This window comes from Mauremys reevesii, linkage group 9 (genome assembly GCF_016161935.1).
Source record: "Mauremys reevesii isolate NIE-2019 linkage group 9, ASM1616193v1, whole genome shotgun sequence".
Taxonomy (NCBI): domain Eukaryota; kingdom Metazoa; phylum Chordata; order Testudines; family Geoemydidae; genus Mauremys; species Mauremys reevesii.
The window spans coordinates 4,792,622-5,074,951 of NC_052631.1; the positions used below are offsets into that span (position 1 = coordinate 4,792,622).

Sequence of the window (282,330 nt, forward strand, 5' to 3'; positions counted from 1 at the left end):
AAATAGCACCGTCCCTGGCACAGATTGGGTCACGCGGCTGATTATTCCAAACCCATCGGAGCTGCTATTCAGTCGCTAATTGTTGACACTGGTTATTGATGAGCAATTCTATACAAATCTTTAATGGCTGCCTGGAAAATCATTGCCCCTTTCTGTGAGCTGCCCATGGACCCACAGCATCACAGAAATGGAGGGCTGTTCAAAGGAAATGAACGCAGGGCCTTCCATCTGAATCGGAGGGGAGGAATGAGGCTCTTGCTTGAGATAGAAAGGGGTATTCTAGCAGTTAATAGACCTGACTGGCTAGCGTAAGTATGGATGCCCTCTACTGGACAGAATCAGAACTGCTTACCTGTGTGTCATAGCCCCTCCATTGATGGCAGAGATTCTCCATTGACTCAATTGCTAAAGGTCCCTGCTCTTGGATTTCAGTTCTCCCCTTGCTGCAGCTGTGATATTCTGAGCTTCCATTGCCTGTATCACAGTGACAACCACAAAGAAGTGATTTGTTACAACACGTATAAATTCCCACCCGCTCACCATGCTCTCGGGGGTTCTCAAGGCAAGTGGGTTTGTTAAAGTGAGACATGCTAAAAAGGAAAAATAAATCTCTCTCACAGCTGTGGCACAGCCAACGCTCTGTATTTACAGCTGCCTGCCTCTGTGTCAGTGTATTGATTTGCTCCAAGCATGAGCAAAGCGTCACTTCTGTCCTAATTGAGTGCTTTGCTGCGATAGCCACTTTGAGCAAAGATGGGAACTCTGAGTACATTTTCCTGCAGAAAGGAGTTCCAGTTTGGATGCTGGAGGCCACAGTACAGAGTGTGACTGAACTGGTGATGTACACAGAAGCATTAGATTCATTTAATGACTCGTTCTGAGATGTGCTCTGTGCATGTAACTCCCATGCGAACGAGCCAAGGGAAATCAAAAGAGCACGGGTGATTTCCCTGGAGAATGGATCGTGGGATCAGGCCCCCAGGAGGCTCATAGAAGCAGAGAGTCATTGGCTAAAACTAAGCAAAGGACAACTGAGGATGGACACCAGGAAAAGTTTCCTAAGAGTGCAACCTACCAGACTGTGACAGGGTCCCGGTGAGCCAGCAAGCCACTACACCAGCAATTAAAGCTCCTGTTAAAGTTCAGTCTTTACTCAGAGGTGGCTTAGTTGAGGGCACAAGTTAAAATCCTAAACAGCAGCAAAGCAAGTCAGAACACTGGGTAACAACACCTCCCCCAGGGCCTTTCCCTTCAACCAGCCTGCTGGGAGGAAAGAAAACAGTATTCTCTTTCCTTCATAGCCCCATGCCAGATGAGCAAGGAATCCGATAACCCCTTATGTGCTGGAATGAAAGGATCCCCGTTCCACCCTGTTACACTCCCGTAGGAGAAGGCAGAAGCACAGGTAGAAAGGGACCATCTGGTAGTAGCTAGGTCAGATGGGCTGCGTAACCCAAGAATCTTTTTTTCCATGATTCATTTCTATGACGCTCACAATACAACTGCAGCTTTGATTGAAATGTTGGGCATGGAAATGATGCCGGCAGCGTAGAAAAATCAAAGTGAGGAGAAAGTCCTTCCGTCCGCCAGAAAGGCTAATTTGAACGAGCTTCTTCTGCAGATTCCAGTCCTCCTGCGTTATCTCAGCTTTATGCAAATGAGCCACAGCTTGCAAGCTAGCAAATGGGTGTGGTGGGGTGGAAAATCAGCAAGCCAAAACATTGAGCAGGCTGCCAAGCCATGATGGTGACAGGAATACCTAGGTCAGATCAGATGAGGATAGACAGATGTCTAGATTAGATAAACAACAATTATTAATTATTATTATTATTTATTTGTATTGCTGTAGTGTGCAGGAGCCCTAGTGTGCTCTTAGTAATTTATTATTATTATTATCAGATGCTCTTGTGCTTTCTGATAGACGAGACAAGCCAGCGTTTCCCCTCCATCTGTCTAATGCCATGTTCTTTGCTCCATTGTGCTCTACTTCCATGACAGCAGCGTCGTTCTCAATGGTTTTTCCTATACACCATCGGTTGTCTCCCTCCTTTCTGGCTTCTACCAAGTGGTATATAGGGCTTGTCTAGGAATATGGTATTTTGACATCGGTATAATATGCTGATCAAGTGTCTGATCAACAGGCGTATCAGGTGGGGTCCCACAGGGATCAGTCCTGGGTCCGGTTCTGGTCAATGATTTGGATAGTGGCATAGAGAGGACACTTATAAAGTTTGTGGACGATACCAAGCTGGGAGGGATTGTAAGTGCTCTGGAGGACAGGATTAAAATTCAAAATGATCTGGACAAACTGGAGAAATGGTCTGAAGTAAATAGGATGAAATTCAATAAGGAGAAATGCAAAGTACTCCACTTAGGAAGGAACAATCAAAATGGGAACTGACTGCCCAGGAGGGAGTATGGCGGAAAGGAATCTGGGGGTCAGAGTGGATCACAAACTAAATGAGAGTCATCAGTGTAACGCTGCTGCAAAAAAAGCAAACATCATTCTGGGCTGTATTAGCAGGAGTGTTGTAAGCAAGACACGAGAAGTCATTCTTCCGCTCTATTCCGTGTTGATTAGGCCTCAGCTGGAGTATCCAGTTCTGGATGCCACATTGCAAGAAAGATGTGGACAAATTGGAGAAAGTCCAGAGAAGAGCAACAAAAATTATTCAAGGTCTAGAAAACATGACCTATGAGGGAAGATTGAAAAAAAATTGGGTTTGTTTAGTCTGGAGAAGAGAAGACTGAGAAGAGACATGATGGTAGTTTTCAAGTACAGAAAAGGTTGTTACAAGGAGGAGGGAGAAAAGTTGTTCTTCTTAACCTCTGACGACAGGACAGGAAGCAATGGGCTTAAATTGCAGCAAGGGCGGTTTAGGTTGGACATTAGGAAAAATGTCCTGTCAGGGTAGTTAAGCACTGGAATAAACTGCCTAGGGAGATTGTGGAAACTTTGTCATTGGAGGTTTTTAAGAGCAGGTTGGACAAACACCTGTCAGGGATGGTCTAGATAATACTTAGTCCTGCCCTGAGTGCAGGGGACTGGACTCAATGACCTCTCGAGGTCCCTTCCAGCCCTACACGTCAATGATTCTATGCCCAAATCACTTCAGCCCATTGCCTCTATAGTCTGTTAGCCACTCCCTTTGTGCTAGGTGCTGTATGAACTCAGAACAAAAAGACAGTCCCTGCCCCAAACAGTCCCTGCCCCTGTCAAGTATAAGACAAGAGACAACAGAGAGATACAGGCAGACGGGCCGGACAAGGAAACATGATGAGCAGTGGTATCACCACACTAGCCGCCTAACCGTTGTCAAGTGTTTTTGTGGGCATCACGGCAAAGCAGGGTTTTGAGGAGGGCTTTGAAGGAGAATAATGAGATGGCTTTGAGGGGCCACATTTGAGGAAGCATGAAGGCACGCAGGCACTGGGGGCTGGGATGACGAGCTGCTCAGAGACGGGAGTTGACTTCTCGCTAGCAAAGGAGAGATGATGGGTCCGGTGAGGATGGGTCATGAAGAGCCTGGAAAGTGCAGACAAGCAGCTTGTGTTTGGTGGGCTAGAGAAGCGGGAGCCAGGGTTGGGATGCACAGAGAGGGGTGACACCATTAAAGAGGCCAGCTAAGACGATGATCTTTGCAAAAGCATTCTGAATGGATACGAGTGGGGCAAGGCAGCATTTGTCAAGGCCAGACGGACTTTTCAGTAATTGAGACATGAGATGACGAGGGTTTTAGCGGCGTGGATGGACAGGTGTGGCACTCTGTCCCTCAAAATAGCACCCTGGAACACCCCCATATTCACCGCTGTGATCCGATGATGGTATGTTTGGGACAAAGTATGCCCTTGTGGGGTATCATTTTAATAGTCTTGGTCCGTTGAACATGACTGTCCTGTTGGATTGCGTGTACGATCATTGTATGTGAAGTTATGGAGCATTGCTGTAGGTTTGTTACTGAAATATGTGGTAAGTGGGATATGCCCTTTCAGTGGCAAGGAAGGAACTAACTAACACTGACAAGACAGATTTACATCAGGACCAGCCAGACATGTGTTGGTGGCCCATCAAGAACAATCCACTCTCCAAGAGACTCCTCAGAGGTGGTATGTACACAATGGGGGTTACCTAAACCCCCACCACAGCAAGGATCTTTCCAGCATCTGGAGAGAAAACATAAATGAGGGTTGATGGCATCATCACTGGGTCTCTCTCCTCCCCCACCTAAGCTGAAGGCAACAAGAATGCTGGAAAGAGAAAGACTTTGAACTCAGGAGACAGGTCCCAGGCCTGTGTATTAAGAGCCACAACCTACCTGGAACATCCAGTGCGGTGAGAAAAGCTGTTTGATTCAAATCTTGCTTACTCTGTTCCTGTTAAAATTTAGACTGAGATTCTACTTTTATTTCTTATGTAACCAACGTTGACCTCTGTGCCTAACACTTATAATCCCTTAAAATCTTCCTTCCTGTAGTTAATAAAATTATTTTAATGTTTTATCCTTATCAGTGAGTTTGCCTAAAGTGCTTGGGGAATCTGCTTAGATTGCAAAGGCTGGTGCACGTGTCCTGTCCTTTGATGAAGGTGAACTAATTAATGAGCTTGCACTGTTCAAGAGGTCTTGAGCAGTGTGAGACAATATATTTCTGGGGTGCAAGGCTGGAGGCTTGGGAGTTTTACTGGTGTTTCCCTATATATAGTTCATCCAGGGGCGGCTCTAGGATTTGCGCCACCCCAAGCAGGGCGGCACACCGCGGTGGGTGCTCTGGCGGTCACCGGTCCCGCGGCTCTGGTGGACCTCCTGCAGGCATGCCTGTGGAGGGTCCACTGGTCCCGCGGCTCCAGTGGACCTCCCGCAGGCGTGCCCGTGGATGCTCCACCGAAGCCGCGGGACCAGCGGACCCTCCGCAGGCATGCCTGCGGGAGGTCCACTGGAGCCGCCTGCCGCCCTCCCATGGGACGCCGCCCCAAGCGCGCACTTGGCGCGCTGGGGTCTGGAGCCGGCCCTGAGTTCATCAGTGGCATGGAGAACATTGATGCAACTTAGCTGGGTGTGTCCCTGCACACTGGACGCTGAGTGATAACAGTCCCTGGAGGGGTTTGCTGCTTCTCACTGGCAAAGCATTGTGAGGGACAGCCCAGGCTGGAGAGGTAAGGGGCACAGCAGTTATCTCCAGTTCCAGGTGGTACCCCAGGATCCCGTCATAAGAGCAAAGCTCGTATCTCAGAAATGTTATGCAGAAAAAATCAGAAAGACAGACACAGACCGGATGTGAGGACAGACAGATCAGCGTCAAAGATGAGCCTGAGTCTAGCCCAGTCTCCTGTCTCTGACAATGGCCAGTCCATTTGCTTCAGAGGAAGATGCACGAAATCCTGCAGGAGGCAGTGATGGGATAACCTGCCCTATAATCTGTACAGTGCCCGACAGGCAGACAGACAGCAAGGGTGGGAATTCTTTGGACTCAAGAGCAAAACAATCACTTACTAAAATCCAGTAAAAATAAACTATTATCCCATGCTTCCCGCACTTCAGAATGACAAACCAGAATACAGTGCATTATTGACACAACAGACTCACTAACGTCTGACCGCTATCTCATCAATTATGCCAGGTAATTTACACAACATGGCTAATGTCAATAATGCAGCCCGGCAACTTTATTCCACGGCAGTATAAAAAACCAAAACAAATAGGGCTCTGTTAATAGAAGAGTCCTGTGACTCAGACCTGTGTGAGTACGCAGTGTCTCCTGCAGCATGGAACGCGTTTGCCTGATGCTCTCTAATGGGGATTGATGGTAAAAACCAAGTCTGCTGAGAACCTGTTCCACTTGGTTTCCATGAGCAAAGCTGACTTGACAGGACATCCAGTAACAGAGCAGGGTTAGTCTAGCGATGTCCATTCAGAGCTCAGAGACAAACTGCGTTTGAATGACTTAAACACACACGGCTACTGCAGAAGGCATGATGTATTAGTACGGCAGCAAGCAGATTGCATCCCATTGAACTCAATGGCAAAGATCTCAAGGTGACTGACCCTTAGGCCTTTGGTCTTACGACCTGCAGGCATTTTGCCTCAAGGTATGATATTAGCTCCAGATAGCTAAGCAGCATTGAACCTTGTTGTTCCAGGACATCCGTTATGGACTTTGCTATTGCTAGTGATTTTGGGTGGAAGGTGTTCAGATACCACAGTGATAAAACCCTGGGAGAAAGTTTAGGTACTTAGAAGGCCATAGGGTGACTTGAGCCTGGCCTATAATTAGCTACACAGGAAGTTTTCTGATACACGAGGGTCTTCAGTCTAGCAGAGGCGTAATAAGTTTCAACAGCTAAAGTTAGCAAAGTTCAAACTGGAAATAAAGTGCAATTTTTTACAGTGAAGGTCCTTAACCCTGAAAACAGATCGCTGGGGGGAGTGGGGAAATCACCACCATTTGGTATTTTTCAATCAAGATGTGTCTTTCTGAAAGATCCACTGCACCTCAACCACCAGTTACTGGGGTGGATGCAATCACCGGGTGAAGGTCTCTGGCCGGTGTCATACAGGGGGTCAGACTATGTTAGCATAATGGTTTTCTCTGGTCTATCAGCAGGGCCGGCTCCAGACCCCAGCGCGACAAGCACGCACGTGGGGCGGCAGTTGTCGTCAGGGGCGGCAGATTGGGCCGGCGGACCTGCCGCAGTCATGCCTGCGGGAGGTCCACCGGAGCCGCCGGACCAGCCAACCGTCCGCAGCTGCGGGAGGTCCAGCCGAGCCGCGCGACTAGCGGACCCTCACCAGTCAAACCAGCGGGAGGTCCGCTGCTCCCGGGGCTCCGGGGCGTCTCCCGCGCATGACTGCTTGGGGCGGCCGAATATGTAGAGCCGGCCCTGTCTATCAGGCTACTTGGGCTAGAAACACCATCTGCTTCTGGAAGTAACGTAGGCGATTCATCACGTGGGACTCTTCCCTCTGAGTCCGCATGGAACCAATGCCCCAGCAATGCGAGGGGACACTGTGCAGCTGGGCAGCCCATTGCAGTGGTGAGCCCTGGGTTACAGAGGTTACACGCTTTTGGAAAATCAGGAAGGAAGATTGCCTCCAGCAGAGCGCTTCTCTCTGAGAGGTGTGGAACCGGGCAGCTAGTGACAAATACAGAGGTGAAATAACCTTGCTACTCCTACACGAGATTCTTCTGTTTATGCAGCCCAAGATCACATCTGTCCAGTGAGCTTCCTGCTTCCCAACTATTTGTAGTTTTCCTGACCCCCCATGCACTTCCCTGGACCATATTCTGCTCCCATAGGATAAAAATAACCCCCACAGAAGTGAATAAGCATTATAAATATATAAATCCATGGTACGCCCACATCTTGAATACTGTGTACAGATGTGGTCTCATCTCAAAAAAGATCTACTGGCATTAGAAAAAGTTCAGAAAAGGGCAACTAAAATGATTAGAGATTTGGAACGGGTCCCATATGAGGAGAGATTAAGGAGGCTAGGACTTTTCAGCTTGGAAAAGAGGAGACTACAGGGGTATATGATAGAGCTATATAAAATCATGAGTGGTGTGGAGAAAGTGAATAAGGAAAAGTTATTTACTTGTTCCCATAATATAAGAACTAAGGGCCACCAAATGAAATTAATGGGCAGCAGGTTTAAAACAAATAAAAGGAAGTTCTTCTTCACGCAGCGCACAGTCAACTTGTGGAACTCCTTGCCTGAGGAGGTTGTGAAGGCTAGGACTATAACAGGGTTTAAAAGGGAACTGGATAAATTCATGGAGGTTAAGTCCATAAATGGCTATTAGCCAGGATGGGTAAGGAATGGTGTCCCTAGCCTCTGTTTGTCAGAGGGTGGAGATGGATGGCAGGAGAGAGATCACTTGATTATTACCTGTTAGTTTCACTCCCTCTGGGGCACCTTGCACTGGCCACTGTTGGCAGACAGGATACTGGGCTGGATGGACCTTTGGTCTGACCCAGTATGGCCGTTCTTATGTTCTTATTACTGCTGGAGAATATAGGGCTCCCCAAGTTCTGGACAGATACAGAGGTGCCAGCATGCACCCGAAAGGCTGTTCCCTTGAAACTTAAACTGAAGCACCCAAGAGCCAGTTCTCATGAGACTTCCAGCCCAAATCTCAATGAAGCACCAGGGGATAACTGCTGCTCTCAATTACACTGGTGTCCACACCGTCTAACCAGTGTTTCTCAACCCCTTCCATAACCAGATCCCACCTTGCCCCTACCCAGGCATCCTCCTCCCATTTAGCAATATGAAATGACAAGATTGTTGTGAACCCCCCTGGACACATGTTCACAACCCCCAGATTGAGAATGGATCTTCTAAGCGGGCGGAGGTAGCTGTCTAGAAGGAGATCTCCTTCGCTGTGCTGGCTTTGCAGATCCCTGGCTTGTCTAAGGAACCCAGATTTCTTACATTCTGTGGGTGGTTTCCTTTATCTTTTCTAGTGCTGTCAAGGCTGAATCCCCACTCTGGCACTTTGAGTGCAGAAGGTGGGGGCCCGCAAGGATTCTAAAAATTAATACTGGCCACTACAGACTTGTATTAAACTCCCAAGGTTACAGCTTTTCTCTGACCTTGGATGGGTAGATGCTGCCACCACCCAAGTGCAGAACCCCTTTGAGAGCCCAGGAAGGCGCAGTTGGGAATTCCTTCTTGTGGTGTGCCCTCAAGCCCTTTCACACACACCCCCGGGGAAGAGCTGAGAAAGGAAAACAAAGGAAATCAGCTGTTGCCACCAGCTAATTAAACAACGTGCACAAACAGCAAGACACAAAAATCCAATTCTGTTCTTTAAAAAGGTAAATTTTATTAATAATTAAAAAGAAAGAAAGAAAATACATCTGGGAACTCAGACTATTGCTAGATTTTTAAAAGAGCAACTATGAGGATTAAGCACCAAGAATAGCTTTCTTGAGGTCCAGCTTAAAGGTTACAAGCAAAGCAAAAGCCCCTGGGGCTAGCACAGAGAACTCCACAAGCCATAAAGAAATAAAAAGAGATAAACCTAATCGCATCTTCCTAGACACTTTTTGTGATCTACTTACATAGCTGGGGTTTTAAATGCGTGGTTTCTAGGTATGATACCGAGGATTTTTCATACCTGGCCCCGAGCTTCTTACAACACAGCTCTGCCCTGTCCGCCTCTCCCCGGGAGAACAGACCGACAAAAGAGGAGCCTTTGTTCAGCGGCGGCTCCAGGCACCAGCGCTCCAAGCGCGTGTCTGGGGCGGCAAGCTGGGGGGGGTGCCCTGCCGGTCCCTGTGAGGGCAGCAGGCAGGCAGCCTTCGGCGGCTTGCCTGCGGGAGGTCCGCTGGTCCCGCGGATTCGGTGGCGGGTTCGCCGAATCCACAGGACCGGCGGACCTCCTGCAGGCAAGCCGCCAAAGGCTGCCTGCCTGCCCTGCTTGGAGCGGCAAAAAAACTAATACTGCCCCTGCCTTTGTTCGAGTTTTAAAAGTTCTAACCTTCCCGTTGGCTCTGTTGGCCAGGTGCCCACTCCCTTCCTTTTACCTCTGCAGAGCAGGGAGACTTTTCAACCCTTTACAGGTAAAGCAATTAGAGAACAGCTACTAAGAAGGATTTTATAGCTACTGACTGGCTGGGTGTGGAGTTACTCCCCTCCCCTTTCATTCATCACAAGTGCGTTTTAATTTTCCCAGCTGCAGCTCCGTTCAGGAACGTTCACTAACTAAAATGAACATAGAGGAAACAATAACCCAGGATGGTGAGAGGAGCCAGGTAGCTAGATGGGGTGCATCAAATTTGGAGAGGGATCAAAGCTGGCATCTTGCATCCAAATCATCCTCCCTCCCCAAACATTGATGGTTCAGATCAAACAGAGCCCAGGTCCAACCAATTCCTGGTTTGGGGTCAAATCCAGACTATGCCATTTTGACTATTATACAGATCTTATTTTTACAAATTATTTACACGGCGCTGTTAATTAACACACTTTATAACAGAGAGTTAAGATCACCTGCCTCAAAGATCTTAACAGCTAAGTAAGAAAAGACAGGAAAAAGGCAAGATGAGATTTTGGACAAGATGAGAATGGGGGAGGGAATTATGGGTAAGGAAATAGTGGAAGGGAAGAAAGATGGGGCAAGATGAAAAAACTTTTTATCTGCCTAGTCATTTGGGCCATGATCATCCCCACAGCTATTTAATCAGCCATCCCCTGAGCCAACCCTGGTTTGATTTTGCAGATCAGATACCTGACCACTAAGATTCTGCAGAAGGGAAATGCACTTGCCTTTGCTGCGTGGGTGAAATGTCATGAAATTTGCTACCTCTCTTGCTTGTTTGAAATGGTATCGCCTGCAAAATTAATGGCCAGGTTTCTAAAAGGGATTTAAATTTAATAATGGGGGGAGGGGACATGGCTCCACGAGGTGCATAAGCAGTCATTTTGGATTTGTTTCGCTTCATGGCTCTGTCACTGCGAATGGCAGGGAGAGGAATACGGGACGGATGGTTTAACTCAAGAGTGGGGAGTGTTATCACAAGCCAATCAGAATGAAAAGATGAGCGCTACCATTGGGAATTCATTCCCACCCCTGTCATCAATGCAGCGATCCTACAGCCCATGCAAATTGCAAAGTGTTACTTTTCACTTTTTAATGAGATTCCTTCATATTTGGAAATATGGACCTGATCCTAAGCCCATTGTAGCTTGTCGCAAGATTCCATCGACATCAGACCAGGCCGTGTGGGAATGTCACTAGTTCATCCTCTTTCTACATTCCTAGAAAAAGCTCTTCCTGAGTCAGACCTGCAAATGCCACCGCTGCTCAGGCAACACCTGAGGTAGCAGGTCTATCTACACTCCCAACTCAGCTGCCTCTTTTTAAAAGATTATGGTACTTACGCATGCACCAGACTTCAAGCACCTGAGTTGTCCTGCTGGAGACAAGATTTGGTACATGAAGAAACTCAGATGTGGAAAACTGTCCCAGCAAATTCATGGGTGCCCAAAGCTGCAGCCACACTTTTAGAGGCCACTTTGATAACCTGGGCCCCAAAAGCATTTCCAATAGTATTTTAAAAAATGAAATAAAGTAAATGGAGAGTTGTTAAAAGCCCTGCACTGACCATCTTGGAGACAGACATTCTGCAAGTGGTAAGTGACAATGTCATCTTCCCACACTGCCCCGTGCTGTTATGTCTTTTCCTTATCCTGGAGGGGCCGCTCTCTACAGGTGTGGGGCTATGGCCTAATTAGCTCTTAGTCTCTACAAGTGGGTCAGTTGTGCCGACTCGGGTGAAGTTTTTGTGCTGTGGATATCTGGATGGAGTTGAGGGAACATCTGAGATGATTATCTGAACTGATTTGTCTAATTTAAACTCCATCCACCTCCCAGTGGCTCTGGATGACCCTGGATTTTTGGCAAAAAGAACAAGGAGTCCTTGTGGCACCTTAGAGACTAACAAATTTATTTGGGCAGGTTTTAGCCCACAAAAGCTTATGCCCAGATACATTTGTTAGCCTCTAAGGTGCCACAAGGACGCCTCATTCTTTTTGCTGATACAGACTAACACGGCTACCTCTCAGAAACCTGGATTTTGGGGTTGACCTGGATTTCTGGTCCTATGCAGAGAAAGTTGTCATATGGTGCCTACGGTACTTCCTTCCTGGAGAATTCACACTGCATAACTTTCTGTTGTTTTCATAGACAGATTAGATAGTCTGTCACCGTAATTAGCTTTCAGGCTGAGGTCGTTTATTCTGTTTTTTAATGTACAACAAAAAACAAGAAACAGGATAAAAGTTCATTCATTTTTGTGACAGCGATAGTTAACAGCTTATTAAAAAAAGAAAAACAAATGAGTACAACTTGTCTCCACTCTTCTGACAATGCAAGATCGCAGGCACCAACTTTATCCATTCTCATGGCACCACAATAGAAGGGGAAGAGTTATAACATCCATCTAGTCTCAAGAAACATTCATCTTCTGTCATCTCAATTCTTCCTCCCGTGCAGTAGATCAAGTCATTCACACAACATGGTTTTTGACTTAGTCTAGTAAGCTTCATTCATTTACTTTAAAGCATAACACCACGGATGATGGGCTTCAATGAAAGTGGTACCTATCAAAATGTGCCTAACTATGCACTTTGGTACCTAACTTTTGATACCTGAGTACTCAGCTATGCAGTATAACCTACCCCCGTTCACAAATGAAAGCTGAGATTCTCACATATTCACCTGAACCACAAGCCGAGGCGCTAACAAAAACGTGACATATTGCACATTTCAGGGTGAAATCATGTGAATTGACAACACTATGTTACAAAAAAAGCCACCTGATTTACTTTCCGCTATTTCCCTATGGGATTAGGTCTTGCATTTCTCTCTGCTTGGACCGTGAAACTACATGAGCCAGTTTCACTTCTGTTTCAGTTTCTGGGTCCCTGGCGCACACACAAGTTACAATCAGAGCTAGAGGATGTTCATTGAAAAAAACTTTTCCACTGGAGCTGGGGGGAAAAATTCCCAGCAGCGTTACTGCTGGTCGCCGAGCTCCCAGTCCAGGAAAGAACTCTAGCGCATGCTCTGTTTGAAGCATATGAGTAATCTGATGGAGATCAATGAAACCGTTCCAGGGCTTTGAGCTGCACATGTGTGAGCGTGTGTCTTCCCAGAACCATACCCAGTCTTGTACGGGTTTGATGGGCTTAAAGAAAGCTGTATCTGGGGCCAAATTTGACCCAAGTGTGTCACTTCAAAACCCAAGGTTGCCAAAATACCCAGACCAAAGCTGAAATCAAATCCTAGAGTGCAAATGAGGATTTGACCAAATCCTAGAGTGCAAATGAGGATTTGACCAAATCCTAGAGTGCAAATGTCCACACTCCACAATTACTGACGGAGCTGGCTCTAATTGCACACAGACACACGTCCAGTAGGCAGTCCCAGTGGAGAGGACGAGGACTGAACTGGCCATGAGACTGCACTCTCCTTTCATCCTTCCAGGCTAGGATGGACGGACATTAGCTGGGTGACAGAAAGCTTTGCCCACTGCGATCCGCGGTGTCCTTTATACATGAGTGGCTGCATCACAGCACCATCCGGTGGCCTCAGGACAGCCATGCACACAGCCGCAGGCCAGAGTTTCCCCTTCTCGGATCCCCAAATAAACACCCCACAGGGTTTTTCCAGTCCCATCACAACAGCCCTCTTTAGGGGCTGATCTTTTAACTGAACATTCAAAACTAAACACACATGCCCCTGGCCTGGGCAGAGCCCTTCCTGCCTTAGCAGGCTACTCCCAGCCCTTCCTAGCTGGAGCAATTCCCCTGATCTCAGGGTCTCCCTGCAGGCACCTCAGGTGCAGCTCACTGTGCCATCAGGGGCTGGCTTGACCCCAGGATCTCCAGCCCAAGCCACCCTGTCACATCCTTGTTGTGTAGCGAATCAGGTTTTAGTCTCCAGGGCTGTCAATCCAGGTAATTTCACCAGCAATAAGCGTCTGTGTTAACGCATTGCTTCACAGGCAACGTTTTCAATGCAGAGATAAAACCCCAAAATCCCCGGGGTAGAGAAATTCTAAATGGGATCATTGCTCCCCCAGAAGAGGGCCTGGCGTTGGAGCGACGCAACGTTCTCTCCGGTGGTCGATAAGGCGTGAGAGGAAAGGAAGTACTAATTACATGAACCACATGTTTTATGGAGTGTGTCTGGGGTCGGCCAGAGAGCAGCCATGTTATTCGACTGCCAGCAGCTGTTGCAAACGGTGCGTGCTTAGCCGTGGGGAAGGAGGCGGCTGTGCTGAGAAAATGGCTTCCATATTTGCATTTGGCATTTGAAGTCCTTTGCTAATTACCCTTGATTTTTATGAACGGCAAGGTTTGGTCCTATCTCTGATACAACATATCCAGTCCTGCCTCAACTGTGCTAATTGTGTGTGGGGAGGGGGGAGTTCTTTGTCGTGAACTAGCATCTCATGCTACTGAGGAGGGATGGTTTCCAGGGTTAGGATCCCAATCTGGCGCTCGATCCCATGACGAGAGTCACCTCCGGTTCAAATGAGATCCATTCAGACAGGGCGGCAGGAACCCTGAGTTCTCTTCCCGGCCTGGCTGTGATTGGCTGAAGTCATGGTGGATGTTAAGTGATTACAGGGTCTCTGCCCAGGGATCTCGATATTGGACACTTGTGCAGCCGCCAGTCGTGCATAATTTGCCAGCACAGTTTGGGCTCTTGTTTCGTCATATTAGGCACTCCTTCGTGACGGAGATCCCACCTCAAGCCTCCAGCCAGTCCCAGTAGGGTGACCAGACAGCAAGTGTGAAAAATCAGGATGGGGGTGGGGGGTAATAGGAGCCTATATAAGAAAATGACCCAAAAATCAGGACTGTCCCTATAAAATCAGGACATCTGGTCACCCTAAGTCCCAGTGCCCTTAGCCTCCTTCCAAATCCCTTCCCCTTCAGCCCCACAATTCATCTCCCTCCCACAGGAACCAGCTGGAGCTAAAACGGGCTCCCCTGGGGTGTTCTCCGGGCTCATGAGGCGATTATGGCCAAGCAAGCAGCATAATGAATGTACACGCGTTGCAGTTATGATTCAAACGCCTTCGTTAAATGTAGTCACTGGCTCCCGGTACCAAGCGATGGCGCCTCTGATTCCTGCTCGGCGCCGATGACTAATTGCAGCACAGCAGCTATTAGACTCGGTTAAATGATCCGTGTGCCTCCCAAATAATGGTCTGTCAAGCTGCACTCGCCCCAAATCAACTTGACAGTCAAAATATTAGCTTGTTTGGATTAATAAACCCAGACTTTCTTACTCCCTGGTGCTTGGCCAGCGACACTGAGGAGCTGCCTCCTTAATTGTTAGGGACCGGATTTAGCTCCACAGCTGGGAAGGTTCAGAGAAGCAGCCGGACGTACTGGATGAGTTGTGCTGAAGGCAACAGCAGTTAAAAATCCAGAGGTTAGTTAGGAAATCGCAGCTGAGACTGCCAAGATCTGAACAGAGTAGCCAGTGCTGGGCACAGTGTGCTGAGCTTCCACCCTGCCCCCAAACTCTCCAGCAGGAAATTGAGAGTCGACACACTCGGCCTAAGAAACGCCAAGGGTCTGTCTTCACTGAGCAGCTGCCCCAGGTTCTTGGCACCTGGCTCTGAGTGCCCGGGTTAGCATCACCTCAGCATGAGCAACCCCACGGCAAAGCCCTACCCACCTCACCATGTCCTCACTGTTTCTGCATTCGCCATGTGTGTCTGGCGGGGGGCATGGTTCTTTGCACGGATACGCTCTAGGATTCATACCCGGTCAGCTGTGGCAACTGCAGGAGAACGTCTCTGCCCTCTGAGGGGCATTGTGGGAAGGCACTGGAGGACTACCAGCACTTAGCATGTGCCCTCACTGCAAAATGGGTGGGTTCCCACCTGAGTTAAAGTGGACCCCGGCTCCACCACCACCACCCCGCCACCTCCCAGACGTGCCAGCGAGTCCAGGCTTCAGGCACTTCCAGACCTGGGTTATAGGTTTTTCTGTGTGGATAGTAGCGGGGGTTGGGGCAAAAACCCAGATTAACAAGGCAGTGACCACACACCCCAGGTCAGAAGCACGGAGCCAGCAGGATGAACTCTCACTTGCTGCTTGCACTCTGAGGGCAACATATTGGAAGCCTGTGAAACTCGCCTCTTCCAAGTCACCTGTGTAATGGGCATCTCCTGCCCCACAGTCTGATTCACAAAGTCTCCAGTGGTTTGGGTGCTGACCCGAATGCATCTGAGCCACCTTGAGCTGGAAATTGGATCTGCAGCTTTCATGGCAACAGAAAGCCTCGCGGAGACACCCAGTACTTCCTGATACAATTTCCCATCAGTGGTATAGACTGAGGGGTCAACTTGAGGGGAGGGAAGCAGCAGGGCTCTTCTGAGCTCCGCCCACAAAATAAGCTCCACCCATGCGCATCACCAAAATGAGATACGGCTCGTGGTAGGTTGTGCAGATGTTCAAAGTATGATTGTGCATCAATCTAAGCTCCCTGAACTTGGCTGCCCCTCGGTGGGGCATGAATAGAGGTAGGCTTGGAACCATCAGATTTTCGTCGGTAAACCTTGATTTCGCCGTACACACACAAAGCCACCAAAATGATATTTCCGCTGACAATAATCGAAATGGACAGAGAGGCAAAGTAAAGAAAAACGCAGCTTGGGAACGTATTAGAGTGTGATTTACAGATATGTCTTTTGTACTCTTTGACATGTGGTGTTGACCCCCCATAATTCCGTAAAAGTGTAAATTGATTTTAAAAAAATTGTAATGCTTTAAAATAAACATTGCTAGTATCCATCAAAACTGTGAAAATAAAAATTGAATTCTGTCAAGCCTAAATATGGGCTCTGCTGGGCTGCTTCCTGACTGAAAATAAAATTATAAACACCGGGTCTAACTCCCAAAGGCCACCCACCTGTGACACCAACATAAGCCGTCAATCACAGTAAACTACACAGATCTGCAACCTTCCTGATCCTTTCTTTCCTGGAGAATGAAATGGTTAACTGTGTTGTCATTTAAATTCCCATCTCTGTCCACCTGAGTGAACCCCTGCCTGAGCTGAAGGAGGCAATTCACACCTCTCTCAGCTATTCCAGGCTCTCTGCAGACCCAGGCAAACATCCCTCCAGGAGGCCCACTCAGTTCACATGTTTTAGGTTCTCTTCTCCACCATCACAGACACTTAAAAAAAAGCTCAGAGAGGTGTGAACTGCCCCCTTCAACGCAGCAAGAGGTTAGCTCAAGTGGACAGTAATTTACGGGATGGCTTTGAAAACACACAAAAAGCCATGGCCCAAAGGGGAATGATGCCACAGGGTATGGAAAAGCTCTGCAGTTAGCACAAGACTATGCTGCCTGCTGAGTGCACTCATCAGTATGAGCAGAGAAGAGATCTGTACTGGGCCACTCGGAGACTTCTGTCTTACCTACCCACCATGGCAAGGCAAGGGCAGGATGGGACGACCAGGCCTCCTGATGGCTTGAGAGGAAGAGGTTAAGAAAAAGGGATGTGAGCAAAGGAGGAAGGCCGATCATGGGGACTTGTTAGGGGTGGAGGGAAAGAGTCTTTGGGGAGATGGGTAGGAGCTATGGGGAGTTCCCCCAGAATTCACTCACAGGATCCCCCCTCCCCATCCAGAAATTGGCACTATGTACCCAGAATGCCATGCGGGTGCCTTGCTAATATCCTGCACAGGAACCAATCAGGACACACAACATTGCAGGGCGGGGTCTATTTATAGATTCCAAGGCCAGAGGGGACCAGCTAGTCTGATCTCCTGTGCCACACAGGCCGGAGAACGGCCCCACAATAATGCCTGGAGCAGATCGTGTAGAAAATTCTCCAGTCTTGATTTTTAAATGGTCAGTGCTGGGGACTCCACCGCGACCCTGGGTATTCTGGGGTTCCCAGCTAGTTAGCTTTCTAGAGAGTTTAAGAAGCATCTTGATTTTAAATGGGGCACGGGGATAATTTGGAGGAAGCCACTTTAGCTGCCCACAGGTTGCTCCCTGGGGAAGAGGAGACTCATATCCATCCCCCTTCCCCAGTTCTGCACCAGCCCGTTTCACATCAACTAAGCACCTTTACGGATTCACTAGCTAACGTGCGTCTTAATCACAGCCGAGGGGGAGCAGCTATCGGTGACCTCTAGTGAAGAACGGCACCGTGGCAACAGGCAATTCTTACAGCTCTCCGAAATGTGCTGCCCCAGTGTCTGGCTAGCTCTGCACAGCTCACTGCCCCCAGCTCTGCACAGGGAATTACAAAAGTAATTACCTACATTAATGAAAACCGCCACTCCAGCTCGACTCCCTTCTCCCCGTGGCACCTTGCAACAGCACATTCTAAACTTTCTCCGGACATGCCCGCAGCCCCCAGAGTCCCATCCAGCCTCTCCTCGGTACGGCTTCAGTCAGCAGGATTCAGGATGCTGGAGCTGTTCTGTGCCCAGTTACTGGGAGGAAGCTCCTTAAATTAACTCATGGAGAGCTTAAATCCTCAGAGCCAGCCAAGAGGAGAAGGAGATACCACCAGTAACTCCCTTAATCCTGGGGCTGTCAAGTGCCCATTCAGCCTCCAGCTCAAGATAGAGCAGCCTCAGGGCTGCTCCAAGTTTCACTTGGCTGCAAAAGCTGCTGGGGAAATGTTCCGGCCACACACCCTTTCCGGTCCTGACATGACACCCCCCGATGCAGGGTGTTGAAAGAGGCGTGGCCCTAGAGCTCCCAGAGATTTCCCTGTACAAGAGGCTGGCCAGGTTTAAGTCTGATTTGCATCACCAGAGTGGAACAAAGCACAGACTGGCGTACGGACGTGGCGGTGAGGTACAGAACCAGGAACCTTATTGATCACGTCTGCAATGTGAGCGCGAGCAGTTGGACCGAAGCTTTGAGAATCCCATTCTAGCATGCCCTGGACTCAGTGTGAAACCTAGGATGCATTCTCTGGTGGCACAGCCTCTCCTTTGGTTGTTCCAAGTCCTGGTCAGGAATCTAAAGGAGATGTCCCAGGATATGACAGAATCAATGGACCTCGAGAGGTTCTTGCCATGTCTGTTTTTAATACACCTGTATCTGTATTTCTTGGCTATTCATCTGCCCTTTCACTCCAGCTAACATGTCTTTTCCCTGGGGTGGGCTTGTGGCAATAGAAAGAATCCTCACCTCCCAAACACCCTTTGTGATGGTAGGTAACAATCAACCATTCCAAACAGTGCGCAAGCAACACCTCAAACCAGAGCCCCGGGAAGCCAGGCCGAAGGCTCCCTCTGACCTTGCTGGGCTTTGATCAGGCCCCTCCTGAATGAACGGTGAAGAATTCAGAAAAATCGAGACCTGCTCACGGACAATTGGTGAGCAGACAAAAAAGGGGGAAATCTGAGGAGTTAATTGCCCATTCTGGACAGTTTATCCGCTTTGATGTAGTGTCTGCGCTGTCCTTTAACCTGTTTGTTGCATAGATTCTGAGCTTTTCAGGCCTGAAGAGACCAGGCTGATCTCCTGCATAGCCCAGACCGGGGAACCTTACCTCATAATTCCTGTAACCAGCTCATAATTTCTGGTTTAAAAAATCCCTTACCAAGTTCCTCTTATTCTAGCGCTCCCTGGGCATTTAGGCTCTATCAATATAATCATCACTGTTTATTATGATTATTTATTATTCAGGTCACACTTGCTTCCCTTCGGGTGCTTGTTGTTTTGTTTTGTTATTTTTTTTGTTAAGATGGAGAATCAGGAAAGTGTATTCTGTTCGGATTTGCCAGCTCTGTGCAGTTACACATGTCCGATTCCTTCGAGGGTGTGATTTTTCTTTCCTTCAATTTGCAAAGGGCATTTCATCCAGCAGGATCACAAACCTGCTATTTGACACGCTGCATGAGACAGGAATCATTACATCGATGGCTGAAGAGCAGCCTCCTCTGGAGTGCAGCATGAGAGACGTTTAACAGCACACAGCAATGCTGTACCACGGTTTAGGAGAGGTAGAGCAGAATCCCGTAACTAGTTAAAACTGCAGGGTGAATGTAATTATCCCTCTTGGACACTGGGGCTAACTCTCTAACTTGTACAAAAAGCATCCGGGGAAATTTGGTCATCACACGGCAGTTTTATATCTTGGCTGAAAGCAGCACAGGATGCTGCTTCGAGTGTTGGTTCAGCATCAATCTAGAGAGAAGAACTCCAGCTACATCACTGCATTGGCCTTCCATCCACATACGGATCATTCCCAGTGCTGCTTCACTTTTTAACAGTCAGTCTCAGGGGCTGAGGTAGCATAGCAACATGCAGGCCTACCTGCGCTTAAAAAAAGGGGAGAATTCATCACGCCTCATGGTGCAGGAAAATTCTCTCACTGCATGTCATTGCTCAGGAGCATTGTGACTTTCCATCCCTTGCGCATAGACACTAATGTGTTCTCCACTCCTTTATTTCTGGTGTCACTGAGCAGAAAACACGTCCATAGATTTTCATTCCCAGAAAAGGCCCTTTCACACCAAATCGTTCAGCACTAATCCTTTTTGCTTTGCTTCTTCTATGAGCAAACGCCCAGCCGGGCATCTGTCTTCCCCTTGTAAGTTTCACTGGTGGCAAAGTAATGTCTGGTGTGGCTGATAATTAAAAAAAAAAAGGACACCGTTTCTGAAAACCACCACAGAGCTGCGGACAGTGTAAAAAAACAACAACAAAAAACAACAGAGGACTCCTGATGTGATAAACAGTGATATTAGCATCTGGATAACACGGTAGGGAGATGGGAATGCCGTACTAAGGACTGAATAATGCAGGACTGTAACACACATTTGCAGAAGGCTCCCTAGTGGACTTGAGTAGTAATTATTCTATGCACCCTCAATAGCACTAGACGTTGAATGTAACACTGTTATCATAGAGCTTTTATTATGATCATTGGTATGATCGTAGCAGCTGTGAGCCCTAGTCATGGCCAATTGTGCGAGGTGCTGTACAAAGAACAAAAAGACTGTCCCTGCTCCAAGAGCTTGCAATCTAAGAGACAACAAATGGATACAGACTGATAGGGCAGTATCACTGGGATCGTTTCTACATTAAGGCTGGCTTCTGGTTTTCCCTTAACGCTGGGACTGGCGTGGCTTGGTTTGTATGAAGAATGCAAAGGTGACCTTGGTTGCACAAGCACACACCAGACCTGTCACTTGTGCACGAACGCATTTGCACCACTTGCTGAGGTGGCAGGTAAGGTCTTGTGTTTCTACTAAGGGGAATAACATGCTGGGAGTTTCCTCATCGACTGGAAGCAGAAGGAAGCTCCGTGGGAAGGCATGGGGTCTGCGCGGGCAGCGCCATGTGGCTGGGAGGGTGTGGTTACCAGGCTTCCCGCAACTTGGCGTTTCCTTGATTTTTAAGGTTGTGCCTGGCAGGGGATTCACGCGCCCCTTGTAAATAAAGCTTCCACTAGCAAAGCTTTCCCGTTCCTCTCTCCCGCAAAGCTATTCCACACGAGGAGACCGTTCCACAAAGACACCGAAAGGAAAAGTCACATTTTGATAAACAGGAGTACTTGTGGCACCTTAGAGAAGGTGCCACAAATACTCCTGTTCTTTTTGCGAATACAGACTAACACGGCTGCTACTCTGAAATCTGACATTTTAATGAATGACTGAGCAGTGCTCAATAGCGGTGGGAGAACACTCCTCGGCGTGGCATGGCATAGCGCCCTGATGGCATACGTTCCTCTGCTGGAGCAGCCGGCTATACAAGAAGGGAGGGAGACAACGGCTCCCTTGCTGTTGTGCTCAAGTGATGGTTTGATTTCCAGCTATGGGGGGAAGTGACTGCTCATCTCACCTGTCTTCTTGAGTGGCCTCACAATCTTACCTGGGGACTGGCTTTGAGCTGGATCCACTTCTACATCTGATAAAGAGAGAAACACTCTCTGGTTCCCTTTGCCTTAGGTGAACCCAGGCAGACCCGAGCTCATATAGATAGAAAGTGTCCCGGAGGCTTAATAGCAGCAGCGTGTTCTGACACCTTTGGGGCTAAGGGGTGAAAGGAACCTCCGAGCAGAGGGCTAGCACAAACTCTATCCATCACCCGAGTCCGACATGCTGGGGAAAGGAGCGAGTTTGAACCCAGATCAGGATTCTATCCTCTTCCCTTTCCTGTCTCCCTTCACTTCGAAGCCAGGAGAGTCTAAGTGTGTCAGGATCTCACCCTCCTATTTTCTGCACCGTGCTCCCAACCGTGCCCCCGCTCGTGTCTGTCACTCTAATGAATGTGCTATAATCACCCAGAGATCAGAAAGCGTTTTTCTCTCAGGCGAAGGTAATGAGACCTGATTTCCCCATCAGACAGAAGCTGGAATACTGAAATCTGTGCACCCTGCGTTCTGCTCCGGAACCATCGCAAAGAGGCACTCCAGTGTCCGGGGGGGATCGTCCTTCCTGGGCATCCAGCTGCAGCGCACCCCATGGCTCTGTAATAGCCCCTTGGCACCGCATTGGGCAACTGGAGATGAGCAGTATTGTAGATAGAGAACAAGGCAGCATGGAGGAAGAGGAAGTCAGTGCTTAACCAGAGCAATGGTCCATCCATTGCAACGTCCTCCTACCCGTGGTGGGAGACCTTACAAAACCAGAGATTTACTTGGTCAGGTGGGTGCCACTTGCTAGAGCTGACGAGACTCTAGTCAACAGTGCTAGAGACAGAGCTCCCTGGCCCCGGGGACGATGGAGGAGCTCGTGTTACTCTGCAGCGCTTCCCTCCTGCACACACCCCAGGCACACCAGGAATGGTACTAGCCTCCCTTGGTGTTTTGGAGAGAACCCTGAAGCCTGGAGAACAAAGAGGAGGAGACTGAAGGAAGCTCCCAGCACACCCAGTGAGGGCCTCATGTTCCACTCGGGTCACCTTCCCCGCACACACGGTGCAGACAGCCCTGAGGAATCCGGCAGTTTGGGACGGCGGAGCTGGGAGAGCCCCTCCCTGACTCTTGCCAAAGGGCTCGGGTACCCGTAGCAGGAACGCGGGCACCACAGGGAGCAGTCGTTCCGCTGAGCTGAGCTGAAAGTCAGTGAGCTGCAGCCCCACGAGGGGCCGGATCCAAAGCTCATTGACATGACCAGAAAGCTGCCAAGGCAAAGTCAGGAGTCCTGGCTTCTAAGCCTGGCTCTAGTCCACTCTGTGATCTTGGGCAAGTTGCTTTTCTTCTCTGCTTCTCCTCCTGCCCTTTGTCTGGCTTGTCTATTTAGATGGGAAGCTCTTTGGGGCCGAGTCTGTCTCTTGTGGCGCACCTACCCGAATGGGGGCCCTGCTCTGTGAGCCCTCAGAGTGCTACTGGAATAAAAAACTACCAATCACACATCACCAGGAGGCCCAGCAGGGGATGAGCAACGAAATCATTAACTCCTGCAAACAGCACTAGAGAACTATCTGCCGGCCATAGCGGCAGCTTCATCCTTTATTTATGCACCGACCTCTTCTCTACAGGAGGGTTTTTAATTTTTCAGTGAGGTCTGGGCCCCCACATCACCCAGAGTGGTTTAAATTTTTACCGGTTTCCTCACACACACGTAGAGGCAGGAGGACAGTAATTAAAGCAGGTCGGGAGTGCGACGTAGCAGTCTATATGGTTTTATGAAAAATTGATAATGAGTGAATATAATGTAACTGGAATATGCTTCAGGCAAAAGGTCTCTTGCAAGGTATCATTACAAAGCTTATTGTCTGCTGAGTGTGATCATCCTATTTGTATAAATGTACCACTCTTGTGTCTGAAACTAGAAATATGAAATATAACTCTGAGGGCCTATTGTAATTATGCAAAGTGTGGGCCATTAATGGCTGTTTGGAATCTTAACGGCTCCCATCAACCAGGACAATTGACTAGATGGCTCTGTTTGCAGGCAGCCTTCCTGGGAGTCAGGCTGGGAGGAATGAAGGCTTGGGGTCTTACAGTGACATGTGATCATGTCACATGAACTGGAATCCATTTTAACCTGGTGCTTTTCCAGTGAGGGGTGGGTGGAAACCCAGAGGGACAAAGGATTCCCGCCATAAGATATATAAAGGGGTAGAACAGAACAAAAGGAGGAGAGGAGCCATCATGAAGAATCCCCTAGCTACCACCTGAGCTGGAACAAGAGCTGTGCCAGGGGAAAGAATTGTGCCCAGGCCTCGAAGGGGTCCAGTCTGAGGAAAAAACTTACTGAGGCATCTCTGAGGGTGAGATTATCTGTATTCAGTTTGATTAGACAGAGATTTGTGCATTTTATTTTATTTTGCTTGGTGACTTACTTTGTTCTGTCGGTTACTACTTAGAACCACTTAAATCCTACTTTCTGTATTTAATAAAATCACTTTTTACTTATTAATTAATTCAGAGTGTGTGTTAATACCTGTGGGAGCAAACAGCCGTGCATCTCTCTATCAGTGTTATAGAGGGCGAACAATTGATGAGTTTACCCTCCTTAAGCTTTATACAGGGTAAAATTGATTGATTTGGGTTTAGACCCCATTGGGAGTTGGGCATCTGAGTGCTGAAGACAAGAACACTTCTGTGAGCTGTTTTCAGGTAAACCTGCAGCTTTGGGGCACGTGGTTCAGACCCTGGGTCGGTGTTGGAGCAGACTGGTGTGTCTGGCTCAGCAAGACAGGGTGCTGGGGTCCTGAGCTGGCAGAGAAAGCAGGGGGAAAAGTAGTCTTGGCACATCAGGTGGCAGCTCCGAAGAGTGTTTCTGTGATCCAACCCGTCACAGGGAGATTCAAAAATCAGGCCCCAGACAAGATTTATTTTACCTTGATGGGAAATGCAATAATGTCTGTTTTACAAGATGAAAATGACCAGCCTGTTAGTAGACTCGGTGACCTACGGGAATTAGAACAGAAAAACAAAATGAGTTTTTCACTAAGATCGCTTAACAGACTTTCCGCCAAGGAGCATTGCTGTTAAAAACAAGCTGCTGAAGAATGGCAGTTCCCATGAAGGGGCTACGGTTTTAAGAGGACACACAATAATACCACCTAGCTCTATCATACAGCTTTTCATCACTAGATCTCACACCACTAGTCACTCATTTCAATCTATTTATGTCCTCTAAACACACTTAGAAAGTTGGACAGTGCCCAACTCTTATCCCCATTGCACTGATGGGAAACTGAGGCACAGAGACTAAGGGACTTGCCCAAGGTCACACAGGGAAACTGGGGCTGAGAAGAGAACTGAATCCTGGTCCTAAACTGGTGCCTAACCCTGGACCATCCTTCCTCTCTGATGTGCAATAGGTCCTGAAAAGAGAGCTTAAAAATATAATAAATGAAGGTCCAGGTTTGCAAACTGACTAGTCATTTGGGGTGCTTCAGCTTTCAGGCCCCGACTTGGGACACCTCAGAGGGCTCTGATTTTCCAAAGGCAGATTTGCAGCATTTTCTGAAAACTGGGCCCCTTAAAATGGATCAAAATCACGAGTCACTAAGATCTGGGCCTAACCCTGTATTTGGTCCCATAATGCAACTGGATCCGCTAGCACTGACTGCTCAATTTCCTGTACCCGTGCCACATGAGAACCTACAAGTCATGTCACCCACTAGTGGCTGACCCTAGTGACCATAACAGCCTGCCACTTCTTTGCAGTTTAAGGAGTTCTCCTGTTAGGGTGAGCAGATGTCCCAATTTTATACGGACAGTCCTGATTTTTGGGTCTTTTTCTTATATAGGCTCCTATTACCCCCCACCGCCATCCCAATTGCTGTCTCCTCACCCTACCTCCTGTGGCAGGGTCTCATGTATTTGAGCAGAAGGGCCCAGGTTCAATCCCCAGGGACAACCGTGGGGCCTGTAGGTAGGTGGCCACGTGTCTCCCAGCCACAGTCATGATGGCAATTAGCTAACCCAAGAGTAGAAAACCTATGGCACGTGTGTCAAAGGCAGCACGCGAGCTGATTTTCCGTGGCACTCACATTGCCCGGGTCCTGGCCACCGGTCCGGGGGGGCTCTGCGTTTTAATTTAATTTTAAATGAAGCTTCTTAAACATTTTAAAAATCTTATTTACTTTACATACAACAATAGTTTAGTGATATATTATAGACTTATAGAAAGAGATCTTCTAAAAACGTTTAAATGTATAACTGGCACGCGAAACCTTAAATCGGAGTGAATAAATGAAGACTTGGCACAGCACTTCTGAAAGGTTGCTGACCCCTATACTGAGGGCTCTGTGTGATTGGGTTGTTCGTGTAAATAACCAGCACAACCCATTGACTTTGCTGAATAAATTGACAGGCAACAGTAGAGGAATGCTTGATTGAGAGAGTGGTACCTTCTCCACCTGTCCACCTACGATGTGATGCCATGCTCATCACCATAGTATCCGAGCACTTTGCCTCTGCAGTATTCCTGGGTTACGAAAATATGGGACAGATTCTCATCTTAGTTACCTCATTCTTATTCATTGTATTGCAGAGCTGCCAACAGGCTTGGGACTGTACAGATACAAAGCAAGGCAGAGCCCTGGCCCCCAAAGAGCGTGTGATCTAAGAAGACAGGACAAAGGACGTACTATAAGCTCCCTGGGGAAACTGAGGCACAGAGCAAGCAAACAAGTGACGCGTTCAAAGCCACACAGGGAGTCTGTGCCAGAGTTGGACCTGACCCCGGAGTTCACAAGTCCCAGTGAAATGCCATAACTAGAAGACCACTCTCCCCCGACATTCTACAGCAACTTGGTTGAAGTAAGCGGGATTACTCACAATTCAGTCCAGTCTCACTGAGATTAGAATCTGCCCCTTGTGTCCTTAATATCCTTTGAGCCTAGCCTGGCATTAGAGACCCCTGTCTCTCTGCATGTGTAGCAAGAAGACAGCAAGATAAAACAGCACTGACAAGTCCTAAAGCCATGTCATCCGTCCTAGCTGCGGGCGGGAGGGGAAGTTTATTTGTTTTTTCACACACTGGAAGCTCTTTAATTGCACTAAGTTGTTTACCAAAGGAGGATGTAATTAAAAGTGAATGGATGTAATTTCTTTATCATCATGAATATTAATTAAAGATAAACACCGCATCAATATTAATTGAAGCGGGACTGGAAGATGAAAGGCAGGACTTGATGCGGGCGGGGAGGAGGGGGGCTGGCGTTTAAACCTTTGGCAAATGAAATCACCCAGAGAGAAAGCAGAACAATGGAGAGCTTCGGAACAGACTGGCTCAGAGCCATGGTCCATTGCGACAGAAGCAGAGCTGAAATGCACGAGGCTTATGAATGCTGTAGGAATTGCTATGTCTTCAGCCAGGAGTATTGATATGCAACATTGGTATGGGCCCTGTATGAGACCAGGTCAGTATATGGGGTTTTAAGACTTTCCTGTGGGAATGCATTGATCTAACCTGGACTGCGCTTAGTGGAATGTCGGTTATCCGCCTGTAATGCTTGTATCCCACGGGAACTGTAGAAGAAGGCAACACAATGGCTTCCCAGAATACCCATGTACCCACAAGAAAGAGGGTGGGGGGCTCGCTGATAGCTTCAAAGACCCTGGATCTTGTCTGCAGCATGCTAGAAAGCTGGGCTGGGAACTAGAGGGCAAAAGGCAACTAAGGAGTTAAACAGGTGCTCAGAGGGGGTGAACGGTTTCCCTTGTGAGCAGCTGTCTAGACAGCCAGCCTGGACCTCGGAGCCCCAGGGGCTGGTGAGCCTTAGGGAAGAAGAAGGGATGCATTTGCTATCGTTTTCACTGATGTGCTTTGGTCCTACATCAATGACCCTTTGCTTTAAGGAAGCAGCTTGGTCACTAAGTACCACTATCTTTGCCCCAGAAGGACTGGAACTGCAGGGTCTGAGCCCAGGGCAGATCTGCTCTAGTGCTCATGGTTGATACATGGGGGACTACCACCCACCACCTGGTCTGAGAGTGGGAGGAGCCTGTGTTTCCACCCCAAGAAAGATGTGATCACCAAGGCCTGAGACCTAGCGGGGACAGACTCAGAGTCCAGGAGGCACAGCTAGCACAGTAGCAGATACCCATCCGGTCCAATAACCTCTAAGAATGGTCAGTGTCAGCTGCTTCAGGGGAAGGTGCAAGAAACCCCCTAGCAGACAGTTCTGGAATAACCTGCCTATGGTGTGAGTTTCTTCCTGACCCCCATTCGTAAGTGGTTGCCTTAGGCCCTGAAGCATGAGGGTTTCTATGTACCGTTCTGTATTTTTTCAGTTCTCCCTTGATGTTCTCATTGGCCTTATCAAGATCTCATTCTTTTCTGAATTGCACCACGCCCTGGAGTTGCCATGGACCAACCCAAACTACACTGGACAAGGCAACTCTGGTGCATTCACACTCTGAGCACTGCTAACGGCCCAGCCAGCTCGGTGTAACCCAACCTTTCCCATGACTTCCACTGAGAAACAGCAGGCAGCCTCCTGAGAAATGGATCCAAAGCCTGTTTCCTATGCACCATCCTCTTCTCTCCCTTTGCTCCTCTCCTTTTTTAAAATCTTCGCTTCTTAATTAGTCTTCAGATCCTCATTTGAGTAACCAACACAACCGTAATAAAAATACATGGTCAATAGCCTCATATAAGATCTCTGTATCTCTTCTGGGTATATTAGCTAGCTGCTGCCTATGTATTTTGATTTCTTTATGAATTATTATATGTATCACAGTAGGCTCTAGATACCCCACTGTGGTAGGGGCTGTAAGTATACATCGCACACACTAATCTACATTAGAAGACAGCAAAGCCAAGCACTGCAAAGTTAGCAATGCCCGTTCAGTTGCCTCTGAAATCTGAATTCCCCCCTCCCCACCTTGCTCAAATGCAAACCTAATCCCAATAGAAGGGTGTGGGGTGGGACACACAGTCCACTAACAGAGAAGACAGGCTCCATCACATGAGACTTTTCCCCCTTACAAAGCTCTCTAGTCCCAGCTTGCAACTAGCATCATAGCACAACAGAACTGCCCACCCTCCCCCAGAGATCTCTCAAACCCCTCTGTCCTCCAGGCAGCTGTTTATATAGAACTTCCTGGGTTCCCATTCTGATTGGGCCCGGTCTGCAGCCCTGCCTCATTACCCCACCCTGCATATCTGAGTGAGAGCTGGGCAGGACTTAACCCTGTGATTGCTGGCTGGCAGCCTCAGGACAGTTCCATAACATTACAAGAAATCCCCAGCCCTGCAGAACTGGGTTAGGGGTGGAAAGTGAAACTGACCAGGGGGAATTTCACCATTCAGACTAAAGCCAGGATCCTGTAATGAGCTCTGCATAGGCCCAGGGGGAGCCGTGCTCTCCTTTGCCTGAGCTGCGCAAGTGAAGTCTTAACCTTTCTAGTCCCAAAGACAAAGGTGAGACTAGCCCAGTGCCCTGATTACATTTCAGTTCAGGCACCCACAGTCTGTCTTCCCCAAAGTATAGAATGTCACAGGGGAATTTCAGGGAGCGTCCTGTAACCCCCATATTCTTCATTTTTATATAATCCTGATCTCGCATATAAAGCAGGCTTGTAAAGTACCCGGGGAAAGGTTATGATCTGCTGAAAATCATTTTTCTATCCATATATGTGTATCATGAATGCATATGAAGTTATGAGCATTGTGTAGCGTGGTTGTCACTAAAGCATGCTGTGAGTTGGGGAATCAACCAGAGATGAGCTCCCTAGAGGCAACAGCAGGGAAAGTAACCAACGCCCAGGTAAGGTGTCAAACAACCCATCAATATCCATTGTCCAGCAAGGGAGCTACAATGCAATGACTCAGCTGCATGAAACCACACCAGGGGAATTGCTTAACCTTGCCTGGAGACTCAGCAATGCCCTCACTGGACCTGTGCTCCCCAAGCACATGGAACTGAGGATATAAAACCGAACACAGGGGGCCCATGCTTGGCATTTCTCCTTCACCCACCTATGCTGCAAGCAACAAGGACACTCTGAAGACTTCAACTGAGGGGACTGCCCGGATTTCAAGGGTGAAATCTGTGTACTATGAACTACACTATCCAGTGGGATGGTGAGAAAAACTGCTGAGTCTGGCTGTTGCCCAGTTTAATAGGGTTGAGAGTTTAGACTGCGTGTTTATATTTTATTGCTGTTGGTAACTAACGCCGATCTTTTTGCCTATCACTTAAAATCTGTCTTTTGTAGTCAATAAATTTGTTTAACTGTTTATCTTTACTGGTGAGTTTGCCTGAAGTGTGTGGCAAATCTGCTCAGATTTTGCAAAGGCTGGTGTATGTCCACTTTCCACTGACAAAGTGTTGAACCAATTAATAAATCTGCACTGCCCATCTTGAGCAGGGCAAGATGGTATATTCCTGAGGTGCAGTGCTGGGAACTGGGGGGATTTGGCTGCTGCCTTTCTCTGTGTGATTCATGAGTGAATCTGGGAGCATTCATGCAATCTATCTAGGTGTGGGGTCTCCACATGCAGTTGTGCTGAGTGATAACAGCGCCTGGAGGGGTTTGCTGCTGATCACTAGCAAGGCATTCTGAGAGAGTTCAGGGGGGCACAGAAGTCCCACCGTCTCAGGATGCACCCTGGGGATCCCGTCACATCCCTCTTCACTTTCCATCAGACACTGCTTTCTTCTTCTCTTCCTCTCTTAAAAGGTGCTGTGCTGTGCTGCCATGTGTTGTGCTCTGCCCCAGAAGTGGCTGCATTTCAGGGATGGGTCAAATGATTTCAGTATAAGTCACTTTGAGATGAAAGCTGCTGTATAAATATAAATTATTGCTCTGTTATGATGGAATGTGCCACTGCGAATTCACTCCTGAACGATGAGTGAAAACATCGCTCTCCCTGAATAAACCTGGGGCATCATCTATTACTATAAGCTACTCTATTGCCTTCACGCTTGTTGTTTTTCTCTGTCTCTGAGATGCACTGTTAATCTTCGGTTTCATTTGTATGTCATGCTTTTTATTTTGGGAGCTGAGACACAACAAGCCTTGTGGCTTGAATGAGATTGTAAATATTGCACCGTGTCACATCAGGGACTATACAATAAATAATTACCTGCTCCTAGATGTAATCAATGCAGATAGGTCCTTAATATCAACCCAACGCTCCTGCCAGCGGTTCTGGAATCCACAACACAACTTTTCCCCTCAGAACATGTTGTGCGTTGGCTGCAGTTCAGTGTTTCGCCCCAAGTTCCAATGACAGGCGGTTGGCAATCGTTTAACAGGTTATTAATGAGAAAGGAGCTGATGGCTTATCGATAATATTCAGTAGCAAGCAGGCGAAAAGGCCTATGTGATGTATCTGAGGAATGGTCATTTGCTGTCGGGTATGAAATAATACGTGATGCTTCCTTGGACAAAAATGAACAGCTTCCAGTCCATGTACAGACCTGTCCTTTATTCATTCGTCTCCTATCCATGTTTATTCCCTCATTGCCTGCAGTTTTCATGGGTTTGTATTGTTGCTTCAGGGGGAAAAAAATCAGTGAAAGGCTCCCCAGAGGCTCTTAAGCAAAGTAAGCGGTCCTGGGAGAACACCTCTCGCGGCTCAGTCACTGGTTAAAAGATCGGAAACAATAGGGAGGAATAAATGGCCAGTTTTCACAATGGGGAGAGGTAGATAGCAGGTCTTGTGCTGTTCAATATGTTCATAAATGGTCTGAAAAGAGGGTGAACATTGAGGTGGCAAATTTGCCGGTGCTACAAAATGATTTAAGATAGTTCAGTCCAAAGCAGACTGCAAAGAGTTACCCACACAGAACTGGATGACAGGGCAACAAAATGGCAGGTGAAATTCAACACTGGTAAGTGCAAAGTAATGCACATTGGAAACATAATCCCAAATAAGCATATATAAGGACGGGGTCTAAATTAGCTGTTGCCATTCAAGAAAGATCTTGGAGTCTGTCGAAGAAAAACTCAGTTCTCACTTTTTGTTTGGATGCAGCAAAATCAAATACTTTATCATTTCTCCAGTAATTACCATGGAGGGAGAGAGTGCCATAGGACACAGGGTCCTGGACAGGTCTCTCAACTGGTAAACAATTACAGCAAGCCTTTATACCTTTTACAGACAATTTCTAGCAATAATACAGACAGTAAAAGCAACAAATACATTTTGTTTATACATAGCAAAAAGGCTTATCTTATTTGTCTCAATCCTAAGAAAAGCAAGCCTGCATTTTGGTTAGTGATTGCAAGGTCATAATAACTTTGTACACAGTTCCTGTCCTGTCGCCTCGCACTATCTTTGCTCCTACAAGTCTTACGTCATTAAGGTTACAGTATGGCCTGACTCTTGCTAACTAACATTCATTAAGATCTCTTCAAATCCTTGTTAATTATTTACTGGCTTCCACACTCCCCCCTTTTGTACTTCTAGTACAACAAACAATTTCAAATCTCAATTCGCATGAAACCATGGACTTCAGATTCTACAGCAAACATGTCAACCGTCATGGGACGTAATGACAATGCATAATTAGCATGAACATGAAAGGTATTGCCATTCTTACAATATTTACAACAACAACAACAATAATATAATCCTAAATTAACTAACAACATTACAAACAATAACAATCCCATAGGAATAATATAATGGGGCTGTTGTACAATTGCGAACACAAAGCATCATACCTAGTACATAAAGTAAACACTCTATAAGCTGTATGATAGGCATTCCTTCCATCTTGATATATATTCTAAAGCATGGGAATTTGCCCTTGCAATTCAGAGATTCTTTGACCCTTTGGTAACAATGAAAGCAAATTTTAAAACTAATCAGGCACGATCCTAGTCCAATCAAAATATACCTAAAATCTAAGAGCTACTTGCAATATTCTATCTGCATTCTATCTGCAGGCCAGTAAATGATATAATTGCCTGCAGCAGTGGTAAGATCAATATGTATATCTTGTATTTCCCCAGATGTCTCGGTAAACAATTACAGTCCCACAGGCATCCTCCCCATGGACCCAGCAGGATTCGGTATGTGGGAGCCCACACCCCCTAACTGGTTCATATGCTTGGAAGGAGCACTGTGAATGTCCACACTTCCATCCAGAAAGTGTCCAAGTATGTCTTCATGACCACAGATCAGATGGTACTCCTGACGTGTCTGGAAGGGCAGTGGGCCAAGTCTGGTCCAGATCCCACTGCAATGCCTTCCCAGCCTCAGTGATATTCAATACCATCTCTGTCAGTAACTTCTGGGTCATAGAACTAAGGGTGGAAATTACATGTAACTCAGCAACTCCAGCCTGTACTGAAGATAGCTGAGCTTCAAAAATAAGACTAGTGGCCTTTTCTAGTTGCCCCAATTTCTTATCATGTTCTTGGCCTGGAAGAATAGTCCAAATGGCTACTACACTATTGGCCAGATGAAATAACCCAGCCCACAGGGATCTGGTCAATTCCCTTTTTGTCCAGAGGAAATAACCCAGGCCTTTTTGTTGTGCTAATCTAATGGTAGCCCCTTGTGAGCAATCTGGGTATGTAAAAAAACTGGATAAGGGCAATGTCAGGTAAAATCCAATTAGGGAGGGCAATACATACTGAAGGATTTATCCAGAACACAGGGCGCAGCCTGTAGAATAAACCCCAAAATCCAATTAATACCACAGTCCCAAGCATGGGTCCCACAAAGTTCTTCCTGCCAGTATGTAATTCTTTGTTTCTTCACCAGGGTCAGTTCTCAGTGTCCGTTTCAGTCAGGAATTCCTGGACTTTGGCAATGTCAGTGGAATGAGTGCTTCTTCTTCTTTCCCAAAACAATCAAGGTTTAGCATCCTACAGGGGAGAGGTTTCCAGCACATATCACCCTGTAATAGCTGTGCTCTTTTCTAGAAAAGTCTAAAGGCACAGTTGGTCTGTCAGTGGTCAAGGGAGCTTTTTCCCTGCTGTCCAGAAGCACAGTAGAACTAGAAGAAAGAATAGGCTAATCATCAATAGAAAAATTCTTCTGATGTGGAAGGGTCTTTTTGCAGTGAGAATCCTGGGTCCAAGCAGTCAGTTTGTGGCACTTCACAGCGGTGTCGGTAGTAAGCAGGACTGGGAAAGGGCCTTTCCAGCATGGAGCCAAGGCAGTCTTTCGCTGATGGATCTTTATGTAGACCCAGGCTCCTGGTTCCAACGAGTGGCAAGGTTGCACAGGATCCTTTGGTAGTGCTTCCATCACCTGTGTATAAAAAGACTTAACACATTTCATTAGTGCCTGACAATATTTAAGCAGTATGTTATCCAGCAAATGAATGTCCATCTGAGCTGGGGTTAGCGGGGGTGCAGTTGGTAGTCAGCATTGGGTGTCCTGTCAAATTTCATGAGGGCTGAGTCCAGTCGTTCGATTGGGAATGGCTCTCATACACCTCAGTGCCAAAAGAAGGGCATCCGGCCACCTTAAGTTCGTTTCAGCACAAATCTGGGCCAGTTTATTCTTTAAAATCCCGGTCTGGCGTTCCACTGTCCCAGCAGATTCTGGGTGGTGAGGGCAGTGAGTTGCACATAACTCCTGTACAATCTGTCCAGTAAAAATGAATTCCACGATCACTGTTGATAGTCACAGGGATGCCAAAACGTGGTACAAAATCTGTAAGCAAAGACATCTACTGTCCTGCAGGGAAAAGCTTCAACCCAAGTGGTAAATACATCAACTAAAACTAATACATATTCATAACCACAACATGTAGACATTTAAATAAAATCAATCTGAATATTTACAAAAGGTCCCCAAGGAGGAGAGTGGGCTGGCCGCTGCACACCAATCTCGTGTAACTGCAACAACCATTCCCCCACCCCCCTTCCCTTGGTAAGCAGCCAAGCGGTGTCCTTGACTGGGGCCAGCGCATGTTAGCCATTCTCTACTTGGCTTTTTTTTTTTTTTTCTTCATTTAACACAGATGCTCTCCGGCTTGCTTTTTTTTTTTTTTTTTTTTTTTTAACTGTTAACTCCTGCTTTTAAACACTGAAAGAAAACATCCCCACGTATAGTGCCTGTAGGGCCTAATAAAATTTCATTACATAGCACTGTATACATTCTTCAACTGATTTAACAAAATTGTTCATAGCCAAATGAGTGCAATCTAATAATTTCTTTGCCTGAATTCATTCACAAACATGTCAAAGACACCAAAAAACTGTTCTCTTTAGCTTTTTCACAAAGTTCAAGTGCTGTTCCCCCCAGCAAACACAGAGTCAATTTTTCATTTTCCCTTAAAAATCAATTGCTTTTTTCCTTCCAACAGCCACTTTACCAATGCAAATCACCATTCCAAATATCCTTCTGAGTATTTGAAATCCTCATGCTTATATGCACTTACTCCTTCTTTCCACTACACCCTCAAAAGTTTCCAACCTGTTTTCCAATCACTGTGTCTGTTGCCCTCCCGCTTGGGCCCGATCCTTTTTTCCTCGCTGAATCGTCCCGTCCATGGACACTAGCTTGTTCCACAACCAGTTCTTAGCTAGGAGGGTGAGCTCCTCAACTAGCCCCACCCTTCTGGTCTTTTCCCCAAAACATTTCTACTCACAAGACTACCCAAGTCCTCCCTAGTAAGGCTTGCCACCTGGGCAAAAATACATGGCCATTCACTTAACACATAATCCGAACCCCTTTGGGGGTCTACCCAGAGACCCACCCATTTGTCTGCTGACACTTAAACAGAAAAGAAAAGTACACAGAGAGCCAAGAAAATTACAGTCTAAGCTAGATTTCTCCTACTTCTATTACATTGTCCGCTACGGGGGGGGCGGGACTGTAAAATTTCAGGACAACCTCAGAGCTTCATCGCACACATGGCTTCCACCCTGAGGAATTACGAACGAGAAGTTCAGTTCCGCTCACACACCTAACGCCCAAATGAACAGAGCAGAAAACATCAGTAACCGGTTAAACAAAACAGAGCCAAAGCTAAATAGTGCACCAAAACCAAATAGTGTTTCCTTATTCTATTAGAGCTCACCTATAATCATGCTATTCTTAACACAAAACACCAACAGTACCAAACAAAGCAAACATAAACTAACAAGGGTAAAACAGATAGATGGTGTAAATTCTACAGTGCTTTCCAATTCTCTATTGCTCACCAAACTGTGACAAATTCCTGTTACTAATTTATCCCTCATGTCAGGTGATCAAACTGACAGAGCATACAATCAAATTTTAAAGCTTCATTAAAAATAATAAAACAACAATGGAGAGTATTGGGAATGCTCCCACATCACTCGGGAAAAATATGAATGCCCCAAGCCTTAAGCCACTTTAATACTTACACATATCCAGACTGGCATGTCTGTGTATAATGTTCAGAGAAGGGAAATAGGTGGACGGAGATTATCCTGTATACAGCTTGTCCAGCATTTCCAACATGCTGCCACTCTTGGGATGGCTGTTCTTTTACACCCTGGAATCTCCTGCGGCGTCTCTTTCAGAGATTCCAGTTCAGGTCAGCTGCCTGTCCGGCTTCAGGGTTGCAAAAACTGTTGGATCTCACTGAACCGTTAAGCTTTGCAAATGCAATCTCAGTTTTGTAACTTATACTGCTTTTTGGTTTGCCTTTTTTATTTTCCACAACCAGCTGGGGCTGAAGCAGTTTTACTTAGCACTTAGCATAGTCCTCACTAATTCATGACCTTGAAGACAAAACAACTTCTCCCTTATCTCAGGGCTAAGCCGAATTTCAAATTAACCCGTTCCTAGACAAATTGCTCACACTGTAACAGAGGTTTTTCATTGTGATTAAAGCTCCACTGAGATATATGATCTTATCTAGATTGAAGGTACCTTCTAATGGGCATTGTTTAAATGAATTTTCACGCGTGTACAGATTCCAATCATTTAAATACCTGCAGGTTTTAGGACCATAATGTACGTACATGTAATATGCTGGGGCACCCTTAGGGGGTGAGGTGGAATATTTAGACAGTCCCTTACCCATTTTCCACTCACACAGGAGAGACTCACAAGGAAAGGGGAGGGAAGATGGGTTCACACACTCCTAGACCCAGGCAGCTTCCTCGCCGGACTATGCCAGGCTGAGTCAGCCCACCGTGGGTCGGATCTCCTAAAGATCCACTAGTTACTGGCTAGCCCGGTAACAGCCACTCACACTGGTGTACACACACACACACCAAGGCCTCTTTTTCTTCCTTTTTCTTTTTCTTTTTAACCTTTTTATCTTTTTTTTTTTTTTTTTTTTTTTTTTTTAAACCATGATGCATCTTTACCTGGTCCGGACCAATACCATGAGGCGGTATGACAACCCCTCTTGAGGCGGTAAAAACCCCTCAGCACCGGTGCATTCTAATGCATTTACCTATGCATTACCTTATGCATTACCTTATGCATTTCCTTGGCCAACTCAGCAGTTCCCAGTACTGCAATAAACTAACCTTATTGGGGCCTCTCCCCAATACCACTTTGCATCTGATCCTGCTGCACAGTCAATAAGTTCAGATGGCGTGAGCCCAACAGAGAGACAGACGTCCTCAGGGAAAATCCTCCTCCGATACCCCAATAGAGATTTCAAAAGGTCTCATACCTCTCATGTGGCGCCATGGGGTTGAATGATCCGTAGTAGTTGTCTGTGGGTCCGTGGGCGTTGCCATCCCGGACGAGCCCCCAAATTGTCGAAGAAAAACTCAGTTCTCACTTTTTGTTTGGATGCAGCAAAATCAAATACTTTATCATTTCTCCAGTAATTACCATGGAGGGAGAGAGTGCCATAGGACACAGGGTCCTGGACAGGTCTCTCAACTGGTAAACAATTACAGCAAGCCTTTATACCTTTTACAGACAATTTCTAGCAATAATACAGACAGTAAAAGCAACAAATACATTTTGTTTATACATAGCAAAAAGGCTTATCTTATTTGTCTCAATCCTAAGAAAAGCAAGCCTGCATTTTGGTTAGTGATTGCAAGGTCATAATAACTTTGTACACAGTTCCTGTCCTGTCGCCTCGCACTATCTTTGCTCCTACAAGTCTTACGTCATTAAGGTTACAGTATGGCCTGACTCTTGCTAACTAATATTCATTAAGATCTCTTCAAATCCTTGTTAATTATTTACTGGCTTCCACAAGTCATTGGGGATGGTGCTCTAGAAACTTCAGCTCACTGCAGAGCGGCAGTCAAAAAACGAAGAGACTATTAGGAAGGGGATAGATAATAAAATAGAAAATATCATAATGTCACAATATAACTCCATGGTGCACCCACACCTTGAATATTGAATGCAGTTCTGGTCACCCCATATATATACATAGATAGTGGAACTGAAAAAGGTTCAGAGAAGGGTAACAAAGGGGGGATATGATAGAGATTATGAATGATGTGGAAAAAGTGACTAGAGAAGTGTTATATATTCTTTCCCACAATACAAAAACCAGGGGTCACCCAATGTAATGACTAGGCGGGAGGTTTAATACAAACAAGAAGAAGTACTTTTTCATGCAACACATGGTTAACCTGTGGAACTCATTGCCATGGGATGTTGTGACGGCCAAAAATATAACTGGGTTCAAAGAAGAACTCGATAAGTTCATAGGTGCATCAATCATGGCAATTAGCAAAGGTGGTCAGGGATGCAACCCTAAACATCTGACAGCCAGAGGCCGGGAGGGGAAGACAGATGTGAATCTTCCCAGTATTCCCCTGTTCCGTACACTGCTCATGAAGTTCTGGCACTGGCCACTGTCAGAAGACAGGATACTGGGCTAGATGGACCATTGGTCTGACCCACTGTAGCCGTTCTTATGCTCTTTAAGGGTTAAATGGATTCAATTAAACTGGGGGAGTTTCTTTTACCTCTGAGGACCAGGGTACCAGATCAGCTGTGGGATGTGTTATTCTCTAGCTGCCTGCTTCTGCTCACAGCATTATAAGGAGTCTGTTCAGGAAAACACATTTTATTCAAGAAGTGATTAAAGATTTTTCTCGATTCATTTTTATTTACAGGCTTTTTCCTGGCTCCATCACCACCCTATCTGAGCATCTCCCATGCACTAATGGGTTTATCCTCAGAGCTAGGGCAGTGCTGCTATCCCCATGTGACAGAGAGGGAAACTGAGGCAAGCTGAAGTTAAGTGACTTGTCTCAGGCCACACAAGGACTTGATGGCAGAGCTGGGAAATAAATCAAGCTCTCCTGCATCTCAGGACAGTGCCCTAATGTGTTCCCACTTAGCAACATGGGTTTGGGGGCTTAGCTAAATATATCCCTCGTTAGCTATCTGAGCCAGGAAATGCTGGGAACTGTGCTGTGGGTTCATAGCTAGTTCTGCTGCTCCAGTGCAGTGCATTGTGGGTGCCGACCTGCAGAGATGCTCAGCTGAGGTCCCTCCTAGCCGTCTCTGGTGGTTGGCTAAGTGAATGTGGTGAGCACTAATAAGCCAGTGGGGCCATTCCGCTAGCTTCCCTTTCAATCTAGAACGGTGTCCTACTAGATAAGGGCCCTGGGCTAACTCCCCTTGTGAGGGACCCAGGTTCCATTCCCATCTAAGCTACAAAAATTGTTGAGTGACCTCATGCCAGTAATTTAGGCCCACATCCTCAAAGATATTCAGGCTTCTAACTTCCACTGCAATCAGAGCCACAAAGGTACTTAGATTTTTATGTCAATGGACATTAGGAACCTTGTAGATCTGGGTCTTTATCTCTCTGTGCCTCAGTCTCCCATCTGCGAACTGGCACTGCCCTACCTCCCAAGGCCATGGGCGAGGACCAGGCACTCTGGGGAGGAAAGCCATGTGAGCTGACAAATGGACCATTCCCTCTCTTAGTAAAACAGGTTCTAACATCCAGAGCTCGGCTGTTGCCTTTGCGTCAGTGCACTCGCTGCATTACCAGAATCTAAGTCATTACTGGGTAAAGTGATTTGGGAGACCTTGACTGTGAAAGGCACTAATACAAACACCTCACTGATTCTCTGCTCTCCTCGCTGACTAAGTCCTGGCCAATTGGTGCCTAAGGAGCTGTAGTAAAGAGCAAATAAAGTGCCCCTGAGAGCCACTCTGAAGACAGGTCTGGAAGAAAGTTCGACATTCGAAAAAAGGAAACTTAAGACTGAACTGGAGGAATCTGCTCAGATTGTTTCCGGACACAGGCTGGGGAGGGGTGGGGTCAGAGCGGCCTGGGGAGGCAGATTAGGAAGAGTTGCTCCGCGGAAGGGTTATGATGCATCGGCAGAGTTTGCACATGCAGAATTTGAAGCTGGAACAGAGATTCTCAGCTGGGGCCATAGATCTCAAAGCAGGGTGAGTGCTGCTATTTCAGATCGGGGGCCAGGAGGCCCAGCGAGAGAGGAAAGATTGCCCGGTGACTGGCAGAGCTGGGAATTTTCCTCCATCCACGTGCCTCATCCCTGTTCTAAATGGACCCGGCCTACTGATCCAGGGGGTACAGTCTGTCTATCTAAGGTATGTACACAGGCCCCCAGGAGCTCAGCACCTCACAATCCTCAATGTATTTATCCTCACAACCCCCTGGGAGGCAGGCCAGGGCTCCCGTCCCCATGGTACAGCTGGGGAGCTGAAACACAGAGAGAATTAGGGCCAGATTTTCATCTAAAGGTGCAGCCTGGCATTTCGGGAAGCCCCTCTAGCTGCCTGGCTCTCGGGGGCTTGCCCAGGGTCACACACTGAATCTGCCACAGAGCCAGGGGTGACGCTGCAATCTCTCAAGCACTAGGACCACACTGCAATCTCTGGACCATCCTCCCCGTCAAAGGCTACCTGGCCAACTGCAACCGTGGCGGCGTCTCTGCCGAGAATGCCAATGAGGAGACCAGCGAGTGCTGCACAGAGACAGCAAGAACCTGAGTGAGACGCGAATGGCCAGGAACCTCCTGCCCTGGCGCCTGATTCCCAGGGTACAGGGGCGACCCACTATCCCCCAGCTGCTATGGAAGCAGAGGCAGCAGACATGAGTGTCTGACGAGCCGGAGATGTTTCAGCACCTGTAAATGGAGATAACGAGACTCATGCACTCGGGGGTCCGGGCCAGCCCCTCTGATTATATGAATGGGTGGATCTGAACTCCTCCCCTCGGTTCAGAGGTGACGGCTGTGTCACATGATGGGTGGTCTCCTCTGGATTGGCAATATGGTCTCGGATTGGACATATGACTTCACTGTCCCCTGCTATTAATCATCTTCCAACAGGTAACGAACAAGCCAGGGAGTCAGGTTTATTTTACAGCTTTGCTAGAATTTGGCTTAGTGACTAGGAGGGGATTAGCAGAACTCGTTAGTTCTTGAGTTGTAATTGACACCTGCCATGACTGGCTCCTCCTGGGAAGGGGCAGATAAGTGACGGGTGAAATGGGGGAATAAATGCTCCTGGCGCTGTTTAATCCCTGGCTTCGAAACACAGGCCTCCCAACACGGCCCGCGCTGACCGGCTTTGTGGTCCCCCCTTTGAAAGCTCCATGACTCTTGAGTTTGTGCTGCTGACACTAAGGCTGGCACATGCAAGGCCGCCAACCTCGCTAAGTCCCGCTGACGGCAGATCGGCTTTGAAAACACATCGGCTTTCGCAAGCCTCTGCTGAGCTTCTGCCCAGGAAGGGAACAGACATGGCAGGAGAGAGTTGGGTGTAGGGTCCTTCCGTCAAAGCCACCGTCACGTCACCTTGCGCCAACGCCTACTGATGTAACTCTGAGCCTTTCCTCACCAGGAATTATCATGTCTACTCCGGGTGGATGGTTTCAGCTCCAAGGGGATGGAAGACCCAGGTTCAATCCCTGCTGATGTCTGCATGAATGTCGCCATAGTGCAACAAAAGCCAGGCTTGAAATGCAGCTGCTTGGCATTAGGCTGCCTAGCAGGGGGAGTATGTGCTATGCTAAGGGGTGCGTGATCTTATCGCCCCCATGTGGCCGGCCCCAGTGACGCTAAGAGCCTGCTACCTGGGCACAGCTAATGGCCTTACTCCTGCCACTCAGCTGCTGGGAGCTTGTGGCGAGGAAGGTCCCTGCTGATCACGGGTGTTGGTGTGCAAGGGGTCCTGGTGCATTAGGGAGGGCTAAAGCGCTTACAAGTGACCCAGACGAATTTCTAGGCTGGAGATGTTTTGGACACATGCCTGAACAGTGAGAACCGAACCCACAGAGGGTCTCCCATCCCTGACTCCGCAGCTCTCCAAATCAGCCAAGCCAGGGCCTCGGCATACGGCTAAGGAACAGGGCTGTGTTCTCCGAGGAGCAGCCTTTCAGGTGAGACATGAAGCCAAGTCGTGGCCATTCCTAACCCCAGGGCATTGGGGTGTGCTGGCGCTGGCGGGCACAGGGCTCAGCTACATTCTCCCTCTGCAGTTTCAACAGGACACAGTATTCTTATTAACTTCCTGTCTTAAGCTGCCACGTCGCACTGCAGTTAAACAGCATCCCCGTTCCACCCCAGAGGTGGCTGCATTTCAGAAGCGAGGGGACATGATTCCTCCGAGTAGGGCTTGTGAAGCACTTCGGAACGGAAGGTCCTGCACATGTGGAGGTTATGACTGTTGCTGTAGCAGAGGGGCTCGCGTCTCCAGAGGGGGAGTCAAAGGCAGGGCTGATTGAACACTGAACCATTCAGGTGCTGGGAGTTTGCCTCCCAAGCTCCATCTCCTGAATCTGATGCCATGTGTCACGGTGACATTTCGCCATGTGCCCGGCCCCCTTTATGTCTCTTTGCATACAGGCCCCTTTGCTGAGAGGTGCTTATGCCATTCGGAAATGCCACCGGTCGTTTCATACACTGCCCGTCGAAACCACAGACAAGGGCCTGCACCAGAGCCAGTCCTGTTGGAGCAGCCTGTTTATTCGCTTGTGATCAGTTCCCAGGTGCCTGAGGACTAACAGCAAATGAGCCACTCGGGCCAGCATGAAAGCCACACAGACCCACCCAGCCTTGCTGGAACCCTGTTGATTTCAGTGGGGATCAGTGGCTCCCCTCGTGTTGCTAAGATCCAGACATGACGGCTAGATCGTAATCTTTACCCGTGATGTTTTCCCAGCCTGTCTCCCCATCTGGAGCCATCAGACAGTTCTCCCAAGCAGCCCTGTAGCAGAGACTTGGAGATGGATCAAATGGTGCTATGCAGCATGTCCCACACTGGGACAGTAGGGCCCCCAGTCCTGGCGCGTAGAGACCCTCCCAGCCCAGCTTTCCAGGTTCCAGCAGGGATTTCTGCCCTGCGTTCTCCAGGGCCTCACCCAGTAATGTTTCAAATGTCCCAGCGAGTGAGGCTCCCAGCACTTCTCTTGCGGGGTCCAGTCAAGAGTCTAGCAGCCGTGCCACTGCACACGCACGAGATCTGATCGCTGCCCAGCCTCCAGGACATCTCTCTAAGCCTCCGCAGGCATAACTCAGTCGGAGAATGGGCCTCTTTGTGCCTCTCTAGTTGCTGCACTTCGAGGATAAACATCTGCTACAGCCACCAGCGACACGAGTTACTCCTTCAGCTCAAGCATCAGCAGAGGCCTATTCTTTCTGTCCTGATGGTCGAGGGTTCAGGCCCCGGCGATGACACAGGTGACGTTAGTTATGCACACGGGCGGCTTCAGAATGGCAAGCCCTCCCGCGGTGGGTCACTGAACCGGCCCCATTGCAGCCCCTGGCTTAGCCAAAGGAAAGACTAGCAGAGGGGTTTGGCGAGCCTCAGCATGAACTGCAGCTGGAAGTCGGTCCCTTGCAAATGCTGCGGCTTTGCTATCATCCCCTGACACCCGAGTAATCGCATCGGTCACGCCACGCTCTTCCACGGCCGCAATTTCACAGATCCTCAGCTGGGGGAAATGGTTATGATTTGAGCTTGTCTTAAAGTATTAAGGCGCTTTGCGCTTCCCTTTAAAGGGATGTAGACGTGGGCGGGGATGGGGCTGTGCTGGGAGGGGGCATCTCGCTCTGGCCCCCAGCCCAGCACTCCACAGTAATACACCTTCAACGCAGACAAGGCAACATTAATCTGAGTGCACGGCAGGGAAGAGAAAGGAGCTGGGTGGGACGCATTGAGCCTGTCCCGTGTATTGCGTTAGAAGAGCAGGAGGGAACTAGTGTGTCACAGCCCAGGATTGCCTAGTGGTTAGAACACTAACCTATGACTTAGGTGACCTGGGTTCAAATCATAGAGTCGGTCTGTGCCTCAGTTTTCCCTCTGTACAATGGGGTTAATAGTACATTGAAGACTGTGAGATGCTCCGCTACCATGGTGGCATGTATTGTAGAAAGACAGGGGTGTTAGCCTGGTGGTTGACCAAACTTAACTACGAGGAGGCTGCCTCCCTATTCCCTGAATGCCATACTCGTGTTCACTTCCTGGCCTAAGCCATCATGTGGCATTGTGCTGTTAAGCCACTGCCACCTTCCACCCCAGAATGAGCTCCATTCCCATGACCAAAGATTCTTCACAGCAAGTACAAACCATAACAAATCTTCAGCCCCCAGGGCCTAGCATTCAGTGTGTCTGCTGCTCCCCACAGCCGCAGGAATAATTCAGCTCCTCCTGATCCAAATCATAGGTGGCCACCATTTGGGGCAAAGGAGAATCTCTTTCAACTCTTACCAGTGCAGGGCCTATGACACGCATAGCTGCCCCACTCATGCATAACAAAGTCCTCCCAAACTCCTGGTGAGAAAAGCTCCATGTCACATCACCTACCACCATGGTTTTGCTGCAGAGGGTATTTTACCAAAGCACTCATTTCGAAAGAGTTTGGAGGGTTTGAAATTGCCTCTTTCCTTCACTGGGCTTCTCACGTTTGCAAAATCAGAGCCCTGCTAGATGGTGCAGATATGGCTAAGGAACTCCCTGGCAAGGAAGGGATTTAGAAATGTGCTATTTACATGTCTATTCTTACCCCGGCTGACCTGAGCAGTTTGCCAAACTCCAAGTGTTGCAGGTTGTTCCACCTCAAAAGAGAACTTGACACTGGAATGAGGTATTGTCTTCATTGCTATCTTGTTTATTTCCAAGGACTGTATGAAGTTCTGTTTCCCTGAACACAGGAGGAACCAAACACCAGGAGACGGTTTCCTTGCTCACAGCACCACCACGAGAAGCCCCCTCTCTGGGCTTCTCCCAGGACCACACACCATGTCCAGGTGGTCTCTGTCTCATTCTCTGTCTCTCTGTTTGCTGTCTCCTGCCTTGCCAAAGCCCTCCTCCCGCATAATTCAAATTCCTGGGCGAACTCCCATATGCTTTGTTTTAGGGGGTGGCTTGTCTCCTCCAGCTATTTTAAACAGAGGGCGGTGCCCACAACCTCAGCAACGCTTCGCCCAATCGACAGAAATAAGGCCAGATCTCCATCCTCTCGAAAAATCCCATGGACATCAAAGGATTTAAATCCGGACAGGATAAGGCCCGTAGCTGGGCTCCTCTCCAATTGTAAGACCTGCTTGTTACAATCATCCTTCCAGAAGAGGGATAACACCTGGCTTAAATATTGGCACAAAGGGTCCCTAGCAATCAGCCTGTAGCAGATCGCAGACTCACCTCCACAGCGCCTCCTTCTGGTCAGTCCGGGAATTAGCTCTTTTCCAGCCCCGGAGCGCCTCCTGCTGGCCGGTGTCTCTTCTGTACCCAGGACCTCCGTAGGCCTTGAACCAGACCTCAGCCTGGGGAGTTGCCGGCTGGAGCTCCCCAGCTCCCCTTGCCCTGCCCCAGCACTGCTCTGCCCAAGGTACCCGGTGCTCCCAGGTAGCCAGGCCCTGGAGCGAGACTCTCTGCAAAGCTAGGGAGAGACCGTTTGGCCTCTTTTATCAGCCTGGCCCTGACTGTCTGCCCCCCCCCCCCAGCCTTTTCTTATTGGCGCTGCCCCCGCCCTCTCCAAGCGCTGGCTTTTAACCCTTTCAGGGCCGGAGCGGGGTGACCGTCCCGCGGCTACACAGTCCGTCTTTAAAATTCCACCGCATCCCTAGCCCCATTCACCAGCCCCGCCGCTTTTCCTACGGATCTGCCATCCGAACACTGACCGGTGTCACCTCTGCTCAGCCTGGGAAATCCGAGCAGAGCCCAGACCAGGGCGGGCTGACACTGGTGAGTTTTGGCCCTGAGAATGTTTTCACAATCCGATTAGAAGGCACATTAACCGGGGGGACCCAGAGCAGCCCTTAGCCGGGATGGGTCAGGGTGAGACGCTCACTCTCCTAGTGCGCAGGGAGGATGAAGACACCCTAGCTTTGCTAAAGAGAGATTAAAGTGCCATCTCGTGGGCAAAAGAAGCCCCTGCACCACCACAAAATATTCACCGCCTCATGCCACTAGCAGCCTTGCCGCTGTTCTTGTTCCTGGTGTTTTTAAAAGCAGCAAGCGCCTAGAGCCCACCACAGTGACAAAGACAAGTTACAACCGGAGCGGCGTCCCTGGCCCCTTGGCTGCATACAGTCAGAAGAGATGGTGCCGAACACACGAGGTTGCTTTTCCTATCTGAACAGTCTGGTGAAAGGGGCTGGCTAGGCAGCCCTGGGGCTTGAATCCCAGAGTGACGGGGGCTGTGTAAAGAGAGCCTTGTGCCGAGAAGGTAGTTTGGGTGCCTCTGCCCTCCACACTACTCTGGCCCCCTTCACCAGAGTATCCGAGCACCTCGCAATCTTCAGTGTGTGAAGCCTCGAACACCCTGTGAGGTGGGGCGTGACACCGGTACGGCGAGACACCGGCCTGGTCCGTGCTGCTCAGAAAGGTGCCTTTTTACCCCAGGGTAACGTGTGCGCGAGCTCTCCTGAGGGAAACACTCACAGGCAGCAGGCCCCTTTCGTTCGGCCGCCAGGTGAACAAGGCGAGTCAGCGCTATTTGCCCACCAACGGTGCATTTTCTTCCCAGTGGTTTTGCGCGTTAGAAAGACGCAGCTGTTAGCAGGGAAGACAAGGCCTCTGTGACCTGCCCCAGCTCACCCAGGAAGCCTGGGACAGAGCAAGGACTTGAAACCAACTCCTACTCTAGCGCTTTAACCACTAGGACACCCTTCCTCTCTCTCGTAATACAAGAAAAGGAGGCTAGAGCTGGAATCCTGCCGCCGTGACTCTCACTCAGGCTACTTGTGTTCACTGGCGTCACAACATGGAGGCTGTGCTGGTCATCCTGACGGAGGGCTATGGATGGAGGTCGAATGCTCATGCTAATGTTGTTAGATCTGCCGGCCGCCTTTGATGCTGTTAGCGATGAGGTCCATTCTCAATCCTGACCAGGACTTTGGACCGACCAGAGAAGCGACAGCACCTGAGGAGGTTTCGCACTGAGCCCAGGGTGTGCCGGGCCAGGGCTTTGGGAGTTTAATCGGTGCTGCGCTCAGCCAGGATCAGTGCTGCTCGTAGTGGTGCTGGGGGGTCTCCGTGCCTTGGGAGTCACGCTGGCTGGCTTCACTCTCCCCTCCGAGTGCTGTGACATGCAGAGTCCCTCCCGAATGCCTACTTGCAGGGAGCGCCGGGCTGCGGCTGGGGGAGATCAGGAGCGCCACTGGGCAATGCGCTGATGACCCTGCTCTGTGGCTCTGGGAGCACAGGCAGCGCTGCCATCTGTGTCAGTGCCAGGGGAAAGGGGCACCAGGGTGGAAAACATCAAGGTTGGGCTTAGTCCAGGAGGAGAAATGATGATGCCAGCAGGCAGAGGGGAACCCACTCCATGCAGCCCAAGGGAGGCCATGCCCAAGGGTCCTGTTGAATTTTTCACTGCTCATAGATAAGCAGAAGGTATCCATGGTCAGCAAGGCTTTCCCCCATCTCCAAGGCTGGGCAGCTGCACCCGCCGCTCTCCAATGCCACCTACCCATGGAGAGCCACGTGCTGACCACCACCCGGATGGACTGTTGCAACCTGCTCCGCCTTGGTCTGATCCATGGGCCACATGCTGGGTGGGAGCACATCACTCTAGTACTCTGCACCCGCTGCCAAGCCCAGACAGGGCCAGCCCCTTCCTGGGCCCCAGGGGCATCCTGCTTGGACTAGGGACGCAAAGCAGCATCTCCTGAGTGTGGAGCCAGGCAGGGGTGGCGAGTTATATGGGCCCGTGCTGCCCATGCTCCACCTATATTCAGGAACGTGGGACCGGCTCCACCAATATTTGGGCTTATGTTTTCAGAGCCATCCCATCCATAGGACGGACCAGGGCACCCTACCCAGGCCATGAACTTTGTGGGGGCCCCGTGCTTCAGGGGACGCAGGGTACCTGGCGCCGGCAGCAGTGAGCGTCCCTGCCTCTTCCCGCCCCTGCTCCACCCCCACCCCACCTTTCCCCGCCCCTGCTCTGACCCCTCCCCGTCCCATTCCACCCCTACCCCACCTCTTTCTGGCTTACGCCCCCTCCCCCAACGATGCCAGGATCCAGCAGGGCGGAGCAGAGCAGGGCAGGCTGGGGCCGGATCGCTCACTGCTGCCAGCACCAGGCCCTCCGCTAACCCTCCAGGCTGCCCTGGACTCCGCATCCCCCTGAAGCATGCCCTCCCCCCCACCCCCCCAAAGCACGGGGCCCAGGGAAGTTACCCTGATCCGTCCTATGGACGGGACGGCTCTGCTTGGACCCATTCTGGGTACCACCAAAAATTATACAAACCTGGTGCCCATGGAGCCCGGCCCCAGAACAGCAGCAGGGCAGAGAGTGGCCCAGCCGGGACCCTGCCCCCCCAGACCTTGGCAGCCCCTTCAGTGATATCAGCACCCTGGTGACATGAAGCCACGCCCAGATTCGCTGGCCGTACAGACGTCGACGAGTCTATTACGGAGCCTGCACCAGCGCAGGGAAATGAGCAGCACTTGGGGTTCGTGGGGGGGCTGAATAAGGAAAGTTTCGCACTCTTCGGTTCTGTGGCCTCGTTAGCCCGCAGCTCTCTACCTGCGCCACCAGGGGGCTCCTTGGCCAGGTTATTCTTTAAGAGAGCATCTGTGGCTGCCTGGCCCCACCTTGCCCAGAACTCACCCCAAGTCAGGCTGCACCCCCATGGCAGCTGCAGACAGCCGGCACCTCTGCCAATCCGGCCTCTTGCTTAGGAGCCTCCTCATAGCCATGGGCGCTGCGTGTGGAGCAGCGGTAGTTGGTGGGTCAGGATGCAGGGCCGGGTGCAGAGGTTTGGAGGTCACCTTCCACCCTGGAGGGCAGGGGGCAGATTGGGGAGCTGCGGGCGCAGCCATCGCTGAGCTGCGTCATGTTTAAATAAAACCATGTCCCTGTTATAATACACGTGCTCTTCTCTTCGTGCCGAGAACAACAGTGGTGCCTAACGTTCCCCCCCACCTCTTCCCCCCGGCTGTAAACAATCAGGCCGTGTGACTCATTCTTCCCCGCTCTACAATCAGAAGAACACTGCCAGGGTGCAGCAGGGAACAGGCAGAGGGAAAGGGGCAGGGCCACAGCTGATTGACACCCTTGTTGTGTCTGATTTACACCATTGTCAGGGAGGGCGAAATCAGGCCCCAGAGTTAAAGAAATGCCTGATGAAGAACAGCTGGAGTTACTAAACAGTTTGCACTCGGAGCTGCGAAGTGCGGTGCCCTTTTAAAGAATCGAGTGCCACAGGCCAGAGTCATGGGGTAATGAGCTTTTAACTACACACAGGAGTGACACATCATCGGGCCTTTTCTACAGCGGAACAGCTGAGTCAATTCAAAAGCTTGCATCCAGCTCAGAACTTTTTGCAGGCATGTGAGCTGCCGAAAGCATCTCAAGAGCATCTCCTGCTCTCAGACATGTTGCCTAAACAGCAACTGGAAAAGGAGACTTGCAAACGGGGGGATTGGCCCTGTGCATTTTTGTCTTTCTTTACAGTGGGTAATGAAGGCCTGGACAGTTTAAAAACTATGTGTGGATGAATCTTCATGGTTTTTTACATGAGAAATGCACCTATCTTGTTTATTCTAGCAGGCTCGCAGGAGGATTGAGAAACTAGTAGGATTATGACATGCCAGGTGTCAAGGAAGTTCAACAGGATTTCATCGAGACAGGGAGTGATTTATCGTATATTCAGGCTGTTCCAAGTGCTCCTTTTTTATTACTATCACTTAACTCAAATGTCCAATCAACACTTAGGGGAAAAGCTCTCTTTGTTAAAGAGTCATCCAGGCTATTAAGGGCTGAGACAGTTGCTAAAATACATCTGTGTCCTCCTGCAAGACAAGGACAATAAGACTCCCTGTTTCTGGTATTTCTAAGATATTTAAGGAAAAATGGCCAATTTAGGAACGTAAGAATTGTCTGACTGCACCAGACCTGAGGTCCATCTATCCCAATATCCTGGTTCTGACACTGCCCAGCACCAGATAATTCACAGGAATCGTACAAATGTAGGACTGGAATGGGGCAGGACAAAGTATTATCTAAACCATCCCTAAAAGGCATTTGTCTAACCTGGTCTTAAAAACTTCCAGTGACAGAGATTCCACAACCTCCCTAGGTAATTTGTTCCAATGCTTAACTACCCTTATAGTTAGGAAGTTTTTCTCAATGTCCAGCTTAAATCTCCCTTGCTGCAATTTAAGCCCATCGCTTCTTTTCCTGTCTTCAGTGGCTAAGGAACACAATGTATTGCCCTCCTCTTTGTAAGAACATTTTACGTACACGAAGACAGTTACCATGTCCCCCCTCGGTCTTCTCTTTGCAGACTAAACAAACTCCTTTTTTTCAATCTTTCCTTGTAAATCATGTTTTCTAGATCCTGTTCATCTTTTTTTTTTCCCCTTCTTGCTCTCCTCTGGACTTTCTCCAATTTCTCCACATCTTTCCCAAACTGGTCACAATACTCCAGCTGAGGCTTTATCCGTGCTGAAGGTGCAAGAAAGCTCGCAGTAGGCAGATGCAGGCTAATTTGCCCCTGACATTTGGTCTCATACTAATCCCCAGCAGTTACAGATTGGCTTAAACTCTGAAGCAGGTTTAATATCCCTGCCGGGTCAGTGTTGTTATAGCCATGTTGGTCCCAGGATATCGGAGACAAGGTCGGGGGAGTGTGGAGCACACTCCTGTAATGATCTTTGTACAAAATATGCATAAGGAGGTATCATTTGAAAACTCCCAACACACTGCTCATTAATATTGTTGTGTAATGTATGTTGAAAAGGTGTATTAAGAGTTATGAACTGTGGCTGAGCTCTGACCTTGCCCCCATGGGTCCTGCGTTTCTAGGCGGTTTATGCTGCCTCAGTGGCTCACTGTGACCCTCCACATAGCCCGTCTCTCTCTAGGGCCAGGGTCACAGTCTACTGAGTTCTTTTCATCATAGGCTGCAAGGAGGTTGGGGAGAGAACTCTCACAGTCTCTGTTCAGCCTCCTGTCCTGACAGGGACCTGACTTCCCCTTCCAGGAGCTGTTCCTGTAGTGGTGGGTTGGGGGGAACCCAGGCCCACCCTCTACTCTGGGTTCTGGCCCAGGGACCCTAATGGTAGCAGCTGTTGGCAGCCAACCTTTCACTGCCAGAGCTGCTACATTTCCCTGGGCCACTTCCCCACAGCTCTCCTGCTTCTCCCTTCTTCACCCTTACCTTAGGGCTCCCTTTCCGATGGTTTGAGGGTGTGTTCATTAACCAGCCCTTCAGCCCCACTTCCTCTCCTCTGGCTCCCTGGCTCTCCTCTGCCTGACTGGAGTGAGCCCTTTTTATAGTATCAAAAGGGCCTTAATTAGAGTCAGGTGGTCACATTAGCTTAATGGCCTCACCTGACTCTTTGCAGGTTAATTAGAGTCAGGTGTTCTCTGCTCTGGTCAGCCAGGGAACAGAAAACTGTTAATCCACTGGCCAGTATATCTGCCTTCTGCTATTCTGCTGTACCCAACTGGCCCGGGTCTATCACAGAACATAAACTGAAATCATGACCGAAGTGTGTTTACCAGACAAGTCTGGGGAAAGAGGTAAACATGCTTCTCAAAGACAAAGGACAAGCTGACACCTCTAGCTGATTGGCAATCACCTCTCAATGGCCATTTTTTGGCAAGGAAGGGGGCAGGAACAGCTCGAGTTGAGTTTTAGCAGACAATATGGAACCTCGTTCACTACGAGACTCCATGTCTCCTTCCTCACGGCTAGAATGAACTTTATTTGAGAGAACCCTCAGGAAAATGCATTTCAAAGGATGACTGGACTATAAAAGTGAGGGTCAAAACACCCCAGTTCATCTCTCTTTCACCTAGAAAGACAAAGGAACCAGCCCTTAGACTTTGGGGGGAGATCCTGGCCTGAGAATGGGGTCAGCCATGTTGCAGGGAACTGGTGATAAGGATTTTACCTTGAACCAAGTATAGCTTGTTAAGTTTTTGCTACTAAGAAGTGTTTCATCTTGATTTTTCTTGTAACCACTGCTGACGTTAATACCTTGTACTTGTACTCACTTAAAACCTACCTATCTGAAAGTCAATAAACTTGTTTTATTTTTAACCTAAACCAATCCGGTGCTGTGTTTAAGGGGAACTGTTTGGGAACTCCAGTTAGAGTAGCAAACTGTTGAACATTGACCCTTTACGGAAGCAACAGTCCGTGACTATCTGAATTATCCAGCAGAGGGCAGGAAAGCACAGAACACCCGCTTTGGGGAAATTCAGCACTGGGAGTGTGTGGAGGTCGCTCTGCAGGTGGTAACCAAGGCTGGTGGAATGTGGCTGACAGGCTGCTGGGGTCAGACTTGCTGGCTCAGGCCTGCAGCTATACACAGATACTCAGGGGGTGGCCTGCCTGCTGGCAGGCTGTTGTGAGTGGCCCAGGTGGAAGCTACAGCAGCAAAGCATCATGAGGCACCCCGGGTTGCAGGGCAGGTGGTGACACAACCCCCCCACTGGTCTGTATTGCAGCCCTCAGTGCAAGATGGGAGGGTTTGGGTGGATTTATAAGTAAACACAGAATCCGGGTACTTGTGTCATGATGACCTGTTAAAACTTCCTAAATAAACAGTGATTGGGGGGAATAGCAGTGACAGCTCCTCCCTCAGAGCCCCCGGCTGGGTTTTTTGTGGTTTTACAATAACATTTTCCTAATTAAAAAACAAACAAACATTATTTCTTCCCCTGCGGCTGAGGCAGAATCCCACACAAACAATAGGGGGCAGCAGTGAAACTGACACATCCCAACTGCTGACAGGAAATACGGACAAAAGCAGAGCGAAATATTTTCCTTCCTTCATTTAGAATCATCCTGGAGGTCTCAAGGAGCTACAGAAGATGAAGGCCTTTCAGCCAGAAGTACAGGTCTTAAATCAACAGGTCCCCTCTAATTACAGAGTCCCAGCCCTGCACCAGAGAGCTGGTAAAGTCCTGGGAGATTCTAGAAACATGCTGTTTCGAATAAGTTGTGCCAACACATCCTCATTGCCTGGTTGCTTTCCTTGCCTGGGTGTGTGTTTAACATGCTGCATGTGTACCCAGGCCTGCCTCTGGGTGTCTGCAGGATTTACATTAACCGGATTAAGCAGACATCGGCAAACAGCTATTGAAATTTTACTCTGAAACTCTCAAAGAGCATCTTGTCTGGCAGAGGAGTGGGTGCGCCCTTTGATTCCCTGCTGATGTCCCCTCGTTTGCACCCATATAGATTTTGTTCCCGTTATGTGTTATAGGCAAGTCATTCCTTTTGTTCAGAGAAAGGGGGAAAGGAATCTATTTGGGGTAGGAAAGCATTCAGGGTTTTAGCTGTACCTTTTAGAGATGTGTCTGGATCAAAGGCCCGCATCCCTGAGCTTTAAGGGGCTCTAAATCCAGAACGGAACCCAGATCTGAATGTTGCCGTTAGCCCCGGAATGAGAATCCTGAACCCATCCCGTCCTGAGCTCTGCAGGGGTTGGAAACCTGGATCTGAGCCTAGATCTGACTGTGGTGATTACAATCTTTCTCTGAAACCAGAGTGGAACCCCAAACTCTGAACAACTTTGGAGCTGTGGCAGGGAGAGGCTGAAATCTGGTCCCCAAAACCCATATCTGAATTCCAGCACCCGGGCCCAAGTCTAATTTCAGTTATTTACGTTGGCCAATTCTATGTTTCATACATTCCCGGCTCGTCTTGTGCTGGTGTCTCTGCAGCGCGCCCTGTTGAGAAGCAAATTTTAGCCATCTGGCACAGCAGCCTGGAAAAAAAATGTACAACACAAACACACACACACACACATGCCCTTGCAGATTGAGAGAGACAAAAACCTAGCTGAGCCCTATGGCTTTTGTTGAAGTCCAGGCGACATCCCTGTGGAGTGAGAGAAGGGACTGTGAGAACCGCCTGGCTGAGCAGAGGACAGTTTCAGCACAGTCAGGTTTGTGTGTGTAGAACTGTAGCAGGCAGAGGAAGGCGTGACCTGCATGGAGAATGCCAGACAACTCCAGTCACACACACACACACACACAAATCTGGGTTGAACAAAGATAAGGCAGACAGCGGAGCGTTTGGGACAAGACAGCCTATACCAAAAACACCCTCATTCCAAGCAGAGCAGAAAACACCAACAGCAGCAAAATGAGGTAAGCACCCATCTGGGAAACTGACAAGGGGATTCCCATGCTATTTGGGCAGGGTTGGGGAGGGGATTTGCCTCTGGAAAATACTTTACTTTGATGATTGCTTTTTTTTTTTTTTTGATTGCTTAGTCTGCGAGGCAAGCAGCAAATAAAACATTGCCCATGTCTCAAATCCATGCCAGTGCTGGGATTGCGTGCCGGAGTCCCCGGGAATTCTAGCTTACTGGGGGACGACTCACCATGCAGGCTGGCTTTTTTGGGTTGCAAAGAAAGCGCGTGATATCATTGCCGCTTAGTGCTTTATTTACACAGCGTTCGCTGGGATTCTGAAAAGTGTGAGTTTCAGCAGAGGCGTTACATACTGTACGTGTTTCTGTTTCTCTGTTCACACCAAAGTCATTTTTCTCCCTTTCCTGAGGATAAGACTTTCCTGGCATGGCAGAGAAGTTTGATCTTATTTTTCCTCCTCTGTTACCGAGAAAGCAAAGCAAAGACATCATAGCCCAAATCTTTAGCTGGTGCAAATTCGCATAACTCCATCAAAGTCAAGGAGGCTTACACGGTTTACACCAGCTACAGATCTGGCCCCAAAGATGTATTTCAACCAGAAGAGAAACAGATTTTCCCTTCGCACATTTTTGTGGTTTCGAAGAAGCCATCAGAAAGTTGCATGTTAAAACTCACTTGCGTTGAGAGAAAAATTGATCCAAATTTCTCAGTTCTTGTTAACTTTCTCTGCTTCTCCACAAAAGCTGAGGAAAGTGACTGTGGTACATGAAAGCACCCCAGATATCTACTGTCCCTGGTTTTAAAAGGACTCCATCAAGTTAAAAATAATTCATAGATATAGTTTTAATTTCTTCCCTGGCATAGCTAACTCAAACCCTGATCTTGCAAACATTTATGCAGGCTTTGTGCATACATAGTTCCGTTTGCTTTAATGGCTTCTGAACATCAAAGCCTGAGTGCCTAGTTTTTAAAACTGAAATAATATTTTTAATGGATTTGACTTTTTATACAGTCTCTTTATTGATGCACTTTATTCACTTGGATAATGAATTAAACTGCTTAGGTTCTGGTCAGTTTCAAGCACGGCAGAGGCAGAATGTCTCATGCCAAGCAGACCTCCTGTTTTCATTAGTTTTGTTAAAAAAACAAACTTAATTATATTCGATTTTTGTGCCAGAAAAATGCACACGCCTGGGCATCAGGATGGCTGGATTATCAGCATTAATTTCTTGGGACCTGAGACAGGTGTAGAATCCAAACTCTGTTGTCACTTTGGGCAAGTCACCTAGGCCCAGAACCGGCGGGACGCCTGAGAAATGGCTGCTCACTTCCATTGATCTCAGTAGAAATTAGGAGCCTGCCTGCCTTTGAGGATCTGGGCCTTAACCTCTCTGGGCCTCAGTTTCCCCATCTGTAAAATGGGGATAATACCTACCCTGCCACGAGAAAGAAAGAAAGAAAGAAAGACTCACAACAGAAAAGAGGGAAATAGATAAAAAAATAACTTTAGCCTCTCCTTATATAACATACACAATATGTCTGTTGTAGTGCAGTTATGGAGATATATAGGCTTGGAGAGTCAGCACTGGTCTACACTGGGAACTTACATTGGTCTAGCTACGTCTCTCAGGAACATGAGAAATCCACACCTCTGAGAGACATAGTTATGTCAATCTAACCTCCAGTGTAGACAGCACTAGGTCACCCTAGTGTCTGCCTCTGAGAGAGGTGGATTACCTATGCTAATGTAAGAACCCATCCCATCAGTGTAGGTAGTGGCTAAAAGCCCTCAGTGATCCAAGTTTAGTGAGATGAGGGTAAGTAATAATAATAAGGCTTAGCTGTTATAGCCCTGATTCTTTCATTAAGCCTATTTAGAAAGCTCCATTATTTTATTAAACTTTTGCATGTTTATTCTTCCATTAAATTAAAATTTCCTGAACAAAGCAGCATTAGTTGCTGTCTGTTCCTAAGAAAGTGTTAGGTACCCTGGGTTTGCGAGGCGGCCGTGTGCACAGATAGGAAATATTAAGCCGTAGATTGCACCTTGCACTGTATCTTTCAGACACTTGATTCCCTATTATCTGAGTCAGCACTGACACCCCTCCGCCCCCCAACATGGGGATAGAGGACGCTGTGCTGCTTGTGAGCTGGGTGAGTCATCGGCTGGGTGAGATGAGGTCCAAACCTCTTGGGTTCATTAACAATCCTAAACATTTCTCATCAGAGTCAGATTATTCACCCCAATATCTCACCAAATTCCCGTTTGGAGTCATTACAATCTTCCTAAGGAAATCCCCCCATGGGGGAGCCATTCCTGGTTTCATAGAGTTCAAGGCCAGAAGGTACCATCAGGTCATCTTGTCTCACCTCCTACCCAGGAAAGACTGTTAAATTCCACCCCGTTACCCCTATCTTAATCTCAAAGGGCAAGTCAACCTTTCCAGTGCCATTGGCTGGATGCTAGTTGTGCAAGGCACCGCCATGGGCCACATACAGAAATATGTACTCTACAAAATGGTGGCCTTCATGAGGCATGACCTCGCACGTACGGTGAATGGGAGGTCGCGCCGCTCAGGGATACCATTTTGTAGAGCAGGTCTGCTGAGGGGGCAGACACGTTCAGGGGCTGGATGGAATCATCCCCTGGGCCAGATCTGGCCCACGGGCTGCCAGTTGGACTACCACAGGAGACTAAACTGCATGCCACAAGGAGGGAACAGGAGAGACCGAGGTGTGGCTAAGGCCCCTGCACTGGCAGGGAATTGTTAAGTGAGACATGCCCAAGTGATTTGGGCAGGTGAACCACATCCCATGCTGCATAGGAAGGTGAAAAGAACCTCCACGCTTGCCATCCTGAAGCCATAGTGTACCGGTCCCAGGCACTTTTCAGAATAGAACCACCCTGGAATGCAGGATAAACCAAGTAAATTGTGTCCTCGATGGGTTTCAGCCTGGGGAAACATTCATTTGATCTTCATGTGTGTTTTGCAGGTACCTTCTGGCCTGGTCCCTTTGTGCCTTCCTATTTGGTAGTGCAGCTGCCATTGAGTTGACGGACATGTTTGGGGAGATCCAGTCCCCTAACTTCCCAGATTCCTACCCCAGTGACTCGGAAGTGACTTGGAATATTTCTGTGCCGGATGGATTTAGAATCAAACTCTACTTCATGCATTTTGACCTGGAATCGTCCTACCTCTGTGAATATGACTATGTGAAGGTGAGATGCCCAAACTGCTCTATGCCATTGCTGTAGTGTGTCAAACCAAGAGCCAGGAGGGCATGCAGGTTGGCGGTGTTGGAGAGCTTAGTGTAGCAGCCGTATGGGCAAGGAGCTTTTTTCATTCACAGGGCACAAGCGTTGCCTTTCCAAGTAGGAAACTAAGAGGAAGCTGAGTTGGCGCTTATCAGCCAATGGCAAAAGGGACCAAGGCAGATCAGGTGATGTTCTTTATTGGCTAACGAATATGTTGTGAGAAGGGACAGGCAGGATGTTCAGATACAGGGCTTAGACCCAAAGTGTGAACCTGAACCCAAACGCCAGCACACTGTGATGCTCACTAAGGAGAATCTGTGGTGGCAAATGTGCCAGGATCATGGCAGGTGGCCAAGATAATAGAGGCATGATGCCAAGGCCGGGAGCATGCATAGAAGATGCCTTTAATTTAGAAAGGCTTTTTCATGTGCCTCACACCTTGAATGCTAAGTGATCCTTGCAGGCTCCATCTTACCCTCTAGTGAAGAAGAATCCTGTATCCAACTCAAACTGTATCCAGTTCAAATCATTAGCTATGGGCTTGGGCTGCTAAGTCTGGATCTGGTCCCAGACTTCCCAAAGATCGTCAGACCCAAAGGTTTTGTCTGGTCCATTACAGGAGCAGTGATTGGCTGTTAAAGTTTGGCTCCAGACTTCCAGGCTGTCTTTTACAGTCACCCACATTGTAGGCAGGACTTTCTGGTTGGCATCCCTCCGTGGGAGCTATAACAACCCTGAGCAGTCCAAGATTTCAGGCTGACACCTCCTCTGAAAGATAGCATCTCCAGCCACACCACATTTCCTTACTGCCATCCTGGGGCAAATAGAGCCGTGCTGCCACGGAGCGCCACCTACTGGAGCAGCCAGTACAGACAAGGCAACACGTCGGGCGTTAGCTCCCCATTTCTGTGCTGACCCTGGCCTCTAGGACTGGACGTACGTTACCATTACCAAAGGTTGTCAGTAGAGACGAGTCCAAATCCAACCTCCAGTTCCAAACCCACTGATCACTGAGATGGGAGGAGCGTGGATCTGTAGCTGACTTTCACGCCTTAGCCCCCATCTCTCGTTTCCAGCTCATTTCGATTTCTGCTTTGAGAAAACAAAACAAAAATGCTGGTATTTGATTTGCCCTGCGTTCGTTGTTGTTTGAACTGCTCCATCGTGCTGGCACTGGTTCCCTTACTAACTATTTGATTAGTCCTTTCTGCTTTTCCTGGCTCTCCTCCAGGAACAAGGGTCACAGACACATACATAGATATATAACTTTACAAAAAAGCAATGAGCTTGAAGATAGAATTCACTGGAAACTCCCCAATTCCAAGCATTACCCTTCACTCCCTCCCCCAACCCTCACGTTCTTGTTATAACAATCCCTTTTATTCTCACCTGGTGCCATTTGGCAGCAGAACTCTTCTTGCTCCTGGGTTTCCATAAGAAGCTGGTATTTTTCACAGGGATTTAAATCTCAGCTGTATAAATTTGCTCCAGGCTGAAATTTAGCCTGCAAAGCCTCAGCCAGGGAATTACAATCTTTATGTGAAACGCTCAGAAACATCCATCTGGCTGTTTTGATGGTGACCTGAAAACTATCCATATGTATTTAGATGAAATCATTACAAAGTTCTGAGTCAAGTGACCTGGCTAGAAAAAGTCAGGAGAGCGTCCAAGTGGCTGTGAGAATCTATGGAGATTTCCATCCCCGGTTCATCTCCCCAGCTTTTGGTAATATCGGTGGATTTTATGAAGGGGGCATACGCTCTAAAGGCCCATCGAGTGGGAGACTCTCCATTGATTTTGATGGATTCTGGACCAGCCAAAAAGGCACTGCTCAATGCACTCTACAACATCCCCACTGCACAAACATCTGGGCTAATCCATTGTGACCATTATTGAAACACGGAAGAAAATCCTGGCTCGGGACAGGAAGAGGAAAGATCATGTGGTGCGTCGGCCATTTGCCTCTGTTTCCCAGAGGTCAACACAACTGAGGCCAAGAGTCATATTAGCCAATAAGCCAACATGGGTGAAAGCCTCCTGATTGACAGCTGCTGAATTCAAGGCAACGGATGAATCACCTCTGAGCCAATCAGAGAATATGTCCAAATCTCTGCTTCTTGACTGGCTCGTCAGAGGTGAATAACGACTTTCCCGGAGCTCTAAATCCATTCCTCGTTTAAAACAATCGTTGTCAAAACAATGAAGAAAGACAACTTGCTCCTCACAAGGAATTGGCAAATTAGACTTGGGAACCGTGATGACCCTAGTCAAGGGCATGAAGAATTCCTCCTACAGAGAGAGATTGAAACGACTGGGCTTGTTCCCCTTAGAAAGGAGACGTATAAGGGGGGCCAGGAGAAAAGTACAAGAAATTACACACACCCAATCGACGTGAAAGGAATGTTCAGGGAGCAATCCCAAGCACTCAGAAGCTAGGAGATACCAGAATGAAGGGCTCCAGTGCAATCTTAATCCGGCCCCCTTGTACATATGCATTATGAAATCATCTTTAATGTATGAGCACGTACGATTTTTTCCAGAGGAGCCCTGCCTTAATCAGTGCCCGGGATGGATGGTGCTCACTCAAGATTTTCTTTTATCCTCATTGTTCAATGGGTGGTCCCAGCCCTTATTTACTGGCCCCCGTTCCAACTCTGCTCTGAAGACAGAATAATTAATTTCCTTGTGGGTTTTTCCAGGGTGCTTATATCAGAGGGCTTCACAGACATTAATGGGTTTATTCTCCCAGACTGCCTATGAGGTAGGGCAGTGCTATATCCCCTTTTTACAGGTGGGGAACTGTGGTGCACAGAGCCATTAAGGTCACAGGTGTTCACTGATTTGAGGTGGCCGATTTGAGCCCCCTAGGACCAGCATGAATCTGTCCCTTCTGTTCCAGCCGGCCCCTGCCTTGTTCGCTGCACACCTTCCAGCTTCAGCAACCGATGCGGCAGAGATCCTACAAACAACAGTCTCCTTCCCTACAAAACCCTGATTCACCCAGGTCTGTCCTGTCCCAGACTCTCTCCCCCCACACTCCCCCAGCTCTGCCTCTTGTCCCCCCTGCATTCGAGTCAGACAGCTTCCTCCAGCACACTGGGATTAATCACAGCGTAAGGCCGAGGTACTGCTTAGTGGGAATGAGGTTAGTGGAATGTGGTCCTTCTGGGAAAATCTGGCTTAGTTCCAGGTGAACCGGTGCTGATCGGGGTGATTTTGTGCATGGTTCCACCTGAGACTTAGGCCTGCTCTACACTACGGGGGGATCGATCTAAGTTACACAACTTCAGCTACGTGAATAACATAGCTGAAGTCGATGTACTTAGATCTATTTACCACACTACGCGATGGCGACAGGAAAGTGTCTCCTGTCAACTCCACTTGTGCTTCTCGTTCAGGTGGAGTACGGGAGTCGATGGGAGAGCGATCTGCGGTTGATGCATCAATCGCCACACATCAGTCCTCCGGTACATGTAGACAATCCCTAGGTGAAATGCCTCAACTTTGGTGGAATTTCTCCCCTCGCTCAGACCCAGAACTTCAAAGTGGAGCACCCAGGGATGTGACTCCGAAATGACAATAGGTTGGCATGATCTCTTGCAAACCAGACGGGGCAGCTTCACACAGCTCAGGGTAATAGAACTGGAGGCAGGGCAGCTTGAGATTCACCGGAAGGAGAGTCAATGATATTCATTGTTTATGTCACCTCAGGGCACTTTACAGGCAAATTGTGAAGAAACAGCCTCATCCCCAAGGAGCTTACTGTGCTGGGTTGAGGTTTGCAGATCTAACTCGGGGATCTAGACACACAACTTCCATTCCTTTCAAGGGAGGGATTCTGCCAAAAGCCCCTACCTGGATTTGAAAATTTCACCCTAAGGCCGTATGCCTGCAGTTTTATGCACGCAGCAGGGATCTCTGTGGTAGGAATCGGCCCGGCGGATTTAATAACAGGATCAGGGCTGAGGTTAGACGTTCCTGACATCGATTTTAATCTGGTAATTTCTTTATTATAATTAAGAGTCAACCATTTGAATGAGTCGACGGCATCGCACTCTGCACCTCACGAGCCTATGTAACCCACACCCTCCCTTGCCCGGTCTTTGCATCGGCAGCGATTCAGGAAATCACTTAAGCTTGTACCTGAGGCCCATTGATGTCAGTGAGATTTTAGCATGTGCTTAAGTGTTTTCTGGAGTTAGGGGCTCAGTTTGCAATCCGCACATGTTGCACATTGTGTAAATGTAAACAGGGCAAGGAGAGTCTCTGAGGGCTTGTCTAGCTAGTCCGGAATTGCTCCCCATGTGAACACTCTAGTCCGGAATAAAAATCACTCTGGATTGGGAATAACTAGTGCACTCGCCAAATTTATTCTGCGAGAGCTATTCTGGTCAATCTCCCCGTGTAGACAAGCCGTACTGTTTGTTCATGCAGCACCCAACTCAATGGTGCTCTGAACTTCTGGGTGGTGCTGTCACACTGACCAACACAGGGGAGGGTGTGACTGTAAGATAAAGTCAGGAGACTTTTCATTGTTGAGATCAGGCCTGTCTCGAGTGGCTGCAGATTTTGCATTCACAACTAGTTGCAGAGGCTGATTATCCAGAAAAGGCCAAGCCAAAGAAGGGAGCTTTTAGGAGCAGCTGGAGGAGAAAACCAAGGTGGTTAATCACATTGGATCAGGGAAGCTGCTCAATAGGGGGCATCATGAAAGAAGCCGGTATTTACGTTAATCCCAGGAGGGGAAATCATTGCACTGTGGTACTGACATGATTCCCCTGAGGCCTGCAGCTGCATTCAGGGCGTGGGATGCAAAGGCTCAGCCTCGTGCTGTTTGAGGCTCCAGGTTTGCCATCCCTAGCGCACAAGGAGTGGAAGGAACTGGTGGAGACCCTGCTCTTGAGAGATGTCTCCAGTGAAGTATATTGCAAGACCACAGGCCAGGCTGGACTGTGGAAAGGCCAAATGGTGCCCTAGTTGGTTGCTTGATTTTAGAAGTGTGTATAACACTGCAGAATGGATACATCTTGTGCCACGCTCAAGCCACACGCTGCCCTCCCGACAGCATCAGTGAGCGCCCCTGTCCTGGGCACATTTTTCACATTTCCATGGGACTGCCAGTGGCGGCTCCAGGCACCAGCGCTCCAAGCGTGTGCCTAGGGCAGCAAGCCACGGGGGCCGCCCTGGGGGTCCCTGCAAGGGCGGCAGGCAGGCAGGCAGCCTTCGGTAAGACAGAGTTGCTCTGTCTTTATTACTGGCTCCAGGTTTGTACATCTTTGCTTTCATCCCACTCTCCATTCCTGCCAGCCTGGGCTTGCAACGAGCACAGCTCAGCCAGTCCAGAGACCCTGGGGTTGTAGCGAGAGTGAGACCCTAGCAATAGACAGAGGTTTTTTTAAAATGTTTTATAAATGAACTGCTGGTGAAATGGAATTGTGTCCATCTACATTAGTGGGGAATTTGTCCCTAACTGCCTAATTGGTATGTGCACATTTGCATGCGCAAGTGCCTATAAGTTCCAGCTTAGCACAATCACACGCATAGTTTCAGGACAATTTAGAAAACGTAGCCCACAAGATGTGTGTGCACCTAGACTGCTGGGCTAATGTGACAGCTGTGATAGCCAGGGAACTCCAGATTTAACAGCAAGAGGAGGCACCAGGGATAGTTCTCTGAAAACCTCTGTTCAGTGTGCAGGGGCAGGTACAAACGCAAACAGGATGTTAGGAACCAATAGGAAAGGGATAGATAATAGGACAGAAAATATCGTAATGTCACTGCATAAATCCATGGTACGCCACCTCCTGAACACTGCCTGCAGCTCTGGTCACTCCCAGGTCAGAAAAGATATATTAGAATTGCAACACGTACAGAGAAGGGCAACAACAATGATCAGGAGTAGGGAACAGCTTCCTTATGAGAGAGATTAAAAAGGCTGGGACTGTTCACCTTAGAAAAGAGATGACTAAGGGGGGGGGATATAATAGAGATCTATAAAATCATGACTGGTGTGGAAAAAAGTGAACAGGGAGGTGTTATTTACCCCTTCACATAACCCAAGAACTAGGGGTCACCTAATGAAATTAACAGGCAGCAGGTTTAAAACAAACATAAGGAAGTATTTCTTCACACAACACACAGTTAACCTATGGAACTCATTGCCAGGGGATGTTGTGAAGACCAAAGGCATAACTGGGTTCAAAAAAGAAATAGACGAGTTCCTGGAGGATGGGCCCATCAATGACCCTTAGCCAAAATGGCGAAGGACACAGCCCCATGCTCTGGGTGTCCCTAAACCTCCAACTGCCAGAGGCTGGGAGTGGATGACAGGATGGATCACTCGATAATTGCCCTGTTCTGTTCATTCCCTCTGAAGCACCTGGCACCAGCCACTGTCGGAAGACAGGATCTTGGGCTAGATGGACCATTGGTCTGACCCAATATGGCCGTTCTTAAGTTCTTATGTCAGTGACTGGGAGGTGGGTGGTCATGCCCAGTGGCTAGAGCAGGAGTCAGGCGTTGGAGCCCAGGCTCAGAGCTGGAGTGAGAGGCCAGAAGCCAGGAATTGGAGCCGAGGGTCAGCCTGGAGTCAGGCAAAGCAGGAGCAGGGATGGGTTCAGGGCAGAGGCAAGGAAAAAGCAGGCCCAGGAGCTATCACAACTGTGAGCAAATGCATTAAGCAGCTGCTAAACACTTCCTAACTCTAAGGGTAGTTAAGCACTGGAACAGGTGACCCAGGAAAGCTGTAGAGTCCCCGTCATTGGAGGTTTTCAGGACCAGGCTGGACAAACACCTGTCAGGGATGGTCTAGGTCTGCTTGGTCATGCATCAGTGCTGGGGACTGAACGAGCTGATCTGTCGAGGTCCCTTCCAGCCCGACATTTCTAGGTTTCTATGGATAGAGACATAAACATTGAGACGAAATCTGGAACCCTTCCAGGCGATGGCATTTTCTCTCAAGACGAGTCCCACATACTCAGCGTAGGAGCCGCAGAACCGGGCTCGCAGAAAAGAGCAGCGTCCTCACTGAAGGTATCTGTGATGGACTCCATCCCCTCCAGCACATGGCGCGGTGACAGGCCTCTGGCAGTAAAATAAACAGCAAGGTCGCCCTTCCCGGTTAATATTTGCTGCTGCTGCTGAGGACTGTATACTTTTTCATAGATCATTTACATCCAGAGAGCCGACTGGTAATTAAATCTTGGCTGTTTGTTTGGAGTGTCCCTGTCCAGGGTCATTATGTCAACATTTTCACTAGAGAAGATGTGTCCCTTCGGGAAACATCAATTGCAGCGGAGAAATTCACTGCAAGAATACGCTGAACTTAATCCTGCTTTAAAAACTAGCAACATTCTCTCTATTGCGTGTTAAATCCTCTTAAAAGTTGGACAACAAAATGCCATCGGCTTTTACTCTCTTCTCGAATTCAGTCAACCTCGTGTCCATAGTTCAAAGCCATTTGCACCCAGATTCATCTGGAGGGTAATGATTTATGAGCATACCATGGCATTTCTTCTTGGACAATTGCTGAGGGGTCCAGAAAAAATGAGGTCTCCCTGGGCACACACTGAAGCAAGAGATGCAGCCCCTGCTCCATCAGATTTCATATTCAAGGCCAGTTCCTCAGCTGGTTTCAATCACCGTAGTTCCTTTGACTGAGGCAGAGCTACAACGGTTTTGTTGAGCACTGAGACCGCCCTTCGTATGGCACCTGCGGAAGGATAAACAGGGCAATGACACCTTGGAGATTGTTTTGAAATCCCCAAGTTAATGGAATTTCGTAAGCTCCAAATGGAATTTGGTCTTTCCGCTCAGCACTGGAAATATCTGCAGCAGGAAAACAGCACAAAGCCGGCAGTCAAGAAACGCAGCCATCACCGCTTCCTTTGCCCTCCCAGGAATGCACTAATTGGACTGAGGAGAGCAAAACATACCACTTGTAATGTATATAAATGGCTCATTAGGCAGAGCAATCCCAGGGCAGGGCTGAAGGCCCTCTGGGAACATGACAGCAGGAGGGGAGATACCGACAGATTGGAGAGGGACGTTCAATAGCATCTGCAGAGCTTCTCTGCTTTTAACATGTACGGCCTTCTCATGAAATAAGCCACACATTATGTGGGATCCTCACAACGTTACCAAAGATTATTCTTATTATTAGAGATGAGGCCAAGTGGGGACATGAGACCCAAGCTCCCTCGGTCTCAGCAGAAAGTCAGATCTGAAGGAGGTAGGACAGGTTCTCCTCTGCATCAGGAGCAGAACAGTGGATCTACACCCCTGGAAAGTTGGGGCTCAGAAACGATGGCAGAGACCTATCTTCATTCATCGTTTAAATCTGGCGGTTGGGGGGGGAGGTGTTGAGCTGACATTTCAGCTGGTCTTCTCGTCTCCTTGTGGGAGGCAGTTCCCCAGGCTACGTCCAACTCCTGGGAAAGTTCCTGTCTCTGACACGTGTGACCCTCTCCCTGTCGGCGGACAGATTCGTTGTTCCAGTACAATGGAGCTGTGGGGGGAGATCACAGTTGCAGAGGGGGGGGTGTCTCTCAGGTAGCTACGGTCAATCCCACAGAAGGCTTTGAGTACTGGGGCAGAGGCCTGGTGAGGCAGAGAAGAGCACCCGGGTGGTACCTTCACAGTGTGGGCAAGCAGATGGGCTGCTGCATTTTGTACCAGCCGGAGCGTTTTCTGGGAGCTTTCATTCTCCATATGCTGCCTCTGCCTTGTAGGCACCATACTGCATGCAGATGGCTTTCTGCCTTGTGCGGCGGGCCCTGTCTGCAGCTGCCGTTTGCTTGGATCAGGCAGACACCAGGGCCAGCAGAGAACTGCTCACAGTATGCGAGATGATATATGCCCTGGTGCTGTGAGTGCGGAGTCTCTGCCTGGAGTCTGGGTTAAATCTAGCCAGGGTTGCAGATCGGCTCCACCTTTACATATTTGTCCTTCATTTAATCCGAAATCTAAAACTGTTACGGTCCAAATGCTGCCCCCTGTCTCTGTGGGCTCTGGCAGAAAGGGTGGAGGCCTACGTCGCCGGTGAGCCCAGAGCCAGGGTCCCACAGACAGGGGCGCCCTGCACCCCGGGATCTGGAGGGGAGGAGCTAGGCCCGGGCTCAAAGAAGTGAGGCTGGGCCAGGGGAGCACCACAGTGAAATCCTCCCGCCCAGGAAGCAGGACGCCACGAGTCCCCAGGGCTGCCGCTGCCTTGAGGCAACAGAAATGGCCAGGCAGAGATGTCAGGGGAATGGGTGCCAGGCCAAGCTCGCCACCCAGCCCCCGCTCTGAGCCCGGCACCTGCCCCGGGCGCTGGGTTGCAGGCCTGGCAACTAAGGAAAGATTTGGCAGCTCTGCATGCTGGTGAGAGCGTTAGGAACACCTTGAAACCTCCTGCCTGTCACGCTCACGGTTTCCACCCACACACCCCTCACTCGTCCAAACACAGCCCTGTCCAACTCACAACCCCCCACACGCCCATGCCCCTGACTTCTGCAAACACACACACACTCGCCGCACACACCCAGTCCCTCCCTCGCATGCACACACTCCTCGCACACTCACTCGCCTCTCTCTCACACCTGTCACACTCTCAGACCTCTTCATTTGGTTGGCGGGGGCCCCCGTGTCACACCCACCCCTGTCCAGTTCAGTTGCTTGGCCACACATCCTCACATTCTCAGGACGGTCCAGATCATCCAAACCCACCGGCAGGCAGAGCCCTCTCCTCCGTGGGGCATGGGGAGCAGCCGTTCCAAGCCCCGACAATCCTCCAGAGGGAGGGAGATGGGAAGATCAGGGCAGTCTCAGTGCTGATCCATCCTCAGGGCAATGGGGGATGGCTTCTTTAGTCCTCCCCTTAATAGAATTCACTTGGCATGAAAGGAAGCAGCGCTGGCATGAGCTGGGAAAGCAACATTCCTCCCCCCCCAAGTGGGGGAAAGCAGGGGGGCTCTTCCTATTCAAACCTCCTCATAGGAATGCAGGCAGGGTGCTGCGAACAGCAGCTGGAAGGCGTTACAATGCACAGGCCAGCATGGAGCTGGGAGCCGAGGGAGAGGACAAGCTGACAACAGCAAACCACAGCACCGGGCCCAGATGGGTTTACCGCAACAGCATTCATCTGGGGTCTCTCTCTGCTCTGTACAGCAGGCAATCTGCACACACGCTGTTTTCACTGAGGGTCTGGCAGCGTCATTCCCAGCATGGGTACACGTACTCCCACCGGCCGGATGGAGCTAGCATGCTAAAAATAGCAGTGATCTGCCTGGGCAGCCACCCTGGCCAAGATCCTAGGGGCGTACTCAGGGTGGCGAGCCCCTCCCACGGCCTGTGCACCAGCTCCATCGGCGCTCACATGGGTATGTCTGCCCAGGATGGAAATTGTACCTCCAGCAAAGGTGCATGAGACCTTATTCCAACGCTGATCTCCGGGTAATTAAATAATACCAACCTACTGAAACCCGGGGCTGGCAATCATTTAAAATGATTCATCTGCCCCCTTCCATGGAGAGATCACAAAGAGAAACATAGTCCAAAGCATCCAAAGTTCCATTTTCCAAAGTGACCTGCAGGACTTTCAGTGGGACTGGGGCATCTAAGCCTTTTGAAACTGGGAACCAGGCTCCGACGTCACTTCAGGTGTGTTAGAAGACTTGACCCCAGCGCCTTTACCAAACGGCAATGAATTCCACCTCCCTGTCCCACTGGGAGTCAGGAATTAGCTCCATTTTATAGAGGGGGAAAAAAGAGGCACAGAGCGATTTACCCGAGGCCAGAGGCAGAGCTAGAGCAGAACACAAGCCTCATCTCTCCTTTGCCACGACGCCTACAAAAAACCTCTCGGCAGTTAGGCGGCTGGTGGACTGAGATCACTCCCTCGGACGTTGACCAATATTGTCGCACTGTGGCCTTGGTCACCTCTCTCTGCCTGTGTCCATCGGTATACTTAGGCTGTCAGCTCTGCGGGGCAGGGCGGGGCATTTCTGTTCTGTGTTTGTACAGGGCCTTGCACAGTGGGGTCCTGGTCAAGGCCTGGGGTGCCCACGTGAGACCACACTATGAATAAATAATAATCTTAATAGTCACTTATATATGAAACATATTCAGCTAAATGAAATTTCACTGAAATAGGCTGTTTCGTCGAAGCCGAAATGTTTTGGAGAGACATATCGGTTCCAATGACGTTTTCATCAGAAGGGTTTTGAGGTCCAATGCTCTCGGGTTATTTCTGAGCAGAGAGAGAGGGGGCGAGTGCCATTCTGACACAATTCCATTTCGCGAAAAAAGTTCAAAGGGTTTTGGCTTTGTTCTGATGCGTACCGAAAACAAATTTTGAAACCTCAGGAACAGTTGTGAAATGAAATTGTCCTACTGCTGAGGGCTCTAATAATCTCTGTGCATACCACATGGGCCCCAGGAGGCTAGCATGCAAAAACACAGGCATGCAAATTCAGCGGGGAAAGTTTGGAGGCTGGGCTGGGATGGGGCAGTGCTTGGTCCCATGTGTTTATTTAAAAAAATCTCCCTGCCCCTGTTCCTAATCTCTCTTTCGGATATTAAAACTGAATGCAATTCCACAGGCTCCTGATGCAGTTCAGTTACTTATCGCACTTTGCTCAGCTGAGACAGTCAAACTAGGCTGGTCAATTTCACTTTGGTTCCTTGTCAGTTTCACTTTCTGGATCTGGTTCATAGGACAAAATCGATTGCTTTTGGGTCTCCAACACTGCAGGGGAATGTACATCCCAACAACACTCCAAACACTTCTCAGTTCCATTTTTTAAAATAAGCCTGTAGAAACCTTTGGGTTGGTTTGTTTCTTTTTAACAAAATCTAAACGCTGGGCCTCCCTCTCCTTGATGGCCTCCCTTGAATTTGCTGATTGGAGCGCCCTTGTTACTCTGCCTGGGGCTCTCCTGGGGTTCTGAAGAGGCTCCCAGTACTAAGTGCAGAGAAAGATTAAGCTGTGCCTGTGGAGCTGATCAGCATATAGGCAGGAGATGGGTGGGGGGAACCTTCCAGAGGCGAACAGCTGTGAATGTAAATTGCACACCTTGGCTCTAACCTTCAAATTATTTCCTCCACAGTCTGTCCTGGTTCCCCCCTCTCCCAAAGCAGACTCATCTCCCCTTTTCTCTGTTATATGTAGCTGATATCATCAGGTCTTTTGGATGTCTCCCTCTGCCTGACCAGGTGGGTGAGGTAATATCTTTAGCAGGCCAACTGCCGCGGGTGAGAGAGAGAAGCTTTCGCTTGGAAGACACAGAAATAACCCCTGATTTCTGTCCGGGAATAGAACATACAGCAGTGTCCCTGACCCTGCATGTGTATATCAAGCTAATGTTGCGTTATGTCACTTTGATGTTGCGTCTTAGGGACAGAGGAATTACCACATTGCATCGGATCAATGGCCCAGCTAATGCTGTCCATGAGAATGGCTAGTACCAGCTGAGGTTTCAAACATCCATAGGGGATACTGATAGAACAACCTCGCATAGAGGAAGCCTCTTCTTAACCCCAAGCAGCTGGCTTTTGCTACAACGATGTCATGAAAGATGCATAGCCATGAGCTTTATGGGAGGGACATGGTATGGAGGAAGTCTGCAGGATCCTTGCCAGCACAGTGCCTGGTAGGTGATTAAGCAGAAGACTTCAGTCTTCAGGGGTGTAAATCTGGCACCTTTCAATCTGGTGGCTCTTTGGCAGCCGTCGAGAAAGGAGCTGTTGGTTTCTCTGTCTGCTTCTAAGTGAGTAGATGCCTCCAGCATAAATCTGTAAGTGGCATCCTGTTGTCAGGCTCAGCCGAGGGGTTAGAATCAAATGGATCATGAGGAGTGGGCTCTCTCTCTGTTTCCTGGTACACTAGCAGGGTTGGGGGTGAGTGGAAGTTCATCCAGACGCTGTGCAGATAAAGAGGGAGCTTCAGTCTCCAGCAGTGTCGATCTGACATGTCTCGCCAGATCTTTATCCTCTAAAATATAGATATATCTTTTTTAATGAAAATAAAAATAATAACCCTATGGAAACTATTTTTTCATACCTCATGAGAGAGTCATTCCTCAGCTGTTCTTAAGCACTGTTAATTAAGACAACCTGCTGAACCATTTCAAGTGGTCACATGATAGATGGCACTTGACTCTCAGCCTAAGCTGCGGCAAACAGAACGTAAGTTAAATAGGAAGGGGGACTTTATGTAGCTGTAGGATGAGTCTGGGCAATGGGGCAAGCTACCAAGAACAGTTGCAAAGATGCCAGCTTTGGAGTGCTTCAAAGCTCATCTGTTCTTCATCACTTGGAGATGCCTTTCTCAATGTTCAACTGCAAGTTATTGGGTTCAGTGGTGTTTACTTACTCAGTCAGGGAGAAAAATTCCCTTTGCTACAGAAATTACTGGGCGGCTTGTGCTGTGGAGGGGGGGGTCTCACTGGCCGATCATGGTGGGCCCTTCAGGTCTTAGTGTCTATTAAATGGGTGGTTTAGGAAGAAATCTAACTTGCCCTGATACAGGATTGACTAGAGACCTCACTGGAAACTCTTCCACACCAAGTCCGTCTCCTCGTTGATGCCTTTGGTGGCCTGAGCCATTTCCTACGAGTAGAGTGTCAACTGTGAATCCCATGCACCATGCTGGCTGCCTCAGCTCAGCAGACTGGTGAGTCTCCAGCCATGGCTTGTGTTAACGGAGTCTTTCTTCGGCTTTTAATAGGTTGAGGCTGAAGACCAAGTTTTGGCAACTTTCTGTGGCAGGGAGACTACAGACACGGAGCAGGCCCCTGGGCAACAGGTGGTCTTGTCTCCGGGTCCTTACATGGGCCTCACGTTCAGATCTGACTTCTCCAATGAGGAGCGCTTCACTGGCTTTGATGCCCATTACACAGCAGTGGGTAAGTAGCCCCTTTGCAGAGCCCCTGGCTCTCCATCATTCTCTCTTCTTTATCCTCTTCTGATTTAGTCTCGACCCCTGCAGTGGCAAAGTCTGTTGCATGCATGATGGGCTGGGTAATAACACGAGAGGACTCCATGTTTCTAAACCTAAACTGGTTCTTTATTAGGAAAACTATTTACAGAGATGCTCCAACTGCAGCTAGCATTCCAACCATGTGCACACAGACTGACTTGCTGGTGCCTCTTCCTAACTCTTCCCCCCCCTGCAACCTCTACTTCTCCCTCCAAGTTCCAGGCAGGTTGCTACAGAGTAACAGATTGTCAGGTCAGTGTCTGTCACTCCCCAAAGTGGCCCCAGATTCTGAGAATCGGGGCTTCAGGATGATATACAAGCCCACCTCCTACACTCCAAGACTGGCCCAGCATCTCCTTTCCCTCTCATACTCTAAGGAATCCCCAGTGAGATTATCCTGCCCTCAGCCCTCAATTTTGGGGACCAGGCTTCAGACCCCTTAATCCACCCTTGCATATCAGCTGCCATTTTGGTGATGTGGAGAGACCTTTTAAAGGAAATTGTTCCATCTACTATTTATTGCTGCTTTGAGAGACTCTTACACCAGGGTGACATCATGCAGTTACTCCAGAATTATGCCGGTGTAGCTGAGAGCAGAATCTGGCCCCAAGTGTTTAGAAGGCAACACACAGTGATCAGAGCACTGGGAGACAGAGGGAACAGACTAAGCATGACCCCTTGTAACACACACAGCCCAAGGTCCCAGCAGTCGAATTCCTGCCCTGCAGGGGCACTCCACTGATAGACAGTGACTTGCTGTTACAAACAAAACACTCGCTTTCTGCTGGAGGGTTGGATGTGTAAGGCTGTAGGATCATAACGCTCCATCCCCCCACCCCCTACGCGGTGGGGCAGGTGCACCGATTGCCAGGGCAGGCTGGCTCCTCCTTTTCTCACACCAGTCAGCCCCGTGTTCACCCATTGTGGGATGGTCAGATGTGGGCTATTGCTTCAGCCCATTACAGACAAGCCATGAAATCTGGACTGAAACCTCGTCGCCATGTGGTCCGAGTGCATCCTAGCTCCTCCTCATTGCCTGTGTCTAAACGCCCCCTTGGGAGCAGTGCCAGGGAGGGGGGGCGCTCCAGTCTTGGTGCCTGCCTTTCTAACGCCCTGCTCTCCTCTCGCTCCCCTGCAGATGTGGACGAGTGCCTGGAAAAGAGCGACGAGGAGCTGGCCTGCGACCACAACTGCCACAATTACATCGGGGGGTACTACTGCTCCTGCCGATTTGGCTACATCCTGCACTCCGACAACAGGACCTGCAAAGGTACGGCCCGGCTCCAGGCTCTGCTCATCGGGCAGCTGGGACAGCTCACGCCGCGCTCTCTGCCACACTGGGATCTCTAGCCCTTAGGGCAAATCTGCCCTCCCTTGCCTGTGTCTTCTTTCCCTGCCCGCCCCCCCAGCTGGGACTTGGCCGTGCGCTCTCTGCTCGGAGTGCCCGAGTGGGTGTGGTCGGCCAGCATGGCTGGTTCACCTCTGCTCCTGGCATGCGTGACACCAAATTAAAGACTGACCTGGGCCCAAAGAATGCATTATCTTAGGCCGTGATCGTGCATCAGGACTGGTCGGTGCAGATTCCTGCGACCGTGCAGAGCTCCGCTGCACACGAGGGTCTCAGCATGCTTGTGTGGAGCACACCTGTAAGGGGGCTCCCTGCACCGAAGCAGCCTGCGGGGGTTACAGCAGGGAAGGGCCAGTGGGTCCATGATGATGCAGATCCACCCGCCAACCTCCCTGGGAGTGCATGAGGGCTGGAGCACCGATGGGGCTGTGACAGCAGAGCAGCCTGGGGATGGAGATGTCCTTCCGCACCCAGCACTTGTGCTCAGGATGCGCAGAGAGCTTCCTCTCAGCAGTGATGGGCCCGATTCCCCTCTGGCTCGCACCCATGTAACTCCATGGCCTCGGCGGCACCGCTCCTGGTGGGCGCGGGTGTGCGGGAGATCAGGATCCGGGCCGGAGGTGCCCTGTCAGCGAGGTTAGGTCGGGGTGTTCGGAGGGGAGATTGCCAGGTCTCGGACTGGGAGACAACATGGGGTCCACAGGAGGATCAGCTGGTCTGTCAGGGCAGCAGGCCGGGTTTGAACCCGGTTGCTCAGGGTTCCTGTGTGCCTTTCAGTGGAGTGCAGCAGCAACCTCTTCAGCCAGAGGAGCGGGGTGATCACCAGCCCCGACTTCCCCGGCCCCTATCCCAAGAGCTCCGACTGCCTGTACCGCATCGAGCTGGAGGAAGGCTTCCTCATCAGCCTGCAGTTCGAAGACAGCATCGACATTGAGGACCACCCGGAGGTGTCCTGCCCCTACGATTACATCAAGGTGAGCTGGCTGGGCTGATCTCTGGGAGCTCTCCGGGCGTGACTCCCTCCACGTTACCTCACCCCCTAGCTCATCAGACCACCCGCCACCCAGGCTCAAGTGGGAGCTGAGCCCGCTTACAGCAGGGCTGAATATTTACCGCAGCTCCGCTCCAGACAGCTCCGGCTGAATTTAAGCCCTGCCTGCAAAATTAAAAGCCCATCACTGAAGATTTGCTCAGGTTTTACTGAAGCAAACTCCCTCCATTCCCTGAGTACAAACGGAGCCCCAGCTCACCCCCTATTTGCAGCACCCCCTGCTAGTCCAGCACTGGAGCCCGCCTCACACCCCCAGCTTTGCCCGTGCACCCCATTCCTGAGCCGTCACGCAGCACCATGGCTGGGTCAGTCCTGAGCGTCTCATGGCAACCACAGCCTGTGTGTGACCTTGCAAAGCCTTTGAGACTTGGGCAAAGATTCACTGGAGACCAGTGAGCAGTGCGTCTCCTTGTCCCCGCCGAGGCATTTCATAGAGGGGCTAAGGGTCTATATCTGCAAGGCCTCCGGGTAGTGAGACCCACCCATCAGCCCCTGGGCGTAGTGAGACCCACACGCCAGCCTCAGGTCATAGTGAGACCCATGTGCCAGCCCCTGGGCGTAGCGAGACCCACCCGTCAGCCCCCGGGCGTAGCGAGACCCACGCGCCAGCCTCAGGTCATAGTGAGACCCATGTGCCAGCCCCTGGGCGTAGCGAGACCCACGCGCCAGCCCCTGGGCGTAGCGAGACCCACGCGCCAGCCCCTGGGCGTAGCGAGACCCACGTGCCAGCCCCTGGGCATAGCGAGACCCACACGCCAGCCCCCGGGAGTAGCGAGACCCACACGCCAGCCCCCGGGAGTAGCGAGACCCACACGCCAGCCTCAGGTTATAGTGAGACCCACGTGCCAGCCCCTGGGCATAGCGAGACCCACGCGCCAGCCTCAGGTTATAGAGAGACCCACGCGCCAGCCCCCGGGCATAGCGAGACCCACGCGCCAGCCTCAGGTTATAGCGAGACCCACGCGCCAGCCCCCGGGCATAGCGAGACCCACGCGCCAGCCTCAGGTTATAGCGAGACCCACCCGTCAGCCCCTGGGCGTAGTGAGACCCACGCGCCAGCCCCTGGGCGTAGCGAGACCCACGCGCCAGCTTCAGGTTATAGCGAGACCCACCCGTCAGCCCCCGGGCGTAGCGAGACCCACGCGCCAGACCCTGGCTGTAGTGAGACCCATGTGCCAGCCCCTGGGCGTAGCGAGACCCACGCGCCAGCCCCCGGGCATAGCGAGACCCACGCGCCAGCCTCAGGTTATAGCGAGACCCACGTGCCAGCCCCTGGGCGTAGTGAGACCCACGCGCCAGCTTCAGGTTATAGCGAGACCCACCCGTCAGCCCCCAGGTGTAGCGAGACCCACGCGCCAGACCCTGGCTGTAGTGAGACCCATGCGCCAGCCCCTGGGCATAGCGAGACCCACGTGCCAGCCCCTGGGCGTAGCGAGACCCACACGCCAGCCCCCGGGAGTAGCGAGACCCACACGCCAGCCTCAGGTTATAGCGAGACCCACGCGTCAGCCCCCGGGCGTAGCGAGACCCACGCACCAGCCTCAGGTTATAGCGAGACCCACGCGCCAGCCCCCGGGCGTAGCAAGACCCACGCGCCAGCCCCCGGGCGTAGTGAGGATCTGAACTCTCTGCACCATCTCCTCTTGTTGCTCCTGGCAGATTAAAGCCGGTCGGAAGGAGTTCGGCCCTTTCTGTGGGGAAAAATCCCCAGGACGTCTAGAAACCCAAAGCAACAGCGTTCAGATCCTGTTCCACAGCGACAGCTCAGGAGAGAACCGAGGGTGGAAGTTATCCTACACGGCAATCGGTAACTGCTCTGGCTTCTTCCCTTCACCGTTCATGGGGGGCTGGACCCTGCGGATAGAGACCAAGGCTCTACCTGGTCCAGAATCCTGTCTCTGACAATGGCCAAGGCCCGAGACTTCAGGCAGGAGATGGGATAGATCTTGCATAATGAATTTAACTGAGCCATCCTGTCCTTTGGATGGGGACTTCTCCCTGAGCACAGCTGTCTCTTCAAACATGGGAACAGGGATCTCCCATGATCCTCACTAGCCAGTGTCACTGCACATGCTACTGCCAATCAGACAAGCATCAACCCCTCTTTTCTGGACCTTACCAAGCTCTTTATTGACTTCACTAACATCCTGCAGCAGTGAGTTCCATAGGTTAACCCTGCATGCTAAATGGGCTGCCTTCCTCAATAACGTCACTCTGTGCCATTGCCACAGCTGTCTTGAGCCAGGCCTGGGGAACGGTTTGAAGTCTGTGTGCAGCCTGCCCAGCAGCGCAGCCCGGATTGGCACGCAGGAGCCTGCTGGCCTGTAGGTGTAACCCGCCCACATTCAGCGCGGCTCTCTCGCCCCCTCTAGTGGTGGCGAGCCCACAGAAACAGGTGGCGGCAGCCTGGGCTAACACAGCTAGGTAGTGGTCTGAGCTTAGGACGGGCTTACGCTTTTGGATCCAGAGGTTCCCAGGGTCAGTTGCTGCTGCTGGCATCTCACCCAGGGGCTCAGCGTTGCAGGGAGTGGCCCACGGGGGGACCTGACCTTGGGTGTGTCTCTGTGGGCTTGTAAAGGCAGCAGCTCTGCAGGGCTGGCGGCGGGGGAGTGTTTGCTGGGCCGTGGTAAAGCCTGTCTCTCTACACAGCTCCCGCTGCAGAGTTCTCTGCTCCCTCCATTCAGAGACTCAGGCTTTGGCAATGAGGAAGGTTTCTCCAGCTCCAGCCTTCACCCCCCCACCCTAATCCTCTTCCTCTGCATGGTGCTGCCCAGGAGAGGTCACTGAGCCCCTCCTAATCAGTGCGTGTGTCACGCTGGCCACCCATGGGTGAGCCAATAGCTGGGGTCCTTGCTTCCCCCAGAGCCTTGCCCCGACCTACCAGCTGGATGGTGCAGTCCCGGGCGGGTACACGGTGTGCCAATCACATCGCAGGTTCAGCGCAGCAGGCCAGCTCACCCGGGCATTAGCCTAGCTGCAGGGGTGACCACACTGACCAACTGGAAACCACCTGGATGTACCTGACTAACAGCAGCAGTGCCAAGCATTGGGCCACTGGGAGGAACATCTGCAGTCATCGGTCCTCGTTTCATCCAAAATACGCGGCTATGTTAGAAAATAGCCAGGCCAGTGACCGGGCAAGATAGCTCGGGGGGGATTCCAAAGGGAACCCGCTAGGGAGCAACAATATCTGTGCCCCCCGTGAGATGCCCCTCTGCCTGCAGGTCTGGCCCAGTGAGAATTGCTGGGTACTATTATCCTAATAAACAGCTGTGGGCCCTGGAATTCAGAGCAGCCTCCATAGGTTGGGGCTCCCCCCTCGCACACGCCTGCCGGTCAGTCAGCCTGGTCTTTCTTTGTTCCCCCCTCCCCCCGCGAAGGGAACCCGTGCCCGCTGGTGCAGCCGCCACTCAACGGGAAAATCGAGCCTTCGCAGGCCAAGTACACTTTTAAGGACCAGGTGGTCGTCAGCTGCAACACCGGCTACAACGTGCTAAAGGTACAAGAGCGCCTGGCTTTGATCTGAGTGTTGGGGGCGGTGGGCCAGAGTCTCTTCTCTCTTACACCAGAGGAAACCTGGGGCCACTCAGGGGGGAAGGGAGGGCACTCCACGTGTCTGGCGTTCGAGCCAGAGGCAGGTCCTTATTTAAGGACGCCTACAGTGTTCTCTGGTAATGAGCCAAAACCCGGGCACAGGAGGTGAGGCTAGATGATCAGCTGGTCCCTAAACTCTGAAACTGTCCCGGGATGGGCGTCGTCGCCACAGGAGGCTGCAGGTGCCCTGCAAGGCCCTAGCGCTACATGAGCAAGCCGCCTCATTGTCCTAACTGGGCCAGCTTCTCTGCTGAATTGGGCTCTACTACACTAAGAGGTTCCCTTCATTTCAAGGCAACCGGGCTCTTCCATTATCTCATTTCCTGTCCTTGGACAGTGCTCGCAAGGGAGAAATTAATCAAATGAAAGCCCACCAAACTCTTCCGGAGCCAGAACTATCCACAAGGGCCCGACACACTTACAGCCACAAACTCGCCACTAAAGAAGTGGGACGAGAGAGAATACAGCACATCCCACAACCACCAGCTAAACCTCTCGCCCACACGTCGCCAGCAAACTAACTACTGAGGCTTGGCATCTTCCCAAGAGACACAGGCACCTGGTGTGCCGCTCTGTCTGTGATGCTCGCTATGCTCTCCCAAGCCAAGCAGGGCTCGTCCTTGGTAGGTGACCTCCACGGAGCAGCTGGTAATTGAAGGAAATGCTGATGAATCAGTAGCTGGAACTCTTACCTCTGAATCAGTACTGAGCCGTCCTCGGCTCTACCTTCCCCATCCCTGGGGCTTCATAAAATGGTCTCTCTCTAGCATCACTCCTACATCCCAGTACACTAATACCCTATGATAGGCTGCTCCATCCTCCTAGCTAGGTTCTAATACTGCGCCCGCTGCCATCATATTTGAAAAATAAAAAAACACATTTCTTTTCTAATTTTCTTTCAAAGTCAGTAAACTGGGGGGTTCTTAATGAAGAGGGAACTCTCTTAGTTACTGTCTTGTCCAGCGAGCAATGTCTCTTTAAGGTGGATAGCTGGCCCGGTCAGGCCATTGGGAAGATGAGTCTTTGCAGTGGGAGTGGGAGGTCCTTTGGCTGCATGGATAATGGTTTTCGCTTGTCCCTTCCTCCCAGGATAACGTGGAGAGCGACTCCTTCCAGATCGAGTGTCTGAAAGATGGAACATGGAGCAACAAGATCCCCATCTGCAAAAGTAAGAAACCCGCCCCCCTACTCCCCCCCTCATCGTGTACACCCACTGAACGCTAAATGGAGCTACCGTGCCAGGCTCACAGAGTGCAACCCGCTGCTCAGAGACACCCCACCAGCCAGGGTGGCTATTACTTATACCTCTGAAAACTAGGTTGGCTCTTTCTCCTGAATGGACCAGAGTTTATGCCCAATGCCACGGGTTGGCTGTTTATTTTTTTCCTTGAGTGACTTCCTAATGTAATTGGATTTCCAAGCTGTTTGACCTTCTCACGTCTCAGACGGCCAAGTAAGCCCCAGCATGGCTCATCTGAGTAAATTTTCAGCCACTCACCCAGTGCCCATTGCCATCTGCAGGAAGGCTCTAGTTAACTTTTCTGGGAGCTGGATCAAGCCTGAAAACTACTAGCAATGGGGGTGGGGGGGATATGGAAAGGTTCAGGTGCCGCTTAAGACCTTCTCAGAACTTCTTTCATCCACCAAATCTGGGTGGAGATCTCACCAGAACAGACTTTGTTGTGATCGTTCCGCTCCTTCGCTTCTACTCACGGCTGCGGGGAGCCAGCTGCCGAGTTCTGGTGTGAATCTGGACTTCCCCAAGTCTGGGAGCTGTCTGGAGCTGGGTGGATGGATGTGGTTACTCTACCCATTATAGACATAAGGGCCGTTTGTAAAATCTGAATAGAGATCTGAATTTCTAGCCAGTTTGGGGGATGTTCAAAACCCCGGCTTTGGTGTGGTTCTATCTCTACTCAGAACTAGGCAATGCAAAGACCGATCAAACGAATTAGAAAAGTTGGCCAAATATTTTTTGCAAACCTCAAAAAAAAAAAAAAAAAAAAAAAAAGAATTGAAAGAATGTGTGACGACTCACACCATGTCTATGCTACAGCCTTTGGTCAACACAAGTTGTGTCGGAGTACAGCTGCCAGCGTTAGTGTACTGCTTGTGCACGTGTATACCTGGCTGCTTGCACACAAAGGAGAGCTGGTGGGGGCTCACCACGCTGGGGTTAGCGCCGGTCGAAGAAGTTGTTTTACTTCATCACCATAGCGGGGCGCTTATTACAGCCAAATTTGAGTGTAGACACTTGCACAAATAGGTCCACACAAGGCGACTTATGTCCACCTAACTTTGTAGTGTAGACCAGGCCTCAGATCACTTCTTACGTCTTCTGACCCAGTTCCCCTGTCTCTGAAATCAAGCTAATGAAATGCACTATTTACACCCTTCTTCACAATTATTTTTTTCCTGCAACCACTGACTTTTCTCCAGCATGCACAGCTATGGCTTTCCTCACTAATGTCTGCCTTTTGAACTAGCTTCCTGGTTTCCATCTCAGGGAACGTATAGATTGCTTAAACCCAAATGTCCCTACTCATGCCAGCCACAGTTGGATCTTACAGAATAGGAATAGCCGCATCCCATGGTTTTAGGACACTGGGTGGTACCAGGTTGGCAGTCCAGGCTCACTCTTGTGCTGCAGTTGAAGCTAAAAAGGAAAGGTAACGTTCCTCTGAATGATCAGCTGAGTGAAATGTTCAAGATTAAAAAACTAGTGCCAGGGTAAGGAGCCTTTGACCTCAAGGTCATCGGTTCCAATCCAGCGCAGGTCAGAAGTAATGGAAAGGCATTATCATCTGACAGTGGCCAGTGTTAAATTAACTGGCAGAGTCCACCCCAGTGGCATGCAGTGACACGTTTAGGCAGGGGTGCTGTTCTACACTTGCATGCAAAATGGTGTCCTCTATGCAGCATGACCTTGCACGTATGGTGCATGCAAGGTCATGCTGTGCAGAGAAGGCCATTTTCTTCTAGAAAATGGCATCCTCTGTGCACGCTCGGGGGCCGGACGGAATTGCTCAGCCAGTCCTGGGACATGCAATGCATGCGTTGCACACGCAGATGGCACACCACTGGTCCACCCAGTTCCTAGCAGAGGACTTGTGTGCATTATGAAAAACACCATCCCAACTGGCATTAGCTGGCACCCTAATGTTGGCAGGGTCAGCTTGGAGTCTTCTGCCCCCTCTAGGTGGTCTGTCAGGGGCCTGGTTCCTCTGTAGCCCCCCCCTTTGGGGTGCACCAGGGTCATGTCCTCACTTGGGCTCTCATCATCCAGGTTGTGGACGTCACCGGCCCAAAGATGGAAACCCAACCCTCTGGCTGAGCTCCTCTGGAGTTCACCCCCACCGAGGTTAAAGGCAGAGAGAAAAAATTAAACCAACGAGTCCCAGACGAGCCCCCAGCCTCTCTTCCTTCAAGCAGTCTTGGGCAAGCCACAGTCCAGCTCAATGTCCTCTGCTCAGCCACCGGAAAGGGTCTTGAGGTGACTGTTTATAGCCTGGCCCTCCCCTCAGGAGGCCTGGACAGTCTGTGGTCATGGGAGCAGCCTCTGCCTTCCGTCAGGCCTCTCCCTGGGAGCTGGAGACTTGAGGTCTGTCCTCGTCCCAGAGCAGCCTCCTGCTGAGGTCTCACAGCACTCCTGACGGGCCATGCAGGTATGGCCGGGCAGGGCTAGGTGAGCCCAGAACCACTCCCCAATCCCTTCCTGGCGGGTGCAGGGTTTGCACACCCCGTCACACAGCCCCGGCCCACTCAGGGTGGAGGCACATGGGCCGCGTTGGGGAAGAACGCACCAAGCTGGAGCTGATCTGTGACGAATGGAAGGCTTCGGCCTCCAGGGCAGTATGTTCAGAACCGTCCAGTTTAACTCCTCTGTCTAAGTGAAAGCAGTACCAGTCCTCAAACACTGAGTCTCCTTTATGCTCCGATATATTGAACTTGCTGACATCCTATTCCAGAGCAGAGAAAAGTGAAGGATGGGGGAGGTCAGCCGGTCTCCCTCGCTTGGCAATGACCATCCAGGAAGCCTTGCGTTCTGTAAAAGGGGTTACATTTCCAGCCACTGCACAGTGTTCTCCTCACACTGAGCGCAATGGCAGCCTGGCCTCAAAACCTTGTGGGACTCTTTGAACCTTGACCCTTAGCCCCTATCACCCATCTAGCAACCAAGCAGACACTTGAGGAGAGAACATAAGAACGGCCATACTGGGTCAGACCAAAGGTCCATCTAGCCCAGTGTCCTGTCTTCCAACAGTGGCCAGTGCCGGGTGCCCCAGAGGGAATGAACAGAACAGGGAATCTCCAAGTGATCCATCCCATCGCCCATTCCCAGCTTCTGGCAAACAGAGGCTAGGGACACCATCCCTGTCCATCCTGGCTAATAGCCATTGATGGACCTGTCCTCCATGAATTTATCTAGTTCTTTTTTGAACCCTGTTATAGTCTTGGCCTTCACAACATCCTCTGGCAAAGAGTTCCATAGGTTGGCTGTGCGTTGTGTGAAGAAACACTCTGGTGGCTGACCAGAGGACCGAGGTAGGTTTTGTTGGTTATGGATGGAGGAGTTTCAGAAGGCTCTCGGAAGTAGTGCAGCTCGAAGAAAGCCCCTGCATTTTGGAGGTTGACCTGAGCTTTTTGGCTTCAAAACCACAGTTACAATCTCACGGGCACAGACCCTGTCCTAAGCTTTCCAGTGCATCCAGCCTGTGGCGAGGCTGGGTGTGCTGGGATTTCCGCTTCTGATCCCATACAAGCCCAGGAAGCTCACTCTCAGCCTTTGAACTTTGGTGGAGCTCGGACCTGGATCCCGATTCAATCTCTGGAGTCTTGGGACCCATTCAGCTGATAAATCCAAACCCCTGTGTAGAATAATGGATCTAAATCCTGTAGCTGTGAGGAAATATTGTCTCCCCCCCATCTACTCTCTCTCCACACACCCACGTATGTGCAAGATAGGCTCCTATGATTCTACTCTCTTGCTAATCCATGCACTTGCTTTGAGCCATAGATACACATTTTGGCTCTTGTTCCTCTCTTGTATTGGTGACGCCTGGGAACAGGGGACAGCTCTGAGGCCTCAGAAATGTTGCTGGCTGGAGTTTTCCTGATCCACAACCTTCCCTTTGCAAATATCATTGCAGGCGGGATCTTTATTTGAAAATAATAATACTACAGGCACCTGCAGAACCCACTGCATGGTGGCGATTGTAAGGGTACATTTTGGTTTGCAAATCTCGCTGAAGATGGAAAGCATGACGCTGCTAGAATTGCTAAACATTATTGTATCTTACAATATTGTCTTTAAAGCATGGGGAGCAATTATTACTGTAAAATACAAAGGAATCCTCCTAATTCAGTCAAACCTTGAGTTTCCAATTCCCCTATTACTATACCAGTCTCCCATTTGGAGCTCTGCTTGTGCGGAGACTGAATAAAAACTAGAACTGGCTGGAAGTTTTTCCTCACAAATGTTTTTTCCCCACCAGCTTTTGGACCAAAGAGAAATTGTCATCAAAATCTTTTCAAGGTTTTGTTGAAAAATTGAAACCCCCAAAACTGACAGTTTTGGTTGTCAAAAAATGGGGGGGTGGGGTGGACTGTTATCAATTAACATCCCTCCAAAAAAATAATCAATGAAAAAGTTGCACAAAAATGAAACTTTTCCCCCAAAAAACATTTGGCAGTAAATACACGGGTTTTGGACCGAGTGCTAATAAACACTGATGGGGGAGCCGACTTGGGCCCAGTGAGGAAAGTTTCATTGGACCAGGAGCCAGCCAAGCTGGTGCAGGCTGCATCCCACTGGGGAATGTAGCACAGCGAGGCCAAGGAGGATGTGTGAAACGAGGAAGCCCATAGAAGCAACAGAGGACTTTACTCCTCTAAGGCAGGTTTCCCTGCACAGTGGTGCCTGTAGATTTTTAATAGAGCTGGATCCTGTGCACAAACTCCGGAGCACAGCACAGTCAGTGCGCACAACCCAAGCTGCCTTTCATGCTTGCTGCCTTGACACCGCATAGCATTAACTGTTTCTGGTGTTATTGGGCTGTGTTTCCTGCATGAACTTTCTCTGCTTATTCACTGATTCCGCTTTCTCTCTCTCTGCTTTCCTCTTTCCCCCTTTCTCCTCTGCTTTCGGTGCAGCTGCAGAAACAACCGACCCCAGGCCAGAGAGAGGAGCTGAGCTGGACCAAGCGACAGCATGAGCCCGGGTGCCATCAAGCCACACTCCTTAGAGTGGCCAGAGTGTCTCTTAGACGTGTCCGGGAGTCATTAGGGCTCCAGCGGGGAGTCCCCACCCCCGTCACCCTTCCTGAGCTGTATGGGACACAATGGGATCCATCACTGCTGTACGTACAGCGCTGTGCTCTCTACCCCTTCCTGCCTGGCACGCGCTTAAGGGAAAGAAAAACAAAACTGAAACGAATTCAAACACTCAAGCCCCCGCCGGAAAAACAAACGACCCTCTAGGCTGCTGGGAGCCAGAACACACGCCAGGGAGCTCGCATCCTGGCACTCTTCATAGACACACCCGCCCCTCCCACTCCATCCCAGCCCCGCTCCCCACCGCAATGAAAGTCATTCTGCACAGCTTGGAGGCTTGGTCTGTGCTTGGTTTGTTTAACTCTTTGCTGGCTGGTCTCTCTGGGAATCTGTTTCAGTGTAATGAATAAGAAACGTTCCTCCCTCTAGCTTAGGGTGAGCAGATGTCCCAATTTTATAGGGCCTGTCCTGATATTTGGGTCGTTTTCTTATATAGGTGCCTATTACCCCCCACCCCCTGTGCTGATTTTTCATGCTTTGTCTCTGGTCACCCTACTCTAGCTAAATATCATGGGGCAGAAAAAGCCAGCCTGGGCCAGCATGTTCCAGTGCATTTCAATCCCCTGCCCCCAGCTCTTTGGGACTAAAAGGTGCTTACAGGATAGATCCACAGGGAAGCTGTCTGTGATCACAAGTCTCTTTAACCTGCTTTTGCCAGCCCAAAGCCCTGACACGACTGGACTCTTCATGGCTCCCTGCTGAGGGATCCGTCTCCTTGCCACCCATCCCAGATCTAGCAGAGACTTCCAGGGCCAGAGAGCACTGGCTAGAAGGAACTGGGGCAAGGGCTGGTATGGTGCTATTGGGGACAGAAAGGGGGAAGGAAATAGAGCAAGCCAGGGAAAGGAGCAGAAAAGGGGGTGGGGAGAGAGCTAGATGGAGTGATGAGCACGGGCAGGGGAAATGATAGGCTGCAGCGGGAGTGAGAGGGGAGAGTGGATGAAGATGGACTCTTGAGAGCTATGGGACCACATACCCAGAGCTAGCCAGAGACCATTGAAGTTGCTGGAAATCTAGGCTCAGGCCCATGGAGAGCAGGGCTTGGGGAGGAGCCAGACCTTGGAGAAGGAGAGATCAGAGTGGGGGCTCCCAGGGCTGGACGCCTAAAAAGTCTGAGAGTCAGCAGCTTAAGGCAGCAGAGAGGAGGAGCTTGCAGCTGACAGTGAGAGGGGAAAGGAGGCCAGGCCTGGCGGAGGGTGGGTAGCCGTGAACGGGGACTGGAGGCGTCGAGCACAGCTGCACCGAGCGCAGCCAGGCACTGAAATAAAGCATAGGTGCAAGAGGGGGCCGGCCCGAGGCAGAGAGGGGCCGGGCAGCGGAGAGAGGCGTGGGGCTACCAGCTGAGAGGGAGAAAGGCTGGCCCAGAACAGACACTGAGCGTGAGGCTGTGGAGACAGAGAGGGAGCAGCTGATGCGGGAGAACAGGAAGAGGCTCCAGCCGCGTGGAGATGCTGATATCCAGGGCAAGCGAACGCTGGGGACCCAAGAGCAGGGAGCTGCTGCAGCACCAGGCCCAGCTGAGAGCGGGGGCCAGGGGCCAGTGTCAGAAAATGGGGCCCGAGGAGGGACCTCCATCACCAGGGGACACGGTCCCATCCAGACCCAGGCAAGGCACCAGAGAGCGGGGTTCCTCCCTCCAGTCACACCCGGGTGAATCTCTTGGTAGCTTAAACGCAAGTGGACACGGTTCATTCTCTGAGCAGCTTGGACTGAATCCGTTCACAATGCCCTGGAGGGTGGGGGACACATGCAGGACGGCCCTGAGGTCTCCCAGAGCATGGCAGCTTCTGCTCCTCAGCATCTGTCTGCACTGTGCCTGGGAGGGTGCTACCCAGCGCTCGGAGACGGGCCATGCTCGCTCTGCTCCAGCTATTGCGCTTAAAAAGAGCCGTGTAGCCGGGGGTAGCTCTGGCCATGCCTAGGACTAGCGGCCTCAGTACAAACCCCCGCAGTGCGCTAGCTCCAGCAAAGCACGGTCCCAGCTGCAGGGCAGATGTACCCGCAGTGCAGCCTGGATGGAATGACAGGTGGAGATCAGCTACAGCTGAGCTCTTTGCAGTCTGACTAACTCACATTCCCAAGCACTGTGTGTCTGCTCCCCAGGTCGGAGCATTGCCCGGAGAAAACAAGGCTCTGGAGTGGGGGCGGGAGAGGTGAACGGAGGGCACGTAGGGGAGGGACTTGCTGTCAAGATCTGAGTGGGACAAGGTACCCACACAACGCAGAGTCACTGTGGCAGGCACTGAGCGGCCCCTGTGCCTTCAATCTCAGCAGAGAGGCCAAAGTTTGGATGGGCCGTGGAGTATAAACCTAAGATGGTCCCTTTGGGGCAGGACCCTGGTGGGGCAAGAGGGGGAAGCCAGCCCTGTCGTTGCCCATGCTGGACCTGTCCAGTCTCCAGGGCTGTCTCTCTGCTGCCTGCCAGCACTAGACTTGAGTTTTTGATCACCAACACCAACGGCTGATGTAGAGACTGTGTCTCACCCCACCCCACTCCCCTCCACCCCGAGTGCCTGGAGCGGGGGAAGGGATGGCTAGAACTATTTGTACATTCCCTGGAAGTAGCTGGGTGACAATTAGAAAGATGCCGTTTGGCAGGATAAAGCGTAAAGTGTTAACGGTGAGAGGAATTAACCACCGGAACCATTTACCAAGAGCCCTGAGGGATTCTCCATCAGTGGCCATTTTTAAATCATGTCTGGGTGTTTTTTCCTAAAAGCTCTGCTCTAGGAATTTCTCTGGGGCGGTTCTCTGGCCCGTGTCATACAGGAGGTCGGACTAGATAGAAGATCACAACTGTCCCTTCTGCTTTGGAATCTGTGAATCTATGACAGGACAATCGGCTGTTGCACCAGCTACGCTGGCGTGAGCGCAGGGCCTGGGAAGCAGTAGGAGCATGTGCTCCCACTCTGCCTTCTCCCAGGCACACTGAGACAAGCACACGCATGATCACCCCCGGCTTCCCCGTGCACACTTCTCCTGACAGCACATCAATCCTTGCTGGTCCTACTGTCCTCTCAAGAACACACAGCTTGGGGAAGACACTCGAACACAAATCAGCACCGACGAACCCTGGCAAATGTTGCTGATTTGGGCCAATCTTATCAGGAGACTCCTCCTGAAGTTTTGCAAATGTTTCCATCTCTTTGGTGTCATGGGCCATGCCATGGCCTCCCTTCCCTCTACTGTAGCTTCCCTTCATCTGCCCGACATGGGAGGACCAGCAGATCTGTCTTCTCTTCCCTGCCGTGGGGAACGGCAGCGGTAGACCTCCATGGAAGAAAAACTACAGAATTCATAACTACTTTCACCCGAGGACAAATTCACTCCATCCCCTTTGCTCTGTTCCCAGGACTCTGCATCTGCTAGGTTGCTGAAAGACTGTTAGGAACCATTAGGAAAGAGATTGATAATAGGACAGAAAATAGCATAATGCTACTGTATAAATCCATGGAACGTCCACACCTTGAATACTGTGTGCAGTTCTGGTCAACCCATCTCAAACGAGATATAGTAGAATTAGAAGAAGTACAGTGAAGGGCAACACAAATGATTAGGGGTCTGGAACAGCTTCCATATGAGGAGAGATTAAAAAGACTGGGACTGTTCCGCTTAGAAAAGAGACGGCTCACAGGGATATGATAGAGGTCTATCAAAGCAGGACTGGTGTGGAGAAAGTGACTAAGGAAGTGTTATTTACCCCTTCTCATAACATAAGAACCAGGTTAATAGGCAGCAGGTTTGAAACAAGCATAAGGAGGTATCCTTCACACAACGCCCAGTCGGCTGTGGAACTCATTGCCAGGGGATGTTGTGGCCAGAAGTATTAGTGGGTTCAAAAAAGAATTGAAAAGCTCACGGAGGATAGGTCCATTAATGGCTATTAGTCAAGACAGTCAGGGATGCAACCTTATGCTCTCAGTGTCCCTAAACCTCTGACTGCCAGAAGGTGGGATTGGACGGCCAGGATTGGATCCCTCAATAAATTGCTCCGTTCTGCTCATTCCCTCTGAAGCACCTGGCACTGGACACTGTCGGAAGACAGGATACTGGGCTAGCTGGACTATTGGTCTGACCAGCATGGTTGTTCTTAGGTTCCTGGGGGCTACACTGCAACACAACCCTCAGTAATATTTAAGGCCTGGAATCAGCATTATTGTGAAGCCTCAGAGAGCTCCCCAACGGGGTAGTGCCAGGCCAGTGAAAAGGGGTCTTCGCGTGACTGAGAATCAGGACCATGGAGTTTAACTTCACCCCATACCACCCAAACACCACCTCCCTGCAAAGACAGGCCTGAGGCAAACCCTCCGTGTACAAGTCACGACATTTTCCATCCATAATCCAATGCAAATTCTCTTCATAACACAGGCACCCTGGAGGGCCAGGAATCAGGTTAGGCCATTCTTATGAAGGGTACAAATGGCCACCGGGTCACAGGTTGTAACGACTGTCTCATCCAGTGGCAGCAGGGGGTGGGAGTGGGCATTGTGAGGGGTGAGCAGAGGAGAACTAGATCCCGGCTGTAGATTCTGCAGATTTCAACACCCTGAGAAGGCCACATCCTCAGGCCATTGCTGCCAGCACCACTGCGCACCACTCATCGTTCATGAGGAAGACCTGTGACCCGGCCCGTCTCTGGCAGCTTAAAGACCTTGCTAACTGGAGGCCTTTTCCCCACAGCGGGCAGCATGAACCTGAAAGGAGGAGGAAGATCGTGATGATGGTGCAGAAGAAGCTGCCATCTTTGGATAATAACCATTGTCTGTCCATTCCTGACCCTCCCCTTTTGCTGTCCTTCTCCTACTGCAAACCCACCCTCAACGACTCAAAACCAAGTCTGCTCGGGTGCCACTCAACTCTTGTGCAGTGTTTTGAAGCAGAGGCTCAGCGATTGGTGCAACTGAGTGTGCCCAGGCCCGGAAGTACCGGCAGTTGAAGGCAGAGGCCCTGGGAATGGCAGGACAGCATTACCGTCATCCCCATGGTAATATCTTCTGGGGGGGCATTGATTGATACACGCTGGTAACTCCATAATACTGCTGCATACAGACACCTGAATGCAGGGTGGCTCCAGGCAGCAGCACACCCAGCGCGTGCCTGGGGCAGCAAGTCACGGGGGGTGCTCTGCTGGTCGCCGTGAGGGTGGCAGGCAGGTTGCCTTCGGCGGCTTGCCTGTGGAGGGCCTGCTGGTCCCACAGCTTCAGCAGACCTCCCGCAAGCATGCCGCCAAATCCGCAGGACTGGGGACCTCCCACAGACAAGCCGCCGAAGGCAGCCTGCCTGCCGTGCTTGGGGCGGCAAAATACCTAGAGCCGCCCCTGCCTGAATGGCCAGGGCTGTCTGGGTCCCTTCTAACTCCTGATGGTAAAGGGTTAGGGTTTTCTGGTCACAAAGGGCATAATCTGTAGTCTCAGACCAGACGGCTTTGACATCCAGGAATGCCACAAGCAAAGGCAGAGCGGAGAAAGAAGGCAGAGTGTGTCTGTCTGGAGAGAGATGTTCGGACAATACCACCCTACCCCTCTTTGTCTGGTGATTCTTTTCCAAGAGGCTCATTGCTCACCTGGAACACAGATCCTCTACCGAAAACCAATCGTGTGAAAGACCAAGCCAGTGCCCATCTCTGCCTGGGCCCTCAGCTCCCTGAGGCTTACCAGATAAGAGAGCACTGATCTTAGAGACCTCACCATGGTTCTCGTAGCCAGTTGGACGGTAGTCTAAGAAAGTTCTGTTCTGTGCAGCTTAGTAACTACAGGCTGTTCGCTGGGTGTGTACAGGGCCTAATACAATGCGGCCCTTGTTCGTGACTAGGGTTCCTAGGTGATCCGGTAATACAAACAATAATAATTAACAACATCAGCATATGTTTCCCCTGGGTTTTTCCCGGTGTTACTGCTCATGGGCAAAAGGTCACCACAGATGTTGATTAGCCCCAGAGTCATGACTTGAGCCTCCATTTCCAACCCAACCATGTTGCCACCTTAAAATGTGACAAAGCTCCAGCTAGGAAGATGCAAGAAAATAAGAGGAGAGCGCAGGGCATGCAGGGGAGAAAGTTTTGAAGTGATGCAGGGTTTGTCTGGTTTTACTGTGAAGATCCATTTTTTTCCTAGAATGTTGATTGTGTGACCCAGACATCAAAAATGTGGCTCCTTGGCTGATTATTTATAGAGTGCTAACAATGTGCTGTGCAGCTCAGAGACACATATGATGTCCTTGTCCAGAAGGATGGGCAGTTTTAATATAGAATATTAGGGTTGGAAGGGACCTCAGGAGGTCATCTAGTCCCACCCCTGCTTGAAGCAGGACTGATCCCTAGATAGATTTTTTACCCCAGTTCCCTAAATAGCCCCCTGAAGGATTAAACTCACAACCCTGGGTTTAACCGGCCAATGCTCAAACCACTGAGCTATCCCTCCCCGCTTCTCAAGTTGCAGAATTTGCAGGGCTTGTCTTAACCAGCGTGTTAGCTCGAGCTCTAACGAGTCTCGCTGCTACCCTGACTCCCAGCCACACACACAAATCTCTAGCTTAAGTTCAGTGGGTGGTGGAAGCTCACGTCTTACTGCTGCCCCATCTAACAATGCAGTGGGCATGGGACGACTGCTGGTGTTAACACAACCCAGCAGCGGCTGACCCAATCGCGCTGTGTCGCGCCAGTATTATTTTGCAGCGTGGCCGTTCTCGCTGACGCTAAGCTAGCTCCTAACTTCAGGGTGGTAACCGGCGCTAATGGTTGCAGTGGAGACAACACCTAAGTCTCTGATCCTTCAAACACTTCCTAGCTGGTGTGGTACTTGCTGGGGGGAATCGTTCTGTTGGTTTCCGGCAGTGCTTGCAGGGCTGAGCTCTAGACAAAGTGAGGGATGGGGTACAACAAAAGCCCACATTTAAGTAACAGCATGAATCCAAGCAGCAATGTGAGTCAATGGACGGAGCACTGGGCTGGGATCCAGGACATGTGGGATCTCTTCCTGGCTCGGACCTGGCTAACGGAATGACTTTGTACCAGGCGTTTCCTGCCTCTGTTCACCTCCACCCTGTGTCTGTCTGTCTTCTAGTCAGTGTGTAAGCTCATGGGGGCAGGCAGCATCTCTCACCCTGTGTTTGCACAGTGCGGGCTAAGGTGTCAGCTGGTGCTGCTGAAATAATAAATAGCAGCCCATTGAGAGGATCAGAATTCGCAGCACATCCTGCTTACTGCACCAAGTTGCCATAGGATCTTTAAAGATCAAGTGGCCTTTTTCATAGGCTTTATGTCCTCTGAAAAAGGCAGTTGGATGGGGTTAGTATGAGCAGGGCCTGCCCCTGGAATGTCCTGCCCTCGTGTTTGTATCATTAGTTTGCGCTTGTGCTGGCTGTTATGTTCCTGGGACTGCATTGCTGCTTCTAGCGATTAATTTGCTGCAGGACAATTCTAGGTCTTTGTCTACCAGCTACTGTGCAGCCAGATAAAGCTACTGACGTGTTTAGCATGGGATCCCGCCTTGCCTGGGCCCGGCTGGTCACGATTACACCAATGCCTGCCTTTCCCAGGCTCTGCTGGGAAGGACTGCTCATCAGGCAGCAGGCAAAGTGTAATAACTGAGTGTCTCAAAGCTCTGAACATGGTCAAATCTTTTGAGAATCCAACCACAGGCCAGGTACCGGGCTCCACATGCAGTACTCAGTCCAGCAGTGGCAAGAACCCTTCGCAGTTCATTCCCAGAGCTCCCAGGATGCCATCAGAACCCCCTTGACATGCATGTCTGACCAGATAGCAGGATTCATTGCCTAACCAATATACGGGGATTTTACGGTAACAAATCCATAGCTGCCTAGTGATTTCAGTTAACACTACAACACACACCACAGCGGCTCAGACTTTGACAGCAACAACAGGGCTAGAACTCACATTCTCCTCATCCCAAAGGCCGGGCCCTACCACTGGAGCCAAAAGAGAATCTCCCTTAGCTATTAGCAGTATAATGCCTATGACACACAGTTGAGCAACCCTGATTCCATTCAGTGCAACACAAGGGTGCACATACACACTGGCTAGTTCATTGCATCAGTGACCTGGGCTGGATTTGGTTAAACAGAGGCATGTCTGCACACAGACTGACTGGAGTTACGGTTCATCACAGGAAACCATTGCCCTGCGTAGGGACGGAGGGCGCAAACTCACAGAGGGAAGGGTTGGTAGGGGGCGTATTGCAAGGTGGTGTGCGGTGAGGCTAAAGCGTGAAATCACGGCCTGTTGAAATCAATGCCAAAATTCCCATTGACTTCAACAGGGCCAGGTCTACAATGGGGAGGGAAGGAGCGATTCCAGTGGGAAAGGGCTGAGAGAGCCTGGCGGAAGGCAAGACAGATATACCCCTCCTCAGTGCCCGACGGGCTACAACCATCTCACTCGCACACATCCCCACCTGCTGCCGGCCTAGCGGGCCACTAAAATCTCCTTTCCTTGTGGACTTTTAGTTGCTGACTGCAAAGCGCCGGTGGAGCTGGAACATGGGTCCGTCACCTTCGCCACGAGGAACAATCTCACCACGTACCGGTCAGGGATCCGGTACTCCTGCCAGCGACCCTACTATCAGATGGCCCCAAATATCACCGGTGAGACCATCCACCGCCGGGGAAAAGGCTGTGGCCACGCAAGTGGGGGTGGGGCTCTGAACAGGGAGAGTGGGGGGGGCATGCTCATTGCTGGGCTAGTCGATGTGCAAGAGACTAGTGTTAATAGTAAGCACGTATCTGCGGAGCATTGTGCAAATAATAATCCAGTGGGTATCTAAGTATCTATTCCATAGGTTAGGCATAAGCTTTCATGGGTAAAAAACCCACTTCTTCAGATGCAGGGAGTGAAAATTACAGATAGAGGCATAAATATACGGGCACAGGAAGAGAAGGGAGTTACCTCACAAGTGGAGAACCAGTGTTGACAGGGCCAGTTCAATGGAGGTTGGATGTGGTCCACTCCCAATAATTGATGAGGAGGTGTCAATACCAAGAGAGGGAAAATTGCAGGGAAATCTCCCTGGACATTCAACAACAGACTGAAAAGTAGCCATCCTGCAACAAAAAACCCTCCAAAAACAGACTTCAGAGAGAAACTGCAGAGCTACAATTCATTTGCAAACTTAACACCATTAATCTGGGCTTGAATAGGGACTGGGAGTGGCTGGCTCACTACAAAAGCAACTTTCCCTCTCTTGGTATTGAGCCCTCCATTGAGGCCAATCACTATAAAGCACTTGGCTGCCAGACTCAGAGTGTGCAGGCAAGAGGATTGCGCCGACTGAACTAAACGGATTTCCAAACTGACTCCATTAAATCAGGGCTGCAGCAGTGTGTGAACCAGCCCTCGCTGGGGCACACATCTGCGGGGGCGCTTGCCGGGATGGCAGTTTGAAGAATCAGCCTTTTCCTCACAACAGTGGATTGAAATGCTTTAGCCCAACTAAAGTTAGTGGGCTCAGTGTCAGTGGATGTGGGGGCAATGCAACAGCCTGTGTTATGCAGGAGGGTCAGACTAGCTGCTCTCCTGGTCCTGTGGATTGGATACAGGGCCTGATCTTCAGAAGATCTGAGCGGCCAATGCGCCAGATGAAGTCAATGGGTTGTGGGAGCGCCTAGCACCCCTCCAGGTCAGGCCCCTGGAATCACTGAGAGGCAATACAGTTGTCACAGGGTCAGCTGCTTCCTGAGCTCCCCCTCGTGGCCAGAGGTGGACCTGCGGCATTCTGCCTCGGTTTCCCTTCTTCAGGGCCCTTTAAGAACCCCACACACAAACTCATCTCTAGCTCAGCCACACCCCTCCTTGAGCCTGGATTTCTCACGCTAACAAAATAATTCCCCAAATAGAGTTCTCCGATCCCTGTGTCGTCCCCCTGGGAGTTCCCAGGCCTTCCCTGCCTGGAGTCTGCTCACTCCCAGCAGCCACTCCCTGCCTTGGCAGGCTCCAGTCTGGTCCCTCTCCCTAAACAGCCCCACTCCTCAGCAGCTTCCTTAGAAAGGAACCCATGGATCCCTGCTCACATGTGCCTCCTGGGCGCTGAGACCCCACAGGGAGGGACCCAGAGCCCGGACTCCAGTCTGCGTCTGAACATCTACGCTGCAATTTCACGGCCCCGCAGCCCCAGCCAGTCGGCTGCCCCTGGCTGGCCGCAGCTTCTACCTTGGGTTTTTGACTGTAGTGGGAGGGAGGGATAGCTCAGTGGTTTGAGCATTGGCCTGCTAAACCCAGGGTTGTGAGTTCAATCCTTGAGGAGGCCACTTAGGGATCTGGGGCAAAAATTGGTCCTGCTAATGAAATGGGGCTGGGGACTTGATGACCCTTTCAAGGTCTTCCCTTCCTTTCCTGTGGATGTTAGTGTAGCAATGCCCTCACTGTCAGGGGCGGCTCTAGACATTTCGCCACCCCAAGCACGGCAGCACCCTGCGGGAGCGCTCTGCCGGTCCCGTGGCCCCGGTGGACCTCCCGCAGGCGTCCCTGCGGAGGGTCCTCTGGTCCCACGGACCTCCACCGAAGCCGCAGGACCAGCGGACCCTCCGCAGGGACGCCTGCGGGAGGTCCACCGTAGCCGCCTGCCGCCCTCCCGGCGACGGGCAGAGCTTCCCCCGCGGCATGCCGCCCCAAGCGCGCACTTGGCGTGCTGGGGCCTGGAGCCGCCCCTGCTCACTGTACAGCGGTCAGAGCTCCGCTTCCATCGATAGCCTGGTAACATCTCCGCTACTCTCCCCTCTTACGGGGAGGGGTCTGCAGCCACAACAGGTCCCAGCATGCAATGCTTCCAGCCGGACCCGAGCAGCTGCAGGCTGCAGAGACTTAGGCCCGGATCCTGAAAGGAATGTAGGTGTGTCACACGGCGGGAACTCACCGCCATGGCGCCTCCTGCTGGCCATCCAGGAATTAGCTCTTTCCAGCCTCTGAGCGCCTCCTGCTGGCCGCTTTCTCTCCCTTGGCTACCAGCCCTGTTCTCTCTACCGCCTCTGGCCCCACATCCCTCCCAGACCCCAGCACCCCTTAACATAGGGTGCTGCCCCACAGTGCCCCCACACTCTGGGTCTCCCCTCCCTTGGGGGAACCCCAAACCCCCTATACCCACCTTGCCTCAGTGGCTACTGCCAGTCTTTATCTAGCCCCCGCTCTCTGGGGCAGACTGCAGCCTGCAATGGCCATTCACTGGCAAGGGGGGTGGCCAGGCTGCCTCTGCCTATCCCGGGGCTGCACCTCCCAGCCCCAGGACCTCTGTAGGCCTTGAACCAGACCTCAGCCTGGGGAGTTGCCAGCTGGAGCTCCCCAGCTGCCCTTGCCCTTGCCCTTGCCCTTGCCCTTGCCCGTGCCCGTGCCCGTGCCCTTGCCCTTGCCCTTGCCCTTGCCCTTGCCCTTGCCCTTGCCCGTGCCCGTGCCCGTGCCCAAGGTACCCGGTGCTCCCAAGCAGCTGAGCCCTGGAGTGAGACTGTCCTGGCTCACAGGCCTCTTATCAGGACCAGCCCTGATTGAGCTGGCCACACCTGTGGCCAGCTACTCAGTCAGCCTCCCTCAGCTGTTCTCACTCCTTTTCTCCCAGGAGCAGGGTAACCGCCAGGATACAAGGTGCCTGGCTCCCCTGGATTTCAGTGCGTGCACGGGCTCCTCTTTAAATACTCTTACTGCTCCATAGTGATGACAGCGGCACTGAAAACCTCCCTCAGCCACATTGGTTCTCAAGGCCACCCTCTGGGCACGCCTTGGCATCAGGGGGTGAGGCTCGTAGGCTGTCCCAAACCCCTCCAGAAAAACAGACCCACTGCTCCAGGCTAGGAGTGGAGACTGGAAGGATTTGCTCACATCCCAGCCCCCTGTCCATAACCCTGCTGCTGCCCAATCAGCCTCCAGGCCTAGTGTGCAATAACCTTTGGCATGCTGGATGCTTCCTGGATCAGCCCAGCACATCTGTCCTGCACGACTTTGTCAGGGACTAACAGCCTGGCAGGGAGAAGCAGCTCACAGCAGAGCCTTCAGCCTGAGCATAATGGGCACAGTGCCCTGGGACAGTGCAGGGCTCTGGACACCACCCGTTTGGCACTGGAACCCCGGACAGTGACATGCCACAAGCATTCAGAAAAGGCTGTAGGGGAGCGGAAATCCCCATAAACATCGGCATGCAGATGCCCCGCGGTGCAGTCTGAGTAACGTCCTTAATTTCTCCATGCCCTGCAAAATCATTTCAGGGGAGGAAGGCAGTGGAGGGGCCTTTCACACAAACACATAGGGCCAAATTCCACCTTTAGGGCACCTCCGCAAGCCCCGCATAGACTCTGGCTCCTAGAATATATTTATGGCAACACCCTATCGGCTGCGTGTCTGAACATGCGAGGCTGACCCACAGCCACAGCCGCAGCCAACGGCGCATGCACCTGCTGCACGAGCAGACCCTGCATTCGGACAGGCAACAGGCAGCTAATGTTTCGCTCTCTTCCAGGAGCGTACACCTGTGATGCTAAGGGGGTGTGGAAGAGCGAGGAGCTGGGGACCAAGCTGCCGTCTTGTCGACCAGGTACCTAGAGAGCTCTGGCATGATGCACCACCTAACGAGCTGCCATCTCGTAGCAGGGTTGCCTATGCCAGGAGTCAGCCAATCCAGCATTCGCTCTCCAAGGGGTAACAGAGCCTGACGCGACTGGTACAGGTTGGGGAAGGTGCGGGTCTATTCAGCACAGCTCTGCTGGCTTCACTCCGTGGCTGGGGCAGCCTGATGCCTTCACTATGCAGCGGTGCCCCAGGCTGTGATCCACAGGTACGGCACCTTCGGACACCTCAGCAGCAGGCAGGGGCAGTGAGGATCAGCAGCGCTGTACGCAGGGGATGTGGCTCTAAAGGGCAGAGCAGTAGCTGTGTGGCACCGAGATGGGGCTGGATTCTGAACACTCCAAAGTCCGCAGGAGTTGAGCTCCAGGGGGTGGTTCAGGGCCATCTCTAACGCCAGGTGACCAAATCCTACCCTGGGGGTCACCAGAGGTGTTAAGGCGATTGCACTGGTGAAACTTGGCCCAGCACCTTAGAACCTGCCTCAAGCAGCCACCCAAGAGTCCAGCGGATCTTTAAATAACGGCCCAATGGCGTCCCCTCTGGGGGGTGCTGTACTGTGCCCACTGGATCTACTCCGACCGCACACAGTGCACCACAGACGTTTACTGATTGGTCCCCACTAGGCCCCTGGGTGAGAACTAGCCCCACTTTACAACTGGAGACACTGAGGCTGAGCAGGTAAGGGCCTGGCCCCAGGTGGCAGGGAGAGGCATTGTCTGAGGAGGGGATTAGGCTCAGCGGCTCCTAGGTACCCTGCCTGCAGTCAGACCACTTAGGTGGCTGTCGAAACTGTTCGAATTGGGCCCCGCACTTCCTAAAGCCGGCCCTGCCTGCCCTCCCTCTGATCAGCACACACGGCTCACTGCAGTCTCTGGCAAGCATACGGCTTGCTACAGCTGCACTCCAGCCCAACGTGCCCTGCCTTACATGCCCACTCCATATGGTGCATGCCGCTATCTCCTGGGACCCCGCAGGCCAGCAATGATACCTCTCAGCAGACACTATAAATATATCAGAGGGTTAAATATCAGGGAGGGAGAGGAATTATTTAAGCTCAGTACCAATGTGGACACAAGAACAAATAGATATAAACTGGCCATCAGGAAGTTTAGACTTGAAATTAGACAAAGGTTTCTAACCATCAGAGGAGTGAAATTCTGGAACAGCCTCCCAAGGGGAGTAGTGGGGGCAAAAGACATATCTGGCTTCAAGACTAAGCTTGATAAGTTTATGGAGGGGATGGTATGATGGGATAGCCTAATTTTGGCAATTAATTGATCTTTGACTGTTGGCGGTAAATATGCCCAATGGTCTGGGATGGGATGTTAGATGGGGTGGAATCTGAGTTACTGCAGAGAATTCTTTCCTGGGTGCTGGCGGGTGAGTCTTGCCCACATGCTCAGGGTTTAACTGATCGCCATATTTGGAGTCGGGAAGGAATTTTCCTCCGGGGCAGATTGGCAGAGGCCCTGGAGGTTTTTTGCCTTCCTCTGCAGCGTGGGGCATGAGTCACTTGCTGGAGGAGTCTCTGAGGACTTCAATAGCTCAGACATAGGTTAGGAGTTTATTACAGGAGTGGATGGGTGAGGTTCGGTGGCCTGCATTGTGCAGGAGGTCAGACTAGACGATCATAATGGTCCCTTCTGACCTTAAAGTCTATGAGTCTATGAAAAAGGCAAACATTCCCCTCTGCTCACAGCATGTAAAAACACCCTCCCCCACCCTTTCCCTCGCCTCACAGTGCACCCAGATCTGACCTGGAGCTGGGCAAATCCCAGCACATGGTTTCTGGGAATATTTGCTGGGACTTTTTCAGGAATCCCACACTCCTTCACCAGCCTTGTCCCAAGAGCCTTTGTGGTCGGGATGCACTGGCGGGAGTGTTTGTGGACAGCGAATTTCAGGCCAAGCTCAGTTATTCACTGAAATGGACCATTGCAACCACACACCCCTGTGTGAGGTGTTTGCAAGCTCCCCTAATCAGGGAGGACTAAACACAATATCATGGGTCTTGGCTGGCAAATCCCACCCAACCAAGAGAGTGCAGGTGTAGTAAGTTTCAATGACACGCCGTACCCGGTCAATCCAGAGACAGCCCCAGCTGCAAAGCGAGGTTCTGCATGTGGATTTGGAACCCACCATCATTTGAGATCTTTGGATCCCTCAGATCCTGGGCCCAGGAATGCAGCCAGATGGTGGTGACTTCACTTTGCTCACTAGCAGCTAAGGTAGTGTCAGACCTGTGACCTAGTGGTGAAAATGGAGCCTCGTGTCCTATTGCCATTTCTCTCCCTGATCTATGCACCACAGTCTCAGTGGTGAAACAAACACAGCCATGTTAATTTCAGCCTCATTCATAAAACTCATTTTCTTTTTTAAAAAGCATACATTGTTAAATGGAAAAGGATAAAAGTAGCCAGAACATGTGTGTTCCCCCCCCCCCCACCCCCAAGGTTCAAGGGCTTCAGGGCCAATGGAGAGTGAAGAGGATTGATTAGTGTATGTGTGTGTGTAAGTACAATTATGGGCCCCAATCCTGCATTTGGATCTGCGTGGACAGATCTCTGGAGGGGTGCACGGGTTTGATTGCAGGGTTGGGGCCAAAGCCAGAGAATAAATCATATGGTGGCTCCCTAGTTACACTCTCTGAACCAGTGCCAAGGACATGGGAATTGCCCGTCCTGCTCAGCCCTGGCCCGTCTAGTCTGGTAAACTGTTTCTAGCAGTGGCCGTACCAGATGCTCCAAAGGAAGGTGTAGAATCCCCCAAGCTGTGACTGTGGCAACCTCCTCTTCTCTGGCTGCTCCTTGCCCCCCTCCATGGTGCTGCGGCTCCAGCTAACACGACTGGGAGCCGACGGTGACAGGCAGCCTTTGTGCGCCACTTCCAGTGCGGCCGCTCCTGAGCCCCGAGGGCAGCCAGGAGCGCAGAGAGACTCGGGGGTAATGAAGCCTGACAGCGGGGAGAAAGCTGTCCAAATACCTGCGTCCGTTCAGCTGTGGTTAGATTCCTCTCCCCCTTTGGCTCCCGCCAGGTGCCCATCACTCCTAAACCCCTCTCTCAGCCCTGCCCTGCACCCTCCATCTGCCGTTAGCAAGAGCAGTTCCGAGGCTTTCAGTGTGTCTGAGATTTTTATTAGAATAAATATTTGGCTAGAAGAGCTTCCTCTAAACGCAGCCCATCGCCTTAGGAGGAAAGGCAGCTTCCCGGCAGCCTGACAGCTGGGATACAGGAACTGTTTGGCTAAGCGCATTTTATATTCCTGACAGTATTTGACATGGCAGGGAACCTAAACACACACATATGTGTACACACACACGTACACGTTCATACACATGTATCCATATACACATACATACACACACATGCATATACATGTACAGACACATGCACATACACACACGTACTTGTACACACTGTGACAAAGTTCCTCCTCTACCTTGGTGGGTCCTGCACTTATGGGCAGATTTGCTCACCTCAGTGACCTTCCCCTCTGGTGGAACCCACAGTCCGGGTCAACTCCTCCTGTGTTTGATCAGGAGTTGGGAGGTTTGGGGGGAACCCGGGCCCGCCCTCTACTCCGGGTTCCAGCCCAGGGCCCTGTGGATCGCAGCTGTCTAGAGTGCCTCCTGGAACAGCTGCCTGACAGCTACAACTCCCTGGGCTACTTCTCCATGGCCTCCTCCAAACACCGTTTTTGTCCTCACCACAGGACCTTCCTCCTGGTGTCTGATAACGCTCGTACTCCTCAGTCCTCCAGCAGTGCCTACTCACGCTCAGCTCCTAGTGCCTCTTGCTCCCAGCTCCTCACACGCACACGTCACTGACTAACTGGGAGGCTTTTAACTAGTTCCAACCAGCCCTTGATTGGCTTCAGGTGGCCCAATCAATGTAGCTCTCTCCACTGCCTTCTAGAAGGATCTTAATTTGGTTACCATGGTACCAGGGATTTGTTTAGCCTGGGGCTAACATACCTGTTCCTCACTACTTTACTGTAGCCATCTGGCCTTGTCCCATCACAACACATGTACACCTATACACACATACATGTACACATATGCACATACACACATGTGCATGTGCACACACATGCAAATACACATACACACCCATACACCTCCATGCACATACATATACATGCACACACATGTACACACCCACATACACAAATGTACATGTGCACATATGCCTATATATGTACACACACATACACATACATGTCCACACATATGTACATGTACACACATACACACGTGTACACATACACACATGCACCCATTTACATGTACACACCTGTACATGTACAGACATACACATACACACACATATACACCCACATGCACACATGCGTACACACAGATACACATGCGTACACATACACCAATGTACATGTGCACACACACGTACATGTGCACACACATGTACGCATACACACATACACATACGTACACCTACACATGTACACACACATGTACACACACACATATGCATACACATACGTACCTGTACACACACATACATACATGGACACATACACACACATGCACATGCCCACTCACATACATGTACACATACACACATTTCCGGGAGGTTTCACCTTTTCAAGTCAGACTTTCCCCAGTGCTGGATTTCAGACAGAACAGTGTCACGCTGGTGTAACAAAATCGGCAGCACAGAGGAATGAAGCTGCTCACGTCCCTGCTCCCTATTATGGAGCTCAGCATTATTGTGCTTCCTTAACTGCCGGGGCCTCTCCCGGAGAGGCAGAGCAGTCTACTGGATTGAGCATGTGGCTGTGAGCCGTGAATCAACCCTATCAGCTGCTTATTGGCTGCCCGCACTGGTGTCTGTGAGTGTCTGAATCTGTCCCTGGCTTGCTCTGTGACCCACAAACAGAACCGCCGCGATCTGTCCTCCTGTTGCTTTCTTTTCTCTTCTCCACTCTGTTCTCAGCGTGCCAGCCTCCCTCGGAATGCCTGGCTAGAAATCGGAACTGCCAGCCGTCGTCCTCTAGTGGGCACCTCTCCTTCCCAAGCGGAGTGAAATGAACTGGAGAAACAGTGAAGGGGATAATTCACAGGCATGGGAGTAGCTTATTAGGGCTCTTGAGAGACTAATTTGGGGCCTATTGATTACAGTGGGCTATGGATCAGGCTCTTAAAGCCTACACTACAGCACTTGGCAGCCAACCCGATTTGCTTGCATCAGCCTGGCAAAGGGGAAGGTTATTTGGTAGCCAGAAATGGGGGTGGGGTGGGCTGGAGAGGAATCACTGCCCGTGGAGTCATTAAGGGAAGACAGCTGTCCTGGGTGCACCAGAACACTGTGTACCCTCCACATATCAGCTGGGGTTTCTTAAAGAACCCTTGTATCGACCAGATCTTGGGACAAGGAGCTGAGCCAGCAGTGAGAACATTTCCACAAAGGGGGTGCACTGTGAGAGAGTCGGTGTTTAGCTTCCCAGAGAGCAGGAAGTGACTGGATGGGAGTGTCGCATGAGTATGGACTGAGTCAAAATTGCACAAGAATGTCAGGCTTCTGCAGAATCAGACGTGTGAAGCTGAAAGGGACCTCAAGAGGTCAGCTGGTCCACCCCCCTGTGCTGAGACAGGACCGTGTAAACCTTCACCAACCCCAGCTGGTGTTTGGCCAACTTCTTCTTAAAATCCTCCGCTGATGGGGATTCCACAACCTCCCTTGGGAGCCTGATCTGGAGCTTACCAGCCCTTAGCGTTAGAAAGCTTTTCCTAATATCTAACCTACATCTCCCTTGCTGCAGATTAAGCCCATTACTTCTTGTCCTACCTTCAGTGGACATGGAGAACAATTGATCACCATCCTCTTTATAACAGCCCTTAACATATTTAAAGACTGTGATCAGGTCCCCCCACAGTCTTTTCTCAAGAGTAAACATGCCCAGTTTTTTTAACCTTCCCTCATAAGTCAGGGTTTTAAACCCTTTCTCATATTTGTTGCTCTCCTCTGGACTCGCTCCAATTCTCCACATCTTTCCTAAAGGGTGGTGCCCAGAATGGGGCACAGTACTACAGGGGAGGGGTAGCTCCGTGGTTTGAGTATTGGCTTACTGAACCCAGGCTTGTGAGTTCAATCTTTGAGGGGCCATTTAGGGATCTGGGGCAAAAATCTGTCTGGGGATTAGTCCTGCTTCAAGCAGGGCATTGGACTACATGACCTCCTGAGGTCCCTTCCAACCCTGATAGTCTATGATTCTAACTGAGGCCACACCAGTGCCACATAGAGCAGGACAATTACCTCCTGTATCTATACATTACACTCCTGTTAATGCACCCCAGAATGACATTAGCCTTCTTGGCAGCTGCATCCCATTGTAGACTCAGTCGGTTTGTGATCCGCTATAGCCCCCAGCTCCTGTTCAGCAGTGCTAACACCTAGCCAGTTATTCCCTGTTTTGTAGTTGTGCCTTTGAGTTTCCCTTCCTAAGCGTAGTGCTCTGCTTTACTGAATGTCATTTGGCTGGTTTCAGACCAGTTCTCCAATTTGGCACGGTCATTTTAAATTCTAATCCTGGCCTCCGAAGTGCTTGCAACCCCTCCCAAGCTTGGTGTCATCTGCCGATTTTAAAGTCACACTCTCCACTCCACTGTGCAAGTCCCTAATGAAAATATTGAACAGTACCAGACGCAGGACTGTCCCCGGCGGGACTCCACTAGGTATGTCCTCCCAGTCTGACGGTGCACCATTGAGCACGGTCTTCCAGCCACTTCGGCATCCATCTAGACCACAGCTCCTCAGTTTGCGTATGAGAATGTCATGTGGGACTGTGTCAAAAGCCTCACTATAGTTTCATTTAAGTCAAGATATATCATGTCTGTTATTTCCCCCCACCCATCCGCTAGACCAGTAAACCTTTGGCCTCTTGTTGTTAATATTTATTATTTCTCTTTTATTTCTGTATATATTTTGCTGGATCGGGTCTTTATTTAGCATCAGTTTGCACCTGTCTTGTTAATAGCATCGATTAAAGCATTGTTTTAGAATGGCCATTTACACTGCGACCCGGTTTGTCACTGAAACACAAGGGACAGCCTTGCAGAGCTAGGACACTGCAGAAGACATGTAACCCGGGCCTAGTATTTTGGGGTCTTAGCATAAGTGGGATGATACCCACCTACATGGTCCACGGCTAAAGACCAGAGGCCTGATACTGTTCTCAGTGACACAGGAGCAAGGCCTGATTCAAATCAACGGACTCCTCGCGCGCGTAAGGTTACACACAGGCTTAGCTGCTTTGCTGGATCAGAGCCTAACTCCTACGAAATCAGCTGAGTTACATCAGTGCAAAACTGGTGCCAGTGAGCTGGGGCTCAGCTCCCTGTTTCTGAGGTTCTTCTGGCATCGCCCTGGTAATATATCAAATGCATTAGGAAACCGAATGCTTTTCCTTTGAGAGCTGCAAGAAAACCAGTGATGTCTGTGAGGGGACAGAAGATGGCCACAAGGTCTATGATGGGGCAGAAGAAAGGATACGGGGCCCTTGGTATAAGGAGTCCATCCCATTAACTGAGCCATGGGTCTTGGGATTAATTCGATTTCATCTACACAGGCATTGCATTCCAGCTTGACTTGCACGGCACGATGATGGAAAACCAGAGGTGGGGTCAAGTTCCACAAATCCCTCCATCCCAGCTCCAGGGCGGGGTGGGGATGGTGCAACTTGTTTTTGTTCTGTTTCATTTGCCAGCCTAGGCTAGAACTGAAGACCGTCCAATTCTGGGCGAGGTGCACTGGCGGTGGGACCCTTGCAGCCTCGTTTCAGTGTGTGTGTTGGGGGGGACGGAGAGAGTTCAAACTCTTCCCCCACCCCCATGAAGGTATTCTGGGCTTCAAAGGTGCAATGATGGATGATGCTAGGCAGCGTACATGCATCATTGCTGGTAGATTATGCCATGGGCCTATCTTTTCCACCGAAGTGATGCTGATAATATGGCACATTGCCTACTTAAAGCATGTCCTTCCTCCAATGTGAGTCCCTCCTGTGTGGTCAGAAATCCAAGCAGAAACCCTGCCAGCAGGTAATACATGCATTGGTAGTAGAGTGCAAGCATAGTTCATTTAATTAAATACATCAATGACAGCGCAGGACAGAGGTCACCAAGGGAAAGCAGGATGACCTAGAGGCAAGGACATGGGCAGGAGAGTCAGGAGACCTGGTTCTTATTCTGGCTCTGCCACCAATTCACTGTCTAAATAGACAAGACAGAAAAATAGGGGGAGGTGAAACTGAGGCACAAAGCAACTTGCCCAAGGTCACCCAGAGATCAGTGGTAGAGGTAGGACCAAAACCCAGGTCTCCTGCAGCACATTCCAGTGCCCTGTCTACTGGGCTGATCAGACCTAGTGATGGAATAACCTGGCCCTACTCCAAAGCCCATTGAAATCAATGGACAAACCCAGGGACTTCAGCAGACTCTGGAGCAGCCCATATAGGCCCTGACTGACATTAACAGGAGCAGAATAAGGCTCTGGAACTGCTAAGCAATTATGGTTATTATCACTACCACCATCATCCCCATCCCTGTCACAGCACTAGCGTAATGGACCATGGTACTCCACTAGAGGGTCCATCCCAACCCAAGTAATTCCACCTTCCGCCAAGCTATGGAGGTACAAAACGATGGGGCGAGTGACTATCTTTAGGGATGCAAACAAGGTAGAAAAATTTATATACCAGACATAACAGAGAGGGCCCATTCAGGACATGGAATTGGGGTGCCCATGTCATTTAAAATCAGCCTGCTTCTCACCCTGGTGCATATATTGTAGAAACCAAACCGGCAGAGGCAGATGGGGTTGGGTCTTTTCCAGCACAGATGTCCACGAGAACAAGGATTGTCCCCTGGGCACAGAAATAAGAGTATTTGGTTCTTAAGAGACCAATCCAAACTGGCATAATCTACTGGAGAATCGTCTTTCTGCTGTTTCCTGTGAAGTGCTCGCCCCTGTTAGATTAACTGTCCTGTCCTTTCTCTCACCAGTGTGTGGCCAGCCAGTTCGCCCTCTGCCCGGGATAATCAAGCGCATCATTGGAGGGCGGAACGCGGAGCCCGGCTTCTTCCCTTGGCAGGCCCTGATCGTGGTGGAGGACACGTCCAGGGTCCCCAACGACAAGTGGTTCGGCAGCGGGGCCCTCCTCTCTGACTCCTGGGTGCTGACGGCGGCTCACGTCCTCCGCTCCCAGCGCCGGGACAACACCGTCATCCCAGTGTCCAAGGAGCACGTCACCGTCTACCTGGGCCTACATGACGTGAGGAACAAGAAGGATGCCGTCAACCGGACGGTGGAGGAGATCATCCTGCATGGGGGATTCGACATCCAGAACTACAACCATGACATCGCCCTGGTCAAGCTGAAGGAGAAGGTGACCATGGATGCCTATGTAATGCCAGTCTGCCTGCCCCAGTTCGAGCACGAGCTGGAAGGGCCTCATCCCAACACCTTGGGCCTGGTGGCTGGCTGGGGCATCTCCAACCCCAACATCACCGTGGACGAGATCATCAGCTCGGGGATGAGGACGCTGTCCGACATCCTGCAGTACGTCAAGCTGCCGGTGGTGCTGCATGCCGAATGCAAGACCAGCTACGAGTCCCGCTCGGGCAACTACAGCGTGACTGAGAACATGTTCTGTGCCGGCTATTACGAAGGGGGGAAGGACACCTGCCTGGGAGACAGCGGAGGAGCCTTCGTCATTCAGGACCCCGGGACCCAGCGGTGGGTGGCCCAAGGCCTGGTCTCATGGGGTGGGCCAGAAGAGTGCGGAAGCAAGCAAGTGTATGGGGTGTACACCAAAGTGTCTAACTACGTGGACTGGGTAGAGGAGAAGATGGGATCCTCACACAGGAGGACATTCCTGGATCCTGAACTGAAGAGATGAGCTCGCCCCAGCCAGCAAGCACGACTCTGGTCTTCTGCAACCGGTAACAGCAACTCTCAGTCCCCTCCAGCCTTATTTCACGGGGTTTGCTTGGCATCACGTTCCTTCATGCACTGTCGTAGGAAACGTCCGCTCGGCAGCTCATGGGAAATGAGCTGATGGGCCTCAGCCAGGTTCCTTAGCGGGACAGGCATCCACGTCACCCAGAAGATACCACCACGGCTACCTGGCCCCTGTGCCGGCGTCTCCGCAGAGGGGCCAAGGACTGGGTGGGGCTGCGGAGACTGACCTACACTCTCACGCTTGCTGGGGGATGGTTCCTTCAGGTCAGGGTTGATATACCCTCACGGGGGAAGCCATGCCCTGCCGCTGTGCAGAGAGGCCATCAGCACCCAGGCTGTCAAGCCAGCGCATTCCACCAGCACTACACCCACTTCTGAAATTCCTCCGGGGCGGGGAGAGGCAGGAAAACCCAACTGTAGTGACACAGGGCCCACAAAGCCCCTCACCCTGACTCTAGACAAAGAGCTCACCTCCTTGGTACCGATAACAGGGGAGGGGGCTCTTGCTTATCTCTTTATCCTGCTTTATCTTCAAACCAAACTCCTGCTGGGAGCTCCCTTCAGCACCAGGCAGTCAGCGGTGTCCTAACATCAGGCCAGAATAAAGGCCATGGTTCCACCAGGGCTTCTGGCTAGAACTGGCTAGGTGAAGGCACCAGAATCTGGAATCAGGCCCTTAACTGACATGCATTTGGGGGAGGGGAGGGGGGTCACTGACCAGAATTCAGAGTGAAACAAGATATCCCAGTTCTGTCCTCTGAGTAGAGTGACCAGATGTCCCGATAAAATTGGGACTGTCCCGATATTTAACCCTTTGTCCCGCGTCCCGATCAATGTACGATCGGGACGCCACTTGTCCTGATATTCGGGTAAGGAGGTGACTGGGAGGGAGGCGCTGACCCTGTGGGTGCTCCGGGGCTGGAGCACCCACAGGGGAAAATTGCAGCCAAGCTCCCCCCTCCTCACCTCCTTCTCTCCCCCTCCCCTCAGCGTGCCGGGTCCCTGCTCCTTCCCCCCTCCAGTGCTCCCCGCCGCCTAACAGCTGTTTGGCAGCACTTACCGCTTTCCAGGAGGGAGGGGGAAGAAGCGGGGACGCAGCACGCTCAGGGGAGGAGGTGGAGAAGAGGCAGGGCAGGGGAGGGACTTGGGGGAAGGGGGTGAAATGGGGGCGGGGCGAGGGCAGTGCAGGGGCGGCAAGAGGCAGAAGGTGGGCAAGCACTCACCCGGCAGAGGGGAAGTCGGTGCCGTAGGGGTGAGTGGCGAGTGGGGGGGTGAAGAGGCGAGCGGCGGGCAGGCGAGCGAGCGGGCGGGGAGGTGAGCGGTTGGTGGGGGACTGAGGAGAAACGCAGCAAGCCAGCAGGGGGCCAGGGGATGAGGAAGGGTGCGGTGGGGGAGGGAAGAGTGGGGAGAGGGTAGGACCTGGGGCAGAGTGGGGGGCGGAGCCTGGGAGGAGTGGGAGTGGACTGTGGGCGGGGCAGACGGCACCCCAATGTGTCCCGATATTTTAGTGTGGTGATCTGGTCACCCTACCTCTGAGACCAGGTCCTGATATCGTTTACACTGGTGTAAATCCAGAGTCACTCCACTGACTTCAGCAACCCCTGGATTGATGTTCACCATCAGCTCCAAATCGGGCCCAGTGGTTAGCAAGAAAGCCCCGGTGCATGCTTTCCCGGCTGTTCCCGCCTCCGTCTTCTCTGCGCTGAGACTGCGCATGTGCTAAACTCAAACCCATCCCTCACCCTTCCATTGGTGCCCTAGGCTGGGGGCTGGGAGGAGGTTTCCTCGCTCCCTTTCCTAGTAGACCATCAGTTCTTCAGCCATGATAAGGATACGCCCGTTCCACCTGTGCCATGAGACGCCTATAAGCACAATCCACGGAGGTGCAGCCAATGAGAGGCCTCTGTACTGTACTACGCCCAGGCTTTTCCTTCTTCCCCCTACAAAGCGCAGACTGCCAAGCAACGGCCTGAGCTTTATCCCAGATGGGGAGACCCTGGGTGCATTTCATGGCACTTGCTATGCATGACCCTTCCCCTGCTCTAGTTACATGGGCCACATTGTCCCCGCTGAGCATGTCCTGCTGTGACTTGCAGCACATGCGTTGGAGCTTAACACCATCAATGGCTGGGTGAGAGGACGAATCCCTCTTGCTGGCAGAGCCAGCTTGTTCCGAGAGCGAGACGGGCAAAGGATAAAGCAGAATAAAGCCAGGCAAATTTGTGGCGCTTGCATCCACACTACACACACACACACACACACACACACACACACACTCTGCAATATATTCTTCTCTCTCTTCCAGAACTGTGCGGCTTGGCAGGCATTTGCAATCCTTTCCTTGCACTTCATTTCCAGTGGGGTATGGATGCCCCATGTGAGTTCTGCTTTGCGTTGGAGGGTTCCCAAAGCCAAACTGAGTCAAACCTCCTGTGTTTCCCTTGGTTGCACATTGAAGCCACAGAAAACTCCTGAGTTTGGATGGCTTCAGCATGACTCCATAAACTGACCCAGATTTGGGCAGAAGTCAACCCCAGGCTCACTGGAGACTCATTTCTGGGTGTGGTGCATGTCACAGCTACCGGGCAAACAGCACTGCTGACCCCTCCTGGTCTCTCTGAGCACCTCCCCCATCCTGAACCTCAGGCCTCGAGTTGTCAGCTGGCATAGGGTGGAGTCACGCGACTCCCCCTCTCTCAGACGGGGTCTGGGCTACACTCCCATTATGTTCAGCTCCTGCAATGGGCCGGGACGGTGGTAGCCAGTGGCCAGATGCCCCCTTAAAGCAAAGTATCATTTATTTACCATTTCAGCGAAAGCGGCTCTTACAGACCAAAAAAACCCACTCCAGGCATGTCTAGCTCGCCAGGTGTTTAAACCGCCTCCCTCACGAGGGACGGTCTCCTCTGTGTGCTTGTGAACCCCCACGTACACTCCCACAGCGATGCCGGTTAGTAAAACACGGCAGGGTAGCTGCTCTCCGCTGGATACGTCCATGTAGCTTCCTGTTGGGCCGAACCTTACTATTCTGGCTTGGTTTTACTCAGACCTGGGGAGTTTTACCTGGGTGCGGGGTGAGTAAACACTGAGCTAGACCCTCAGGCTTTGACCCACAATCATTTAAGCAGTGCGTATAGCAGCCAGAGGAGCGAGATCCTCCAGAGACCAAAGGAACGTGTCTATTGTACACACATGCTACGGCCTGTACTCCCGACTATGCCGCGTAGCTAGAAGATATTATATTTTTTGTACTCTATTCTGTCAGCTGTCGAACGCTGTGTATGGACAGTCTGTATCATTCTGACCGGGAAGGTAATAAAGCCCTGGTATGTACAAAGCATGTGTGCTGGCAATCCACCGTTCTAACCGGGAGAAGTTCATGGGACTGCACCCTGCATTCACCCTGGTGTGCTCCTCCCCTTCCACAACCTCAGGGCTTCTTCATGATGTGCATCCCCTCCCAATGCCCTGGCACCCCTAGCTTTATCCTCTTCTTAATCCAATCACAAAAATAATGCATCAAAGCACGGGGAATAATGGGATGGGTGAGGCTCACCAACACCCAGCCCCTGTGGCCACGGGGAACTAGCCATTTGTAGATACCCCTATTTGATCCCAGCAGACAATCCCTGCTCCCAGAGGGAAGTGAAACATCACTCCAGGGTCCTGCCAGTGTGCCCTTGGGTGGGGAATTCCTTCCTGACCCACAATCAGTTTAGCCCTGGGTGCATCAGTGGGATTCAACCTACTACTGACTAAGTGTCCTTTCCTTGCTGAAGACTGCAGATTGGGGAACGCACTCCTCTGCATCTGTGCCATGTCTTCAGGCAGAGAGGAAGGAGCAGAGGAACTCATACGAAACAAGCAAATACCTCCATGCAAGCATCCTTCTAATAAAGGCGAGAGAGGGACTGGGGCTACCTAGAAGGCTGCTTTCAAGGTTCCAAGTGGTTTGACAGCTTTTCATGCCATGCCGACCCATCCCCAGCTGCTGGCATGCACCGTGCCAATCCACCACCCCAGTCCTTGTTCTTGAGTGCTGGCCCATCTTCCAGCATGGCTAATTCTTTGAGTGCAGTTCAGCCCCGCACAGTGCCAGGCCTTTGATTCCCATCCCATCATCCCCAGTGAATAGTGCCTTCCTTTAGAAAGAGTAACCTACATGCTTCAGAGTCATACCATGGGACACCATGGCCCAGGCACATACTGTATTTATGATCAGTGCGACACTGCATGTGCTAGGCGATAAGAACATAAGAGCGGCCATACTGGGTCAGGTCAATGGTCCATCTAGCCCAGTGTCCTGTCTTCTGACAGTGGCCAATGCCAGGTGCCCCAGAGGGAATGAACAGAACAGGGAATCACCAAGTGATCCATCCCCTGTCGCCCATTCCCAGCTTCTGGCAAACAGAGGCCAGGGACACCATCCCTGCTCATCCTAACTAACAGCCATCGATGGGCCTATCCTCCATGAACTTGTCTAGGGTCTGTGGGACCTGGGTTTGTGGACTTGGTGTTTCCAAGACTGGGTTTACTATCGCTAGACCTGGGTCCCCCAGCCGTGCTAACGTGTCTATACAGAACCATGCTGACCTTCTAACTCAGGTCTGCAGCTCGGCCTGCATCCGCACTGCAGCATGACCAGCCGCGGACCTGAGTCACAGCTCTATGCTAGAGCTATGAAGACCCTGGTTTACAGCGCTGTGTAAGAAACTTTCCATGATTTACGAGCATCAGTCCCATTGACTTTCAGTGCTATTTGTGCTTCTAAGTCACTTGGCCACCTCTGGAGCCAGGAGCGCCGGCAGCCTTTTTGGCGCCCTAGGCGGCGGAAGGTCCCGCCCCCAAAATACCGCCGACGACCGCAGCGGCTGGATGCGGTGTGATCAGACACCAGGGGCACGGCTCACTTAACACGCCCCCCACCCCCCAAATGTCAGTGCCCTAGGCAACCGCCTACGTCGCCTAATGGGTTGCGCCGGCCCTGTGTGGAACTCTCCCAGCCTGCTGCCGTCGGCTGCCTTGGCAACTTGCCTGCATAAGAACTGAGCCAAGGGACTCAGGACTTGTCCCAAAGTGCAGCTCCATATTTAAAGAAAAACAAAATCTACAGAATACAGGCTGCAAAGTGAGTTGCTCCATGAGCCTTTTCTCTCTGGAGGCCTGGGGTCCCCATTGGTTGAGTCTCAGGGATGCTAAGGGGCCGTATTTTGCTCCATGATAATCCAGTAACTCCCAGGTTACTCCATTGCACTTACGCTGGATATATTTAGAGAAATGACATCAGATGGGGGGAGGTGAACTGAGGGCTCTTGGGAACTGTTTAGAATTCAACAGGAGATGATTTCTTGTTGATGTCTTGTACTAACTTCTGACTAGGCCGAATCCGGAGGTCCTGACGCAATCTTCACTCCAGTTTTACTCAAATTCCCACTAAAACCGGAGTAAACAACTGATCTGGGGATTTGCTCCATCTACGCTAGAAAACTTGGCGTCTCAGGTGGCTTTCGTTTGTGTCTCTCTTGTGTCTGATCTTATTCCTTGCGGTTTCAGTGTGTGGGAAGCCAAAGTTTTCCAGGAGTTGGCTGGCCCGGATTTCCAGCGGACGCTATACCCAGCGAGGAATATCTCCGTGGATCGCCATGCTGCATAGGAGAGGGCAGCCCTTCTGCGGAGGATCTCTGCTAGGTAAGAATCTCTTTGGTACTCGGCGTAATCTGAGTTGATGACTGGAGCGCTAATGCTCTGATTCAACAGCCCGAAGAATTAGCAGGAAAATGAGCAAGCCCGGGTTGACTGGCGATTCATATGGCGCAGCGTGGAATCAAATCCGGTTTGACACAATGCTTCCCAGAGACCACGGAGTGCATTGCAAAGCCATGAGTTAGACACTGGATGCTCAGTGACCACGGAGGGCGATGAAGCCATCACTAAGTGCAAAGGGGAGCAGAGTTTGTTTTACCAGGAGAAGGAAATTCAGATCAGACACCAGGGTTCTCCCCTCATCTCTTCAGACACGACATAAGCGCCGGCGTCCTCCGGGCCATGCCCAACCCCCCGCTCCACCCCAGGCCCTGCCCCCACCCCATAGCCCCGTCTCTTCCTGCCCTGCCCTTGCCCTGCCTCTTTCCTGCCCAGTTCTGCCCCCTCCTTCCAGTGTGCCCCATCCCCACTCCTCCCCCTCCCTCCCAAAGCCTCCAGCATGCCGCAAAACAGCTGATCGTGGCAGGCGGTAGGTGCTAGCAGGGAGGGGGAGGTGCTGATCAGTGGGGCAGCAAGCGGGCGGCAGGCACTGGTGGGGAGAAGGGGCAGCTGGCTGCCAGTGGGCGACTAATTTTTTTCCGTGGGTGAAACACGACCTTTAACTTCCAACCAGGCAGCCAGCAGAGGGGATGATTTTCCAGAAAGGCGTCTCTGACACCCCCTCGTGCTGCCCTGGGTCAGAAATGGGGATGGTCTGGAGTCCACACGCAAGACATGAACCCACCAGTGACTGTTAAGTGAGCCGTGCCCCTGGTGTCTGTCACACGCACTGCTGTGGGATGGGCTATAAAGGAGATTTAAGAACGTAAGAAGGGCCATAATGAGTCAGACCAAAGGTCCTTCTAGCCCAGTGTCCTGTCTACTGACAGTGGCCAGTGCCAGGTGCCCCAGAGGGAGTGAACAGAACAGGGAATGATCAAGTGATCCATCCCCTGTCGCCCATTCCCAGCTTCTGGCAAACAGAGGCCACGGACACCATCCCTGCCCATCCTGGCTAATAGCCATTGATGGACCTGTCCTCCATGAACTTATCTAGTTTTTTTTTAACCCTGTTATGGTCTTGGCCTTCACAACATCCTCTGGCAAGGAGTTCCACAGGTGGACTGTGCGTTGTGTGAAAAAAACTACTACTTTTAAAGAAAAGCCATGCTCTGCTTTAAACCTACGCTGCAGGACCCGATCCTGCATAGCACGGTCACTCCTGCAGGGAGGCCTAGGAGGGGAATGAGCACCTCCGAGCCGCATCAGCATGCTGAGGCCCAAGTGTCGGACCGTGTCCCTGCGCAGACCTGGCGCTCTTGCATGCCAAGGCCGGCGCGTGCAGGGGACTGAGCCCCTCTGCGCCGACATCTGTGCCTCCTGCTTACCCTGCCTGGAGCTCCCGCATGGGCTCTATCCCCAGTGGCGGGGGAGTACAACGACCTAGTGCGGCCTGCTGGTTTCCTTGCAGAGACTCATGGACCTCACCCCCCCCCCTACGAAATACCGGCAGGAGCAGGGTGGCTGGGTTGGGTGGGTGCCACCTCGGGACGGTGGGGAGCAGGAGAGCACCTCCTGCTGAGCAACTCCTGGGTTGTATTGATGGATCAGCGGCTCTTTAGCTATTTTCTTGCCAGCTGTTTCTTTTGAACAGCCAGTAGCAGGTCTCAGGGCTCCCCTCCTGGAAGGCCCTGAGAGCTGGGACTCCCCTTAGGGTCACTGGGCTTTGGCGGCCTCTCTCTTGTGCTCAGCCCCCGGCCCCAGGACTGCGGAGCAGCCCCTCTGCGCATGGGGTGAAATTCAGCACAAGGCCACGTGAGCCCCAGTTCAACCCCGAGTCCAGCACACGGGTTCTTGGTCCCATTTGCCTGGCCCTAGTGCAGACCCCACGTACAGGTGTTAATGACACACACCCACCCCTGTCCCCACCTCCGTGGAAGGAGTTCAGACGCCACAACCGCCCAGCCCTGGGGACCAAGAAACCTTTTGAAAGCAGCAGATGGCCTGGAGGGCATCTGATGTTTTCTCAGCATGGTGCACCCCATGGAGCAGAGGTGTGAGAGATGTAACTGATCTGTGTAAAGTGCCTGCAGAGCCTTAGATAAAAGGTGCCATGTACATTATAAGCAGGGTTATTGTTAGAGAGGAGGTCGGTGTTATGAGCGATCCCATGTACTTGGACTGGGCTGGACGGGTGTTGTGAGCTATGCCATGGGTGGGAACTCAGCTGGACGGGTGTTGTGAGCTATCCCATGGGCGAGGACTGGGCTGGGCGGGTGTTGTGAGCTATGCCATGGGTGGGAACTCAGCTGGACGAGTGTTGTGAGCTATCCCATGGGTGGGGACTGGGCTGGATGGGTGTTGTGAGCTATGCCATGGGCGAGGACTGGGCTGGGCGGGTGTTGTGAGCTATCCCATGGGTGGGGACTGGACTAGACGGGTGTTGTGAGCTATGCCATGGGTGGGAACTGGGCTGGATGGGTGTTGTGAGCTATCCCATGGGTGGGGACTGGACTAGACGGGTGTTGTGAGCTATGCCATGGGTGGGAACTCAGCTGGACGGGTGTTGTGAGCTATCCCATGTACTCGGACTGGGCTGGACGGGTGTTGTGGGCTATCCCATGCCTGGGGACTGGGCTGGACGGGTGTTGTGGGCTATCCCATGGGCAAGGACTGGGCTGGGCGGGTGTTGTGAGCTATGCCATGGGTGGGAACTCAGCTGGACGGGTGTTGTGAGCTATCCCATGGGCAAAGACTGGGCTGGGCGGGTGTTGTGAGCTATCCCATGCATGGGGACTGGGCTGGACGGGTGTTGTGGGCTATCCCATGCCTGGGGACTGGGCTGGATGGGTGTTGTGGGCTATCCCATGGGCGAGGACTGGGCTGGGCGGGTGTTGTGAGCTATGCCATGGGTGGGGACTGGGCTAGACGGATGTTGTGAGCTATCCCATGTACTCGGACTGGGCTGGACGGGTGTTGTGAGCTATCCCATGGGCGAGGACTGGGCTGGACGGGTGTTGTGAGCTATCCCATGGGCGAGGACTGGGCTGGACGGGTGTTGTGAGCTATCCCATGGGCAAGGACTGGGCTGGACGGGTGTTGTGAGCTATGTCATGGGTGGGGACTGGGCTGGACGGGTGTTGTGAGCTATCCCATGTACTTGGACTGGGCTGGATGGGTGTTGTGAGCTATGCCATGGGTGGGGAACTGGGCTGGACGGGTGTTGTGGGCTATCCCATGCCTGGGGACTGGGCTGGATGGGTGTTGTGAGCTATCCCATGGGCGAGGACTGGGCTGGACGGGTGTTGTGAGCTATCCCATGGGCAAGGACTGGGCTGGACGGGTGTTGTGAGCTATCCCATGGGCAAGGACTGGGCTGGACGGGTGTTGTGAGCTATTCCATGGGTGGGGAACTGGGCTGGACTGGACAGATGTGCTGACTCTGTTATGTTCTAGGAACCAAATGGATTGTCACTGCTGCTCACTGCCTCCACCAGGAACTGGAACCAGAGAACCCAGTTTTCCGCAGCTCGGATGTTCTCAGCCCTTCCTCATTCAAAATAATCCTGGGTGAGTGACCAGCAGTCCGCACTGCACACTGGCTCAAGGGGTGGCGATGGGGCAGTGACAGGTCATGGCCGTCTCCCACGATCCCATGGCCTGGGTAATTAAAGGCAAAGTGGACTCACGCCAGCACCCTCTATGCCATTCCCCTGTGCAACTGCTGTGTGTGTTCTCGGTTCTCACACTGGCTCACCACTTCCTCCAGGAACCCTTCACTGTCCAGTCTCTGATGTTCTCTCTCTGACCCCGCCTGCTGAGCGGGGTTCCCTGCCATGGGAGCCCCACAAGCTAGTTGTGCCATGACGATACGTTCTGTCTGCCAGCCACAAATCTGCTAGGATGTGTCCTGCTCTGAGCTATTTGCTTCTCCAAGCCCCCGAATGACTTTCATGGGAATTCATTCCCCTTTGGGAAGGCAGGGTGATGGCCTCCCATAACTGCATGTAGCCACCTCTCCCTGGCCCTCCTTCCTTCACAGGGAAACACCAGACTTTAAAGCAAGACGACACGGAGCAGCAGCTGCAGCCGAAGAACGTCATCATCCACCCCTCCTACAGGGCGGCCACCTTGCAGTACGACATAGGCCTGGTGGAGCTGTCTGAGCAGGCGGTGCTGAATGATTACGTGATGCCGATTTGCTTTCCTGATGGCTCACACCACAAAGGCAAGAACTGGCTCTTTCTCCTCACCCACCCAGGGCCAGCTCCGGGCCAGCTCCGGAACAGGCAACAAAAAACCAGCTACGGCTCTTGAGATTCAGGGACTGACCTTGCAGAGGTGCCAGTCGGTTGGCGGCTCCCGCTGGGAGCAGGCCATAAAGCCCAACGGCCAGGCTGAACACAGACCCAGGTGGTAACCAAAAGATAGGTGCAAGACAGAGACCCCAAGGAGGGTGGAGAGGAAGTGCTTATGGTGCCTGAAGGGGCTATTAGTGAGAGGCCATGGGGCAAAACTGATCCAAAAGCTAGAAAGATTTTCACGACACTCAGCCAGGCTGTGAGGAGTTTGTTATGGGATGATGGCATTATCTCCTCAAGGGAGGTTTGTATGGGCCTTCATGTCACTCACTGGACAAAGTGCTAGCAAATACGCAATAGGGACAAGCTTGACTTGGGATCAGGATGGACTAAATGACCTAGCGGTGCCCAGCTCTGACCCAAGTGATTCTTTGATCCAACTCCCAGAGTTTTTCCTTTCTCTCTGGTTCTCCTGGCTGCTGTGTCCTTTATCCCGTTGCCTCTAGGCAAAGGGGACAGAGGACTGTTCCAAAAGGCATCTCCTCTGCCCGAGACAGACAGACACAGACTGTTTCAAGAACCACTCGCCATGTGTGTGAGCCTCACATCTCCCCAGGCAGCCGTCCCTCCCGAGACCTGCTTTGCTTGGGAGCCTCACTGCACTTAGTTTCAGAAGAGGGGACTTACAAGCTAGGTTCGGTGCCTCAGGCCAATATCAGAGCGGCTAAGTGGAAGGATGCCCTTTTAAGGATTAATGCTGCAGCAGGCTGCATGAAAGGGATTTATAAGCCTGCCCTGGACTCCTCTTGTAAAACAAACCAGGCACGTTGGATACAAAATCTGCTTCGAGGGAGCTAACAGTTGCCTGGGCACAGGCCAGTTCTGGGGTAGTGAAGGAACGGCTTAGAAAGATGCTAACACGGAGACTGATTCACTGCCATGTTCAGCAGGGGTTAATAGCAGAATCCTCTTCCCACACCCGCGTATCCCTTTGCTAGCAAACGCTTCTTGATTTTGCTTTCAGATGCCATGGTCATTGTCAGCGGATGGGGAAAGGAATTCTTGCAAAAACGCCCTGAAGCCTTGATGGAGGTGAGAATTATTAACCTGAGAATACCAGGATCTAGGGGCCTGAGCATAGGAGTGGGATCCAGTGTCCTGCCTCTGACACAGGCCTCCTCTGTGACCTCGGGCATGTCACTTCCCCTCCATGTGCCTCAGCTACCGCAGCTGTAAAATGAGGATGCTGGTGCTGGCCTCCTTCTCGGCAGCCGAGCGAGAGTTTGGGTTTGTCCAGCGCTGTGAGCCGAGCAGCACCACGGACACAGCAGGAAGTGCCGCTGTCGATGCAGTGCAAGGGCTGCTGGAATCCTGGTAGCCCTGCCGGGTGCCATGCCTGGAAAACGCTGCAGAAAAATGCATTTGTCTAAAGCCAGAGTGGATCCAAACTCCATGCCTGTTGTGTACACCGCTGCAGTCAAACAGCCAGCAGGGCCTTGAACGTGAGTAAACCCACCCCTCGGCCTAGCATCATTTCCCCAAACTCGCTGCACGTGGCCGGTGACCTGGGAGAAACCAACAGACACGTGTTGAGCAATGAGCAAATATGAGCGTTTTGCTCAACCACTTCATGAAACCATCGATTGCAGATGAGGCTGCCAGCAGCAGAGTCCAAAGGAGAAGCAGGTCAAATCTTCAGCACCAACAGGAGACGTGTAATATCAGCTGTGCTAAGGGAATCCAAGTGGCTTGGCTTTCTCTCCCTTTACAACGCTGCATCAGATGGGAACATGGTATATTCTACTAACTCGAGCCCCACCGGGCCTCACCTGTTGCTTCAGTGTGATGTTAGTTTGTGGGTCAGCCCAGATGGCTCATCCTAGTCATCCTTTTCCCAGACAAACCCCAACAGGAGGTGCTGGGGGACCTACAGGCAGATCTCATGGTGCCTGTTTAGCCCATGGAGCATAATTATTATTTGTTTGGATGATGGTGGTGCCCACAACGTGGTCAAGGGCTGTCCACATACACAGGAACATGTGGTCCTTGTCTTGAAGAGCTTAAAATCTAACGGCATGTCTCCACAGCCATCTGAGGCCTGAGTGCAATCACTGATTAGATTTCAAGGCCTGAAGGAACCCCTGTCATCACTTAGGGTACGTCTACACTACCCGCCCAGGTCGGCAGGTAACGTTCGACTTCTCGGAGTTCGACATATTGCGTCTCATCTAGACGCAATATGTCGAACTCCGAACGCGCTCCCGTCGACTCCGGAACTCCACCACCGCGAACGGTGGTGGCGGAGTCGACGGGGGAGCCGCGGACTTCGATCCCGCGGCATCTGGACGGGTGAGTACTTCGAACTAAGGTAGTTCGAGTTCAGCTACGCTATTCACATAGCTGAACTTGCGTACCTTAGTTCGACCCCCCCCTTAGTGTAGACCAGGCCTTACTCAGACCTCCTGTATAACACAGGCCCTCGGACGTCCCACCAATAACTCCTGTTTGAATTCAGCAATGTGAGCATGTTCCCAGGGTTTCTGGCATGCTCACACAGCCCATGCTGTAGCCTACGCCACTGCATCTACACTGATATTTTTCACCAGGCTAGCATGGGTAAAGCTAGCATGGGTCTGTCTACCTGATCTGGAGTCACATTTGGGATCACAGTGTAGACAAAACCTACGAAGTCAAGAAGAGCACGGGAGACAATCAAGAATAGGTAGCATTTGTGTGTGTGTTTGAGAACAAATACACAAATAAACAGCCACCCTCAACCTATCCATGGTTAGCAGGTCAGTTGCTTGTAGGCATCGTGGTAAGGGTGGGTCTGAAAGGAGGCCATGTTGGTGGCCTTGCAGATCAGTTCTCGGAGAGCAGCATGGAAGAAGGTGCAACGAGGTGTGTGGGAGAAGCAGACAAGTGCATGGATGAGGCTGAGGCACTGGTGGGGTGATGGGGGCAGGGAGCAATGCAGTGGAGACCAGAGCAGCTCAGGGAGAGTTTATTACACCTTTTGGCAAATATTGGGAGAGCCCGTAATCATCCTCCCTGGCACCTAGGAGCCCCACGTCCACTTCCTCATCCCACCACCTCTGCTTAGCGAGAGCAGCTGTGTCCTCATGTCCCTTCTTGTTCCTAAGCTGTGTTCGTCCCTTCCGTCACTGGATTTACTCACGCTGGATGTTCCAGCTGGCTCCCTGTTCCATCGTGCTTTGGGCCAGACTCTGTGGTCAAACACCCGAGTGTGAACGGGAACTGCAGACACATATCTGACGGCAGGACTAGACCCTTTGCGTGACGGGCATTCGGTGTGAACGCCCACTCCTGCCCTCTTCTAGTAGGACATGAGGAGGAAGCTTTCAGTGTACACAAGGAGCTGGGTCTTCTCCATCTCTGATTTCTATAGGCTAACTGACGTGGTGACAGGTGTATGCCCCACGCCAGCTTGTCATGGTGGTCTGATCCCTCTGACAGCGGCTCGGCCACCTAGCAATTAAGAAACCTGCTACAGCATTGAGTGGGGGGGAAGGCTCCTTTGGCTCAAGCCATCAACACTTTTGCTTTGGGATCCAGATGTTCCAGGTTCAATCCCTGTTTCCCACCCCCAGCCAAGGGTGCGTATAACAAAGAATAAAGGATGTTTTGGCTTCTGTAGCTGTAGCTGGGTCAGTCCCAGGATATTAGAAAGAGAAGGTGGGGGAGGTGCTTGCAGAACTCAGTTTGTATTTTCTTTATCATTTCAGTGGATAATATCGATGTTTACTTATATGCTTTTTCCCCCCAATTTTTAGCAATTTAAATATTCACAGGTGTGGGAAATCCTGGGGGGTTCAAGCAAAGGTGGGGCTCAGACAATTATTTCATGCAAGTTGAGGCTGAGATTCAAAAAGGTAAAGCTTTATAAACCAGGGTCGCCCAGAGGATTCCGGGGGCCTGGGGTCTTTAGCGGCGGGGGGCCCTTCCGTTCCAGGACCGCCGCCGAAGTGCCCCGAAGACCCGCGGCAGGCCCCTCCCCCCGCCGCCGAATTACCACCGAAGCGGGACCTGCCGCCGAAGTGCAGCCCGGTCTTCGGCGGTAATTCGGCGGCGGGGGGCCCCCACCACGGGTCTTCAGGGCACTTCGGCGGTGGGTCCCTGAACGGAAGGGCCGGAGCGGAAGGACCCCCTGCCGGCGAAGACCGGGAGTGTAAGAAGCTCCTGGGCCCGGCCCTGCAAGAGTTTTCCGGGCCCCCCGGAGTGAGTGAAGGACCCCGCTCCAGGGGCCCCGAAAAACTCTCGTGGGGGCCCCTGTGGGGCCCGGGGCCTGGGGCAAATTGCCCCTCTTGCCCCCCCCCCCTCGGGCGGCCCTGTTATAAACCATTAAGATGCACACTGCGACCATCAGATGTCTACATTTTAGCCTCGACTCAAACGCTCACAAGTTCTCAAGCAGCATTTTTCTGACTTGGGCAACGTGTGAATTTCAGTTGCTCTCGACAGAAATATTTTTCCATTGGTTTGTGTGTGTGCGGTTTGTGTGTCTACAGGGTCCGGTGTGTGAGATTTAGTGACATTTACCACTACAGATCTGATCCTTCCAAGCCTACGTAGGTACAGCAGGGGCCGCCGCTAGGCAATGGGCACCTGGTAACTCACTGGTTTCCCTGTCTTGCAGATTGAGATCCCGCTCACTGACCACGCGTTGTGCCAGGAAGCCTACGCAAGGCTGCAGAGAAAGGTGACGGACGATATGATCTGCGCTGGAGAGCAAGAAGGTGCAGCTCCATTCTATCCAAACAAGCTTTGGTGCAAGTGTGTCCTTCCATCCGCCCCAGCGGGAAGGTCTCACCCTCACGCTGCCTGTTAGACACCTGGCTAGGGGGTGAACTCTAAGGGGGTCACAGCTCTTTACCAACTCCTCGTCTGAAGAGGGGGCAGGGGGCATGTCACCCTGTGCAGAGGCCAGCACCAGGCTTACGCACCACCCAGCAGAGCTTACGGTGGATTGAAGAGATGCACAGCCCTTGTGCTGACCCACCGCATGGTGTGATCCATCAGCATGGCCCCGTCTGCTTCCCCTGCACAGGCTCTATCCGTCAGGGCACGTGAATGGGGCTCTGTGCCCTGAGGCTGTGCTGAGGGCTGGGGCCAGCAGCTCTGTCTGGCAGGGAAGAGCAGTACTCCCAGGGTGCAGCCTGCAGCCCCCCACTCAGAGTCCGTGTCTGCCTCTCCAGAAGAGGAGGGTGACTGCACCTTGTGGCTGCAGCCATATCCTGGCAGCCGAGACTGCCTACACAGAGCCCCTCCTGCTTCCCATCCAGACAGATCCCTCTGCTGACTCTGGCCCTTCAGCGCAGCCCTGTCCGGTCATAAAATCATAGAAGTGGAAGGGACCTTGAAAGGTCATTGAGTCCAGTCCCCTGCCTTCACAGCAGGACCAAGTACCATCCCTGACACATTTTTGCCCCAGATCCCTAAATGGCCCCCTCAGAAACTGAACTCATAACCCGGGGTTTAGCAAGCCAGTACTCAAACCACTGAACTATCCTTCCCCCTTGCACCTGCCATAGGGTCATGCCCCACACTTTGAAAATCTCTGATCTAATGCAACCAAAAGTTATTGGGCTGTTGTCAGGAATTCCTGGGTGAGCTCCCCTGGCCTGCGTCGGACAGGACATCAGAACGGATGCTCACCGGCTGGCCTTACAGCCACAAACTCTGGGAAGTTCCGCAGTGGGGATGGGCTTATGGACAGAGGTTTACTCCGTGCAGCTCCTGCAGGGGATTCAAAGGGGACACAGCATCCGGTTTGGTTCCAGACAGATAGATTCGCCCATACAATGCCAGGTCCTGTTTCCTGATAAGACCTGGTCACATCTTAACATCTGGTTTTCACATCTCCTTGAAACTAGCTTGAGGAGTCAACCCATATTTTCTCCTGCGATGGATGTCTTTGGGTTGGGGTGACCAGATACCAAGTGTGAAAAATCAGGATGGGGTAAGAAGTAATAGGTGCTTATGTAAGACAAAGCCACAAACATCAGGACTGTCCCTATACATTTGGGACATCTGGTCACCCTACTTTGCATGAAATATCAAACCAAGGTCCTGGCCACATGTAGTTACTAAAAGTTCTACACAACTTTCCATATCAGAGTGTTAACTCTGATGTCCTGGCCAAATTTTAGGTTGGGTCATTCTGCCTCCCTCTATTTCTCCTTTAGTTTCAACTAGGTCCAGAATTCTTCCTCCCTTCCCATCTTAAATCGCTTCTCAGCCTTGCTGTGTGCTGGTAAAGAGTTGCCACGTTCGCCACTCAGAGGTGGCTGCATTTTAGTGGGGGCACGCGGCTAACCCTGTCCGTAATGTTGGAGTAGCAATTTGCAAAGTCTGCTGCACGTTTGGGTCCCTTGGGCACCCCAGAAATGACCACCCTTCTCTTCTTCCCACAGGAGGAAAAGATGCTTGTAGCGGAGATTCAGGGGGGCCCATGGTCACGTTAAGCAACCAGAATAACCACTGGCAGCTGATTGGCACGGTGTCCTGGGGAGATGGATGCGGGCAGAATGATCGGTATGGAGTGTACTCCAGTGTGTCCAAGAGCTTGGCCTGGATTAAGCAGGTCACTGGGGTGGAATATTGAATTCTCTGGCCTGCTCACAACCCCTGCTAGGTGAGAACAGCTGGGAGGTGCAGCAAGTTTGCCAGTTCTGCAGCAGACAATGAAGTCGGTGATACATAAATGGGTCGTTCCAATTTCTGCCAAAAAAGCCACCTCAGGGAGATGCCTTGGATGCCTCAGAGTGTAAATTCCCTCAGCATATAGTGGCAGGAAAGACTGGATTCCTGCACCTACCTGAACTGACCTGTGACCTGAGCCCATCTCTGCAGCCAATCCTGCGGGGATAAGTCAATTTCCCCTTGATTTCCAGCCAGCCACGGACAGCTCTGCAATTTCTTGTAACTGTGCACTTACCAGGAAAGGACAGGATAAACCTGAGGCCATAATCAATACTAATGATCTAGACTGGGGGGAACCCTGCCAGAGTTTGGGGTTTTACAAAGCCCATGAGACTTTTTTAAAAAAAAAAATAAGCTGGGTTTTGCAAAACTTCTCTGTTATGAACCACTGCAAAGGAAAGTTTGCTCCTTAAACCAAATAATTATTTTTAAGACCACTGAATATTTGTAAAGTGCTTCTAATTAATTGGCAGCCTATGCTATGCAAGCAAAGGGCCCAGTGCTGCAAATACTTGAGTATTCCCTACTGTGATGCTAATAGGAGCATTCAAAGTACATCTCTACCCTGATATAACGCTGTCCTTGGGAGCCAAAAAATCTTACCACGTTATAGGTGAAACCGCATTATATCGAACTTGTTTTGATCTGCTGTAGTGTGGAGCCCCGCCCCTGGAGCACTGCTTTACCGCGTTATAGCCCAATTCGTGTTATATTGGGTGGCGTTATAATGGGGTAGAGGTGTACTACGCCCAGTAATATTTCCAGGATCAACCCTGAAAAAGATAGTATCAGAGGGGCAGCCGTGTTAGTCTGTATCCACAAAAACAATGAGGAGTCCGGTGGCACCTTAAAGACTAACAGATTTATTTGGGCATAAGCTTTCCTCGGATAAAAAACATTTCTTCAGACACAAGCCTGAGAAAGATACTCCTTCTCTGCTTCTGGGAATAGAGTGGATGAAATTCACCCCTCTGTGTAAAGCCGACACAAGACCTATATCACATGTGGGACTTAGGTGGCATGTCCGGCTCTGCCCAAGGGTGAACTTTACCTAGGCAGAAGAATGTCTTTCCAAACATGCAGCCGCTCCGAATTCAGGATCTGCCAGAGCAAAAGGGTCCTGGAGCCTTGGATGTTTCAAGTTCTTTCCTCAGTGTACAACCCCTGTTTGTTAGTGGGCTCTAAATTTGGCAGTGTAACTTCTCCATTCCCTTTGCCAATGACTTTGTTGTCTCTAGTAGGCAGCTGCGTCTCAGTAACGCACAAGTTAAACAATGTTATTCTGTCAACACCCAATGTTCATACCAAAGGAAAGGGGAGGAGGGTTTACAGTGAGCGGAACTTTGTCCAAATCTATGCCCTGATTCTGCCCCCCTTGAAACCACTAACAAAACTCCCCCTGAGCAGAGCAGCAGCCGGGTCAGACCCACTGCCTACTGGGATACACAGGCCTGCTGGTGGCATCTAGCTTTGCACTTGAGGAGTTCCATGGCTGATACTCTAATTAAAGCCTATTAAAATAAGGTGATGCTGAGACAACTGGTGCCCACAGGATCGAGCCAAAGCCCACTGAACCCAACAGACAGACACAAATTTCAGTGGCTTTGAATCAGGCCTAGGTGGGTGAGGCTCACCAGTCAGGTACCAGAAGGCTGCAGTGATCACACAATAAGGCTCACCAACTCTGCCAGCTTCAACATCTGCTTTTCCTGGCTTCATTGGCATGGCCTGAAAGATCCACCAGACCCGGTCGCCTCAGTCAGCCCACAGCCGGCAAGCCAAATACACAATGATCCTTGCAAGATGCAACATGTAACACGTGCAAAAAACATGTCAAGCACATAGAAGATGTATGCAACATGTAGGAAACACAGCGCATGTGCAGCACTTCAACGCGACCTGTGTAATACTTGGGCTCGTATTCTCTCTTGCATTTGAGCTACCGTAAGGGCCGCCGTTTAGCTATTGCTCTTCTAGCATCGCTCGGGAAGGAAGATCGGAAGCAGGTCTCTACAACTGCAGGTGAATAGGATTTGTTAAAAATGACTATGGCTTGCGCCTTGCAGTTCGATTATTTATGGCCTTGTAAGAGCCTTAAAGAAGCACTCGGCAGCCAGCAGGGAGGTAGCTGCACATAGCCTGAGAACAGAGAGACTAACAGATGTAACTTTAGCGCCCTCGTGGCCAAGATGGCGTCTGCTCTGCAGGCAGCTCTGGCCAAGAGACGGCGCGCGCAGGAAGGCAGCAGGAGAAATCCCTTCCACCCCAGGGTACCTGTTCCAAACCCCCCAGAGTGAGCACACCCATCCACCGGAAAAGTACAACGGAGATAACAAAGGGAGAGATTTATTTACAGAGGGGTGAGAGGAGAAAAACAACAAGGGGAAATATAGGGGGGGCAGTAGAACAGGGCTGCATCCAAGCCAAGGCCCCACGGGCCCAGTGGGAGCACAGTCTGGAGGGGCAGACACTGAGCAATGCGTCTGCACACAGAGTTCAGGGGTCCTGAGCAAAGTTTCAGTCCGGTGGTGAGTCTTGGGGGCTCCTGGTCGTCTTCGGCGCCGGTGAAACTTTTCCCCAGCAAACCCCTCCGGTGCCTCTCCTGCCGCTGTCTGCCAAGCGACACAGCGCGACCCCCTCCCCACTTAACTGGCTACAGCCTCCCTCCTTGTTCCCAGTGCAGAGTCACCAGCCCCAGTGCTCAGCCCCACGCAGCCCTGGGCAGGCGTGATCCTGGGTCCAGCTCCGGCCTGTCCGTCCCTGCCCCAGGGCTGCTCCTGGCTCCTGTCCTGGGCTGTCCCCGATCAGGCCTGTCCTGCTCCAGCCTCAGGCAGGTTCTCCCTGTTTCACTTCTCCAGGGCCTGCCGGCTGCCCCCTCCCGCCCTGGAGCTCCAGCCCCCACATGGCGTTTCCCTCCTTTTTTCTTACTCTCCCCCTCCGCCCTGGGAGAAAGATTGAAAGGGGCCATGCTCTCTAAACCCCAGAGGGGTTACACAGAAATTAACAATGTGGCTGGGCAAGTAGCAAGCAGCTACCGCCCCCAAAAAGTACATTTCACATCAAACCAGCTGAAAACCAATCAGTGCCTCTACTTTCCTGCTATGGCTTGAGTTGAGGGGGCAGCTCTCTGCCATAGAATGGGGAGTGGGCCGGACAGTGACCTCTGGGAGACCCTGGGGATACACCCTGACTGGCTGTCTTTCTCCCCTGAGGAAGGCAGGATGGGGGAGATATCGGGGGGGGGGGAGAGAATGGCAAGTAGAAGGTCATTGGGTCACTTCCCAGAAAAGACAGTGGAAGGGGAAAATGGGGTGACCTGTTGTGGGGGGAGAGTTCCCAGCTCAGCCAGGCAAAACCCCAAGCAGGTGAGACTCACACCCACCCACACACACACACACAAACACACACACACACACCCTCCGTTTACAACACTCACTCAGGTCTGTGATACAGGAGAGATGGGGCTGAAGCAGAACCCTGGGTCTGAGCTCTGAGTCAGGAGCCAAATGTCCCGGCCCTGACCCTGATCTCACTGATACTGGCTTTCCCCTGGGGTGAGCGAGAGCAGAATCAGGCCCCGTATCTCCCCAAATCCCTGCAGCAAAGGCTCCTGAGGACCCTGAAGCGTGCTCAAAATCCAGCTCTGCACCCAAACTTTGCCATATTTCAGGCCTGGTGGATTCGGCCTGCTGAGAGAGGTTCGAGCTGCGAAAACGGGATCCAAACACAGGCCTGGATCCAGGGGGCCAAACCTGAGGCGTTGGCCCAGATTCATCTCTAGCAAGAGGAGCCTGAATTTTACGCAGAGCTACACTGGTGCGGATCTGAAATAAATGCACTGATTTCAGTGGGATCACTCCAGATTCACACCAGGGCAGAGGAAAGCCAGCAGCCTAGAGCTCCATAGAGCAGTGGTTCTCAAAGCCGGTCTGCCGCTTGTTCAGGGAAAGCCCCTGGTGGGCCGGGCCGGTTTGTTTACCTGCTGGGTCCGCAGGTTCGGCCGATCGCAGCTCCCACTGGCCACGGTTCGCCGCTCCAGGCCAATGGGGGCTGTGGGAAGGGCGGCCAGCACATCCCTCGGCCTGCGCTGCTTCCCGCAGCCCCCATTGGCCTGGAGCAGCAAACTGTGGCCAGTGGGAGCTGCGATCGGCCGAACCTGCGGACGCAGCAGGTAAACAAACCGGCCCGGCCCACCAGGGGCTTTCCCTGAACAAGCGGCAGACTGGCTTTGAGAACCACTGCCATAGAGTGTCTTTCACAGGCCTGAAAATCCTCGTTTGGAAGCTAAAGGAAATGGAAGACTTTTTTTCTTAGTGTTGGTGCCACTAGGCCTGAGTAAACCAAAGTTGTGACTTTGGGCCTGAAGTGAACCAAAGTTCTTACATGCTGTGAATTTTAACCAACCTGCATGCTAACAGCCTAAAAGCAGAATATGTGAGAGTCAGCTTTTTAGCAGACAGCTGCAGTCCCGCTGAAACTAGCAAAAGTAGTGAGAAGGCGGGGGAGGAAGCGGGGAGAAGGCTTCATGTGCCTGAGCTGACAAGGCCAACAGATAAACATGCGAATGAGAACTTTTCTAACACGCTGAGATGTAATGCCTAATGTAGCTGCTGTTGGGAAGGGAGGGGTGAGGGGGAAAACCGAACAAAAGGCTTACACAAACAAGTGGGGTATAAATGCTGGGACCCTGCCTGTGAGCGGGTGTGCAGGATCTGAGAATGCTTTTTCTCCCTGGCACCTTATTTGGGCTCAAATAAACCTGATTTTGCTTCTCCACCCTGGTGTGATAATTAGTGTGACGCACACCGGGCAACGAACCTGCTGTTGCTCCACCTCGGGCTCTTTGAGCCGGCAACATTAGGAAAGGGCAAAATCAAAGTCTGGCTCCTGTAGCATCAACCCCTGGGCCCCAGGATCGCACTTTGACAGCTCCAGGGTAGCTATCACCCAGCCAGAGCTGATGAATCGTGACTACAAGAAACGTTTCTCTCCTTTGATAGCTCTGCAGTTAATCACTGATGCTGGACCCGGAGTCCATCTGGCCTCACTTCCCTCTGTTCATTAAATGCACAGAGGTGCTGGGCTGGGCTTTGGCCCCTCTCTGCTCACCCAGCAGCTGATCCTTGCAGCGGAGGGCTAGAAAACAGGGCGCAGCAGAGAAAAGAAAACGCAATGACGGATGCCACCTTTTTGGCACCTCTCGAGCTGTCGGTGGCACAAGCCCTGTTCTGCAGCCAGAGGCCGGCTGATTCTGCGGAGAGCGCGAGGCAGGCAGAGTCTGGCTGCTGCGTCCAAGGACGAGGACAAGGTCTCTGGGATGGCGCATGTCCACTCGCTGACCCCGTGACCAACAAAGGGTCGGGCACCCGCAGCCGCACACGCCTTGTGCACGGTGCGTACCATGGGCAGGCCCGTGTTCTGCCCACCAGACTCACTCAGTGGCAGCCTCCAGACCGGCTACAACAAGGACAAGTAAGGGAGAATGGGTCAGCGGTGCGTACCACGCAAAAACTGCCAGGGGGCACCCGGCTTGCCAGAGAAATATTGGCCCAGAGACACTGGGATACAGGGCACCAGGATGGGCTACTACAGACCTAGCCTCAGGAGGAGAACCTCAGTGTGCACTTGCTCTCCCACCCTGCTGGCCTGGGGGGAATGGCCAGCTGCAGTAACTGACCCTTACACACACACACACACACACACACACACGAGCTGTAACTCGGCCATCACAGAGGAGCTAGGTAACAGCATGGGTCTGCTGCAAAATTCAGCTCTGGAGCTCCACCTCCACCAAGAACTGAGACTGAATCCCAGCCTTTCTGTGCTACATCACATTACTGCTGCGTGCCTCAGTTTCTCCATCTGCAAAATGGAGGTAACAGTGGTCCAGGAATGCTTGCCCTGTGCTCCAAAAATATAACTGCTCAATAATATTATTTTTTAAACTCTGATCTAATGATTTCTCCTAATGCCTAGTGAGCCAGCTGTTATCCAGCTGCAGTACCTGAGACTGCAATGAATCCCTGGAGTTTTCCTCTCACTGATCAATTATTGTGTAAACTCAGTCAAGGAAGGAGAATGACTAAGGAAGATTCTTGAGCAGGACTTAGAACCAGATTCTGATCTCACAGACACCAGGATAGATTCATAGAACATCAGGGTTAGAAGGGATGCCAGGAGATCATCTAGTCCAACCCCCTGCTCAAAGCAGGACCAACCCCCAGACAGATTTTTGCCACAGCTCCTGAAATGGCCCCCTCAAGGATTGAGCTCAGAACTGTGGGTTTATCAGGCCAATGCTCAAAGCACTGAGCTATCCTTCCCCCCCAAGTAATAATAGAGTTACTCAGATGAAGTCAACGGCACAAAGATACTGCCCTAAAAATGCCTACAGACAGAGCAATTAAATTAGACAGAAAACCACTGTGAGGGTAGATTAGGTTGCCGGTGAGTTCAGAATTGTATCATCTGTATTCCAGTTTGTGATGGGAACTGTCCAAACACGTAGCAAGAGCCAGGCCCTGTCCTGAAGCGCTTGCAATCTAGCCAGACAAAGCAATGAGCTTCATCCTCCTTTCCCCAGAGAGAGTAAGTGACATGCCAAGGTCACACCAGGATCTGTGGCAGAGAAGCTACAACAGGTTTTTTTAAAAAAAACCTCCTTTTTATTTGAAGAAACGTTTTTTTAGCAAATGAGGCCCAGTACGTTTCTATAGCATCTGTCCCAGGAATGCCATTGAGCAGGGCATGATTAGACTCGGGGCTGGTGCACAATGGAAACCAACCGTCAGTGTGTTTCTTTGGAACAGACAGGGCGTTCCCAGCGGAGACGAGGGGCATCACAACTAGCGCTGGGCAATGCTGTCATACCCCCCCTACACACACACACACACGCTCCCCTCAGAAGGGGGGAAGGGTTGCAGCACAAACCCCACGACATCGGAGCTGGAGCAAACCCCTGGGCGGTCTGCTTTGCCTGGGGACTGTGGAAGTCCCTCTCCTATGGACTGGAATGGAGCATCTCAGGCACAGCACCCGGCATTGTTCTGGGTGAGGGGGTCGGCCGGGCCTGGCCTCCCGAGCCATTCAGTCCCAGACGTTGTTCCAGCAGCCAAGCCCCTGGTTTGGGGAGTGGGGCTTTCCTGGCCTTTCCCCGCCAGTGGGAATGAAGACTCGAGCGCAAATGGTGGGGTGCGGCGTTTGGTCACCACCTGTGCCTGGTGCAGCAAAGGCGGGGATGGAAGGTGAGCGTGGCTGAAATCAGCACCCGCTCCAAGCCCCTTCTTCCACTGAGGAACCCCGGGGAGGCTCCTAAAGTCAGAGGGGCCTCAGGTCAGAGCTCTTAGTGTGTCATTTCATTTCAGTCTCATCTGCACGTACATGAACAATGTGCCCATGTGCGAGCGAGAGGGTGTGAGTGTGCATGTGTACCAGGACGGGCAAGAGCTGTCAGGAGACATCGAGTCACACCTGCAAAGGCAACGGGAAACACATTATTCGTGGAAACAAGGAACACAGCTGCTCCTCCCTAAAAAAAAAAACTCAGAAAAGTCCCCACTGACAATGTGGGGGCTGGCTTGTGCCCTCGGTAGCAGTGGAAGAGCTGAAATCATTGGCACCAGTGGCCTTTCATCAGGGGTTACTTGGCCCATTATGTTTCACTCGATGTGTATTTTTAAAGCTCAATAGCTAAGAAACAGCGTAAACAAACACAGGCCTGGTAGGAAGTCCCTGGCCACTTTTTAGCAGCCAAAAAGCCACTTTGGCTTGAAAGACAGAGCCACAAATGAATTCAACTTCATTAGAACGCCCAGCGGTGTGCCCTGGGTTTACTATAAAGCAAGCAGAATAATTAACTCTCAGTCACAGCAACTTTCTCACCGCTGAAAGCGCCCAGCAGAAATTTTCAAATATCTTAGCTGGCTAGTAGGTAAAATACAGAGGAGCACGGAGCTCAGGACTCTCCCGTGGTTGCCCAGATGAGATTTCGGTTGCCTTTAAATTAGGCCAGCCATATGTTTGACTAACTGCAGACTCGGTTGCTTCAGGCTGGATTCTGTGCAAGGCCCGAGGAATATTTCTGAGGATCTAGCTATCTAATAGAGTTTTATACTCCTGCCCACCATCGCAGCAGCCGATCACTTTCCAAGTACCATCAATAGCAACAGCAAAGCCCAGAGTGGATTTTATGGCACTTCTCCCTTTGCAGGGTAAAAACTCAGGGGTAGGGTTTACATTTGTTTAGATTTTATTAATTTTGATTTGGCTTTGGTTGGGAGGGGTCGGTTAGGCAGAAGGGGCAAAACTGAGATGAGAGAAGGAACATTCATTGCCTTGCACTTCAACAGCACAGACCCTGACGGAGATTTAACCCAACCAGGCTTCTCTAGGCTACTTCTGTCCCTGAGTCAATCATTGTAGCCAAAAGGCAATAGATGGTTAAAAGTGTTGTCTGGGAGGAATCAAATCTCAGGCTAAGGGTGCAGGGTGCCATCTGCAGGCACCGGCTCAGTGCAACACTTCGGTTGATGCCTCTCTCCTCTGGGTCCAGGACAGAGATTCCCTTTCATATCCAGCCTAATGGGGGGTGGGAATGGGGGCTTGCCGGGGAGGGGGAAGGAAACTCACCAGAAGAGCATGTTGTGGGAGCATTGCACAGTTGCACTAAGCAAGGCCACGCAGCAGCATCTCTGATTGCCTGTAGCAGGGATGCCAGGGAATGGTTACAAGTGAGGATTATCTGTGCCCACCCGATGTGTGTAACTCAAACACCTCCCTGAGGCGAGTCAGTGCTGCCCCTTGGCCACAAGAGCAAGATGGACAGAGCGGGAGCTTTGAAACATTAAGATTGCAACATCCTGAATTGCAGCAATGCCAGCGCTAAGGTTGCCCGTGCAGCTTTAATTCAGCTCCCCTGTGCCTATGAATTCTGATAAGGTAATTTACATGATCGGGTGCTATATTTTCCCCAGGACCCCTGCTTCTTTCAGTGCACAAGACAGGTGGTTCTCGGGAACGACGCAGGGCTGAGAAGTGAATGAGGCTAGATAGCCCCTGCCTCATTTGGTGCAGAAGTTGGTACTGTAATGGGTGAACCTATGCCATGCCCCCCCTTCCCTCCCCAGCCAAGGGAGAGGAACCACTGAATCCAGGCTACAAAAGAATCCTTAGAACTGCGGGTAAATTGTCTAGTCAGTTGCTTCAGCCGCCTTTGGTTCATTATGAAATAGACTTGAAACTAAATAATCAATGTCACTCAGGTTTATTAATATGGTTTCAGGCAAAGGGGGCAAGAATAGCTCAGTGGTTTGAGCATTGGCCTACTAAACTTAGGGTTATGAGTTCAATCCTCGAGGGGGCCAGTGAGGGATCTTTTACCAGCATAAAATGTAAGTATGCTAGTCAGACTAAGTATATTAGTCAACAGGAACAACCCATTTTGAGGGCAAACCAAAGAGTTGCTTCACTGTTAACCACAACATTACACATGTGGCTTTGTAACTACCCAACCTGCATTAGGGCATTTAAAGAGACAGCAACTAAGCTTCCCCATCACCTTGGCTTTTTCAGTTACCTACTTTTTTTTAAAGAGAGACACAGTTATTGACGGAACAATTCATTTCCTGCACAAGGGGGAAAAAGGGTGACAAACACAAAAGGTAACTGACTACATCGCAGCGAAGCAGTCGGTGTTATGAGTTGCATTAGGGATACATATCATTTTTGTAACAGTTGGATCCACAATTTTGGCATGTTTAGTCTAGCGAAGAGGAGGCTGAGGGAGGATGTGATAACTCTCTTCAACTATGTCAAAGGCAAGAGGACAGTGATCAACTATTCTCCATGTCCACCAAGGGTAGGACAACAAGCAATGGGCTTTGTTTGCAGCAATGGTGATTTAGGCTGGATATCAGGAAAAACGTTAGGGATAGCTAGGCACTGGAACAGGTTACCAAGTCAGGCTGTGGAATCTCCGTCACTGAACGTTTTTGAAAGCAGGGGAGACAAACTTCTATCCGGGATGGTCTAGGTTTATTTTATCCTGCCTTGGCATGGCGGGTGGTGGACTAGATGACCTCTTGAGTTCCCCTCCAGCCTGACATTGCTATGATTCTCTTTTGAATTAGTTCATTTCCTTTGGCCCATCTTTCCTCAAATAGTTCAGTTGCTAAATCCAGTCTCTCTCCTGTTGTTCAGTTTTCAATGTCAAATGCCTTAAAAAGCAGGAAGGTAACAGATAGAATCAACTGCATCAGTCATCACAAATCATGTTCATTATTAATGTAGCTCCTTTCTGGGTTCCTGGATCCAACGTGTTGGTTATTCGGATTTGCCAAATAGTCCAGACAAATAATTTCAGTCTCTGGGGCTGTTCACAAACTGTTCGTTTTAGCCATTCATTACTCCTGGTGTGTGGTTGGTGACCTAAATCATGTGGTATCGTTTCTGCTCCTTGATTAGCCAACTGGAAGTTTTCAAACAGGAGAACAATAACTAGAGAAAAGCGAGGGATGACTGATGTAGTTCTGGTTGGAATTTTCCGACGCAGATTCATTCCCACCAGAATTCATGACGTTTGGGGGGGACTTTCAAAAATGTTCTTGAATCCCTAGCAATTATCTACACACACAGGTAAAATAATTAATACAAGCTCACCAGTAAGAGCAAACCAAACTAGTTGACTGTATTTGCAATTATTCATGACTCGGGGGGGGGGTGTTACCCCCACTATTTGAATAGCTTTAGTATCCAACTGTGCATATAAATTAAAATGAAAATGCAAATAATACAGAAAACACAGCAAAGCTTGAAATCACAGCAAATCGTGTCCTGGGGTAAATCGTGTGATGGTAGCTGAACCGGTGACATTGTGTCTTTGGATGTCCCATGGTACACTGTGTCTTTGGGTCTTCCATAATACATCATGTGCTTGGGCCTCTGATGTATTCCCAACCGACAAGCCTCACAATGGTCACTCCGATGTGGTCCATAGTGCTGTCCTATCACTGTAACCTCAGATAACTGGGCCACATACTCTCCATAGCATTTCTCCCTAATGCTGATGACCAAGTTCTCTAAGACCCTCTGGACACTTTCCTCCTTGAAATTTGGCTCTTCTAACTTACCCTCGGAGCACTCATAACATTCTTGTCTAAAGACTCTCATCTTCACCCAACCTTTTCTCCTGTGCTGGTCCAGGTACATGTGGAACAGAATAACCACTTGAACTGATGACCAGAAATGCTGGCACCATGAGCACTGGAAGCTAAAAAGAGGAAAGAGATATAGCATGCATAGGTGACCAGATGTCCCAATATTATCAGGAACATCCTGCTATTAGAGGCTTTGTCTTATATAGGCAATTATTGCCTCCCCCATCCCCAAAAAAGTGTCTCCATGATTGGCAGCTCCAGCAGCTGCCTGTAGGTGTGGTCGAGCTGCTTGCCTGCAGACAGGAGAGGCTCCACTCCCGCTCCTGCCTAAGCTCAGTATGGGGTTTGTAGATCCCATGACAGCAACCAACCAGCAGCGCCTGCTGCCAAACTCAAGACTAATTAAAGACATGGGGCCAACCCCAGATCCGGTGTAAGCAGGTGTATTGCTCACCACGCTGTGTCCACCACTGCCTTGCCTTATTTTAATGCATTTCAATGTAATTACAGATTCATAGAGTCTAAGGCCAAAAGGGACCATTGTGATCATCTAGTCTGGCCTCCTGCGTAACACAGGCCAGAGATTGCCCTATAATAATTCCTAGAAAAACATCCAATCTTGATTTTAAAATGGCCACTGATGGAGAATCCACCACAACCCTTGGTAAGTTGTTCCAATGGTTAATTACTCTCACTGTTAAAAATTTATGTCTTATTTCTAGTCTGAATTTCTCTAGCTTCGACTTCTAGCCATTGGGTCCTCTTAGACCTTTCTCTTCTAGATTGAAAGCCCATTATTCAATATTTGTTCCCCAGGTAGATCGTTATAGACTGTCATCAAGTCACCTCTTAACCTTCACTTTGTTAAGCTAAATAGATGGAGCTCTTTCAGTCTACTGCTATAAGGCATGGTTTCTAATCCTTTATTCATTCTCATGGCTCTTCTTTGAACCCTCTCCAATTTATCACCATGCTTCTTGAATTGTGGGCACCAGAACCGGACACAGGATTCCAGCAGCGCTCGCTCCAATGCCAAATACAGAGCCAAATAATCTCTCTGCTCCTACGTGAGATTCTCCTGTTTACGCGTCCCTGGGTTGGATTAGCGCTTTTGGCCTCACATACAGCAGATTATCCACCCCCACCCCCACATCTTTCTACAATGAGGTAAAACCAGAGTAGCACCTTGTATCAGGCACCATCGATGTCAGTCCAGCACCTTCCAGCAGCACTGAATGTACCAGAGGCTTTCACAACAATACATGCCCTTGGGGTGGGATTGCCCTGACTGCCAGCCAACTGGATAGCTATCTATCCATATTCATACTGTATCTACTTGATGGGCGAATCCTCAGCCGGTGTAAGCTGACCTAGCTCCAGGGCACCCAAAGGAACTACTCTGATTTACAACAGCTGAGGATCAGGCTAGTCCCTACCTGTTCTGACACCGCGCTGCGCCCCCGAAGTGGCCAGCAGCAGGTCCAGCTCCTAGGCGGGGGGGCCACGGGGTTCTGTGCACTGCCCCCACCCCGAGCACCAGCTCCGCACTCCCATTGGCCAGGAACTGGCCAATGGGAGTTGGGGGGGCGGTGCCTGCAGGCGAAAGCTGCGTTAAGCCGCTTGCGCACCTCCGCCTAGGGGCCAGACCTGCTGCTGGCCGCTTCTGGGACACAGCATGGTCGCGGTGCCAGGACAGGCAGGAAGCCTCCCTCTGCACCCCAGCTGCGCCGCTGACTGGGAGCCACACGATGTAAGACCATGCCCCAACCCACGCCCCAATCTCCTGCCCCCCACACACAAACCCAGAACCCCTTCCTGCACCCCAAACCCCTCATCCCCAGCCCCACCCCAAAGCCTGCACCCCCAGTCCAGAGCCCTGACCCCCTCCTGTACCCCAACCCCTGCAGAGCCCTCCTGCACCCCAAATCCTCATCCCCAGCCCCACCCCAAGCCTGCACCCCAGCCCAGAGCCCTGACCCTCCTGCACCCCAACCCCTGCCCCAGCCTGAGCCCCCAAACCCAGAGCCCCTCCTGCACCCCTACACCTCATCACCAGACCCTCCCCAAAGCCTGCACCCCCCCAGAGCCCTGACCCCCTCCTGCACCCCAAACCCCTCATCCCCAGCCCCACCCCAAAGCCTGCACCCCAGCCCAGAGCCCTGACCCCTCCTGCACCCCAACCCCTGCCCCAGCCATGAGCCCCAAACCCAGAGCCTCATCCCCAGCCCCACCCCAAAGCCTGCACCCCAGCCCAGAGCCTGATCCTCCTGCCAGAGCTCCTCCTGCACCCCAAACCCCACATCCCCGGCCCCACCCTGCAGCCCTCACTGCTACATTCCAACCTTCTGCCCCAGCCCTGAGCCCTTCCCACACCCCAAACCCCTCATCCCCAGCTCCACTGGGTCGCAGGCATCAACAATTTTCTTCAACTGGGTCACCAGAAAAAAAGTTTGAAAACCCCTGGCTCTTGTCACCATAGTATCTGGACACCTCACAATCTTTAAAGCATTTATGCCCACAACACCCCTGTGAGGCAGGGCAGTGCTCTCACCCCCATTTTACAGATGGGAAACTGAGGCACAGAGAGGCTGAGACCCAGATCCTCAGACCTACTTAGCCAGGTGGGGGCTTGAACCCAGATCCCCCAAACCTTATGATAATGCCGTAACTACTGAAGCATCAGAAAGAGCAGCACCTCACTAGCCTCTGGGAACAGTCCTTAATTTGTGCTAGGGCTTGCTGCACTTCTAAGCTCAGCAATTCATAGCCCCTGCACCTCTGGGCTCCCAGCCACACTCTCCAGCCACCCAGCTCTGAAGGCAGCACCGTCACCTGCAGCAGCATAGGCCAGATCATACCATCCTTATTCTGCGCTGCTGCTGGCAGCGGCGCTGCCTTCAGAGCTGGGGGACTGGCCAGCAGCCGCCGCTCTCCAGCCGCCCAGCCAGTGCTTAATTTGTGCTGGGGCTTGCTGAGGCAGAAGCCCAGCACCTCTTTCATTACAAATTAAGCACTGGCTCGGGTTGCTGTCCTGGTGCTATCTCCATGTCTAACAACTTTCAAATAGCATAAGAGAGAGACTATATAAAACCCAAATAAAAAACTAAACTTCTAAAACAAGAGGCGTAGCAGCAGCTTTTGCAGAAGCAGAGGGAGGGAGGGGCGTGTAGTGGCTGGAACAGAAAATGCCTCTAAAAAAAGGTTTCAGAGTAGCAGTCGTGTTAGTCTGTATCCGCAAAAAGAACAGGAGTACTTGTGGCACCTTAGAGACTAACAAATTTATTTGAGCATTTGTTAGTCTCTAAGGTGCTACAAGTACTCCTGTTCTTTTTTCTAAAAACAGGAAACATTTTTGAAAGTGGGGGATGCATTTAAAGGCATAATTAATTCCAAGGCATAATTAAAGCAATTGCATATATGCTACTACACCCACACACACACACACTGCATCCCTCACTAAAAATAGATCATTTGTCGATGACTAAGGAGGTGGTAATATATGTGAAGTCCTAAAGGAATCCCCAGCTGCCCGATCAGCTGCTGCTTCTCACCTGGCAAATGCATGTTCTTGCAGTGATTGTTTCCAACCAGGTCCCAAGTCATTGTAATCAAGGTTCTGGTGCATCTTTAGGTCCCAGTGATCTTGTGGCTTCACCTCCTCTATCTTCTCATAAAACATTTCTCTCCAAGAATCCATGTTCAGCTTCTTCATCCCTCCTGATGTTCGTGAGGACACTCCAAAGTGTGCTGAGTTACAAATGGAGTTTCGATTGTTTACTTCCCACTTCTATCTCATCACCTGCTGAGCGGCAGGGTGGGGATTTGAGTTCCTTCGCTGCTAGAGATACCGGATAACTTCTGTGTGTGTGAGAAATGAAACTGAAAGGAGTTTTGGTTCCAAAGCCAGTCTGGTTCTCCAGTTTCTGCCTGGGGTATATAAGGACTGTATTTCCAAGATGGGTGAATGCCTCCAAACGACGTGTGTGAATAGTCACTCAAATAAATAGCTGGTCTGGCTTTGTTTTCCCCATTGGCATTCAGATTCAGCAGAGCCGCGGCCATGTGAACACTGAGGCAGGCAGAGAAGAAAACAGGACAACTTCATCCCAGGGCCTAGGTTTTTCCCATGTCATTGTGTCAGCATGCAAATGTCATGACATCTGGAGAAAAGATGGGCTCCTTCATTGCCCATGGCTGCTACACTAGTGTGACATGGGACAGACCCATGGAAGCAAGACCAGTCAGCCAGTCCCTGGTCAAGAACTTCTCCAGGAAAGTCTTTCTCCAGCACTCAGCCCTGCAGGACTGGGCCATTCTGTCACTTAGTCCTCCGGTTCTGAACTGCTGCTACTACTTTGTTCTGTGGTTGCTCTTCAGCATCTCCTTTGGTGATTCCTCCTCCTCCTCCTCCCTCAATGGAGTTACCTCCACTTACATCAGCTCTGCATCCCAACACCCATGTGTTGTATAGACCCCAGAGCACTAACTGGGCTGGTATCTCTTACTCCATCAAACTAAGACACTCCTCGCTAAAACTGGAAGGCATCGTGATCCCACCAACAGCCATCGTGGTAGCTATTTCAAGAACTTACTCCTGGTCAAATTTAATCAGGCAGTTAATTCATTAAGAATACAGCCCTATGGGCAGATATTGGGAATGATGTTTTCATGTGCTGGTGGGACATGATGAGACAGATACATGCTGTACACAATGGGGATCCTTCACTTGTTCTCCAGCGAGTAGCTTAGTGGTTAATAGACCTCAGCGTGCTGTTAGGCCAATAGCTTTAGTTCCAGACTTTAGCCATTACGGTGTAGATGTGACATGGATTTGTGGAGTCCCCACACCCCAGATCAGCAGCAGTGCTGTGAAGGCCAATCCTGCCACCGAGCCGTGATTGGCTAAAGGACGGGCAAGCAGGAGAAGCATCTCCCCACACCACCAGCCTTGGCTGGCTAGAGACCTGCCAGGACATCCTTCCCCTACATCCCGCTGCCAGCTCTCCTCTGACTGGAGGGTGAGTGTGACAGTCGTCTGCCGCAGTGGGTTTGCCATTCCAGGCTGCAGGAGAGGGCCTGTGCTGGCTGGACAAAGCCAGCCCAACCGGAGCCTGAGCTGGGAGGGACGGTGGGGCAAGCCCAGGGCGCAGCCTGAGCATGTCGCCCCGTCACCCTGCACTGCACCCTAGCCCGGGACTGAGGCGCTGAGGCTGGAGGGATTGTGAAGACTTTGAGTGTTGGATGGACGCAGAGCTTCCTCTCAGGCATCTGGGATTTCTGTTACTCTCCCACTGAGTGGCTACTGTTTGCAATGACCCTGGGGTGCTGCCCCTGCTACTAAAGGTACTAGGATAGATCTGTGCACCTGGGTGAACTCCTGCCTCCCCAAAGGGTGTAGGGTTCACACAACACCCCAGCAGAGAGGGAAGCTCCCCTGCCTCCCCTGATATTTCAATTTAAATGTGATGCTGTCATAGGTTTATTCCCCACTTTGAACTTTAGCGTCCAAAAGATGGGGCCCTGCATGGACCCTTCTAAACTTAAATCCTAGTTTAGATCTGATAGTGCTGCCACCAACCAAAAATATAGTGTTTTGGTTCACTTTCTGTTCCCCCAAAACTTTCCCTGGGGAACACAGATCCAAACTCCTTGGATCTTAACACAAGGAGAAATTAACCATTTCCCCCTCCTTTCCCCCCCCCCCCGACTTTCCCCTCCCTGGGTTGCCTGGAGAGGCTCCACACTGATTCAAACTCCTTGAATCTAAAACAAAGAGGGATTCACCTTCCCCCTCCTCTTTTCCCCCCACCTATTCCTGGTGAGTCAGACTAATCCCCTGAGGTCTCAGACAAGGGGAAAAAATCACTCAGGTTCTTAAAAAGAAAAGCTTTTAATTAAAGAAAGAAAAGTAAAAACGATCTCTGTAAAATCAGGATGGAAATGCTTACAGGGTATACAGCTTATAAAAACTAAAGGGACTCCCCCCCTCTCCTAGCCTAAGCACAGTAACAGCAAACAAAAATAAAATATTTCTCCAGCAAACACACATTTGCAAATACAGAAATCAATCAAAAGACTAATCCGCCTTTTCTAATACTCACTATATTGAATAGAAGAGAATATTTCAGGAAGCTTGGAGAGCCTGGATGTACGTCTGGCCTCTCTTAATCCCAAGAGAGAGCACCCCCCAAAACAAAGAACACAAAACAAAAACTTCCCTCCACCGAGATTTGAAAGTATTTTGTCCCCTTATTGGTCCTCTGGTCAGGTGTCAGCCAGGTCTACTGAGCTTGTTAACCCTTTACAGGTAAAAGAGACATTAACCCTTAACTATCTGTTTATGACAGATGCTTTATTGAACTGATACAATATGGACAAAATACCAAAGCCAAGTCTTGGTCTAGTAACGTGAAAAATACAGGGAGCAGGAAAAGGAACTGCTCTATCCAGTACAGGTCCTTATACAGTATTGCAGAGGCACTAAAATTCAGCAGGGGCCATGTATCTATTGGGTGGTTACCCCGCTCCTGCCCTGAAGGGCTTAAAACATCCCTGGGGGAAGGTTGTGGCTGGGAGCTGCTAAGCTGGGCTGATTGGGAAGTGGCTGCAGCTGGGCCACCCCCAATCCAGCCACAGCTGGTCCTTATGAAAGGCTGTGAGCGAGAGGCCCAGCAGAACTCTCCCTCTGCATTCAGAGAGAGAAGGGCCTGGCTGCAGGGGGCTGGAGACAGGGTACCTGAGTGGAGCAGGGCTGGGGACAGGCTGAGGAGCTGGGGAGCTCCAGCCTGGAAAGCCCCAGGCTGTGGCCTAGCAGAAGGCCAAGAGGTACTGGGGGTTGCGGAGGGCAGCCCAGGGGTAGGCCAAGGCAGCAGGTCTGAACCCTCCTTGCCAGTGATAAGTGGCTGATACCGCAGTCTGCCCCAGGGCACAGGGTTAGTTGGTGACTGGCAGTAGCCTGATACTGAGGTGAGGTGGGAATAGTGGGTGGGGGTTCCCTAGGGAGGGGAGACCCTGAGACTGAGGGGTTACTGCCAGGGGGCAGCACACCAGGTCCAGGGAGGGACATGGGGGCCAGAGGACAGGTGGATCACCAGCCTGCAGGGGGCGCTCCAGAGCTGGAATGAGCTAATTCCCAGAAGTCACCAGCAGGAGGCGCCGCAGGGGTGAGGCCGCACGTCTACAGACCGTTTTTCAACAGGGACACAGACAGAGTTGCCTTTTCCTTGTTACATATAAACCAAGCCAAGAAACTCCTTCATCTTCAGACTGCTGCTCTGCCCAGGATTCTGGTTGAGACAGAAAAGCACAGTGCAAAGCAGGATGTGACCAATGATTGACGAGCAACCCCTGGTTTCCTGCCATGCAAACACCCAGGTATACAATGCCCAAGAGGGCTGTAATTAAGGACCTGAACTCGCTGTCCTGTGAACATGGTCCCTGCTTCTGGCCTGCCCCAGTGCCAAGCTCCTCCACTGGGGACTCTACTCAAATCAGCCCCACTCCCATGGAAGGGGACAAGTTATCCGGGGATAGATTAACTCCTCGGGCCAGATCCTCAGCTGGTGAAATCAGCATAGCTTCACTGCAGCCAATGGAGCTATGTGGCTCTGGCTCCTGGCGTTTACCCCTCCCGCCACCCCAGAAGGGACGCAGGAGTGGCCCTCCAGTTGTGCAGATGATCCAGGATGCATCTTGCACACAAGAGCAGCTACTCTCAAGTCCAGCCTCCCCTGGGGCAGCAAAGCCCCCTCTGGGGTCCTATCCTTACCCTCTCAGGGGGGTACAAGGCATAGAGATGGAGCATGAGGATTTGACAGGGGCACAGGGCCTAATCTAATACCCACTGGAGTCAGTGGGAGTCTTTCTATTCATTCCACTGGGCGCTGGATCAGACCCAAGGGGGGGGCACAGGTGCCAACAAGAAGGGGCACAATGTGCCCTCTTGCTTTTGAGAAGGCCTGTTTTTTTTTACAGCCCCTGTTTATTACCCTGGTGCATTACGAATGGGCATGATCAGTTTCTCTAAAGCATTTCATGGTAACATTAAGCATATGGTGATTTCCCAGCAAACGGCTCAGGCCAGTTTTTTTGTTCTCCATGAAAAAGGGAAGGTGCATTAGCATCCCATGTGGATAATATTAGGGAACCATTCTGAGCGCTGAATTTCCTACTTCCCACTAAAAAGCACAGCAAAGATGAGCAAAGCAACCACAACTGGTAAAACATAACACACGAGCTTCCAGTCGCTCTCTGTGTCTGCTCCCCGCCAAGCCAGCTGGCCAGACTGAGAAGCTGCAGCCAGAGAAGCAGGGATAACGAATCCATAGGTAGACAGATAACAGATCCCCAGAGCACACGCCTCACAACGGGTCGTGTCATGTGGCCCTTCCACATCTTCTTCGACTATGGGGTCAGCTAAATCACGGTTTGCAATGGACTCTCGGTAGCATTTTGCACGGATTTTCAGCACCAAGTTGTCCAGGATCCTCTCAATGTTCTCCTGGCTGAACGTGGGCATCTCAAACTTCGCTCCATGGCACCTCTTACACTTCTGCCCACAGACCCTCATCTTTACCTGCCCCTGGCGCTGACTCCGGTCCAGGTGCATGTGGAAGAGAATGAGCACTTGAGCCGATGGCCAGCGACGGGTGCAGCATGAGCACTGAAACCTACGAGGGGGAAGGAAGGGACATTTAACCCGGCGCCCACGCCAGCCCCCAAACTCAATGCTGAGAGACTCATCCACTGACATTGGGCTTGATCCTGCAAGGCGCTGAGCACCCCCAAACCCTGTTGCTGTCCACGCAAGCACCTCCCAGCAGTGCTCAGCACTCTGCAGGATCAGGTGCCCATATGGCATAGCCCTAATAGCATTAACTTACATTCACCTGCCACCCTGAAGGATCATGCAGCAAAGTGTTGTCTTGTCTTATACGTAGACGGTAAACTCTTTGGGGCAAGGGCTGTCTTCGTTCTGTGTTTGTACAGCACCTAGCACAATGAGGTCCTGAGTGGGTCTCCTAGGTACTCTGGTAATACAAATATGTAGTGATAATAATATATTATTAGAGGGATAATCTCTGTGAATAATTCTTGGCCTACTGTCCCTTAGTGAGTATTTGACATTCGAAATGTGATCAGTGTTGACATGCCATGTATATCACGAGCCGTCTCTGTTCCCGGATTGGATGAGCATAGCTCTTAGCTGACGGTATCTGGAGTGAAGACGTGGTCAGTTATGAAATTGAAAGATGCATATATCTTGCAATAGTAAATTCACTGCTTCCGCCAGCTTTCTGCTTGTTTGCTAAGCTACTGATGGAAATTCAAGGGAATTTGTTTAAATGTGCTATCTTGCTCTAACTATGACATCATTTCCACTCCTGGGAGGCGGGAGTCACAATTTCCTGCTCTACAGACTTTTACAGTGGTGGAAAATGCTAATTAACAGGAGGCAAATATTTAGTGCCATCACGGTGACTCATCAGCACTAATGCCTAGATCTCCTTTACACGTGTGTGCAGCAAACACAAGGACTAGCCCAACCGATCATTCAATCGCAGCTATTCCCAAATGTCTCACCTGCCCTCCCTGCTTCCTTCCCCACTAACACTAGTACCATGGCTCTGTGCCCCGGGAGAAAATCACCTTGGAGCATGGGCGGCTGGTATCATAGGCCAGGGGAGGCCAGGCTGTGGCTTCCCCCACGCTCCACCCCAAGGCCCCGTCCTTGCTCCCGCTCTGCCCCAAAGCCGGCAGGGGCTCAGCTTGGGCTGGTGGCCAGGGCTCCTCTGGCCACTGGGGGAGGAGGGGGCTCAGGGCTCTGGCAGGCAAGGGAGGTGGAAGGGACGGGAGGCTAGCCTCCCCAAAGGCGGGGTTCACGCGCCACCCATGCCTTCGCGCATCATTCACTGCCCGGTTTGTCTGCTCCCCCTCACCTGGCAAATGCTTTTCTTTGCTGGTAGAGGTGCCATGGGCGTTCTGGGTTTCGAGGACTGAGGTTATCCTCCACGGTGAGAGACCAGGTGTCATTTGGCTTCTCCCATTCCATCTTCTGATGAAACCTCCGCTGCCAGGTTTTCATGTTCTCACCTTCCCCTTTACAACCTCTCTTGAGCAGCAGCATTTATTGTCTGAACCAGGAATGTGACTTATTTAAGGGGCGGGAGGGGCTCCTGGGTCCCCTCCCTCCCTGAGGAACAGCCTCGGGCAGGTGGGCTCCTTTGCCTGGTTGCTACGGACTCAGGACCCTGGGTGTGGAACCAAGCTCAGGGCTTGTGAGAAACGAAACTGAAAGGGGAGCTAACGTGCTGCTTCTGTGCAGGACTGCCCTGCCCACAGGGATCAACTCCACGGGATTCACCCTGGGCCAGTGGTGAGCTGGAGCCGGTTCCCACAGGTTCTCAAGAACCGGTTGCTAAAATTAGACCTCCGTGGAGAACCGGTTGTTAAAGGGCCAGGGGGTGGGCAAAGAACTCTGGTCCGCGGGCCGGACCATCCTGTTGCTCCTAGGATTCCCAGCTGGGGAGGCTGAGGCTCCCCCGGCCCTTCCCCCGCTTCCCCCCAGCTGCAGCGGGGCCAGCCGCCAGCACCCGCTGGGCAGCTCAGCTGAGCTCGGGAGTCGTCCTGCTGCCGCTTTTTGAATGGCCCAGCAAGGTGGGGGAGGGTGGGCTGCTGCAAGCTCCAGGGCTGGCCAGAGGGGAAGGGGCAAGTGGGGCAATTGGCCCAGGCCCTGCAGGGGCCTCCGGCCCCACGACGATCTCTCCCTGGCCCCTCCCCCGCTTCCCCCCCTTAAATCAGAACTTTTTATAGGGAACCGGTTGTTAAGATTTTGGCAGCTCATCACTGCCCTGGGCCACATTCGGCCCGGGGACCACACATCCCTGCTGGAACTCCGCAGCTTTCTCGTCCCCTCGTGCACACACAGCCACCCCACGTGGACAGGGCTCCGCCTCGGCAGCAGACCCCCGCTGTATCCCAGCAGACTTTGCAGCACGGACTCCCTCCTGTAGGCATCTACCTCCCTTTCCATAGGGTGGTGCTGCCACTTTGCTGCCACCGGGTGGGGGGCGCTGCTTCAGGGAGAAAGGGGAGGGACTTGCAGCCAGGGCAAACAGTCTCTGGATCAACGTTTTTGCCCTCTGCATCATTCAGCCATCCTCAGGAAACAGGCCTCAGCCCTCTCCTCGCCCTGCAAAAGGCTGCAAAGCCCTCCTGGGAAGAGCCGTGTAAAAACCGACCCACAAGAAGCCATTTGCAGGGCACAAGATGTTTTATTGGTCCTACAAACCCCAGGAACAATGTATTCTCGAGTGCCGTCTAGCAGCACCTTCTCTAATACCTAGTTACAGATCTACGCACACACCCGGTTACCTCCTTTAATGCCAATCTGCTTGCAGGTGTTGATGGACAGGTCTGGGTTCTTCTGGATCCCGCCACCCACTCAGCAGGGTGCCTCTTCTTTAATTTTCCCTATGAAGATACCTCCTCGCTCCTTCCTGGCAGGGTCACCAGGGCAGCTTGGGAGGAAAATTCTAACCACAGGGTAACCCCCACTTACTTGCCAGATAGTTGGGGACCCCCAAGAAATAACATAAACACATACAATATCTTCAGCACAGTAATTATATTAAACAGGAGACAAATACAACATAGCAGAGTAAAACACTATTCTTAGGGTCACCGGTGCCCACACTGATAATACCTGTGACTTTCCCCAGTCAAGTTACCTGATGTAGCAAATGTAAGATCAGTGTCCCATTGGTACACATACTTTGTTGGGACCCTTGATGACCGATGACCACGAGACCTTCTCTGCAGTGGTTTAGCAGTGACTGGGTTCAGTACAGCCCAAAGGACTCACAAATGGGAGAAGGTGGTAAATCCCTCCACAGGTGTAATATGCAGCAGGTTATAAAATCCCCAAACCCTCACTCCCTGGCTTGAGGACACAGTTCAGGGAGTAGGGGGTCCCCAAAACAATTTCCCTAAATGACTAACTAAAAGCTGGTGCACTCACAAACTCCATGAATGATCCTCAGGTTCAGAGCTGACTCTGGACTCCTCGGTCACTGCAGAGGGGCTGATCTCTGCAGGCAGGAGTCAGGCTGTTTCGGTCCCAGGATTTCCCCTCACCACAAAGGGGTGCAGGGCTCAAGGTGCAGGTGTGACTGTGCTGCCCATAGGAGCCAGCTGAGGTCACTCAATTAGAGTGAACTGCAAACAAAACGAGGCAGACAAACCCCAGAAGCGGGTGGTTATTCCAATACTTAGATTTACCAAGCCAGCCAAAACAACTTCTATATTACCATACAGGTTACTCAGAAGTCCAAACAACGCAGTTCCTTTAAAGTACCCAGCCTCAGGCCTCCATCCACATACACACGTCAGATATGATGACGATTACTGAAAATCTTATCTCATCATACAAAAGAAAAGGTTCTTCCAATCCCAAAGGATCAGCCACATACCCAGGTCCAATTATAACTTAGATCTTACCCAAAATACACGCTACAGCCAATGCTTATTAACTCAGCTAAAATTTATTAAAAAAGAAAAGAGAGAGAGTGTTGGTTAAAAGATCACTATACAGACAGACTTGAATTCAATTCTTGAGGTTCAGATACATAGCAGAGGTGAGCTTGTAGTTGCCAAAAGTCCTTTTAGAAATAGTCCATAGGTTATAGTCCAATGTCCATATTCAGGGTGGCTCCAGTCAATGACTGGGGATCTCAATCCTTGTGGCTTAAGGTTTCCCCCTCTTGAAACCCAAAGCAGATCTGAGATGAAGTAGGATCGTGTCCCAGGGTTCTTATACATTTCCAGCAGCCTTTTGGCCTGAGAAAACAATAGGCTTAACTCCTTCTTCCAAACATCCTGGCAATTAACACAGGGTAACATCCATTAAACAGTTCAGGTACAGGTTACCACAACCTTCAAAGAGACACATAGACAATAATACTATTTCACTCAAGTATCTTCCTAAATGTTAATATTCCTTTTTTGATCTTTGAATCAAAGCCATAGTAATAGAGGAGACTTGTTTGCTTACATCACAAGACCTGAGCAAACAGCTCCCCTTCTATCCCTAACAATGCCGGCTGCATTTCAAAGCTCTAGTCATTTACAGATCTTCCTAACCAGTTCTTAAGGTTCACCCATGGGTCAGGTCAGTCTGAGTTAATTAACTCTTTCTGACCCTGTCACCTTCCAATGAAATATTATATTACACTCCTAACGTCACAGCAGGTTACACAACTACACTAAAATCCAAACTGTGGTCTCCTAGCCTAGCGTCCAGACACACACACAGCAGGGAGCAGCCCGGGACTAGCAGCCAGAGCAGAGCTGAGCATGCGGGGACTGGTCTCACCTAGGGAGCTGGAGGGCGAACCCAGCCTGGCTGGGGAATTTTCCCAGCAAAGTTCAACAAACTGGGAATTATCAGTGGAGAGGGAAAAGCCCAGCTGAGGGATCTTGCTTTCAGGTCCCTAGAGGCCAGTTCTCAGGGGGAACCCTGCATGCAGGCCTGGGACTCACCAGCTCCCCACACAGCCAATCCTGCCCGGTTGCACTTGTAACACCACCCTTTAAAGAAAAGGACACAGAGGAGAACTTGCCAGGGGTTTGCAGCAGACTTTTCGAGCATTTTGTCACAGCTAGGGTGACCGGATGTCTCAATTTTATAGGGACAGTCCCGATTTTTGGGTCTTTTTCTTATATAGGCTCCTATTACCTCCCACCCCTGCACCGATTTTTCACACTTGCTATCTGGTCACCCTAGCGACAGCAGGCCCGTGGGACGGAGAGGTTTCCAGGATGTTTCATGGGAACGCATCAAACCCTGGTTGAATGTAAAGGGCTCAAGGCCTGCCCAATCAGCCTGACAGACAAAGGGCCCGAGGTTATGAAACAGCCTCCGAATTGCGGGTGGGAAACATTGTCTACAGGCACTAAAATTACAGGCATCACGGAGGGTATCGAGACTCCTCCTGACTCAATTGCAGCTACATAGATATTTAAACAGGAGGCTGTCTGTCCTCAGGCAGCTTAGAAAATCATGCCCAAGATCTCTGTCTGGGGCACGGGTTCCACCGACTCAAGAATCAATGAAGCCCTAAACACTCCTTTGAACTCCCTAGGATCAGGTGAGCGAATTCAAAGGTCTTTTGCCTGACGTACATTTTCTGTTCTATTGCTCGGCTTATCCAGGGCTGGATCCTGGGAAAGATTATATATGCAACAATTAAATGGTAGTTCTACTCTGAAAACTGACCACACAAAAAGGGCACTTAAGGGTCCATAGCTACCATCCCTCAATGGCTCCTAGATGAAATCTGCTCAGCTGGCCAATAAAAAGACATTTTTTCTAGCTCTGAGCCCTGTGCACGCATTCAACCCTACATATACAGGTACATGATCTATTATTACTAGGCTTGGCAGAATTTGATTACTTCTATAATTTTAACAGAAAATATCCATGGTTATTTTAAAGCATTTTTTAAAATTTTAATCTCTGTAAATTTTCACAGCTGCAAAAAAAAAGGGGGGGGGGTTAGGCTTTTTTCCCCCAAATGTTTATTGATTTAAATGTTCATAGTTATGGGAAATTAGGAGGCAGTCAGGCAGTTGGGGGGGAGGGTCAGACAATAATTACTTCATGACAGACAATGTTGCGATTCAAAAAAATTAAAGCTTTATAACCGTTAAAGCACAAACTGTCAACATCACCTGTCAGAATATACCAAGTAAATATCCTGAAATCCAGTGCTAAGGAGGCCCCAAGCAGCATTTTTTTTACTTTGCCTATCGGTAAATTTCAATCACTGATGTTGCTTTATATGTGTGTGGTGAACACTGACATTTACTGACATTTACAGATAAAAGTTTAATCTTTCCAAGCCCAGTTATTACTCAAGTTATTACAAAAACAACAAGGAGTCCGGTGGCACCTTAATGACTGACAGATTGTGGATACAGACTACTCAGGTTATTACAGTTCAGTTACATTAGGGACAAGTATGAGTGTCGAATTTCCACTACTTGGTTTTGAAATAAAGCAGAACAAAAATGAGCACAGCCAAAAATATGACCAAAAATATGACGGCGGTGCTGTAGCAACAGCAGCGCCGCCAGTCACAGCTGCTCCCCGAGTCACGGCCGCCCCCCGAGTCACGGCCGCCCCCCGTCTCTGCTTCGCTCCATTCCTCCTGGGCAGGAACGATGCGTGGCAATAGAGAAGCAGGCCTAAAGAAGGTGCTGGCTGGTGCTTGGGCTTCATATTTCGTGCAACAGATGCCCAGCCGGCAGGCTTCACAGTGGGAGCTGTCATGTGGCCCCATTGTCTGAGCTTCCACGATGATCTTGCACAGGTCCTGGGGATTGATGGCCTCTCTGTAGCATTTCCCGCGAATCTTCAGCATCAGGTTCTCCAGGACTCTCTCCACGTTCTCCTGGCTGAATTCAGGCAGTTCCAGTTTCGGCACAAGGCATTTCTTGCACTCTTGTCTGAAGATTTTCATCTTCACCTGGCCCTGTCTCTGCTTCCGGTCCAGGTGCATGTGGAAGAGAATGTTCACCTGCGCCGAGTGCCAGGTGTGCCAGCACTGTGAGCACTCAAACCTAACAGGAGAAAGCAGGAGACAAGTAAAACTTAACCCAGATTCAAAGCCCCCAACCGGCTGCAGCTGCTAGCTAATCTGAGAACTCAGCCTCCGTCCCGCAGGATGGGTTCCGGAGCACTGTACACGGGCGGTGGAGATGGAGAGGTGTAGGTAGTTATTACTCTACGGAGCGCCATCTACTAGCACTGAGGATTGTATAGCACTGTTTATTAGTTACTAGGTTCAATACAGTTGTCGTTGCTTTGCCTCGCAAATGGTTTCCAGCACGAGTCCACTCTAAACAGGATGGCTTCTGCTCCTCTATACGATGGCTATTGAGAGCTGGTTTTGGCTACAGATGTTTGACATTCAAATAGTTATGGACTCTAGTGGCCGCCGGACCATCTCTCACGCTTCCCTGATGCCTAGAATTCCTTCCTGATCTGCAGCAGCAGCTATCGGATACTGACCCAACACACGGCTTTCTGTAACATTGACCCAGGTGTGGTGACGAGGGCCAGGAACCAAAGACCAGTCAGTTCCCAGCCCCCCTGCATGCCATGACCTCACTGCATCGAACACCACAGCTCCCCTCAGCCACCTTCACACCCCTCCTCCAAACCTACTGCTTCAAGAAGGCTTCCGAGCTGTAGCCCCTCAGAGGTTTAAAAATAATAATGGTCATGGTCATAAAAATCCCCTTTGGCCCCGTCTGTTGAGAGTTTAAGCTTTCTAGGGGCAGAGATTCGTTGCTCTATGGCTGAGAATGCCTAGCCCAAGGGAGTGCAAGCCGACAGAGGCCTTTGGGTCCTGTCACCATCCAAATAACTGTACATCGCATGTGTTAGCTTCCCAAGCAACCAAACGCTCATACCGTCCTCTCCCTCCTCTCTCCCTTTCCCGGCTCCTCCATCTCCTTCTTAACTGAGATTGTGAACTCTTTGGGGCAGGGAATCTCACTGTCGCTGTACTGGACAGCCCCGCAGTGCTCCATAAGTAACATATAACAATCATCCAAGTGTTCAGGAGAACGAGGTATAGATTTAGCTGCTACTGCATCCATATTTGCTCCCAGAATCCCTTCTGCAAGCCACTCCTAGGCTGCTGCCTGTCCACCGCAACCAGCCCCTGGCTCCAGCTGATCTTTCCATTGTGATATGGATCCGGGCTGACCCTTAGAGTCTTCCTCTCCGTCTCGAGCCAGGACTGGCCCTGCTGCCTGGAAATGCAGGCGAGGAACAAAGGGGCGACCTTAGAGAAGTAAAGGGCCAGCCGCAAACCCAAGCCAGTTTGGGCCTGGTGGCTCCAGAGGCAGCTCCGAGGAGAGCGAGCTCAGCATAATTCAGCAGCAATAAAGCTGCAGGCCTGGAGCCCTGGGGGTGGGGAAATAAACACCGGGGATGAAAATCAGCAGAATGAGTGGGTGGCGGCACTGGGTCAGATTTCGAGATGACACTGACAATGTCTAGAAGAGCCCAGGTGGGTGTAATTCACTGCTTCCCCCAGCCCCGTCCATGTGCATGACCCAGCCCTCCACGGCCACCCCTGCATTGCTTGGCCCCTCACTCACCCACCCCCAATCTACCCCTCGGCCTTCTCATCTCCCTCCTTCCAGGTCAGCCTCTTGGTCTCCCCCCACTCCCTCCTCCTCCCCCTCCCCTTCTGTCACCATCTCCCTCCCTGCTGGTACTTTCCAGCCACTTCTCCCTCCCCGCCCATGGCTTTCTGTGGTCTGTGACAGCTCTAGCATGCTCCAGAGCAATCGATATTATCATCAAAATCCAGCGCCCAGACACTACAGTGATGGTCACACTGCAAATATTCAGGTAACTAGACATTGTTAGAACTGGTCAAAATAATCCTTAAGATTATTTGCAATGATTGAGCCCTATTTTCTGGTCAGTGAATCAGTCATCAACGGAGTCTACATTTGTTCACGGGCTTGCTATTTGTAAGGATTCACCAAATACTGTGGGCTAATGCCCTTCACCTTCTTCTACTGTTGCCAAGCCGGGCTCTCTAACTGGTCACCTGAGCCACATGGTATTGCTTCTGCGCCCTGATTGGATGACGAGCATTCTGAAGCAGAGGCTAACGAACGATGGAGTTCAGGTGTGAATTTTCGGGCGATGAATCAATCGCTGCCGCTACATTTCGTGAAACTCCTGGGTTTCGCACACATTTTGACAAGTGCCCACTAGTTGTGCAGATATTTACGAATATAGAATAATATGATCTTACTCGTCACCGGAAACGGCACTTAGAGTCTGTATTCACAAGAATATTAGTGAATAGAGCTTGCCTGGAAGTTCAAAAATGTCAACAAAAATGGTGCAAAAAATCCACAAAAGTTGTCAGTAAACATCTCTTTGTTAGAGCCGATAAGTGATTCCTCCCTTCCCCACTCCCCATGAAAAATTTTGAGGGGATGTCGAAAAAACAAAACAGTTTCCATTTGGGGTTTAAGGGGGGAAACCCCAAAGTTTTTTTTAAAAACCAGCTGTATTTCATGAAAATTTCCATTCGATCCAAAAAGCCGTTTCCCTTTGACTAATCATTTAGGAGGAAGATTTGCCACCAGCCCGACGCTTTGTGCATTAGTTCTTCCTTTACTATTCAACCAGCCCTTAACAGCCTGTGGTAGTGCTATGCAAGGAAGATGCTGCTGCTCACAAAGCCCTTTGCTAACCCTGTTCTCCTGCTACCTACCCCTCACCTGGCAAACGCATGTTGTTGCAGGAATTGCTTCCATCCAGGGTCCAGGTCGTTGGACAGAAGGTAATAATCCACCTTCAGAGTCCACCTGTCTCCTGGTTTCATCTGCCCAATCTTCTGAGAAAATATTTGCTGCCATATCTCCATAGTCTCAACTCATCTGCCTTTGGAGCTGGTCTCGTTTCTGGACTGTGACCGTGACCTGCTGGAGGGATCCAAACTGAAATTTGAGTCTCCCGGCTTGTGACTTCCACGGCTGTGGCTGGGGAAGAGACCTTTGCAGGTTGCTTTCCTTTCCCCAGCAACAGGTGCCACCCCCTGGCACCGAACCAAGTTTTGTGTTTGTAAAGCTAGACCTTTGCTTCCAAAGTCCCTGCACTGAGTCACACCCAGAATGACTTTGCTGACACTGCGGGCACTCCGGGCGCTGCCAGCCAGGGCAGAATTTGGTCACAACACAATACAGAGCAGCTCTCCCAAAGGAACCCCCCTGGTTTTGCACCTGTGGGCTGGTGGGGGGGGGGTTGAATTAGTGGCCATGCATGCGGGTGGCTCTGTCTGTCAGTGTCTCTGTGCATCTCCCATGCCAACCCAGCACTCCAGCCAGTCTGGGTGTGCTTAGGAAATGTCCTCGGGAGTGTTGTCATTTGGGGGGTTCAAATGATCATGATTAAACTAGTATCAGGATGTTTCTAGCCCCCACCCCGCCTCCCAAACATAGAGCAAAGACAGTTCTCTGCTCCAAAGCGTTTGCAGTCTAGACAAACAACACGCAGGGGAGGATTCAGGAAACGCAATTCACCCCATTCCTTGCTATTTTCATGGTGCTTTAAGCCAGTTCCTATGTATTTGTTCACCCCAAGCTAGGGTTTATAGTGTTTGTCCATAGGCAAATACTAGCCATTTGGGTCCATCTCTCACCATTTCCCCCTGTGACGTCCCCTCCCTATAGCCACAGTCTTCCTCCCACAACTTCTTAGGATCTTTTCGTGCGCCCGGCAAAAATGCATTGCGAAGTTTCTTATAAGAATGTTGTTTGCATCTCATGTTCATTGCCCCAGCAGCCCCTCTCCTCCTGACACCAAAGTTTTGATCTTGCCCATCTCCTAGCCAGCCAAGGCAGCTTAAAGCAGGGGAGAGGCTCTGTAAACAAAGCAATGTCTCCTTTAGTTACAGAAGAAGAGAATTCCCTTGCCCCTGCTCTGTTATGGCCAGCTTGAGCCAGATTGTTTCTTAGATTGTAAACTCTTCAGGGCAGGGACCAGGTCCACCTCTGTTGCTGCAGCGCCTAGCACAACCAGGCCACAATCCTGACGGAGGCCTGTGGGCACTACCATCATATACATAACAATAATTCATCATAATGTGTGTCTGATGGTCAATCTAGTTGGTAATTACCCCTCCACCTAGCATCTGGCTAACAGCCTCCCTCCACCATACCCATCACTGCTCATGGATAACCGCACTTATGACCAGAGGCGGATTTACCATGAAACAAACAATGCAGTGGCATGGGGCCCTCTAGGGTGACCAGATGTCCCGATTTTATAGGGACAGTCCTGATAGTTGGGGCTTTTTCTTATATAGTCGCCAATTACCCCCCACCCCCATCCTGATTTTTCACACTTGCTATCTGGTCACCCTAGGGCCCTCAATGACAGGGGAACACAGAGACGTGCCAGCAGCAGGGCTACGGCGGCTCCTGACCACGTTGCCTCCCTCCCTCTGCACGGCTCCTGGAAGCGGCCGACACGTCCCTTCAGCCCCTGTGTGTGTGTGTCCGCATGTTGCCTCCGCCCCGACTCTGTAGCTCCCATTGGCCGGGAACTGCGGCCAGTGGGAGCTGCGGGGGCGGTGCCTGCGGGCAGCTGCACGCAGAGACCCTGTGACCCCTCTTCTCCCCCCAAGAGCCACTGCCAGAGGGGTGTGCTGGTCGCTTTGGGGTGTATCGGTTGCCCCCCGACCCCGCCCACACCCCAACCTCCTGCCCTAGATAAGATAATAAACGATAAGAGAGAATGTTCTTTTTCTTGGCTGGGTCCTGAGAGGGGGCCCCCAAAAATGAAGGGCCCCACTAACTCTACATCTGCCACTGCTCGTGACTTCCCGTCTCAGTCAGGCTCAGAACTATAGAGATCTAGGGACACAGGACCGGAAGAGACCCTCCTGTGTCATCAAGTCCAGCCCCCGCTACCACGGGCAGCCCTGTCTTCATAAATAACAAAAGAGAAAGTGCATGGTTAAAAGATCCATATACATACAGACATGAGTTCAATCCACTGAGGTGCAGATTCACAGTGGAGATGGTGAGCTTCCTAGTTGCAAAGAGTTCCTTTAGAATTCAGGTCATAGTCCAATGTCCAAATCTCATATTCAGGGCATCCCAGCATAACTGGGACCTCGGTCTTGCAACTCAAATTTGCCCTGATGAAGCCTAAGCAGATCTGAGATGACAGAATCAGGACCCAAGGATCTTTTATACAATTTCATGTCCTGTTTGACAAGTTGGGATTTCCTCGAGGAACAAAAGGTCATTAGAATGACTTTGAAGGAGGTCCATCACCGGTACTTAGCTATACAAATTAACATAAGGCCATTTGCTTTTTCCACCACCATTCGCAGTATATTTCAAAGAGAGGTGAATACCAAGATATTTAAATGACAGGATGTTCTTTTGACCTCTGAATTTTCAGAATACAGCATAGACAGGGACTGTTGATTACATTGTCTACCCTATTCATACATATGTAAATACACAAAATACAAACACTATTTCCCCATGTGTCTTTGGAGGGTTATTTATTTTGTGGGATGTTTAACCCTTTCTAGCCATGTGTCACAACAACAAATAATATTGAACTATCCGCAGTGAAAAAACTGTAACCAGTAATTATTGACTCAAACTGATGGAAGGAGTTTGTCCAGTGAACTGTCTGACCAATCCTGCCTAATGCTCAGCTTTGGGATTGCTATAGCCACCTCCCATGAATGATACAGGGGCGCCTGCAATGCACCTACACCCCCTCCCCTCTCTGACTCTCTCTTGGGAAATGCCCTGCTCTTGTGGGGGGAAGAAAAGGAGGTGGGAGATTTTGTTTTGAGAGTTGGAGGCCTGGGACAAGCTGCGTCTGCAGCATGGGAGCTGTTGTGGGAAACAGAACTGGGGCCTCTTTGGGGGCTCGCTCCAGTGAAGGTGAGGGAAGCGGTACACGACTGCTTGCTTCAAGGCGTTTCCCAACTGCTATGGGGCAAAGCTAACCACCATGGGGATCAGTAACCAGCTCCACTTGTGCCTGCCCCAGTCTCCCTGGCTGAGCGATCAGCCTAGCAGTCTCCATAGCTGGGGCAGGGAGCTGCAGTGTTTTCTCTGCTCAGGCAGAGGCTGTTAACCCTCTGTGTGTAAACTACCTGCTGCTGCCTGCTCTCCCTGCTCTCACTCATTGGCTGCCAGAGCCTTTTCATGTGGTTACATCTAGTTCCTGAGCTGTTTTTCGAGGGAGCTGCACTGAAACAGACTTTCCATGTTTACAGCAGGGGCAGAGCCGTTTGTGGGCTGCTTTCGTTCTCCCTTTGTTTCCACTCCAGGCCAGACAAAACACACACACACCTCCCACCCCACCCCCGCTGCTCAGCGTGTTCCTAAATTCACAATGACATAGGATGACTTTCCCATCTTCCACCCCAGCCCCAGCCCCCCACTGGAGTCTGGGGAGACTCCATGGATTGCTCTGGAGTTGTCACTGAGATCAGAACTTGGCCCAGACAGCGGAGTGTAAAATACCAGATGTGCCGGTGACAGGTCATTTTCACGAGCCACCAGAAGACTCTTCCATTGGAGCTCAGCCCCCACTACCAAACGGTGAACAGGGTGCAAAGATGGGCTGTGTCTGCCTTAGTGAGCACTTACCCACTGGATCCAAACTTCCACGGCAGATCAGCAAAGCACCATGACCTTTGCAGCGGGGTGCAAGCCCCAGACAGACGCTTCTTCCTCCTACAGTGGAAACTGATGTTCTCTTGAAGTTAAAGCTCATTGTGTCTGGGTGAGAACTTTAGTCACCGCTCACTCTCAAGCTGCCTGAGCTTAGCCAGGCAATACCCAGGCCATAGTTTTAATGCTGAGAACATACTAGGGAAGCAGACACTGAATGGACTTGCCTTTGCAGGTGGATGGGCTCAAAGGCGTTTGGGTGAGAGTGCTGGCCGGTTATCCATGGTCCCTGTGGGAGCCCCACACAGAGCCCCTCTCCCAGGGAACAGAGCCTGCCTTCAGCTGTGCCCAGAGCAGAACCCACAACTCAGCAAGGGCCGAGCCCGGGACATGAATTTCCATCCCTGATCCCAGTGGCAGGACCATGGGCCAATGGTCTCCTAGTGAACCATGGAGCGATCCCATCATGGGGAACGAAAGCCCCAGCCCCATAAGGACGAGAAAAGAGAACTGGCAACATTAAAGCACCAGTCACCTGTTCATGTCTCTCGCTGAACAGTCACGTACAGGATTTTAGGCTGCCGTAGATTAGCATTAGTATTTATATCATGTGTATATGGTGCCATATATTGTGCTAGATACTTTGCTGAACAAAGATATAGTCCCTACCCCAAAGTGCTTGCAGGCTAACCTTATACACAACATTATTTATGTATTGATTATTAATTATTGTTGTTAATTAATTATTAATTATTATTATTATTATGCTAGCAGTGCCCCTGGGAACCCTGATTATGGCTCGGGGCCCCATTGTGTCAGATGCAGACGTGAGTTGGTGTCATTGATGGGAGGAGAGGATGGGTAAAGACATGGGCTCCAGCACTCAGAGCATGTGGTCACTTTGTTATGGTACCTGCCCATTTTCCTTCGGCGTTACGGGTTGAGAATTTCAGAGCAGGCTAGGGGATTTAGGCACATGCCTTCCATTTATTTTAATGGCAGATGTGCCCAAATCCTCTAGGATGGACGAAAAATCTCAGTCCAGTTTGAATGGGAGTAAAACGCCTGTGAAGTTAGCCGGTCATCGGTGCCTTGTAACTTTTCTTCCTTGTGCCCATACAGACCAGCCCCTTCAGCAGGAGCAGATGTGGTACGAGCAGAATAGCCTTTCCTCCTACCGTCATGCTAAGCCATGGAGAAAGGAGCCTGGTAATCGAGTCTATTATTTCCCTCCTCGGGTAGCTAGCTGGTCCCGAATGCCCTCTCATCTCCAAACCCATCATGAGAAATGTGCCTGTAGCAGATGTATAGTAAAACAAGATCTCTTTCTAGCCCCTGCATCTGAAATGCGCCCCGCCTTAGAAAAGCTGGTGTCATGGAAATCAGCCATCACTGTATCACGGTAACAATACTCAGATCACAACTCCTCAAGTTTTGAGACTCTGGAGTGATCGCTGGGCTCTGCTCCCTTTATTAAAGTCTCTGATTTGCTATTACTAAAGGGACTTTCCCGTTTCCGCCCCCGAGCCTGAAAGTGCGCTGACGTCCTATTCCATCGCATGCACACATCTACCAGCCCTGCCCGGGCACCCTGCCTCTTCCCGGCAGTCACCGTGGAAACGAAAGCGCGCCCTACAGTACCAGCGCCTTGGCTGGTAGGATGCCACACCGACGCCTCCGTGATGGCTGCTCGTCAGAATAAAGAGAGATTTTTAAGGCGGCACAGCCCAGTGTATAGCTCCCCTGCCCCATTCACATCCCCTGGAGCTGTTTGTGCTTAAACTAACCGTCCCGTTAATCTAACCTGAGCTCTATTCATGAGGCAGGCCTCCTAACTGACTGGGTGGAGCTGGGCCTCTCGTCTTCACTTCACCTCACCGTTTCTTCCTTCTCTCTTATCTGTCCTCCCCTTGACCTCGGGGTATAGCAGCCCATGGCCCCCAACAATCTTCCCCTCTGCCTGTCACCTCCAGCTCCCTCTCTCTCCTTGTGACCCCCCGCCCCCCGCCATGCAGGACCCAGTAGTTCTCTGTCCCAGTCACACAGTTCACATCGCCCATCCTCTCTGGGGCTGCGGTATGAACGGCAGGCTCCCTGCGTACACCCTCTGCCCCTGGCTATGCCTCACATCCAGTTTTCAAGGATCCCTCCTCCATGTCTCCATCTGAAGCTACGACTACACTTATGGGGGTGGGGTGTAGAGTGCAGGCAGTACACATATAGCTACACGCCGCAGGGAAAGGCTCCGGCAGCGGGGAGGCAACCAGACAGCACGCTGCTAAAAATAGCAGTGTAGACATGGGAAGCATGGCTTGGGCACGTAGAGAGCCGTGTAGGGTACATACCCTGGCATTCAGGCATGTAGGACACGCTACGCAATTCTCTGCTCTGCCACTGATGCCTGTGTGACCTTGGGCAAGTCCCCTAGTCTCTCTCTGTCTTGGTTCCTTCCAGAGACATTGGGAGAATGAATATGTTAATGACCAGGGGAGGGGTAGCTCAGTGGTTTGCGCATTGGCCTGCTGAACCCAGGGTTGTAAGTTCAATCCTTGAGGAGGCCATTTAGGGAACTGGGATAAAAATCTGTCTGGGGATTGGTCCTGCTTTGAACAGAGGGTTGGACTAGATACCTCCTGAGGTCCCTTCCAACCCTGGTATTCTATGACTGTGAAGAGCCCAGAGGGGGACCATTAAGTAGCTAGATCTGCATGGTCCTTCAGTCCCCCTTGTTGAGATATGAGGAGAAGTTCCAGCTGTGATGTAGATGCCAGAACAGGACCGCGGGCCTCATGAAACATTGGGCAGGGAACAGCTACCAGCTCATCCCTGAGCCAGGCTAAATTCATATCTGTGACCATGGAAAAAGGTTCTGCCAACCCTGTAAGCCATCCACTTCCCCCAAGCTGTGTGGGATTTGAACTCTAAAGGAGGTAGGGGGTGGGCACTCACTGAACTGCAGAGATGAAATGATCCTTGAGGTTCTAGAAAGGAAACAGAAGTGGGGGGGACCAATGTAAAGGGGGGAATAGAAAGCTGTGCACTTCTGGTATGGGAACCTTACAAGCGATACCCACAAAGACAAACATTAGTGCCTCCTCTAGGAAAGTAGGGATCTGGCTGCTCCCTCAAAGGCGGCACCCCTGTGAGATGTTCCCTCCCTGGGGGACACCCCACTGAGACGTGCTTCTTTTCCAACCCCTGGAAGCTGGTGTATTTCCAGGAGAGGATACTGCTGGCCCAATTCAATCCAGCCACGTGCAGGCTGATTCCTCAGTACTTAGGAAGGAAGGAAGCCACAGAACAACGAGATGCCAGAGCAAACTCAAAGCAAAACTAGAGAAAGCAAAACTAGTCAACAGGGAGGAAATGCAGACTGAATGTAGCCATGAGGCACACTCAGTGAAAGGCAGACAAAGTTCTCAAATGGGGAAAAGATGGAGGAGACTTTCTGACAGAGGGAAATTTGAGAGAGGGAAACTGGTTAGGAGGTGCCAGCTGACAGCATGAAGGTGAACATATCCATAGATCCACTGATTACTACTGCATAGGGCCTTCCAGTTTACTGTTTGTCCGGGTGCAGGGACGGAAGCCTATTTCTCAACTCTAGGTCATCATCATAAGCCCAAGTGGCCTTCAGCCATTATCCCAGTGAGACCCTCCGGTCCATGGCTCATGCTTAGCCACCTAGGGACAGGCCCAGCTTCGGATCCCAATGGTCCCAGGATGCCTACTTTGTCCTTCCATCCACGGATCTCAAAGTCCTTTAGAAACATTAATGAAGGCTCACAGTACCCACTTGAGCAGGGACGTATCATGACCACCCCTGTTCACCGGCACACGACAGCAGATTCCCAATCAGGATGAAAGCAAATTTGGAAAACATGGAAACTTCTAAACGACCTGAAAGCCCCTTGTTTCAGACCTGTCTAATCAGGAATAACTCCGCTGAAGTCGGAGACGGGTCGCCCAGCCAGACAGCAAGAGCCAAAGGAGGGGAGCAGGCAATTTGGTCACCCCATAGAGGAGGCCCCCTGTACTGGAGATGGGTGTGATGGCTCCCCCTGAGACCTACCAATGTAGGAAAAACTGAAGGTGGGGAAAATGCGGGGAGGAGACTGGGGTCCTGCTGGGAAGGGGAGGGGGAGTCTCTTAACAAAGTCTCAGCTCATGTTTGGCCAAGGAGAAGAGGGAGGTTCAAGGGGTCTTCATTGCAGTGAACCTGTGAGCTCAGCCCTAGCTGGGGGAAGGTGTTTATTCCAGCCGGTGGGACAATGACGCAGCAAGACTGAGTGTGCCTGGAGCTGGCCCAGTTGTCAGAGCGGCGCCAGGTATTGGTGGTCGGAAGTGGTTGCTCTAACTGACAGCCCAAAGTACACAGGAAAAGGAGAGCTGCTCTGGAGACCACACTTACCACACTGATGCAAACCTGTGTGGCAATCAGCGAGAGGAAGAACCAAGCCTGCCATGGCCCTGTGTGGAGCCAGGGCCAGATTAATCTTTTGTGGGCCCGGCACCAAACATATTTGTGGGCCCGCATGTAGTTGTTGTGAGCCCCTTGTGAGCATGGGGCTGGTGTGGTAGTGCCACTGGCACCATCATAAACCCAGAACTGAATCTTAGAGACAGTTTTCATTTTGATCACACACCTCTGCAAGACTATTTGTATTGCCATACACAGCTCCCTCGGGCCCCAGTTTTTCTCACTGAGCTGTACCCATGTGGGTTTACCAGTGTCCGCAGTGAGCAGAACTTCCATAGTGATCAGGGAAAACTCCCCAGATTTCTCTCCTTCTTCATTCAGAAGATTGGTAGCCATGTGTCCATTACCGCCCTATTTCACCACTCACTGTCTGTGGTCCTGGCCTCAGCTCAACAAAGTTGCACAGCCAGCAGATACCTGATCAGTTACCCCCAGCCCCCATCCTGCCATCTGCGCAAGCCGCTTGCAAACAACATTCTCCCAACCCTGGTTCAGTGAGCACTGAGCCTCTGGGAACCTGAAGTCACCAGCCTTTCTCCCTCTGCTCCCGTCAACGTGCTATTCCACTACGTGGTCACCACCACCTCTCTCCACACTTCTTTCCCTTCTACCTTGGATATGCTGCCCAGCCAGATGGTCCTATTCTCCCCCTGCAAGCCTGACCTGCTTCCTCTTTCCCTGCTCCCCTTGACATTCCTTTCCTACTGGTGAGTGGAGCACTCGGGAAACACGAGTAGCCATGTACCGCTCCAGCGACCTGCTGGCCAGCACAGGGACACCAGCAGCTTTCTGGTGGGTGGGTGGGTGTGTGTTATTAGGCGGTGCAATAGTCTCCCTTGGGAAGTGGTGGAATCCCGTCTGCTCCTGCACACTGGAGAACATACTGTCAGGAGCAGGGCTTAATTTGTAATGAAGGAGGTGCCAGGGCTCAAGCAATTTTTTTACTTTCATAACTGACACGGCAAGCCCAGAGTTGCCGGACTATGAACTGCCAGGCCCAGAGGTGACAGAGCTCTGAACTGCCAGGCCCAAAGGTTCCAGGGCTCTGTCCTGGCAAGTCTGGGCACAAATTAAGCACTGGTCAGGCACAATTTTGCTTTAGCTACTGGCATTGGCTGGAGTGAATTCAATGGGGCCTGATTCCCCACTGATGTACCCAGTGCTTAATTTGTGCCAGGGCTGAGCCCTGGCACCTCTGGGCTTGGCAGTTCATAGCCCCGGCACCTCCAGGCTTGTCACGTCAGTTATGCAAGTAAAAAAACTGCTTGAGCCGCGGCACTTCTGTCATTACAAATTAAGCACTGGATGTACCTTTCTGTAGACCAGAGGTCGGCAACCTTTCAGAAGTGGGGTGCCGAGTCTTCATTTATTCACTCTAATTTATGGTTTCGCGTGCCAGTAATACATTTTAATGTTTTTAGAAGGTGTGACAGGGTCAGGCCAGATGGCTACAGGAGAGTGTTAGAAGGCAGATATTAGTCCAGATTAAGTAGATCCCTTTTCCCTGGGTAAGGTAACGGGCAGTTCCAGAACAAGCAGAAACTTGCTGGAACCAACTAAGGCAGGCAGGGTCATTAGGACACCTGGAGCCAATTAAGAAACTGCTAGAATCAATTAAGACAGGCTGGCTAATCAGGGCACCTGAGTTAAAAAGGACCCCACTTCGGTTTGTAGTGTGTATGCGAGGAGCTGGGAGCAAGAGGCACTAGGAGCTGAGCGTGAGTAGACACTGCTGGAGGACTGAGGAGTACAAGTGTTATCAGACATCAGGAGGAAGAACCTGTGGTGAGGATAAAGAAGGTGTTGGGAGGAGGCCATGGGGAAGTAGCCCTGGGAGTTGTAGCTGTCGCGCAGCTGTACCAGGAAGCACTATAGACAGCTGAAGTCCACAGGGCCCTGGGCTGGAACCCGGAGTAGAGGGTGGGCCCGGGTTCCCCCCAAACCTCCCAACTCCTGATCAGACACAGGAGGAATTGACCCAGACTGTGGCTTCTACCAGAGGGAAAGGTCTCTGGGCTGTTTCCCGACCCACATGGCGAATCTCTGAGGTGAGCAATTCCATCAATAAGCGCAGGACCCATCAAGGTAGAGGAGGAACTTTGTCACAAAGGTCTCTTTCTATAAGTCTAATATATAACTAAACTATTGTTGTAAATGAGGTTTTTTAAATGTTTAAGAAGCTTCATTTAAAATTTAATTAAAATGCAGAGCCCTCCGGACCGGTGGCCAGGACCCGAGCAGTGTGAGTGCCACTGAAAATCAGCTCGCGTGCCACCTTCAGCACACGTGCCATAGGTTGCCTACCCCTACTGTAGACACTAGACTGAGCGCAGGCATAAATGTTGACCCAAGGCGTTAGTGGCAGCAGTTCTCCAACTGTGGGTCGGGACCCCAAAGTGGGCACGACCCCGTTTTAATGAGGTCGCCAGGGCTGCCATTAGACTTGCTGGGGCCCGGAGCCGAAGCCCAACCCCCACCGCCCCGGGCTGAAGCTGAAGCCTGAGAGTTTTAGTTCTGGGTGGCAGGGCTCAGGTTACAGGCCCCTCGTCTGGGGCCGAAGCCCTTAGGCTTCAGTTTTGGCCCCCTACCCGGGGCAGAGGGGCTCGGGTTGCCTCAGGCACGCAGTGATTTTTGTTAGCAGAAGGGGGTTGTGGTGCAATGAACCTTGAGAGCCCTTACGCTAGCACAATGGACAATCAAATCCACTGCGTTGCCGCTACCTGTAATTTAATGTTGGTGGGCCCAACGCTCCTCTCACTTGACTTACATCACTGTGAGTTGGGCATAACTCCTCCGGAGCAGTGCAGCGACACCGCTGTAAAACTGCAGTGAGGCCAGCCTCCGGCCCGGCTGGAACGCCGCTGAAATCCATGAGCTGACACCTCACAGAGCTGGAGGTCGGTGCAGTGATGACTCGGGTTAGTCATTCTAGATGCAAAACTCTTTCTCCACAGCCGAAACCTAATCCCACCAAAACCACAGAGCCCACCCTCTCTTATCTCTGCTCCTAGAAAGACCAACCAGCCAGTTCAGCAAAGTGAACTTTCCTGAAAGGCTACAGGGCTCCCTGCTCCCAAACTGCAGCCTGCTGGCAACTTAGACCTTTGCATGGTCTGTAGGCAGCTTCTGTCCCCTGGGAAAGCCAAGCTGGTAAACGGGGGTGGGGAGGTGGCTTTGCAGCATTAGCCTTTCCCCTCTGGAGGATCCACGACCAAGCTTGCCTTAGGATCACAAGTGAAAATGAGTTTGTTAGGGCTCAGCTTAGTGCAGGGTGGACACTGCAACTATTACCTGGTGTTTCAATACCATTGGCAGCCTGGACTATAAAGACCTGCAGAACTGGAACAGCAGGGGGCACTGCAGGTCAGGCGTGAGGACCACAGGACTAGGATAGCACTGGGGGCTGCCGGCCTATCGTGCAAGGGCAAAGCTGTAGAGGTCCAGGATTGGACCAGCAGGGGGTGCTGAGGAGCATCAGCAGAGTTCTGCTCCTTGTCTTCGGGTGCCCCACCTGTGCTGCGGTTGCAGGCTCTCCAAAGAGATGTTTGGTGTGGAACCTCCTGCTGAAGAGCCATGAACGGCCAGCAGCTCTGCAGACGAATGGCCCCTGGCCCTGGGGAGCCCGCATGGAAAATGACAATATGCCTGAACCTACCACACTGATTTTCTCAGTTTTGTGTGAAGTGGAGCTGGAACTCCCTGAACTAACATCCTCCCCCGAACAAGGGGACCTGCTCCTGTTCTGAGAACGAGCAAAGCCCCGTCCCCACAACCCCCTTCCACCGCCTCGGCCCTTCCTTCCCTTCCTCTTTCATAGCCTCAACGCCCAACTGCAGGTGCAGCCCATGGCCTGGGAAGGAAGATTATGGGCTCAGTGCACACCCGCGCTCAGCCTGAGTGGAGATCAAGTCTGGGTGAAAGCCTAGGGTCAGATTGTGGCCTGTGTCAGGCGCAGAGCTGCACCAGCCCAGGGGAGCTCTGGGAGAGATTACCCCATTGGCAGCCCTTCTGGAGCTCCCAGACATCCCATGAGCAACCTTCCCCTCTTGTGCCCCCTCCGCCCCCCCAAATCCAGAGCCAGGCACAACTGCAGCCCTGAGCTCAGGGAATGGTCCTTCTGCATGTGGGAAGGAGCCAGGTCTGTCCAGCGCCCAGCATAACGTGGCCTCCCATCCCAACTGGCACCCGGAAACGCCAAAGTCATAGAAATAAGAAACAAGGCCACGGGCTCCTCCCACCCGCACCAGCCAGCAGAGCCTGCAGGATGTGCAGCGGAGAGCAGGTGGGGTTCTCCTCGAGGCACATCAGTGAGGCCATGGCCAGACCTCCAGCAAAGATGCTGCTACCGGCAGCAGGTTCTGGAAAGGAGAGAGCGCTGTTCTGAATGACAGCAAGGAGCACTGCAGGACTTTACCTCCCTGGCTGTCTTACGCCATCCTGCCCTGTGCAAGCAGGTTGGCTGAGGAACCCCCTGTGAGGGGTTGGATCATAGAAATCGCCTTGGGGCTGCCAACTGATGGGCCAAGACTGCTTCTGCCCCTGCTTTCCTGCCCTGGCAGCTTGGGACTTCAGTGCCCTGCCTGGTTTGAGCCAGACCCGGTAGCCTGCTGCAAACCCAGCCCCGGGTCTGAACCACGTCCCCTAACAGCTGTGGGCTTAACTGAAAGCAGCTTGAGAAGTGTTCCTGCCTTTAACACTCACATGCCCAGCTCCCAATGGGGTCCAAACCCCAAATAAATCTGTTTTACCCTCTATAAAGCTTATACCAGGTAAACTCATAAATTGTTCGCCCTTTATAACACTGACAGAGAGATATGCACAGCTGTTTGCTCCCCCAGGTATTAATACAGACTGAGTTAATTAATAAGTAAAAAGTGATTTTATGAAATACAGAAAGTAGGATTTAAGTGGTTCCATGTAATAGCAGACAGAACAAAGTGAATTACCAAGCAAAATAAAACACACAAGTCTATGCCTAATACAGTAAGAAAACTGAATACAGATCAAACCTCACCCTCAGAGGTGTTCCAGTGAGCTTCCTTTTACAGACTAGTCTCCTTCTAGTCTGGGTCCAGCAATCACTCACACCCCCTCTGGTTACTGTCCTTTGTTCCAGTTTCTTTCAGGCAGGGGTCTCAAACACGCCGCTCGCGGGCTGCATGCGGCCCATGGAGTTATTTGCTGTGGCCTGCCAAGCTCCCTGCGGCCCCCCGCCCGAGTTATTTCCTGCGGCCACCAAGCTCCCTTCACCTGCCACCCCCCACCCCCTCAGCATGCTGCATCCCCGCTCCTCTGCTTACCTCCAGCTGTTTGGCGGCGCTTAGCGCTTTCCAGGAGGGAGGGGAGAGGAGCGGGGAGCCACATGCTCGGGGCAGAGGCAGGGCAGGGGCAGGGATTTGGGGAAGGGGTTGGAATAGGGGCAGAGAGGGGGCGGAGTTGGGGTGGGGATTTTGGGGAAGGGGTTGGAATGGGGCGGGAAGGGGGGGGAAGAGGTGAAGCTGGGCGGGGCCTCATGGAAGGGGTGGAGTGGGGGCGGGGGCAGCAGGGGGGTGTGATGCGGCCCTCGGGCCAATGTCCTAGTAAACATGTGGCCCTCGTGGTCATTTGAGTTTGAGATCCCTGGGTATCCTTTGGGGTGGAGCTGCTATCTCTTGAGCCAGCTGAAGACAAAATGGAGGGGTCTCCTACGGGCTTAAATAGATTTTTTCTTGTGGGTGGAGACCCCCTCCTCTCTCCTATGCAAAGTTCAGCTCCAAGATGGAGTTTTGGAGTCACATGGGCAAGTCACATGTCCATGCATGACTCAGTTTTTACAGGCAGCAGCCGTTGACCACGTGCTATCTTGAATGTCTCCAGGAAGACGTCTTATGTGGATTGGAGCCTTCCAAGATCCATTCTTCATTAAGTGTTTCTTGATTGGGCACTTAATTTGCACAGTCCTTTCTCAGGAAGCTGACCAAATGCTTTACTAAGGCTACTTAAAAATCAAGCAAGTACACAGCCAATCTTCATAACTTTGAATACAACAATGACACACGCATACAAATAGGATGAATAGATTCAGTAGATCATAACCTTTACAGAGATATGTTATGGCATATGTAGCCTAAAACATACTCCAGTTATGTTATATATACATTCATAAGCATATTTCCACACGGCTTTATGTGGTGCACCGTCACACCCCCTGTTCCGCTGTTGCTGAAAGCCACACAAGCCCAGTGTCCTGTCCCACGCTAGTGGCTTGTCTGTAAAGAGGATAAGAGCCTACTACTGCTATTACTAATGGAGTTTCTCCTTTAGCTGAAGTAGTTGAGGCTTGTGCTTTTAGCGTCAGGGGAGCCATGATACTAGCACTTCATTCCTTGTGCCCAGAATATGGCTCAAACTTCCTTAAACTACCCCTGAGCTCTTGCCAAACACCCTTGTTTTCCAGGAGGCCATTTCTTTCTGGCCTCAGCCCCCCCAGGCTGTGTTTTCTTGGCAGGTAGAAAGCACAGTGAGATGTAAACAAGCACCTGGCAAGGTCCATCCACAAACACACGTGTGTGCTCAGCAAACCGCAGCACACGACCTGCGACTGCGCGGCCAGTGACACCTTGAAGCTCCGATTCCTCTCTCCGCTATGGAGGCAGAGTGGAAAAAGTGAAGCAGTCCCGAGGCTGCATCTAGAAAGTGTCAGGTCTTACGGGAAAGCGAAAAACAAAACTGCTGACTGAGTTAGCACTTCACCCCCGCTGCCTCCACGTCTTCTGTGCTGTTCTGATGCACTCAGCAAATATCGCCTGGGCTCGCTATTAAAAGCAAATGGCTGATGCTTATCAGAGCTCTTTCAGTTTGGTGACTTGGCTCCAGTCTTCGGGTCTGAGCCTACAGAGCTTAGCTCATGCAAGAAGCCCTTCATGGCTTGGCTCCAAGGAGGCTGTTCACACACACTCAAGTGGGAGTGGAGCAGCGTCCTCAGTCCGGTTTGAGATCAGACCACGCAATGTTGCAGGCACTTTGGAGGACAGGCTCAGGATTCAAAATGATCTTGACAAATCAGAGAATTGGTCTGAATTCATCTAGATGGAATTCGACAGAGACAAGTGCACTTAGGAAGGAAAAAGCAAATACACAGCTACAAAATGGGGACTAACTGGCTAGGCGGATCTGGGGTTCTAGTGGATCACAGATTGAATATGAGTCAACAGTGTGATGCAGTAGTGAGAGAGGCTGGTACCATTCTGAGGTGTATTAACAGGAGTGTTATGTAAGACCCAGGAGTAATTGTCCTGCTGAACTCAGGACTGGGGAGGTCCCAGCTGGGGTACTGTGCCCATTTCTGGGTACCACACGTTCAGAAAGCTGTGGATAAATTGGAGAGAGTCCAGAGAAGAGCAACACAAATGATAGAAGATTTAGAAAAGCTGACCTATGGGGAAAGGTTAAGAAAACAGGGCATGTTTAGTCTTGAGAAACGAAGACTGCTGGGGGACCTGATAGTCTTCAAATATGTTAAGGGCTGTTCTAAAGAGTATCAGCTTAGGCACTGCAAGCCTGGGAGGCGGGAGAAGTGAAGCAGCCATGGCGTGCTCAGGGAGGAGGTGGGGCAGGGGTGAGCTGGGGCGGGGAGTTCCCCTGCGTGCTGCCCCCCCCCCCCCGTACTTGCTGCAGACAGCCCTCCTCGCGCTCCCCTGCCCCAGTTCCCTCCACCTAAATGCCGGCGGCGACCGGGGCATCTGAAGATCCGGCCGCCGCGGTCGCTGCCGAAGAAAATGCCGCCCCCCCAAATCCTAGCACCCTACGCAACCGCCTAGGTCGCCTAAATGGTTGCACCAGCCCTGAGAGCAGCCCATTGCAGCTATCTGGTGGCCCCCCATCAGCTCCCCGCTCCCCTAAACTCCCTGTGCAGCAGCTGCCTGCGGTTCAGCTGTGTCCCTCCCCCCACTGCCATATGCTGCTCCTGCCCTCTGCCTTGGAGCTGCTCCCCGAGACTCCTGCTTGCTGTACAGGGGGAAGGGGGAAAGAGGAGGGCTAATGTCAGGGTGTCTCCCCCTGCTCTTGCACCCCACTTACCTCATCTTCCATAGAGCAGGGAAGACACACGACATAGCTGCAGTCTCAGGAGGTCTCAGCAAGCTGATTTAATTAACAAGGCAGTGTACTTAAGCCTGGGTCAGCTACTTAAAGGGGAAATGCACATTTTTTCTCTCACGCACAGGGTGTGTGTCTCTGTCTGCCCTCCCTCCTTTCCTGCTGCCTCGCAGAGTGTGAGAGTTAACCCTTGAAGGCTCAGTCAATTGCTAGTTCATTTAGCAGTAAGGCATCCCTGGGAAATATCCCACCCTCTGACTCCTCCACCTCAACCAAGCTTCACAATCATCATCGCTGTGTACCAGTATTATATACTTATATACATATATATAATACTGGTACACAGTGATGATGATTGTTATATATATTCTTTTGTCTGGTGAAAAAAAAATTCCCTGGAACCTAACCCCCTCATTTACATTAATTCTTATGGGGAAATTAGATTCGCTTAACATTGTTTCGCTTAAAGTCGCATTTTTCAGGAACAGAACTACAATGTTAAGTGAGGAGTTCCTGTATTAGTCCAGAAACAATAAACAAAACTGAAGATAAAGTTAAAGCTTCTTTTTATTCACAAAGACCTTCGACCACTTCAGTGTAAACTCCTGGGGCCTGATCCCGCTGTTGCCGAAGCTAAGGGCAAAGCATCCACTCAACAGGATCAAGCCCTCAGGTTGACCGTGAACCCCAGGAGCGACACCATCCTGCTCCGACAGCCCCATTGATTCCGGCAGGGCTGGTCGAGAAGGAAGGTGCTCCAGAGTGCGCGTCAGAGCTTCACAGTCTCTGTGCCTCACTAGAATCGCTCGGCGTTCTTGCCATCTCCTCCACCCGTGCACCGCTCGGATTTCCACCTGATTTGGTTTCAATCCGGCTCCATCCACCCGGAGCTCTTAAATTTCAAGTGCAAATATGTGACACTACAGAAGAAAAAACCCACATTACAGTACATTTCCCATTAGTCTTTTTAAATAAACACTTACATGCAACGCAGCTTCTCACACAAAGCTAGGAGAAGCCCCTAGCTCGGTACAGTACAGAAGGAGCAACCTTCTCCTGTCCACTGCACCCAAGAAGACCCACTGATTTCAGCTGGGTGCTGCAGCTCTCGTGACAATTAGAACCCACCAGAGCTGCAATCTGTTTCATAGTATCCTTTTACACTGCAGCCACTGGCATGCATTACAAATTTCTCCCAATGTTAAGATTTCTTAGTAGGGTCAAACCCAGCAGGAAGTCAAAAGAGGCAGGTTTGTGCTCCGTTTGGCATGGCTGGGGAGGCCAAGGACTGAAATGTCAGTGCTGCATTAGTTTCTCTGTGAGGTGGCAGCTTGTATCCCTAGCCCGTAAGCAAGGCAGAACTGGGCTCTAACGGTCTGTGGTAGCATCTTCCAGCAGGTGCCCCTGCATCCACCTTCTAGCCCTAAATATCCCATCCTTTCCCACCGGTTTACCCTCTCCCATCCTTTAGACCCAGCTTTGCCATCACCATCCTAATGAACGAGGAGGACTGGCAAGGCTCCTCTTTGGAGCCCAGCATCACTGGCCAATAGGGTAACTGCTGAGTGACACACGACTCTACCTCTTTCCCCCGGCCCCACCCCCAAGGGATGGATCATGCTGCCTCCTGCAGCGCAAGAAACCAAGGACCGGGAATGAACGTGGCTCTCCACCACGGCAGCACAGGGCTCAAACCACAGGTCCATTAGTCCAGACCCTCAAGCGTGTTCTGACTGCACGTCTTCCTTAGCAGCAAACAATTGCTTGCGACCTGCTGGAGGAGGGAAGGACCCCGAGGAAGGCTGCCATAAAATGTCAGTCATTCGAGCGGCTGTCTGATACGGAGAAGAAGGAGAGTCGGGGCTGCCGTATAACCAGGCGCAGCATGGACAAATAGTGCAGATGCTGCTGCCAGGCCTTCCTGCCCGAAAGCCTCCAAGAAAGCTGTAGAGAGATGACAAAACAGAAGGAGAAGCACGATTGGGCTCCTGACCCATCAGCGGGGCTGCGCTCAGATTTGACAGGTCCTCTGGTGTTTCGTTTTCTTCCCCCTTTCTGGGGTGACAGGCTTCTCTTCAGGGAACACGATGACGGCATATTCTGTGTTGTCAGGTGGGTAACTCTCCACCGGAGCCTCGGTGTGCTCATCCTGCTGGAATTCCAACACGCCATAATCCACCGTGTACGTCGTCACCTGTTCTTTCTGCCGCGCAAACAACAGGAGGGAGCGTTTTTACTAAGAGTCACAGACGCCTGGCTTCTCTATGTACCCCACACACAGGCACACACCGGCACACGCAGGTGCACTAACACAGATTCAGACCTTTTAAGGCCACTGTGACCGGCCATTCTGACCTCCCATAGAGCACAAGCCATAGGACCTCAACCAGTAATTCCTGCCTCAAGCCCAGAACTTCTCTTTGAGCAGGAGGGTATGTTTTTAAAAGCCTTGATTTACAGACACTCTGAGATGGAGAATCCACCACCTCCCCAGGTAGGTGGCTCCAGTGGTTAATGACCCTGAATTAAAAACATGCACCTGGCTTCTGGTCTGGATTGGTCTAGCTTCAGCTAAGTAGGTACTTACAGACCGTGATCAAGTTACCTCTTAACCTCCTCTTGGATAAACTAAATAGACTGAGCTTCTTTAGTCTCTCGCTATAAGGCTTTACTAGAGAGCAACCAACTCTATGAAACCAGCATGGCCGCAGCCAAAGCACCTTGCCCTGTAACCCCATCAGCTCTCACCAACTCAGAGGATTGGACTTGGCTAGTAACTGGACAGGGTGTCTGCAAGGGACAGGGGGTGCTAGTGATTTCACAGGGAGCTCTCCTCTGCGCGTCAAGGCTGGCCCCGGTGCCCCAGCGTGGCAGTCGGACACATCGTGCACCGGGGGTGCCACCCTTGGGGCCTGACATACAATCAAGGTCCACACACCCATGGCCCTTTCATCAAAAGGAGGGACGTTAATCCAGTTGTCTCGGCCCAACTCCAGCTCAGAGAATTGCTTTCTCCCCTGGCTGTTTCCAATGCAATATTCTGCACTGTGCTAGGGGGCTGCTGAGCACTGACACCACATTCGCGATCCGCGTCAGAAGCGTTTGTGTCACTGCTCAGAGTGCGTGGGGGCTCTTTGGGGACAAAAGGGGCCACATAAATAGACAGTCGATCCATTACGATTATTGATAATAATGATACATTGGCTGCAAACCAAAGTACTTTGGCTGCATCTAAGAGCCTTTCATTCTGTTTCTTTTCTCTCTCTCTCGTTTCTCCCGGTGGCACTGGCCCTTGAAGGACTCGGACTGGGCTGAGGAGCTGCGGCATTGTGCAGTTCTGCCTGCGGCCCTGGCATGGATCTGGGCACTTGCTACCAAAGACCTGACAAGCCCAGGTTCTCTCCCGCCTGGCGACACTCCACAGCAGTGCAGCCGCACGTGAGCGACAGGGAACTTACCAAGAGTGCGTTTTCACGTTGTGGTTTCTGCTGCCCTGCAAAGTAACACCTTTGGTTAGACCAGGCACCGGAGCTGGGCTGCAGCGAACATCACAGGGGGAGTGGGCGTCAGAGTTAGCTTCGCTTCCCGCAGCATTGCAGCTCCCTGCAAATGACTCTGGGGCTGCACAGACTCCACCCCACACCGGCCCCTTCCCCGAGCAAGATCCCACTGGAGGGTGTGCCGGCATCCACCGATCCAGACATAGGTCCCCAAAGCTCCCCTCAAAGCCAGCAGGAGAGTCACCAGCACACGGACTGCAGGGCTGGGCCCGGCGTTCTGGAGCAGAGGCCCACTGTGGGGAGAATCGTGCCCTGTTTTTCTACTCCAACGCTCCGATCATGAGCAACTGATCACTAGGGCCAGACCCTATTATGCTCTATACAGGTTCTTATCCCATGAGCATGAGTGAGGGAGCTGAGCTCCTGGATCCCAGCCACCAGCCCAGGTATCCAGACGGGAAGAGCTTTGCTGGGACTGGCGGGCTGGAATCTCCTCACAGGTCTCCGGGAAGCAGCCGGGCATCTCCCTGGCCACACTACACCCTCAGTTTCTGGTAGCCAGCAGCCAGCGTTCTGGCTGCCACCAGCCGGTGGATACACAATAAATGCGCCCCCGCTCTGCTAGCCAAGGCTGCAGCAGGCTCATCAAGTCCAGCCACCGCTGGACGGGGACAGAGCGCCTCACCGAGTGGATGTGGGGCCGATGGACCGGCCAAGCCTTGCCTGGCTCTGGCTGAGCCGAACAGCTGGGGAGCCTGCACTCAGACAGCCCTGCCCACCGTGGAAGGGGAGCATGGAGGGGAGCTCTGGGAGGCACGACCCCCACTCCAATGGGAGGGCAACCGCCACACCTTCCCTTGGGACCACACAGCCAGCTCCATAGGCCACGGCCCCACCCAACCCAATCAGGGAGCCGGGCATGGGCCTGCGGGTCTGGGGACTAACTGCCCTTTACACGGGGGCTCCAGGCAGGAGGAAGGCTCCTCGGACCCTCCGCCCCACTGGCCCTACAATGGGCCGAGCCAATCTAATGCGGGGCTGGGGGAATGTCAGAGATTTGGGGCCCAAGCCTGGGAGGCGCTGAGTGGAGCCAGGGGGAATTTCACCCGAGTTAACATCGTGGAAGGGCCTCAGCATTCGGCCTGCTGAGCTCAATGGCACTCAGCACCTCTCGGGATGGAGGCAGAATGGCCGAGCTAGCCCTCCTGTCCACAGCGGCCCTGTCGGGTCCGTCTGTACCAGCCTCTGCTCACCACAGGCCCTGAGCACCCCTCCTGTCCCCCACCCCTTTTTCTCCAGCTAGCCCTGGCTATCCCCCAATGGAGGCACCGGTGGGGAAGGGCTACCGACTGTCAGGGCCGCACTCGCCCTGCCACGACGCACCTCCCGTCCGGCGCGTGATCATGAAGAGCACGTAGGTGATGAGCCCAAGCAGCACGGCCCCGGCGATGATCAGGCCAATGATGACTGGCACTTTAAAGTTGTCCGCCAGGTCGTCGTCAATCACGTTGGGAACAGTGGTGGGAATTCCTTCTAGAGAATTGCAAAGAAAAAAGAAGAAATGCTACAGTCTCTGTAAAATACAAAGCAAACCAGGTCCTCTCCTCCAGCACGACAAGCCGCCCACTCTGCCTCCGCACAGAGGGGCCACGGCCCGGCCTCAGCACCACTGATGTGTCGCTTGCACCCGTGGCTGGAGTTAACAGCTCTTAGGGGAGCCCTACACCCGTTGAGTTTCAACCTGTGGCGTAAGCAGGACTTAACTGGTGTTCCCGGCTCGCACCAGCCAGCTGGACAGAGGTGAATTTCACAGTTTGTCAGACCTGGCACTGGTGCTGTCGTCACACCGTGGGGTCGTATGATGGGACTGCCTGTGATAGCGGGGGAATGGACTCAATGACCCAGCGTCTCCCTTCCAATCCTGTCTTCCTAGATCTCTGATTCTCATCTGTACAGGGCCACCCAGTCAGTCCAGGCCCCCTGCTTAGCTCCAGCTTCTATTTCATTTGAGCAAAACAAAGGCAAGGGGAAACGTGTGTACGCAAAATAACGCAGTGCCCCTCCCCCATTCGATCCGGCGGTTCGGGGTAATAGGGTCAGTGGGAAGAGGCTCTGGCTAAGTGTAAGACTGTGTAATGAACTGGTGGCCACATATGTACAGGCACCATCCGTCAATATTAGCAGCCAAACCCAGAACCTTTGCACCCAACACACATCTGTATCAGCTGAGATAAGAACATAAGAGCAGCCACACTGGGTCAGACCAAAGGTCCATCTAGCCCAGTATCCTGTCTGCCGACCGTGGTCAATGCCAGGTGCTTCAGATGGAATGAACAGAACAGGGCAATTATCAAGTGATCCATCCCCTGTCGTCCAGCTTCTGGCAGTCAGAGGCTTAGGACACCCACAGCATGGGGTTACATCCCTGACCATCTTGACTAATAGCCATTGAGGGGCCTCAGAGATACAGGTGTAAACCCATTAGCTGTGTGTAAGTAGGAGGCTGTCAGAGTCACTTGAGTTGTTTGCCAGAGGGGCACATAGTCACACGGACTAAGGCAATTACAGCTGCTAGATTTGGGGAGTGGGGGTGGGGGATTTAATTCACAAAACAAATTGAAATGTTTCCATTTCACAGGCTCCAAATGGCCTCTTCTCTCTCTCTCTCTCTCTCTTTTTTTTTTTTTGCAAAAACTTTCATGACATTTTCAAATCAAAAAGATTCCTGAAGTGGTCGCTGACGTTGTTTACTGACAAACATGCTTTAGGTGAGCATAAAAGTCCCCCCATGTTTTGACAAACAAGAGAATGCTTATAACCATTTCAAAGACCGTTTCTATGTTTTCCATCAAAACCATCACCAAAAACGGTTTTTCACAACATTTTTCCTTTCTTAAAAAGGCCACTTTTGACCCCAAAAAATGGGATTGAAAAGTTTCATCCAGCTCTAGAGTGAAGGTATTGCACTCTGACATGGCAGGGGGGCTGGAACAATTTGTACTGTGGAGGTGCTGAGAAACATTGAACCAAACTGTAAACCCTGTATATAATGGAAAGCATTTGAAGGCAGGGGGTGCAGGGGGGCTGCACACACACCCCCCCCCCGCACCCCTAGTTCCAGCACCTATGTTACATGGTGAGCTCTGTGGGGCAGGGACCAGCTTTTTGATCTGTGTCTGTACAGCACCTAGCACCATGGAGTCCTGGCCCATGATGGGGGCTCATCCGTGCTTCCATAATAGATAATAATAATAGTCCCTGCTCATCCCATGCATCTTAGATCTCCAGGAGTTCACACTCCACCTGCAGTACCCTTTTCTAGTACAGCTGCATAAATACAGACATCAGGGTTGTCGGGGGCATGAGCCTTCGGCATCCAGAACATGCAACTTAAAGGAGCTGGGCTTTAGTGGAAGGGCGAGAGATGCTGACAGACTCGGGCATCCACCTCCCTGGTGACTGTGCTGTCGGGAAGTATGCAGCCATGGAGGAGAGGCCCTTACAGCGGCAGCAGATAATTAGCTGGGGTGGGACAGTAAAATGAGAAAACAGCCCTGGCCGAGTGACTGCTGCCGGGGGAAATGCCACGGTTTATTATTTCTGCAGCACCGTCACTGTGCACCGGGTGCTTGATGTGGGTCAACTCTCCCGCACCAACTTGCTTTCAGTTACCCGCAGGGAGCGCAGTGGGGCCTGCCCCAGAGCAGATCTGGCCTTGATTCAGGTCAGCTGCTGGAAATGTGGCCGTGTGGTTTGTAAATGTCACACCAGAGACTGTTACTACTTTCACTCTGGCCAGGAAATCACATGTTAGTGTCTAGCCCTGGGGGCCAAGGTGCCTTTGGGTGCTACCGTAATATATTGGACGTAGGCCCTGCAGAGCAGCAGGCGAAGGCTCTGGCTGACCACCAGCCAAAGCGAACTCTGCAGCCAGCAGCTGGGAACCGCCCAGTCTAACCTAGCTCCTGAGGGCGTCCGGGGGGGGGGGCAGGGATTCTGGACTGGAAATATCAGTCAGCCCACAGAGCATTGTAGCAAATCTTCAGCCCCTCCAGCAGAGGGCTGCAGCAGACACCCATACAAGCTTGTTCATTATACTGTCTTTGAAACAAACCTGTAACTTTGAGCTGGGACACGTTGCTTTCCACCACTTTACTGGGGGAGGAGAAAGCGATCAGCCCGCAGAAGTACTCGCCGCTGTCATTCTCATTTAGGTACTGAATCTTTATCTCAACAGAAGAGGTATGGTTGACAAGTTGGAATTTCTCGTGGTTTTTATGTTCATTCCCATTAAGCTCAGCAATTTTTTGCGTGTGAGTGGAATTGATCTTTTTGTACCAGTTTAAACTATAATCAAACTGAGGGAAGTTCGCCGTGGAGATATTGCAGAAGAAGCTGGCTGTGTCGCCCGCGGGCCTGGATAGGTTCTCCGGGGAAAACGTCACTGTTTCAGAGAAAGGAAAGAAACAAAGAACAGGACACGGTGATCAGCAGGCGCCGATGCACTGATGGGCCTCGCAGTCACATTGCACAACCATTATTATTTATTTATTCTTTGTATTACCGTCGCATCCAGCAGCCCTAGGGCTGAGCCAGGCCCCCCTGCACTGGGTGCCCTACAAACGCAGAACAGACAATGATTGATAGCCTGGTAGCCCCTAGAGGCTTCAGTCAAGGATCAGGGCCCTGTCGTGCAAGGTGCTGTACGAATGAGTAGAACATAGGCAGTCCCTGCCCTGGAGTGTTTGGATCTTTGGTTTTTCCCAATCCCCCCACCACTAAAAGCAGAGGGAGGATCCAGCCCCAATGTATGTGCTCTCTGACAGCCTGAGGAACCGTTAACCATGGGTGTGCTCCAGCGCAGCAAACATTGCTCCCCTTAGACAAAAGGAAATTCAACCCCTGTCCCTGTTCTGCCTGTCTCACAGGGACTGGGAAGGTCTGTGCAGTCCTTGCTGGGGATGCTGCATTCTCAGTCTATGCCTGAGCCTCCTACAGCAAAGGTGCACAGAGAGGCAGTGTGATTCAGTGGGTAGCGCACTAGACTGGGACTCAGAAGAGCTGGGTTACATTCCTGGCTCTGCCACTGGTGGGTTGGGTGACCTTGGGCAAGTCACTTGCCTCAGTTTCCCCCTCTGTAAAATGGGAATAACGATCCCTCTTTTTAAAAGGGCTTTGACACCGACCGATAGAAGAGTGTTGTAAAGCCTCGGGAAGATGAAAAGTGCTGCACAGGTGTAATTAATTGGTTAATTTATTACTGACTCATTATTATCAGACAAAAAGGTGTAGTGAATCTAAGAGGTGATTACTGCTCTGTCTCCTCCATGCTGTGTGTGCAGAGCACAGAATTTAAAGCTAAAACATTTAGCATTGGTTCTTGTCCTTGTTTGTCAGCAGTATGTGGCCCACGCAGAGTCTAGGAAATTTACAAGGGCTTCACCTTCCCCCGCCTCATTGGCAACTGGCTGTTCTGAAACCCTGCGGGCACGGAGGGCTTGGAAACCTCCCAGAGAGCTCTGTGTCCTGCGGAGTTCCCGATGAGTGGGGCACACTCGGGTGTCTCATGCCAGGCCCTCAAAATCTCTAGTCACTGTTGCAGATCTTTGCCAGAATTCAAAGGTATGTATTACCTGTTTGTTGTGTCTACCTTCTCAAGCGGAAGCTCTTTATCTGTATGTACCGCAAAGCCCTGCTGGCCTAACGCCATTGAAATCAATGGGATCTTGACAGCAAAGGGTCTGGTATTGGTGCTAAATATCTAGCTAATGTTTGGTAATAACTGTTCTAATAAATGTTTATACGGGGCCTGATTCGGCTCTCGGTTGCACCCACTTGACCGCAGAGGAACTTCCAGCTGTTTCATATGAAAATTAGGATCTATTTTTATACCAGGTTAGTCATCCTTTCTGTGGCTGATTTTGCCTCTGAAAGCCAGCAGGTGAAACTGACGCAGAGTCGATTTACGGGGTGGGGTGGGGGCATAACTGATTGTGTGCCTGATTCAAATCAGGGTGCGTGAAGCTATCCTGCCTGCCCTGAGAAGCCCGCGTGGCTAGTTGGAAAGGTTCTTGTGTTGCCTCATTTGTCACTCTCTGTCACCTCTTCTCTTAGCCGGGTGTTGAAGGGGTAATAACACAATCAACTCTGTAGCAATGGACTGCTGCCCTAACCTCTGAATTCTGGGTCGTAGCGTATCTGTGCTTGGCCCGTGGTCGTCAGCTGCGTGGACTGGGCCAACGATTGAGGGGAGAGCGTGGCCTGTGGCGTCACCGCAGGACTGAGGCAAGTGATGACTCGAGGACGCAGAGAGGCAGACAGTGGACTCTAGATCATACCCACAGACCCCCTAGGGCCAAAGCTTTCTCAAGTGAATAGTTATTTTAGGCGTCCGACTACAGACACCTTCAAGGCACCTGATCTTCAAGTACGGAGCAGCCCGACGCAGAGAACTCTCATGCGGCTGGCCACGGCATGTCAGGCACTTGTGCCTCAGTTTCCCCCTCAGGTAACCCAAGTGCTCTACGCCAGGCTCTCTTGCTTCAACAATACCCGTCCTTGGGGACAGTTCATTAAAAAACATGATGCAAATAAGCCCATAACCTCCAGTCCCAATCACTATCCATTTCCAATATGCCATATAAGCCGTCTTTAAAACTCAAGAGACCTTATCCCTGAATGCCCACCTAACCCCGGCCGGCACCTTGGACCATGGCCGGACTCTCTGTAAGTCCTTGTCTTTTCCTCTGGCCCGGGACAGCCACCCCAGTCCTTCTCATCAGACTGCAACCCTGCTCTTCCCAACGGGAACCCCTCCCCCTCCCAGTCGAGCATCCGTCACTCCCCCTGACCCTCTCCCAGTTCCTTAGGGTCCAGCGCTCTAGCCCTGGAGATAGCAACAGTCACCTCCTCCGCTGCTCTCCTGCCTTCTCCCAGGTCCCAAACACGCCGTCTCTGGCAGCTCCCATCTCCAGCCTTTCTTCTGCTGCCTCTGTCTCACCAGGTCTCTCTTGCACCGGGACCGTCACGCCCCAGTCCCAGGGGGCTCTAGTAGTCACTCCCAGGGATCTGCCCGCTTCTGGCCTCTCTCTCTATACCCAGCGAGTACCCCACATCTCTTCTCTCCCTGCCCCCTTTCCAGACTGACTCTGTGCCCTGATTCACCCAGAGGCCCCACGGGCCTCCTCTTATAGCCCATTGGGGCCAGCACTGGCCCAGCCCAGGTGCACTGGCCCTGCTTCTTAAAGTTGCACTGGCCCCTTCACCCCCTCCCCAGTCTTGGCCTGTATCCATTCCTGTCACCTTGCTTGCCTCACCCACCCACTGCTTCTTGCCTTAGCCTCAGCAGTGAAGTGTCTGGGGCAGGAGCTGTCTTTCCACTGAATATTTGCGTAGGGCCTAGCAGAAGGGGGATGTCTCTCTGACTGTGTGTTTCTAAGCACTACTGCAACCACAGCGACACCAATCGTAATCATCACGATCATTCTAAAATATCATTTTAAATAAAGTGTTAACTGGCCCTATCTGCCCCCGTCCCCAGCAATCATTAATAACCTGTCTCAAGTGCCTCAGCCCTGGAGGGATCACCCCAAAGAATCAGAGCAAGAGCTGAACCTCCCGGGGAACTGCAGTCCTCAGCCACTCCCCTGAGACTGCCGGCAACTGTGTCAGACGTGCCCGCCAGGCCCTGGACTGAGACCACCAGCTCCTTTCCCTGAGGCCTCCCAGCTGCTGGCGGACAGTGACCAGCCTGTGACTTGAACTCGCTGTCTAGCAGAGAAAGGCTCCATCCCTGTGGGAGCTCCCCTGTGACAAAGTGGGAATTTTTTGTAACATGAAGCCTATGTGTGCCTCAGTTTCCCCCTATGTTAGGCATTGTTACCCAGCGAAGGGGAAAGAATTAAGCTGGCTCTCAGGACAGACTTAGAGACATAGGTGTCGCTGAGCTGCCTGAACAAACTGCATGGCTCATTCAAAGAACTGGCCGAGGCCAAATCAGATCAATGGAAAATGCGAGAAGACAATGGAAAACCCCAATGGGCAGCATACTCACACCTAGCAATCAATGACCCAGATGCTCCTGTTCCCTAAATACGAGCGATACCCACCCGTGTGCCCATCTGCATAGAGGTGCCCATTCTGGTCTTGGCTCACTAGTGTTTATCGGCAGGGCATCCGTGCACAAGGGCTGTGAACTCAGCATGGCCTGGCCTGGAGAACAAAGGGCTGAGGGATGACTGGCAGGGAATAAAGAGCTGGTTTCTGGCTCTCTGTGATGCTGGCAGACCAGGTGCCAGCTCATGCCAGGATCCCCATGCCTGACAGGTACAGGGCTGGAACCATCAGGCTCCCCTGTGTGTTAGGAGCGTTAAAATAGGTGTAAGAATTATAAGAATGTGTTCTGACTTTATTGAATGCTGGTGAGGCGCTGCCTGCATTAATCTCACTTATAACATCCGCACCCCATAGCGTAAGGCAATATTTGTGTTGTGAGCCTCTGGGTCTGTGTAAATCACCAGACAGGAAAGAGACATGAACTAGTATAAAGTGCTGATCTCTACAGAAGGTGTTATGCCCTGCCCAGCTTTTAGCATTAAAAAGGGCAAAAGACTCAGTTGTCCTGCTCTTCCCCCCACACCCTGCATGGCGAGGAGTCATGCAAGGGAATTCCTCCCACCAGCAGAGTTTGCAGCCCCGAGCTTATGGCAGGATGGGGAGAAAAAACCCAAAGAGAAGGAACTGACTATCTCCATGCTGCTTGGACTCTGGGGGACAAGGTTTTTAGGCACAAGCAAGAGATCCCCAGTGCTTAGCCTGGGGTAGCCATAAGGACACAGAGAGCTTGCTTTTACTATCTTTTGAAACTTAAGATCGTAACCCATTTGTGTATCTATGTTTGCCTGCTTTAGCCTTGTAAAAAACTCTCCTGTTTCCTTTACATAGTTAATAAATCCGTACGTGGTTTATTATGGAATTGTCTTTGGTGTAAGATCTAAGGTGCAATTCACCTGGGCTAAGTGACTGGCGGAGCCGGCTCCAGGCACCAGCCCAGCAAGCAGGTGCTTGGGGCGGCCAAGGGGAAGAGGTGGCATGTTGGGCTTTTCAGCGGCAAGTCCCTCTCGGAGGGAAGGACCTGCCGCTGAAGAAGAAAGCGGCGCGGTGCAGCTGCTGCCGATCGCGATCGCGGCTTTTTTTTTTTTTTTCCGCCGCTTGGGGCGGCAAAAACCCTGGAGCCGGCCCTGGTGACAGGTCCTTTGGGTCAGAAAGTAACCTGAATGTTGCTGTGATTCTTGGTGTAAGGGACCATCCATCACAAAGGCAGGTTCACCTGGGTGGCGAGACAGATCGGAGAACCCAAGGGGACCGTCTGTGAGTCCACGTTAAGGCTGTGATGGTGCCTGAGGAGTTTACACTTGGCACTTGGTTGGTGAAATCTAAATATAGAACTCACAGCCAGTTTGGGGTTGGGCCCTGCTTCCTGGCAGTCTGCCCTGAGGTTGATACTCACGCTCTCAAGTCATGGCAGGCAGCCCTACACTCTCTCCTGGGACTGACTAAGGAAGTCAGAAAGAGACAGAGCCTGAAAATGGAGCCCACTACAGCTTGGCTGGGGAATTGCTCTGGCTTGACCAGAATGGACGACACTTTCACCTCTATTTCCTTGCGCTAACCCAAGGATTTGGAGTGCTGTGTCCCAGGTGACTAATAAATCCTCCACTGCTTGAGCGTCACTGCAAACACGAGGTGAGGTGAACTAGTCCCTGAGGAGGGGAGCAGTCCCGACCAGGTGGACTCACTGAGCAGAGTTCCTCAGTCTAGGAAGCAGTCAGGCAGCCTGGCCAACTCTGAAGGAAGAGTGGGACCCCTTGGGGGGTCTGGCGCATTAAAGGGGTTCCTCCCAGAGACTGTTCAAAAGCTGGGACAGCGTGTTCAACGCACTCATGCAAGGATGCCCAGCTGATAAACACCAGTGAGCCAAGAACAGAACGGGCACCGCCTTGCAGACGGGCACACTGGTGGGCAGTGCTCGTATTTAGGCTACAGGAGTGTACAGGGCTGCAGCCATTTGCAGCATGTCTCTAGGGACATTAACGTTAACCCGGCCATTAATTAACATTTGACATGACCTATTTTATGATTGTATTTTAACTGCTTATGAGCATCATTGGCAAAATGCTGGAGCAGGCGATGGCTTTATATACACAAGCCCAGACTGTGAACCCTTTACTTCCATTGACTGAAGCCAATGGGGCTAAATTCATTGGGAGGAAGAGATTCACAGTCCACCCCACAATTATTGTCATTAATCACTGATAATAAACTTCTTGGGCACTTTCCCCAATAAATCTCTCTATCCAGATTAGAGCCCGTCTTGAGCCTGTCTAGATGGCAGTGTTTGAAATCCAGATCTAAATCCAGATTTTTGACTCGAGTCTCTTACACAGCTTGAGAGACAGACGTTAAATTAATGGTCTTTCTGATTTCCCAGGAAAAAGTAGTAACAGGGCGTTTCTCTCACAGATTACAAGAGCCAATGATCCAATCTGACAATCCCCTTGAAAGCCCCAGAGATTAATAAATATATAAATCCCTTTTATTAAACACAGAAGATCAAAACTTCCTGGGTCCAATCCTGAATGCTGGCACACAATTCCCTCAGCTTCTATGGAAATTTCAGATAGGCAAGGAAGTTTACAGAAGTTATGAGGCTTCCTTATGAGATAGGAGATTAGAAGGACAATTGGTCTGTTGTGACACGGCCTATCCCCTGGTTATGAATAAATGACTAAAGACATTCAAATGAGAAGAGACAACTGCGGAATCATTGCAGATTCCCAGAGTTGCTCTTCGTGGCAAGGGCTGTCCTTTTGCTCTGTGACGGGACACTGGTCCAGGACTGTGCGCTAGTGCTACGGTAACACACACATCATCAGGGCGGCTCTAGGTATTTTGCCGCCCCAAACACAGCTGGCAGGCTGCCTTCGGGTTCCCGCGGCTTCGGCATCACGCCTGCGGGAGGTCCGCCGAAGCCGCGGGACCAGCGGACCCTCCGCAGGCAAGCCACCAAAGGCAACCTGCCTGCTGCTCTCACGGCAACTGGCAGAGTGCCCCCCGTGGCTTGCCGCCCCAGGCACGCACTTGGCGTGCTGGTACCTGGAGCCGCCCCTGCACATCATAATAATAATTAATAAGTAGGCAAAGGAGTTTGTTTGGGTTTTGCACGGGTTAGTGTGTTTTAATTTGTGTGGTTGGATTTTATTTGATTTAGAAAATATTAGGCAGGTTTGGGGGTTTTTTTTTACAAAATGCAGCTGTTTGTACTGAATGCAGCAGGCAGAGGACTTTATAACCCGACCCTGCTTTTTTTTTTAACTAGTTCTAAAACAAAATCCAGAAAGTGCTCGTTTCCAGAACTCATTTTACCACATTTCGAACCCACTGGAGTTCATTTTGGCTCTGCCAGATGTGATTTCTGTGCTTTCGCATGCCTGTGATTTGATTTCTTTTTTCCTTAGCTCGGCCTCGAAGCCAGACAATGACTTTCAGGCCAGAGTCTTTATTGTTCCCGTAGCACAAGGTGCCAGTCACTTACACACGCAGATTTTTGTTTCATTTTTCTCCTCGTGGCATTTTGACTGGGCTCGTCACCTATGGATCTCAGAGTGCTTTACAAATGTGGGTACATCTCGTTAACCCCCTTTTACTGATGGGCCCCCCGGGGCACAGAGGCAGGACGCAGCCTGCCCACACATCAAGTCAGGGACAAAGCAGGCACAGAATCCCAGGTGTGCTGACTCTCAGCCCCATGCTCTGTACCAGCCCATGCCATGTTCCGTTTTCAGAAGATCCCCTGAACAACAATGGATTAAGGGCCTGAACCCCAGAGATCAGACCCTGAATGAAGGGGGCACTGGGGGCAGGGGCACGGGGGAAGCTCCAAAAAGTTTTGCCAAACCCAACTTTTAATATTATAACACATCTAGCCGTTCCATTGCCTCCCCTCTGACTATTTGCTTCCCCTTCCACTATTCTCAGGCTTCTCCCTTCAAACTGAACTGTGATGGGGGCCGGATCGGGGCCCCGCATCCACGCCAAACATTCGCGTTTGTTTCTACCCTGGGGGCTCTTCCCGGATGCTGGCGGCCTGGGCATTTCAGGTCCAGCATTTGGCTTTCCTGTCTTCTCGCTGCCAGGGCTGTTTCCACCACTCGCACGGCTCTAAGCCTAGCAGACGCTCCCCGCCTGGCGTAAGCCGCGCCGCCTTTGTGTTCAGGAGCACCGTGAGCGTGTCACGCCGCCCAGATACATACCAAGCTGGGAGAGCAGCGGCACTGGCCTGCAGGTCAGCAGCAGCGCACAGATGCCGACCACGATAACGAGCATCGTCCCTGGCGTCGCCTTCGAGGAGCCGGGAGCTCTCTGGGGGTCGGCTTCCTCCCCCGCACGTGCGACGCACCAATCAGGATCCAAGCTGCTATGCCTGTGCTGCGTGGCGGGAGGACGCTCCGGGGGCTTGCGTCCTGGCCAGGCCACCTCGTGCCTCGTGTCCCAGCGGCACTGTTCTCCCGGAGGCTGCACGGTAGCCGTCGACTGACTGCAGCCGAAGCAGAAGTGGAAATGAAACGTACCCATCTCGGCTTGAGAGGGAAACCCTCCTTGCCATCCGCCCCCGTCTTTCCCCTCCTCCTTCCCCGACACAGCTCGACAGCTGCGCCCAGCCCTGCTCCCCCTCTCTGCACCCAGGAGCCTCAGCAGGTTCCCACGCGCCATTCACCCGCACAGAAGAGAAAGCGGCATCAGCAGAACGTTAGGGGTCGGAGGCACGAGACCACAAGTGAAGGGGGAGGGGGCCCTGAGCCGCATTTCCTTTGCCACACACTTGACGTCACCCACAGGTTGCTCCTGCCAGGCAAACTGCTCTGCGTTTTCTGCTTGTGACTGGGGGAGCGCTTATCTCTGTATTATTTATTCTGACTTTTTATAGGGCTGGTGACAGCTCCCAGCCTGACAGCCCCAGAGACGGGACTCCTCTGTTTATCCAGACAGCAAGTACATCACACTTCCCCTAAGCTCCCACCAGGTCCCCTCAGCCTTTGCCCTTAAGTGGTCACCTCTAGCGGTGGAAAGGGTCTCTCGGACCCCCCGGTCTCCATTTGCTCCTTGGCTTCTCAGCTGAGATTCCCAACTGGGGCATTAGCTCGTGCCAATGGCTCGAGAAGGGGACACTTGTCGACGGGGAACTGGAGTGAGGCCACCAGACTCAGTTCACGTAGGCCGAACAGCCATTAGATGGCAGCCATTTTGATTCATCACCCACCTAGCCTGGATTCAGACCTACAACCTACAGGCCATTGTCAGTCCTCTGAGTTATCCAGGGAAAGACAGGGACAGAGAGAGGGAGAGATTTTCATGACCTGAGACTGCCAACAAGAGTACCAGGCTGTGCCCACACTCAAGAGATTGAAGTAGATGATGATGGTAGATTTTTCTGCCATCCCATCTCCCAGACTATAACTGTCTAAAATGAAGAGGACTAAAGATAAATGTTATATCCAGAAGAAGGTGCTTCCCCCACACACAAGGGAACTGTATACAGAAAATCTTAAGGCCAGTTTGGCAAGGAAGAGGGCTAGAGGACAATTAGATACCACAGTGCGAGGGGCCTTAGAAAAACCTATGACAGATGATTAGATAGATGATCTATAGCACATGGGTCTTTTCCACTTTGACCCACTTTGCTTCTGTGTGGCTGCTGTGCTGACTAACATTTGCATAGGAAATCAACTATGATGAAACCGCCCCGTTCTATGGTTCTTCCTGCATCTCTTGAATGGAATCTCATTACCTCTAGAGAGTCTTGGGGGAAAATTCATGATTTGCTCTTGTTTGTCAATGTAATCTGAGAAATTTCCGTGCTTGCTGTTGTGCTCGGTGACAGCATTCAAATCCAGCAGCAGGGTGGTCTAGGTCAGTGGTTCTCAACCAAGGGTGCGTGTATTCCTGGGGGTACACAGAGGTCTTCCCTGGGGGGTACATCAACTCACCTAGATATGTGCCTAGTTTTACAACAGGCTCCATAAAAAGCACCAGCGAAATCAGTACAAACTAAAATTTCATACAGATAAAGACTTGTTTCTACTGCTCCTATATACTATACTCTGAAATGTAAGGACAATATTGATATTCCAATTGATTTATTTTATAATTATATGGTAAAAATGAGAAAGTCGGCCATTTTTCAGTAATAGTGTGCAGGGACACTTTTGTATTTTTTTATGTCTGATTTTGTAGGCAAGTAGTTTTTAAGTGAGGTGAAACTTAGGGGTACATGAGTCAAATCAGACTCTTGAAAAGGGTACAGTCATCTGGAAAGGTTGGGAGCCACTGGTTTAGATGGCACAGGAGCCAGCCTGCTAATTAGAGATGGGACAAATGGTAAGATTTCAGACTGGGGCTGGAGTAGATCTAACGTAGGTCTGATGGGATGTTCACCCCACATCAGCCCTGAAAGGGTTAATGTGGCCCAGAAGAAGCTAATGAACCTTTACAGGTGCACCTGCGGGGAGGCCCAGGGGTTTATAAATTACTGATGAAGCTTGGGTGGGAGAGAAGTTGGGAAAGGATGATAAAGATCGGATATTTGTAGTAGCAGGGAGCTGCAGGCAGTCTCTGGGCTTAGAGAGGAAAGGAGAGACCCAGGGGGTGAACAGAAGCCCTGGGCTCCTGTCCCTGAGGGAAGGGCGTACCAGAAGGGTGATGGATAAGGAAATGTGATAGAGACGAATAGAAAGCAGTCCAGGGACACAGCAGCAAGGTTTGGGATGGAGCACACCTTGGCTGTGGAGTATAGGGTCCCTGGGCTGGACCCCAGAGTAGTGGGCAGGCCAGGGTTCCCCCTAGCAGCCACTGACAAAGTGGCATAGCCTTGAATTGGAGGACTGCCGGGAACAATACCTGCACAGCCAGTCCAGTCCAGCGAGACTCTGAAACCCCAGAAGGGGAAAACCTGTGGTGACCTGGCTGGAGGGAGGACCAAGCCACCAACAGGGGGCACTGCAGCTCCCGGGGCGTGAACGGGGACTCAGCACAAATGAGAGACAGAAGCAGGCGTCAGATCAGGCAGATTCCCTAGATGCCTGGCCAGGAGGAAGTGCACTTGCGGCGAAGGGAAACCCATTACGCCAGGGCTCTGGTTTAGACCTGAGGCTGAATCTGGGCTAGTGTTCTGAGACAGAACTTAATGGCAAGGAAATCTTGCGTTCTGCTTTCTTGAAATGTCAGTCACCATCTGCAGCGGAAATGATGTGCACTCAGGTGAGCTTGTGAGATTTCTGCCATCTTGGGTCAAAATCTCACAAGAAAGAGCGTTCTTTGGAGATTTGGGGCCTCACCATAACTTTAAAAAAGAGGCTCCTTCTCTCTAGCAGCTATCTAAGCGAGTTGGAAGGTTTCAAGTGTCCATCAAAAATCCAGCCTGTTTTTGTTCTAGGGGTTTGGGGCTTGGGGTTTTTATGAACACTTGAAAATTGGTCCTAAATGTGGACAATGCGCAAGACCTTAGAGATGGGTACGGCCTGCCTCACTCACACGCAGATGAGCTGCCGAAACCTGAGCAGGGCTAGAACCCTATGCACCAGGTCACAACCCCCAGAGCAGGGAGCCGGGCCCAGCCCCATGGGACAGGAGCCGCCACTATGGGGTGTGTGGGGCAGGCTCACTCGCCATCCGCCCCGGCTGGGAGAAGTGTATGTCTGCCTAGAGCCCAGGATGGGTTAATCTGGCCCTGCTCCCAGCGCACTCGCTTGAAGATTCCAGCAATTGTTGCTCCTTCACAGGCCTCTCCAGCACCCCATTCTGCCTTCCCGCCACCCCCACCCCAACTCTGGAGCGCTGCCCCTCCACAAACCCCTCAGATATTCCCCTGCCTTCTCTCCCGCCCCAGTGCAGTCACACAGCAACACCCCAGCAGCAGCTTTCCGGTGGTTTGGCAACCCTTGCTGGTCGGTTTGATTTTTCCCTTGTCTTCTTTTCCTGCACACATGGCAAAGAATGCCACTACAAGGGCATCTTCCTTTAGCGCAAGGTAGAAACCTCTGAAATATCACAGAGGCCAGGCTCCCCGGGCACCAGCTTTCGGCTGCATTTTACCCCGTGCGGCTGCTGCCCACTCTAACCGGGCTTGTTCGATTAGATTTTACCAGCTGTGGAAAAAAAGTCTGATTGTACTAAACGCGAGGCCTTTGATCGCACGTGAGCGTGTGTGTCTGTGCGGGGAGGCACTGAATCAGCCGCTGAGTTTGGGGGGAAAGAGGCCAAAAAAGGGTTGAAATGTCAAACCCGATCTGCGACTTTTCCCCATGACTTCTGCTTTTCTTGTGCCCCCATCTGGGGGAGATGTTAACTGCAGCCCTGCAGCTATTCCCGGCCCACTGGGTTTTACCACAGAGCTGAAGTGGTAGCCTGGGGCACTGGCTAGTTCTCAATTGGGGTAACTATATTCTGCTTCCCTAAAATCCTCCTGGAGCTCTACTACAGTGGCTCTCAACCAGGGCTGGCTGAGCTCAGCTCCCCCCTCCCCCTGGGCGTTGTGACCTCCGGGGTCATAGTGCCACTCAGGTTTGGCCTGGCCCCCAGCCCAAATTTGTGTGTGTGGCCATTACAACCTGGCACAAGGTAATATTGGGCTGTTAAGAAGGCTCCTGGCCTAATGGCACCCACCATCACCAGATAAACAAACAGATCTTAAGATGGTTAAAGAAAACTTAGTTTGACAGCATCTGTCTGGCAAGAAACCACTTATCAGTGGTTGTGGTTGTGAAATCCTCATTTCTTTACTGGTTTGTCATTATGGTCCCCACTTCTCCAGTGTTTATCTGTACGGTCTCTGTCTGGTTCTTTGATTGTTTCTGTCTGTTACATAATTAATTTTGCTAGGTGTAAATTAATTGAGCTGGTGGGGTATGATTGGTTGGAGAATTTTGTTACAATGTTAGGACTGGTTAGTAATATTTTAATAAAATGATTGGTTACGGTACAGCTAAGCAAGGCTCAAGTTTCACTATATAAACTGGGGTCCAAAAAGAAGTTTTTGGGACCCAACTCCAGGACACAGCCCCAGAACTGTCAGACCTCAACGCTCCGCCAATGACACCCTGCAGGAACTGGAATCCCCCAGGTGATCTGATCCTGACTGGCCATCAAGAAAAACTCATCTGTCTTATTGAGACTGGGAGTGGTGAGCACTGTATGTTTAGTGTATTCTGTTGTTTTGGTAATAAATAGAGGTTAAGAAGGGTACTACTGTGTAAGTCTCTTTCTCTGGTAAAAGACCCCGCAAACCCGCAGCTTGTAAGGTTACGCCCTGAGGCAACAGAAGGGTAAAGGTGGGTGCCCCTAGAGTGTTTGAGTAACAGAGAATTTTGTCAGCTGCCCTCCCGTCCCCACCCTTCCACCCCCCAGTCATCATGATAGAGGAGTGGATGGGCCAAACCTGAGTGGAACTACAGTCCTGTGCATCAGGTCACAACGCCCAGAGTGGGAGCTGAGCCCAGCCAGCTATGCAGGACTGGAGCTGCAGCAGCTGTCACTGCAGGGTGAGTGTGGAATGCCTGGGCTCTCCCAGGGCCCCTACGTCCGCCTGGGCCAATCCAATCCACACCACTGGGCCTCCCATGCAAACTTTTGACTCATTCTGGCAGCCCAGATTTCATGATGATGGGCAACCTCAAAAAAACCCTTCTTCACTCTCCCACTCCTAAAATCAGTCCTGGAGGGATGCTGGTGCAATATGACTGCAACATTCCACCCCAGAGGTGGCTGCATTTCAAGGGTTGTTGTAATGGGTGGTCTTGCCCTTTTAAGGCCACCAGCTCTGTTCTGAGGTAGGGCCCTGTAGTGAGGCGGTGTGGTTCCCCGCCGCCCCGGAGAGGGACGAGACCTGCCGGACACCGGAGTGGGCGGAGCTAGGAGCTCTGAACCCGCCCCTCAGAGGGTCAGGCGGTGCCCCAGAAGTATAAAGGCTCAGCCTCAGAACTCACTTGAGAGACAGCCGCCGGGGAGGCCAGACGCCTCCGGCCCAGCCTGCAACTGGGAAACCCCCACGGTGCACCCAACTACTGGCCCAACCTGCCCTGCACCCGCTACCAGGAGGAGTTGCTGGGCCTGCCTCTTGCCAGCTACCCCGAGGAGTTGCCAAGCCTGTCCCGTGCCAGCTGCCAGGAGGAGCTGCCGGGCCTGTCCCGTACCAGCTGCCAGGAGGAGCTGCCGGGCCTGTCCCGTACCAGCTACTGGGAGGAGTTGCCGGGCCTGTCCCGTACCAGCTACCGGGAGGAGCTGCCGGGCCTGTCCCGTACCAGCTACCAGGAGGAGCTGCTGGGCCTGTCCCGTACCAGCTACTGGGAGGAGTTGCCGAACCTGTCCCGTACCAGCTACCGGGAGGAGCTGCCGGGCCTGTCCCGTACCAGCTACCGGGAGGAGTTGCTGGGCCTGTCCCGTGCCAGCTACCCCGAGGAGTTGCCAAGCCTGTCCCGTGCCAGCTACCCGGAGGAGCTGCCAGGCCTGTCCCGTACTAGCTACCCGGAGGAGTTGCCGGGCCTGTCCCGTACCAGCTACCGGGAGGAGTTGCCGGGCCTGTCCCGTACCACCTACCGGGAGGAGTTGCCGGGCCTGTCCCGTGCCAGCTACCGGGAGGAGCTGCCGGGCCTGTCCCGTGCCAGCTACCGGGAGGAGCTGCCGGGCCTGTCCCGTGCCAGCTACCGGGAGGAGCTGCCGGGCCTGTCCCGTACCAGCTACCGGGAGGAGTTGCCGGGCCTGTCCCGTGCCAGCTACTGGGAGGAGCTGCCGGGCCTGTCCCGTACCAGCTACCGGGAGGAGCTGCCGGGCCTGTCCCGTGCCAGCTACCAGGAGGAATTACTGGGCCTGTCCCATACCTGGAGGAGTTGCCGGGCCTGTCCCGTGCCAGCTACCGGGAGGAGTTGCCGGGCCTGTCCCGTGCCAGCTACCCGGAGGAGCTGCCTGGCCTGTCCCGTGCCAGCTACCGGGAGGAGTTGCCGGGCCTGTCCCATACCTGGAGGAGCTGCCGGGCCTGTCCCGTACCAGCTACCGGGAGGAGTTGTCGGGCCTGTCCCATACCTGGAGGAGCTGCCGGGCCTGTCCCGTACCAGCTACCGGGAGGAGTTGTCGGGCCTGCCTGTCACCAGCTATCCTGAGGAACCCCAGGTGCTGGACCCCCTGGAGGACACCACCCTGACCCAGGTACTACAAGAGGGGGAGGAAGGAAGTAGCCCGGGGGCAGCCGACCCGAGTCTGGGTGCAGCACTGCCAGAGCCCATGTCGGTGTGTTGCGGCCGGGATCCCCGCTGACGGAGCAGCGGGTCGTCTACCGCTGCTAGGGCCCTGGGCTGGGACACAGAGGAGTGGGAGGCCCTGCGACCCCCCGCACCACCCCACTCGCAGGTGACAGTCTCCCCCTCTCTCAGGCCCTTTGGAGGCCTGGGCTTATTGCTACCATTTGTATTGCTACTGCTCTGCCCCTGCCCGAGGGCCTGCGCGCCTGCCTCATTATCGCCCGCGCTGACCTAGGGCCCGGGCTTACTATGCTTATTTCTGCTTCCATATGGGCCGCTGAGGGGGACTCCCACGCCGGACTAATTCCCCCAAGACATCAACAGTGCGTAGTGAGGCGGTGTGGTTCCCCACCGCCCTGGAGAGGGGCAAGCCCCCGGCTAACCTCTCTACAGGCCCCTTTAAGAACAAGTGTTTGGGCCTGGTAGGCTTATCAGACCCAGCTGGGGAGGGATCAGGTCATTCCTATAAAGGCTGAAAGAGCTCTGTTGCAGGGGAGTGCTCCAAGAAGCAGGTTGGCTGGAGCAGGGCTCTCCTGGGGAACTCCCTAGGAACCATGGCCAATGGGAGCGGCGCCCGCAGACGGGGCAGCGTGCAGAGCTGCCTGGCCATGCCTCTGCGTAGGAGCCAGAGAGGGGACATGCTGCTGCTTCTGGGAGCTGCTTGAAGTAAGTGCCACCGAAGCCTGCAACCCGCCCCCACACCCCTTCCCTAGCTCTGATCCCCCTCTCACCGTCCGAACCCCTTGGTCCCAGCCTGGAGCATCCTCCTGCACCCCAAACCCCTCATCCCCAGATCCACCCCAGAGCCCACACCCCCAGCCATAGGCCTCACCTCCCGCCCCACCCCAACACCATGCCCCAGCCCTGATCCCCCTCCTGCCCTCCAAACCCCCTTAGTCCCAGCCTGGAGCACCCTCATACACCCCGAATCCCTCATCCTCAGGCCCACCCCAGAGTCTGCACCCCCAGGTACTACCTCACACCACCTCACACCCTCTCCCGCACTCTGAACCCCTCATTTCTGGCCCCACCCCAGAACCTGCACCTCCAGCCCAGAGCCTGTACTCCCTCTTGTATCCCAACCCACTGCTTCAGCCCGGAGCCACCTCTCACACCCTGAACTCCTCATTTCTGGCTCCACCCTGGAGCCCGCACTCCCAACTGGCGCCCTCACCCCCTCCCACACCCCAACCCCATGAGCCAGTCCAATGAAAATGAGCAAGTGAGTGAGGGTGGGAAGAGCGAGCGACAGAGAGAAGGGGGATGGTGTAAGTGGGGGCAGGGCCTCAGAGAAGGGGCGGAGCAGGGGGAGCAAAAGTGTTCAGTTTTGTGCGAGTAGAAAGTTGGCAACCCGAACAGACGCCCACATCTGCATGTGAACAGGAGTGTGTGTTTGTTTGTTTGTTTCCTGTTTAAAAGTTTGCATCATCCAATCCGGAACCTAGAAGCAATACCATGTGATTTAAGGGACCAATCACCCAGCCTGAATAACGAACCAGTTGAAGTTCACAAACATTCCATAGCGCAGGTATTGTTGGACCAAACAAGGTAATGGACATTTATGGATAACAAAGACATTTGCATAATCAGGACTTGTTGGTGAATATTTGGCAATCAAACAGGGCTAACTGTGTTCAACAACTTATTCACAACAAATAATTCAACCAGTTCTAGTAATTAAATATCAGAGGTAAGACGATCTCATGGTCAAAGCCCAGGACTGGGAGTTAGGAGACCTGGTTCTATTCCTGACTCTTCCACAGACTTGTGTGGGATCTCTCTGTGCCTCAGTTTCACCACCTGTAAAATGGAGGTAATAACCTCCTGCATCCAATGGAGGTGGTGAGGGTTAATTAGTGCGTGGGTATCTGTAGATGCAAGATGCTCCAGAAGTACAAATCGTTACACTGTATCTCAGATAGGGCTCATCTCTATATACTGCTGCGTGCCCACTTTATGACATTATAACTATGCATTGAAAGTCTGAGTCTGATTCAAACCATAGCACGATTGCTCAAACTTTCCAGCACATGCTCTAAAAATAAGGAGCAAAGGAATTGTTTTCGGCTGGGGTGGAGAAACTGCTGTATCCACTCAAAACTTAACAGCTTCTAAATTTAGACCAGAACTCAGAAATTTTGACGTGAGGGTTCCATTTGACTCAGGCAAAATTCATGCTCTGGGCTGTTACATGTGTTTCGATTTTATTTCCTGTGGCCCTAGATGCCAGGGCAACAATTACTTGTAGAGAAGAATGTGTATGGTTTGTGTAGCAGGTTGCTGTTTGTTTAGAAATGCAGCTGATGTGCCCTAGTATGTACAACTTGTCTTTAACGAGCAATTAATTGAATGGCCAGTGCCTTTCTTCATCACAGCATCATACTTATCTGCAGACAAAATTATAGGCATTTTTACAGAAAAAATACGTAATTTCTACGCTGAGCTTTGTGGGAAATCATTTGAATAGAAAAGACAAGCAGATTGTCCAGGGCAAATCCAGACACACATCAACTCTTTTTCCCAGCGTAACATGTTTCCTTTTTCATCACAAAAGGAAGCTGGTCACTTCCGGGGCGCAGCGCGGTGCCAGGACAGGAGGGACTTGTCTGCCTTAGCCGTGCAGCACCATCGACCGGACTTTTAACGGCCCGATGCTGAACAGAGCCGCCAGGGTTCATTTTCAACTGGGTCTTCCGGTCGAAAACCGGGACCCTATCGGAAGAACATTTTTTCCCTGTTTAGTTTTAACAGATAAGATGGAGCTCGGTGGGCTGGAACAGCAGCAGGCATGGCCACGGGGCTGAGGGGGCGAGCAAGGGGCAAGGGGGCTGAGCAAGTGGTGGGCATGTTTGCAAGAGAATAAAAAGCGCCTTTGCTACAAAACATGTTTCCGTTAGCAATAATATCATATGGTAAACTGGCTGGTGACTCCGGGCCTATCCCGAGCTCACTGTCATCAATGGAAAGACTTCAGTGGGCTTGGGGTCAGACCACGAGCTATCACTCCGCTCTGCTAGATGGAATCAGAACAGCTCAGCTGTGTGTCAAAGGCCTTATAGTGGCAAAAGAGATTCTCCTTCTGCTCAGGGGGCAGTGGCTGCGCTTTTGGAAAAAGAAGGTCTGGGTTCTATCCTCACCATTTCTGTGAAATGCTCAGTGGCCGGAGAGTCCAGCACAGGGGCCACCATGAAGATCCTTCATGGCCATGGGCTTCTTACACCCTTTTCCCCTTCTCTAGCATCCACCCAACGTGCTTTGGAGGCATTTTGAAATGTAACCATTTGGCCGTCGCCAGCAGGAGATAGGCAAGTATTCTTGTCCCCGCTTTACAGGGGAGGGGCCCGAAGTGCGATGTAATCAGCCCGTGTCTCCCTCTCTTGCAAACCCCAATGGGAAAAGGACAGCGCCACACACTGCCTAGGACAGCCTGGCCATGGGCAATACTCTGTGCAGCGTCCGGACCCCACATCCAGAAGGGTTTTGGAGCAGATGCCAAGCGGCCGGTGTGCATGAGTATTGGCTGCACCTTGCCATAATGCAGCTCCAGGTTCGAGTCTAGCAGCTTTGCAGCGGTACCCAGAAGGAGCTGTATTCAATCGATCCACGTGAGCTATAAACAAACGCCTACATGACTAATGCGGTAACTGCTAGCCTTGCAAATAGAGCACAAATAGCCAGGTATTATTCTAGCAGTGCTTTGATAACTATCACCCAGATGTAATTATTTTCCCTTTCAGAAATACCTGACATTTTTGGTAATGTCACATCTATTCAGTACATAACAGAAACTGCTCAAACCCCGCTGAACTCCTGGCAAACTTTCCTTATTAGGTCATCTCTCTCTAAGAGGAAGAAATAGCCAGTTGGTGCATGACCAAATGGCTGGATAGGCATGATTGTTGTTTTACACTTTTAATATGTATTTTTAAAAGGTGATTTGAGTCCTTCTGTCCATCACCACTGCACCATGAACCACCAGCTTAAAACAACCAGCTCAAAGGAACAGGAGTACTTGTGGCACCTTAAAGACTAACAAATTTATTTTAGCATGAGCTTTCGTGAGCTACATCCGAAGAAGTGAGCTGTAGCTCACGAAAGCTCATGCTAAAATAAATTTGTTAGTCTTTAAGGTGCCACAAGTACTCCTGTTCTTTTTGCGGATACAGACTAACACGGCTGCTACTCTGAAAACAGCTCAAAGGACTCACTCCAGGTTTTACACCAGCACCTCTGAGATCAGAATTTGCCTTACCACCTCTTCCATTCTGAAACAGTAGCAACCAAAAACGGGTGAAAAACATGATTTTTGCTACATTTGGATAACTACAAATTGGCTAACCAGAAAGTTCTTCCTAAGCCACAACCATGGCATTTTTTTTTTTGCTGGAATCCTATGATAACAGTAAGGCACAAAGAGATTACAAGGGTGGACACAGTATAGAGCATAGAAAGGAAAGAAAGAATAGAGCTGGTCAAAAATCAAAGCAAAGGTTTTGCAAAGTTTAGTTTGAAGTTTTCAAAAAGAACTTTCCCAACATTTCCATAGGGTTTTTAACGAAACTTTTCAGTACAGAACATTTTAAGTTATCAGTTCTTCTCTCCACCCCCCATTCCCACCACCTGCTCCCCTTCCCATGATTTCTCTTCTTGTTTTCACTTGGACTATGAAAGATGGTAAAGGAAAAAGAGGAGGAGAGAGAAAAAGGAAGAGAAAGAGGGGAAGCAAATGAAAGAAAAATCAGTTTTCATCCAAAAGAGACAGAAAATGATTTTTATTTTTTATTTTTTTGGTACAAAAAAAAGGCCATTTTTCAGCAACAAAACCTGTGAACAATCTCAACCAGTTCAAACATACAAATAGATAAATAGCTAATATGACAATCCTATGATTCTATAATAATTCTGATGAGGATGTCGTATTTCTGTACTAATCTGGGGACCCCACCCACCTACTGTGACCATACCCCGGAGCCCTAGCTGTCATTAGGAGAGTGAGTGCCTGGCGTTCTTCAGTCCCCTCCAGCAAGGAAAGTGTTAAACATGCAAGGTCTCCAGGGCACCTGATCCCCCCTCATGGAACTCCCAGGGGAAGACTCCGGCTGACGCCACTGGGAGTTGGAGCAGGCCCTAGGCTCTCTGTGAAATTGTTCAGCGCGGACTGTTGCACCCCATTGCCTGTATGCAAAGCTCACAGTCCCCTGTTGTGAGCAGGTCCCTCTGCCACCATTTCCGCGGGCTTGGCATCAGGCCCAGAGTGGCTAAAAATGTCACAGATATTTTTTTAAGGAACATCAAAATCGGGGACTCTTGGGAGACCAACAAAAATGCAGCCTTCGTCACACCCCAGACGTTCTCGGTCACAGCTGGAATTTGCAGGCCCATGTGATGGATCTGCAAAGCAGGGGATCACAACTCTCCTCAGCCCTTTCCCCCACTGCGCTTCCCCTTCCCCTGGCCAGGGAAAGGAAAAGGTCCTGAACCAGGAGGCGGCTGGGCTCTCTTTGGGAGAGGGAGCCACGTGGCATCAGGGAGCTGGAGAGAAGCCCTCAGAGTGGTGCACAGAGCTGCCTGTGGACTAGGCTGATTGCTGGACATCACCCGGCACTCATGGGGGAGCTCTTTAACTCTTTAAGACTCTGTACCTATGGTACCTGCCCCCTTTCCTGCCAGCCCATCAATAAACCTGAGTGGTTATTAGGACCCATCAGGCCTTGTCTCCAAGACGTGGTACCCGGGTCCTTGGGGTACAGAGTAGCCCCAATGATGACAGTTGCTCCTGCATTCCATTTAGCTCCCTAGGAGGGCAAGAAGGACTTAGGGATTGTAAATTTCAGAGCTAGAAATCTGCAGCCCTCTGAGAATCTTTTTTTCCGTTTACATTGGAGCCACTGAATGCACATTTGATCAGATGGCAGCAGCAGTGGCAGGAACAGGAAATGGTTAATAGTGTTTGCAAATAAAGGCACAGAATGCTTGGTGCATTTCAAATATTTCTCAGAAATTATGAGGGTTTGTGCCGCTGATTTGCATGAAGCACAGCGGACCCTGCGGGGAAGGAGGGCCAGGCTGCTCAGAGCACAGCTGAGAGTAAGGAGCAGCAGGAGCCAGGGGGCATTTGTATCTTTTAAAGGAGTAAACACCAAATACACAAAGAGATTTTGTATGACAAAAATCAGGGCAGTGCTAATGAATTAAACTGCTTATTGTCTTCACCCAGCAATGAATCTGCAGGACAGCAATAGTACTAGTTAGTTATAATTTGTACTGCAATCGCACCTAGAGGCGACAACCAAGACTGAGCTCCAACGGGCCGGGGGCTGCACGTTAGAGACAAGCCTTTCCCCAGAGAGCTTGCAGTCTGCATCCACAAGCCAGACAAAGGAGAGACCAGATGTCCCGATTTTATAGGGACAGTCCCAATATTTGAGGGTTTTTCTTCTTTAGGCTCCTATTACCCACAGCCCCCGTCCCGATTTTTCACACTTTCTGTCTGGTCACTCTAGCTCCGTTTGACAGACGGGTAACAGCGGCCCATCCCCAAGACATGCTGGGTATGGCCAGGCTGCAGCTGGGAGCGACCCTCCCTACCCGACGCAACAGATGCGCACGAGAGGGCTCAAGCTAAAGCGGCAGAAATAACAGTGTGGACGTGGCAGCTGGCACTGCAGCTTGGGCTAGCCCGGGATCCTCGGGCTCTGAGCTTGGGGGACTAGCCACGTCCCCCCAAGCTGCAACGTTCACGCGGCCATTTGTAACATGCTAGCACGAGTCGGTCTACTTGGGCTGATAGACTCACTCTGAGCATTTGTAGCCACACTTTAAGTGACGTACCTAAGGTCACAATGGGTGTCTGTGGCAGAGCCACAGACCTCCTTAGTTCCCATCCAGTGTTAACCCCCAAACCACCCTTCTTGCTGGAAGCCCTTTTCAACCTTTCTCTGGCCTGCAGGACCCCAAGGCGCTGCAGGACTCTGTAGGCCTGTTCCTTCTCCCCTGACTCATGGGAATACCGACCGGGACTTCCCCCTCTCCCTTGATGTCAGTGGGGCTGCTTGTGTGAGTAAAATGATCAGGATTTGGCTTCTGGGATCACTTCACCACTGAAATGCAGCCACCTCTGGAGGAGAGAGCAGCAGCTGGGCGCTCGGTCGGTACACAGTGCACAATGGGATAAGGGACAGGAGAGCAAGGCAAGCATCCAGCACAGAAAAATTACACCGGGATCTTTAATGTCTCTGCAGGGCAGGACCACAAGGCTTCAAATCTAGCTTGACAGCCCTCCCCACCATCTCCTACCATCCAAGTTTATTCACAAATGCTGAGCATCCTTTATCTGCACCTAGCATAGGTTCCAGAATAAGGGCCCTACTCTGGAAGCTTTAATTAGGCAATTAATTAGACCACTCCTGTAAGGCCCACTTGTGTGAGCAGGGTTGGGCCCTAACGAGCTCCTTCCTCTAGCTTTATTGAGGTTATAACCATCCAATCCCTCCTGCAAAGTGAATGTTCCTGAGGTTCTGATGAGTGCAAGCTCAGGGCAGGCTGCTTCCTCTCTTCGGTTTGCGGTGATTGAAAGGGTTTCAGATGCGTAGTGTGTGGTCTCCATGTATGAGGGAAGGTGGCCTAGCTGTGACAACAGAGCCCTAGGAAGGCAGGCCCAGTGGGTTTAATTGTGGTGCTTCCAGAAACTGTGTCACAGGGGCCTGGCGTGTGCTCAGAAACCTAGCCCTGCTTCTCAGCAATGGTGTGATTGCTCCGTGGTGGAGGCCAGGTCCCTTGGGACAGGTACTGTGTTGTTATGCATCTGTACAGCATCCAGCCCATTGGGTCTTGACCTTTCCAGATGACTGTACCCCTTTCAGAGGTCTGATTTGTCTCGCGGACCCCCGAGTTTCACATCACTTAGAAACTACTTGCTTACAAACTCAGACATAAAATACAAGAGTGTTACAGCACACTAGTGATGAAAATGGCTGACTGTCTCCTTTTTACCCTATATAATAAAATAAATCAATTGGAATATAGATATTGTCCGTACATTTCAGTGTATGGTATATAAAGCCATATAAACAAGTCACTGTCTGTATGAAATTTTACTTTGTACCAACTTGGCCAGTGGAGCCTGTTGTAAAACTGGGCAAATATCTAGATAAGTTGATGTGCCCCCTGGAAGAGCTCTGTGTACCCCCAGGGGTACACGTACCCCTGGCTGAGAACCACTGACCTTGCAGCGATCAAGAGGCAAGAACCAGCCTGGCAGCGAGATCTGTTTGACTGTGGCCTCGTCTCCCTCAGGAAGTGGTAATTAACTGTCGCCCGGGGCATTTCAGACTGGTCTAGACAAACTCCAAAGTCCAGAATAATTCCTTTGGGCTGAACTATCTCAGCCCCAAACTGACCATTTCTGAAAAAGTTGGTAAAATCCCAGGTGGGCGTTTTTGGAGGGATCGACTTGGGAGCAAGCCATGGGCAAGTAGGAGCATCAAGGCTGTCACCATGCGGCAGATCACAGCTACAGAGGGAATATGTCAGCAGTAATAGAAATCAGATCCCCTGCTCCAAGCAATGCTGTCTGCTTAGCCTCACCATATACCTATTCTCATGAGGGAGGGGGAAAATATCTAAACAGGTCAGTTGTATGAGACCCATTGCCTAGAAAGGAGCAATTCTGAGTCTATGCAATAGGGGGCACTGGGGCTAGCCAGTTCATTACAATATGTTTTCAGACATAGAACCATAGAAATGTAGGGCTGGAAGGTACCCTGAAAAGTCCAACCTCCTGGACCATCCCTGACAAGTGTCTGTCCAACCTGTTCTTAAAAGCCTCCAGTGATGGGGATTCCACAAACTCCTTTGGTAGTCTGTTGTAGTGCATACTCTCTGTGCTTTGGTAACTCATGGACAAGTTATGCAGAAAACACCCCCTTTGCTGAAGGGGCTGTGCTGTTACAAGGAGATCAGATGTTTCGATCCATTGCTGCTAGAGGTAATAATTAGTCATTATTTGAAAAGGAAAGGCGTGGGTTTGAATAGGAAACATGAGATTGTACAGGCAGATGTCAAGCAAAGGCTGCCCGGCACACACAAAACACAGCAGCAATGTGCCGTAAGACACTGGAAAAAACAAACAGTCCCAGCCATTCAATCTGAACCATTCAAGGGAACTTCCCGCTGCAGTTAACTCCACTGCATTTGGAAAGTATAAGCAGTGATGCAAAAAAATGAAACACCCGACCTTTTACTGTTTGCAGCCCCTCTCTATGGAGATAGGAGGAGCTGGTCAGTCAGTGGTACCATCTTTGACGCAACGCTAAGGTCTTGTCCATTTGTGGTTGCCAAAGATTCCCTGGCTCCTTTTGCAAGAGTCGGGGTGTGAACGTGCCCAGTGGCCAAACTCCAACCTGGGTAATATATTTGGCTTTCTTAAAATCCCTCTGCGGCTTCAGCTGGAGACAGTTTTTCACCTCCTATCCTCAGCTGTTGTTTAGCGCTGATGCAGTGCTCCACTCCAGAGATGGCTGAATTTCAGCAATGACTAAACCCGTTACACAAAGACTTTGAGACCCTTGTGGAGGCAAGGTGCCACGCACTGTACCCGCGAGATGTCATCATGATGCTAGTTGTATCAAGATAAACAAAAAAGGAAGCAGGATGTGAGCTTCTCAGAAGAAGAGAGTGTCAGAAGCTCGGCTGTTTGCCAGCCTCCTTTGGGACACCTGCAAGGAGCTGCTGATCAAAAGCAACAGCGGGCACAAGAAAAGAAACACTCCCACATGACAAATCAAGCTAGAGAAAATCGGGACCTTTGAAGTGTCATATAAGGGGTTTAGGTAGAAACCCATGGGCCAAATCCTGCCCCTGACGCTGGCCTCACCGGCCCAGCGGGTAGTGTGGAAAGAATCTGCATAAGGGGCGTGGGTGCAGTTGATGAAGTCCTGTACCCTGGCATGCAGAGGAAGCCATTCCCCTTGCAGGTGCAGGGTGGCCACAACAGCACAGAATGGACATGGCTCTCTCTCCCCTCCCTGTTGGGGGAGAGGATTGGCCTGTTCCTCCTCCGAGCATACCCAGTTACTGAGGCTGCATGCAGGAGGGAGGATAGGGCCCTGTTAGAGAGAAGAACATATGACTAGCTGGTCCCTCCGTGAAGATATGGCCCCACGGTGACACTGTGCACTGCAGATGTGGGTCTACTTGCACCTTCTGGTGGCCTGCGGCATGGCAAGATGGAGCACGCAGCAGCAGTTCCCAACCATGCCAGTTTAATCAGACTAAGACTTCGGCTGCACCAAGCCCCTTGTCTCCCCCTCCTCCCACTCCATTCTCTTCTGCCCGTTCTAACCCGCCATGGAACCTGGGCATCTTTTGGAGGCATTTAAAATTAAACAGGAAAACCCCCTAGGGAATGCACTGCTGGGAACAATCCTGCACGGGGGGGAGGGTCATTGGGAAATGAGCTAAGAAATCTCTTTCTGTAATTCTCTCACTGGGCTGCTCCTAATGCTTGTGAGTGCATTTTACATGGGCATACGTGCTTCTTCAGCTTAAGCAGCTGAGGTTCATGCTTTTAACTCCAGAGGTCCTGCCTTCAGCCCTGCAGAGGATGCTGGCCGGGGTTGTTGGATGTGTCCACACTGGGTGTGCACAGACCAAAGGGGAAATATAAAGGCCTCTGAGTATCTCTTCCTGGCTCACTCCTTAGCAAGGAGTCCTATCTCACACCATCACCACTTCAGCCACATTCACTTCCTCTTGTATAAAAATAATCAAATGATTCATTTTTTAAAAAAAGAAAGTCGCGTGGAGCTGCTAAAAAACAACAACAACTAAACAAGTTCCGATAAGGTACATTACGGCCTCGCATTTCCAGTAAAACAGGTATAGGCCTGTGTTGGGAGGAGGAGGTGTGATGGAAAAGTGAGCTACTTATTATCATGGTTTGTTCCTTAATTACCACATAACTTATCAGGCTTCCTACCTGAATCTCACCCTTTGAAGCCTAACCAACCCCTGATGGTTTCCTCCAAGGGTTCTGGGACTGCAAGTCAAAACGTTCTCTTCCTAGAGCCTTCCTCTGACTCAGTGTCCTGGCCTGGAGCAAGCCACTTAGGCCAACATTTTAAAACACGGGCTGCCTAAAGTTCGATCCATCTTAAGCCGCCGCCCCCGGGTGTGAGCATATGCACCTAAATGTACAGGGCAGGCAGCGTGTAAAGAATTGAAAGGAAAATGCCAGTAGGCAGGCGAGTTGTATAAATGTTGCCACAGTCACTGCACTCTCCCCTCCTGGTCGCCCTGCAGGCTGGCTCCTTCTTTCTGGGTTCTCCAAGGTTCCATTGATGTGCAATACCCTTGGAGGGTCCATCCTTTAAAAGCCGTATTTTATTGGTATGCTGTTTCCAAGACACTACCTCAGTCTAGAATATTTCTACCAGATGGTGGTTAACGTTTATTTCTTACAAGTCTAATCCTGCAAGGTGCTGAGCGCTGTAAATTCCTATGGAAATAGGTGGGAGCTAAATGCTCAGCACTATGGAGATTAGGCTCTAAGGTCTCTCTCTCTAGCCCCTCTGCGTATGGAATGGTCTGACATCCTGCCAGGCATCCCACATGGTTTCAGTGGCCCTACTTCGTTTAAGGTTTACAGTTATCCTACCCCATGATTCATGTGTAGAGGGAAAGCAGAGAAATTCCCCCTATTTCTACTTCATATGACCCAGGTCTCCTGACTCCCAGCCAGATACTCCCCATAGGTCTTTGCACTTCCAGTGCACTTCCCACACATCCTCCCAGCCCCCTTTATGAAGCAGGTAAATATGGAATCTTAGCCCAAAGGGTCTCAACCTTTTTCTTTCTGAGCCCCCACCAACATTCTACAAAAAACTCCACGGCCCACCTGTGCCACAGTAACTGGTTTTCCGCATAGAAAAGCCAGGGCCGGCGTTAGGGAGTAGCAAGCAGGGCAATTGCCCGGGGTTCCACGCCACAGGGGCCCCCTTGAAGCTCAGGCTTCAGTTTCAATCCCAGGTGACGGGGCTCAGGGCCCCAGTCTTCAGCCCCATGCGGTGGGCTTCAGCTTTCTGCCCTGGGCCCCAGTGAGTCTAACGCTGGCCCTGTTTGGAGGCCCCCCTGTCCCTTGCACAAGGCCCCCTAGGGGGCCCCAGACCCCTGGTTGAGAACCACTGTCTTAGACCCACTTCCCAGATGACGAAACATGAAGCACAGCGAGGGGATGGAGGCTGGGAAGGTCCAGCAGCCTGTCAGTGGGAGAGCTGGGAATGGAACCTAGGAGTCCTGACTTACAGGATGTGCTGCCTTCCCCCCTCCTTCCTCCGACCAGTCACGACTTCACGAGGAGGAAGATATGCTTATGTACCCACAACAAACTGCAGAGTAACTCCTCCTTGAGATGAGACAAGAAACAGATTTCTGATCTGCCAGATTATCATTTCCAGGTGATGCTTCACGCTGTAGTGAGAGAGGGGAAAAAAGCTTAGAGTGGGTGTTTTGCATGTGAGTCTGCTGTGCAGCTTAACTGCAGCTCCCTGTAACCCACTTGGCTGTGAGATCATTTATCTTTAGACACTATTTGTGACTTCTTCACCATGGCTCACAGGCTGGCAAAGCAAAGGCTGCTATCATTGTTCTGTTCCTTCATAAGTAAGGTCCTGCATTTCCCTAGAGCATCTTTCACCCCACCAGATCCCATAGCAGAGAGCTCCCCTCATCAACCACTGAAGTGCAGCCCCTCCTGTTCCCGGATGGAACAGGGGCAGCTGTTTCACAAAGCACAGCTCTTTAGGACAGGAAGTAAAGAATAACACACTAGCTGAAATCGCACGAGGAACTTAAATAGGCAAAAGGCAGCTACCTGAGCTGGATTTTGGTCAAGACACCTGAGTCAGCACTTTTATTTTTGCCAGTAGCACTATGGGATCTTTAATGATCACCAGCCCCACTTGCTATTTGTCCACAAGTGGGTCCTTCAACTCTTTAGCCCAAATATCTGCTTTTAAATGAATTTCATCACTACAAATTGTATCATGGGAAGGGATTTCTCTCCACTTCTCCTTCAGTCGTATGCATTTTGTTGCTGTTCACTGAATGCCCGCAGGCTTTGTCTGGGCCTAGACCACAGAAACTGTTTGTCAGTCACATCTCTTCCCAGCTGGCTGCAGGCTGCCATGCAGGAGGGTAACCCAAAAATGATACCCTGTCGCTATAGGGCATCTTCCTACTACATGGGCACGGAGGTCCCCTGTCCAGATGTGCATGCTCCTTCATAAGCACATGCCCCCTGTCCAGATGTGCATCCTCCCCCAAGCCCTGGGCCCGAGCCCGCCCATCCAGATGTGCATCCTTCCCCTGCCCTGGGCGTATGCCCCCTCCCTCCAGATGTGAGGGCCTCCTCCCCCACACAAGGGCGCGTGCCCCGCCTGCAGGAGCCAGCGCCCCTTCCCGCCACGCCCTGCTCCTGCCCGCGCACGCGGAGGGGCGCCCGGCACCGCAGGGACGGCGGGGGGGGCGGGGCACTTGCTCGCGCCGCTCCTCCGTCACGTGCAGGGGCCAGAGGCCGGAAGCGGAAGCGAATAGGGTCGGCGGGGCCGGTTGCTATGGTAACGCGGCGAGGCCGGGGCCATGGGGGAGCCGCTGGACCGGCGAGGCCCCGAGAACACGTACAGCCTGCGGCCGGCCTTCCAGCACAAGTGAGCGGCCCGGCCGGCTGCGAGGGGCGGGGAGGTGTTGGGGATGGAGTGGGGTGGCTGGGGGATGGGGAGCAGTGAGGGCCCTAGGGGAGGTGTTGGGGATGGAGTGGGGTGGCTGGGGTAGCAGTGAGGGCCCTGGGGGAGGTGTTGGGGGATGGAGTGGGGAGTGTGTGGGGCAGTGAGGGCCCTGGGGGGGGAGGTGTTGGGGGATGGAGTGGAGGGTGTGGGGGGCAGTGAGGGCCCTAGGGGAGGGGAAGCAGTGAGGGCCTAGGGGGGGACACGTTGGGGATGGAGTGGGTGGCTGGGAGGGGGGATGGGAAGCAGTGAGGGCCCTAGGGGTGGGGAGGTGTTGGAGTGGGGGGAATGGGGAGCAGTGAGGGCCCCGGCAGGGGGGAAATCAAGGTTCTGGCTCTCAGATCTTCAGTCCTGTCCCTTCCCCCCCCCCCACCTCCCTGACCACCCTTTTTGTAGGTCCACAGGAAAGGTGGGAGGCGGACATTGCCCCCCAGTGGCTGTCCCCTCAGTACTGTGTGGGGAAGGGAAGGTGGGTGTGGACCGTGACCCTTCTCCTCTATGCTTGGAGGTATGTGTAACAGGGTTGGCACCCCCCTCTCGGAAGTGCCCCCTTCTGGTTGGCTGTGTCTGCGTTCTTTAGGTCCAGAGACCCCTTTTGGTGGCTCTCAGGTGCAGTTTGGGTGACTCAGCCCTCCAGCCAAGGGACACTGCATGTTAGCCAGCCTAAACCCTTTCTGGGGTATACAGTCCATGGGGGCCTCTCTCTCTAGCCCCCCTTGGGCTTTAGTCTTTAAATAGGCCAGCCCTGGTATGGGGCCATATCCCCAAGACTTCCTCCCTGGAGACACTATCTTTCTGTAGCCTTCCTCAGGCCCAATCCCTGCCAGCAGACTTGGCTGTCCATGGTCCTGCTGCTTGGCCAAATCTGCAATCTGCTCTTCTCCTGCTCTATGCAGCAACTAACTGCTGTGCTGGTTTGCAGCTCTTTTTATATGGCCCTCCTGGGCCCAGATTGGCTGCTTCCCCCTGCGGCCACTCTAGGCTGCTTGGAGAACCTCTCTACTGCTCCTTTCCTGGGATGGCTGTGGCAGAACCCTGAGGTCTCCTGCAGGGGGCCTTTGGGCCTAGTCTACCCTGTCACAATATGACTATGATTCAATATTAGATTTTATTTGCCCATCTACCTGACTAGAATGTACAGTTGGTGGGTGTGTACAGTTTTGTGAGGTTGGTTAACTAGCTTCCACTTTTGCTGCTCTTTTCATGCATTTCTACTTGCCAAGAATGAAAGGTGAAATTTTCCAACATAGCTACATTTCATCCTGTACTGTGAACTTTCTGAGATTTAGTATTTTTTTCCCCTGTTAGATTCCGATCTTCTGCAGTAAAAGAGTGCATCCATGCGATACTGAAAGAGAATCTAGCCAATGTGCAATACAACCCAGAGGAAACGCCAGAGCTCACACGGTCCTTATCAGAGACAATTAAAGATAGACTGAAAGGTAATGAGGATTGGTGGGGAAACTGCCTCTTTCCTTACTGAATTTGTTCTTTTCTTTTTGCAAGTATTGATTCTCTCCTCTATTCTTTAAAACTCCTCATTCACAGATGACTGACCACAACCCAATATTATTTAATAAACTAGTATATATGTACATGGTGCTTCACGACTTGGTCTCAGCCCTCAGGATCTTAACATTTAATTCAGATCAATCTGATTACATATAGACTCACTGGTGAGAGAGATCAGCTTAGGAAGTATCATGGAAGAAATAGAATGCATGGAGCATGGGTAGCATGGAAGAAGGGGCATAACTGAGAGTTGGTAAGAGACATCAGGACCTGATTCTGACCTCACTTCCATAAATGGAATCACTCCTGGTTTAGCCTGATGTAAATGAGATCAGAATCAGGTCCAAAGGCACCACCACACTGGGAATCAGACTCATTGGGAGCAGCTGAGCGAGAGGTAAGAGACTAGGGAGCAAGAGGCTGTGAGTCATGACATGGTCATGTACTGATGGCATGTTGCATCATGGCAGTGTTGTTTCAGAACACTGCTTTGCATCTTTTGGTTTCCAGAAGTTATTTCAGGACCCATTAAATGTTCCCCATGTCCAATTCTGGAATAACAACCCAGATGAGAGTCAGCATCATCATTTTGGGAATAGGGTTGTACTCCCTCGGCTGCCTGCCTTTGCAGCAAGAGAACCAAAATATCATGAGTTCCTGCATTAACAGTGTTTTAGATCTCCTTTACATATATGCTAATTTTAAAATAGATTATGTAGCATATGTAGTCCAGGGGCAGCTCTAGGCATTTCGCCGCCCCAAACACGGCAGGCAGGCTGCGTTCGGCGGCTTGCCTGCGGGAGGTCCGCTGGTCCCGCAGCTGTGGCGGACCTCCCGCAGCCGTGCCTGCGGGAGGTCCAGAAGCCGCGGGACCAGCGGACCCTCCGCAGGCTGCCTGCGGGAGGACCGCCGAAGCCACGGGACCAGCGGACTTCCCACAGGCAAGCCACCGAAGGCACCCTGCCTGCCGCCCCCGCGGCGCCGGCAGAGCGCCCCCCGCGGCTTGCCGCCCCAAGCACGCACTTGGTGTGCTGGGGCCTGGAGCCGCCCCTGATGTAGTCCGAGCTAATATACCCAGGACCTGATTTCAGTGCTTTATAAATATATACATGATGCCCTGAGGCAGGAGAGGCCCAATACAGCCCACAGGATTTTGCCTGACTTCTGTGTCTGCTGTCATCTTGAATAAGGAATGACACTGTGAGCACTACCAGATCTAGCATGTCACGCTGCATCTTGCAGCTGAGATACAAATGGAGTGTAGCATGCTGGAGTCTTGCCTTATTGAAGATAGAGGCACTGGCATTTTTGTTCTATTTTAAGAAAATTTGTTTTAGCTTTTGCATTTCTGGCGAGTTGCCAGTTTCACCCCCTCTACCAAATTGGGTATCACCCATACCCTGACGGTATCTCTTTGCTGTTCTTTTGGAATAGAGCCAGACAGTTTGTAGTCATGTAGCTCAGATCTATGCATGCTCCTGAGAGGCCTCTACTATTAAAACAGGAACCTTAAAGATACTAGTAATACATGGCAGAAACAGCAATAAATTTCCTCAAGATTAGAACAATTTAAAATAATTCAGATTACCTGAAACTTCTGGGTTTCATGTAACAGCCTCGCTTCTACTCTGACCCTTTGTTTTTTTTTTAACCCTGGAAAGTTGTCTAATTGGCATGGTTGGTGTTGAATGTATCTGTTTGAGAGTCTTTCCTCTCCCTAGCCTGTGTTTCAAAGGTGCTGAGCACCTGCAACTCCCATTTATTTGAATAGGATTCTGGTGCTTAACACTTATGAAAGTGAGGCCATTAGGCAGCTTATCCAGTGTACGCAGCATTCATTTCACTGCTCATTGGAAACTAAGGGTTTCTAGTTACAAAATAATAGCTCTCTCCCTGTGTCTTGTCTGACGATAATAAAATTCTGTACTCTTCCATTTTGAAACTGTTCATTTTTCTCCCTTTTACTCTGCAGCAGAGGGATTTCACCGATATAAAATGGTGGTGCAGGTTGTGATTGGAGAACAAAGAGGTGAAGGAGTGAAGTAAGTTCTGTGCATTTCAGGTGTCTTGCTTTTGTCATCCTCCTCAAGAATTACTACAGCAACCCCCTTGCTCCTAATTATCAGAGACAGGCAAGTGTTATGCAGGAGGTCAGACTAGATAATCACTATCGTCCCTTCTGGACTTAAAATCTATAGAACATAGCTCATGTGAGAGGGTTCTCTCTGCTGTAGTTAGCAAAGCAAGGCTGGTCATGTCCTCTTGTTAGGCAGCAATTTATTAAGGGCCAGATTTTCAAAAGTGCCCAGTTCCCATTTAGGCCCCCAAATAGGTGTCTAGACTTTCAAAAGAGCTCTGCACCCAACACGTGGAATTCTCTTAAAAATCTGACCTCAATTGTGGGTGCTGAGCACTTGAAAATATGGCCCCAGATGCTGGTGATTAGAGAAGAATTCTTACATGTTGACACAGAAAGATTGTGGCTTCCAGTAGTGCTGAGCTAAGAAAAGAGCTGGTGTTGAACAACCCAGGAAGTAGGCAATCTGTATCTGCTGCGTTTATCTCCAGTATCTGTGTGCTCCTCAATGAGATCAATGCAACAGATAAGGGTAATCAGATCTCATACCCTTTGTGTAAGCTGATTAGAGGTCAGGAAAGAATATCTCATCCCTGCACTTTACAGCGTTGTACGTTTGGCGAGATATAATGTGTGTGTGGTGGTCCCCTTCCTCTGAACCATCTCCATGCTGGCCACTGTCTGAGGCAGGATACCAAACTTGATGGACCAGTGATGTAATCCAGTCTGATGAATCCTGTGTTGTTGAGCTTGATGCAACATCACCAGAACTGGGGGACCAGGAGGCCATGGCCCCCCAACTTCTTAATACGGGAATAGTTTGGAGGGCAGTGGGGCAGTGCTGGATGAAGACTTGCAGTTTGGGGGAGCAGCGCCACTGCCAAGCACATCCCCTGCTGGTGCTGCTCCATGGCTGCCCAAGGCTTCCACTTGGGGGGGGAGGGCAATGCTGCAGTGAAATGAATGCTGCGTACACTGGATACAGCCATGTTAAAAAGTGGTTCCAGCACCGGTGGCCCCTTCACTTCTACAAATGTTCTGGTGCCCTTGAGTTGGTGTATAAACCATTGGAGGAAATCCTCTAGCCTGTTATGCAGGAGGATGGACTAGGTTTATCATAATGGTCCCCTCTGGTCTTACAACCTGTGACCTTAAGTCCTTTGCTCTGGGGTATCAAGTTGGCTCACCCTGTGCTCTTATTGACTCGGATAGTGTTTGAGGTGGGGAAATTGCAAATAATGCTCTCCCTAACTTCACCCAGCACAAAGACATCCCCAAGTCCAAAAGAGCTGGTTATGTTCTTTAAAGAAAAACAACTCTTGGTTTTCAGGGAAAGTTAGTAGTGAGCAGATATGAATACCTCAGTTTACCCCCCAGGTGTAGCGTGTTAATGGCTTTGTCCCAATTCATTCGTTTAGCATGGCTGCACGATGTTTCTGGGATGCTGACACTGACAACTATGCACAGGATGTTTTTATGAATGTGAGTATTTGCAATTTTTGCAGGGGAAAATTGAGTGAATCTATTGTGTGTGTTTATATAGAGAGAGATTTTGATCACAGAATGTGGACTTGATACATTCACCTTGAGGCAATTTGTTAGTACTAAGTACCAAGACAATATTGAAAACAAATTCCAATAGTCAGAAGTGGAATTTGTATAGGCCCCGATTCAGCAGTCTGTCCCGGTTCAGCAAAGCACTTGATGATGATACTGTAATACTTAGATCTTACGTTGTGCTTTGCATCCAAGATCTCAAAGCACTTATAGCTCAGTGGTTTGAGCATTAGCCTGCTAAACCCAGCATTGGGAGTTCAGTCCTTGAGGGGGCCATTTAGGGATCTGGGGTAAAAATCTGTCTGGGGATTGGTCCTGCTTTGAGAAGGGGGTTGGACTAGATGACCTCCTGAGGTCCCTTCCAACCCTGATATTCTATGATTTCTATAAAAGAGGTTGGTAGCCTTAGCTCCATTTTACAGCTAGGGAAACTGCAGAACAGGGAGGTAAAGTTACCTAAGGCCATGTTTAATGCTTTGCTAGTCGGAGTACAGGACTGGAAACCAGGATATCCTGAGCTTTGCCACTGACTATCATCTGACCTTGAACTAGTCACTGAACCTCTCTGCAAAATGAAGATAATATTGGGGTGCTGAGAAGAAGAAGAAAAGCCCTGCTTACATTCTAAGTATTTAAGCAGTTAAAAGTGAATCAGGTACTAGAAGGATGTCTCCTGCAAAACTTGAACCTGTGTTGTTTATCATCTTTAACCAGTTAGTGAGACTTTGGGTGTATGCACCCCACTCTCATTAGCACCACGCAAGCATCCAAAGGCAGAATTTGGCCCTTCATATGAAGTCGGTTTGTAACACAGGATAGCTGCAGCATCAGGATTTCTGAGTTTTTAGTGAATAATAAAATTACTTTAAAATAAAAGACAAAAACTTGGTGTGAAAGTTGTTTTAGTCTGTTTTAAAAAAACACTAAGTTCTCTTCTAGATTTTCTTTACACCAAATTAAGGACATAACAAAAATTTAATCTTTCAGCAAACCCGTTCCTCTGCCAAGAACAGGCTGTACTGAACAGCAAAACGTTCCTTTCACTTTGAACTTTTAGTTGGGCTTCAATATGACCACTTGTTTCAGTGAGAGGAGTGCACTTTTGTTAAAACTAATATGCTTCTCTATTGTTTTCTCAGGACAGTCTGTTCTGCGTGGTAGCTGCATTTGGCTGTTTCTACTACTGATGCCAGTGAAGACCGTAGAAAGGAACTACAGTAATTTAGAGAGGATTTTTAGTTTGGTTGGTTTTCTTCAATAATTTGTACTCATGTTTTCTCAAAGTAGCAGACTTACAATTGTACAAAGCATGCTCACTGTATCTGTATAATACACTGATGTGTCCACAACTTCCTCTTCTTTCCTGCTTGTATAAATATAGCTTTATAGCATATTGTTTTTCTTTTGTCCTTTTAATCATCCTTCCTGCTTTGTGCAAAATGGATTAATTAACTCCTAGGAGCCAGATATAGTGCCTGAAAAGGACTAGATTGCTTTTATTAGTAGTGACTTGCTTCCATAATGTAATAAATATTTATGCGCAATGTAATATAATAAATACAAATGTATATTATAGCTTTTCCCAGCTTTGTCCATCCCTGTGTAGCTGATCTTGTCTCTTCTAGTGCTAGCATCTGCTCCCTCCACTCCACCAAATACGCCAGCCTTGAATGTTCATATAGCTGCTTCTCCCACAAATGTCTCCATGTTTCCTGCTACGGCTAGAATGCCCTCTTTCAGCTAGGCCAGAAAGCCACTATTCTGTCCTCTTGTAAATCCCTCCTCAAGACCACCTATGGCTGTGATGCCTATACGAAACCACGGTTCAATCTAGCTAATGTTAATTGGCCAATCTGGGAGAGCTGATATTTAGGAAGAAAAACAATTAAAACAATTCAGAGCCATTAAGGCGGACTCATTATTAGCCTGTGTGACTAATGATTCTATTACTGTTACCCTCATCCTTCCTTCCTGTCATTTGCTAAACTCACTAGTTGTGTCTTGTTTCACATTAGGCCCAGATCCTGCAAGCACTGACAACTCATATGCTTAACTTTAGCATGTGAGTTATCTCATTGCCAAGTTAAGCATGTGCTTAAGTGGTTGCAGGATTGTGGCCTCAGTTTCTAAGCACTATGGGGTAGGGACCCAGTATACTTATTTGTCTATGCAGAGCCCATCACAGTAGGACTCCAATGCTGAGTGGGATCGCTGGATGCTACCACAGTATAAGTTAGCAAACAAAACCTACGTTTAGTGACAATTAAGGTTGCAGCAGGGCATGTTCCTCCATCCAAACCCTTAAAAACAGGGAAATTAAGGGGAAAGACGTGCGCATTCCTTTCCAACTTCATATCGCCTGCAACAGTGGAGCGAACATGCTCCAGCGTGCCATACCGCTTCACTCCCATCTCCAACAGCTACCCAAAAGCCAGATGTACCCTGGCTTCATCCAGCTTGAACTCTGCTACAGACCCTTGGCCGTGACCAATCAGCACATCTGACTGTCACCCATTCATGCATTTGGGAATTGATTTTGCTTTAACGCTGCAAGCTGGCTGAAGTTGAGGTACAAAGAAAAGTGAGACAATCCAGTGAAAAGGCACCGGAAGGGGTGATTTTTAAACTCTTATTCTTTCTATACCAATTCAGTTTTTACCAAACCACTGTGGAAAAATTTGATTTCTCATGAAAATGAGATTTTTACAAAAGAAAGGTTTAAAGCCCCTGTTAAATTGAACTCCGTAACACAACCCTACTATAACCTACCCAAGCTAACTGACGGTATCTTCCCCCTTTTTCAAGAAAAATGTAACAGCTCATGCTCAAGAGAAAACTTGTATTAGCAGAAAACATACTGCAGCACAGTACTGTGCCCCAACTATGCTAGTTGCTCGGATAAGTTCATGTACAAGTTGTGATGAAGCATCCTCGCATTTCTAGGTTTGGTTTTGTTTGCTAATAGAATCCATTAACACACAAAGGGTCTCCCAGGCCTCAAGGCAAAGCAATGGGCTTCTAGCCCCAAGGCAGACATTTGGGTGTAATATGAGGCCTAGTGCGTGTGGTTGTCTCCCTCTAGTGGCTGGCCCCAGCAATGGTAAGAACCTGTCACTTCCTGACACATGCAGTCCTCCATAAATGGGCTATGTCTCCCCCTTGTGGATCTCAGAGGCCCCACAGCACTATTGCCTGGGAATCCTGCCCCACACCAAGCCCCGCCCCTCACTTCCAACCCTTCTTCCAGCAATGGAACTACTGCAGCTGCCTTTGTTTTAAATCTTGTCTCTCTTCCTCCCTTCTGGTGGATCGCTGAGGTTTTCATCCCTCTCACCCTTCTGGCACCCACCTTGTCAGGCTTCTGCACCCTCAGAATGGCAGATCGCCCGCGAAAGCACCACAGCAAATCCAAAAGGTGCTCAGTGTGTGAGGCTCCCTTTCCAGGAACATCGGAGGGAGAACTGTGTCCTATGTGCTGCCAGCCTGCCTCCCCCTTCTCTGTCACAGGGTTGGACTTTGAGTCAAAATGGCGTGATCGGACCGTATCTCCTGCACGTAGCCAGGACTCCACCAGGGAGCCGTGGGACTCACAGGAGGAGGAAACTCCTCCACCATTGCCACGCTGGGTAAGTTAAGCAAAGCCCCGCTAATGAAGGGAAGGAGTTTCATAGGCTCCTACTCCAGCTCCTCAGGCAGGTGCTTTCCTCCCTGATCTCAAAGTCAGTTAATCGAGATTTTCCATCCACTTCAAAGATGATGCCCCTGTCAACTGCTTACATCAGGGCCTCGACAGACGCTATGCAGTTTGTTGTGAGTAACTGATACGTGCCACACCTTTTCTATGTGTGATATGCCACAACTGCTAAGAATCGGACACTGATTAAAATGCTGGAGCTGTGTTTATGTTGCAGTGGGTGCAGAGCTTGAAACATGCAGCCCTGAGCTGATATTAAGTATGCAAATAACGCACCTCACGAGGAACCCAGGTTGGCAAACAAACCTAGTAGGTGGCTCAGCACTCACAGGTCAAACATGATCAACCTGTGGAACTCGTTGCCAAGGGATGTTGTGAAGGCCAAAAATATAACTGGGTTCAAAAATGAATTAGATCAGTTCATGGGGGATAGGTCTGCACCTGGCTATTAGCCAAAATGGTCAGGAATGCACCCCTAAGCCCTTAGATGTTCCTAAACCCCTGACTGCCAGAAGATGGGACTGGATGACGGGGGATGGATCACTAGATAATTGCCCTTTTCTGTCCATTTTCTCTGAAGCATCTGGCCCCAGGCACTGTCAGAGACAGGACACTGGGCTAGATGGACCATTGATCTGAGCCAGTATGGCCGTTCTTATGATGCACATGATCCAGTGCTTAGGAATAACTCAGACATAACAGACTCAGCCTGGGCATCTTGCGATCATGAGTGTGACCCTCCACTCTAATCTGTGGCCTGCACAGCCTGAGAATTAATGAGTGACCCTAAAATGGGGGGGGGGTCCCTGGACTACTAACAACCCTGGGATAACAAATCTAGTCTGCAGAACCCAGAGTCCACTAACAACACTTTCATAAAACTGGGCCCCTCAGAATCCCAGCAATAATAAACATGGAACCCATCAGCAACCCTACAATAACAAACCTAGTGCACAGGGCCTGCGACCCATAAGTGATCCTCCTATAGCAAACCCAGCTCACGTGGCTCTGGGTTGAGGGTGACCAGATGTCCCCATTTTATAGGGACAGTCCTGATTTTGGGGGCTTTTTCTTACATAGGCATCTATTGCCCCGCACCCCCTGTCCTGATTTTTTAATACTTGCTATCTGGTCACCCTACCTGGGTGTGCAGTGACCCCAACAACACCAAATGCGGGGCCCACTGCTAACGCTACCACAACAACTTGGCAGGTCAGGGCCGGGGTCCGCCGGCGACCCTACAATAACAAGCGCGGTGCACTAACCCCGGGCAGCCAGTGACCCTACAAAACCAAGAAACCCCTCCGCCTGCAGCCCTACGACAACCCGCCCGGCGACCCTACAATAACAAGCCCAGCCCGCAGGGGCCGGAACGCTGGTGCCGGCTGCGGTTTCCCGGGGCCCCGCTGGAGCCGCTGCGCGCGGCTGGTCCCTTCCCGTGCGGTCCGGCCCGACACGCAGCGTCCTGGGCTCCCGCCCCGCTGGCGTGCGAGGGAGCCGGGAGCGGCCGCGCCCAGCCCCGCCTCGGCCGGCGAGTGAGCGCGGAGCGGCCCGGCAGGTCCGAGCGGGGGGCCCGTTCCCGGGGCCCCGGGCTGGGGGGGGCCCGTTCCGGGGGGGACATTCGGCTGGGAGGGGTTCGGGAAGGGACGACACTGGGCTGGGGGGCACCGGTGCCGAGGGGGACACTGGCTGGGGGGTGTCCGGTTTTGGGGGGCACATCGGCCAGGAGGGGTGCCCTGTTTGGGGGGTCGCTGGCTCACGGGATTGAGTTGGGGGGGTGCTCGGTTGGGAGGGGGCACTGGCTGGGGGTGCCCCGTTCAGGGGGGCATTAGCTGGGAGGCACTTGGCTGGGGGGGACACTGGTTTGAGTGGGTGTGGGGGGCACTCGGCTCTGGGGGCCTATTGGCTGGGGACCATGGGGGGCACTGGCTGGGGGGTACTCGGCTCTGGGGGTTAAGGAGACACTGCCTTGGGTGGGTGAGTACCAGGCTCTGGAAGGGCTGTGGCTGGGGGCACTCTGGGGAGGGATGGGTAGGTACGGGGGCACTTAGTTATGGGGGCACGGTGGGGGGGTTAAGGGGACACTGGTTTGGGTAAGCAAAGGAGGCATGTAGTCTGGGGGCTATTGCCTGGGGAGCATGGGGGCACTGGCTATGGGGTACAGGGGGCAATCAGTTCTGGGGACCTGGGGGTACCAGGCTTGGGGATGTTGAGGGGACACTGTCTTGGGTAAGTACAGGAGGCATTTAGTTCCGGGGGAGGGGGCTATTGGATGGGGAGCATGGGGGTACTTGGCTCTGGAGGCATTGAGGGACCCTGGCTTGGATGGCTGGGGGGGGCACTGGCGGGGGATACTTGGCTTGCGGGGGGCACTGGTTGGGAATGTGTGGGGTGAAATGGGTGATATAATGAGATTTGGCTTCCTCCCTTAGGTCAGTGGCTCTCAAACTTTTGTACTGGTGACCCTTTTCACATAGCCTCTGAGTGCGACCCCCCCCCCTTATAAATTAAGAACATTTTTTATATATTTAACACCATTATAAATGCTGGAGGCAAAGCGGGGTTTGGGGTGGAGGATGGCAGCTCGTGACCCCCCCATGTAATAACCTCATGGCCCCCAGTTTGAGAACCCCTGCCTGGGATTATCCAGGAGAGGAGCATGAACTAACATGGCTTCCTCCTCAGCTTGCTCATCTCAGTGCCCATTCTTGTGTCCAGACAGGTCTGCTAAGGGTGCCCCATGACAGTATTTGCTTTTGCATGTCCTTCCTTTTGTTCAGTCTCCTTATCTCTGATACTAATGACAGAAGCAGAGTCCACACCCTCCCCCATACCTCCCACCCATATGTGCTCCACTTCCCTGTGGCTTGTGACAGAGATTAGGGTTGAGTGAATTGAAGCAGAGTATGCAGATGAGTTATTTTATCTAGTTGTGTGATAGGGAGGGATTTTTTTTGATTTCTGTGCTAATGTGGGCACCATGTTTATGTCTCAAATCCAGACCAAAAAAGTCTGCCCTATACACCTGCAGATGTGTGCGGTATGTCACGGAGTTGTTGAATGTGTGGATTTAAAACTACATTGATCTGGTGTCTGGAATTTATTATTCTCAGTGCTGGACTGTGGCCAAGAAATTGTTATAGCATGACGAATCAGTGACAGTTTGAAGGTGTAATTTTGCAAACCACTAGAGCTAACCACCTACTTGTTTAGATTTAAATGTACGAAAATAAGAGTAATAAAAAACCCCTGGCCTCTCGGGGCTCTGTTATCAATTTAGAAAAACAAATCCAAAATCCATTACCAAACCAAAACCACAGCGCACCTCCCTATCCCTCATATGAAGTGCCAGTCAGCAAACAGAGGTAAGAAATCAAAATCTCCCCTCCTACTCCCTATACCAGGGGTCCCCAAGCTTCACTGCACCTCGACCCCCCCCTTCTGACAATGAAGTTACTACATGACTCCAGGGGTGTCAGTCAGAGCCCTGCGCCTCAGGGTTGGGGGGAAAGAGGGCCGCAGCCCAAGCCCCACTGCCCTGGGTGCGGGTGGAGCTTGGGCTTCAGTGGTCCCAACAAGTCTAATGCTGGCCCTGGCAACCCCATTAAAATGAGGTCACGGCCCACTTTGGGGTCCCAACTCGCAGTTTGAGAACCGCTGCCCTATACAACCTACCCCTATCACCCCTCTCCTTTCCTTTTTCCTGCTTCAGCAGATGGGCCATACATGCCACACAGCCCATCAACACCACATTTGGGTTATTTTGGACCAAGGAGGGGTGTGAATTTCAAAGATAAAAGGCCTTTATGGAGAATGCCCTACCCACAGCTCTTAAATACCAAAAAAGCTCCCACTGAGGTGCCTTTGCTGATTTCAGATGTGGTGCTCTTTTCAGGGGTAAGGGGGAGACTCTGATAGGACAGTCTCAGACCATTTAGGGCTTTATAGGTGAAAACCAACACACTGAACTCCACAGATCTCAGAGTGCTGGTGTAATTTTAACAAACAAGGCCTGCTTTAGCCTTAAAAAGTTTAACCAGCATAACTATGGTAGTTAAGGGATGTGAATTTTTTTTTTAAACTAACATTGTTATGCTGGTAAAAGCCTCAGTGTAGAAGCTGTTACACTGATATAAGACACTAGTATAAGGCTGGTATAGCTTGTTTTGCTCTGCCAACCTGGAACTGGTAGAAGCTCTTTCATCCCAGCATAACTGAATTTGCAGTATTGTAGCTTGCTGCTTTAACTACACCAGAATAGCTAAAGCAGCAAAACTTTTTAAGATGGACAAGGCCAAAATCATCATGTCCTGCACTAGCTTTTGTCTTCCAAGTGGAGTGAAGGTGTAGCCCCAGCTAGAGCACATTGCCGTCCAATCTAGACATCACATAGGCCTGATCTATGCTTAATTTTTGCCAGCATGGCTGTCAGACAAGGGTCTGACTTTATGCCAGTGTAGCTGTGCTGACCAAAGCCCTAATGGAGAAGCAAAAAGTATTCCGGTAAGAATACTTCGAGAAACAGTCAAAAGAAAAAAAGTCCCATTCAATTACATCATGTAATGGCAGACAGCTAAAAAGTGAAAAGTTTTGAAAGAGTTTTTATACCAATGCTAGAAGTCTAAATAATAAGATGGACAAACTAATGCCTTGTATTTAATGAGGATATTGATATAATAGGCGTCACAGAAACTTGGTGGAAAGGGACCAGACTGTACTATAGAATCTCATAGATAGTGATTTCATGCTTGAATAAGAAGAATATAGCCATAGGGATATATTACAGACCACCTGACCAGGATGATGATAGTGACTGTGAAATGCTCAGGGAGATTAGAGAGGCTATTAAAATAAAAAGCTCAATAATAATGGGGGATTTCAACTATCCCCATATTGCCTGAGTACATGTCACCTCAAGAAGGGATGCAGAAATAAAGTTTCTTGACACCTTAAATGATTGCTTCTTGGAGCAGCTAGTCCTGGAACCCACCAGAGGAGAGGCAATTCTTGATTTAGTACTAAGTGGAGCACAGGATCAGGTCCAAGAGGTGAATATAGCTGGACCACATGGTAACGGCTGCCATACGAGGAGAGATTAATAAGACTGCAACTTTTTAGCTTGGAAAAGAGATGACTAAGGGGGGGGATATGATAAAGGTCTATAAAATCATGACTGGTGTGGAGAGAGTAAATAAGGAAGTGTTGTTTATTCATAACACAAGAACTAGGGTTCACCAAATGAAATGAATAGACAGCAGGTTTAAAATAAACAAAAGGAAGTATTTTTTTCACACAACGCACAGTCAACCTGTGGAACTTCTTGTCAGAGGATGTTGTGAAGGCCCAGACTATAACAGGGTTCAAAAAAGAACTAGATAAATTCATAGAACATAAGTCCATCAATGGCTATTAGCCAGGGTGAGCAGGGATGGTGTCCCTAGCCTCTGTTTGCCAGAAGCTGGGAATGGGCGACAGGGGATGGATCACTTGCTGATTCCCTGTTCTGTTCATTCCCTCTGGGGCACCTGGCATTGGTCACTGTTGGAAGACAGGATACTGGGCTAGATGGACCTTTGGTCTGACCCAATATGGCCGCTCTTATGTAAAAAAGTCCTTTTGCTGTTATCAGTTCCCTGAGTGAAATAAACTGTATACGTTATACTAGCAAAAAGACCTTTTTTTCTAGAATAAACTGTTTCAATTAAGGTGGGTTTACTTCTACACCAGCAAACCTTTTATGTGAAGACAAGGCCAAATGCCCTGATTATGGTTTGAAGATCCACATCTGAGAGAGAAGATGGGTCAGGAGGTTGCAGATACAAAAAGCAGTCTGGATCACGGCTGCTGTTTGGTCATGTAAAAGTCGTGGGGAATCTAAATAATCATCAAAGCTCCCAACCAAGAGAGTCGAGAGAGCCCCCACAAACTCCTCTGGTTGCTTGTGCTGTACAACCAATACATCAGTTAATATGCTGATGTAATCTGTATACATATCCTATCACAGATAATGAAGGTGGAAGAAACATTCACTCTAGAATAATGTCTGTTCCACCTTCATCCTACCCCAGCAGTGCTCAGTGTTTCTAGTAATTTGCCCAGTCTAGCTTTTAATGTCTTTGGTGACAGGACTTGTCTGTAGCTCTCACTACATGTTCTCTCTGTCAGGGTCAATCTCCCTAATGGGTGGCTGGTCGAGTGCAAACCTAGTAGTAGTTGTCTGCGTATGAGTCAGCAGAGGAGACATTGCAGAATACTGGAATAATCTTGTAGGCAGGGCAGCACATGACTGCAGGCATCTGACTGTGCTAACGCCTCCAAGGTTTAGAGAGATGGCACAGAAGAAAGAAAGCCGACTGTGTTATGCAGGGAAGCCTTGAGGTCTGGCATTCAATTCCTTTGGTACCTGTCTCAGTAAAATCATGGTGACTTCAGACCAGGGCTGGAGGACAGTTCCAGAGCGGCATTGACTGAAGGTATTCTCACTTGAGCCTCTTGCGTTGTGCAGGCCTCATGATGAAGCCGTGGAATTTGTTCTCTTCCCCTCCCTGTTCATCTGCAAACAAAATTTTTCTCTTAATGAAACTCTTCTTCTGGTGGAATGCAGTTTGGCCAGTTCCTCATTCCATTGCTGTGTTTCGATGGCATGTATTCAAAATTATAGGGTCTGTTTCTCAGCAGTACTACAACTGGCTAACAAAACATTGAAACTCTCATCAAGAAATATACATCTCTCCCTTGAGATTAGCCGTCAATTTAGCAACAAGAATTGCCACTCGTGGTTACTAAAGATTCCACGTGGAGGTGTTAATCCTCATGTCCTGACCAAATTCCAACTCAGCTAATTGTGTCCCATAATCTCAGTTGTCTACCGTATTCTTCACTCCCATCCTCAAATGTTTGTGGACGCCTCAAACACTTTATATCGTTTATTTTTAAATATTCTCTAATAAACTTTATTTCTGTGTACTGTGAAATGCCTACCACTTTCCACCCCAGAGGTGGCTGTGTTTCTGTGGTGGGTGACTTGAGTTCTGTAGCATTTGTATCAGTAATGGACTTGGGCATCCTTTAAGGGTGTTTTCAACAGTTAGAGAGGATTCCCTTTTTCCCCCCTTGTCTTGCACTGTTCAAGACGCAGAATGCCGTGTTTTCATTGTACAGTGGGGGCTGAATAGTCCTGCCATCAGATATTCAACTTCTTGTAGATCCCATCAAACTATTTTGCCAGGAGAAGCCTTGTTGAAAAGCAATGCAAGACTGCCCCATGCCCTCAACCTGAAGCTGAACATGCTGCTAGCCCAGCAGACGAGATGCTTGTCCTGCGGGGCTTGCGTTATTAGGGTATGCCTACACTACGAAATTAGGTTGATTTTATAGAAGTTGATTTTTAGAAATTGATTTTATACAGTCGATTGCGTATGTCCATACTAAGCACATTAAGTCGGCAGAGTGCGGCCTCACTACCATGCCTAGCATCGACTTACGGAGCAGTGCACTGTGGGTAGCTATCCCACAGTTCCCGCAGTCTCCGCCACGCATTGGAATTCTGAGTTACGCTCCCAATGCCAAATAGGACAAAAAACGTTGTTGCGGGTGGTTTGGGGTACATTTTGTCAGTTGCCTCTCTGTGAAAGCAACAGCAGACAATCGTTTTTGCGCCAGACACCAGGGTGATTAGAAGAGCACAGCAAGGCATGCTGCGCATCAGAGAGGCTTTGAAAACCAGTTTCATGACTGGCCAGGCTTCCGTGTGACAATTCTGTGTGTTTCTCCTTGATGCAAACCCACCCACTTTGTTGATTTTAATTCCCTGTAAGCCAACCACCCTCCCCCCCTTCGAAATATAGTAACTATTATTTTGAAACTATGCATTCTTTTTCTTTATTAATTAAAAAAAAATGAGATAACAGACAATGTAGCCCAGTTGGGGTGGGGGAGGAGGGAAGGACAAGGCCACACTGCTTATTGTAGCCACACTAAAAATCAAATTGTTTGAATGACAGCCTTCTGTTGTTTTGGCCATCCTCTGCAGTGGAGTGGCTGGGTGCCCAGAACCCCCCGCCCATCAATGCGGGAGGACTGCATGAGCTCGGAAAACATGTCATCGCGAGTGTGGGTTTTTTTCACCTTCTAATCTGTGATAACCTCAGGGACAGAGATGATGTGGGGGGAGTGTAGCAACATTCTACACTCTACAATTCTGGGGGGACTGCACGGTCACCTGTGCTGCTGAGTTTGCCACACTGACCAAACAGGAAATGAAATTCAGAAGTTCTCAGAGCTTTTCCTGTGTACCTGGCTAGTGCATTGGAATTCAAAGTGCTCTCCAGAGCGGTCACAATGGAGCACTCTGGGATAGCTCCTGGAGGCCAATACTGTCAATTTGCATCCTCACTACCCCAAATTCAACCCGGTAAAGTCAATTTTAGCACTACTCCCCTCGCAGGGGAGGAGTACAGAAGTCGTTTTTAAGAGCCCTTTAGGTCAACAGAACAGGGTTGGTTGTGTGGACGCATTCATTTTTAAATCGACCTAACGCAGCTAAATTCGACCTAACCCCGTAGTGTAGACCAGGCCTTAGAGTGGTTTCTAACCTCCCTCCTAATGAGCCGGTTCTCTTGCCTAATATGGAGCAAATGATGCAGTGGGGTTTTTTTAACCAGAAATTTGTTCATAAAACAGAACAGTATTAAAACTTTGCAAAAGGGCTTTTCCTTTTGATCATACCTGATCTGATCCAAAAAGAATTTAAAATGAAGCTTTGAAAGGAAAGCCCCTATCCACCATGAGTGTAATTAATTGTAGAACATTGAAGCATTCCAAGAATAACGAGAGAGAGCATGTGATAAGCTGTGATACAGATGTTGGATCCAGTCAGCATTAACTGATGAATCATGGTGTTATTTTAGTCCTTCGTGTCTAAATAAATGGTGTAAGATTAGTAACTGCATCACAGTGACTCCTTTTAATGCAAGATCTTCCCGGTTCTTAAGAACGCTAATACAGAGCTTGAATATTCACCATAAACCTGCTAGCCAGAGGTACAGATGAAGATTGGGGAGGAGAGACTCAGCAGGACACTGCTGCAAACACAGCTGTTAGAGAGAGGGAAGCTGCCAGGACTTCTGTGGGTGCTGCTGTCTCTAAATCCCAATAGGGGAAACATCATCAGCCTCTGGCCAGTGTCTCACCATCTGACATTCCCACCCCATTCTAGCTGCTGGATGAAAGGCGTTTCTTCCCTGGCTGCTGAGCGGGGGCAGATCTTCATTATGGAGACTAAACTGCTGTAACACTGCCCAAGGCTAGCTGTGAGGTGAAGTTGACTAAATGCTGCTGTCAACCCTGCAGATTTGTGTCTTCAGGGTCAGAGATTACACAGCATCCACTGGTCCTGATCCATGACAAGGGCTCCTATGCGCTACGATGATATAAATAATAATTTGTTCACGTTTGGATGGCTTTCTTTGCAGCCAGAAGAGCAAGAACCTTTTTTTCAATGGAAGCTTAAATTCTGCCAAAATTAGTTGCTAAAAGGTCTCACTCACTGGGGAAGCTTCTCACCCACCACAGGCAAGTCGAGTTCTGACGCCTGGAATATTGCAAAATTTGCTTTGTCAAATAGCTGCATTCATGTCTGTGTCTGCAGGAATTGTGCTTGCTCTTTGAGTGTCCAGTTCAGTTCTTCTGAAAGTGACTGGAAAGGCTCCCTCTGATTTCCAGTGAGAGTTGGATCTGGTGCTTGGCATTGGCGCAGCTAGTGCATAGTTGAATCGTTGTCTGAGGCCATACCTACACTTCCATGTAGGTCGACAAAACTTACGTAGACATGGCCTTAGGCTACGTCTACACTGCTGTTAAAAACCCGCAGCTGTCCCATGCCAGCTGCCTTGGGCTGAGGAGCTGTGTAATTACAGTGTAGCCATTTGAGCTCAGGCAGCCTGAGCTCTAGGATCCTCCCGGCTTGCAGGGTCCTAGCGCCAAGGCTCCAGCCCAGTCCAGAATATTTACACCACAATTAATCCTGCCCTTAGCCCGAGCCTGAGTCAGCTGGCACAGGCCAGCCGCAGGTTTTTAATTGTAGTGTTGGCATATCCTAAAGCAGGTTTTTCCCTAAGCGGTGTGGATGTGTGGCCATTTCCCCTGGTGACCCACCCCATCACCCAGGGGTGCTGCTCCCCACCGAGCTCCCTTAGCCAAAGTGGGAGGGAGGAGGAGGATGTGCACCAAAAGAGAGGAGTCAGGCGGGCACAGGGATGAGTGTAAGTGGGGAGGAAACACAAAAGGGAGAGTGAGTGGTGAAGAGGCGCTGACAGACGTGGGAGATGGGCTAGACAGGTTTAGCCCTGAACGCAGGCAGTCCCTCATTCCCTATGCAGAAATAAATCAAACAGCATTGCCCATTGGAGGAACCTCAGTTCTTTGACTTGTGGTAGCCTTTACATCGGGCAGCACCACGCTGGCAGTATCACAGCAAGGAGCGCGTGTGCACTCATACGCGCACTGGTTTAAATACAGTGAGTGGAAATCTGAGTCACTCTGAGATCACGCCTAGGCAGGCTGCTGTGTTAAGCAGAGCACATTCTGTTCAGAAACTGAGTGGGTTAATAATACCTATGGTTAGATACAGCCTTAAAGCAGCACAGGCCAACTCAGTGGACTTTTAATGTTGTACTCAGTAGGGACTATTGTATCAGCTGCTGGGGTTGATGGAGATGAAGAAAGTGACAGGCCAGAGAATGGGATGATTAAACAGTGTCAGACTGTTCTGCCCAAAGCCATAAAAGAAAGTATGACGTCAGTTCTCCAGTCATGTTAATGAATATTCAAGTTATTTGAAAAACTGACCCAGGTCGCTTTGTTTTTCATGAACTGGGCACTGGTTGCTGGACCAGTGAAGTGAGTAGCTGGTATGAAGGGCATACGCAGCTGGTAATGTGCACCGCCTGTGTTTCACAGTGCTTGTGTTTCACAGTGACTGTAGGTGGGGGATATTGTGTTTATAGCATCCTGATGTGCCCTAGCCACTTCAAGTTAAGCGCATGCAGAATCAGGGCTTGGGCTGTAAACTCTTTGAGGCTGGGGCTGTCTTGGTACATCTTCTCTAGCACCCTACTGCACTTGTGGGTGCTATAAAATAATATCCACTCCAATAATGGGATGCTCTCCAAAAATCACTCCTAAGCATTGTCAGATGAATGTTAAAATGGAATGAACGCTAGAGTAGAGATATTAGCTGATCTGGTCCATCTTCCTCTTGGCACAGGACTGATCCTTACAGCACGCTTCCAAGTGCCTCATCCAGTCCCAGGTACCAGGGCTTCCATCGCTTCCTAGAGACTGTCCCACAATCTAATAATCTCAGCATTATGAATTTCACCCCTGACATTCTGCTTAGATTCCCCTCAATTTGATTCCATTGCTCCTTGCTTTGCCCCCTTGCACTGCTCGAAATGATTTCTGTCCCTGCTTGGTATTTACTCTCCCTCCTGTACTTGCAGACGGCTTTGTTCCCTGTTAGCCATCTTTTTTTTTTTTTTTATTCCTCCAGTCCCCTGAGATCTCAGGTTCTCTTCTCTGAACTCCCTTTCTGATATCGAGCTGCCTACAGCTGAACATAGTGGTCCAGGTGCAATCCTGAGGGAGAGTTTAGTCTCTCTGTTGAGCTACATGCTGTTACGCGTTCAGCCCAAAACTAGAGCTGGTCAGAACATTTCCGACGCAGACTTTGTCTAAAAGATTTTTGGTTCTGGAAGGAGGGAAACTGACACTAAGACTGTGTCACGCTGTAATCTGTTGGTTTGGGCACTGATGCCGGATGTGAGAAACCTGATTCAGAGCAGAGTTTTTCATCCCAGAGCACTCGCAATCAGGCAGACCCAGGACATGAACCTGCGTGTCCCACATCCACACCAGTGGCCTGACTGCCTGGCTGGCACATTGTCACTCGCACGCTTTCCCCGAAACGGTGAGAAAGTTTATAGTTTTGTTCCAGCGTGGAATGAAAAAACATCTCTATGTTGCCACAAACCAGAATCGTCACCCTCCAATCAGCCCTACCCAAAACCACAGAGGCCATTTTTGCTGACATAGCATTGCGTAAGGCCATGTTGAATCTAAATTGGGAATGTTATAAAGTACAGCTCCAGTCTCCATGTCCTAAGTAGTCTTTTATCTTTGCTTGATTCATTACTCTGGAACTTTCCCAAACAGAGTCATCTGTGCTCCTGAAGTGCCCACCAATAGTTGTCCCTGTAAAAGCCCGCCTTTCGAAAAGCTCTTGTAGGATCTGGCTGATGGCGCTTCATCCAGCACCACTTGGTGTCATTGAGCAGTGATACTCTGCAGCGATTGCTAATATATAATCACATGCTTCACGGGGGGATGGGGTAGCGTTCAAGTCATGGTGTAGCCCGCTCTCTTCCTGCAGTAGGTTCACCATCAATCCAGACACTCCCTACAAAGAGTTTCAGGACACCCACTGCATGTGAGGGGGCAGAGTCCTAAATCCACAGAGCATTTATTACTCGGGTTTCTAGACTTGGGTGTGAACCATATTTCCTGGACATGCCAGTCTCTCTGACGAGAAGCGATACAGAAATGCAAATGACCATGTTGGGGTCTGCATATAGCTGATTTAGTAAAGGGAAAAACTTCAACTCGGTCTTTAGTCACAAATTTGCAAATCCAGCATCTGCTTTTAAATCTTGTGGCAGTTGGAGCTGAGATTTTCCAGTGTTACCCGTTCATGTAAACGCCTAGTTCCACTTCACCAGCAAGCAATGTGGGGCTTCCTTGCATTCCTGGCTTATGGGAAGTTAACAGCTGAGAGCTCACTGCAAACAGCTCAGTCATGATTTAGTTCATGGCCAAGGTTCTCCCGTCCCCCCCCCCCCCCCCAAAGGAAATCCAGCTTTACTCATCAGCTGTCTTGTTGTGTGGGGGTTCTTTTTGTGCATCCAGTTTATCATTGAAACGAGTGCTGGGAAATCGTACAAAGTTACCCTTCAGACATGTGGACTGGGCATATTTTAATCTTTGGCCTGCCACTCAGATACTAAAATAGCATAACTAGCTTCATGCTAATGATATCACCACTCATATTGCAACTCCTGCGTGAGGGAGTTTCTCTCCAGCCAGCTGAGTTTTACCCTCTCGTCATTCCTGTGACTAGGAGCTGCTCTGCAGAGAGAAATTATTCAGTGTTCCCATCAAGCACGGTTTGTCCAGTAGTTTTGGCACCTGATGCCACGTGCAGGTGGCTAGGCCTCCTGTTCAGGTGCTTTTGGGCTGATCTTTTATACACAGGGCCTCTTGTTGTCCGGTTTCTTAGGCCTTCTGGAGTGAAATACCTCTTATTTCTTGTTCTTTATTTCATTCTTCTAGTCAGCTGGAAAGACCTTGCCAAGCACCTCTCCTGTGATGGAGCCACCAAGCTCGTCCAGGCTGAATTCCCGGAAGAGAAGAAAAGATGGGTCAGGACCCAATGGGGCAACAGAGCTGGATGGAATCCCTCCGAAAATGTCCCGTCACTCGTTTGTAAGTAAGCAGGGCTTTTGATCAGAAACGTTTCACTTTTGGAAAGCAGCTGAATGATACTGATGTTGCGACATTGATTAGGGCAAAGTAAAATGTCCTCTGTGCCCAGGGAAAGAGGCGGAGTAGTGTAGCCCGGCTCGTGCTGTTTGCTTCTTGCAAAGCTGGTTCGAAATCTTCCTTTGCTCACGCTAATGTACATACTTACAACACAGGCATAAAAAAAATCGAGTCCAAAGCCAGCTGAGGTAAGCTGCTTTGTGGTATTTACGGTGGTTTGCTCTGGGTGTGGATGTGTTCAGACTTGAAATAAATCAGCTTTTCACATTCGAATTTCTTTAGTGACGTAGGTGAGATTTTAAACAACGTTTATACTAGTTCCTTAGACCCACTTGTGGCCATGTTCCTACAGCTACTCGTGTGGTTAAGCACCTGAATAACGCCACTGAAATCAATGGAACTACGTGCGTGCGGGTTTAAAGTCGCATGCATGAGTGTTTGGGGGCTAAATTATTAAAACCAAAATAATGTTAATTAACATCTTGCCTTGAGGCAGATTGATTTAAATGAGCAAGCAGGAAACCTTGGTTTAAATAATCGATTTGAATCTTGTTTTGCATTTGAACTTTGTTATTTTCCTAAAGTGAGGTTGATCCTTATTGGTTGGTAATAGTTAAGACATGTTGATTTGCAACTAGATGTAGCCTTTATGCTAAACTTGGTACTATCTTTTGCTCACCCGAGGATACGCTATATCTATATACATTTATTTAAGCAATTATATAGCTTAACATGCTTATTTAGCTTCTGAAATTTTACATTTTGATCATGTTAGAAAATGGTGAGTGATGCATTGTTTACCAGGTTGTTGATTTGTGTGTGGTGATTTGTGTCAGGCTGCGTGTGGATGGAGATTTGAATTGCGTTAAAAATGCACAAAACCAGTATTTTCAATTTTTTAATTAGTTAAATAAAATAAAATGTGCTGGTTCCACACATGGTTTACATTTAAAACTGGTTTACTAAACCAGGGAAGCGTTGGCTGAGCTGAATTCCCCCCCCCCCCCGGTCATCATGTCCTTCAGAATTTTAGAACAAGTAGTTCTCATCTGTCCAAACCTCCATTTTTATTCACAGATTGGAAAAGGAAAACGAGCTTTCCTACTCTTTCAGCTCCCAATTGGTTTCTCAACTTTGCATGAACCTAGTTATTGAACTAAAGTAGTTGAATAAACTGAAATGAAGAAGATATTCTCTCTGAACCTGCAAAAGAGGCTGCTGCAGCAAAAGCTTGTTTGGCACTTCAACAAACTCTGGTTCCAGGTGCTTAGCCAGTGACTGCCACCAGTTCACTGGTTTGAGTTTCTTTAAAACTTCCACAGCAAATACATACTGCTTGACGATTATATTTTTATTTAAATTAAATGACGTTAATAGAATATAGCAAGTTTAGGCTTTTAATATAGGTTATCATTTCAAATTTAATTTTAAATAGGTTTATTTTAAAAAAATATTTACGCTGAATAAAATCGGATTTTTTTTTTTTTTAAATCTATTTTTATGCACCCTGGTTTGCCTTCTGTGGTGATGGTAGACTGGTTAGTCTCATTGTGTGTTTAATGGGTTTCACTTTCTGGTTCTGGTGCATTTAGCAGGAAGCTGTATTTGTGTTCCCAGCACTGCAGGAGAGTTTTCAAACAATCCATGTGAACATTTCTTGTCCGTACTGGGCTCAGTGCAGCCTTGTTTTACAAAACTAAAATGCTGGGGCCTTCCTTCAGCCGATGGTGTCTCTCGAAGAGTCTCTCGGGCTGATTTCTTGTATTTTTAAATCATTAACACTGCTAAAACTATAACTCGGTTGCTTTCCCTCCCTCTCAAAAGCCCATTGTTTTCACTCTCTGCTAGTAGTACCAGACCCTGATCTGCTTTCTCCTGCCACCTCCCAAGTAGACCTGAAGGGTGGGTTTATTGGGATCACTATTGTCAAAATCTCTGCCTGTTTCCAGAGCTTGCCTTGACTTCATACTGCCCTTGCTGTAACACTGTAGATTTGTCCTTATGTGGCAGCTCTCTGCCTCCCCCTCCATGGGGCTCGTGTGTATCGCACATTCTGGAGTTGTTCCTTCCTGACCTTTCTGTCAGAGCTGGCTGCCGTCCATTCCCCCATCACTGTGGGGGTCAAAGTCGCTCGTAAAAATACCTGCAGTGTACTTCAGCTTCACCTTTTACCTTCCCAAATTTATGGACAACATTTTTCCCTTCCATTAGAGGATCTCAAATTGCTTTACAAACCTGAATGGGTAAGAATTAGTGTCTCTGTTTTACAGATGGGGAAACTGAGGCACAGAATGGTGATGCGACTTGCCAAACCAGCTGTGCCAGAGCTGGGCGTAGAACCCAGGTCTCCTTGACTTCAATGCCTGTGCTTTAACCAGCAGACCTTGTAACATATCATCTAAAGATGGGGAGGGGACATGTGCGCCCCCGCCCCCTTGCTACGCTCAGAGCCCTGCAAGGGCTTCTGACCACAGATAGCCCAAAGCGAGCTGTGCTTCTGCTTCTTCCTCATGCTGCCTATGTAACCAGCCCTCTTCAGAATTCCTCCGCCTCTTTGAGGTGCAGACTCGTGATGAGTTCACTTCTTTTCTTTCGTGAAAGGTTTTATTCCTAGGAGTTTATAGCAGGGCTCCCTGTTCCTGCAACGGCAAAAATGTCACCCAGATACTTTACACTCTCTTGGCACAGACTTATAACTGAAGAGCTGATTGCTCATTTAGAGGATTGCAGTGCTAGAGTTCCCCAGCAGACAGTAATAAAAAGCCCAGTTGACTTATAGCCCTGCTCTGCTCATGTATTGTATTCAGTATTTCAGGGTGTGTACCCCGACCCTGTTACATGGTGGAAAGACTGGGGTTGGTTTGTTTTTTATCTAGAGAGGAAGGTTTAGTATGATCCGTTACCTAAGGCACAGTAAGAACAGAGGCAAGCATGGAAGTATTAAAAAAAACCAAAGGGGGATTGATTGAGTGTTAAGTAGGAAATCTGAAAGCTGTATGGGAGAATGGATTTTGGCCTCGTTAAATGTAAGAGTTTAATTAAGAACCCCTGAAGTGAGGAGATGCATGCCCCGGGCTACAAATTTAGAGCTAGGAACGAGGTTTCAAAGGGCATTAGCTCACCGCAGCATAGCAGAAGGTCTTTTTTGAGATGAGGGGGCCAAATCTGTACGCAGTATTCCAGATGTGGGCATACTATGGATTTATATAAGGGTGTACTATTGGGTTATCCGGGAGAGGGGGCAGGCGGAAGCCCGCCCCATGCTAACAGATCCCCCCCCCCCCAGCCTAAGGGGAGGATCCACAGGGCCACGGAAACCCACTAAGTGCGGGGGACAACTAATAAAAGAACAGGGACAGGAGTGAGGTCAAAGGGTCATAAGGAGGGAGCTTGACGGGGACACCGAGCAGAGAACCCCGGACAGCACCCACTGCTCCTCGAAGGCGTCAAGGGAGCCAGCGGACGCCGCCCAGAGGAACTCCGCCCGGAGACGTGAGCGGACGAGGGACCGGAAACAAGCCCCACAGTCGCAGGAGTCTCCGTCGGCCAACCTCCTCTCCCTGGTCGCGTGGATGGCCTTTTTAGCCAGGGCGAGGAGGAGGTTGACCAGGAGGTCCCGCGACTTTGTGGGGCCACGGATAGGGAGTGCATGGATAAGGAGGTGAGGGGAAAAGTGCAGCCAGAAACGTAACAGAATGTCGGTGAGGAGCCGGTATAGGGGCTGCAACCTGGCACACTCTAGGTAAACATGCGCCAGGGTCTCCCTCACGCCGCAGAAGGGGCAGGTGTCCGGGACAGGGGTGAACCGCGCCAAGTACACGCCCGTGCTCACGGCCCCGTGAAGGAGCCGCCAGCTGATATCCCCGGCGGGCCTCGGGACCAGGGTGGAGTACAGGCTGGCCCACCGGGGCTCCTCACCCGCCACAGGTGGCAAGAGGTCCCGCCACTTGGTGTCGGGGCGGGACACGAGGGTGAGGAAGTGAACGGTATGGAGCACGAGCGCGTAGAGTTGTTTCCTTGGCGCAGTTTGGAAACGGACCGGCTGCCAGGGCTCACCGCAGTGTGCAGGAGGAAATTGCTGAGGAGTCTCTTGCAGCTGTAGTTTGGCTTAAGTCAGGACATTAATGTAATGATTAGCGAGATTGACTCCTAATCTTCTGCCGTGCCACACTTTCCTGCTAAAAGAGAAAGTTAGTCTGTTAACAGTCATTCAGCTGAAACTGAACTGGCTGCTTATTGGAGGGTAAGATGCTTTGTTCTGGTCCAGAAGAGATCAGCCCCACAGTAGCTATAATTGGACTTTATGCCTCCTAATTCTCACTCTGAACTGTACCAACGTGGTGTTTTTGCAGGTACTTTCAAAGGGGGGGGGTGTTCCTGTAATGTCCCATCAGATTTCTGTGCTTCCCCCAGAACGTGACTGGTTTCCCACCTTCTAAGGCTTACAAATCGGTGCTCATAAACACTTTCCCTGGAGAGTCAGACCAACTGTACGCAGCTTCTCTTTGGGTGGTAATAGCTTCAGTGTTCTGATACCTGTAGCCACTGGTACGTTACAATACTAGAGCCTACACATGGGGAGGTTTGTTTCAAGGTATTGTCCAGCTGAGGCAGTTTGATTAGATCTGAGGACTTGGGAGTAAAGGAGTCGTGGGGCAGATCCTCAGCTGGTGTGAACTGTCATAGCTTCACTGAAGTCCATTCACACCAGCTGGGAGTCTGTGCCCTGGGCTCTGCTGAGCCTTTCCCTTGATTCCGCATGTAACTTAACCTCAGCTCACCTCAGTTCTCTCCATCCGTAAGTTAGGGATAATTACCCCCCAGGGCAGTGTTCGGACTTAACGTCTGTGAGTAAATCTCATTAGCACCTTTTGTACATGGCTTCCCCGTGTCTGCCATTGAATTGCTGGGCTATCATCATTCCCCTGCCATCCCTGTCTGCTTGTGCAGTGTAATATGCTGAACCTTAGGGGGTTTGCAAGCTATTTTTCTCTCTGATTATTTAGGGCTTGAGGGAGCCAGCTCCGTTTTCGGATGAAATTGAGGTGGACTACAGTAAGCCGTACGTCAGACTAACGTTGGAAGAGGCGACCCGCGGCACCCCCTGTGAGTACTGTAAAACCAAATGAGAAGGCAGTTACCGAAGCACGCGCACTGTCCTAGGACTTCTCCTGGCTCAATTAAAGAGTTTCATCCTCCCTTGTGTCAGGTTGGAAGGAGCCCTGCTTAGCTATTTAGGAGCGTTGTATCCACCTTGTGGGCTAAGACTATCATTACTTGTATTGCATGACTGCTGGAGACTGGGGCCTCTGTTCTGGGAGCCGTACGTATACATCCTACCAAAGAGCTTACATTCTCCTCAGTACTAACATCGCTCGTAGCCGCCCTCCGGAGTTGCTGTAGAGCAGTATCAGTGCTAACCCTCTTCTTTGCGGCAACTGAGAACTTAAACAGCTAGACGAGTAAAGAAGTCAAAAGGCATTTTTTAAAAAAAAAATCACTTGTCTTGTGCCAAGCATAAGATGTGTGAACAAAACAAATACCCATAACGGTGTCAGCGTTGTGAGGTGCCCTGCCTGCACGCTGGAGGATACAACAGCGTTCGTTCGATAGCCAATTTCAGTATGCTCAGCAGATCCGTCCCAGGGAGGAGGAGGGCGCCGATTTCTACAGTCACTTCTCTGAGTAGAATGGTACATTACTCACTGGTCAAGGTTTTGTTCAGAAGCATGAGAATAGCAGTGCTAGTAACCCCTGCTAGAGGCCGCATTCCTCTGCTGCTCCTATGCTGACTGTTCAAAGTACATGATCGTACCCAGCCCTTCATGGTGCCAGCTTCGTAGTTGTAATGAACACTGCACTTCTTTCTGTAAAAAGTCATTAAAGGAGATTTACTCATCTCGTGACCTGTCAGGGCCTATTGAACAGTCTCCCAAGGGAATTTCTGGAAGCCCCATGGCTTTGCACAGTCAAATCTAGACTGGCCTAAACACTAGCGCACAGATTTCCAAAGTGTTGTCTGTGATCCATGTTTTGAGAAAGTTCAAGATGCTCATTCTCACATACATACGCAAGGGCCCAGGCCTGTGCTGGCCCACAGATGGGGATTAGCGGTCTTGAATCTCTGATTCCTCAGTTTCTCTATGGAACCATGTAACACATTCAGGATCAATCAGATTGGCTCTGCAAGTAATAAATTCTTACTGTCTTTTAGCATTCGCTATACAGCTTGTCTACATCATCTAACATCTGTCCCTTCCCAGCAAAACTCATATTATTGCCTTAATTGACTGCCTCTGTGTCACAAGTGACCCAACTACTGTACATCTGTGTTCTTCCCCCACACTGGCCCTCTAGTCCCCTCTGCCTGCTGCTCCCTTTATCTGCTTCTCCCATCCTCAGCTTCAGACCTGCTTGAATGCTGCCCTCTATGCATGAAGCAGTCTCACTTCCTATCTGCCAAGTGCCCTCCCTCTGGCTCAGACTTGTCTGTCTGGCTTAGATTGGCCCAGAGAGTCATGTGTCTGACTTCCGAGATGGCTGAAGTGTCCCACAGCTGGGAGCGAGAGTCCTGTGTTGGCCCGGAAAAGTGGAAGTTAAGAAGTCTATTGTGGTTTTAGTAGTAGATGGGCTCCCGAATATCCTTTAGGCTGAATGTGAAACAGTGGGCAAAAGTTAAGCATGTGTGAGCTCAGGTATCGAAATAAACGAGCTGCTCTTTACTAAGAGATGGAGTAACCATTAATCTGAATGGGGCTGAAACATCTGGCCCCATCCAGGGAGAGCTTTATTCAGCACTAGCTTCTCCATGAAATTATCTGACGGCCCCAAGACCTAGCAGGACTGGCTTGTGCTGCCTCAAGATGATTTTCAGTGCAGCTTGGCATTTCTTGGAAGCAGGAACTAAAGGTTGGCTCAATAATAGCGCTGTCTGGTCAATTTAGGAGTCATACTGAGCAGGAATTCTCATTGGCCCTTCTTTCAGAATCGGAGGACAGCAGCTATAGTAGTGAGGTTCACCATGGAGTGTGGAGGGAATTGGGCAGATCTCAGGTTTTCCTCCAGGAGCCTGCTAGGCAAACGTAACACAAACCCATGCTAATTGGTTGCTGAACAGAACATTGACATGTTGCATTTTGATTCCTGTAGGATCGCAGTGTTGGATTCATAGACTCATAGACTTTAAGGTCAGATGGGGCCATTATGATCATCTAGTCTGACCTCCTGCACAAAGCAGGCCACAGAATCTCACCCACCCACTCCTGTAACAAACCCCTAACCTATGTCTGAGTTACTGAAGTCCTCAAATCGGGGTTTAAAGACCTCAGGGTGCAGAGAATCCTCCAGCAAGTGACCCGTGCCCCACGCTGCAGAGGAAGGCGAAAAACCTCCAGGGCCTCTGCCACTCTGCCCTGGAGGAAAATTCCTTCCCAATCCTAAATATGGCGATCAGCTAAACCCTGAGCATGTGGGCAAGACTCACCAGCCAGCACCCAGGAAAGAATTCTCTGCAGTAACTCAGATCCCATCCCATCTAACATCCCATCACAGGCCATTGGGCATACTTACCTGCTGATAATCAAAGATCAATTAATTGCCAAAATTAGGCTGTCCCATGTTTGCATTTTCCCGTTTTCCCTTTTTGCTGTGTGCACCTTCTCCCAGGGCAGCTGCACGTAGCCCCATGAGCGCACCACGCAGGACACTTTCGGTTTTAAGTCTGTCTGTGAGTGTCATTCCACGCTTAGTCTGGGCCCCCCCATGCGCTGACTCCTAACGGAAACAAACCAGCAATTTCCCTTCTCAAACCTTTTCTGGCTACAGCTCCACATTCTGACGATTGTTTCTATAACAACACGTACAACCAAATTCCTCCCACAAGGATCCCACGGCTCACTAGGTCTTCAAACCCACCCAGTAAGGCGCAGCCAGCAAATGCTTTCCCCAGGAATGGCTCTCCGTGAATAACATCTGTTTGTTTTTGTGCTCAGTGGATCGACCAGTCAGGGTTTACGCTGATGGGATATTTGACTTGTTTCACTCTGGACATGCCCGGGCCTTGATGCAGGCAAAGAACCTCTTCCCGAACACATATCTCATTGTGGGAGGTAAGGAGACGCCTCTTGACTTGGCAGCCTTACAGGAATTGTTTACCTTGCCAAAGGTAGGATTGCAACCCGTAGTTTCCTTTGCACTCTCCCACCCTCAGCGTCTTACGCTGTGCCTGGCAGCTCAAAGGGCAGCCACGTCGTAATCTCATCCTCTTCAGTATTGAATTGGCTACAGTACAGATGGGTCTGGCTATAAAAATGGAACTCCAGAACTGATTTTTTTTTTTTAAAGGTGGGAACTACTTTGTATTCTGACCGAGTTTGTCTAACCTTTGATCTAAATTTGTGTGTCAAGAAATGCTGCCAGAATATAAAGGGACGTTCTGAGCATCCGTTTGGAGAACAGGAGCAGTTGAAGAATAAGGAACTGTCCCTCTGTGTGCTGGGAGTGATTTCATCCTCCCTATATCAGCTGTTCGGCTGGAGCAGCAATATATCAGTTGAGATTGGCCTGTTCCCAAATTATTACATAGAGTTAATAAAAAATTGTTGATTTTATTTCACGTGATTTAATCAGCCTGGTAATTGGACTAATTGGATGATTTGCTATGAACCCATTCTGTTCTAGTCTGATTTGGTCAGATGGGTTTTGGCTTCGTTTCTAAATTTGGAAACCTGTTTGGTTCTGATGTTTCTGTGCTAGATGTCAGGGTTCTGGACCCGAGTCATCCCCTGTGTAAATGAGGCACTTCTGTGCCCCACCTAGTGGTGGTCCATAGAGCTGCCCTGTGCTCCCAGTGCTGATGCCCAAAGAGGAAGAACACTGGTAGCTTTTGAAGGAAAGTTGACTTTTCTGTATTCATAATTTCTTTCTCCAAGCAGCATGAGTTCCAGAGCCCTTGAGGGGCTGGGGTGAGGAGTTACCAGCCAGTCCACTGACCAGTTTTGCATAATAATGCTGTGTTCTTCACCATGTGTGGAAATCAGTGGACTTGATTTGAGAGGCTTCCTCGCCTCCGTAAAGCTCTCTTCCCCCCTCCACTCCCAAGCCTTTCACACCTGTGCTTTACTGCAGCAGTTCTCAAGCTGTGGGTCGGACGCCATTTTAATGGGGTCGCCAGGGCTGGCGTTAGACTTGCTGGGGCCCAGGGCCAAAGCCTGAGTCCACTTCGTGGGGCCAAAGCCCCAGGGCTTCCGCCCTGGGCGGTGGGGCTCAGGTTACAGGCCCCCCACCTGTGGCCGAGGCCCTTGGGCTTCAGCTTTGGCTCCCCCGCCTGGAGCAACGGGGCTTGGGCATGCTCAGGCTTTGATCCACCCTCCTGGAGTCATGTAATAACTTTTGTTGTCAGAGGAGAGTTGCAAAGCAGGGGGTGGGACGAGATCCCTCCTGAGGTCCCTCCCAACCCTAAGATTCTGTGGTTCTACGTCTGCGATCCCTTGCCTTACTGATTAGAGCTGGAGACTGGGAGTTGAACGCTGGGTTCTGTTCCTGAATCGCCAACACCTCTTGTGGCGCTTGAGCTGTAACTGCTGAGCCCGCTTAGCTTGGAAGATCTGCCAGGGTCTTGGCACAGAGTTCTCCCGTGCTGCACGGGGCAGACGGTGGAGTCAGGTAGTGGAGGGGGTCAGGGTGGCTATTCAGGAGACTAACAGAACTCACCTTTGCTCTGTGCCCGTGTCTGCAGTCTGCAGCGATGAGCTGACCCATAACCTCAAAGGCTTCACGGTGATGAACGAAAGCGAGCGTTACGATGCGGTGCAGCACTGCCGCTACGTGGATGAAGTGGTGAGAAATGCACCGTGGACCCTCACCCCGGAGTTCCTGGCAGAGCACCAGGTAAGACACCGCAGTAGAGCTGCCAGGGGCTTTCAGACAATCAGGCGATTGTGCTGCGTGTGTGCTTGTAACTACCATGCTCCTGCCACACACCTGCAGTACAGGATTCCGAGTCACTGCTGTATTTCCCTCTGGTCATTTGTACCAGCACGGCCTGTGGTAGAGCAGCCCTCTTGTGTTACACGTCCTAGTGTGTGCAATGAGTTGGTGTAACGGGCCACGTTTGTTTCTAAGGAGGTTAGGGGCCTGAGCAGAACGAGCCTGTAATGGCCGGTACTGTCAGAATCTGAGGAGGCCAGATCCATGGCGGGTCAGTCATAGTGAGGCCTCCTTTTTTCTGTTCCCTAGTATGAGAACAAGGCGTCACTCAAAGTTAGTGGCAGGTAAATGCAAAACAAGTAACAGGCCCGTGGGTGAAGTTCCACTAGCAGGAGGTTAGAGAGGCAAATACCATGGTTGGCTTTAAAAAGGGGCTGTAGTCGCCAGTAGTAACACTTTTGGTTGTGTAGATTGAGAGAAGGTGAATCAAATCTCCTGCTTCAGGACACTTGCTTATTTGCTGCAGGGGTCAGGAAGGAATTTACGGCCAGATGCACTGAGGAGCTTTCTCGCCTTCCTCTGGACATCAGATATTGCCCTCTGCTGGCACCAGGCTGCTGCTCACGGGCCGACAGTTCGCTCTGTTGATGACACTGTTTGAAGCTTGAACCTGCCGTTTGCTTCTTACTCCAGTTGTCTTCTCCTTGGCATGCACTCACAGGCTTGTCTAGGGCTACTCGGGAGGGCTCAGCTGTGGAGGGTTAACCTTGTTTCAAAAGCAAAGCCCAGTGACATTCCTCATTGCTTTGCTAGCCCCAGACTTGTACGCAGGTGCTAAGCAGTAAGTAATTAACCATAACTTGGTCATTAGATAAAAAGGTACCGTCTGTGGATTCAAGGAAAGATTTATTCTAACTTTTTCTTCAACTCCCAGATTGATTTTGTTGCCCATGATGACATCCCATATTCTTCTGCTGGGAGTGACGATGTTTATAAACACATAAAAGAAGCAGGTGAGGCATAAGTGGTGGTGGTGACCTGTAACCTTTACCATCTAGCACTAGCTGGTGGGTTTTGAGGCAGAGGTGATGGCAAAAACGTTGTTATGGTTACTGTCCAGCTTGGCAAGGATTGAGTGTCTAGGGAGACTGATCTCACTTCTGTCCAGGTTCTTTTACTGCTCCCTTTGCCGTGGGATCGGAGTGCCTAAAAGTTTGATTCTTCCACGCTAGGCTTGCACCACATTGGCAGGGCTCTTCCTGTGACACATGGAGTGAACAGAAGCCCTGGGTCTCAAAGGTCTAATCCAGCACCTCTAATACCATGGTCACTCTTAGTTCATTAGTCCTGGTGTGATGGATCTGCTCTTTCCTGATACACCCTTTAGGTAACAATGACCGCATGCTTGTTGTCTAATAGCTAGCAAAATAAGTGACCCACAGTTGTATCCCTCAGTCTCCATTCTAGAAATAGCAAGTGCGCCTCGTCTCTTGGTTAAAAATGGCACCGGTCTAAAAAAGCAAAATGCAGGGTACAGTTTTCACATCTGTTGGGCTTAAATTAATGTAACCCTCTCGTACTGCAATATTTTCGTGCTCGGGGTCATGGGTGGGACTGCAAATTTGTCTTGGCATTTTTGTCTCAAAGCAGAGAGCAGTCACGGTGAATTTAGTAAGAAGCCTGGGTGACTGCGCCTTTTTTTTTTATTTAAAAAAAAAAAAAAAGCCCCTCTTCTTGCCCTGCCCTGGGAACACCAACAACCCAGAGCAACACCGATAGCTTAATCCTGGCTGGGTGAGGAGAGGAGGACCCGGGAGGGGAGGGGGTTGGGGAGAGAGCCCACCCCACACTCACCCTGCAGTTCCTGTCCTGCGGGACTGGGGCCAACACCCTGTTGGGACAGCGGGTTGGGCGGGCCAAACTGGAGCAGCGCTGCAGCCTGGTGTGCCAGGCTGTGATGCCCACTTCAGGCACTGGGCCCAGCCACACAGGATAAGGAGCCGCCACAGTAACGAGAAAAGAGAAGTCATGGACCAATGAGAGAATCACGCTACCCTTGACTCTTGTCCTACTGTGACAAACCTCCAGCCACAAACATGGCTACCGGTGCTGTTTGTATTCAGACAAAGGCAGCATCCTCTCAGTCTTTCTCCCTTTGCCACGTCTCGGCCCATTCCATGAGGATGGGCTGGTATCCTAAGCACAGTATCCTAAATTCAGTGCTGGAGACTCCCTGAATAAAACGCATCTCTGGCAATATCAAAGAGAACCTAGTACAAACCAACCAGCCAAGTACGTTTCTTAGAAACATTCTCCCTTCCAGGTGATTGTTACCCTTTAGTCTCTAACTCGGCCTCGCAGCCCAGTAGCAACGCTCCTCTTCATTTAGAGTCCAGCTTTTGATCAGCTTCCCCCCCTCGGTTTTATACTAAATAACTGCAGAGATCCAATGAAGGAGGGATGGGTGGAGAATCTGAGCCCACCTTCCAGCAAGCTACTTAGCACTCAGGGGTCACTCGGTCAGTGACAAACCCAGATTCCCGTCCAGTCAGCTGGCTGCACAATACGCTTTGGTGGGTCATTTTCATGGGAAGGAAAATAAAGTTTTTGCTGCCAGTAACCTGACCTTTTATTAGATGTTAGGGTTCTCCAAGGCTGACGGTCACATTTTTTTTTGAGTGCATTAAGTGATGTGTTGGAGACATGGCTTAGTCTCCCTACATCCTTTATGGAATCGGTACCTTTGGGCAAGCGAGGAGTCAACCTGCACAAGGAAAAAGAAACCCACGGAAATGTACCCTTGACTTGCACTCTGCAGCCTTGGTCCAGCCACTGTAGCTGGCTGACCCTCACGCCACTGTGCCGCCCCGCAGACGTCACTGACTCACCCTGCAGGTGCCTCTGAGTGCAGGTTTCAGGCCTTGTGGTATTGCTGAGCTGTTTGGTAGATGAGCCCAGATGGAACCACTGTGATCATCTAGCCTGGATTCCTCCAGAACACAGGCCAGAGGACTCCCCTGAATTAATTCCTACTTCAAGTGCAGTCGCTGTGGTTGAACAAGAGCAGATCTTTTAGAAAAACATCCCATCTTGATTTTAAAATTGCCAGGGATGGAAAATCCCCCACACTCCTTGGTGAACTGTTCCAGTGGTTAATTCCTCTCACTGCTAAAAAAATTCACTTTAGTTCTACTCTCTCTCTGGCTTCAACTTCAGCCATTGGATCTTGTCTGCTAGACTGAAGAGCCATTTACAGTCAGATTTCTGTTCCCCATGTAGGTACTTAGACGGATCAAATCGCCCCTGAACTTGCTTTGATAAGTTACATAGCTTGAGCTCCTTCAGTCCCTCAGTGTAAGGTTTACTTTCCAGTCCTTCAAACCTTCTCGTGCCTCTTTTCTGAACCCTCTCCAGTTTTTGACCATTCTTCGTGAATTTTGGACACCAGAACTGGACAGTTTTCAAGGGTCAAAATATAGAACAAGGCCAATTGGGAAATATATATTGTGCTATATTTTGTAATTATGTATATATGTATTTTTTATATATATATTAAAATATATAAATAAAAGTAGGGTATGATCTTTAAGAGCCTGTGAAATACCCCAGCCTGTGTACTGAGAGTCAGTAGCAGCTCCACACTTCCATCTGACCTACACCTGTCCTGGGTTCTATTCCCCTGCTCTCAGGCATGTTTGCACCGACTCAGAGGACGGAAGGGATCTCCACATCAGATATCATCACCCGGATTGTACGAGACTATGATGTCTATGCCCGACGGAACCTGCAGAGGGGATACACTGCCAAGGAGCTGAACGTCAGCTTCATAAACGTGAGTCGCAATGCGTTAGACTGTAAATCCACCCGGGCAGGGACTGTCTCTTAACTGCGCGCGTGTGCAGCACCGAGCACGGTGGGAGCCTGATCCTCACCCAGGCCTCGGGGAGAGGCTGCAATATAAATCTGCAGGGCTAACCAGTCACACACACTGTGCCAGTATTTGCTCATAGGATCTTGTCAGCTCATTTTCCCCCTTGAAATTCTGCACAGAAGACTCAACGCCAACAAAGTGGCAATCAAAATCTTTCTGTGAAATTGTCTGTTTCCGCCAGCCAGCCACGTAACTGCATCAGAACAGCTCCTGGTTGCGTACTGGGCTGTGAACGCTGCAGATGCAGGTTGCAGGGTGTCGTTTTGTGTTTTTGATTGAAACATCATCCATTCCCAGCCATAGCTACTAGTGTGTGTCCAGGAGCCTCTGGCTGCTCAGCAATACGGCCAGTGCAGTTCACTTATACTATTACCAGCAAATTATCTTCACGTCTTTAAATCCTAAAAAGTAAGAGTAATTACCTGTGGGACAGGTGAAAATCTAAGCGCTCAATGCCCTAATCCTTCCCCCTGCGTCGTTTGCTTCTGCAGGAGAAGAAATATCACCTGCAGGAACGTGTGGACAAGGTGAAAAAGAGGGTAAAGGACGTGGAGGAGAAATCGAAGGAGTTTGTCCAGAAAGTGGAGGAAAAGAGCATTGACCTCATTCAAAAATGGGAGGAGAAATCCCGGGAATTCATCGGCAACTTCCTGGAGATGTTTGGACCGGAAGGAGCACTGGTAACAAACTCACCCTGGAGATGGGGAGTAAAAACGGGGTTGGAGGGGGATTTCAGAAAGCGTCCTGGTAAACTTTAACGCTTCTGGGAGCTGCTGTTGCGATAGCCCTGCAAAGGGAAGTCCTCTAGCTAACCACAGCACTGGGTGCAGTGCCAGCTTCCCTCCCAGACCGTCTCCATCAGCCCTGTGCTAAGGGGGGCCCTGCTAGAGGCAAAGGTAGCTCAGTCTTCAAGGATCACTTATCCTTGGCCTGTCTGAGATGACCAACCTGGATGCCACTTAGTGCCAGCTGCAATGGTGGGTTTGTGTTCAGAACACCGATTCCCCGAGAGTTGGACTGACACCTCCAACTTGTTTTACACACGTCACCAAGTAGCCATGGGAGGGTGGTAACTTTCAGCCATTGATTTGAACTTAGTGCCTAGTGGTGAAATTGCTCCCTGTTCTGTTACCCAGCCCCCTACGGCTGTGGGCTGTAGGTGCTCGAACTGATGTGACACTGAGCCTGTCCAACTACAGCTACGTTTGTGCCCATGCAAGTGGAGTTTTTCCCATAGGGTTCATATAACTATCACCCATTCCCATCGCCTTCAAACATGCCACCCGCCACCCGCCACCTGGTTAATCTCCCTCCTGTTTCCCTCCCCTCGTTAGAAACACATGCTGAAGGAGGGCAAAGGCCGGATGTTGCAGGCTATCAGCCCAAAGCAGAGCCCTAGCAGCAGCCCGACGCATGAGCGCTCCCCCTCTCCCTCCTTCCGCTGGCCCTTCTCCACCAAGACCCCTCCTTCCTCGCCAGCCAACCTCTCCAGGAACCAATCCGCCGTCGCCTATGACATCAGCGAGGACGAGGAGGACTAATCACTGAATCACTGATTGCCGAATTCCAGCTCCTAACCCACGGGGAACTTTAAACGCGAGAGCAATGGTAACGTGGCTGCTGACGACCCTCCAAGAGGCACCATCCGCTCTGCGCAAGGGCTACTGTCTGGGAAGCACACGCTAACGTTCTCCCTATCCCCAGCCCCTTTTTATTGTTTACGTTCCAATGGTTTCCAAGAGAAAAGAGGGTTTTATTTTTTTTAAAAAAAATTTTTTTAAAGAGAGTGGCACTGAAGCCCTTGCCCTGAAACCTCAGCCAGACAGGTGGGCGTGGGGAGAACAGTTAATCAGACCCTTTTGTCTGTCTGCTGCTTTGACCCACTGCAGCCTTCATTGCCCCAAGGCAGGATTCTCCATTGCTGCTGAACCTCTTGAATGATGGACGTGCCAGTTCCTCAGATGGGGCGAACTCGAGACAGTGCAGGAAGCGGTCGGTAGAGGAGCTGTTTTTTAATTCTAAAGAGACGCCCGTACTGTACTGGAACTAATAAGAACCTGCCCAGCTCTGTGTGTCTTGATCTTGCTTCTTTTAGCTGAGGTTCCCAGTGTTTCATAGTGGAAAGATGCCTCGTGTCTCCTGTGTGGGAAATCCGCCATCTGAGAAGCCGCACCAGCGTAGAATGGATCATGCGCTGTTCTGTAAAGTCTGGTAAACCTGCACAGCAGATACAACTCTATACCTGATTCTGTCTCAGAGTGTTCTATCTGCCACACGGCATCTAGGAGCATCGCTAAATCTCAGACGAAGAACCTCATTTTGCCCAGCAGCTGCTGTTTGAGGGAAGAGTATCACCTCTTCTTTCCAGACGTGGGTTGTGTGTTTGTGTGCACGTACGCTCAGCTAGGCAATAACAAATATGCCTGCTCCTTCAGAAAGGTCCTCTTCCTGCCTTCGCACCGCCCCCCAGTCTCTGGTGTGCCACACATTACCGTCTGTCCAAACGTCCACGCTGGGTCTCTGCTTTGCACGGGTCCATATTGGTTTACATTCTTGTGCGCTAAGGGATGGAGAGCTGGGACCTCTCTCCTATCAGGGAGGTGAAGACCCTGCTAAGAGAGCTGGGCAGAATGTTTGTGGCCAATTCTCTGTCCGTTTTGATGTGCAGGTGGATAGATGCTGGGGTATGTTACCCTAGCGAAGAGTGATGTTCTCACATAGGTGTCAAATCATTTGTGCATTAATTGCAGGTACCTCTGTCCGTTAGCTGTTTCTTGAGGGCGCAGAAATCGCATAAAAGGAAACTGCCACTGTTTTTAATTTTAACCGATAACCCTGTTCGTTTGAAATTGTGGTCCAATGACACTTTGCTATTAACTATGTAATAAATGTTTATATTGCGCTTTAAGCGCCCCTCGGTAAGATCTGTAGCACAGCCCGTGCCCGAGGGAAGTCCTTTGGGCAGGCAGGTTGTGGGTCGTGTTGGAACGCACTCTCTCGTGGAAGCCAGCATCCAGGGGGTGGAGCTGCTGTATCTACAGCTGTGAAACTCCCAACGTTGCTTTGGCGCTCGAGCTCGCCTTGCCATCTCCTGTTTAGAAAGCGCTTCCTTGAATGTTGCAAACAGACAGCAAGGTCAGATTAAGAATCGCGTGGGCAAGTCTGCGGGTGTTAAAACCCACGACATACAATCCAGGGCAACAATGATTCTGTGCAGACTAAAAGGCAGATGCCAGAGCCATCCTATGCAGTGACACACAGCTATCGAACGTGACCACCCTGTACGTAAAAGGGGCTGCTACTTCCTCAAAGTTCTGTCAACTGTTCTGTGAAACGCCACCTTTGGGGCTTGGCATAGACTCTCGATCTCCACCAGGCTTGGTCAAACTGATTCTTCCCCCACTCCTATATTTCCCACGAGGCCAGAGCTGGCAAAGGGGAAGGAAAGTTTTAGTTTCCCAGTGTGAGTGATTCCTCCCAGCAGGGATGGCCATGGCTCTGGGAAGGTTTTAGCAGCTGTAGGGGGAGCACTTGCGTTGTTCTGAGGTGGCACCGCAATGGTGAGATGCAAACGATTCTTAATTTCTTGGCATCTGAGTGGTGACAGACATCTGTAACACTCCCGCTCACTGTCAATCCCTGTAGACACACCCTCCTTTGGCAGATACTTAAGTCTATTTCCTCACCTGATCGCAAACTTTAGGCAGGGCAGCACAGGGCACCGGCAGTCACGTTAGACACAGGGTGTGAATGGTATTCTGAAGCTTTGGATAATAACAGTATTTATGGTGTCCAATCACTCCTAAATCCTGCACAGGGAAGCTACTGCATGGTCTCTCTGCAGGGGTGGGGTCACTTGTGCAGCCACGGCATGTTGTTGGCCTGTAACTAGGAATATCAAAACTGTTTCTTGTACCTAACAATCCTTGCTTCCTCCTTGCACTTTGCAAATTAAAATGGAAGCTCCAGTCCCAAATCAGTGTTTATATCATGGCTTTTAGAGAGACGGCATCATCGCATGGAGCCCACTGTCTGGCACACTTCACGTCTGTTGCCACGCGTAGCTGAGTGCCAGAAATCCTTCATCTGCACAGTGTAATGTACCCTCAGCATAGCAAAGTTCCCTCTGATGATTGGTGAGGGACAGGCTGGGTTTCTCTGGGTGTTACCTCATCATAATCACTTGACTGTTTCATTCCGTGCGTCTCTACTGAGCCTCACCTACACATTGGAACAGCTGCTAATAAGTGTCGGACGGGGCTGGTTAGAATCAATCCCTACGGAGGAAGTGGCAGCATAGAGGAATGGGAGAAGTTTGTGTTTCTCTCCCACTATGAGATCGATCTCCATGGAGAATTTGCCACGTTAAATGGAACTTGGTACCACTAGATCCATATGGGTCAATTTCTGCAAAACCGTATGAGATGCGGCTTCGAGCGATCTCTGACCTCATGCATATGGTGGCTGGCTTTGAAGGCAAGCCATTGCAAATGCCTTTGCACCTGGGACAGGAAGGATGGCGGAGGAGTGACGCTAAAAGGTGAAGCAGCAGATAGGAGCAGGCAAAGGCTGGGCGTGAGCAGCACTTCTGGTGCGATTGGTTGGACTCTAAGAAGCTGTGATAGTGACGTTCAACAGCACATGAGTGGGAGCTTCAGAAGAAAGTCATTCAGGCTCCTGGAGGGAAAGAGGAACATGGCTGTTAAAGAGTTTAACCCCATAAAACTTCTTAACAAAATCATTTAAACCCTGGCCCACTGTAGAAGGTGTGATTAGGGTCCATCTGTAACTCGAAGCATGTGCTAGTGCAGTTAATGCTTTAACATATTCTTTCCCTCCTCTTTTTGTAACAATATGTATGGAACATGCTGGGGTGGGGACCTTGTGCAGGAAGCTTGTATGCAGACCCCCCCGGTAGGGGTTGTTTCTTGTGACTTTTAACGGTGTTCAGATCCCCTGCCTTCCTTTCCTATACAGAATGGGGTGTAGCTTGTCCAGCGAGTGGACAGAACCTGTCTTTTCAACTCTTCGTTTGTGTCAGGCCCATGGAGCACGTGTTCACCTTGCTGCTGTTTGACTCCTAGAAAGCCATAGAGAGAGAGAGAGAGAGAAAGGAGGAGAATGTTCTCAGCAATATGTTGTCTGTCACAAAAGTGTAACCAACTGTGTAAAAACTGGACAGTTTTGTAACTCATCTAAAATGCTGCCACTTGCGTAAAGCTTGACCGAAGCAGTTGTTCTGTTTTGTTTCTTCTTGGGAGGAGATCAATGCTCAGATTTTTCCAACTCAAATAAATGGAACAATGTGGTTTGGGAAATTGGTTTTAAATTCCAGATTTTCTTTTAGTTTTTCTGTTCACTGAAACGTCACTTACCTTGTTACGAAAACGCTGCGGGATACGGTTTTATGCTGGGATATGAATTGAGCTAAAGGGTGCGGTGGCTCAGATTGCTAGGGGGAAAGTGGGGCTTTCCATCAATGCTATCCCAAGTTGGGTGACGCTCTAGGGCACTGAGATGGGAGTCACGTGAGTTCTGTTATCTTAGCAGGACGGGGTGCTATCGTACTTGACACACACTGGGGTGGTGCATTGCTCCTCTCACTAGGGTGCCTCGGGATGTCTCCTCTCAATCAATGTTAACTGTATTGGTTTCTCTGTGTGTGTGCGCGTGCACACGCGCGTTACTGGCTTGTTCGGAGTTGGTTTTTGGTTTTTATGTTTAGCCAAATAAATGCAAAGTCATTTTACCCAACCCTTGTCAAACTGTGCCCGATATTTTCTTTTTTCTTAATTTAAGCCTTTTAATCTCCCTTGATCTGCCGTCCCTTATTGGAAAGATGATGTAAAAACCTGCCCAGAGAATTCCTGAAGTCATAGCCTTTCTTAACAGATTTCCCACCAATTCCCCTTCTCCGTGCGAAACTAGCCCTGAGCTGCTGACCAAACGTGCCCTGTATAGCGCTGGTTAATGCCGCTTTCCTTTACCAGATTCTTACTTCAGACTATTCTACAGCTCTGGTAGTGCTAGGCACCTTTTTCTTTCTTTAATTCCAGCCTGGCAGCTGATTCGGTTCTGCCAAAGCAGAGGGGACGTGCAATCTGTGCCATGCTTGAACTGCAGTCAGAAAAGTGGCAGCAGCTTCCAGTGGAAAATAGACCTCCCTAGGAGTAGGATGCCTGGGTTCTCTGTTCCACCATTGTGACCGTAGACAACTCACTTAGCCCCTCTGTAGGTTTGCTTTCCCCATAGTGTAACTGGAATACTAATACTCATCTTTGTGAAGACTGTTGGGGCCTCTGGATGAGCGGTGCTGTAGCTGTGACTGGTACTGATGTTTCCATAATTAAATCTGGGGCCACTAGTTTGTATAAAGGGGCCTGGTTTTTCACACGTCCCCTGACTGCATGAGCCCATAGACTCACCCCAGTGTTAGACTATCCCCATTCGTCTAAGCCAGTGGAAGTGGTAGCCAAGCCCGCAGCTCTGAGACCAGAGCAGGCAGAGTTCTGGCCCCCACTTTCCCCCCTCAAAGGGATGTTGAAATGCAGCGGAGTAGCAGTGTTCGTGCCAACAGCAATGAGCCCAGTCTAAGTGCAGGGATTGATTGATTTTTATTTTTATTCTGTATTTATACAGCACCTGAGGGGTGCTGGGCACTTTACAGATTAGGCCCAGGCACTAAGAAGCTGGTTTACAGAAACTTTGGTTCGTCTCCTTTGGATTTCAGACCCATCTACCATCTGGATGCAAATTGTGTTTCCCTCCGATATGTCACTTGCCAAAAGAAGCTTCAAACAGCTGCCTAGGGAAATATTCTGCCCCTGTGACATTGCAGGGGGGACGTGTTTTGGCAGTGTGGGAGGAACTCCTTGAGCCATGGCTCTGTGCTGTCAGAAGCTCCTTTCCGGTCACCACTCCTTCCTGTCTAGGCTTTGCTTTCAATGTCCCCATCCGGCGGGCAGAAAGGTTGGTATCCTGGCTTGTCGTCCTGTTTTCTGTAGTACATCCTAGTCACCACCGTGATGATGAAGGTCTCCAGGATAAGCAACTGCATGCTCATGTCTGAAAACAAACCGTGAAAGAGGGGTTAATTGTCGTGTCTTTCATTAGCGTTCTTCCCCATTCGCTCACCTGCCAGAACGGTACAGCTGTTTAAAGAAGTATGTTACGAGAGTAAGGGGAAATCAGGATTCACTAGCTCCCAGCAGTTACCAAATGGGGGCTGATGCTATTTCCCTCTGGGCGAAGGATTAATTCGCTTTTTAGAGCAGCAGAATTTCACTTCCATGCAAGTGAACAGTGCCTATGTCTAGCTAGTGAGTAAGGCCTAGTTCTGCCTTGTGTCTCACCAAGGCAGGGGCCTCGTCACGCACAGTGTGGTCTACTTCGCTGTTACAAGAGTGCTGAAGACAAGCTGGCCTGGAAAGTTCCCGGGAGGAAGGGCTGGAACAAAAATACAGCAGCCGCTGGATTGACTAAATTGACAGTTTCCACGTCAACACAGGCTGTTTTTCATGGGTGAGCAAACGTGTAGATGCCCCTAGTCTCTTGCTGCTTCACGGCCTCGAAAATTACAGCTGTCTCTGCTGCAGTGGAGCGCCGTGGTGGCAGGATTGTATAGTTTTTGGTGGTGCCCAGAACGGGTCCAAGTCCTGGCCCCCACCCACACACACCTGCCTTGTAAGCTGATGTATATATTTTAAATAATGTAAAAATGGACTCGAAAAAGTAAGCTTTTAAGTTTCCCGATATTGCACAATATCACTATCGTAAGAAAAAATTATTTAACTAAGAATATCAACTTTATTAATACTCTCTTGAATATGGAAACAACCCAGCACTCTTGGATCAATAACCCTCCAAAGCAAAAAGCTCTAATTCACTATTGGACTCCAGTAGCCAAGCTCTGTCTAATTCATAAGAACGGCCGTACCGGGTCAGACCAAAGGTCCATCTAGCCCAGTATCCTGTCTGACAGTGGCCAATGCCAGGTGCCCCAGAGGGAGTGAACCCAACAGACAATGATCAAGTGATCTCTCTCCTGCCATCCATCTCCATCCTCTGACAAACAGAGGCTAGGGACACCATTCCTTACCCATCCTGGCTAATAGCCATTTATGGACTTAACCACCATGAATTTATCCAGTTCTCTTTGAAACCCTGTTATAGTCCTAGCCTTCACAACCTCCTCAGGCAGTGAGTTCCACAGGTTGACTGTGCGCTGTGTGAAGAAGAACGTCCTTTTATTTGTTTTAAACCTGCTGCCCATTAATTTCATTTGATGATCCCTAGTTCTTACATTATGGGAACACATAAACAACTTTTCCTTATTCACTTTCTCCACACCACTCATGCTTTTATAGACCTCTATCATATCCCCCAAGTCTCCTCTTTTCCAAGCTGAAGAGTCCTAGCCTCTTTAATCTCTCCTCATATGGGACCCTCTCCAAACCCCTAATCATTTTAGTTGCCCTTTTCTGAACTTTTTCTAATGCCAGTAGATCTTTTTTGAGATAAGGAGACCACACCTGTACACAGTATTCAAGCTGTGGGTGTACCTATAGCTCAGTGGTTTGAGCATTGGCTTGCTAAACCCAGGATTATGAGTTCAATCCTTGAGGAGACCATTGGGGATGGGTTCTGCTTTGAGTAGGGGGTTGGACTAGATGACCTCCTAAGGTCCCTTCCAACCCTAATAATCTATGATTCCCCACTGGCAGCAACGAGCTCCGAGGGGAGGAGTTCCCCCTTTGCCCTGGCACAACACTCACCCAAGCCCCAGGCTGCTACTCCGGAGGTCCAGACAGGACAAGCCCCCTCAGAGTTGCCTGCCAGGGGGCAGGGAAGGTGCCATGCTGCTGCGCCTCCTCCTTCCACAGGCGCAGCAGTCAGCCGGACGCTGGCGCCGCTCCCTTAGCCAGTGGCGGCGAGGGAGTGCAGTGCAGAGCTGCAGGGGGCAGCCACTCGCTACCCGGGGCAGGCAGGGATGCTCGGGGGAGGCGCGCGGGGCCGGGGGGAGGGACCTGGCCCTGAACATTGGTGGAGCTAGGCCTCTGAATTTGCTGTCCATACAACTTGCCGCCCTGGTGGAGATGCAGAGAAGGCAGTTACACTTTCCTTCAGGGAGTGCAGTAAAAGGAGCTTCCCCTTTTCTTTCAAAAGAAACAAAATTATTTGTGAAAATATTCCTGCCCCTCCCTGCCATGGAGGGAGAGGCTGACTTCGATCCTTGGCCAGTTTTCGTCCTTAAAGTAAGCCAGGCCGGAGCCTCTTGCTACTCACACTGTGACCTTGTCTTGGAGGACAATGGCGGGGCGCAGGCGATCTGGCCGCTGCTTGCCAGGATGCTCAGGATGGAGGGCTGGAGCGCAGTCAGGATGAGGAGCACCTGCACCCAGAAGAAGTGGGGATGAGAGAGCTGATTGCAAACGGAGGGACCCCTAACAGGTGCTGTGTTGGGGTATCCAAGGCCTACCCCCTTCCTTACTGATAACTTCTCATTCTAGCGGCTAGTCACCGTCTTCCATACACTTGGCCTCCCCAGGCCGCTGCAGCAAGCTCCAGCTCTGCTTTGAATACACGTCCTCTGAGCAGCCTTGCTGCTGCTTTATGATGGAGACTCATTCGCTGAGTCTGTCACCACCTGCCATATTCCTCAGCCGTTCATGCCACTACACTGTTACCCTGCTCTTTAGCCTGAAAAACAGGAGTGGAGGTTTTTTAATGTTAGCCCACTTTCCTGATACTTAAAGCCGCTAAATTCTTTCCTGGGAATACTCCCTGCATTCCCCTATCAGGTGATGAACTGTCTGGAACCCTGCAGGGGTTACACAGCCCAGCTTTGTGTCTAGTCCGGGGGTCCCCCGTGTGGTGCCCGCGGGGGCGTCTAAGTGCGCCCGCGTACTGGCCAGCGGACGAGCAGCCGCCAAAATGCTGCTGACAAGCTGCGTCATCCAGAGGCGTCGCCGCTGAATCGGCGGCATTTTGGCGACACCTCTGGCTGACGTTGCTTGTCGGAGGTGTTTTGGCGGCAACGCCTATTAACATTGCCGCTTGTCGGTGGAATTTCGGCAGATGCTCATCCACCGCCACGGTCCTCCGTGGCTCGTCCTCTGGCGCCCGCCAGGCGAAAAAGGTTGGGGACCACTGGTGTAGTCAATAACATATTCAAACTACGGTGACCACTTAAGTCTAAATATGAGCCCTTCACTGATCCTGCCGTAACTTGGGAGTAGCACAGCATCCTCTCTTTTGGGGCTGACTTCAGAGGATCTTCTTCCTCTTTTTCCTTGGTCTACAATTCTTGCCCTTCCCTCCCACCCACCCCCTTTTTTTTAATTAAACTTTCAAATCCCTGCTTACTCAAAGGAATCTTTACATCGATTTCTCCATTTTAAAATAATTTTCCCCTTCCGTGTCTGCCGTTTCAATGCCAGGTATCCTGGCGTGTGCTGGAATCCTTATCTGTCTGGATCCACCCTCCTATGCACTGCTGCTGCTCACTCACCGCATAGGGCAGGGGTACGTGTGGGAAACCAGGGTCGGTTTTAGGCATTGAGCTGATCTGTTGCACATTCCACACCTGAAGCCCCTCATGCTCCTTGAAAGGACGAGGTGGTTTCAAGGCAGCAGGTGTAGAAATGCAGCCAGCTCTGGGGTGAGGGGTATCCCCAGCCAGAACATGGTATGCTGCACATATGGGGCGAGTGGCGTTTTGAAGAACCCAGTTTACAGGTGCAAAGGCCAATGAAAGCCCCTTTATGGCCAGGAAAATGCTAACGATCGCTAATCACCCTGAGCAGTGTTACCTGGAAACAAACGAACTTGGCCCCCATGTTCTGCTCTGCCAAATGCACCCTGGCCTGGCGGAACATGATCCCAAGGGCCCACAGAGCAAAGATGGTGGAGAACCCGAGGCAGGTGTTGATCCAGAGGGCCACACTCTCAGCGGAGATCTGGGCGGGACGGAAGAAGAGGAAGCAGTGCTGTGATTTCCAGGCCAGAGTAGGAGAGCGGAGCATTGTCTAGGGGCGGGCGCGGCAGTGCTGCCCTGATACCTCTGGGCACCGGGGGAGAGCTGGAGAATCCGAGCAAGACAGTCATCCCCACAAGTTGCTATGGTGTTCCCCTCCCGCCACACAGCCAGGGAAGCAGTCCCCCTACTACTGCTGGGACTAAATCAGTACCTAACCCCTCTGCCTTCGATGGGTGAAGGGTTATGACTTACATCAGCCGGATCGTAGTTTCCATCTGCAGCCAGGACCAGCCCAACAAAGACACAGGCTGTCTTGAAGAAGGCGAATTGGAAAGTGCCCAGAAGAAAGAGTTTAAGATTTCTCCTACGATGGCAACAGAGCGAGATGTCAGGGACCGAGCCCGAGACAGGAGTCTGCTTTTTACCCAGCCTTCCACCACTTGCCACCTTGCTTTGGGGCCTGCAGAACGGACTATACCAAGAGACTGGAATGCCCTGCAAGCCAGAGACCAAAGCTGCCTCGTGCAAGTCACGGGGATTTCTGGTACAGCCCTTCCCTGCCGCTGGCCACGCACATCAGCCAGCAAACTCTGAGGAGCAGAGACCTGGCCTTGTGGGGCTGATGTGTAAATCATCCTGCGTCTTTCGCTTGGCTTGTGGGAGCACCTGGGAGCCCTAGTCATAGACCCTGCCCCCATGGTGCGAGGTGCCTGACAAGCGCCAAACAGAAAGACAGGCCCCAGCCCCAGAGCGCTGACCAGTTCCGCGTAAGACGAGACGACAGCTGGATCCAGACAGACCGGGGAGTAGAAGGAAACAATTAGCCAAGACTGGCTCAGCTCATCCGCAGCCTCACTGGTCGAGCTTGTTGTAGGTCTCAGGGCAATGGAGAGTATGAGGGAGGATGATGCAGATGTTTATGGGGGGGCTCCTCCCAAACAGGAGGGGCAGCCCCCCCATTCTCCACCTACCAGACTGGGGGAGGGGTGTAGAGCCTTGCAGCATGGGGGGGGGAGGGTCTTCTGCCCAGCAGGGAGGGGGGGTCTCAGGGCTTGAGCCCTGTGGGGCACACCTGCCGGGACTTAGGCCTTCAGCAGAAGCGGGGCCGAAGCCCCAAGCCCCGTCAGGCACCTCCCGTGGGGCTGGAGCGCCGGCAGGCAGGCCCCAGCTCTCGAACTTCCGAAGATGGTCGTATGTGGCTCAGAGGCCAGTACGTTTGGCCACCCCCCAACCCCGGTCTCTGTGGATCTACATGGGGAACAAATATTGGATAATGGGCTGCTCAGGCTGGCGGAGAGAAGTCTACCACCACCCCATGGCTGCCAGGCAGAGCTAGAACCATTCAGCCTGGGAACAAGGTGCCCATTTTTAAGGGTGAGAGAAAGGAACCATTTTGGAACAATGTCTACAGTCGTAGATGCCAAGGCCACAAGAGCCTATTGTGAGCATCTAAGCCAGTGGTTCTCATTGTGGGCCGCGGATGCAGCTCTCGATGGGTTACGAGGGCCGCAGCCGCTCACTAGATCTACTGCCTGTATGGCCCTGAGGATGTCGCACGAGCCCTAGCTGTGTGCTGACTGGGCCGCGGGTTGAGAACCACTGGTCTGACCTCCTGTATAGCACAGGGAGCTTCCCCAAAGAATTCCTCCAGCGGATCTTTTAGAAAAACACCCAACCTAGATTTTAAAAGTGCCAGCGCTGGAGCGTCCCCCATGAGCCTGGTACATTTACCCATGTTGTGGGGGGTTTCCTATCACTGACATTTGGGGGGCAGGTCTCTGGCCTGTGTTACACAGGGGGTCAGACTAGATGGGCACAGTGGTCCCTGCTGGCCTTGGCATCTGTCAGTCAGTTGAGGTGTCTAGGATTGTGCAGTGGCCCAAGGGGGCTGTACGTTGGCTGGCTCTGGCCCCGGGGATACCCCTGCTGTAAGGGGATTCCCGGGCTGACAGCTGCCACCTCCGTTTGTGTCAGCTTGAGCAGGGGGTGAGCCGGGCAGAAGGGGGCATAGCCAAGCAGCCCCTGCAATCTGGCTATGCGCTGCTGTGGCTAATTCCCTGCGGAGCAGCCTTGGGGCTGCTCTAGATTGCACCAGGGTCAAACCAATGGTCCCAGGAGCCCATAAGTGGAAAGAAGCCACTTGTCACCCCTTCCTCCACAGGGTGCTGCACAAGCAGAGCTCAGCCGCTCCCGTGCATCTGACCGGGCACCGTCAGAGGGAGTTATAGGAGTCAATGCACGTCTTGGGAGAAGCTGCACTGCCCAATATCTGGCTTCTCGTAAGGGTGGGGCTAAGGAACCAGCATTCCTCCCAACCACTGCTGTCCCTGTATAGTGCCCCATGGCCCCCTGCCCCACGGCCCCCCTCGCTGCCCATGGCCGGCAGCCTTACTTGGTCATGGTGATGCGCGGGCAGCAGGGACAGCAGCAGCAGCAGGGGCCTGTGCTGATCACCATGGGCGTGTCCCTCAGGGCTTTGAGCAGGGCCTCCTTCCCGCCGAAGCCTTCCACCATGACCAGCATCAGCAGGTAGAAGCACATGCTGAAGTACCTGCGGGCAGCAGAGGCAGAGAGAGAATTCAGCCCGGGGAGGTGCACACGCCGCGGCACGGAGTCCTTTGCTCCGCACTGGGCCACACCACCCTCCTGCGAGGCGCAGGGGCAGATTAACACACGGGTGCCCAGGGGCCCTGGCCAATTTGGCGACCCCTGGAAAAATCGCATAGGGCTTGGGCAGCAGGATTTAGCTGCGGCATCCTCTGCTCTGCTGGCCAGGCTGGATGTGCTTGGGGCAAGGCTTCTTGGATGAGCCAGTGAGGGGGATCAGCCGGCAGGAGGCTCCTGCCTCTGGCTGGGCAGCCGGGGCTAGGCGGCAAAGACCGAAGGGAGACGGGGAACGCCGCCTCCTGCTGTGTCTCCTCCAGTCCCGGCTGGAGCCCTACTGCCCCGAGCCCAAGGACACAGGCTCCAACCTGCAGCACATCAGCGACTGGGAGAACATAGGTGGTAAGAGGGGTGGGGGCCTGATGGGATAGGGAGCTCCCTGCAGCCAGGGGAGCTGGTGAAATCCCCCCTACCTCAACCCACCAGTGAGCCCCCAGGGAAATGCAGCCCCACAAGCACACGGGGAGCCGGGGGGGGGGGGGGCGGGTTCTCTGCTGTCCTGCTCAATGCGGGAAATATGGAAACCTCCAACCCTCCCCTGTGCGCACACACCCGTGGCCTCTTTCTTGGCTCTCCTCAATATTCAGTCACTTCTCTCCCCCAGGCATGACCTGTTCTCTCTCCTCCTCTTCCAGTTTTTCCGTGTGTCTTTTGGTGATTGCAAAATACATGGTGAGATGGAGGCTTTGTGTGGGTTTTTCATGCCTCCATCCATGGTTTCGAGACCTTTGGCTGCCCCTATCCTAATATGTCATGATGTAGCCATGTTCACCCCCACCTGAGACCTTTGTGGATCCCACCTCCCCAGGCACGTGGTTTGCAGCCTCGGGATCTTAGTGGGGGTTCTTACCATGTCCATTGTGACAGGGCCCTATTCACCCCCTGCTCAGCTGATACAAGGCCTTTCATAGTTCAGTTCTTCCACTTCGGCAGTGGATGAAAGACCAAGTGCTGGTTACCCCCGACTGTACGTTTAAGCTCTTGTGTTTCCCCCTCACCCAGCATGAACTGATGTGGCTCTGTTTACACTGGGCCCCAGATTCCAGCCCCAACTCACTCAACTATGCACTTCACAAATGAATGGTGGCCCACCCAAATTTACTTCACGAAGGTGGCCAGTGGAAGGTGGCCTAGGCGGCTGTCCTAGGCTAATGGCCATCTGTTGCTATGGGATGCCAAAGCCAAGCCAGGCTGGGGCATAAAACATAAAGGACAAACCCAGCAGGTTACAGAAATGGGAGAAATGTATCTTGTGAGGCCCTTCAGTTCCAGTGACTTATTTCCCTCCGTTACACCGATGATGAGGCATTAGGAGGAGGGAGCAATGAATATTCTCTCTCTCTGGGATTATTGGACAAACTCTAGTCTCATTGGCTTAGTAATGACCGAACATGCTGTTGTGTGCTCTGGCTAATCAGAACCTGGCCTGTTCTTCAAAGTGTGATTTAATGTATACGTACACGCTAGTTTCTGATTAAGTTTTAGGACTATTTCAGCTAATTGGTAAAATGTCACCTTGCTCATGGTTTGACCTGAACTGCCTTTGGCAGAAAGCCATGAGGCACCGTGGCACCGATCGATTCTTTCGGCATTTCTTCATAGCTTAAGTGATCAATTGCAAACTTTGCTTTAAAGGAGTTCTCACCATTGGCTGAAACTTACAGTTCTGAATAACAGAGTAATTTTACCTCAGGTTTGGATTATTTCTTTTAAGTAAGTTACTTTCTGGAATGGTGCCTGTTGTCTTTCAGACAGCAGAAAAACTGAACGGTAACATGATCAATAGGGGGGGGAATGCATAATGGTCGCCTTTAAGAAAACTGGGGGCGATGAAAGAACCACTTGTTGGTCTGTGCCCAACTGATTCTTGTAACACCAGGGTTGTCCAGCTTAGCAGAGTGATGGTATGGATAATATCTAGCTAGATTCATTTTCTATGTGGAAAAATGGAGCAGTTTCTAGAGGCCTAAGGAACCAGGATAGGATTTGCTGCGTGAGTAAGGCCGTGTGTAAACACTGCAGGGAGGCGTCATGTTAGCACAGTTTGATACATCTGTGTTTTCACGGGGGACAAACGTTCTTTGTGCCCAGGGCCCTAATAAATCTTCATCTGCCTCTGGCTAGGTGGGGAGCAGCGGCTCAGTCCGAGCTCCCCAGGGCAGCCGCGGGGCAGGCGTTAGCAATACTCACATGCCAATAGCCATCTCCACCACCATCATGGAGCGTGGTATCCAGAGCCCAACGCAGCAGAACACGGAGACCATCTGGAGAGGAAGAGAGGCAGGCCCAGCATGAACAGGAGGTAGCCGGCCATGCTCCAGACTGGTTCCCCTGCAGGCGCTGGGGTAGGCAGGTGAGCGGATGGCAGAGATGGGCTCACAGCAGAACTCTGGAGCTCCACAGGCCGGACTGTTTACAATCCAAGCTCTGTGGAGCTGGATTTTGCACTTGGTCCCTGGCTCTAGAGGGGTCTCAGCATCTCATCAACCCCGCAGCTTGGGGGAGCTCAGAGCCCGGCCATGATCCCAGACCCCCCTGGGATATTTACAGTGCCATCAGCACAGCAGGACCCCGCAGCACGGCTGCGAACGCCTGCCAGGGTCCTGTTGCCATCCCCTCCCGCACAGCGAAGGCTGGGGCTCACCGTGGGGGCCGAGCTGCTCCAGATGAGGGTTTTCATCTTGACCAGGCAGCGGATCTTCTTCGACAAGTAGATGGCTTCTTCGAGGAAGATGGCGACCGACACCACCGTCAGGAAGGTCATGAGGCCGAGGATGGAGAGCTCGATGGGGTCCAGCTCTGCAGGGGAGGGAGGGGATGAGAGAGGCCTCATGGCCATCTCTCCCATGCAGTGCAAGAGCCCCCTGGAAATCCAGGCTTGGGCCCCCTAGCATGAGATGTGAACACGCCCCAGGGAGGGTGAGTGAGTGGTTGGCCAGCCTTCCCTCTGCCTTTTCTCCCCCGTCCTCTGAGCTGGGTCCCTGCCCCTCCCCACGCTCTCCCTCAGCCCCACACCCAGGAGCCCTTTCCCCCTGTCCAGCACGGGCTGAGACCCAGGAGCTGGCAGGCTGGAGGGTGGGGCTGCTCTGCCACACAGCCAATATTCAGTCCCGGCTCAGTCTAACTCCTGCCCCCCCAGCCCCACCCGCACCCATGGGGCAACGCCCCCCACGTACGGTGCAGCAGCTGCAGTGAGGTGGGCGGCTGGGAGACGCAGGCCTGGGGGATGCTAAAATTCTTCATCAGCAGCTCGATCAGCTCAGGTGGGATCCTGCAGGAAAACCAGGCCCCCGGTTAGCTCCGCGCTGAGCTGGGGAGGGATCCGAGGAGTGCGAAGCAACCGTGGCTCGGCTCGGCCAACGTCTTGCACTGGCCACCGTAAGATCTGCCCATCTGCAACGGGCCATCGGCCAAGCTCGCCCAGCCCAGCCACGCGAGCGCTAATCGTGCGGCTTTTGCCCTAAGCCCCATGGCCACTGGGAGCGCTGCTGGCCTCCCTGGGTGGAAAGCGGTCGATGGGCAGCCCTGATCCATAACCCCCCCATAACCCCTGATCCAGGCAACAGCACCCAACCAGGGGCAGCAAAGGGGCTAGCGGCCATGCAGTGACTCCTGTGAAATGAGCGTGGCAGGTCTCAGCCCGGTTCCCCTGGAGCAGGTGCCCGAATGACTAATCCCCCTTCACGCGTGGGGCCTGGGCTAGGCATTTCTGGGGGGCCTGTCATCGTGGTAGGAGGTGACCAGCACTAACCGCCCCAGAGCTGTGCTGGAAGCAGCTCTCCTGGGGGACCCCCCGTGGAGGAGCAGGGTGACACGTCCTGCCTCCCTGGGTACTCAGCCCTCCGTGACAGATGGGACCTGCCCCCGGCTTATAAAAAATGACACTTGGCAGGGAGCAGATTGCACCAAGTGTCTGGACATTTCCTGAGGGCTTGGGGGGGGGGGAATTCACCCTCATCCTTCACACAGTCTTCAGACCCCCCCGCCCCCTCAGTGCACAACCAGGCAGCTGCCGGCTGAGCCAGCGAGGAGCTGCTCTGGCCACAGCCTCGACGTCCCCTACCTGGGGTCTGGTAAGAGCTCTGCTGAGGACTCCATGCTGCCCCTTTCCCCGGCGATCCGGCGGGCTCCTGCTGCTCACTGGCGAAAGGCTCCAGCAGCGTTTGCCAGGCAGAGGCAGAGTCCCAAAGGTCAGTGCTCACGGGCAGGGCTCCTGCAGCCAAGTGCGCTGGGCCTCGTGCAATTGTAACTCGTCTCCCTCGGGGGGATGGGGGACGGATCGGCGGTCACGACGCGTCCCCTGTAGGTAACAAGCTGCGGCTTGTCTGGGAACACGGACGCTCCAACTAGCAGATCAAATTCAAGGGTTACCACGAATCTCAGTTAACCGGTTTGAGCTGCCCCAGCTATCAGCTGCCAGGTTATTGACCTGGGGCCCGCCAGCACTAACCAGCCGGGATCGGGGGACTTTGCATCCGCAGCAGGGAGGGGACGGCTTTCCGGCGTGGAGAAAGCGGAGTTAATGCAGTGCATGCATGGACATGCGTGTGTTTTGTGGGGTGAACTCCAGCCCCCCCGCTCAGTCGTTCAGAGAGCCCTGGGGGCGACAGTGGAGGGCAAAGCAGACAGGAGTTTGCCGTGGGACGTGGCTGTGCACCAGGCCAGTTCAGCTCTGGGCTTTGCAGCGGTGAGCCCATGTGGGCCCTGCTCCATGGGGCTGGGCCCTGCCCCGTGGGGCTGGGCAAAATGGAAAGAGTTCAGCAAAGAGCGGGGGAGAAGGGGGAGCCAGGGGGAACAATGGAAAAGGGAAACCGAAAGGAGCAGAATGTGCTGAAACAGGCTGAGCAGCAGCTCTGGGCGTAGGGGATGAATTGGAGGCCTGAGGGAGGTGCACTCGCTGCCATGGAGTGGAATTAAGAAAGAAAACAGGGGAAAGTGTCCGGAGAGTGAATTGTTCCCCCGGAGCGGCCCTGTGCTTGGGGCATTCAAGACTAGACTGGATGAACTGGCAGCAAACGGGCCAGGGAACAGCCCTGCCCCAGCCCCAGGAGACAAACCAGAGCCGCGAGTGGGTCATTTCCGTCTCTCACGTCCAGTCCTACCGATGGAATCACAATTAACCTTCCTGCCACCACCACCACCCTGGGCGCCCAGCTGGCCTCTGGCTTCCCCTCCCTGGGTGCTGAGCAAAGTCTCAGTGAAATCTTCTACCAGGGACGCGTCGTGGTCTCTCGCACCGAGGTTTGGCCACCACCCCAGGGCAGTTTTGCAGTGTGGGGTGTAGGAACCAACCAGCCCCCAGGCTGGGCTTCGCTCTGAATTGCACCAGAGCCGAGCTCTGAGTGGGGCCTGGCCTGTAGGCCCGTGGGGATGGGCTTGGAGCTGCCAGGGACGATGCATGACTAGTGTGTGTGAACCAGGCTGACCTTGGAGCAGGGCTGTCAGGAGACGCACCCAGGAAGGGGCGGGTGGTGGATCCTCAGACGCTGGAGAACAACGCACGAGCCTTCACCTTGATTCACTGGGCCTGTCAGGCTGGTTCCCCAGGGAGCGAACTGGTCCCTGTGGAGTGGGGTCGGGGCCTGGGAATCGAAAGATGTGGGGGAGTTTGAGACACTGAGGCAACGCAGGGGGCAGGGGGGTGTCACGTGCCCAGCCGGATTTCTACCTTCCCTATCACAACAGCTAAATGTCCCAAAGCAGCTACTGCAGAGGGGCCACTGCAGACTCTGCCTCACCCCGTTACATGGGACTGCTTCTCCTTCCCTGCTGGGGGGCGGTGGGTGAACCTGATGGCCCCGCCCCTTCCACCTGAGGCCCCGCCCACTGAGCCCCCCCATGCCCTCCACCCCTGTGGCTGGAGCCTCTCCCACCCTCTTGCGACTGGAGGAGCCCGGGCTGCCTGGCCCCAGCCGCGCTGGCTGACCCCGACCCCTCCGGCCTGCCCACCTCAGTTGTGCCAGCCAGCCCGACCCACCCCAGCTGGTCCATTCCCCACCAGCCAGCCTGGGCCACCCCTGGCCCTGCTCCCGCCAGCCCGAGCCACCACAGCTGCTGGCCCGAGCAGTGGCCCGAGCTGCCCCTGGCTGCCCCAGCCCCTGGCTGGCTTCAGGGGAGGGGGTGCTGAGCATGGGCGGGGCCACAACCTAGGTTAGGGGCCAGTGATACCCGCTGTCCCTGCCTGCTGCTGGCATCCCAGCACGTCCCGCTGCTGCTTTGCAGACGGCCCTGGGGCCAACGCCCCGGACCTATTCCCAGGCCAGAGGCTGCTCTCCCTCCCACTCCTACGGCAGGGGCTCTGCCCAGGGGAACCTGCTCCCCTCGCCCCGCTGCAGGGCTCACCCTGCCTTCCATTTAGCAACAGCGTCTACGGTGCCAGCTGTCGGGGCAGAGATGGCACGTCCTCCCCGAGCCTCGCCGTGCACGCGGGGCCGGCGGGCTGGCCCTGCCTTCCATTTAGCAACAGCATCTACGGTGCCAGCTGTCGGGGGCGGAGATGGCACATCCTCCCCGAGCCTCGCCATGCACGCGGGGCTGCCCGAGCTGCCTGGCGTCGCCGCTCCCGCCCCCCCGAACATTCCAGAGGTGATGGGTGTGGGGCAGTCATGTGCCCCCCATCACAGTTACGTATCACCGCTGTGACCCACAATCCCGCAAGGAGAGAGCAGGGTTTGGAGAGGGAGGCTGCTGGCCCACATCCTCCAACTCCCATCAATTTCGTTTGACATTAGGAGCCTAGACGCCTGCGAGGATCCCAGCGCCTGGCGAGTGGGCCTGGAAAACTTTGGCCTCCCTGGTCCCCAGCAGGAGGACGTTGGACGCCGGGTGTGACAGCCGTGCACAGGGGTTGGGTTAAAGCCCTTTGCTCCGAAGCGCTCTGCTCCTGGGGTTAAACAAACGGTGCTGGTTGGAGAAAGGCTCTTTCGGGTCAGTGGCAGCCACAGGTCACGGCTAGGGCTGCCAAGTTTCTAACCGCACAAAACCGAACCCTGTTACCCCGCCCCCTGCCCCGCCCCTCCCCTTAGGCCCTGCCCCCCACTTACTCCTTCCTCACTCCCTCTGTCACTCACTCTCCCCCACCCTCACTCCCCTGCTCACTTTCACCGGACTGGGGCAGGAGGTTGGGGTGCAGGAGGGGGTGAGGGCTCCGGCTGGGGATGCAGGCTCCGGGGTGGGGCCAGAAATGAGGGGTTCAGGGCATGGGAGGGGGTTCCAGGCTGGGGCAAGGGGTTGGGGTGTGGGCTCTGGGGTGGGCCAGGGATGAGGAGTTTGGGGTGAAGGAGGAGGCTCCAGGCTGGGGGTGGAGCTGAGGGGTTTAGAGTGTGGGAGGTAGTGCCAGACTGAGGAAGGGGGTTGGGGTGCAGGAGGGGGTGAGGGCTCTGGGCTGGGGTGTGGGATCCGGGGTCGGGCTATAAATGAGGGATTTGGGATGTGGCAGGGGGCTCCCAGCTGGGGCAGGGGCTTGGGGTGCAGGCTCCGGGAGGCAGTTTGGATGTGGGAGGGGGCTCAGGGCTGGGGCAGAGGGTTGCGGTACAGGAGAGGGCAAAGAATGTGGGAGGCACCTTGGTGCCACCCCTGCAGCTCCCATTGGCTGCGGTTCCCGGCCAATGGGCGCTGCGGAGCCGGAGCTTGGGGTGAGGACAGCACATGGAGCTCCCCTGGCAGTGCCTCTGCCTAGGAGCCAGAGGGACATGTCGCCACTTGCAGGAGCCGCATGGAGCCGGGTGGGGAGCCTGCCAGCCCCACGCCCACCACACTTTTAACAGCCCAGCTGGCGGTGCTGACCAGAGCCACCAGGGTCCCCTTTCGACGGGGTGTTCCAGTCAAAAACCAGACACCTGGCAAGCTTAGTCACAGCTCCTGAAGGGAAAAACCGCAGCTGCTGATCCAGCTGGACCTGCTGCTGGGCCAGAACGGTCGGCACTCGGGGGGTCCTGTCTGAGCATGAGCAAGTCGAGTCCACGATGAGAGCGGTGGAGCGGAGGCCTGAGGTCCGAGCCCGGTGGGGTGCACTCAGAGAGGACTCAGCGGTGCAGCCAGCCCCTGCACCGTGGAACAGCGACGGTTTCGCTCTAAGGGTGCAGAAGAGACGTGAGTGACACATTGTCTGCCAGCTCCACTTACACGCTCGAGCTTGTCTGAGCCAAACAGCCCTGCCCAGGGGCTGCGCGATGCCCGTGTTTGCACCACCGGCCGTTCAGATTGTGCATCATTAGTGAGAACAAACGTACCTGCTCTTTAGGCCATGCGGCCATGTGTGTTTCTCTGAGCTAGACGTCCCCAGCCAGCTCTTCCACCCGACAGCCCCTGGCACAGGGAACTCAGGGCTTGGTGGTGTAAGAAGATTGTCACAATTAAAGTTTTCTGTGTCCGGCTTGGATCCGAAGCGAGCCTGGCTCAGGGTCCTGCACTCAGAGCTCAGCAGCCCGGGAGCGCTGCCGCACTGAGCTGTCAGCGTGTGCTCCAAAAAATACCTGGGGTCTCCTAGCAAGGAGACGGTCACACTTTCCTTCACCGCTAGAGGGCGGCCCTAACAAGCTACACAGGAGTTTGGATACTCGGATCAAGGTTACTTCTGTCTACACGGTTTGTCCTGCCCCAGCCCTGAAGCCAGCCCCTTGGTCCCTCTGACCCACCCCCAGCCTGGCTCTGATTGCAGCTCACCCGCAGCCTCGCCCTTGGCAAGATTTCTGGCAAGATCTGGGCACAGGAGACGTATGTCAGGGGTGGAAAGAGACCACGGGCACCGGGACCTTGATAGACGTGGGGGGGCACTGAGAGGGCCATGCCCCCCACTTTGTCACATGGGTGTAGTTTAGGGGGCAGGGGTAGCACTGCCCCCCCAAACCTGCGAGCCTCAGGCAGGTTCGGAGTGATACCGGCAGGGGCTGCGCTTCACGCTGCCTGGCATCGGGGGGGTGCATGGCCCCCTAACCTCCCCCCCGTTCCAGCACCATTGACGAGACCCTGCAGTCAGATGGGTCTGCGCACAGCTTGGGGACAAAGCAGAGGAGGCAGCTGTGCCCAGTGCTGGGGTTTCGCCTCGTGCGCAGGCTCTTTGATTCCGCACAAACGCCGGAAATAGGGAAACGTAACCAACGGATGAGTCCTGAGCTGGGCCCCCCACCCGCCAGCAGCTCAAGGTCCCATCACAGCAGGGGGACCAGCTCTACCTGCCCCCTTGCGGCCTTCCCCTGCTGCTCAGGGCCATATTTCATTTCAACCCCCCCACCCCGGGCCTCACTTATATCTCCCAGCTGGGGTTCGGAGCCAATCACTAGCTGGTGGCGCTGGATCAGCTGGGTCCCAACACCCACCTGCTGGGCTGCTCCCTAGGCCAGGGCTTGCTGTCCCCGGCTCTGCGGGGGGCCTTAAAGGGGCAGAGATCGGGGAGCTGCACATAAACAGAGCAAGAGACAGGCCCTGCCCCCAAACAGACAAGACAGACAATGAGTGGGGAGGGGAGATGAACTGTCCAGGATCCCACCCTGCCTCCTAGGCCTGTGTGCGCCCCGCGCTGCCTCCCTCTGCTACCCACCTAGCGCCCTTTCCCTCTGGGTTTGCTGCTTTGTTCCACAGTAGCTGGGGGAGGGCTGGCAGGCCAGTGTGAACGTGACTGTTTAGACACGGGATGATTAGAACCCCTGTGGACGCTGGTAGGGAAAGGGTTAACCTTATCCCCAAAGGATGGAGCCCAGCTGTCTGCCCTGAGTGCTGGGATCAGGGTTGGGCCCCCACCTCCCACACAGTACAAAAGGGGTGTGGTGCCGGGGGCTGGCTTTGGCTGTGAGGGGCAGGTAGATGGGGCTGTAGGCAGGGAGCTAAGAGGAGAATAAGGAAAGGAAAGGGATCTTTTCTCCTCTCTGGGGCTTGGCTGAAGCTAAGGAGGTGTGAGACAGGTACCTATTGGCTGAGATAGATCAGCTGCCCCAGGGAACTTGCGCAAAGCTGGCTCAGGAGATCTCTGGCCCACTGATGCTCATTTTGAATACATTGTGGCATGCTAGGGAAATTCCGGAAGACTGAAAGAGTGCTCATGTTGTGCCAGTATTCAGAAAAGGCAAGTGGGCCGCCCAGGGTAACTAGTCTGGTTAGTGTTACATTTCAAGGCACACAGAGAGACGTTAGATACAACCATAACTCCTCTTGCTGGAAGGCTGCAACTTAACAGGACTTTAATTCTTAGAATCCAGAACAATGACACAAGCCAAAACCAGAGAGAGACAAAGCAGGCTGCTCCCTACAAACAGAAAGGTGCAACTCCCCCCACTTTTCTCTAGGCAGTCAGTCTGCAGACAGGCACTGATCACCTACTTCCCGACAGAGCCCTCTAACCTGGAAGGACCAGGAAAACCTCTGAGAAGTTAAAGTGACGATTGCTATTTTAACACAGTTTTCAATACATGACAGCTTGACATCAATCAATCCCAGGGGAAATAATGGAAAAGCTGATACAGGATTTAATCAATAAAGAATCCAAGCTAGGAATGCAGTGCATGCCAGTCAACGTGGGTTCATGGAAAATAGATCTTGTCAGGCAAACCCAATTGCATTCTTCTGGGAGGTTACAAGTTTGGTGGTTAAAGGCCACTGCATAGGTGTAAGAGATTTTTTTCAGGTGTTTGACTCAGTGCCACAGGACATTAACACTCTGCAATATCAGCGGAGGACACGGTCAGTGGATTAGGAGCTGGCTAAGAGAGATCTCAAAGGAGCTGCCGACCGTTACGTGCAGGGGTTTCTAGAGGGTGTCTGCAGCAGGGATCAGGGCGAGGCCCGCTACTGTTCAGTACTTTCATCGATGGTCTGGAACTAAACGCAGAACCAATGCTGGCAAAGGGTGGGGGGGACAACGATGGCGGAGGGGGGATAATGATGCGGCTGAAGCTGTCAGGCAGGGCGAGGAATCACTTGGGAAGCCGGGCCCTTCCAGCAAAATGCATTTGAACCCACCCACGCACAGGGACGCACATCCAGGTCCAAGGAGTGCAGCCAGACCTCCAGACTGGGGGCCAGCCTCCGGGCCAGCTGTGCCTCTGAGGGGGCAGTGGCCACACGCCCTCCCAGAGCCATGCTGCTGCAATGGGGCTAAAGAGCTCCTCAGAGTATAAACGGGGAGGGGTGAGCAGGCACAGGGGGGATCCAGCCCCGCTCAGTGCTCCTACAGGAATACTGCAGCCAGTCCTGGGCCCCACCGCTTAAAAAGCCTGTTGAAAAACTGATGCAGAGAAGAGCCCAAAAAATGAGTTGAGAGCTGGAGAAAATGCCTGGAGTGGGAGACTGCAAGCGCTCGATGTGTTTCACTTCGCCAAAGGGGGCTCGAGCGGCGATTGGGTCACCCTGTGCCCGTTCCCTCCCAGCGAGGACGTCCCCGGTGCTAGCGGGCTCTTTGAGGGGCAGAGAACGGTCAAACAGGCGCCGCCGGCTGGGAGCGGAAGCCAGACGCGCTGAAATCAGAACTAGGGCCCACGCTTTGAAGAGTGAGGGTGGCAAACTGCCCAGGGAAGCGGTGGGTTCTCCTGGGTGGCCTCCAGTCCAGCCCTGCTGTGTTAGCCAGACACAAGTTCCGGGGTTCGGTCCAGGGGTCCCTGGGGGAAAGTTAAGGGCCTGTGCGGCACCGCAGGCCAGACTAGAGGATGGAACGGTCCCAGCTCTGGCTGGAGGAATGGCTATTTCTGCCTGACCCACCAGAGGCAGATGGTTCTGGGTGCTTGCACATCTCTAGAGACTGGCAGAGACCATCTGAACTCCCCCGGGGCAGGTACGTTCCTGCCACAACGACCGGGACTAACCCCATGGCCGTCTCGTCCCTAGGGGTGTCGGGACCCTGGCTCTCGGGCCTTGTTGAGTGCACAGAGTGAACTCGATGGCTCCTGCGTGGGGGAGGACGCTCACCCCTGTGCTCACGGCTCTGCTCTGGCCCCCTGCTTGTGTCTAGGCCCTGTGTGCCCTCTGGCACAGCCCAGCCCACGCGGCACTGACAGCGGGCGCTGCAGGAGAAGTGGCTGAGGGTCTGTTCTGCCAGCCGGTCGCGGCCCCGAGGCAGCCTCCCTCACCAGGGGGGCATTGCAGCTCTTACCCTGCCAGATCCTGCAGAGTGCGGGTAGGGCCGGAGCCATGGTCAGTCCTGAATGCTGGTGCCCTCTGCTCCCCAGCCTAGCCATGGTCCCTGGGACCACCTGGGACCGGCAGTGATTGCTGGTTGCTCAGCTGGGTGCTAAAGCCGGGGGTTAGAGCAGGGATCGGTGCCACCCCCGCCCCTGGTCCCTGGGTGGGCAAGGAGAGAGAAGTTGGGTTGTGGCCTCCCCAGCGGGCCAGGGCTCTCCAGGAAACGCTCAGGGCCCCAGTGCTGTTGCATGCTGCACCCGTGAGCTTTGGACTAGGCAGAGTTGGTGTGTCAGCTGAGTGGGGGCAGGGAACCCAGCGCTCTGCCTGTGGAGACACTCCAGTGTGTCGCACTTGGAGCCATGACTCCTGGGTCCTCTCCCCAACTCTGCTGCTGATTTCCTGAGCGGCCCGGGGCAAGTTACTCCCTTGCTCCGTGACTCAGTTTCCCCATGGGAAGGGTGGCTAATAACACCCCTTCTGCCTCCTTTGGGGGCACCCACCCAAGTCCCTTTCCTGGAGCAATGCGCTCAGTGGGGGTCTCTGGTGCCTTCTCTCTGCCGCCCTCCTGCCGCCCGGCCCTGCTTAGGGCTGTGAGCAATGCTGGGATGCTGGTCAAACAGAGCCGCCGGCAGCTCTGGGCCTTCGTGCGTCTCTTCTAAAGGCCACACACTCATCAGCAAGTCCCACTGTGCTCCTGGGGAGGGACCTGTCACCCCCGTCCCACTGTACAGAGGGGGAAACTGAGGCACAGAGTGGGACCAAGCCCTGCCCAGGCTCACACAATGAATGGGTGGCTGTTGAACCCTGGAATCCTGACTCTCAGCTCCTCCTGCTGTAACCACTACACCCCACTCCCCTCCCACAGCTCAAAATAGAACCCAGGAGTCCTGGCTCCCAGCTCCCCTGCTCTGACCACTAGGCCCCACTCCCCTCTCACGTGGCCCCAGTGCACCATTGTGATGGCCCGCAGCACCGCGGAGCTCCCTGCGAGGTCAGCGTGTAACCGAGGGAACGGGGGGCCGACATTCTGCGGGGGAGGTTCCGGGGGTCTCGGAGAGCCCTGGCTGTGCGGGATGCTCACACAGCCACCGCCATGCTCCCTGCCAGGGCGGTGCCACGCTGGGTCCTGCCCAGCCTCTCCGCTTCCTTTCACTTCAGCTCCCTCCTGGCCCTGAGCAGCCTGTTCTTCTCCTTCCCGTAAGCAGGGCCGCCGGTTCGAACCCCCACTAGGACGGCACCGGCTCAGCAGCACCGGGGGCTGTACCGTCCGCCTGTCCGTTCCTCCGGGCAGCAATTACGGCTCCTGACGGGCAGCCGGGACCCCCAGGCGCTTTCCATACGGACAGGCGTTTACCCCGGGGCCCGTAGCCAAAACCTCTCCCGCTGCGGCCTCCACCCCAGAGGGGGCTGCAATCTGCCCTGCGGCGACCCTGGCACGCGTACAGGCTGCGGCGTGCTTGGAGCTGCTCCAGGGAGAGGGGGCTACGAGGATGAGGTCAATCCCAGAGGGGCAGGCACCTTTGTGACCCAGCCCTGCAAACCCCACCTGCCCCCGAGCCCCAGGCGGTTATTGATCTACACTTCCTGGAAGAAGCCAGCTCCGCCCCGGGCAGTGATTGGCAGGGGATCAGAGGGGCCGCAGGGTGATCTGGCCTGGCTGGGACAACACCCCCCTCAGAGATGAGTCACCCGGGGACAAGGGCAGCCGAGCAGGCCCAGCGAGGGCAGAGGGCATCTGGCTACAGAGAGGGGGTGAGGCCCGGGAGTGCCAGGCCCCGCTGGGCATGGAGAGAGGGCTGGGCTGGTCCTGGTGAATTTAGCACCTTAGCCCGTCCCCACGCAGACGGACCAGCTTGTGCTATGGGTCAGAGCCCCCTGGGGTGTCAAGAGGCCCAAGGCCTGTGGGGAGCCAGCCGGGTAGGGGAGGGGTCTTCGTTCGCACGGTGTTTGTTTTGGGTTCAGCCCCAGGCTGGGGTGGCCCTGCCAGCTGTAGATGGATCTCACTGGCCAGCGAGCAAATCCCCCAGGAGTCAGCATTGAAGGACAGAGCGCTCGGCCCCTGGACCTAAGCCTTGTACGCTGGCCAGCGCCAGTGAACCCCCTGCACAGCTAGGCGGGTTCGCCCCATTTTACAGATGGGGAAACTGAGGCGTGGAACCAGCGCAAGGTCAGGGACTGGCTCAGCCGGCGGCAGCGCCGGAGTTGGGATTAGAGCTCAGGGCTGCGCTAAGCCCGTCTCTCCCGCACCCCCACTGAGCCCCTAACTCCGCCACGGCATCAGCTGGGCAGGGCCGGCCACTCCTGCTAGGGACGGGCCGCAGCCCTGGCCACCAAACCAGATCAGCTGAGGCTCAGAAAAGTCTGGGACCCTTCCCCGGGTTCTTTTCACTGGGTCCGTCTCCACGGCGCCTGGGGGCGGGCTCCCCGCCCGGCACCACAGACTTGTCCTCGTGCTTTGTCAGTGCCACGGGGGATCTCAAGCCCACCCCCACCCCAAGGCAGGAGGGGCCGAGCGGGAACGTCTGCACGAGCACATGTCCGGGGCAGTGGAGACTCACCCGCTGCGGCCTCTGGCCAGCAGACACGCCCCAAGAGCTGCCAACCTCGGTGCTCGTGGGCTGGCCGGGAATCTCCCCCCCAGCAGGAGCAGACAGGTCAGCGAAAGAGCCTGCCCAGGGATCAGACCAGCGCTAAGCCGGACCCAGGAGGGAATCTGCCCAGGACCCCAGTGTTAGCAACCCCCTTTGACTTCAGGAAGAGGGTCAGGGATCTGCAATGGCCCCACGTGGCCTCTGTCTCCCCCTTCCTCTGGGTGCTGGCACCTGCCCCAGCACAGCCCCATCTCCACCCCTGCTGGCGCCTTTCTCTGCCATCCAAGCACTGAGCGGGTCTCCCCCTGCTTAGCGTCCAAGCTGCACCAAGAGCTCGCTGGCTGTGGGCTACCACCCTCTGCTCTCCTTCCATTTCAGATGCAGCTGGCTGGCCATCCACGTGTCCCTGGCTTTCCCTCTGGTCGCGGGCATCCTTTTCATCCCAGCCGTGACCAACCTCCTGCTGGCCAGCTTCACGGACCCCGGGATCCTTCACCGAGGTAACAGGAGCATGGCCCGGGCTCCGAGGGGCGGGACAGATGGGCTTTGCTGTGAGGGCTGGCCGCCTCCTGAGGGCTCTGCATTGCTCCCTGGCCCGCCAGCTCTCAGGCTGGCATGTGCCTAAAGTCACCGCCCAGGATCCTGCAGAAACCTAACCTACGGGCAGGACAGGGACAGGCACCCGACTGCCCTCCAGTGCTCCTCCCCCTCCCCTTTGAGCCGCTCATCCACCCACGGCTGCACAGACAGAGGCTAGAAGCCAGCAATGAGCTAATCTGCTTGACAAAAATAACGTATTAAATCCCTGGCCTCTGGGAACTTGGGGTTAGTGACGAGGTGCGAGCTCAGATCCTCAAAGCACAGCCCCAGCCACTGACGTTGGGGAGACTCTTCAGCAGCTGTTAGCACTATAGGGTCTATGACACGCTGTTGAGCAGTGACAGCTACATACAGCAGAGGGCAAGATGCACAGGTGCATTCTGCTGTTCCCTTCAATAACAAGAGCAATGCTCAGTCTCGGGTAGGGTGGTCTGCTCTGGGTTCAAGCAGCACCTCCCCACTACAGAATAAGGGCCGTCCTGGCTGCTGGCAATGAGTCAGAAAGAGCGGGAGGGAAAAAACAAAAGCAAGAAAGAACCAAAGTAAAGTCCCCTCAGAGGCGCACAGCATGTGTGAGTGCAGCGGTCTGCACTGAGCAGAACAGAGCGTGTCCCTAGATGTACAGGTGCAGGCCGCAGGCAGCTGCCAGTTTCTGCCCCTGTGGCCCAGGGCGGGGTGGGGGGTCTAGACACATCCCGGCCTGGAGTGGGATCTGGTTACCAAGCCTCCCGGAGAACAAGGCCTTTCCCTGGCCCTGGGACCCAGGAGGCCTGGAATGGCTCTGTCCCAAGCTGGCTTTGTTTTCCAGCGAGGCTGCGCTGGTGTGAGGGGCAGCCGGGCAGCGCCAGAGGCACAGGAACCCACACAGCCTGGGCAGCGGCAGTGCCAGCACCCCACTAGGCCCAGCCAAGGGCTCAGGCGGGTCTGTCAGGCCCAGCCAGGGCTGTCAGTGGGGGCGGGGGGAGGTGACTGGCATGGCTGTCCCCCCGGAGCCAGGCTGAGGCCCTCCAAACTCCCCACACACCGGCTACAAGGCAGGACACCTCCGAGCCTCCCAGCCAGCGCTGGTGGGATTTCTGTGGCCTTCCACTACAAGCCATTGTCCCCGGCCCTCCAGCATCCTCACCTCACCCGCCTCCAGCACCGCAGATCTCCTGGCAGGCCCCCCACCCCCGCCTGGGCATGGCCCACAGCCGGCTTCTCCCGGGACTGCCTAGCGCCCCCCACTGGGACAGCAAAGCACCGTGGGGCTGGGAGCTGGGTCCCGGGGCTGGGCAGGGGGCAATACACCACCTCCCTTACCCTCAGCCGGGCTTTGGGCCGTACAGCAGGGCAGGGACCTTGTTCCCCAGCGCTGCACCGCCAGCCCTGCTTCGAGCTCCCTGCCCAGCTCCCTCTGAGGCTGGTGCCGGGCCAGGCCCCGTCGCTGGGAGTACAGTCTCACCCCACGCGGTGTCTCCCTGAGCCAGGGGCCGAGGGCCGGGCCGGGTTAGTGATCCAGGTGCTTCGTGTCAAGGAGAGATGCTTCGATCTGCAGTGGTGCCAGAAGTGCCAGTACTACTGCCCGCCACGGACCTTCCACTGCCCCTGGTGCAACGTCTGCGTGGAGGTGAGGCCGGCGGGGCTGCGCTCGGTACCCTGGGCTGGGAGCCTGCTAGCCCACCTGTACGCCCGTATAGACACACCAGCACAGACACCCGGCACACGCAGCTCCGCACCCCGCCCATACACCCGTATACACACGCCGGCACAGACACCCGGCACACGCAGCTCCGTAACCAGCCCATACACCCGTATACACACACCGGCACAGACACCCGGCACACACAGCTCCGCACCCCACCCATACACCCGTATACACACGCCGGCACAGACACCCGGCACACACAGCTCCGCACCCCACCCATACACCCGTATACACACGCCGGCACAGACACCCGGCACACACAGCTCCGCACCCCACCCATACACCCGTATACACACGCCAGCACAGACACCCGGCACATGCAGCTCCGTACTCAGCCCATACACCCGTATACACACACCGGCACACACACCCGGCACACACAGCTCCGCACCCCACCCATACACCCGTATACACACGCCGGCACAGACACCCGGCACACGCAGCTCCGCACCCCGCCCATACACCCATATACACACGCCGGCACAGACACCCTGTACATGCAGCTCCATACTCAGCCCATACACCCATATACACACGCCAGCACACACACCCGGCACACACAGCTCCGCACCCCGCCCATACACCCGTATACACACGCCGGCACAGACACCCTGTACATGCAGCTCCGTACCCAGCCCATACACCAGTATACACAGGCCGGCACAGACACCCTGCACACGCAGCTCTGCACCCAGCCCATACACCCATATACACACGCCGGCACAAACACAGACACCCTGCACACACAGCTCCGCACCCAGCCCATACACCCGTATACACACGCCGGCACAGACACCCTGCACACACAGCTCCGCACCCCACCCATACACCCGTATACACACGCCGGCACAGACACCCTGTACACACAGCTCCGCACTCCGCCCATACACACGTATTCACACACCGGCACAGACACCCTGCACACACAGCTCCGCAGCTCCCCCATAGACTCGCAGTCACGTACACCACCCTGAGCCCTCCCACGCCTGTTCCTACTTCCCCATTAGCTATAGGACAGGCTGGCTCACTGCGGCACTGGGCCAGCGGCTGCAGCTGCCCCGGGATGGGGGCCGAGCAGTGGCCCAGCGGGGACGTGGGCAGCGCTGATGTCGGGCACTTTCCCTGCACACCCAGGAGTTCGACCACCACTGTAAGTGGCTGAACAACTGCATTGGCTGCCGCAACTTCCGCTTCTTCTTCCTGTTCGTGGCCTTCCTGTGCAGCTACAACGTGGTGGTTCTGGCTTCCTGCATCACCTACCTGGTGCTCAACTCCCACCAGGCCTATGGCGCCGAGAAGATCTGTGCGTATCCTTGGAGAGACGAGCCAGGGCTTCCCCCTGCCACGGGTCGCTGAGCACCCAGCCCTGGGCGTGCAGCTGGCATGGAGCACCCAGCCCTGGGCGTGCAGCTGGCATGATGCACATGCACTGAGCTTCACCCCACACAGGCCAGGCCAGGCTCCAGGGGGCTGGGGCTGATCACACACACACACACACATACACAGGCTGTGTCCCACACCCAGTGGGAGGGCAGAGGACTCGCCCCTCAGCAGCAGCACAATCCTGTCCAGACCTGGCTTTATCCTTCCCTTACTCTCCTGCTGCCAGCATCATGGTGACCATCCCAGCCGCTCTCTACCTGCTGCCTCTCCTGATCCTGGTGGGATCCCAGGCCAGTTTCATCACGCTGGCTAAACGCACCTATGAGCTCAAGGTACGGGGGGGAGGAGGGAGCCCAGCCTGGGGCTCAGGGCGTGTGAGCAGCAGCTGGTGGTGGTAGAACCAGAGGGTAAAAGCTGCTCCAGGCTCTAGTCAAGGGAAATCTGTCCAAGAAAACAATATGTGTGTGTGTGTGTGTCTGTGCGCATACGTGTGTGTGCATAGGGTGCATGTGCATACAACGGGCCCGGGCACGTGTGTGTGTGTGTGTGTGTGTCTGTGCGCATACATGTGTGTGCATAGGGTGCATGTGCATACAACGGGCCCGGGCACGTGTGTGTGTGTGTGTGTGTGTCTGTGCGCATACATGTGTGTGCATAGGGTGCATGTGCATACAACGGGCCCCACACTGGGATTCTTGCCTGCTCAGGCCTGTGTCAAAGGCACCTGTGTGTGAGGCTGGGGGCGCTTCAGGGGGGCTCTGGCTCAGTCCGCTGGGACTGGCTGCTGCACAGTGGTTGCATAACCAGCCCGGTTGCTCCAGCGCTCGCCAAGCCAAGCGGCGTGTGTGTGTTTTGGCGCGATCACACAGCGCCCTGGGAGCCCCTGAGTCGCTCTGGCTCTGAGAGCCGGTGCGTGCGCGGGGGAAGGGGGGCTCGGGGACTGCCTTGGAGAGACAGACCTTGCCCTGCAGGGTCCCTTCCAGGCCATCAGCCGCACCTGGTGGGGACATCGCTGCCGCTGGCTGGCGGGGGCACGGGCTGGAGGCTTGTCCTCAGGAGGGGCTAGGCCAGCCGTGCTCAGGGCACAGCCCTGGCAGCAGTCAGGCCAGGATGCAGCTGACGGCCGCAACGCAGTGTGAGCACCTCAGAGGCATGGCCCTGCGTTGACACCTGCGCTGCCAGCGAAGCATCGTCCTTCCCAGCTGGTTACGCTCTAGCCAGTTCCTGCCTCTGAAACTACAGGCGGTGCAGGTGCCAGCGCTGACCAGCGGAGGGCACCCTGTGTCCCGCCTGTGCCAGAGCCCTGTGGGGGAGCACTGGTCCAGCGCTCCCCAGCTCTCAGCCCTTGTGTCTCTTCTGTCCCCAGCCTCGCGAGGAGGGCAGAGCCAATCCCTTCGACCTGGGATGGGCCAGGAACTGGTACGCGGCCCTGTGTGCCCCACAGGGACCAAAGTGAGTGCAAGGCCCCAGATTAACCCCCCTCCTTTCACAACCCCGTGGCTGTCAGGGCATGCTGAGAACGCAGGCGATCGGCTGCCATCTCTAACCCCAGCCCGGGCGGGGATGGGACGGGCATCGCAGCCCTGGACGGACCAGCCCTGGGAAGCCCCCGCTCTAAGAACTGCAGCGACTGGGCCGAGTCATCGACCACGGATACCTCCTCCCTGGGATCTTATCCCTATTCTCTTGCATTAGCGCCCGGGGCCCCAGCCAGGATCGGCGGGGCCCCGTCGCGCTAGGCGCTGCATAAACGTATAGGAGGACTTGGTCCCTGTCCACCCCGGGGCGGCAGAGGGAGTGAGGGGGACAGGATGTATGAGTGATCGAGGTGGCCACGTCCCAGGAAAAGTCCCTGGACAGGAGCCGAGCTGTTTGCTGAGGGGCTTTCCCGGTGATCCATCCCCCCGCCATGCTGTGCTGAGCACCGAGCGTTACCGATGACTCTCCAAGGGGGGATTTCTGCAGGGAAGGGCGGCCTCCCAGCTGGCCTTGCTGGGAATCTCACCCTCGCCTGCTCCCTGCTGCCTGGCAGAGACGAGGCAGGACTCAGCGGCACTGGCTGGAACAGGGATCCTTTGTGGACACCCCGCGGGTCTCTGGCTCCCAGGCTGGGCCACCCTGGGGCCGCGCTCTGGACTCAGCACTCACGCAGGGGCCAATTCGCCCCCATTCCCAGCCCAGTTGGGGTTCCGCTGTAGTGGGTCTTGGCTCAGAGCCGTCCCTGGTTCTGGTTCTGCATCGCTGGGGCTCTGCCTGTGGACCCTGCTTGCTGTGCCCCAGCAGGTGTGGGAGCAGCTGCCTTCTGCCCCTCCAGGTACATGGTGAGAGCCGCCGGACCAACGGCAGCGACCCGCAGGGGCAGGAAGGTCTCCGTGGCCCGGCTCCTTCCCCCGATGTCACGCCTGAACACGGCACCTCCGGGACTCTCATCCCACCGCTGCCCCCAGGACCTGCCTGGCCAGGGGAGGGCAGCCCAGGTGCGTGGCTACTCGTTCTCTGCCATGGGAAGCCTCCTGCAGGGCAGGGTCCCGTGGGAGCCCCGGAGGGGAGGGCTCAGCCGGGATTACCAGTGGCCGCTGGAGGCAGTCCCAGGACTAGCTTGCACAGCTCTCTCCTTAATGGATCCTGTGCCCCTTTCCCTGCCCGGAGCAAGGGCAGCCTGGCTCCAGGCCTGAGCCCAGCGCCACAGAACACCCTGGCATTCCCGGATCCCTGGCCTCAGGCTGGCACCACAGACCCAGGAATGACTGGAAGCAGCAGCAGCGTCCGTGCCCTCCCAGGTGGGATTTCACCCGCTCCTGAGAGGTGCGGCTGCCCTTAGCCCCTGTTGAAGCTGCGGGGGGGGGGGCATGGGAGAGGTGCCAACGCCAGTGGAGGTGGGCATGTCACTTTCCGTTTGCACCTTGGCTCAGTGCGTCTCTCTGCAGGCTGGCGCCAAGGGGACCTGGTGCCTGGCAAGCCCAGAGAGGAAGATGAACGTGGCTATGACAGGTGAGCAGAACCTCCCAGATTGCTCCCCGTTCTCACCCAGCGTGGCACCCCCAGAGCCCTGCTTTCCTCTGCTCTTAGCTCTGGGGCTTCGCACACATGCACAAAGTCCAGGAGTAAAATCTCCCCCACACACACCCCCCCGAAATCAATGGCAAAACTCCCACTGACTTCAGTGGGGGCCAGAATCTCCAAGCACTTTACAAAGGAGGGCAGTGTTTTCATCCCCATGGTACAGCAGGGAAACTGAGGCACAGACAGGGGACGTGACGTATCGAAGGTTACCCAACAGGCTAATGGCAGAGCTGGGAATAGAGCCTATGTCTCCCAGTCCTCTGGTCCATCCCCTAGGCCACACTGACTCGCCATTTGTAGCCCTGAGGCTTTTCCTTTGCCATTCGGCACCTCAGCGGACAAGGCTGGTGGGAGGTTGTGACAGAGGCAGGAAAAGTCCCAGCCAAGAACGCAGAGGCCGAGGTTTTCGTGTTAAAAGGAAAAGACTCGCCAGGCATGTCGGCGGCGTCACTGGGTCTCTTTTCCACTGGCCACGCGTGAGTAGCTGTCACGCGCCTTGGAGGAAGGTTCGTCAGCTCCGTTCATGGCCGGGCTGGAAGGCATTTTCCTCGTTTTGGTTTCTTGCTGCAGTTGTTGGCATTTCAGCAACCCCAATGCAAAATGTCAGCACAAACATTCAGAGCAATGCTTGGAGCGTCTCCCCCGCCGCTAGCGCTGGCCGACGCGGTTCCACCCTGCAAAACACTTTGTCCCACACTTCGAAACGGACTGAAAACCCTTTCAGTGAACTGGGCGATCTTCACAGAACTGTTTGCTGTTTTCTTCTACCGGCTCCAACTCACGGATTGAGCGGCCAGAAGGGACAATTGTGCTCCTCTAATGTGACGTCCTGCATAGCACAGGACAGAAACATTCACCCAGTGACAAACCGAAATCTATTTTAACAAGAACAGGTTTAGAGTTAATTCAGATCCCACCCCACCCTCCCACCCACGTTTCCTGCCATTTTTGAGAGGTTTACAATCACAGTTAACTATTTTTAAATGTTTCTGCTCCCCAGTTGCTGTGTGAAGGACTCACACAATCAGCAGGGAAAAGGAAATCTGACTAAATAATCTATAAAGGGGAAGTGGTGACGCTGACATATAAAGGAAACTGACAAATGAAAGAGAAATATTTTTTCTCTTTAAATTCTGGTCACCTTCAGGGGCTTTCGGTAGCAATGATGGGAGGAAAATGTGCAGGCAGAAAGGTGATTGTTAAGTTGACGTCACTCTGAAAGCATTTAAAGGCGGCAAAACACCAACATACGTTTAGCAGCTGGATCGTGGTTTTATACATTACTGGGTGGAATGTCCCGTTTGGAGACATTCCATTTGAAATCCATTTGCTGCGAGAAAACACGGAATTTGTGTTTTTACAGAGAATCTTTAGCTTTTACATTTTGGGAAAAAAATAAAACCATATAGTAGGACCCCGGTTTTCCGAGCCTCCATTATCCAGCTCTCCGGATTAACCTAACCAGGACTGACCGCCCGTGCCCTGCCGCCTGGGGCTGCCAGCCAGAGCCCTGCCACCCGGGCCTTGGGCTGTCAGCCCTGGTTCAGGTCATACAGAGCGCCAGACAATGGAGACTCGGCTAAACAGGGTTCTGCGGCATATCACTAAACCGTGGTGCTCCACTGATACCTGGACGTATTGTGGCTAGGGAAACTAACGTTTGGCATTTCATTTGAATGGCGGAAAAACACGGATTTTTATGGCTTTTTATCGGAGAATTTTTAGCTCCCTGCTAATGACCAGTGTAGCGGGGCGGTTACCCGCTCCTGCCTGAGGGGTTTAAAAAGTGTCCTGGCAGGTCTTGAAAGCTGCAGCTTTAAAAGCTGGGCTGATTGGGGAAGCGGCCACAGCTGGGCCACACCCCAATCAGGCCACAGCTGGCCTGTATAAAAAGGCTGTGAGCCAGAAGCCCACACATACTCTCTCTGCCTATAGAGGGAGGTGGGCCTGGCTGCAGGGAGCTAGACACAGGGTACTGGAGTGGAGCAGGGCTGGGGACAGGCAGAGGAGCTGGGGAGCTCCAGCCTGGAAAGCCCCAGGCTGTGGCCTAGCATAAGGCCAATGGGTACTGGGGGTTGCAGGGGGCAGCCCAGGGGTAGGCAAAGGTCCAAACCCCTTTCCCTGTGATGAGCGGCTGATGCTGCAGGCTGCCCCAGTGAATGGGGCTAGATGGAGACTGGGCAGTAGCCAAAACTGAGGCAAAGTGGGGATAGTGGGGTGGGGGTTCCCCAGGGAGGGGAGACCCAGATCGGTGGGGTACTGCCAGGGGGCAGCACCCCAGCTAAAGGGGCAGCGGGGTCCAGGGAGGGACACGAGGGCCAACGGAAAGCAGATCACCGGCCTGCAGAGGGCGCTCCTGGGTCAAAGAGCTAATTCCCAGAAGGCACCAGCAGGAGGCGCTGCAGGGGTGAGTCCCAAGGTCTACAACCAGGCTTTCCTAGAACTCCGCTCAGCGCCGCATGCATCTGTATACAAAGCAAAGGGGTGACCGAGACTGTGCGTTAGCATGAAACCGCCCCGACAGTCCCAGAAATGATGGCTTTGATCAGTGAACGAGCCTGCGTGCAGCTGCCCCAGCCAGGTCTCAGAAGGGTTCCAGGCCCTGTGCTCCCGGCTCGGTGACTTCCCAGTTCTGCCTGTTGGTTAAAGGCTACGTTCTGAACATGAACTGACCTGCCCCCCCCCAAGCCCCCTGCGGAGGGGGTGCAGGGAGTGCCACAGACGGGCACCGACAGCCTCGACCAGGTGCTCAGCAGAGCTGGGAAGCAGGCCCCTGGGTGTTGAGCCCTAGCAAACCTGGCCCTGAGCGCTCAGGAAATCCAGGCCCTACAGGACTTGTCGAAGACCCTGCAGGGGACGGGTGGCAGAGAGGGGACTAGAATCCAGCTCTGCCCCGACAGCAGGAGCAGCCTTCGTTTGCTGATGGCCGTGGCCTCTCCCGGCACAAGTGGGAGCTGCTCCTTGCTAGGACTCATTGTTCCGCTTTCTCCTCTCCGGTCCCAGGCATGGCTGAGTGGCCAGCGATGGATGGCGGAGGCGGCACACACTGGAAATCCCAAATACACCTCAGCAGCAGAGCGGTCTCACCCACGGCCGCGCTCCTTTCAGTGTCTGATATTTAAAGGGACCCCTGACAGCAGCTCCTGGCTTATTCCAGGTACAAAGGTTCCCTGAGAGAAAACCCTGGACAAACTGATGAATAAAGTTTCTATCCCCAAGCACTTTCGGTCCATGTCTCAGCGGCTAAGACCTCAGAATGATGGGCATTTTGGTGCTGGCCTGTAGGGGGCAGCACCCCTCTGCTGATGCCCTGCCTGGCTTCTGCCTGCCTAGACGCCCCCCACCCGTGCATGCAAGCCCTGGTTGGGGGGTGCATTTGGCAGGGCGATGCTAGAGAGCGAGGGATGGAGCTGGGCGCGCGATGGGAAAATCAGCTCAAAATTTGTTATATCAATTAGTCAAGCAGCTGCAGTGCAGGCAGGGCAAAATTCAGCCTCCTCCCCGCACTCCACACCAGGTGGATGCCTGGTTCCCTGGCAGCTAGTGCGTGGCACTGCTCTGATTGGCACACCTCATGTCTCACTCACAGGCAGCACATCCAGCCCTGGGGGCAGGTAGGCCGAGAGATTGGCTTGAGTCGTGTATCTGCCACTCCTCTCTGGCTGAGTCGGGGGGGGGGTGGCGCCATCGACCACCTAGGGCAGAGATGGGGGCAGCCGTAGCTGGCCCAGCAAGGCCAGGAGCGACCCAGTCGCTGGTGCCCTGGGCTGAGACGTTATGGGGAGCGTGCAGCAGCTGTCACGGCTTCCACCCGTTCATCAGAATGGTTCTGCTCCTGGCTCTGGGTTTCATTTCCCTCCCTGCGGGGCTATGATTAAACTGGTGCCTCATTAGCGTGGGCTGCGGCGCCAGCGCTGGAGCGGGGCTGAAAATCTCGTGGCAGCAGGTGCCGCTCCACTGGGCCTGCGATGAGCTGGGGCCGTTCCACAGGCCCGGGCGCAGCCCCGAAGCAGCGGCCCCCAGAGAGCCGTGCTCTGTAGGAACGACATGGGAGCCAGCCAGAACCTGGCTGCCCATTAACCCAACGTGCATCCCACGGGCCAGAGGGTGGCAAAACTTCCATCCCTCGAGTGGCCCTGCGCAGCAAGGGCAGCTAGCCGGGGAGGCTGCTCTTACACACGCGGGACGTTCCCCCCGGGCCTCACGCCCACAGGGCCCAATTCTGGGCGGATCCCTGGAGCTGGGAACTGCGCCCGCAGGCGAGTTCTACGCAGCCAGCGCTGCACAGGGGAGCCAAGCGTTTGGGGCCAGGCCTGCAGCTGGCGTCAGCTGACAGCAGCGCAGCTAGGGCAGCCTGCAGCCGCTGGGGGATCTGGGTGTAGCTTTGCGGTTGCAGGAGCTGGGCGCACCAGTCAGCCCCAACCCAGGCAGGGCCCGATCCGAGGCCCATAGAAGCCAGCAGGAGAATTCCCATTAACTTCAGCGGGTGCAAGATCCGGCCTGTGGCATGAAACACCCCCCTCCCCCCTCCCAACAGAACTGCTGCCAGCCCCCTTCCCTGCCTGATAGCGAACAGCTGCCTTTATCTGCGGTGCCTGGCGGGCGTGGGCGTGGGCGGGCGGAGCTGGCAGGGAAGAGGCACCCCAGGCACTGGAATCGCACAGCGCTTTCCCGCTCCTCTGTGCTAGCAGGCAGCCTCCTCCTCCCCGGCCCGGGCATTGCCCCAGAACAGCTGGGGGGGGAAGGGGGGCTCGCTCAGCCAGGCTTCCAGCAGTAGGGTTGTTGTTAAGCTGCTTTCACCAGACGTCTCCTGCCAGCGGTTCGCAGCCTTCCCAGCTCAAGCTGGCGGCCCCTGGCAGCATCCAGCCTCTGTTACCCACCTGGCGACGGGCGCGTGTGTGGAGCGGGGAGCGTGATGGAGCTCGGGGTACCCAGGACTGAGTCACCCTGTTCCCCCCGCCCCCTGCCTCCAGCGTGAGGGCGTCTCTCTTGTGGTAGCTCCCTGACCCCGCCTGCCTTTCAGCCACTCCAGCTATCTCCTCTGGGCTAGGCCAGCCCAGCCCTGCCAGCAGGTTAACCAGGGGTGACCCTACTCCCCAAATCCCCTTGAATCCCTCCCGTGTGCTAGCCAGCCCCTGACACCAGCTAATCACCGAAATCCCAGATCCTCTGCCCCCACGGGAGCAGCGTGCCCCAGTTTGACCTTAGCCCGCAGCTCCTGCGGAACACACAACGCTGGTATAAAACCAGCGATGGTTTATTTAAGGACATTCCACTCGAAACACAGGAGAGTGATGGAAACAAACGGTTCCGATGCGAAATCACCCACTGCGGACTAGGCCCGATGCTTCATAGAATCACAGAATCTCAGGGCTGGAAGGGACCTCAGGAGGTATCTAGTCCCACCCCCTGCTCAGAGCAGGACCAACCCCAACTAAATCCGTAGTTCCCTTTCCTAGCTCGTATAGGAGGTTTCCCCGCAATGCTCAGTCTGTTGCAGAGCTGGCGCTGGCCTCATGGGAACCAGGATCCAAAAGTTCATTGGACAGCCCTGCTGAGCGAGCTGCCTCCTCCGTGAATGGGGGCAGAGGACTCTCCCCATTCCTGAAACAGGCTTTCATCTCCATTCACAGACAAGGTGGTTTCACTCCTTTGCTGTTGGCTTTGATGGTTTTCCATTGGCT

General features: G+C 51.8%; 9 protein-coding genes across 18 annotated transcripts; 4 read left to right on the plus strand and 5 right to left on the minus strand.

Annotated features, from left to right (window-relative positions):
* The first annotated feature begins 53,583 nt into the window (after positions 1 to 53,583).
* Positions 53,584 to 123,310, plus strand: MASP1 (MBL associated serine protease 1). Of its 7 annotated transcripts, XM_039489017.1 has the most exons (16): positions 53,584 to 53,849; positions 56,850 to 57,075; positions 70,817 to 70,994; positions 72,207 to 72,338; positions 73,194 to 73,390; positions 75,127 to 75,274; positions 76,848 to 76,966; positions 78,151 to 78,229; positions 91,858 to 91,995; positions 95,847 to 95,921; positions 111,482 to 111,616; positions 115,127 to 115,240; positions 115,713 to 115,898; positions 116,996 to 117,063; positions 120,629 to 120,728; positions 122,406 to 123,310. In XM_039489017.1, exons 1-16 carry the CDS (start codon positions 53,845 to 53,847, stop codon positions 122,594 to 122,596), a joined length of 2,091 nt encoding a protein of 696 aa, XP_039344951.1. In that variant the 5' UTR covers positions 53,584 to 53,844; the 3' UTR covers positions 122,597 to 123,310. The 7 variants fall into 7 exon arrangements, with proteins under 7 accessions (XP_039344951.1, XP_039344950.1, XP_039344955.1 ...); XM_039489016.1 differs by lacking the exons at positions 111,482 to 111,616; positions 115,127 to 115,240; positions 115,713 to 115,898; ... (1 more) ...; positions 120,629 to 120,728; positions 122,406 to 123,310 and adding an exon at positions 104,971 to 106,906; XM_039489021.1 differs by lacking the exons at positions 91,858 to 91,995; positions 95,847 to 95,921; positions 111,482 to 111,616; ... (3 more) ...; positions 120,629 to 120,728; positions 122,406 to 123,310 and adding exons at positions 81,514 to 81,606; positions 83,215 to 83,284 and having other exon boundaries at positions 53,585 to 53,849.
* An 8,663-nt stretch (positions 123,311 to 131,973) lies between these two features.
* LOC120372208 (receptor-transporting protein 1-like) lies at positions 131,974 to 137,605 on the minus strand. The gene is made up of 2 exons (XM_039489118.1): positions 137,399 to 137,605; positions 131,974 to 133,960 (listed from the first exon to the last, which is right to left on the minus strand). The coding sequence occupies exons 1-2, from the start codon at positions 137,557 to 137,559 to the stop codon at positions 133,423 to 133,425; spliced, it is 699 nt and encodes a 232-aa protein (XP_039345052.1). The 5' UTR covers positions 137,560 to 137,605; the 3' UTR covers positions 131,974 to 133,422.
* Positions 137,606 to 142,014: 4,409 nt separating this feature from the next.
* Positions 142,015 to 143,973, minus strand: LOC120371507 (receptor-transporting protein 3-like). Its single transcript, XM_039487287.1, has 2 exons — positions 143,786 to 143,973; positions 142,015 to 142,516 (listed from the first exon to the last, which is right to left on the minus strand). The coding sequence occupies exons 1-2, from the start codon at positions 143,971 to 143,973 to the stop codon at positions 142,015 to 142,017; spliced, it is 690 nt and encodes a 229-aa protein (XP_039343221.1).
* Positions 143,974 to 148,556: 4,583 nt separating this feature from the next.
* Positions 148,557 to 152,311, minus strand: LOC120372619 (receptor-transporting protein 3-like). The gene is made up of 2 exons (XM_039489871.1): positions 152,166 to 152,311; positions 148,557 to 149,468 (listed from the first exon to the last, which is right to left on the minus strand). The coding sequence occupies exons 1-2, from the start codon at positions 152,309 to 152,311 to the stop codon at positions 148,886 to 148,888; spliced, it is 729 nt and encodes a 242-aa protein (XP_039345805.1). The 3' UTR covers positions 148,557 to 148,885.
* Positions 152,312 to 169,238: 16,927 nt separating this feature from the next.
* Positions 169,239 to 184,788, minus strand: LOC120372204 (programmed cell death protein 1-like). 2 transcript variants are annotated; one of them, XM_039489111.1, is made up of 5 exons: positions 184,463 to 184,788; positions 176,266 to 176,595; positions 173,535 to 173,684; positions 172,110 to 172,144; positions 169,239 to 170,854 (listed from the first exon to the last, which is right to left on the minus strand). In XM_039489111.1, the coding sequence occupies exons 1-5, from the start codon at positions 184,782 to 184,784 to the stop codon at positions 170,663 to 170,665; spliced, it is 1,029 nt and encodes a 342-aa protein (XP_039345045.1). In that variant the 5' UTR covers positions 184,785 to 184,788; the 3' UTR covers positions 169,239 to 170,662. The 2 variants fall into 2 exon arrangements, with proteins under 2 accessions (XP_039345045.1, XP_039345046.1); XM_039489112.1 differs by lacking the exon at positions 172,110 to 172,144 and having other exon boundaries at positions 170,721 to 170,854.
* A 20,259-nt stretch (positions 184,789 to 205,047) lies between these two features.
* Positions 205,048 to 211,999, plus strand: DYNLT2B (dynein light chain Tctex-type 2B). Its single transcript, XM_039487066.1, has 5 exons — positions 205,048 to 205,203; positions 206,587 to 206,720; positions 208,763 to 208,832; positions 210,286 to 210,349; positions 211,564 to 211,999. Exons 1-5 carry the CDS (start codon positions 205,136 to 205,138, stop codon positions 211,609 to 211,611), a joined length of 384 nt encoding a protein of 127 aa, XP_039343000.1. The 5' UTR covers positions 205,048 to 205,135; the 3' UTR covers positions 211,612 to 211,999.
* Positions 212,000 to 215,449: 3,450 nt separating this feature from the next.
* Positions 215,450 to 247,326, plus strand: PCYT1A (phosphate cytidylyltransferase 1, choline, alpha). Of its 3 annotated transcripts, none has more exons than XM_039488662.1 (9): positions 215,450 to 215,676; positions 227,505 to 227,657; positions 232,721 to 232,820; positions 235,706 to 235,822; positions 237,451 to 237,602; positions 238,576 to 238,654; positions 241,331 to 241,473; positions 242,064 to 242,252; positions 242,907 to 247,326. In XM_039488662.1, the coding sequence occupies exons 2-9, from the start codon at positions 227,541 to 227,543 to the stop codon at positions 243,111 to 243,113; spliced, it is 1,104 nt and encodes a 367-aa protein (XP_039344596.1). In that variant the 5' UTR covers positions 215,450 to 215,676; positions 227,505 to 227,540; the 3' UTR covers positions 243,114 to 247,326. The 3 variants fall into 3 exon arrangements, with proteins under 3 accessions (XP_039344596.1, XP_039344597.1, XP_039344598.1); XM_039488663.1 differs by lacking the exon at positions 215,450 to 215,676 and adding an exon at positions 227,261 to 227,397; XM_039488664.1 differs by lacking the exon at positions 215,450 to 215,676 and having other exon boundaries at positions 246,550 to 247,326.
* An 848-nt stretch (positions 247,327 to 248,174) lies between these two features.
* On the minus strand, positions 248,175 to 259,598 carry SLC51A (solute carrier family 51 subunit alpha). Its single transcript, XM_039487042.1, has 9 exons — positions 259,278 to 259,598; positions 258,391 to 258,485; positions 257,859 to 258,013; positions 257,405 to 257,478; positions 254,943 to 255,101; positions 252,803 to 252,914; positions 252,384 to 252,530; positions 250,858 to 250,963; positions 248,175 to 248,637 (listed from the first exon to the last, which is right to left on the minus strand). Exons 1-9 carry the CDS (start codon positions 259,310 to 259,312, stop codon positions 248,501 to 248,503), a joined length of 1,020 nt encoding a protein of 339 aa, XP_039342976.1. The 5' UTR covers positions 259,313 to 259,598; the 3' UTR covers positions 248,175 to 248,500.
* An 8,746-nt stretch (positions 259,599 to 268,344) lies between these two features.
* On the plus strand, positions 268,345 to 279,864 carry ZDHHC19 (zinc finger DHHC-type palmitoyltransferase 19). Its single transcript, XM_039486827.1, has 9 exons — positions 268,345 to 268,519; positions 270,292 to 270,413; positions 271,983 to 272,122; positions 273,335 to 273,507; positions 273,810 to 273,915; positions 274,950 to 275,035; positions 275,898 to 276,060; positions 276,511 to 276,574; positions 279,650 to 279,864. Exons 1-9 carry the CDS (start codon positions 268,416 to 268,418, stop codon positions 279,766 to 279,768), a joined length of 1,077 nt encoding a protein of 358 aa, XP_039342761.1. The 5' UTR covers positions 268,345 to 268,415; the 3' UTR covers positions 279,769 to 279,864.
* Positions 279,865 to 282,330: the final 2,466 nt, after the last annotated feature.

What these genes read in the sequence shown, in the direction of transcription:
- MASP1 (XM_039489016.1), top strand. An exon ending in CGACAACAGGACCTGCAAAG is followed by an intron (nt 72,339 to 73,193) that starts GTACGGCCCGGC and finishes TGTGCCTTTCAG; the next exon opens with TGGAGTGCAGCAGCAACCTC. An exon ending in GATGGCCCCAAATATCACCG is followed by an intron (nt 91,996 to 95,846) that starts GTGAGACCATCC and finishes GCTCTCTTCCAG; the next exon opens with GAGCGTACACCTGTGATGCT.
- LOC120372208 (XM_039489118.1), bottom strand. Translation starts at nt 137,559, where the DNA reads ATGAAGAAGCTGAACATGGATTCTTGGAGAGAAATGTTTTATGAGAAG. An exon ending in CAAGAACATGCATTTGCCAG is followed by an intron (nt 133,961 to 137,398) that starts GTGAGAAGCAGC and finishes TCCTCTTTTTAG; the next exon opens with CTTCCAGTGCTCATGGTGCC.
- LOC120371507 (XM_039487287.1), bottom strand. Translation starts at nt 143,973, where the DNA reads ATGCTGCTGCTCAAGAGAGGTTGTAAAGGGGAAGGTGAGAACATGAAA. An exon ending in CAAAGAAAAGCATTTGCCAG is followed by an intron (nt 142,517 to 143,785) that starts GTGAGGGGGAGC and finishes TCCCCCTCGTAG; the next exon opens with GTTTCAGTGCTCATGCTGCA.
- LOC120372619 (XM_039489871.1), bottom strand. Translation starts at nt 152,311, where the DNA reads ATGGAGATATGGCAGCAAATATTTTCTCAGAAGATTGGGCAGATGAAA. An exon ending in CAACAACATGCGTTTGCCAG is followed by an intron (nt 149,469 to 152,165) that starts GTGAGGGGTAGG and finishes TTCTCCTGTTAG; the next exon opens with GTTTGAGTGCTCACAGTGCT.
- LOC120372204 (XM_039489111.1), bottom strand. Translation starts at nt 184,784, where the DNA reads ATGGGTACGTTTCATTTCCACTTCTGCTTCGGCTGCAGTCAGTCGACG. An exon ending in GTCCCAGCTCAAAGTTACAG is followed by an intron (nt 173,685 to 176,265) that starts GTTTGTTTCAAA and finishes GCAATTCTCTAG; the next exon opens with AAGGAATTCCCACCACTGTT. An exon ending in GATCACGCGCCGGACGGGAG is followed by an intron (nt 172,145 to 173,534) that starts GTGCGTCGTGGC and finishes GTTACTTTGCAG; the next exon opens with GGCAGCAGAAACCACAACGT.
- DYNLT2B (XM_039487066.1), top strand. Translation starts at nt 205,136, where the DNA reads ATGGGGGAGCCGCTGGACCGGCGAGGCCCCGAGAACACGTACAGCCTG. An exon ending in CGGCCGGCCTTCCAGCACAA is followed by an intron (nt 205,204 to 206,586) that starts GTGAGCGGCCCG and finishes TTCCCCTGTTAG; the next exon opens with ATTCCGATCTTCTGCAGTAA. An exon ending in AATTAAAGATAGACTGAAAG is followed by an intron (nt 206,721 to 208,762) that starts GTAATGAGGATT and finishes TTTACTCTGCAG; the next exon opens with CAGAGGGATTTCACCGATAT.
- PCYT1A (XM_039488662.1), top strand. Translation starts at nt 227,541, where the DNA reads ATGGAGCCACCAAGCTCGTCCAGGCTGAATTCCCGGAAGAGAAGAAAA. An exon ending in CACATATCTCATTGTGGGAG is followed by an intron (nt 235,823 to 237,450) that starts GTAAGGAGACGC and finishes CCGTGTCTGCAG; the next exon opens with TCTGCAGCGATGAGCTGACC. An exon ending in TAAACACATAAAAGAAGCAG is followed by an intron (nt 238,655 to 241,330) that starts GTGAGGCATAAG and finishes CCCTGCTCTCAG; the next exon opens with GCATGTTTGCACCGACTCAG.
- SLC51A (XM_039487042.1), bottom strand. Translation starts at nt 259,312, where the DNA reads ATGGAGTCCTCAGCAGAGCTCTTACCAGACCCCAG. An exon ending in CTCACTGCAGCTGCTGCACC is followed by an intron (nt 258,014 to 258,390) that starts GTACGTGGGGGG and finishes CCTCCCCTGCAG; the next exon opens with AGCTGGACCCCATCGAGCTC. An exon ending in CCAAGTTCGTTTGTTTCCAG is followed by an intron (nt 250,964 to 252,383) that starts GTAACACTGCTC and finishes TTCTGGGTGCAG; the next exon opens with GTGCTCCTCATCCTGACTGC.
- ZDHHC19 (XM_039486827.1), top strand. Translation starts at nt 268,416, where the DNA reads ATGCTCCCTGCCAGGGCGGTGCCACGCTGGGTCCTGCCCAGCCTCTCC. An exon ending in GGTGCAACGTCTGCGTGGAG is followed by an intron (nt 272,123 to 273,334) that starts GTGAGGCCGGCG and finishes CTGCACACCCAG; the next exon opens with GAGTTCGACCACCACTGTAA. An exon ending in GATGAACGTGGCTATGACAG is followed by an intron (nt 276,575 to 279,649) that starts GTGAGCAGAACC and finishes CTCCGGTCCCAG; the next exon opens with GCATGGCTGAGTGGCCAGCG.